At 41.6% G+C, this 287,699-nt stretch overlaps 8 protein-coding genes and 1 long non-coding RNA gene across 27 annotated transcripts; 4 read left to right on the top strand and 5 right to left on the bottom strand.

Moving 5' to 3' along the window:
• Positions 1–16,217: 16,217 nt before the first annotated feature.
• On the bottom strand, positions 16,218–18,547 carry NHLH1 (nescient helix-loop-helix 1). Its single transcript, XM_072638585.1, has one exon. It carries the CDS (start codon positions 18,510–18,512, stop codon positions 18,111–18,113), a length of 402 nt encoding a protein of 133 aa, XP_072494686.1. The 5' UTR covers positions 18,513–18,547; the 3' UTR covers positions 16,218–18,110.
• A 10,429-nt stretch (positions 18,548–28,976) lies between these two features.
• NCSTN (nicastrin) lies at positions 28,977–47,847 on the bottom strand. 2 transcript variants are annotated; one of them, XM_072647412.1, is made up of 17 exons: positions 47,703–47,847; positions 46,513–46,617; positions 42,948–43,071; positions 42,421–42,539; positions 41,871–42,016; positions 37,509–37,659; positions 37,030–37,136; positions 36,533–36,685; positions 35,619–35,723; positions 35,310–35,387; positions 33,865–34,037; positions 32,488–32,590; positions 32,121–32,213; positions 31,648–31,735; positions 31,245–31,399; positions 30,757–30,969; positions 28,977–29,717 (listed from the first exon to the last, which is right to left on the bottom strand). In XM_072647412.1, exons 1-17 carry the CDS (start codon positions 47,785–47,787, stop codon positions 29,595–29,597), a joined length of 2,121 nt encoding a protein of 706 aa, XP_072503513.1. In that variant the 5' UTR covers positions 47,788–47,847; the 3' UTR covers positions 28,977–29,594. The 2 variants fall into 2 exon arrangements, with proteins under 2 accessions (XP_072503513.1, XP_072503512.1); XM_072647411.1 differs by having other exon boundaries at positions 37,030–37,139; positions 47,703–47,827.
• Positions 47,848–47,934: 87 nt separating this feature from the next.
• COPA (COPI coat complex subunit alpha) lies at positions 47,935–85,678 on the top strand. The gene is made up of 33 exons (XM_072647410.1): positions 47,935–48,063; positions 51,271–51,384; positions 52,237–52,310; positions 55,106–55,186; positions 56,738–56,814; positions 57,659–57,768; positions 62,754–62,863; positions 63,728–63,827; positions 64,234–64,369; positions 65,807–65,889; positions 67,644–67,794; positions 68,825–68,891; positions 69,936–70,011; positions 72,227–72,309; positions 72,977–73,116; positions 73,224–73,309; positions 73,405–73,543; positions 74,221–74,383; positions 74,499–74,645; positions 75,863–76,052; positions 76,153–76,248; positions 76,941–77,029; positions 77,194–77,317; positions 78,593–78,682; positions 78,874–78,983; positions 79,331–79,408; positions 81,904–81,972; positions 82,297–82,433; positions 82,691–82,877; positions 82,961–83,071; positions 83,494–83,655; positions 84,521–84,715; positions 84,958–85,678. Exons 1-33 carry the CDS (start codon positions 48,024–48,026, stop codon positions 85,015–85,017), a joined length of 3,675 nt encoding a protein of 1,224 aa, XP_072503511.1. The 5' UTR covers positions 47,935–48,023; the 3' UTR covers positions 85,018–85,678.
• Positions 85,679–100,833: 15,155 nt separating this feature from the next.
• PEX19 (peroxisomal biogenesis factor 19) lies at positions 100,834–110,274 on the top strand. The gene is made up of 8 exons (XM_072647408.1): positions 100,834–103,583; positions 104,953–105,062; positions 105,486–105,648; positions 106,070–106,155; positions 106,395–106,556; positions 107,079–107,255; positions 107,646–107,690; positions 107,898–110,274. Exons 1-8 carry the CDS (start codon positions 103,520–103,522, stop codon positions 107,979–107,981), a joined length of 891 nt encoding a protein of 296 aa, XP_072503509.1. The 5' UTR covers positions 100,834–103,519; the 3' UTR covers positions 107,982–110,274.
• Positions 110,275–115,390: 5,116 nt separating this feature from the next.
• DCAF8 (DDB1 and CUL4 associated factor 8) lies at positions 115,391–186,302 on the top strand. Of its 16 annotated transcripts, none has more exons than XM_072647399.1 (15): positions 115,391–115,474; positions 116,494–116,565; positions 123,019–123,077; positions 130,064–130,138; positions 132,594–133,273; positions 134,163–134,303; positions 137,211–137,305; positions 141,907–142,017; positions 149,931–150,003; positions 150,467–150,524; positions 150,986–151,093; positions 152,825–152,955; positions 160,039–160,158; positions 160,460–160,576; positions 161,136–163,331. In XM_072647399.1, exons 4-15 carry the CDS (start codon positions 130,090–130,092, stop codon positions 161,250–161,252), a joined length of 1,800 nt encoding a protein of 599 aa, XP_072503500.1. In that variant the 5' UTR covers positions 115,391–115,474; positions 116,494–116,565; positions 123,019–123,077; positions 130,064–130,089; the 3' UTR covers positions 161,253–163,331. The 16 variants fall into 16 exon arrangements, with proteins under 16 accessions (XP_072503500.1, XP_072503506.1, XP_072503499.1 ...); XM_072647398.1 differs by having other exon boundaries at positions 115,403–115,474; positions 130,059–130,138; XM_072647390.1 differs by having other exon boundaries at positions 115,465–116,154; positions 130,059–130,138.
• Positions 163,660–167,289, bottom strand: PEA15 (proliferation and apoptosis adaptor protein 15). Its single transcript, XM_072647409.1, has 3 exons — positions 167,118–167,289; positions 166,098–166,253; positions 163,660–165,788 (listed from the first exon to the last, which is right to left on the bottom strand). The coding sequence occupies exons 1-3, from the start codon at positions 167,287–167,289 to the stop codon at positions 165,724–165,726; spliced, it is 393 nt and encodes a 130-aa protein (XP_072503510.1). The 3' UTR covers positions 163,660–165,723.
• Positions 181,450–194,180, bottom strand: CASQ1 (calsequestrin 1). Of its 2 annotated transcripts, XM_072647407.1 has the most exons (12): positions 194,102–194,180; positions 193,537–193,811; positions 189,433–189,517; positions 188,302–188,402; positions 188,011–188,122; positions 187,426–187,499; positions 187,075–187,205; positions 185,746–185,791; positions 185,247–185,301; positions 184,778–184,878; positions 182,556–182,630; positions 181,450–182,089 (listed from the first exon to the last, which is right to left on the bottom strand). In XM_072647407.1, the coding sequence occupies exons 1-12, from the start codon at positions 194,178–194,180 to the stop codon at positions 181,928–181,930; spliced, it is 1,296 nt and encodes a 431-aa protein (XP_072503508.1). In that variant the 3' UTR covers positions 181,450–181,927. The 2 variants fall into 2 exon arrangements, with proteins under 2 accessions (XP_072503508.1, XP_072503507.1); XM_072647406.1 differs by lacking the exon at positions 194,102–194,180 and having other exon boundaries at positions 193,537–193,981.
• Positions 194,008–210,001, top strand: LOC140529018 (uncharacterized). The gene is made up of 2 exons (XR_011975390.1): positions 194,008–203,997; positions 207,423–210,001. It is a non-coding gene; the product is annotated as an uncharacterized lncRNA (long non-coding RNA).
• A 6,741-nt stretch (positions 210,002–216,742) lies between these two features.
• Positions 216,743–285,978, bottom strand: LOC140529012 (sodium/potassium-transporting ATPase subunit alpha-2-like). Of its 2 annotated transcripts, XM_072647388.1 has the most exons (23): positions 285,830–285,976; positions 284,705–284,780; positions 284,455–284,514; positions 283,721–283,924; positions 283,018–283,131; positions 271,223–271,357; positions 270,231–270,348; positions 267,870–268,138; positions 254,633–254,831; positions 254,312–254,421; positions 253,975–254,109; positions 247,088–247,277; positions 246,709–246,881; positions 233,843–233,979; positions 233,168–233,318; positions 232,401–232,569; positions 231,793–231,947; positions 231,530–231,653; positions 229,986–230,131; positions 228,738–228,871; positions 228,412–228,513; positions 217,442–217,533; positions 216,996–217,112 (listed from the first exon to the last, which is right to left on the bottom strand). In XM_072647388.1, exons 1-23 carry the CDS (start codon positions 285,883–285,885, stop codon positions 217,084–217,086), a joined length of 3,078 nt encoding a protein of 1,025 aa, XP_072503489.1. In that variant the 5' UTR covers positions 285,886–285,976; the 3' UTR covers positions 216,996–217,083. The 2 variants fall into 2 exon arrangements, with proteins under 2 accessions (XP_072503490.1, XP_072503489.1); XM_072647389.1 differs by lacking the exons at positions 228,412–228,513; positions 228,738–228,871; positions 229,986–230,131 and having other exon boundaries at positions 216,743–217,112; positions 285,830–285,978.
• Between the last annotated feature and the right edge of the window lie 1,721 nt (positions 285,979–287,699).

Genomic DNA, 287,699 nt, shown 5'->3' with positions numbered 1-287,699 from the left:
AAACTCAATGGGAAGAACACACTTAATGCAATTAAAGTCTGTACATTATTATCATCACTATGTATTACTATTATTATATATTGTTATTATTATTATCTCATTCTTTCTATCTTTTTTCTTGAAGTTCAGTTAGAAACGAATCAAGGATAAGTCACTAGGCTATAATTATTCTTGTCTATTTAATGTTCTGTGGACTATTGCAAGATAGACAAAATGATTCTTTTTGTAATTGAATAAAAATATTGGAGTGGAAGCTCATCCTCTGCAGACTCACTGAGAACATCATTGGGATATCCCCATGAACAAGTAAAATAATAGTATTGACACATCCCTTATCTTGTTCCCACAAGGTTTAAATGTCATCCTAAGTTTCTATATTTTGAAAAGTGTCATTGGAATAGTTTGGAGATTGTGAGTATGGATGCAACTATTAAAACTCTTTTTCTTAAATTTTTATAGATCAATACTGTATCTGTGGAGCTATTGGCAATAGTTCAATTTGTAATGTTTTGGTAGTGGTATGGTTTATCTGCTAAATGTAATATTTGGGGATTTGCATTTCTAATTCAAGAACTTAACTTCTGTTACTTTATAAAACATAGCAAACTTTGTTGTATAATCTAGCCACCAGGTCATGTCTTCCAAGAATCTAGGATCTAAGTGGATACTAAATACCTGTCACATAGATTGATATTGCACAATTTCTACCATAAAAAGAATTCATCAATAAGTCCAGGATCCATAAGGATAATCTGTCTTTAATTTCTGGTGGCTATGACTTGTTCCTGAATAACTGTCCTCCATAAACTCCTGCATTTCTATACAGAAATATACATAATTCAGTGATCTGTTTTATATTTAATTGGGTTCGTGTCAATGTCACTCACTCAAGGAGGGCCTTTTATTTCTATTCTGGGATCTTAGCCATTTCATAGGCTTCATCTAGAGAGATACCATGCATGGTTACGTTTGACAAATCTAATAGTGTATGCCTGTTGTCAGACTTTATTATCTCTTTGTGAGGTGAAGTATGTTTTGTTCCAAAAGTATTTATGTAAGTTTTAACCTGTTTACTATGTGTTCAGAGAATATCTACTAATTCTCCTGTTCTTGTTTCGAGAAAAGTGTCCATCTCTATAGATGTTTTGCAGTAATGACCCTCATGCTTTGTTAACATTGTAGAAGTTTTTTTTCCCTACCTTCTAGATCTGTTATCATTCAATTTATAGTACTAAGACTTGAATTATATAGTTCTTAATTGTTCTAATTTTTTCTCTTTATTTTTCACTTTAGAAGATCAAGTCAGTCTCTTAACACAAACACTTTTAGCTTGATGTCATATGTGTACATCAATTACTAATATGATGTTTTGGTCTGACTTCTTTGACTGAAAGTTATATCCAGTTCTATTAAAGTGATGATAATGGACTCGAGACTAAGCAGAACCATAATGGACTTACCTGTCTAACTAGAAAATACCTAAGTTTTCTATCAATTGTCCTTAACAGTGTTGTGTCAGTACACATTTGAAATAGAGGACGGTTTTCCATATGGATGTCAAATATTCTAGCAGAGTGCTCTTTAAATTTTTTTGATAAAACATCTCTATTAGCAAAAATTTTGTAACATACATACATAATAATGTAAATTATAAAACATATACAAAATAGACATTTTGAAGAATGAGATTCATATGAAAAAACAGTATTTTAAAATTTTCATTTATTGAGTACAAAAACTTTGTTCTCTTACTAAAATATTATTAATAATAATACTAATAACAAGAATCGTATAGATTATGTCTATCTGTATGATAATTAATAATGTTTTATGAGAACAATGTGATACTTCATTATTTTTGAGAAATCCCTGTGTATATCCTGGGCAATAGGGAAGTTCTGGAAATAAGAATTGCTTTTAAGTAATTATATTCAGTAAATTGTATTGATGTAGCTAGCTAAACAAGTAAGCTTTTTATGCTTTTTTGGGAAGATAAGTGTTACAGCCATCAAATAATAGTTCATAAAAATTTGTAAATGTAACAGCTTCTTAGCAGGAATCATGTTTTTCTGTGTGTACTCACTTTGCACAATTCAAAAGCAACAAGCAAACGTCTCTAATTTCCATTCAGCAGAAAGTTTTCAATGTAATCTATTCTTGTTTATGTGGTTCTATTTAATGGATGGTTTCAACTCTGAATTTAATATTCATGTTCAGCTTTTTTTGTTGTATTTTTGAAAAAGTGTGAGAAAACATAGACGAAGACCAGTTTGGCTGGAGTGCAGAAAAGGAAGTAATGAAAAATAAAGCTAGAAAGATGGGTTAGGTTCAGACTGTGAAGGACTCTCTGATGTTCACATTATTATTACTACCCATGTAGCCATATATACGTGTAATATAGTGTAGTTTTTCTATTTAACTTATATATGTTGCTACGCATTGTACATAACCTATGTTTGGTATGCAATGTGTCTTTTTGCTGTATTATGCCTCTTTGTTAATATGCTAATATTTTCTTATTCTATGGGGCAGTTAAGTGGGTCAGTGGATATAGTGCTGGGCCTGGAGTCAAGAAGATTCATCTTCATGAGTTCAAATCCAGGTTCAAATATTTACTAGCTGTGTGACCCTGGGCAAGTCACTTAACCCTGTTTGCCTCAGTTCTTCATCTGTTGTTTAGCTTGTCCTTCATTTTCAAAAAGGACCAATGATGCTGTGGGGTAATGTCTTAACTTGTGCTTGAATTGTATTTAAGTGAGGCAGAGATACACAAAGTCATCAGCCTCACTTTCTCTTCAAATCAAAGGAGTCCAGTGGCAAGATGAAAGTCAGGACAACTGGTGATGGCCTGGGATCCAGACAATGACTCTGACATCTTAGATGTCTGACCAAACTCTAAGTGTTCCACTGAGTCTGCCTCACCCACCTTCACAGATGTTGGAACAAATTGTTCATATCTGCCCATTATACCTGGGGATGTCTTCACATGCCTGTGGTAGACCGCTCCCCCATAACTCATTGAAAGATTTGAGGCCCATAGGTTACCATTAACCTGGTATATCTCATCTGCAAAGACAGTTTACCAGGATATGACCACTGTACATGCTACTTTCTTGGAGCCACAGGTGAGAGTTGAGGGTCAAGTAGACACCAAAGGTGGATTAGCAACCCTGTAAAGGGCTCAATAAGTCCTCATAGCAGAGGGGCTAGTCCTCCCTGAACAATCCATATGCCCCAAGAAACAATATAATTATATCAAATAGCTGCTTGAAGGACAATTGCTTCATGCATAGATCACTTTTTTTCAGCCAAGTGTTCTGGCTTGGAATAGGAAACCTGGAATTTAATGACTACTTCAAGGGGCTGCTAGGAAATTATTAGCAGTTATCTCTGACAACAAAGCTTGCATTAAAGTTACAAATCAAAAACAGGGTGTTCTCTAAAAGAAAGGAAAAATAAATCGAAGTCCATTTTGTGATGGATACAAGTCCACAGCATAAAGCTTCAAGGACTTCATGATGAGATTAAAGTATTACAAACTGCAAAGGATCATACAATAGAAAATTATGAGAACAAGTCCCATTGTATCTGGTCATAAAATAAAAATTATCAGAATTTTCTATGTATGCCAGTTTTTGAACATAGACTATTTAGCCTTGATTCACGAGTAACTTTAAAATATAAAAAAATTTTTAAAGCCCTATTTAATTCAACAAAGCATCAGACCTTTCTTAAATTTTGATTTGCCCATAAATCTGGGACCCTAATTCTACAATATTTTCTAAAAGTCTTAGCTTTAATAGTTTAAACATTAACTAAGACTTTGGGAATACTCTTTATGTCTATGATGCTGCCCCACAGAGTGCCTTGTAACTTAAAGAACTTCTCTTGAGTTCCCCAGGTGGAAGGTGTCCAAGTACTACAAAAGAATTTTGAAGGGAAAAACCCACCAGATTATTCTTCCTCTCAGATCTTAGCTTTCCAGTCTATGAAATGAGAGGATCACTGCTACCAAAGTATTGGGAAAAGAATATGATCAGCACCTTCTTTGTCTTTTGAAGGGAAACACACATTCCAGACAAAATACTTAAATAGATGAGAAGGTTTGAGATCAGTATTCCCAAGATTAATGTTACCTGGAAAGTTAGAAGCAGTTCAGCAATCTGAAGAGACATGGAAGCACAGAATATATCAGAGCTAAAAGGAGAGCTCTTGTTTCAATTTTCTCCACAACAGAGAATGACAAAAAAAGAAAGAAGAGAGGAAGGGAGGGAGGAAGGAAGGAAGGAAGGAAGGAAGGAAGGAAGGAAGGAAGGAAGGAAGGAAGGAAGGAAGGAAGGAAGGAAGGAAGGAAGGAAGGAGAAAGAGAGAGGAAGAAAGAGAGAGAGAAAAGAAAAGAGGGAGGGAAGGAAGAAAGAAGGAAAGAAAGAAAAAAGAGAGAAAGAAGGGAGGGAAGGAAGAAATTACTAACAAAGAGTTTTTATCTAAAATGAGTTAGGAAAGATAGTAAGAGAACCTAGCTGCCTTTAATAAATTCAAGTCACCTGGCTTAAATGAGCTACATCCTTCAGTCCTGACTGAAATGACAGATTGATTGCTAAGTCATTGTTAATGGTATTTGCAAGGTTATGGAAAACAGAAGAGGTACGACAAGATAGCAGATTTTTTAGAATTTAAAATCTTTGGCCAGAGAATTTGACTTCAAATTCTGTGAAAATACTTGAACAGATACTTAAAGAAATGGTTAGAAATGGTTATGTAACACATAAAGGTTCTGGGCACACTCTTCCAATCTACACTCAGATTAGCAGATTTGGCCCCTGGAATGTGACTCCTACTCTCTTAAGAGTTTTAGGGGCAACTCTGAGAGGCTTGGGAGTGTCTTACCCTCAAACTACTACTCCTGAGACTTCCACTGGAGAATATTCCCTTTAATATTATCTCCAGTTAATATTTCCTCAAGATCATCTAACCAGTAATTACTGCCTCAGTATGGTCTTGAGAATTAATATTCATTAACTTTTTCAAAGGGATATTTGCTGAGAAGATATAGTAAGAACAGAAGTGCAAACATATCTCTCAAAACGAGGGCAAACCATCTTCCTATACATGCTTAGTCAGTCTCAGGGAAAGTGGTCTCCAATTAATGTGGTTACCGCAAAGCATTCCCTCCCACCAAGTACACTTCTGGGTGCTGTATCATCAGTGGTTGCTTTCTTGCTTGCAGAACATGTTTGGCTGCCAAACTGATTCACTGCTGGTGAACAGGTCAAGCAGGGATGGCTCCTCACTGCCTTGGCTACTACAACTACACACAAGTCTGCCATGGATTCCATTGCTGGATTTCTACTTATTCTTCTGACCTTTTGAAACTCAAAATGTTGTGATATGGTCTGCTTTGTCTCTGATACTCATTAACATCAAGAAAGAGTGAACACCAAGGTACAGAGGAAAAAGCAATAGCCCTGGGTCTGCCTGAGTGGGGAGATAAGGCAGCCAGTAGTGCTTCCTACCTCCTCACTCATCAGCATTTAGCAGTTCTTGCCTAGCTCACTACCAGGGAAGACAGTTCTATTTTGTTTGCTCAGACCACTAGAATGCTCATTCAGTTCCAGAACAGGGGTCAGATAAAAAGATTTCTATCACCATACAATAACCCTACAAGAAAGAAAATATCTGTATGTGCTCTGAAGCTAGAAGGAAAGTCTCCCTGTGTGTCTCCATCACTCACTTCTGAGAGCAAGTTTACCAGACCTCTGCATGGATTTGGAACAGGCAGATATTATCCATCTCCTGAGATCCGGGTCCCTATTAACCAGTTCCTCACCCACAACATATCTAGAAAGGGAAGTGGTGATTAGAAAGAATCAGCATGGCTTCATCAAAAACAGGTCATGCCAGACTAACCTGATTTCCTTTTTTTGACAGAATGACTAAACTATCAGTTGAATAAGAAAAAAGAAAACCCTCATAACAAATACACATAGTTTAGCAAAACTAATTCCCATGTTGGTCATGTCCAAAAACATGTCTTATTCTAAATTTTAAGTTCTTCATCTCTCTAGCAAGATATGGGCACAGTATTTCATCCACTTCTTGTTATTTATGTTTTATCATAAATATTAAGCAGATTTGCAAAGTTTTTCAAAGTTGTTATTCCCTGTAATTTTGTCATATAAATTTTTCTCCTAGTGTTCCATTAGGAATAATGTATCAGAAATTTGTGTATCAGAAATTTGTTTAGTCATTCCCCATTAGGTAGACAACCCACAGTTTACAATTTTGGGTTACTATGAAAAGAGTTGTTATAAATATTTTATATATGGGCTCTTTTTCCTCTTTCTTTGATCTCTTTGGATTATAGATCTAGAAGTGGAATCCCTGGATCAGAGTGGGGGTGTCTTTCTAATGCTATAGTACGCAAATCTCCACCAGTATATTCCCCTCCCCACTGATTATCAGTGGGTATCACTTAGTCAGACGATTGACTTTTAGAAGTAGGTATTAACTAAGAATACTTGGTACAAAACATCCTTCCCCAAACCAAAAGCACACACAAGAGTGTGTGCATACAGAATCCAGGGGGAAGTAAGTTTAAGCTTAATGAGCACATTTAGACAGAAAGGAAGTCCTTTTGTTCATAATTCTTTTCCCCTCATAGAACCCTCATGAATTTCCCACTGGGATGATAGAACTTTTGACAGGACTCCTTGTAGACATCTTAAACTGCCTTTCTTTAACGTGGCTAGTTTACTCTGAACTCCCAAAGCAGATGGCAGTTGTTCTCCCTGGAAAATTGCTAGTATGCCAATCTGAAGTCCAAATCCTCCAACTCTCTGAAGTTTACAAGGTCCTCCTCTAGTTAAATTTTGCGGAAGAGGGACAGAAGCTCTGCTGCTCTCTTCTCTTCTCAAACGATTTTCTTTGGTGAACATGGTTAGAACTGCTATTTCTTCTATGCTAGCAGATACTTAAATATTGGGCTCCAAGCTGACTTACTGACCTAGAGAAGACTCACAGGCTGTGACAGGGCATACATTGGTTTAATTTCTTTGATTGGTGGATGGATTCAACAAAGACATCTAGGCCTTGTTCACTTCTAGTTCTTACCTCTAATTGATTGGTTGATTAATTTGCTAGAAGTCTTTGTACCTGATAAAGATCTTAGCAACTTGTCATTACTTTAAGTGGAATGGGGTGATTGATTGACTAAACTGATCCTCACCTGTACACCATTATTATGTGATTCTGATTCCCAGAGAGGTAAAATGACAAGCCAAACATTATATACCTAGTAATTAACAGAGCCCCAAAGGGCAAGCAACAGAAGAGCAACTGATATTATTGTGTCTCCTGACTGCTCCATATGGAAGTGATCTTGCTTTGTTGCTGGTGACTGAGCAGGGAAATGTAAAGACTTAAAGAGAACAGAGATACAAAGATACGGAGAAAGAAAACTATGAATCTAAGCCAGTAAGGATAGACTAGATGTTGTTTTTCATTTGTTTAAGTCAGGTCTGACTCTTCATGACACCATATGGGGTTTTCTTGGCAAAGATACTGGAGTGGTTTGCCATTTCCTTCTCCAGCTAATTTTACAGATGAGGAAACTGAGGCAAACCGGATTAAGTGACTTGCTCTGGGTCACACAGCTAGTAAGTATCTGAAGTCAGATTTGAACTCAAGAAGATGAGTTTTACTGACTTTAGGCCCAGCACCCTATCCACTGCAACACTCAAGAAGAGATAACTAGTCTATAAATTATGTTTGCCACCCAGTGACTGATAAACTGGAAAGTATAAATTACTTAGGAAAGAACTCCCTATTTGATTCTTTTTTAAAAAATTGCTAGGAAAACTGAAAAGCACTTTTCTGGCAGAAATCAGGCTAACAGCAATACCTTACACAATATTCCACAACATATTCTAATGAATATGTGACCTTACTGTTAGAACTAGAAAAATTAGAACTATACTATAAAAAGCTAGAAGAGTTGAATATCGTATACCTCTCACAGCTATGGATAAGAGATGATTAGATAAAAGCAATTGCAAAAGATAAATAAACTGAAAATTTTCTGTACAAACTAAATTAATATACCTAGGATAAGAAGGGAAGTGGTTGAAAAAAAATCTGTTTCACATTTCTCTGATAAGGATTTAATATCCAAGATATAGAGACAATTAACAGATATCCATACATAGATACAGATGTGACCAAAAGCCGTTCCCCAATAGATAAGTGATCCAAAGACATGAACATAGAGTTCTCAAAAGAATCGCAGACTATTAACAACCACATGAAAGAATGTTCCAAGTCCTAATAAAAATAGAAATATAAAATAAAACATTCCTGAGGTTTTACCTCATGCCCTGCAAATTGGCAAAAAATGACCAAAATGACAATAATCAGTGTTGTGGGAAGATAGGCACACTGATGCATCATTGGTGGAGCTGTGTATCAGTACAATTATTTTGAAAAGCATTTTGGAATTATGCAAATAAAGTGACTAAAATGTCCATATCCTTTGACCTAGAGATTTCATTATTAGGCTTATACCCCAAAGAGGCCATTGATAAAAATAAAATTCTCATATACACCAAAATATCTGTAGCAGTACTTTTAACAACAGCAAAGAATTGGAAACAAAGTCGATATCCACTGAGTAAAGAATAGCTAAACAAATTGTGGTACATGAATTAATAAAATATTACTGTGCTATAAGAAAAAATGAATGTGGGGAATACAGAGAAACATGGAAAGATCTACTTGAACTAACACAGTGTTCTAAGGAGAGCCAGGAAAGTAACATACATGATGACAATATAAACAGACAGAACAAGTACACATACACACACACAGACATCAAAAGTGAATATTGCAAAATTATAAAGAACAAGGATGACACAAAAGAGAGCTATGAGAAGATGCTCCTGCCCCATCTCTTTATGTAAGTGGGAAGTCCATAAATGTTCCACATTGCATATATTTTCAGACATTTTCAATATATTAAGTTATGCTGATTTTTTTCCTTTTTCTTTTCTTTTTGTTTTGTCTTTAAAAAATACCATTTGTTATAGGGAAGGCTCTCTGGGAGGGGGAAGGGAGAGATACTGAGGAAAATTATGACGATGTAAAAAAACAAAAGACATTTTAAAATTGATTGTAAAAGATTATATTTACATACATAGTAGAATGTTGGATTACTCTAAGCTCAACATGCATCAGCAATGAGACACGAAAATCAAAACTAAGGAAATCTTAGGCTGCATTTATTAAAAGTTAAAGAGCTCAGGAGAAAGGAGACAAGAGTCCTGCTTTACTCTTCCCTTACATCTGGGTATTGTATTCAGTTCTGGTTGACACATTTTAGTCTAGCACCTGGGGTACCCCACTCCCACATAGATCCTCTCAGTCAGGCTACCTGCAGTTGAGAGAGAGACAGAGAGATTTTATTATGTGCCAAGCTGGGATGAGTGCTGTGGGTTCAAATACAAGTTATTCAAGATAATCTTGGCCTTTACAGACCTAACATCCTATTGAATGAAGGCAACACATAAAAAAAAAGATAGTGTATTAGGTGTATATTGTGTATTCTGGAGGATAGTGTATTCAGAAAGCTGACTAGGAGATCTGGAAGTCTGGAGAATGAATCAAACTGGGAAAAAAATTGGTATAGTGAAGGTACCTCTTGAAATGGTGGTCCTGATAAGGAGCTCACCAATCAGAAAAATGAGGTATCAGAGCAAAGGCAGATGACTGATGAGAAGATGGAGAACTACAGAGAATGGACTCCAGAGTAAAGTAATACTCTATTGGTTAACATCCACTCAAAATCCATAGTTTACCAGTCCTCCACAAATGATTTTATTTTAACTAGTCAGCCACAGTACACAATTCAAAGCAAAAGCATTTAATGAAATAATATAGTATGGAAAAAGTAGCAATAGACCATTTACCCTATAAACCTGAAGCATTCTCTGTCACAAATACATTTATTAGAATGGACATGCCTAGGAGATACATGCAGAAAAGCATATACATAGGAATCATGTGTGGTCATGGTGCTTATGTGGAAGGGTCACCCATGCCCATGATGCTGAAGGACAGCTGATACCGTCGTGTTGTTCCTGCTAGGTCTTCCCTACCTGTTTCATGTAGTATACAGTTACTGTCAAGCGTGCACCACCACACCTAGCTAAAGGTCAAAAGCTTGGCAGAGTGCCCCTAAATTAGCATTGTCTGATTTTTAAAGATATCTTCCTCTGCTGAAGTATCCACACATTTATTCCAAACTTCCATTTGACTTAGAGTTAGAAAATCCTTGTAGCTCTCATTTAATTCTCTTGTGGTGATCCTGTCCTCAAAAGCCATTTCAGAAGGCACAAAGAAACTCCACAGAGCAGTATCTGTCTCTGAATCATCTCAATTTTTTTGAAGGACTGCCGTTTGGGTTTTATCATGCAGATATAGCTAAGTAACAAGAGAAGCTGAGCTAAGGGCATTTATTAGTAGTAGTATTATTATAACAATAGCATTTATATAGTACTTACTATGTGCCAGCATTATGCTAAGCACTCTACAATTATTATCTCATTTTAGTCTCATAACAACTCTGGGCTGTAGATACTATTATTATTCCCATTTTACATATGAGGAACTTAGGCAAACAGAGGTTACGTGACTTGCCCAAGGTCACATAGCTAGTATGTGTCTGGGGCCAGATTTGAATTCAGGTCTTCTTGACTCTGGGTTCGGTGCTCCATCCATTATGCCATCTAGCTGCCCCTAGAGCATTGTCTTTTTTCTGTTGTGCCACATTCCACCCTCTATTATGTGTGTATGTATATATATATATATATTTGGCTAACATGGAGTCTTAGTTCCAGAAATCTTAGCTTTAAATAGCCCTATGTCACCCCTCTCCAAAAAGAAAAAAATTTGTAGTCTTTGAAAAGTATATATATGATATACTATATTATATGTCTGAACATGCAACATAGTGAACTGAAATTTATATAAAACATAGTTAAAATCAAGAAATAGGATGACAGAGGTGGTTAAACACTTTGGAGTCAGACCTGAATTCAAGTCCTGCCTCTGATACGTACTGGCTTTTGTGACCCAGGAGAAGTCACTGAACCTTTCAGTGCCCTAAGCACTATAAGTGCCTATATATAACTCTAAGACTATAAGTTGTAGGCCTGGTATTGATCTGCCTTAGGAGAAGGAATTTCCTCACTTTGTCAGTGAAATCATAGTTCAGCTCCCCCCCCAAAAAAATAGCTAAGCTGGCTGGCTATCTGTAACCAAAATAAAATGTATATTCAGCTGTGCAGTTGAAACACTAAGAATGTGGGTCTCCCTGAAGGTCATATGGTGTGGTTCTAGACCTTGATTCCTACCAAAGCCAATATTTTTTAAGTAGTTTATTCTCAAGGTCTGGATGAATTGAGAGGACTGGCCAATGAGGGCATAGTCCTTAGATAATTCTTAGATTTGCTTTTCCTCGTAGGCTATGCAGAAGATGAAAAAATATCCTATTCTTTGTCTCAGTCCAATATGTAGAGGCTTGGTGAGTCCACTTGCAGCCAGGAGTGACTGTGGAGTTAGGAGCAGTTTTCTCATTAGTTGAAGAGCCAGGAAAATGGGTAATGATTCAGAAGGCACAGAGCTAGGACTGAATTCAAGTACAAAAGGATGTTGAGTAAGTAGAAGTTGCAAGATTTGGTAACTGATTGGCTATGTGAAATAAGAGAGAGTGAAAAATCAGGGATAATGCCAAGGCTATGAACCTGGGATACTAAACAAGAGAGTCTGAAAGAGGGGAGGGTTTGGGGAAAAAAAGATAGTACAGTTTTGGACATGTTAAGTTTAAGTTGTCTCTGGAACATTACATTTGAAGTGTTCAATAGGGAATTGGTGATGAAGGATCAAAGTTCAGGGGAGAGGACTAGATATACAGTGTGTCCCAGAAGTTTTAGGACACGGTTTAAGTTATTAAAGACCAGGATTTCTGTAACATTACATATAGATCAGTAAGCCATTTACATATAGATGATAGCAAAACCCACAAAAGCTAATGAGGTTACCAATAGAAAGTGTGTAAATGGAGGCTAGCCAAGGCTAGAAACTTGGGAACAGAAGGCATGAGATGAATGATGATCCAGGACAGCAGAATAAGAAGAAACAGTCAGATAGGAAGGAGAACTAGGAGAGAGAAATATTACAAAAACCCCGAGAGGAAAGAGTATCTATCTAGGAGGCAAGGATCAACAGTGTCAGATGTAGCACATAGGTTGAGAGGAGAAAAGGTCATCAGATTTGGCAATTAAGAGATTCTTGGTAACTTTGGAGGGAAGATTCCGTTAAGTGATGATGTCAGGGAGCTTGAAAAGGGTTGAGGAGTAAAAGGAGACTGAGTAGTAAAGTGAATGTAGTGAGTTTTTTCATGTATAACCCTAGCCATCTCTGCCTTTGACATCCCTTTCTTCCTGCTTTCAGCCTCTGACTAGGACCTCAGAAAGACCATCTTTGCCCTAGGCTTATAATTGTGATTGGAACAAAAACTCTGCCAGTGGCCACCAGGGGACAGCACTCAACCACCAATAACCACCAGGGCTTGGTTGGAGGAAGGTGAACGGGAGGGAGTGTAAGGGGAGACAGGAATAAGTCTCTGGATGAAACTCCTCCACCTTCCCAGGCTCCACCCCAAGAATCCTAGACCCTTTAGATTGATGACTTCCTTCCCCATTGAGGAAACAAGGATCAAAGGTTCTGTCTGCTCTAGGAGCACCAGAAAATCTTAACTCTATTGGCCCTGGTCCTCCTAAGCCCATTCAGTGCTTTGGAGAAGGTGAACTTCTAGCTCTTCATGTGAGGCAAGAGTGGGTGACCTTCACCTCCCTTCCTCAGGCATCCAGATTCTCAGCCTGCTTTTCCTCCTCTCTCTGTCCCCATTCCCCATCGTCCAAACCCAATCCTACTTCACCGTCTCTCACTGGCTTTCCTAAATCCAGAAGTCCTTATCTGCATAGAGTCCTTATGCCTGGCACAGCAGTAACAAAACCAAGTTCGACCTGGCATAAAGGGCAACATGAGAAAAAGACTGACCAGATCAGATGAAGAGAAAGCGTTCATGTAAGAGACCGACAAAGAAGTCAGAGAAGGAAAAGAGAAAGTGAGGGAGCTGGAACAGGGGTGGGGGAGCAAGAAGAGATGGGTGGAATGAGGGAGGGGAGCCCTATGTGCCCAGACTGGAGAAGGGGGAGAGCAGGCAGGGCCTCTATTGTCCAGGCACAAAGGAGCCATATGCTGGGCAGCATAAGACAATGTGTGTGTGGTGAGGGAGGAGGTGGGGGGAGCTAAGTGGCTGAGAGCAGACCCCCTCCGCACACTCTACCCTGAAACCCCTGGGGCCCTGCCGTCTGCTTTGCCACTGGAAAAAGGAGGGGGCAAGGGAGTGGAGGGATAAGGAAGGAGAGTACCTAATGGCTGGCATTTAGGAACCAGGAGCCTGTGTGTGACCTAGGGAGCGAGAAAGGCCTGAGGTAGAGTCAAAGTGGAAGTGCTCAGAGTGAAGATTTGAGACTAGGGGAGAATGGGGAAGGACAGGACCTGAAAGTTTCTTCTCTTTTGCTGCTTCTGCTTACCTCCCACCTACCTGCCTGCCTAAAAGGCTAGATTGGGAGATGAAGGGGAGACAAGGAACCTATATCCTGCTCCTCCCATTTCCAAGCCCTCTTCTCACCCCAAGCTGCTTCCTTCGACTCCCCATCTCCTCTCTCCCACAACTCTTCCTACCCCCACATCACTCGGCACCTCTTTTCTAACCCTGCATCTCCCCTATTTCCCCACTTCCCCATTTCCACAACCTCCAAACCCCGGCTTCCTCTTTCTCTAGCCTTGGGGTTTCCCATGTCCATAATCCCTGACTTCCTTCTCACCACCACACTTTGTCCCTTGCTTCTTCCCCCTGTTCCTCCTCCTCCTCCTCTCATCCTGCTGAGCAGAGCGGCAGCCGAAGCCAATTGATTATCCAAAGAAATTTGGAGCGAAAGGGAGAACAGCTGCAGCTCAGCCCCCCTTCCCACTGCCCCTGGTCCTGGGGGAGCCCCAAGGGGAGGAGCCCAGTAACCCCTTCAGCACCCCAGCCTGGGGTAAGGGAAAAGAGCAACATGACTGAATAAAGAACTGCATGATTTAGTAGAAAGACCATTGGACTTGGAAGTTCAGGAAGACCTGGGTCTGTGTTGAAGCTCGACTTTTTACTAGCAGTGTGACCTTAAGTAAATTGTTTAATCTCCCCAGGCCTCAGTTTCCTCATCTATGAACTGAGGAATAACAATATCTGTACTGTGAGGGAAAATGCTGCTGTTATTTTAAATGTATGTAAGTAGTTATTACTCCTAAGCTGTCAGAGCATAAAGTAGTGAAAAAAACATTGTACTCAGAGTCAGAAAAAATGGGTTGTCATCTTTTTGTGACCTCAAGTACATCACTTCATTTCTCTGAGCCTATTTACTTATCTGTTCAATGGAGGGTTAGAGTTGGGCTCAGATCAAAATACATTGGTTAATGTTTAACCACCAGCTTTGGGGGGTGGGGTGGGAGCAATGTAAAAATGATATATTTTTAAGTTTAATATGCATTATTCATACTTTCTTAAACCTAGACAATCAACAAGACAACAAATCAGGTCCCGATTTATATGGTTTGCTGACTTTTGAGGTGCAAATGCTCAGACTGAAAATAAAATAATTGGGTAGACTCTGGGTTGGAGATGGCTCCAGCACATCACTGGTTAAGATGATCAATAAGGTCTCTTCTAGCACTAACATTCAATGATTCTCAGTCGTTTTAGTTCATCCTTTGTCTCTGTGACACCCAACCCAAACAACTCAAGTGTTATCTTTTTAAGAATTGATTCTCCATCTATTGCACTTTCTTCTGTCCCAGTACTCCAAACTCTTCCATATCTGGAAGTTCTTCCTTACATCCAATCCAAGGATCTCCTGTTGAGGCTTTCATTCTGTCCTTTGTGAGATAGAGAACAGAACCTTCATGGGATCCCTCACCCCTCAAACATCACTACTACCATCTACTGCTCTCCAACTGGACTTCAGCTTTGTCTTGGACCATAAAAACAAGCAAGCAAGCAAAGAAACCTTAGAATCCAATCCACCATGGATGTTTAGTCAAGTCTCTTACTTTTCAATTGTCAAGGAGTTAGTTCACTATCTCCCAAGGCAGCATTCTCCATTATTACACAGTTCTCATTGGCTCATAGATGTAGAGCTAGATAGAATCTTAGCAGCCATCTAATTCAACCTCTCATTTTACAGATGAGGAAACTGAGGCACAATGAGGTGGAGTGGTTTGCCCAAGGTCAGTGCCTTATTGTAATTTCTACCTGTTGGTCCTAATTCTGCCTGTGAAGTAACTCAGAATAAGAGAAATCTCTATTGCACGTGACAGCCCTTCCAAAAAAACAACAAAAACAAAACTTGAAGACAGTGATTCTCTGGCTCCTAAACCTCTTTTCCTAACTAAAAATTCCTTCAACTCTTCTTAATGGCATTTGGTTTCTAATTGCCTGGACTTCCATATCCCTTCCCAAAAAGTAGGACCCAGAAAGGAATAATATGAATGCTACCATCATGAATCATCCCAGATCTCTCAGCCTGATCCCTATCTTATCCTCAGTCTTTCACTATGATCCTTCTTCTTGGGTTTGGGGAATCTAAAAATGAGCCTAGGACTTTGAAGGTCTACCCCAAGTTAGGAAGAACATAAAGGCCCTATTATCCCATTCCCAGAGAAATGACTGACTATGGGGGTGGCTAACCACTGAGCTACATTCAGTGAGGGCGCCTTTTCTCTCCCACAGCAGGAAAAGGAGCAAAACCCCAGAAGTAAAAGAACAAGTAAACAAGAACAGCACATCACCTCCCTTCACTGAGTACCTTAGCCTCTTTAGGATCAGAAATTTGTGAACAGATTGAGCTTTTGTAAAGTAGCCAGATATATCAGATTTCCCTGAACTTCTCCAATATTGGTCTAAGCTTTCTTCACTTCTCCCAGACTCCCCTACTCCTTGGATTCTCATATGATCATAATGGAGATCCTACCCCATAAGATGTACCCTCTTCACCCACTCCAGAAAGAGAAACTGGTATCTGAGCCTTTCAGACCCAGGTAGGAATGAAGCACAGACATTGTAGAAACTGGAAAGACGTTGCTTTAATTTTCCTTTTTGTGTGAAAATCATAACTGTCATGAAAGGAATCACATAGGATACAGGGCAATGGGACAGGGACTATTTGAGGTGTGGGAGTTTCAAAGTAGAAGACCCAAGCTCATAGCTGATGCTGGATGGGGCTTCGGAAAGAGATATGAAAAGGAGTCCAAAATCCTTAGGAGGAATGCAAGGAGAATTTGAGAAGTTCTTTTTGGAGAGAGGGCAAAGCAGGGAAATTATACATAGAGGATAGTGGAAGGGGTGATGCAGTGAGAAAGAAGTCAAGGTTGGGGAAAGGAAGGAGAAGAGCGCGGTAGAAGAAGAGAGGGAGGGAGAAAGAGAAAGAGAGAGAGAAATGTCCAGCTTGAGCTGCTTTAGACCCTCACTCTAAACCAAAGTGCACAATACGGCAATAAATAGCAACATTTATAAATAAATTAAATAAATAACATAAATAAATAAATATCCTTGCAGTAGTGAAAGTTTGGGGGAAGGGCAAGAAGGAAAGGCAGTGGTAGAGGAACGGAAGAGAGGGGGCAGCATTGTCACCTCTGTACTAACCAACGGTCCCTTTAGCTCATGCCCTGTTCACACAATGTATTTGTACACACATGTTGATGACCAGGGCAGAATTCAGCCTTCATCCTTCTGCAGAGCTGCAGGGGACTCTCTTCCTTACCAGCACTTCTGGGCCCAGAGACCCTATCAGGAAGGAAATACTAGACAGGCAGTTTCTTTTTGGTGGGGAACAGGGGCAGAAGAAGGGAAAGAATGCTACATCCAAAGTCATAGAACCTGCAGAGACCCAAAAGGAATGAAATTCACTCACATACATACACACCCCATAGGGGTGATGGGACATTTGCAGGTAGCTATCTGAAATCTGCCCATTGGCTAACTATCCTCTGGATATATTAGATCTGCTTTGGATAGACCCTAGATTACTCTGACCTTTGATCTGACCAGATCTGACCAGATAATAATGGAGAAGAAGGAGACAGAAGGATAGAAAGAGCCAAATAACTCAGAAAAGCAAAGCATACAACTAGGAGGAGATAAACAAAAAGAATCAGCTAGGTAACAAAAATGACAGTTTCTTATCTCAGGGGATCTCCAGGGAATGTACCCTATTTACCCTGACTCCAGTCATCTTTACTTTCCTAGTCCAACTTATTCGCTCCAGCTCTAGGCAGGATTTGATGAAAAGGGATAGTGGATGTGGAGTGGTGGATGTGTAGGTGAGCCAGGGGTCAGAATTGAAGTTAGAGATCTCTTAACAATAACAATCCAGACTTGTGTAGGAACTATAGCAGCTTGACCAAAAGCTAGGTAGAAACAAAGTATAGGTTTGAACAGCCTAAAAAATAGGGTAAAAGCTACACATTGACTGACTCAGAAAACATTTCTGACCAGCTCAACCCTTCTCTCTCTGTCTCTCTGTCTCTCTGTCTCTCCGTCTGTCTGTCTGTCTGTCTGTCTCTCTCTCTCTCTCTCTCTCTCTCTCTCTGTCTCTCTGTCTCTGTCTCTGTCTCTGTCTCTCTCTCACACACACACACACACACACACACACACACACACACACACACACACTCATACACAACCCACTCCCACCACAGTTAACCTGTAAAAATAGCCTCTCTACCCCTGTTCTGAGCTAAGTTGTTGTTTTCCCTGGACAAGTGGCCATTTCTGAGTCTGGGATGGTCAAGGGGGGGAAGGGAGCAATGCAGGGGTGCTGCAGGGACTCAGCAGCCCAGATCATAGGATACAACATTAAGAGAGAGAAAGGGAGCTGGGCAGCAAGGTATTCTCTACTGGGAGAGAAAGGGACCTCATGGGTAGGGTTCTCCCAAACAAGGGACCAAAAAGTTCAGACATCCAGGACATGGTTCAGGTAGGAAATATAGCAGATGGCCAGGCGTAAGATTTCAATCTTGGAGAGCTTCTTGTCAGGGGGTAAGGTGGGCAGCAGCTTTCGAAGCTCGGCAAAAGCTAAGTTGAAGGCCTCCACTCGGATCCGTTCCCTAGTCGCATGAGCAGTGCGATACTTGGCTGTGGCCCGCCGCCTCCGCCGCCGTTCCTCTCGGCTCAGATGCTGCAGGTCCTTCCGACCAGACTCCCCCATCTCAGGACCCCTGGCCTGGCCTCCCCCAGGACCTCCAGGTCCTGTCCTGTCCGAACCCACCCCTCCCCCACAGTCACTGAAACCTGACTCTGTCTCTGAATGGGTAGGAGGCAGGTCCAGCTCCATGGGGTCTGAGTTAAGCATCATGATGCAGGGGGCCCCCACCCCAGAGGAGCTTTCCAGCTGGATGGTGGTTGGAGGGGGAGGAGCTCAAGAAGGGGCCTGGAATGTTAGGTTCTTGGAGCTCTGTTGTGACCACAGGCACCTCAGAGTTCCATGGCCCAGCACCACCAAGATCCTGGAAGAAAAAAAGGGAAAAAGTACTGAATGGTGCAGGTGGAGAGAGAGAAAATTGATCCTGAAAGGGTTTAGATAATAAATACTAGTGAATATTTCTATAGTACTTTTAGGTTTGATTCCGACAACAACCCTGTGAGGTAGATGATTTTTTGATAATGATGATAATGATGATGATAAATAAAAAACTAGCATTTATATAGCCTTACTATGTACCAGGCACTGTGTTGTGCTTTACAATTTTATTATTATCTTACAAAATTAATACCACCATTTTATAGATGAAGAAACAGGCTGAGGTGTTAAGTAATTTTCCCAGGGTCACACAGTTCATGTCTAAGGCAGAATCTTAACTCCGTTTTTTCTAACCCTCAGTCCAGCCTACCCTGCATAGCTACCTCAATGTGTACGTGTGTGTGTGTAAGAGAGAGAAAGAGAGAGAGAGAGAGAGAGAGAGAGAGAGAGAGAGAGAGAGAGAACAACAGGAAGACCTGGGGAACAGAAATCAGAAATTGAAAAAGAAATTGATCATCAAGGAGTGAAAAAATAAGGAAGTAAAATACTGCCAGAGACTGAGAAGGAAAGCAGAGAACACGTAAGAGCAGCAAGGTAGAGAAAGATAGGCCCTGAAGAAGGAAAAGAAGGATTGTAGAGAGTTGGGGAAAGAATACATATGATTCTATACCCCCTCTCAAAGTAATACAGGGTTTGGGGAAAAGTTTACTACAATGGGCTAGGTGCCACTTCCCTAGACCCCATACATTATTTCTGTGGCTTGTAAAGGTGAAGACAGGTAAGGTTGAGGAAAGGTGAATGAATGAGCATGATTGAGGTTTTTTTGTTTGTTTTGTGGAATGAAGTAGACCTATTGAGAGACTGCAAACGTACTGAGGCTGAGCACCCCTACAAAAAGTCTCTGCAAAGTCCCTTCCAGACCATTGGGACACCACCCCCACCCTGAGACGGACAGACACGCGCACACGCGCACACACACACACACACACACACACACACACACACACCCCAATCCAATCTCATTGCTGCACAGCTCCACTTCTCCAGAAATCCTTATTTCTCTCTAGGAAAGTCATCCACACCCTTTTCTAGAACCAATTTTTCCCCATACTACACCCTCCTCCAGGTTTTTCAATTCAGCTGGTGCTGAGGGTGATTCCCCAAGGTCAAGTGCATGATAGAAAGTTCCATATTTAGCCCTAGGTGAGTCCAGTCTTGGGGTAGGGAAGGAGGGAGGGAGAGAGGCTTAATAAATAAAGTTAGAGCCTTCCCTAAATTCCTCCAATTGTTAAAGTCTCCCCAAGAACCAAAATTCTCTCCTTGTCAATTCCCTCTCTGCACCCTGCTCCTTCCCAGAAAAATACTTCTACTTACCCCTAAAGACTAGAAACCTAGTACAATTTGGGTGGGTAGGGCAGGAGGGAATTCAAACTCCAAAACCAAAACACTTTACAGTAGCCAGAGAAGGAACAGGGTCAAGGGGAAAATAGACATACAGACTCCCCTATAATCAGCACCACCCCTCACCAGACACTGCTGTTCACTCCCATCTCTGATAACCATGAGTTGATAAACAACCTTACAGGGATCAGGGTCTCCCAGTCCAGCCTCATCTCTGTCACCTCTCCCTGAAGCCAGGACAGGTTAGAGCAGGAATATCTAGGGTTACTCCATCTTTTCTACTTCCTCTCAGACCCAATGAAAATGTCCTACTAGTCATCCTTCACCTGCTCTTCTCTGGGTGAGGGGACGAAGAGGTGTGAGTGTGCTGTCTCTGGGCAGAAGGAATCACAGGCAGAGATCTCTGAGTATTAGACTGACCCATGTTAACACAGATATCTTCCCCATCCCGCTCCATCCCAACTCATTTCCCCTTTCCATCATGTCCCTATCTTGGCCATTGCCTCCACTCGCACCCATGCCATTCCCAAATGCTTCCTTCTCCTTTTCTAATTCTGTTTCCCTATGTGTTCCATGCCTGTCAATCTTATTTCTGTTCAGTCCAAGTAGTCCTTCTCCAAAGCCAGCTCTAGGTTGGGTCTTGGAAACAGCAGTTCCCAAGCAAGTGCTCACCTCTAATTCAGCTCTTGCTTTTTTAGCTCCAAGCACTGAGCACTGAGGAAGAGTAATGGTGAATGAGAGGACTGCAGCCCCTACTCCACTGATCTCAACTCCCAAGCTACCCAGGGAACAAGGACAAAGACAGAAGGATGGAGAAACACATATAGATGAAAAACAAGAGTTGCGTCTTCTCAAAGTAGAGATACAGAGACACACCAAGAGAACTGAGACAGAGTGGGAGTAATATTCCCTCCACCCCCAACACACTGTCCCCTTTACCTACACAGGACCCGCCGGAAGGGATAGTGCTGGCCAGCCAGGCAGGGGCCCCCTGAGGGGCAGCGCTGACCTGGCCCCTGGCTCCTCTGGCAGAACCGTGCTCATCCGTCTGTGCTCAGTAAAGTTTGCATCCAGCTCCTAGGGAGCTTGGGGATGATGTGGGAGTGCCCCGTGGGGACCAAGACAGGCAAGAGTGGCATACACATCGGGGGGAGGGGGACAAAAGTACGGGGAAAGGAGCTCAGCCCAATCTAGCAACCACACACCAGCTCACACACCCACTCCTATACACACACATGCACTCGTACACACACATATACATACACACCTGGGCTGCCCGCCCTATGTATATATATGGTGATGCACAGAACACCCCTAGCCTCTCATTGGCCAGCTCAGAACCCAGATTATCAATATTAACTAGCTAGACTGGGCTATCATTGGTGGAGAGTCCACTGAGCCCCCCGGGAACTGAAGGAGGGGGCTGGCCCTGAGGGGGGTGAGGCGGGAGTGGGGAGCGGGGGACATCTGTTCTCCATGCATATTTCATAAGGAAGAAATGGAGAGATAGGAAAAGGGTGAGATGGGCGGAGGGGGCCTGGGGGGGGAGAGGGCGGGGATGCAGTGAGGGCTAAGGAAAGAGCCAGGGGCAGGATCGCAGATGAACCTCTCAGTTTCCTACACTAGAGGTGAGAGAGGACAGAAATACTCCAGGAACTACGGTGCAGGGACTCAATCAGGGTCCAACTCTGAGTTCAGGATATTGACTTGGCAACATTGTCTATGGGTACTCTTTTGACTTTGGGCATTCTTCTTCGGGTATTGCTCCCGCTCTCCCCCTCTGAATGACAGAGGTGCCCCAATGGTACAGTTGGGGTACAGATCCTTGAGCATGGTGGACTTGATCCATAATAGACTCTGGAAGGGGACTCAGGAGTTCTGACTCTATTCTTTTCTCTCCCCTTCCCCAGAACCTTGGCCCCTTGCCAATCCTTGACCAGCATTTAGCCCACTCTTCTCCCTCTGCATTGCAACTCCATCTCACTAGCCCTTACCTCCACCAGCAAGGAAGGGGTAGGAGCAGAAGCCCACTTACCCAGCCCAGAGAATTCAACCTCTCCCATTAGGGATTTAGGGGGCCACTATAAGAGGTATGAGGATTGGAGGGACAAAGGCTGGGGGACACACTCTGCAAGAGGTGCAGGTTCAGGGAGAACTCTGAGCTGGAGGGATAGGGGCAACACTGGGAGAAAAGGGCAGAGCAGCTAATGTTTTGGTACATTGGAGTAACATGAAAACGAGGTAAAATCACATGCAAATACATATCCATTATGTCCAAGTGAATGAGAAGCTTCGGTCCCACGCTTAGTCCTGGAATAGTCATGGGGCATCCCCGCAGAGCTTAAGATAGAGAGAATCCCGGGATCAGAGTTGCAGGACTGGTTTTTTCCCCACCTGCTCAGCTTTCACATGTCTTTCTTCATGAACATTTCCTAAACATTCATAGCAAACCAAGGGTAGGGAGGATATCAAAGACCTTGACCCTCCTTACTTCTTTCTCATGCCTTACCCATTAACCAACCATAATTTACTTGCATACAGTGTGGCTGGTCCTCGGACAGAGGCCCCCTAATAACATTCAACAGGTTACAGGGGGTTGGAGAGAGAGGGGAGTGGGGAGCAGACTGGGGTATATGTGGAACAGTACAGCCTAGACCAGTCTAGAAGCATAGGTTCTTGGGAAACCTGATGTGTTAGGATGGGATGTTGGGTGGTGTCTGGTTGGGAGAGGTAGACAGACAGAGGGCCTCAATTTCCCCACTGGATTACTTGGGAAAGGTGTGGAAGGACACAATGAAAGGGGCCAACATCCAGCTCCTGATCCCCTTCTTTTTAAACTAAACTCAAGGGCTGGCTCCCCATTCTCTAATCAGCCTTCCTGAATTCTCTCCAGACTGAGAGAGTAGATGTAGACTATATAAGAGCAGTTTACTAGAGGTGTTCCCTGGTCTTTCTTCCACAGACTTCCTCTCCACCCCCAGTTGGGTAGTGCCAGCTCCACCTGGGCAGGCCCAGACAGGTGCCCAGGCCCCAGCAGATGGGCTGAGCTGGAGGGGAGAAGAGGCTCAGAGAGGGGGGAGAAGAGGGAGGGGGGCAGGGGATCAGGTGGCAGCTCAGTTCTTGCATCATCATTGCCATGGTGCTGATTAAAAACCAATCTCTACCTAATGAGCCCCCAGCAATAGCAGCGCTCCACCCCCCACCCCCCCAACCCAACATGCTCCCAAGATACAAGAAGACACAGAGACTTGAGAGACATACAGAGGAAGTCTCAGAGAGACAGAGGTCTGGAGTGAGATACAGAAAAGTGGAAAGATGGGGAGACAGATGCAGGAGAAACAAGGGAACTGGAGAAGCAGTGACATGGACAAGAAATGGGACCCAGAGTGTAAGGGAGACATGCATCTGAGTGAGGCACAGAAGGGGAAGTGAGGCATGAGACACATAGAGATGGGGAGATTAAGAGTTATGACTAGACATGATTCTGGGGGAGAGGAGACATATTGGAGAGAATCACAAAGATATCTAAGGAAAGTCATGACTATCAACAAAATGGAGAAACGAAGAGCTACAAGAGGATGAGACACCAGGGGAAATACAGGAGAGATCTTTACACCACAAGAAATGGAAAAAAAGAATAGAAAGAGTTCATATCACAACTGGAAAAGGACCTTAGAGGTCATTTGTTCCAACTCTTTTTTTTTTTTTAATGGAGAAACCCTGATTCAGAGAGGCTAGATGACCTGCCCAACACCACATAGGTAATAAGTATTGGAGGTAGAATTCAAAACCATACCCTCTGATTTCATTTCTAGTTCTCTTTAGAAGGTCAAGAGGAGTAAATCCTAGTCTTTTCGTGACCCTGGGAATATTACTTCTCTGGACCTCAGTTTCTCCATCAGTAAAGTCTTATGATCTTATGAAGGGAATGGGATATGGTGGAAGGAGAATTGGGTAGAGATAGAGGGCCTGTGTTTAAATATTGGCTCTAATACTCTACCTTATGAACTGACCCTTGGCCAGTCCTCTTCTTTGGGCCTTAGTTTATTCATCTTTAAAATGAAGGACCTGGATTAAATGAGCTCCAAAGCTCCTTTCAGGTCTATCATTCTATAAATCCAGATCAAATTGTGCCCAAACAGGCCTGGAAGAAGAAGGCAGCTGAGGGCATACATGTGAGACCTGGGGTCTCTGTTGCTTTTCAGGTGTTTCCTTGACTGTGGACAAGGACCCTGAGGACCCACCCAACACTGGGTGATTCAATTCCCATCAGTTTCATTTGTAAATGTACTCCTGTTGCCTCACATACTCCGCCTCCCCACCCCACTACCATCTCAGGGACACCAGGCTGTAATAACAATCACCCTGGACAGCTAAGATTCTGGAGCTGAGTCAAAATTCTGGGTTCCTAAACCTATCTGGAAGTCTTAGGGAGGGGGAGTAGAGGGAGGTAGAGTTCAGGGCCCTAGCTAAATATGAGGTCAACATTCAATCTCTGCCACCCTCCACCCCCATTCCTTATAGGAGAGAACTCAGAGATAGTTGGTAGGACAGTCCAGGAGCTATAGGGTAGTCATAGAGGTGTAAGATGTAGAGTAGGGGCTGGGATCCAGGAGGGGAAATTATTATTGATATTATAGTTATAGATTATTATCATTGCTACTTCTCATTTGCATTTGTATACATCTTCCATTTTCCAATGTACTTTCACACTCATTACCTCATTTTAACCTCACGACAAACCTAGAAAGAGGGATAAAGAGGAAGAGAAGTTATTGGGGGCAGAGGTCAGGGGGGAAGGGGGCCAGGGAGGGTAGGGTGGAACAGGAGCCCAGGCCTCTGGGCTGGGTGGGGGAGGGGGTGGCCTGAAGAAGCTGGGAAGCATTGGGTTTGGCAGGAGAGGGTGTGACATATGTGGGGAGCCCTGGGGACCCAGCCGGGCCTGCGGCTGGCAGGGAAAGCAGACAGAGTTAACCCTTGATATTCCACACTGCCTGACCCTACCCAGGAGCTGGCTAGCTAGACTGTTATTTTACAAAACAGGGAAGGAGGGAGGCGAAGGGGTCTGAGCATCAGGGTAGAAGGCAAGTGGAGTCTGGGGCAGTTGTGTCTCTGGAAGCTGACAGCAGGTCTGGGCTCCCTTTCCATCTCTGTCTCTGTCTCTGTTCATCTCTGTTTCTCTGTTTTGGCCCATCTCCCTGTCTTTCTCTCTCCCTGCTTCTCCTCATTCTTCTCTCTCACTCTCTTTCTGCATGTCTCTACCTCCGTGTGTCTCTGAGAGGTGACAGCGGGTCTCCACTCATACTAACCACACAATCTGTCACTCCCTCTGTCGCCAGCCGGGCCAGGAGTCTCCTCCCCACTCCCCCCAGTCCTTTTCATTGCTCAGCCCCCAAGCCCTCCCTAACCCATGGCCCTGCCTCCCCACTACCACCACCACCTTGCTGCCTTTGTCTCTCCAGGCAATACTCCCCCACACACTCACCTCCCTCCCCCTAACTCGGAGCCCAGTTCCAATCTCATTATGGACTCCATCCTCCCCCCACTCCTACCCCACCCCCATCTTCTTCCCTCCCCCATCCATCTGTCTTCCCCACAGTCCCCGTCTTTGTGTCCATCCATCTGTCACCAGCAGCTCTGTGCCTGCTCCCCTCATGGCCACGCCTGGCCCCTCTCCCCTCCAGGCCCTTCTCTTCAAGCACTTACAGTCTTCTCCATCTCCACCCTGCTCTTCAGTTTCTCACTTTAATTTTCTCCTTTCTTATTCAATTTGACCCCTCTCAGTTCCTCCCTCAGTTTCCCTCATCTATTTTTCCTCTCTTCCTCAGTTTCTCCCTCTTAGCAGTTTCCTCTTACCCTACAAGCCTCACAATTACAACCACTTGCTGCATTCCAAGCCTAAGATATTCTGGGGACAATGGATTGCAAGAGAGAAAGAAGAAAAAAGTGGAGGAGGGGTGAGCAAAGGTTGGCAGAGTTGACCAAGTGAGTGAATGAGGACAGGGACAGGGTGAAGTTAGGGGGCAAACTGAAGGGCCCTTGAGTCTCCACCCTTAGTCCCTGAGCTCCTGTTTACCTTCCAACCTGAGCCAGGGGCTAAGTAACATTCACTTACAGTTGCATCATCTCAATGAAACTGTTTCTCTGAGAGCCTCTTGTGGGTCTTCCTCAAACCAGTGTCCTCTAGTCCTGGTTCTTGCTGGGTTAGAGTTCACAAGATGGGTATGGGAGTTCTGCCACTACTCAGCTTGGGAGTTAAGGAAGCAGGTTCTGATCCTGGAGCTAAGCAGGGATTCATTTAGGGCTAGGATTGGGCAGGGATGAGGGACCCAAGCACAAGATGTATGACTGGTACCACCATATCACTTCAGACCTTGGCTGGAAAGGAGAGGCAATAGGTGGCTGCCCAAGACCTTTCCACCTTTGAGATCCCACCTCCCATGACCAATCACTACAAAATTACTTACCCCAATTTCTTATACCTATTGTGCTTTCCTTCTCCCTTTTTCCCCATTTGATGCTGGGTCAGAGAACAATGGCAGCCCTACCAGAAATCTAAGCCCCAACTCAGTTTTGCCACATGAGACACTCTGTTTGAAGCACAAGGAACAAGGGTGTCAGCCATGCACAAAGAGGAGGTATGTTTGCTGAACCCAATTCAGTGAACTTTCTCTGTTGCTTCCTCTGAAGCAGCCAAAAAGTACTAGAACTGGAGTTAGGAGTTCTGGGTTCTAATCCCACAGTGGACACTTGACCAGCTGTGCAACAATGAGGAATTTACAACTTTTCAGGGCCTTAGTTTCCATATGTGTAAAACAAAAACAGTAATGCTGACAATTATCCATCTCACCAGGCTGTTGTAAAGAAAGTACTTTGTAAAACTTATAGAAATGTGAGTTATGATTGGGAAGCTTTCCCTGACTGCATTAGTGGGGACAGAACAAAGTGATCCATCTGACACTTAGCACATCCTAAATATGAGGTGCAACTCTAACACGTGGAAAGAGCATTGCGAATCTGGATCCTCAAAGTCACAGGTTTTAATTCTGATTTTTACTTCATCTCTCTAGGCCTCAATTCCCTCATCTGTAAAATAACAAGGCTGGATTATCTCTAAGAGTACTTTCAATTCCAATGAATCTAAAACACCAGGTCAATGGAGCCATGGAGTACGGGAGAAAGACAGTTTGGGGAGCTACTGAAATAATGCTTCTCCAACTGAAAATAGCTTTGGGGACAGGGTCGCTGGACTTCTTTTTCAGGCTTAAAAATTCAGATTACCCACACGAGCAACAGATATGAAAAGTTAGGAGCTAGATGGATAAATTGGAGTGAGAGAAAGAGGGACTGAGTGGATGGACCCAAATTTGTTCAGGGGTTTCAAGTTGGTAATGGAATTACCAAGTCTATTTCTTTGGTGGAGAAAGGAGTTGCCCTCAGTAGGTCAGGAAAGGTAAAACCCAGAAAGGGAATGGCAACAGGAGGGAGGAAGATTAGACATTAGAAGACACTGGTATTAGCAAGCTCTGGAATAGAGGATTGAGGGAGACTGAGTGATTTCCCTTCCTGGGAAATATCTGCCCACCTCTTTCCTAATCTGTCCCCACTTTGTCCAAGGAGCAGGACAAGATGACGACTGTGGTTCCTACAAGTCAGGGCTTTTTTTGGAGGGAGAGGGGATGGTATGAGGACTAAGACCAAGATGAACATAATTTACTTTTCTCTTTTGATCTGAGATATGACTGGGAAAAAGATCTGGAAAGGTCAAAAGTGGGGAGGGGGAGTTTTAAAGGATCATTTTAGTGTCCATGCCCTCTCCCACCAAGGTATGAAACTTGCCCTCTCTGTTGAGGGCCCAACCCCCTTACTTGGCACCCAACTGCTCCCCTGCTCCCTGAGGCTGCCAGCAGGATGAGGGAGCTTATTGCTCCATCCACTGGGAGACCTGTTGGCCAAGGGAGGCGCAGCCCTGGCCCAGATGATGGAGGCAGCTGTGTGCATCTCCCGCCAGCACACAGCTTTCTCAGCAAAAAGCTGGGGAGGGGGTGGGGAGAAGCAGCAGGATACCCAATATTTTCCAGCCCTGAAAATATGCTCCCCCACCCTCTCCCACCCAAGGGACATGAGATAGTGGTGATGAGTTTTCTCATCAGAGAGCACAAATAGTTTTGGGCATGGCTAGTATTTCTTAGGTTTGTGGTGAGTATATAATACCCCTCTCTTACTCCGTGACCTTTAGCTTCCTATCAGCGATGCCCACTTGACCAGTGATGTGGGAGTAGTTAATGACAAGTTTTCTGATCTCTCCTTCCCTTCCTTCCTGTTGTTGCTCAGTTGTGTCTGACTCTTCGTGACCCTGTGGACCATAGTATGCCAATGCTATTCATGGGGTTTTCTTGGCAAAGATATTATATATAATAGTTTACTACTTCCTCCTCCAGTGGATTAAGCTTAAACAGGATTAAGTGACATGCCCAGGATCACCCACCTAGTAAGTATCTGAGGCCAGACTTGAAACCAGGGAGATGAGTCTTCGGAACTTCAGGCCCAGTGCTCTGCGCACAACAGCACCAACTAGCTTCCTCCCTGACCCAACCTCAGTCCAACGCCAACCTCTAGAATCTTGCCCTTCCATTAATCCAAACAACCACGTGGCTGGAAATGAGGTGGCATAATGAAGAAGGGGTTTCATGAACATCCAAGGCAATGGGTCATAATTTCCTCCCTCTTCCCAAAGTTCCATCCTTTCCATCTGCTCTTTGTTCAAAAGCCTATTCCTAGAGACTCTTCAGGGACTCAGAGAACAGGAGACAGTGGGGTCTCCTCAGGAAAGTCTCAGGCTCCTTAAATTATTACCTCAACATCACTGAAGAAGGGGTGGAAGAACGAGGTACAGGCTACGTGAGATAATGTTTTAATGAAATTGACTATTTATATATGTACAAAACCAACAACAAAAGATATTACAATTTAAGAAAAAAATACAATTGACCATCACTGGTCAAAGAGGGAACCCCGACCCTGTGGCGCTCCAACCCCAGATTTGCCATCTAGGGACTGGGAAGTACATTGGGAAAGAGGCATCAAGATCAGCCCACAAAGATTTCCTTCCATCCTAGCAGAGGAGAACCACATAATTCAATGCAAGAATTACCCCTCTTCACCCCACCCCACCCCCTTTTATTCCTGGTAGGGGAGTGGTGGGTAAGGGAGAGCAGTGAGTACAGGAAAGGAAGGGAAGGCAGGGAGCAAAAAAGGAAAGTTATAGGAGACAGTAAGCTCCTTTTGTAATTCCAGGATGGGGGTGGGGAGGAAAGGAGAAGAAAGAAAAGGGAGGTAATATTTGTCTGCTTGTCTGTCTCTTGTGTAGGACAGTTCCGCTCCTGCCCATCAGACTCAGTCTGACCTGGGCCAGGGAAGTTTCCAGTGTCGACCTAGTGGTTTGTGTCCTGGAAGAAGACTAGCCGTCCAGGAAAGGATCTGGGCAACTGGCAGGGAAGGACTTGTCTCCCATTCTTAGTAAGACACAGCTCCCGGCTCTCGAGGGGTGGTGAACAGGATATCAGCTTTGGCATTGATGAAGTAGGTTACGATGAGAGAAACAAAGAGGATGCTGAGGCCCACAATCAGGGTGACAAACTATATGGGGGGGAGGTCAAGGAGACAGAAGAAACAATCAGAATTAAGTGCAGCATGAGGAAATATGCTCTGGGTTGGGAACTAGGACACTGGAGGCTTGGTCTTCATGCAAAATCTCAAAACACTCTGTGACCAACAATCTGTGACCTCCTCAGTCTGGAATTTATAAAACAGGATTGATTCACTCTTGTATTGCACTCTAGTCTCAACTAGATTATCAACTAATGAAGCAGATACATGGTCTATAACACTTTGCAAATATTAAATTTAACTGACAGATCTCAAGGACCAGAAAGGAGACATCACAGGATCACAGACTCATAATCAGAAGGAAGCTTAGTTTAGAGCAAGGATTATTAACCTGGGGTCTGTGAATTTACTTTTTTGAAATACTTTAATAACTGTATTTCAATACAATTAGTTTTCTTTGTAATCCTATGTATTTTATACATTTAAAAACATTATTCTGGGTTTCACCAGACGGCCAAAGGGGACCACAACACAAAAAAGGTTATGAACTCCTGGCTTAGAGACATCCTAGTCCAATTCCCTCATTTCCATAGGAGAGAACTGGGGCCCAGAGACATACAGTGATCTGTCCAAGGTCACACTAATAAGTGATAAGTCAGAGACTTAAGACCCAGTCCTTTGGTTCCAGGCTCAGTGCTCTTTCCACATCACAATTCACTTTCGATCTTTTGGGACAAAGATGTCTCAGGCTCCAAGGTTCACCAGCATTATCACCAGAGAATCTCACAATGGAGGCAAACTGGTGTATGGATGAGAATAAAATTTCATCTGGGAATAACAATGAAAATTCTTTCCCAACTGGATAAGGTGGCCATGGATAGAGACACAAGGGGAGCTGTTAGGAAGAAGAAACAGTGACCCTAACTACTGTTAAGGGGGGAAGTGATACCTTCTGCTCCACAATGGTACCCTGAATCCCAAAAGGCCACTGAGAACTCATCTTTCTCCTCATGCCTGCCCTGACCCTTTTGCATTCCTGAACCCCCAGCCCAAGTCCTTAGGTTCTCACCTCAAGTTCCTTGCTAGCTACAAGAAAAATGCGGGCACGGATGTCTTTCCAGCGGCTTTCTGTCCAGGTGGAATATTCAGAGGATTCCCACTGCTGTAGCTCAAAGGCAGGAGACACAGCCTTGGCCAGTCGTGCTGTGGAGCGCACACACTGGGGGAGTCTACCTGTCCCACTGGGGTCCTCAGGGCCTTGTACCCATGCATACTCATACAGCTACACACAGAAAAAGATTCTAAACATGAATCTGCCATGCCCTTTGACCCTCACACCAAACTTTCCCCTCCAAATGGCAAATACCCTAGATATCCCCATGCCACTGCCCACCCCCCCAAAGCCACCACTCCAATTCAATTTGGAAGTTGTTCAATGCCTATATTGTTCCCTCTGACAACCCAATTCAACCCCCTTGGTCCTATACTGGAAGTAGAGGTCCATCCCTGACAAGAGAAAGGCCTTCATAGCATCCCCCTCCCCCCATTTCCACTCACATCCTTGTTTGCATCTTGGGCCTTCTTTGGGTCTTGGCACTGCTCCCGGGTAAGATTGACCACAGTGCCAGTCAAGTTTGCCAGCACATACTGCACCACATAGGTGGTGTTGATGGGGCTGGAAACAGCAATGTAATGCTGGAGGGGCCCATCTCCTGATTGGTAGGAAAAACAAGGAAGCAGAAGGTTTAGATGGGATATAAGGAAGAGGTAAGAAGGAAGACAGGCCAGAAAAAATTCAAATGAACAGACAGGAGAAAAGGTTGGGGAAGAGCAAAGAAGGAAAACAACAACAGTAGAAAGGAAGGGAAAATGGAGTCAAGACGAAAGCAATTAATATAACCCCACCTCCCTATCTCTGCTTTCTTGACTCGAAAATCTCATCCTTGCCTCCATTACTTACCCAGGAAGACCTTCAGGTCCTGCCTGATAACTGATTGGAACCATGAGTTGTTGGCTTTAATCAGGAACCCATAGAGCAAGCGAGAGACCTGGGATTAAGGAAGAGAGAAGGTCCAATCAGTTAAATTCCAGAGATGAGTGTGGGCAAGGGAGGGAGAAATCAGAAAACCTATCACTGAGTCCACAGAAATGAGGACAGGAAGAAGCCTAGTCGGATGGATTCTAGAACTAAGAAGGCTGTATCTGGTTGGCACATAAGAAATGGGAGTGAGATCTTTATAGATGCTCCCTAAGGAAATGTGTCATGAGTCCTCACTGGCAGAAGCCAGACCATCTGAATCCTGAGACTCTGGGGGGACATACAGGGAATGGTGAGGGACAGGGGGCAGCCTGCTGTGTAAACACACAGAGACAGAAGGGAGGGGTGGGAGAGCCCTGGGACCTTGCCAGGACTAGAGCCCCATCTGCTCTTACCGTTATTGGATCAGCCTCAACAGCGGTGTGGTTAGTTCCCCCTGCTAGCTGGTATAGTGCACGTCCTAGCACTGTGGCCACAGATGCCAAGGACTGGGGGAGGTTGAAAGGAGAAATAGTGTGACCCATCTCAGGCAAAACTTACCTTTTCTCTCTTTCCTTCCCTACCCATACCCCAAGCACTGAAATCTTAGCCTAACTTCAATCCAACCCTCTTTATTCTCTCCCTACTATGACCAACATCCTTATTCCAGCAGTGGTACTCTTCCTCCCCTTATCTACAGACATACCAAGTTCTTACTGTTCCCGACAATGTTACCTGATATCCCCATTTGCCCTCCATATATGCTTCCTAGAGCTGAGTTACCTTGGCTGTGTCAGTCACAAAGTCCATGGCTTCATCAGGAGTCAGGGCTGCAGGATACTTCAGACCAATGTTTTCTGCAGTATCATAGATACTCTGGTAATACCTGTTAGGAAGGGGCAATCTGAGTTTGGGTGGCCTTTGGACAAAGTCAAGCCCATGTCCCTCAAGTCTTCCTTAACTCCAGGGCTCAATATTTCACTTTTCATTCCCCTGGGGGGAGATATATTGATAAACAAAGATAGTCTGCTGAACAGAGGGAGAAGAGATACTAAGCTAGTAGCATAGCAAAAGGAGTTTTAGTGAAACAGGAAGGATTTCCTGACAGTGACAGCTGGAAGATTTGGGGATGGGAAAACAAAGGCAGAGTTTGGAAGCCGGACAAGACCCTGCCAACCTGAGGAATCTAGAATTATTACAAAGCTACAGAAACATGCAGTTATAATCATTGAACTCCTAGTTTGTGTGGGGCCTCTAGCCCTCACCATTAGTAAAAACCCTAGTCTACCCATAGAATTAAATTTGCTTGATAAACACGCTCAAAATATGTGTCAATCCACAGATAAGTTCCCAATCCGTAGACTGAACAGGGGTCATGGAAGTGATGACGGAAATTCACTCTTCACCAACCCTGAGTAAGTGGACAAAAGACTCCTGGCTAGGCTGGGCTCTCCATCTTAGAGGGCTCTGGGCCCAACTTACTTCCCTTTGCCTCAAGACTCAATGTGACCTGTTGTAGGAAGGGAGTTTGGGGAAAGATTCAAAGTTTAGAGAAAAAGTCAATCTCCACAGGCTTTCTGCCTAGCAAGCGGTAGTTCCATCTGCAGCCAAGTGTGGCTGCAGATCGCAGGCTGTCATTATTGTTATCATCATCATTATAACTAATGGAGGCAAGGGAGTGGAGTAAGGGAAGTCAAATAAGTCCTCTGGTCATGGCTTCCCACCCAATTGTGAGGGTCTCTTTCCTCACCACAGCACCACTCACACAGTTCCCAATTACTGTCCCTCTCCCCCAAATCACTCCACCGTGCTCCTGCTTGGGCTGCTGCCCTCTACCGGCGGGTCTACAGAACACATCTTTAGAGAGCCTAGTTGAAATGGAACAGGAACATGGAGCTAAAGATGACAAGGAGGGTTAGCATGAGTACTAGGGGAAAGGGCCTGAAAGGAGAATTTTACAACTCATCTACTGGGGATCATAAGCTGGGGATCCTGGGTCATTCTAATTAAACATGGGGTTAAGAGGGCCACATGAAAGAACACCACGTGATCTCTCCCAAGCACAAAGAGTGCCAAGTTCTCTTCCCTCTTTGTTGGGCCCTTGAATTAAGAGCTACTTCTCTGAGGTAAGTGGAGAATAGGGCAAGGGGTACTAGTCACCTGTTATAAAAGGAGTGAGGGTGGTCAGTAAGCACGACACCAGAGATGTTTTGGCTACGGAGAAACCTCTGAAAGGAGGAGGGTGGGAGAGAATAGTTGGAGCCCGCTTCCTTCATTGTCACATTAGGGACCCCAGTGCTGCTGTTCTTTAGTATGGTCAGGAGATTCTGGACCTGGAGAGAAGGGGAAAGATACACAGGCTGGCAGGAATCATGGATCTGAGCAATGGGAAAGATTTCTGAAGCCATCTAGTCTAACCCCTACCTGAACAGGAGGAGGGAGAAAGGAAAAGCAGAACCTTCTGAAAGTTGCTTTAACTATCCACATGGCATAGGCTGGCACAGCCCAAACCTTGCTGCAATATGCAATCTGCCCAGACCGGATGGTAGGTTCAGTCAGGGACATTCTAGGACTGAATTCCTCTGGCCTCCTGGGGCCAAGGCACTCTGAATTTCTTTCCATTTTACAGGGAAGGAAACTGAGATGCAGAAAGAAGAACAAAAGTGTTTCTGAGCCAGAGGCAGAGAGCCAAGAATGAAACCCACACTATTTGCTTCCAGACCAGGGTTCCCTCCTCCCATCATCATCATCATCCATTTACTGAGCACTTGCTATGTGTTAAGTACTACACTAATTCATGAGGAGCCAAAGTCTCAGTCCTCACCCTTGAAGGGCTAATTATTAGTCTGAAAAACAGGATACAAACATAAAAATATAAATACAAGGAAGCATATGCTAAATGCTAAGTGAGAGGTAAAGGTAATAAGCAGGAGCTCAAAGGAAAAATATGACCAACAACTGGGCCAGTCATGAAAAGTCCCAGGACATGGGGATTTGAAGGAAAGCTAAGACTTAACATAAACTGAGAGGAATAGGGAGGCAATTCCAAGCAGGATAAATAGCCCACACCTAGCCTTGCTATAAGTTTGAGAAAAGGGAGTTTTCAGAGTTGGACACAATGGGGCAATAATAAGAGAATACAATGAACAGCTCATCAGAAAGGGAGTCAGTTAACTCCATCCTCCTCTTCCAGGTAGCCCCATACTATGTAAACACGTTAACTAGTCTCCTCAAAGGTTGACATTAGCAGGTAATCAATCAAGAAGTATTTAGTAAGCCCCTATTGTATGCTAGGCACTGTACTAGGATAAAAATACAACAAATGAAACAAACTCTAATCACAGGGAGATTACATGGTAAGGGAAGGAGACAAGAATACATACATAAATACATGTAGCATAAATGTTAAGTAAGATAATATAAATATACACAAAGTAATTAAAGACAAGGTAGCCTGGGACAGAGGGTACCAGCTATTGGGGGAGATCAGGAAAGGCTTCATGTAGAAGATGGTATTTAGTCATTATCTTCTCAACCTACGGCCCTGGAGGCAGGTGGCTGTGGTATCTTAAGTTGCATCAGCATGTAATGGAAGATGAGCTTACCTCAGTACGGATGGATTCATCTCCCTGAGACATGGGGTCTGTATGCATCCACAAGTCTGAAGAATTCTTCAAGGCTACCTATGGGCAAAGAATAGAAGTCAACAGCACAATTGAGTCTCCCTAGTTCAGGACCCCTGCCCAGGGGAGACGAGATGGGAGAGTGGCAGGTTAGGAGACCTGAAGAAGAATTCAAGACCCAAAGGATCACAGGGAAGACGCAATGCTTGAGGAAGACAGGAGATGGGAGCGGCCATGGGAGAGCACATCAAGCACAGAGAAGGATGGGAGTGGGTGAGAAAAGCAACACACCTGTCCAAGTTCCACAAATGCGTGTATGTTCTCCAGCTGGACAGGAAACTTGCCCTTTTCCATGTCAAACACCATCCGTGAGCTACCAATGTAATCAAAAGTCTCCTGTGGAGCAGAGGTGGAAGGGGATGAAGAGTGTCACAGAGACAGGGCAGCCACAGGGAGTATAAATGGTCACAGCCCCAGTTTGTTCCTCGAGCCATAGGACTCTCATCAGCCCAACCTGGGATTGGCTGCTCCCACATCAGCTCCATTGAGGGGAAGCACAGCCCTCACTTGGATGGGTCCCAGGGCAAGACCTAGAGCCAGAGGAAGACCAGTGAAGGAGAGGTGGCCATAAGGCTATAACAGGAGAGACCTTAGGGGAACATCAGCAGGGAAATGCCTGCTTCTTCTCCCCCCTCCTCCTTGTTGTCTCCGTCCTGGATTCTGCTGCCACCATACTACACAGCCAGGTTAAAGCACCAGCAGTGACAGCAACCTCAGGGCCACTAAGGAGGAGGAGCCAGCAAAGAAACTGAGTCCAGGGAGGTGGGGAGAAATACCCTAACCTCAGACTTGCCAAATTCAAAAAGAACTCCCAATGAAAAGTCTGAAACCATCTAATAGTAGGGCTGGAAGGGTAGGGGAGAAGGCCAGGGAAGAACGGCAGAGGCAAGGGAAAGAAGAGATGAAGCCATTCAAATATAAGAAGAGTGCACGAAGTTCCCAAGGGCCTTCCAAGATGATTTGACCTTCTGGTGGGCACACACCAACAGTAGGAGGGACTGCAACAGGTAGTCACTAATTGCTTGAGGCCTCAGCAACTGCCTGGTGACTGACAGCCGAACACAGGTACAGGGCTCTCACTCCCTCACCAGTCTAAAACCCAAGTGCCTTAGAACACAAACTATTCTACCAGTCAGGGCCCTCACCCCTTGGAAGAAGACAAACATAACATTCCGGGGCAGAGACACCACATCTGGTGCTTTCTGCAGAGCTTCAGCCACCGCCAGCTGGGTGATGAAGGAACCAACAGCACTCTCAGCCCCAGGAGCCACATTCCAGAAGAATGAGCGGCTATCCAACTAGACAGAGCAAAAAGAAGAGAGATGAGAAGCTGTTAACAGCACACCTTGCCCAAACTCTGAAAACCCCCTTTTAGGGCCCATAAGCCCTGTCCTCTACTCAAGAGGACACATATCCTTTGTGCTAAGAATAAAACCAATAGTTCTACTGAATGGCTCCATCCTCTGAGCAGCATACTGCTTCCCTTGAATATCCTACCTCATCTAGGTCCCTAGTGTAACTCACTTGTGGTAGTAAGACCCGACACTCTTAAGGGAAGTCTGCACCATGCCAATCAACTCTTACACACTAAAGGATATAGCTTCCCCTCCCCACACTTAATGGTTTCCAGACCAGCACCTACCCTGGTGGCAGCGATGATCACCTTGTCCCCAGGCTCTAACTTCCCAGATGCATTCAAAGGATTCAGTGTGTTCCACACATTGAAGTCAGCCAGGGGGTCACAGACAACTTCTGGAGGGGACAGAGATTATCTGGGATGGGGAGGTGGGGCACAAAGGAAACAGGGAAGGCTCCTTTGACCAGATCCTCCATCTCTTCCATGTCTTTTTCTCTGCTACACCCCACCCCCTACTTTCTTACCACCATCATGAGAAAAATATAAAACATGCAAAAGAGTTTTGGAATTTCTGATGTCAATTATATCTGATATTGATACTGATATTAGTTAGAGTTCCTGGGCTCTGTATCATTTTGGTATCTGAGTAAAGTCTTCCAGTAATACCTTTATCAGTTAGGGTTATTATTTCTTCAGTCACTCTTGTACGTCCAGTGCCATCTGCTCTGAGCATCCCCTGCCCTGCCCCTGGGCCCCAGACCCACCTGGGTTGATGCTGAATGTGCTCTGGATAGCACTACGTCGCATGCAGGTGACAGTGCTGGTGACGGCGTGCATGTGTGAAAAAAGCTGCATTGCGCACAGTGGGTAGGCTGGGGCAGATCCATTCACCCCCTGGTTGTGGTCCCAATAGCACTGGAGGAAAGAGAACCATTGAAATAAAGAATCAGAGCTAGTTAGCTGTTCCAAAGACCTCCTCCCCATGTCACATGAAAAGTACTGTTTCATGCAGCATTTAGAAAAAGGTCTCCAAGATGGTTGTTGTTTGTTCTTCATTTTCTTTTTTTTTTTTTTAATTTTATTTTTCATTTTTTAATTTATTCATTTTTAGTTTTCAACATTCATTTCCACAAGATTTTGAGTTTCAAATTTTCTTCCCATCTCTCCCCTCCCCCTACCCCAAAACACCGTACTTTCTGATTACCCCTTCCCTCAATCTGCCCTCCCTTCTATTACACCCCACCCTTTCCTTATCCTCATCTTCTCTCTTGTCCTGTAGGGGAAGATAGATTTCTATACTCCATTACCTGTATTTCTTATTTCCCAGTTGTACACAAAAACAATTCTCAATCTTTGTTCCTACAACTTTGAGTTCCAACTTCTCTTCCTTCCTCCCTTCCCACCCATCCCCTCTGAGAAGGCAAGCAATTCAATATAGGCTATATATGTGTAGTTTTGCAAATGTCTTCCATAATAGTCATGTTGTGTAAGACTAACTATATTCCCCTCCATCCTAAGCTGCCCCCCATTTCTTCTATTCTCTTTTGACCTTGTCCCTCCCCAAGAGTGTTTACTTCTAATTGCTCCCTCCTCCCATTTGCCCTCCCTTATATCATCACCCCCACTCTGCTTATCCCCTTCTTCCCTATTTCCTTGTAGTGTAAGATTGAGTTTCATACCAAATTGAGTGTGCATGTTATTCCTTCCTTGAGCCAAATGTGATGAGAGTTAGCTTCACTTTCCCTCTCACCTCCTCTCTTTCCCCCTCCATTGGAAAAGCTTTTTCTTGCCTCTTCTACGAGAGATAATTTGACCTATTCCATTTCTCCCTTTCTTCTCCTAATATATTCCAATCTCACCCCTTAATTTTATTCTTTTAGATATGATCACTTCCTATTCAACTCACTCTGTGTTCTCTGTGTGTGTGTGTGTGTGTGCATGTGTGTGTGTATAATCCCTCTAACTACCCAGATACAGAGAAAAGTTTCAAGAGTTACAAATATTATCTTTCCTTGAAGGAATGTAAACAGCTCAACTTTAGTAAGTCCCTTGTGATTTCTCTTTCCTGTTTACCTTTTCATGCTTATATTGATTCTTGTGTTTGAAAGTCAAATTTTCTTTTCAACTCTGGTCTTTTCATCAAGAATGCTTGAAAGTCCTCGATTTCATTGAATGATCATTTTTTTCCCCTAAAGTATTATACTTAGTTTTGCTGGGTAGGTGATTCTTGGTTTTAACCCTAGTTCCTTTGACTTCTGAAATGTCATATTCCAAGCTCTTCGATCCCTTAATGAAGAAGCTCCTAGATCTTGTGTTATCCTGATTGTATTTCCACAATACTTGAATTGTTTCTTTCTGGCTGCTTGTAGTATTTTCTCCTTGACCTGGAAACTCTGGAATTTGGCCACAATGTTCTTAGGAGTTTCTCTTTTTGGATCTCTTTCAGGAGGTGATTGGTGGATTCTTTCAATATTTATTTTGCCCTCTGGTTCTAGAATATCAGGGCAATTTCCTTGATAATTTTATGAAAGATGATGTCTAGGCTCTTTATTTCATCATGGCTTTCAGCTAGTCCCATAATTTTAAATTGTCTCTCCTGGATCTATTTTTCAGGTCAGTCATTTTTTCAATGAGATATTTCACATTTTTTTCCATTTTTTCATTGTTTTGGTTCTGTTTTGTAATTTCTTGGTTTCTCAAAAAGTCATTAGCTTCCATCTGTTCCATTCTAATTTTGAAAGAACTATTTTCTTCAATGAGCTTTTGAACCTCCTTTTCCATTTGGCCAAAGCTGCTTTTTTAAAGCATTCTTCTCCTCATTGGATTTTTGGACCTCTTTTGCCATTTGGGTTAGTCTATTTTTAAAGGTGTTATTTTCTTCAGCATTTTTTTGGGTCTCCTTTAGCAAGCTGTTGACTCACTTTTCATGATTTTCTTGAATCACTCTTATTTCTCTTCCCAATTTTTCCTCTACCTCTCTTACTTGATTTTCAAAATCCTTTTTGAGCTCTTCCATGGCCTGAGACCACTTCATATTTATTTTGGAGGCTTTGGATGCAGAAGCCTTGACTTTTATGTCTTCCTCTGATGGTATGCATTGTTCTTCCTCATCCAAAAGGATGGAAGAAAATACCTGTTCACCAAGAAAGTAACCTTCTATAATCTTATTTTTTTCCCTTTTTTGGGCATTTTCCCAGCCAGTTACTTGACTTTTGAGTCCTTTGTCAAGAGGAGGGTATACTCTAGAGACCTATAAGTTCTCAGTTCCTCCAAGTTAGCATAATCAAGGGAGAGAAGTTTACTCCTCTCTCTGGCTTGTGCTCTGGTCTGGGAGCAACCACAAGCTTTTCTGCCCAGGATCTATCTATATCTCTCCAGAGCCTCCACTAGCTCCACTACACCAGCACTCTTCCTCACCCCAGGACTGCTACTCAGGGCTGAGATGCAGATCAGCAGCTCGATTCCCCCAGGGTCTTTAGGCTGAGGGCTCCAAAAATGGAGCTGCTGCAGTAGTACCTACTGCTACACTGGGGCTGAGCCAGACCATGTTCCCTTCTCACTCAGGTGAAAGAGCTTTCTCACTGACCTTTGAAGCTGTCTTTGGCATTTGTGGGGATCTGGGAACCATAGCTGTTGCCTGGCATTCCACGCCCCAGCCTGCTCTAGTCCTGTCCCTGCCACACGGTGTGGCCAACATTGGGTTGCGCTCTGCTCCAAGCCTGGTGCAACAGACCATTCCTGTCAGCCTTCCAGATTGTCTTGGGCTGGAAATCTCTTTCACTCTGTTGTTTTGTGGCTTGTACTGCTCTAGAATTTGTTTAGAGTCATTTTTTACCCGTATTTTATGGGCTGTGTGGAGACAGCTTCTACAGGTCTATCCTTCTACTCCGCCATCTTTGTTCTGTTCTTCATTTTCAAAGAGGAACAATGACTCAATTGTCTTTGGATTAAAGGAAAGCAGACTTGCACAAAGTCCTCAGCCTCACTCTCTCTTCCAGAGTTATCAAAGTTCAGTGGCAAGACAAAAGTCAGGACAGCTGGTGATGCTCCAGGATGCAGCAGATGACTTTGGTATCTTCAGTGTCTGACCAAGCTGAAAACACTCCATAGCATCAGCTTCAGCAACCTTCATGGTCACTGGAACAAACTGTTCTCATCCACCCATTCTGCCAGGGAAAGTTTTCAGGTGGTTGGGGTAGACATCCCCCTAACTCACTAACAAGCCATTGGGTTTAAGAAATATAGGCTACCCTCAACCTACTTCAGCCAACTGTCAGAGTCACATCATCTACCCAGGGTCACCCAGTCCTAAAGGTCCTCATGACTGTGGGTCTTCTGTCTTCTTGGTCACCCATTGCCTTGATCTCACACTACATACTACAAAGTAGTCATCATCAACACAGTTTGGTACTGGTGAGAAAATAAGCTGGTCAGTGCAGCAGACTAGATTTTGGGGTCTGCTTTCAGAATAATAATATGTAGAAGCAAAAAAAGATAACCCAGTGTTGGCTAAAGCCAAACATCCCAGCAAGAAACTACCTCTCAGATTTATGTATAGAAGAGCTAATGACCAAAGGAAATAGAGAGGTTCCCACAAGCTGTAGCATGCACAGTGGGCACACTCTAAGATGCTAACTTGGGCCAGGAAGTCTTGTCATTATTGCTGCCAGGTGCCAGAGGCTATTGGTTCAATCTGACTGGACTCACATGACAGAAATCCTTCCACTTCAGTTCTCCTAGCTTATTAGCTCAGAGACCTTTGCTTTACTATTTCCCATTGAGCTTTTTATACCTAGGAATCTGCCCCAACTCCTATCCAACACTAAGTAAGACAGCAGGGATCATCTAGAGTGGAAGAGGTCAGAAAGAATGAGCACACACTTTTAGGGCTTTTCTTAAGAGCATTCAACAGCACAGAAGATTCAAAAATTCAACACATATTTACTAAGCATCCAGTGTACAAAGGATTGTGGTAGACACTAAGAGAAATACAAAGTTTATATAAGATGCAGTCCCCCACAAAAGGGAGAACATTTATGTTCTCTGCACATTCAATTCTTAGGTCAACCCAAAATGCAAGAGGGGAAGGGGGAAGGGAGAGGAAAAGAGACAGGACATATCGTTACCTGCTTGATAACCTGCGTTTCATTCTCATCTTCTAGCAGAAAGATGGGAAAGTCAAAATCCTCATAGGCTAATCCATTGCCTTCTGGGTTCCACTTGAACTGTTTGCAGTGGGCATATTCTGACCCATAGGAGTTAGAGTAGACACCTGGAGGAAAGAGCAACCCATTACTGGGAGAGTGTGACATGTGATACAACATGAATAGATCTTGACAGCCTAGTGTTCATGGGAATAGGCACGATTCCCAGAGAGGAACCGTGCCACCAGGAGGACCCAAGCTATCCAGCTTGAAATCTTGAGTGCCTTGGGAATGGGATGGATGGTCAAGATGAAGCAACACTGGCTTTTACAGAGTAGTTAGTTGGTTATTTAGGTGAACACACATACACAAATCTAGCACACCACATTTGTCACAACAGGCCATAATCATATAAACACATATTTATATGCATTCACTTTAATGATCCTCTTGGGGGGCAATAGATGACCTAGTTAATGGCATTCAAACAATAAGCCATGGGTGATGGTTCCTGGCTCTTTGGGGTTCTTACCAAACCCATCATTAGGGCATTCAACGCTGGGAGAGAAACCATCTACAGGACTGGGCTTGGCGAGAGCCACAGCAAGACCAGAGATTCGCTGAGTACCCTTCAGCTTTTCCATCAGCTTCCTAGAACAAGAAGAAATATTGGGCTAAGGGAGGAGGAAAGAAGAAAGTGTCAGGCAGTCCAACACTCTTACTTCTCTCCCCATAGGAAGGGAAAAATATCTGACTGGAGAGTTAAGTCATGTTTTTCCTCATTTAGCCCTGTTACAGGATTCCTGACTCTAACCCTAATCCCAGATTTTCCAAATTACAGATAATGCTGGTTGCTACCCCTCTACTCAAACAGTACCCAGTCAGATGACAGATCTGGTTTCAGGATCACTGAAAATGTTCTCTTTAAATCTGTACCATTTTCAAAAGAAGACAGTATGAGGAAAGTCAAGGATAGTACCCATTTTTTAAAGCTGGGAGAAAGCTCCTATTTTCCTCTGATTGCTCACCTTTTCCAGGCATATACAGCCAGAACCTTACCTGGTAAAAAGCTTGCCTTCCAGCAGTACCATATAGGGGGGGTTTGGGCCATTGGTTAGGACCCACTTCAGATCTTCCTCCTCTTCCACTACATGGATCACTCCTGTGTCCCCACTAATGGAAGCTGCAGGAACCAGATGGAAAAAATAAAGACCCTAGAATTTATTCCGTTTACCCTATTTCACTGGGCCAGTATGCAGTGAAACTCCCACATCTATAAGGAAACAGAACCACACAGGACAAAACCACAAGTTCTCATGCAGTTTCATACATTGTTAGCTTCTCTCTTCTAGAAACTAGATTGGGACCCTGAAAGAACAGCTGGACATGGAGGAAAGGTATTGCATGGGAAATAATGGCCACAGGTGACAAACACTTGGAAAAAGCTCCAAGTTTGAAATAACTTTTACAAAGATTTGAAGTACACTGTAGACAAGAGAAGACAAACTTGGACCCCATTTGGCCTGCAAAACCAAGGAGTGCTGCAAAATAGATTTAAATGTAATTGGGACATTTTTAACAAAATAAATGAAAAAACAATACAACATAGATAATGTTAATTTGTGGTTTCCTAAGTCAGTACGTAAACTATGATCTATTTCTAGTTGAGTATGACCTGTAGATCTCTCTAATTGTACTATATGTAACCTACGGGGAGAAAAAGGGATAGTGGCTATGAAAGATTAGTAACTCCTGCTTTAATGAGGCTTGGAGAAAAGAAAAATGATAGGAAACCTAGATTCTAGTCTGGGGAGCATCCCTGGTTCACTCTATGACTTTAAACAAGTTGCTTAATCTCTCTGGGCAAAAATGGCAATCGGCTGAGCTGCTCCCTAACCCTCTCCCCAGGAAGAGACAGACTGTATGAAAAAGGAACCTGCACAAGCCTTTGAGCTCCCTAGGGAAAGGAGTCCAATAAACATGGGATATTGTTATCAGTAAACCAATACTGTGCCTCACTATTTCCCCAGAGGATTATCATGTTAGCAATCCCAATTAAAGAAGGTGTAGCCTTGTTCAGAGGTGGATGAACCTGAAGAGGGAAACTTAGACCTAGCCAGATTGAAAAGGAAACAGGTTTCTAATGAGGAAATAGCCTGAGTCTTGCTCCTCCTCTTTCCAATGCTCAGCTTTGCTTATAAGATCATACATTCTACAAGGCTGTGGTAAACATAGGTAGCATGATGGATGAGTCACTGCCAAAAAGGGTTTAAAAGACAAGCACTGTCAGAACCTGGTTCCAGGAGAATGGGGTTCAAGCCCCTATACTTAAGGTTGGAACTGAAACTGCAGTTAGAGACCATAACAGATCCACTATCCCTCATTCCATGTTGGGTATATTTCCAGCAATGATCCTATAACTTAAGGGTCTGTCTAGAACTAGCTAACCCAGCCAGGAAGTAGCTACTGCAGTCATGCAACAAAACATCAACTACTTGACTAAAGACAGGACAGGCTGATAATGGGGAGATAACACACTAGTAATCCAGGGCTCTCAGAACCATTCCACCCATTTGAACAGTTCTCTTCATCATGGTGACATGGTATCCCTAACTATCCCAGATGCTTTATTTCACAGCAAATAGCTGCTGAAACCAAAATACCTATTCATTACAATCTACAAAGACTAAGCTTATCTTTATGAGTTTAAAGAAATACTCTCACTGAACCTCAAATCCTCCACTGAAAGAAAAGAAAGAAGGAATATTTCATCATTTTTTATGGAAAGAAAAGAACCCACATCTCAGAGAAGTGAAATAATTTGTTCAAGGTCACACAGTATGGTAGAAAGAGTTTCATACTAGACTCTCTGTACTAGTCTAACTTCCTATTTCAAAAGGAAATTTGATGTCCAGAAATAGGTGCTGCTGATGGAATAAAAATCAAATCATGGACCACCAACCACAGGGAGTCAATCACCCCATTCTCTCCTCTGTGATATTCTTTTATGTGAAGCTTCTTAGCACCACCTCCTGCTTCATCTCTCCTTCTGATAAGAAGAGTTTCATGATTTCATTGAATGTCATTCCCATGGATGACAACTCATTAGCATTCTCAGAGTTTCTTCATTATCAAACAATTCACTGCTTCTCAGAAGTCCACCTCAGACTCTAAGAATATCACTGTACAATAGAGAAATAGTCAAAAGATCACAGATCCTGACTTGAAAGGAAATTCAGAGACCATCTATTTACAGCATTTATCAAGTGCTAACTATGTGCCAGGTACTTTGTAAGCTCTTGAAATATAAATACAAGCAAGACCATTACTCCAATGAAGAAGCTTCCATTTTTGTCCCAAGTTATTTTACAGTTGAGGAAACTGAGGCTCAAGCAGGTTAAATGACTTGTTCAAAATCAAAAACAGAGCAAGCATCAGAGGTGGGATTTGAATCCAAGTCTTCTATTTCTGAGCCACTGCTCTTTCCACTGGACCACACTTACACACAGCAGACACGAACTGTTTTCAAAAGAAGAAATACAAGCTACTTATCACCACTTGGAAATGCAGAGGGTCATTAATAATCAGAAGAAAAGAGAAATTAGGATAATCCTCAAGTATATAACCACCAAGTGGCAAAGATGTTAAAGGAGGAGAAAACCTATCCCTGGAATAGTTACAGGAAAACAAGAAAGATAATTAACTGATAATGGAGTTATGGCTTGGTTCAACCATTCTAGAAAAGTTTGGAATCACATAAGAACTTATTAAATTGTTCATTCCCTTTGACTCAAGAGATTTAATTTGACCTACATCTCAAGGAGCTTATCAAAAGCAAAAAAAGACATATATATATATATATTTTTTTAATTTACAAGATTATTTGTAATAACAGAGAGTGAGAAACAAAATACATGCCCAACGACCATAGAACTAGGTGAATAAATTATACTCGAATTTAATGTTACTGAGCCGTAAAGAACGACAAATGTAAAGAATTTGGAGAAACGTGGGAAGACATATGAAGTAAATCAGAAGTAAAAGAAAGGTAGATATCAATATACAGATACAGAAGGGCAAAAAAGATAGATATCAATACATAGATATGGATTATCTATATAGATAATCCATATAGATATAGATTATCTCTATCTAATGACAATGTCATTAAGATCAGTATAGAGAGGTAACAAAGGACTGGTCAAAAACAATGATCATCAGCACTAGACAAAGTTAAGACAATTCTGTTTTTAAAAAAATCAATAACCTGTAGGGGGATGTACTTTGTAAAGGGGTTTGTTTAGCTATTTGTTGGGAAGGATTTGCTGTGTCAAAACAAAATGTATGGAATCAGAAGGACCTAGGTTCAAATCCAGCCTCAGATTCTAGCTGTGTGACCCTCGGCAAGTCACTTAACCTCAATTGCCTCCAAAAAAACCAACCAATCAAAAAATGTATTAGTAAATTTATTTTTTGAAAAGATCAATGTAACAGTCAGATGTAATCCCACTGATTTCCCTTCTTCCCTATTCTGACTGTGTTCTGCTACCCCCAATTAACTTGCAGTCTACCTAATACAGGCTCTGGAATTCCCGGAGCACTAAAGCACTAATTGCCAACTTACACTGGCAGCCAATCTGGTGAGTGGCATTGAGCAGGCGGACACAGGGAGCCGTTCTGTTCAAGGGGATGTAGATCTTCCTCTCCACTGAATTTGTTTGGCACAGACCTGAAGAGAAAGCAACAGGTGTAAGAAAGAAGTTTTAAAAATAAAAGGGGCATAGTTCCCTTACTCATCTTCTCAGCAAGGAGGTGGCATGAGACTGGCATATGTCAGCAGGAAAAATTCTGGGTTGGGAAACTTGGGTTCTAGTTTTAGCCGTGCCTTTAACCTATCTATCTCCTTACGTTAAGCAAATCACTCAGCCTCTCTGGGCTCAGTTTCGTGGTCTGTTAAATGAACATAATGCATATTATCTTCACTCAATATGTCCATTAGGACACAGGAAGGAGCACGCTCCTTCCACCCCTCCCCCCAAACACTAGAGAAATCCAAGTTTCTTACTAACCACGGTAGCGCAATCACACTAGTTCCCAGATAAGAGAAAATGTGGTCAAAGGAAGCCCTATGTGTGGATTACTGATTAATTGTAAAGAGTGCGAGCTCCAGAGCAGTGCCTGGATTCAAAGTCTTTCTCTGTATTCCCAAGAAATGAGGTGGAAAGGGAGGAAACCCGGTCTACACACGCCACTGTCAGACGCAGCTCTTACAAGTTCACCCACTACAGTCACGGGAGGGAGATCCTGAAGGACCAAGGCTACCACCTTGGGGCTGGGGAGGGCACGGAGGTAGCTGGAGAGAGGGAGCCCCCCCCCCCCCACACGAGAGGCACAGGAAAAGCAAACCCCAGCTGCAGCCCCGCCCCCCGCCCCCCAAAGCTTCAGGGCCAGGGAAACTTCTCCTCGTAGCTCGGAAGAGCCAAAGCGGCCAAGAGTCCGTCTCCGTCTGTTTGGCAGAGAGGAGAAACTGAGGTACAGGGATGGGAACGAGCCTGATCCCAGACTCCCACCGCCCGGGGGCCTCCAAGAAGCCCAGCGGGAAGGCGGGGGCCTCGGACAGCAGCTCCTCCGGGCTGGGGGCAGAACGGGGGCTTTAAATCCTCGAGAAGCGCGGAACTTGTGTCGGGGGAACGCCGAGTAGGGGGGTTTGCGAATCGGCGGGACGGAGGACCCAAGGGCGCCTGGGCGGTTTCGGAGTAAAGGAAGTTCTCGCAAAGAGGCCCTCGCGGCTCCGGGGGGGTGGGGAGGGCTCACCTGCCAGCAAAGGAACGAAGCAAAAGAGGAGGCAGGTTCGCCGGCCCCCAGAGGCGGCTCCTCCGCCGCCCCCAGCAGTGGCCATCTTGCCTCTCCGGGCCGCTTCCGCCTCCTGCCCCCTCCAGCCTGACAGAGGCCTCTCTAGGCCGCTCCCCTGCCAGTCTCTGTGGCCTTCAGGCGGAAGTGCGTTAGGCGTAGGGCGCTTCCGGCTGCGGCTGCGGCTGCGGGGCGGTGCTGACGTGGAGGGGACCCGGGCCAGTCGGGCTGCGCTTCGGGCCGCGGCCGGAACCGAAGCCGGGGCCTGGACTAGGGCGGACAAAGATGCTGACCAAATTCGAGACCAAGAGTGCGCGAGTCAAAGGTGGGGAGGAAGGGGAAGCCGAGGGACCCGGGGTGTGGCGCCTGAGGGAGTGCCTTCGCCCTGGGGGGGTGGGGGGAGGGGAGGAAAAGCGATCCGAAATCTGGGGCCTGAGGGGATCGGGTCGGAGCCTGCCTGGAAGGAGAGGGACTTTGGTGATCCCTGGGTTTTCCCCCCATTCGCTCTTTCAGATCTGACCCCTTTTATTACGTTTCCCCGTCTTTCTCCCCTCCCCCATTCCCGGGTACCTTCGCTATCCAGAACGCCTTCCCCGACACAAATGTATGGGGTGAGGGGGGAAATTCGTATTTCTTACTTATTTAACTGTGATCACGTCCCAGTGTACTGGAAGGTAAGCTCCTCAAGTGCACAGACTGCCGTATAATGTTTTTTCTATACCCCCATGCCCAGCACTATCCCATAATAGATAGGCCCTTCTTGCAACCTCAGTAGGTTGGTTCATTGATAGACCTATCTATGTACCTTCCCCAGACCCCTCACTCCCCACCATCCCCAATCACCTTGGGTACACACACAGTCCCATTCCCCTCCCTAGTCTTTCCTGGGCTGTGAATGAGGGTTGTCATTGTTTTATCCTTTTGATTTCTCTGAAAAGGTGAAAGGATGGACAGGATAATGTTGCTAAGGGTTTACCAGCTCCTGGTCTTTCTCTAGCTGTCAAGGCTCTATTTAATGTATCAAAATTAAGTATTATGGGTATAGTTCTTGGGTTCTGAATTCTGATCCTGTTCCCACCTACCTGTTTCTGTTAGGTAACTTTTGCGAGAAAAGGACTAATTACTTCTACTTTAGAAGCTGCAATATTCCCATCCCATTGATTTTCATCAATTTCTTCTGTCGCCAGACTATCTTGTTCCTCTACCTTGTAGAGGCAGTTGATGGTGCAATAGATAGAGCCCTGGGACTGAAATCAGAAAAGACCTGAGTTCAAATTTGACCTCAGACACTTGCTAGCTGTGTTACTCTGGGCAAGTCATTCAACCTCTGATTGCCTCAGTTTTCTCATCTGCATAATAGCGACAACAGTAACACCTCAAAGGGTTGTGGTAAGGATCAAATGAGATAATATTTGTAAAAAGCACTTAGCACAGTGCCTGGCATGTAGTTGGCACTATATAAATGCTTATTCCTTTCCCTCACCTCTCCTCACCTCCTTTATGTCTGTACTCTAAAACCTGAAGGTTTTTGACTGACCAGGTGAGGAGATGAGAAGAGAAGGGTATGCTTCCCAGGACTCTGTCAGGGATTTCTCAATAAAATCTGAAGAGGAAGGAAAAGGTAGGGGAGTAAACTCTATAAGGATACTAAAAGTCAAATCCCATCTTTTAGGTTTAGTAAGCAGTGGAATTATAAAGGGTCATTCCGAGTTTATCAGGTTCTTATGAAGATCTTGATTATCATAACGTACATTTAAGGTTTTTCTATGACCTTAAGTGACAAGGAGTTAGTAGTTTGAACAAATAACTGTTACAAGAACTTTTGTAGCATTAGTACAGAAGCCCTTGGTTACAATTATGACTTCTAGAGAAGGAATTGTAGGTAGAAATCCCATGTCCAAAGTGTTCAACTGTTACATATGACCATAAGCAAGCCATCTGTTCCCCAAAAGCCTTAGTTTCTGAATAAATGAGAATTAAAATATAGCTAAATTTTGACTTCTCTGAAGAAAGGTGGAATAAAGAGAGATAATAGCTAATCGCTTATCCTCTCCCATCTATTACAATACATTCTGTACTCTAGACTTGCTGTTCTTGGTACATAGTGTTGTATCTCTCGTCTCTGTATCTTTTGTTGGCTCTCCCCTTGACTAGAATTTTTCATTCTCCTCACTTCCATTAATGGAACCCATGGCTCCCTTCAAGGTTCAGCTCAGATAACCATTCGTTCAATAAATCTTTCCTGATTCCCCTATTCTAAGTATCTGCTCCCTCCCCTCCATCACTTTGTATTTATTTTGTGTATATGCTGTAGTTACTTCTCTGTCAATATATTGCTTCCCCTATTAAAATGAAAGTTTCTTGAGGACAAGGATTGTCTTATTTTATATTTATATCCCCAGTACTTAGGATAGTGCAAGCACTTGATAAATGCTTATTGGTGTATTGATTACGGGATGTATCACACAAGAAACATTAGTCTGTCAGTAACTTTCAAACCTTTTCATAATGCAACTACATTATAAAAGATGTAACTTATATTTCCTTAAAAATTCCTCACAAGTATGTCAAATGAGTTCAAATTGACATCACTATCCAAAAAAGTATTAACAGTCTGGAATATTGGACTGAAATCTATCATAACTAACTTGTATAAGAAAAATATAAAGTCCATTACTTCAGTTCAAAAAATCACCATTACAAGTTAAAGATGGAGAAAAAGCATGGCTAGTCAACAGTTCTCCTAATTAAGATCTTGAGTGTTTAATGAATTGCAAACTCAGTGTGAGTTAATGGTGTGATATTGTGGCTTAAAAACTATTGGTATTTTAGGCAACGTTTAGAGATATAATATACAGAACAAAGGTGATAATCCTGCTGTGCCATGACATGCTTGGATCACATCTAGAGGTATTCTTTTTTTGGACACTACATTTTAAGAAGGACATTTATAAGCTGTACATCATCCAGAGGAGATGAAGGACTTCACGATGACCAGTTGCAAGAACTGAGGACTTCTGAAGAAGAGAAGATTTAGGGAGGGCTCAATAACTACTTCAAATATCTTAATAGCTGTGTCTTTGATCTCACACGACAAAACTAGAATCAACAGGTAGATATTTCAGAGAGGCAAACTGACTTGACATAAGGAAACATTTCAAAACAATTAGAGGTAACAAAAAGTGAAATGAGTTGCCTTAGAAATGGATTTCCCATCCCTAGAGGTCTTCAAGGCTGAATGATCACTTGGGGCTATTATAGAAGTGATTCTAGGTGAAGTAGGTGTTGGATTAGATGACCTCTGAGGTACATTCCAAATTTGAAATTCTAGGATTCTGAGATGCATTGATTTCTTTCTATAAGGAATTTAGAGGTTTCATTTTCTGAGTGAGAAGAGGTTCTCTTCATCTGATTGGCCAGAGTAAGTTAACATGAAATTTGAAGATCAAATGACTTCTTTTCGTGTCTGAATTGTTAGGAGCTTGAGGCATTGAGCCTGTCTCATTGTGGTTCGCTATATCATTCTTCCCAGGACTCAGCTTTCACCCCAAACGACCCTGGATCTTGACTAGTCTTCACAATGGAGTCATCCAACTGTGGGATTACCGAATGTGTACCCTCATTGACAAATTTGATGAGCATGATGGTAAGAGAATGAGTTCCAGAGGAGGTGGTTTTAATCTGGAGTCCATAGACCTTTTTAAGAAAATATTTCAATATGTGTATTTTAATGTAATTCATTTCCTTTGTAATCCTGTGGATCTGATTTCATTCCTTTAAAAATGACACTGAGAGGGGTTAATAGGTTTCACCAGACTGCAAAAAGAGTCCAGGACACAAAAAAGATTACATATAAGAATGATTGTAGCATCCAACTTCGAAATTTCAGTGGATCTGTGACTTCTTTACTTTGGGTAATTTGAGAGGCACCATGGTATAACAGAAAAAGAACTGGACTTGGAGTCACAGGTAAAACCTGTCTTCAGATGTTACCTATGGCACTATTTATCTGTGTGATGGTAGGCAAGTCATTTAACCCTGAACCTTAATTTTCCCATCTAAAAATGGGGAAAATGTACCTAATCTACCTTGCAGACTTGTTGTGATCAAATGAAATAATGTAAGTGAATTACTTTAAAATCTTAAAGTATTATTTAAATGTCAGTTCTCATTATTGTCACTCCATCTACCAGCATAAATCTGGGCCCATCTTAACCCTCTTAACCTTTATAATTCTTGACCATGTTTTCCTGTAAAGTCTGTAGAGAATCTTTCCAATGCATTAGAGGCCTTCCTCTGGTTCATTTACTCCAGTGTAGTACTTGTGACTGTCTGTCTGTTGTCACTCATAATCAAAAAATCACTTGAATTTAAATTCTTTGGGATTAAATAGGATTGGAAAAAGGTAATGGTTTAGATGGGACTATGTATTAATGAATAGGGATTTCCCTGGAGGGTAGATATTTGTAACTCCTTTAACATATTTTCACTTTACTAGGTCCTGTACGAGGCATTGACTTCCACAAACAGCAGCCACTGTTCGTCTCTGGAGGAGATGATTATAAGATCAAGGTAGAGAGAACATGATCTGAGGAAAATCAACAGAATATGGGAAGGTCGGGAATAGTGGGAGGCATAGAGCTTCCTCTCTTAACTGAACTTCTTACTTCTGGCAACCTGAACTAGCAGGGAGGCAGCTGTAAACCTTGAAATGTGAACTATTAATAGTTAACCCAAAGTTATTCGCAGAATTAAGTACTTTACTCTGTAGGGTAGACAGGGCCACCCTCAGTCCTCAAATTACAGCAACAACAGTTTAATTTAAACCTGAGAAATATACAAAATTGAATAAAACATGGCCCCTCTCCTCATGAAAGTTAGATACTAAAACAGGGAAATAGCATATACACATTAATAGAAGAGAACATGGTAAATTCATAAAGGAGGTGCAAAGTACTGCTCAAACAACAAAGAGAAAAAACTTTATGACCAATGATTGATGTGACAGCGAGAGGCAAAAGAACTATAGAACTTAGTGCAGTGCCTGGCAGATATTAAATACTTAATAAATGCTTGTTGATTAATTAGAAAGCAGACTTGTTTTCTGCTTTTTTTTTTTCAGCACTATAGTCCTGGTCCTTTTCATGTGGGATCAATAGCTGTATGCATTTCAGTAGGTCACATTGCACTTATTTATGTTCATAATGATCTAGGCTTTTCAAGAACAAATTAACTATATTTACTACATGCAGTTTAGAAAAAAGGGAAGGGTTTGACATTTTGGAAGAAATTTCGTCAAAAAGAATTGAAGTGTAACAGAGGTCAGCATTTTTGAAAGTAAGCTGCAGTTATTTAGAACACGATCACCTATATGGAGTTCTTCATTTCCTTGTTACTCTTGAGATAAAGGAGAAAATTAAGCAAATGGTTAAATCACTACCAATCCAGTGGACCTATGGAATTGGACAGTTTGGGGAATCTAAAGGAATACTTCAGTCAGGAAATACTGAAACTGATAAGCACAAGTATTCTTAGAATCCGTAATTTCCTTGAAGGCAATTTTTAGTGCTTATTCACTCTTCAGATTGCCCCATATTTACATGTTGTAGTGGATAGAACACTAGACTTAGAGTTAGGAAGACGTGTGTTTGAATCCCACCTCTGGATTTACTAGTTGCATGAGCATGGACAAGTCTTAACCCTTTTGACTTTCAGTTTCCTGATCTGTGAAGCTGGGATGACAGCATTGCTCGTATCTACCTTATAAATTTGTTGTGAGATTCCAGTAAGATAATGTCTGTAAAGTGCTTTGCAAATCTTAAACCACTATTTAAAAAGAAGCTTTTATTATTATCTGTATACATATTATACTCCAGGAAAATCTAAGCTCCTTATAGATAGGTATTATTTCATTTTATAAAGTGAGAGTGTGAAAGTATGAATATCTGCACCATCTTTCATCAAAATAAATGTTTAAAAAATGGTGTCAGTATGAGACACTCTGATTTTCTTTCAGTCATCTGCTGTGTGCTACATTCTTTGCTGAGTTACGCCTGTAAATGGTATTATTTCTCCAAATGGGTTGAGTTTTGAGAGCTCTGATGGATTGGGATAAAAGAGCCCTATGTCATGCTAATGGGAAGGAGAGTCATATTGAGGCTTGGACCAGTACCTCATCCTAAAGTTTTAGTTTTTGTTTTTAACCTTTCAGTGTTTTACTAGTGGTCGCTTTTTATATCTCTTTTACTTCCAAAGATTCTCCTTACTTCCCCTGTCTTCCCTCTAGGAACAACGCATTCCTCTCATCTTCCCCCTTGCACCCCTCTTTTTCCCCCCAGTCTTAAATGAATAAGAATTGTCAGGCAAAATCAATCAAACTATTGTTTGAAATGCCTGAAATTATATGCCCTGTGCTACATCATTCAATTCTCTGAAGTCATGATTGGTTACTGTAGTGATCAAAAATCTAGTTTTTCAATGATGTTTTCTTTTACATTGGGGTTGTTGTGTAAGTTGTCTTCTAAGCTCTGGTGATTTTGCTTTGTATCACTTCAAACAAGTCTTTTCAGACTTTTTGGAATTCTTCATATTTGCCATTTCTCATGGCACAATCTTTAAACAAACTGATGGGCTGTGAAGTAAGCAAGATCAGGAAGGCAATAGACACTATGTAAATGGAGAGCACACACACACAAAAAGATACAGAATGCTGCATGACTGTCATGAATAAGCTTAGCCCCAAAGAAAAGAAGAGACTATACTTCATGCAGGAATGAGTAATTAGGAGTGTGGATCATTGCACCTACTGTCAGACTCAATTGATGTTTTAGTTTTGTTAAACTTTTTTTCTTTTCTTATTCTTTGTTAAAAGAAATGGCTCTTGAATAGGGAAGAGAGAATAATGAGAGTTATTACTGAAGAAAATACAAAAATAAAATATTTCCAACTTTTTTTAAAAAAACAATTCATACATAAATCATAATTTGTTCAATCACTTCTTCAATCAGTGGATACCTACTTTTCTAGTTCTCTGCTACTTCAAAAAGTGCTGCTATAAATATTTTCATTCTATATTAATTCAAAGGATTAGTTTTTCAGATAGAGGAAATATTTTTCCATCTCTGAGAAAGTCTCCAAATTTTGTGTTCCTCCTCTCTAGCTTCCCTGGGATGCCCTAAAATGTCCTGTGAAAACTTCTGTCTACTTCTTCCTCAATCATAGTTCCTAGACTGACTCAAAAAAAAAGAAGATAATGCCAAATAAGCATGTTGGGAAATTTGGAACTCCAGTAATAAATATCTAGAAAGAGAGTCTTGGTGTCCGTGTATTCCACAGATATTCTTTGTTGACTTTTCTCTGACATCTAGGTCTGGAATTACAAACTTCGGCGCTGTCTATTCACATTACTTGGACACCTGGATTATATCCGTACCACATTTTTTCATCATGTGAGTATCCCTGTTTTTGGAATATTTGTTGTTTCCCATATAGGAATCTCTCACTTAATCATCTTTAAGAGTTCATAAACTGTTACAAAAGGAGAAATTTTCTTCTGAAAAAGGAAGAATCCAGGATTTCTCACTATTCTTGCTGAAACAGTTCTCATTTAAGGAAGCAATGGGAATTGGAGTTGGACCTGCCAACTTTGAGAGCCAAAAAAAAAAAAGGAATCTGTATGCTAATCTCATGTCAGAATGTTTTATTGCAATGTAACTTTTCAAATACATATTTGTTTATGGCAATTATTTAAACACTATAGATTTTAATAGTTTTTCCTACTGCCTTCTGAGACAAAGGCAGACTGAAAAAGAGAGCCATAACTCTGACTAAATAATTTCAGTATTGATAACTGAAGTCCTGCCTATGGGGTAGATTAGATGATTTCATCAAAGTTCTTCCCAGTCCTGTGATTTCATTGAAAAACAGTTTGAGAAAGTAAGTAGGATATGGTGCATGGCAACTGAAGCATTCAAGACTAATAATAATGCTCATTAAAATAGTTTAGGCAGCCATGCAAAAAGATTACTTTGGCATTTTCACACTTTAGTAAAAAAAAAAAATTACATAGTCCCTTATTTAGAGCAAGTTATCGTATTCGGCTCCCACCTACGTTTCTAGAATTATTTCATTCTACTTCATGCATGCTATGTTCCATCCAAACTAATTTACTCACTGCTCTCCTACCTCATCATTCTCTTTTGTATCTCAGGACCTTTCCTAATATCTAAAACCTATTCCCTCCTTACCACTACCTCTTAGAATCTCTAACTTCCTTCAAGGCAATTGTTAGTGTATTTTCACTCTTCAGATTACCTTGTACATTACATTGTATAATGGATAGAGCTTTAGAGTTGGAGTTAGAAAGACTTAGGTTTGAATCCCACCTCTGGCTTTTACTATCGACATTAGCTCCTTTGACCCTCAGTTTTCCTAATCTTTGAAGAAGGGATAATAACATTTGTAGTATCTATCTCATAGATTTGTTGTGAGACTCCAGTAAGATAATCTATAAAGTGCTCACACATAGTAGGTGTTTAACCAGTCATTCATTAAATGTTTATTAAGTGCCTACTATGTAATTGAATTATAAATGTCAGACATGGAATGACAACACTTGCATCTTCTGGTGGGAAAGCAGATGCTGGAAATGTTTTATGGGCAGGACAGATTTTACTAATAATTCCTAAAATTGCATTCTTGTTAATAATGCTGATCACTGTATATGGGAATTTATCCTAAACCAGTCCTAATTTCCTTTTATATCTGTATTCCACTGTCTTTTACTCTAAAAGTGCTAAATCTACAACAAATTATAAGTACATAGGAGAGGGGTCTCCATACTGTGCTCAGTCCCTTGGAGCACCAGCATGTTTGCCCAAAGCCTCAGTGACTCTTAGTAAATATAGTTAAAACCTTAGTCATTGGAATAAACCCAGAATAATAATAAGAAAAATAATAGGGGTTACATGATAAATCCCCATTTCTGGAATGTTTTTCAGGAATATCCTTGGATTCTGAGTGCTTCAGATGATCAAACCATCCGTGTATGGAACTGGCAGTCCAGGACCTGTGTCTGGTAATATAGGAGGAAGAGAATTCATTGGAGCCTTCAGTTTCCTCAATACTTAATCTGCTACATTATAGAGTGTATTAATATCATTCTGACCTTCCCAAGGGGATTATGTAATATTAGTTAATTACTGATTGCTTTTTCAGGATGTAAAAATTAAAGAATTTTAGCTATATATGGAAGCTCAGTAGTGAATGTTTGGCATCCCTTTTTTTTTTTTTTTCAGACAGGGCTTAGTACAACAGCTATAGGAGAATGTATTCTAAAGTGAAATTAAAACAGTGGGTCAAATTAGGCAGATCAAAGCCCACGTCTGTACAGAGTAAGTTGTTATCTTTGCAGATAGTTGGGGCATCATGTGAAGTTTTTAGAACAGTGAATTTGAGCTGTTCTTTAATTTTTTTAACTGTCAAATCCTTGTACTGGGGTCTAAGCATATTATGATCCATCTATATTTTTGGCTAGAATCCTATGTGGAATTTTCCATGAAATGTTGAGAGGGTTATATTTGACCACTTTGAAGTGATTGCCTTTGGGAGAGATGTCCCACAAAAATTTATCAATTATTTCCCAACGTGAAGTACTGTAATTGTATTTGGGTTATCTTCACTGTATACCTAGATTATTGCTGTGTTTTCAGGTATCTTTAATTTTTGCTGGTGCTTGAAAAAAGATGTATTTTATTTGAAAGTAAAGCAATTCTCTGGAATCAGCAATCTTTAGACAGTTAAAAGTAGTAAGACCTATCAGTAAAGGCCCAAAACAGAATAAGAGAAGCATCTGTGATACTGATCTGTGGGGAATGGTATTCAATTTGAGATTTTTGATTTGTTTTCTTATATTCTTGCAGTGTACTAACAGGACACAACCACTATGTAATGTGTGCACAATTCCACCCTTCAGAAGACCTGGTGGTATCAGCTAGCCTGGACCAGACTGTTCGTGTTTGGGATATTTCTGGTGAGCTACCCAAGTTCAGGGGACAGTATGATCAAACTTGATGGAAAACTGCAATTGCCCAAAGCAGTGAGAATGGTGTTCTTGAAAAAGGAACATTGGGGACTGATTTGAGAGAGATCAGCACCTTTTTTAGGGGCCTCATTACCCAGAATTAGCTTTGATGGTGTTAAATGTCTGTCGATAATAATCTCTGAGAAGCAGTTATTTGGAAATACTCATAGTCCTGACTCTGAAGGAAATTTCAGTTTCAGATAAATCAGCCATTAGGAAAGACTTGAATTCCATTAGGAATATCATGACTCACACTAGGGAAACAACTATAAAATTCATCAGTTAAGAAAATAATTTAGTGTGCTGATCAGTACAGCGAAGCAAGACTCCTAGATCTTGTCTTCTTGTTCCAAGATGGTAAAGCCCCTAATGTGTTTTTCTAACATTATAGAGATGAATTTCTCTGTTCAGATGATCTTCTGAATACCTTTTTGTCAAGCCATTCACAGGCAAGAGGAAAGTCCTTCAAGATGAGGAATTCTGTGGTTCAAAGTTTTTGGGTAGTTGTGCTAATCATTATTCCATGTCATAACATACATCTTTGCTTTGAGGTACTAATTTAATTTATATGGCATTTCAATTTGGATGTAATCTTTTCCCATAGAATTTGCTTTCCAAATTAGACAAAAAGCACATATGGGAAAAGGGTACCCACCTAGAAGAGAAACAAAGCATTGGATGTATGAAAATAGCTTTGTTTTATGGCTAGAATCAGAAGCCACAGATCCAAATGCCAAGGCTATCTACCTAATTCTGTCAGCTCTCTGGAATATCTCTCTATATTACTTTACCTCCAGAGCTCTAGGGCTCCTGAAGATCCTTAGAGATTCCATGCTATAAAAAGGCGTGGTAGAATAAGTTAAGGACTATAGAACATTGTCCCCTTTTATGCAGTTAAAGGGAAAGACTTCCTAAGGGTCCTTGCCCAAGTCCTTCAGGCCAAGTAAGCAGCCTCGGTATTCTATCGACATGAGGACTAGCTCACCCTCTCCCAGATGCTCTGCAGATTGGCAGCAGGGTGTGCTGAGGCAAGGGAGTGCTTACTGCTACTCCAGCTGTTAGCGAACAGCAACAACCAGAGTAAGTTGAGAAGAAGCTGGCACCCCCAATGCATAATTTGGAATTTTCCCCATCTCAGTTCCTTAAAGACTAGATGTAGCATGTAATACATGCAAGCTAGGAAAGCAGCGTTTTAAGAATGCTACTTGCAGATTCTGCAGCCTCTGTTGAAGTTTCTGCAAGAATTGGGTTCAGGACTGGTAGAAAGTCTCCTGCAAAAATTTAATACTAGGTGGCGGGGTTGGAGGGTAAGGTTGGAGAAACATTTGCCATTGCAGTTTTCCACCAAACTGATTGTGCCATTTGAAGTACATTACCCAGACGCAGGACCAGCCATGCCAACAGGAGGAGCTAGGCATAGGCATATGAGCCTGTCAGAGCCTATGTCCTCTCCTCACTGCCAACATGGGGGAATTTAATATCCATTCTCCCAGTAACCTAGCTACAGCTTTCCACCACACACACTCCCTGCCTCTGCCTCTCTCTTTCTCTCTGAGGATACAGGAGCCAAATAGGATTGGAACCTAGCCCACCCTGTTCTAGTGGTTTCTAGGATGGTCATTTAGAGCTCAGCTCTGCTCACCCCACAGGGGCACTGCACATACTGCCTAGTGCCAGGCATAGTCTGTTCCCTGGGGCCAAGCTAAACCAAGTTGGGGCAGTTAGAATGCAAAATAACCACTTGGCTTTTGGGTATGAAAGCCCAGATTACTGGTACTCATTTTTTTCTTTAGCTTTAGTGGGGAAAGACCATTCCTCTACCAAAGTTAGGGGCCCTGAGTCTGAAAAAAGAGAGAAAGAGGTGGCTAAATCTTGGTGGTGGTATGTGTTGGCTCCTAGCAACATACAGTGCATGGGTCATAACCTAATGGATATCTGTGGCCATGAGAAATCTCTTGCTAGCTTTGGTACTAATGTTAACGTTCCCCCTTATCATCCTCCAGTTTGTGCCTGAAGTTTGCAAAGTAGCTTCTCTTCTCTCTCCCTTCCCATTAATCTCTTAACGTAAGAGGAAGAATGAACTTTGTGGTTGGACTCTTGCCCAAGTTCCTTCCCTTTTCCAGAGCTTTCTAGACTCTCCTCATCACTACTTGTTTTTATTCAAGGGAGCACCAAGCATAGGTGAACAAGTTAGCTTCATACTACTAGGAACTGGGACTTTTCTAGAGCTAGTGCTATTAATATTTAGGCGACAACTTGTGACTTCTGATTCTGGGAACAAATACTTGATTGAAAATAAAATGGCAGAGGAACTGAAATATAGTGTGAATTCCCCTACTTATTTTTCTGAGACTCCATCTTGAAATAAGGGAATAGCCCCTTGATTGAAAACATGGAATGGCTTTGACAGCAAGACTTTATTTACCTTCTTTAACCTTCTCAGGAGAAGACCCTTGTCTCCAGTGCAGTCTAACTTCTTTCTAAGAATTTGAATCTTTCAAGACCTCAGCTTAGCAAATGCTTCTGGTTAATACAAATAAACCTTTTGAAAACCTTATCAGGGAAAATTGGCTATTTCTGCAGTTTGAGTTTTGAGTGAACTAATATTTTAATTCTTTTGTGTACTTAACCCTTTGCATGCCAAGCTCACGTAACTAATCTCAGTCTTTGGAATGCCTTTGTACTAATTGTCTCTTAATTAGATGCTAGAATTACCTTCATTCCTTCCTCCTCCCCATCCCCCCCCATTTGGAGAGTGCACCAAACTGGTCCGTTCTGAGTGTGTCTACTCCTCCCTCTGGATTTGTGTAGCTGCTGCAGAAATTTTCCATCTGTCGTTCAGTCTTAGTGAGTGGCTTGTCAAAGGCTCAAGTATTTCTCTTCCGAGTTTCTTTTCACTGCCTGTCACTATTCATCTGTCCATCTTTCCCCTCCCCCTTTCCTGGGTCATTACACGCAAGTGCAACAAAGGCTTCCACTCTGTCATAGAGCTTTCCCTTTTAATGTATTTGTTGATGCTTATTGGAGGTGAAGTTCCTCCCAGCTGTCTGTCTTTGTGCTTTCCTTTGATTCTGTTTCATGCATTAGGATCATTAAAGAAAGCTGACAGATCCGGTTAAAGGGACAGGATGAATAAGCAAAAGGAAGGTTCCCTATGATAATCTGCTTATTAAACCTTGAAAGAATTTTTGAAAGCATAGCTTTGTTTCTCTCAACCTGTTGGCTCTTGAGTTTTTTCACACTGCTCAACTAGGTACAGGGGACAAGATAAAACTGTGTCATCTTTTTCACCTCCTGGCTGTCTGCTCTTCCCATCTGGTCTTCTGTATGGCAAGAAGCATTAGTACTTTTTAAAAAATAATATAGAAGCATAACCATTCAAGTGACTTGAGTTTTTCTGCAATTACTATACTTCCATCAATTTAATTGTTTTATCCTAGAAAGCACAGTATATCAAGGATTTCAAACATACTCTGTTTTTGTGAATGTTAAGTGTTTTGCAGAGCCATTATTCCAGAAAAAAAAGCATTAGATTAGAAGAGCAAAGTTGTAGTCTCACCACCTCTTTCAATTTTAAAAAGTATGTCCTTGGCCAAGTTATTTAACCCTAACGATCCTATTTGCTCATGTAAAGGGTCAGTGATAGCATCTGGTCTTCCTAATTCATTGTTCTCATGAAGTTCAAATGCAATAATAAATATGAAGGCTCTTTGAAAATCACAAAGCACCATCTAAATAGTAATCATCTTGATCTTGTCTCTGACTACAAGGAATTATATGATCTGTGAATGGTTTTTAATGGTAGATGTCTTGCAGCCTGTAAGCTATCTGTGTGACCCTTAGACAAATATGACTTTTGGTTGGGAAAAGTGTTACTTTAGTTTTCCTTTCATTGCTGTAAATTGCAGCAATTCTAGACAGTCTGTCTTTTAAAAGTTTGAATAATTCACTTAATAATAAATTTGGTCAATGCTATAAGCTTTCTAGGCCTTAGTAGGAAGCCTGCTTTTACTTTATTTACCCAGCCCACAGATATTTATTTCAAACTTCATAACAACAGTCTCTGAGACCCTTTTGAAAGTTCTTTGAATTCCCTGAAAAATTACTACTTTAAGAAGTTCCAGGGTACATAGGTGATACACTGAATGGAGCCCTGCAGTCAGGAGAACCTGAGTTCACATATGACCTCAGATACTTAGCTAGCTGTATGATCCTGGGCAAGTCACTTAATCCCAATTGCCTCCAAAAACCAAATGAAGAAAAAAAATTAAACAAAGAAGTTCCAAGTGATGGCATTCCTACAGAGTTTCTCTTTGTAATTTTTGAGATAACGGGAAAATTCAGTAGCTAATGTAAAGTGACTCACTATTTGGGATCACATTTCCAAATTGTTCAACAATTGGAAACAGAAGCCATTGCAAGGGAAAAGATTAAGTGTGAGTTTATAGAAGGTAATGGATCATTTAAAAGTGCTGCTCAACTTAGTATAGGAAAAAGACCATTTTTAGAAACTGTATTTTTGAAGTTTAAAAAAAGTTTTTAAAGAAAGGCAACATGATATTATCATAGGTGAAGGGAACACTTTATTTGGAGTAAGACGACTTGGATTTAAGTCACAATTAGTTCTTCCATTCATTTAATAGTTTTATAATCATGAGTAAGTCACTTAACCCAAATGATCCTCAGCATCCTCATCTGTAGAGTGACAGTGTTGGACTAGATGATTTCTAAGGTCCATTTCAACCTCTGTCCTTTTATAAAGTACAATACAGCCAAACTGTCAAGTAAAATTTCTCCTTTTCCCCATCTCTGATTTTTTTTTCCCTCCTTTTCTTAAATGTTTCTCTATCACTGTGCCCTCCTCACCTCTGATACTTTACTATTTTGGTAACATTATGTTTGCTTCCCCCATGCCTACGCATCATGCCTCAAAGGTCTGAGGAAGAAGAACCTTTCCCCTGGAGCTGTGGAGTCAGATGTGAGGGGAATAACAGGGGTTGATCTCTTTGGGACAACGGATGCAGTCGTAAAACACGTTTTGGAGGTACTGTTTCTAGAGCCAATGATTAGGCATAGATTCCCTAGAAAGGGATTAAGTGACGATATTGGTCTCAAGGATAGTTACTTCACTGTGTAAATCTCAGGAGAAGAAGGGAGAGACTGGATCATAGTTTCCACCTGCCATCATAGAACCAAACGTTTTTACAAGCCTTTTGTTAGAAATCCAGTCAATCTTTCAATAAGTATTTATTGAGTATCACCTTGGGACTAAAGAAGGAATACATATGGTCCCTGCTCTTAGTTATGGAAACAAAATATTTTACATGTAAAAATTAAAAATTGGATAATGTAGTTAAATAATATGGAGATAGATAAAAATAATGACCTCCCCCCATAAGGAACTTAGATTTTACTGGGGAATACAGTATGAACCTTAGAGATAGGAGATAACTGAGAAGTAAGAGAGTGTCAGGGAAAGCTTCACAGAACAGGTGTCACATGTGTTGAGTCTTGAAGGGGAGATGAGGATCATGGGAAGTAAAGATAAGGAAAAAGCACATTCCAGACATGGGAGAGGAGATGGCATGCAAAGTTAAGGAAATAGGCAGTAGTCCAGTTTGACTGAAATGTAGAGTATAGAAAGGGGAAAGTAATATGTGGTGAAGGCAAAAAGAATAGGAGAGAGGGTATGTGAACCTTAATATCAGTTGGTAATATTGACCAACCTGAAATGGTGATCTTCACTTCAGAATTTTAGAGAATCATGATTCCAGGATTTTATGCACAGGAGTAAAATCAATGACACTCTAGCATCCTTTTCATCTAGCATGAATCATGATGTACTGTGGGGAAGCTATCATTTGCAGAGCTTTGTTAAAAGATTCACTCCTGCATGACTTCTACACAGGGTCATGATCGTGGAGTTAACTGGGCTGCTTTCCATCCCACTATGCCTCTTATTGTGTCTGGGGCCGATGACCGTCAAGTGAAGATTTGGCGTATGAATGGTGAGTAGACCACTCCACTCCTGGGAATTGGGGACCCTAGACTTTGTGACATGCTCTCCTACCATCTGCAGGTAAGATGATACAAGCTTCTTATGTGATTCAGTTCTTCATGTTAATCCTGAAAGATAGAAGCTGTCCTCTTCCCTTTATTTTTAGATAGCAGTTTGGCATTGTGAATTTGAATAAGAAGAGAAATTTTTAAAAGGGAAGTAGAGAGAAATTTGAAACTATTGAGGAAACCAAAGAAGGAGGAAATATTCTGATCAATCACAGCTAGTAGTACCGTTCTTTGTGCTGGTGCTGAGCATTTGGTTGAGAGCAGTTCACTATCACACAACCAATTTCAGTGATAGTAGACAAGCAGAGAGAGAGTATTTCTGGTGACCTAGTTCTTCCTTCTTACCAGAATCTAAGGCTTGGGAGGTAGATACCTGCCGAGGTCACTACAACAATGTCTCCTGTGCTGTCTTCCACCCTCGCCAGGAGCTCATCCTCAGCAATTCTGAAGATAAAAGTATTCGTGTGTGGGATATGTCAAAGCGGTAAAGTAGTTTGTGTTGAACTTAATACTAGGGATGGGGTGGGGCAACTTGGTGGTGCAGTGAATAGAGTACCGGCCCTGGAGTCAGGAAGACCTGAGTTCAAATCCGGCCTCAGACAATTGAGACTAGCTGTATGACCTTGAGCAAGACACTTAACCCCAATTGCCTTGCCTTCACCCCTCCAAAAAAGAAAAAAACAAATACTAGGGATAGTGATTTGTACAAGCCCTAGGGAGGTAGAGGAAGGTAGTAAGGTCCATTCTTCTCTTTAACTATACTAAAAGATTTTTATTTGTCCATCTGTTATCTTTAACATTTAGAAAACTCAAATCAAGGACTGTGCAAGTTTGAAGGGACATTGATAGGTCAGTCATTCCTCTCTACCAATCCGTGGGGATCTCCCAAGTCTGGTCTTTATTTCTCTAAATTCAGATAGGGATTTTTTTTCCCTAACAATCTATGGTAAGTTCAAGAAGTGAAGAAATCCAAAAATCAAAACATGCTTGAGATGGGGAAGCACATTATGATCTCTTGATCAGATCAGTATTGATCAGTCATCATAGGACCATAGCCTTAGAGCTGAAAGGAACCTTAGAGGTCACCAAGTCCAATCCCCTCCTTTTACAGTTGAGTAAACAAGCTCATGGAGGTTAAGTTACTTGCCCAGGGTCTCACAGGTAATAAGTGTTCAAGGCAGGATTTGGACCCAGGTTCATTCTTTCCTTCCTTCATTCTTTCCTTCCTTCCTTCCCTCCCTCCCTCCCTCCCATTCTTGTCATTCCCAAAACCTTAAACCCAGTGTACTCTGAAGCTCATAGGTTGGACAACAATAGGTCCCTGCCCAAGCTCCATTTAATGGATGGCTTAGAGTGATTATCAATAGTAACAGATTCTCTTTCCCTCCCAGTTTGATTTAGTTATTTTCTTCTTTTGCTCATTAAAAGTGCCATTCTCTGACTACTTTTTAAAGAGCCCTATTCACTCAGTGGGCATTACCTCCCTGTAAGTGAGTACGTGAAAAGACCTAGCTTAAAAAGGCCAAGGTCTCCCATTGCATCCTGGGCCATCTCCAGTCATCCTGATGAATATCTAGTCACTGAATCCAGATGGCTCAGGAGAAGAAAGTGAGGCCTTGCACAGCCCTCCCTCACTCAAAGTCAAGTGCAAATCATGTCATCATTTCTCTGACGTCATGTCATTCTTCAAAAACAAAGGATGAACACAACCAACCTGAACCCAAGTTATCCTGGTTGCAAGTGCAGCACTCTGTCTACTATATCATGCTGTGTCTGTAATCTTGGTCCTGTTTACTTTGACATGTGTTGGTCCTGGTTTGATTTCCTCAGTTAGTTTGTTAGCTTGCTGTCTTTCAGATTGAATATTCCTGGGAAACTGATGATTGTTTTTCCATTTCTTCTTTTCTCCAATCCACAATAGGACTGGAGTTCAGACCTTCCGTAGAGACCATGACCGTTTCTGGGTTCTAGCTGCCCATCCCAACCTCAACCTATTTGCTGCAGGTAAGACCCCTTTTTCCTCCTTCCTCATTGTGCCTCAGTTACAACAGAGCAGAGTTATTTTCCATCCCTTTTTAAGTAGATATACAGTAGGTTAACATGGGAGAAAGCAAGATTCTCAGAGCCAATTGGTTGGATTTTTAGTTTCTTTTTTCTCCAGTCGTCTTGGAGAAAAGGTGTCCTCTTTGAGTTACACTGGCAAATCATGCTTTTTCTGTCCAGATCATATTCAGTGCTGATCCCTGGCCTTAGAATCTTTTTTTTTTCTTTTTTTAATATTTTACCTTTTTTCCAATTACATATAAAAACAATTTTTAACATTTTTTAATTTTTGAGTTCCAAATTATTTCCCTCCATTTTTCCCCTTCCTCCCTCATTGAGAAGGCAAGTTTGATATAGGTTAAGAGTAGGGAACCTGTGTTATACATGTATGTCATGCAAAACGTATTTCCATATTAGTGTTGTGAAAGAAAACCCAGGACCCCTCCCCCAAAATGAGAACAAGAAAAATAAAGTTTAAAAAAATATGCTTCAGTCTGCATTCAGACTCCATCAGTTCTTTCTCTGGAGGAAGATAGCATTTTTCAGCATAAGTCCTTCAGAATTGTCTTAGGTCATTGTATTGCTGAGAAAAGCTAAATCATTCACGGTTGCTCATCATATAACATTGCTGTTAATGTATATACTGTTTTCCTGGTTTTGCTCACTTGACTTTTCATCAGTTCATATAAGTCTTTGCAGTGTTTTCTGAAAGCATCCTGCTCATCGTTTCTTAGTAGTATAATAGTATTCCATCACAATCATAGACCACAGCTTGTTCAGCCATTCCCCAATTGATGATCACCAATCCACCACAAAAAGAGCTGTCATAAATATTTTTGTACTTATAGGTCCTTTTCCTTTTTTTTATCTTTTTGGAATACAGACCTAATATTGCTAGGTTGAAGGATATGCATGGTTTTCTAACTCTTTGGGCATTGTTCCAAATTGCTCTCCAGAATGGTTAAGTCAGTTTATAACTCCATCAGCAATGCATTAGTGTCCCAATTTTTCCACATCCCCTTGTCATTTTCCTTTTCTTTCAAATTAGCCAATCTGATAGATGTGAGATGGTGCCTCAGAGTTGTTTTAATTTGCATTTCTCTAATCAGTAGTGATTTAGAGCATTTTTTCACATGATTGTAGATAGTTTTGATTTCTTCTTCTGAAAACTGCCTGTTTACATCCTTTGACCATTTTTCAATTGGGGAATAACTTGTATTGTCATAAATTTGACTCAGTTCTCTATACATTTGAGAAATGACTAGCCTTAAGAATCTTAAACCACATACATGTAGTTCTCCTTTCAGACCAAAAGGGAAAAGCCATAGGAGGCAGGGTCTTCTTATGATAGTGGAAGAAGCTAGTAGAAAATGATCAAGTTTTTAAATGTTTTTTTAGCCTCCTGGGGCTTAGAGATCATGTCATATCAATACCAGTTGAAAGAACTTAGAGATTTTTAACTTGGAGAATAGAACCCTTGCTGGGAGGAAAGGGGAGGGGAAGAGGACATGATAATTTTTTTTCATGTATTTGAAGTGCTGTCATTTGGAAGAGAAATTATACTTGTTTTACCTAGCCTCCAAGAGTAGACATATGATTGGAAATTACGAAGAGGCTATCTGAACCCTACCAAGTCTCAGTCCTTTCCCCAGCTTTATCTGTTCCTTAGCTTCTGTCTCTGACCAAAGCCAACCATTCCTTCTCCTTCCATCCAGGTCATGATGGTGGCATGATTGTCTTTAAACTGGAACGAGAGCGACCAGCTTATGCTGTTCATGGCAACATGCTACACTATGTCAAGGATCGATTCTTGCGCCAGCTTGATTTTAACAGCTCTAAAGATGTTGCTGTCATGCAGTTGAGGAGGTAAATCTGGCTTAGTTGGCTAGTTAATTCTTCTACCTTCCTAACACCAGTCCATAACAGAACATCTCTCCCATGGGCTTTCATCTCGTGTTTCTTTAAATAGCATTTGAGATTTTTTTTTCACCCATATCACAGTTTGGATCTTGTTGGTGCTGCCCAGTTTGTATGGTGGACAAGGAGGGTAGTTATATAGGTGACCACAGGTGACCTTGGGAGTGGGTATGTTTAGACCCTTAGGTCTAGAACCATTAATTTGAGCTAATGACTCCTGGGACAAAGAATTGTATCGACATGGTCATGACTCTTCTATCTGTTCTTATGCACAGCAAAGAAAACTCTTCTTTTAATAGAGTACCCCAACTTGGTGATACCACATTTACCTTAGATAGGACCAACCCAGGTCAGACTGAGAGATAGATTAGAGTTGAAACTGTTCTGAGGTCCATTTTGTATTTGATACAGAGTCTCCTCCCTCATTCTTCCACTACCCATAAGCAATATATATATACAACCCCAAACCAGAGTGCTCAGATGATGTGATAACCTCTGGGACTCCTAGTAAAAGACACTGTCCTCTTAGAAAGCCAGCTGCACCAGCATGCTGAAACATTAATGGTGACAAACCTTGGCATGGGAGGTTTGTTGTCATCTGCCAGTACTGCTGCAATAAAAGTTGGGTTGATACAAATGTTCCAAGGAACTAGAGAAAACTGCCAGAGACAAATCAAGTCCTGTTGCTCTGCGATGTCAATTGTAATTGTGTGTAGGAATTTGGATTTCAACGAGGCTGATCCCCCTCCCCTCCAGCCTGTCCTTTCTCAGTTGTGGCCACCACCTTCTGTTCACTGATTCAGGGTGTACTAGGTTTGTTTTTTAAAAGCTTTTTACTTAGAACAAAGACTCAAGTTAGGAGGTCAGATGGAAAGAAAGTGAATGCACCTTTGAGAGAAATTTAAAAATCCCAAAGCTTGATTTTCTCAGTTCATTTCTGATGCTCCTTCCCAATTTCCTCTTCTTTGCATCTTCCTAGTGGTTCCAAGTTCCCAGTGTTCAACATGTCATATAACCCAGCAGAGAATGCAGTCCTACTATGCACAGTGAGTAATCACCATTGAGGTGGACTCTTATACCTCAAAGTATACAGAATTTAAATATCTTTTTCCCATGGCAACACAGTTTTTAGTATCCTTCTTAGATGTTTAAAGTTAATGATCTCTTGAGCATTAGCATAGTGAACATTCATAAGCTCAAACCAGATGTAGTCCCCTTAACATAGGTGAAGGATTGTTTAGTAGTAGATTCTCTGGGAATGTTGACTTCACTCTTATTATCCTGTGAAGTATAGAATGTCCTAGATTTTCAAAAAGCCAATTTTGTTTTGAATTGATGGTGTTTAAGAGTATATTTACTCTTAGCCCAGGAGGTGGTTAACTTGATCTCACTGTTTGGATCAGAATAGAAGGGTGGGTCAGATAAAAAGAAGATACTTACAGGGTCCCCACATCACCATCTCTACTTCTTGCAACCCAGATTGCAGTGAAGTTTAAAAAATATGCGCATTATTAGTTCCCCTGCTGCCAAATTAAGAAAATGAGACCAGTGTTCCTATTTCACTTTTGATTTATGGACTCTATTGCAAATTTTTCTTCTTCTTCCAACCCCTATTTTTAAAGACTAACTCTTTAATGGCAGCTTCTCTTTTAAGTAAACAGTTTTTTGTTTTTTTTTTTAGTTTATTGAAGGATGTTGGAAATAGGGAGTGATGGCACTCTAAGGGAGCAGAACAGATTCAGCAGATTTGCTCTGAGACATGGAAAGATTCTTTTCCCCTTTCTGTCCTTCAGTTTGATGCTCTGTAAAACTGAAAAAAGATTAATGCCTATGGTTATGCTAAATGTTCAGGATTTGAGGAAGATAAGTGGCATTGTGTATATGCGAAAAATTTTCGAAAAGGTCCCTGTAAACCCTGCCTGTATGTACATTCATCACACATCTCAGGGAGGAGAGGGACAGGCTATGTTAAAATCAAATATTCAGAGTATTACATGTTCAGAAAAGAAATATTTGCTTTATGTTAGATTGAAGAGCTTTGCTATGTTCTTTTCCTCTGATAATCTCACTACTACTACCTTCTTTTACAGAGAGCCAGCAACCTAGAAAACAGCACCTATGACCTATATACCATTCCCAAGGATGCCGACTCTCAGAATCCTGATGGTAGGCTTTCAGCTGCTCCACTCATTCCAGCCCCACCCTTCATTCACATCGTCATCTCTCTTCAAGGCCTCCATCTTCCCTTCCCAGACCATATCCTCATTGCTCATGTCTGTTGGCAGGTGCCGTTGACAACTGCATCATAGGCGACTACATTGTGAAAAATTCATGTTCCTCCCACATTTTATTACCTCAGCTAGATATATATATTTTATAATTTGGTTATTAGAAACTCTCCATTTTCCCTTTCAGCACAGCGTGCTCTCCTGGTTTATTGTCAGCTGAGATGACTTTCACCCTGGTAGTTTCATTTATTTAAAAATGTGGTTCCAATCTGGGAATGTGTCACCCTGGGGCTGGGGATTTATGCTCTCCCATCCACTTCCAGCTCCAATTTGCCTCCCCTCACATGTCAGAAAGATGTGGCTGTTAACAACCCCAAGCCCCACCTGGGATCTCAGGATCCAGCTGAGACCCTGCTGCCTCCTCCATCACTCCTACCCCACTGTGAACAGCCTCCCTGTCAGAACTTGCTGACGTTGCTGATTATTGAAGTGGCTCTGACTCCTGCTCATGTTCTTCTTTCTGTGGTCCCTCCTGTTCATCCTGCAGAAGCCAGTAGGATAGCAGTTCAGGCCTCAGATCTTCATTTCTTTATTAACACCTTGACCCCTGCTAGAAAGTTCCAGAGGAAGCTTTTTTGTTGCCCATTGATACTTTAGATTGTTGGGGCATGTCCTCTTTGTTGGGACAATATCTATTGTATGGCATTGCTTCTGCTGCTGCTGTTGTAGCCCTCTGTAATGGATGGTCACAGAGACTGCAAGTACCTGGGACATGACAAGATGAGAAGTTGGATGGGGGGAAAAATTACATCTTTATTTTTACTAACCTCTAACTGAAATTTGTCATTTCCTTCCATTAGGAAGTTTAAAAAAAAAAAACAAACTTGAGAAGGACTCCATAAGTTTCACCAGACCACCAAGTGGTTCATGACACAAAAATGAGTAAGAACTCTGGATATCTTAGTGATGGATATTTACGGATCCTTCTAGAACTTCCATTGAGCCAAGAGATTTAGCCTCCTCACCAACCTAACTTACTTTTTCCCCCTCAGAACTGCTCATTTGATTATGAAAATTTAGGAGTTTTAGTTTTGTCTTATCTCTTTTCCTTTTCTTTACCTATCCTGGAGGGGGAAGATGGTATTACTAATTAGCAAAGAAACAGCCCAAAGATGGGCAGCAGAAGGAAAGAGGAGGAAAAGCAAAAGACTTGGATAATCCACACATTGGATCACAAGCTCCTGGTAATGGAGTGTTGGCTGTAATAATAATTAGCCTTGTAAATAGCCAGACACCCCAGGTGTCTGAGAAATTTAGGCCAGGCCAGTCAGTATGTTGGTCAGTACATTCTGCCATATTCTCTCCTGTTACTGATAGATAAAGGAGCGTTACAATGCATCCTTCTGTTCATCCTCGTATTGAGTGCCCAGACAGTAGTGGCTAGGCATTAAGAAGATCTGTCTCAAATTCATAATCTGCTTCAATACTCAGCTAGTGAAGGTAAAATGATACAGTGAGATTTTTGTAAGTCTTTTAAGGGCTGATGTCAATGGTTGAACTTTGTTGTGCACCAACTATGTACTAGATGCTACTCATCACGGGGTTTTCCTTCCTTAAGGGCTCCCCTCAGTCAGAGTGGTCTCTGAATTCTGCACTCAGTCCCACAGGGTTCCTTGAGGAGGCCTGCATTTACATGTTAAAAGCAGCAAAACAGCTGTGAGCTAGGGAGGGGGCTCTGCCTCTCCTCCAGCTTGTTTAGCCGCCTATCAGTAGGGGGTTCTGGGCCACCGACAGGCCCCTCGCTGTGCCACAGCTTGGCCAGGAAGGCCCTGCTCGTTAGCTTGACAGAGTGTTCTGTCTCCTAGGATAGGCGGCCCCTTTGCCAGCACATGGCATTGGCTGACAAGCAGCCACTTGGCCTAGAGATAGAGGATTGGGGAACTGGTACTGGCATTTGGAGAAGAATGGTGGGGAAAAGTCACTCATCAATAGCCTCAGGTTACGACTGAATTAGTTAGGAAGCAGCTGAGCTGGCATAGCCAAGGTGGCAGCCAGCAGGACTGGCAGTTCCATAGCACCTGACTCTGTCACCTGCCAGTGGCTTACCACATGTCCCTCCTTATTAACCCCCACCCCCATCTTGTTCTCCTCAGCCCCTGAAGGGAAGCGGTCTTCTGGCCTGACAGCCGTATGGGTTGCCCGAAATCGTTTTGCTGTCCTGGATCGTATGCATTCGGTGAGATGTTTTTGTAGGGTTTCATTGCTATTTTTTGAGTGATGTGAAGTAAACAGAATTGATTTATTACTACCTTGTTGAGGTTGACAATTGAGATCACAGCCAGATCATCTTAGGGCTCAAGTTCCAAAATAAGATGCTCTTTATAACAGCTGAAGGGTTTGAAAAAATGGGACCCATAGTAAAATGTGCCTCTCCCCCAATATTGGGTAAGAAGAGTATCTTACCATGGGGGTTTGTAATAGACTCTGGACCAAGCGTACTTCATAAAGTACTGTTTCTGTTACTACCATGCCCATGTCACGAAGCTAAGAAGCAATCGATAAGCAGTGTTGTCTTTCTGCCCTTAGATTGAGATCAGTTATATATTTATGTGACTAGCCCTGCAGACTTTCTTTTAAGTTTCTTTGATAACTATAGTCATTGCCAAGCTTCTCTGAATGTCTCTACTGAGGAAAGGGCTAAAAAGAGGGTAGAGTTGGGGTGATATGAGAAGGGAAAAACCCTTACCTAATAACCAGTCTTAAGCTCTTAGTCAGGATAAGATTTATGGAATAATGAAAAGAAAGTACATGACTAATTGAAACCAAGGAAGTAACTAATCAGAAAGAAACTTTACTGTATTTTTCTGTACACTAAATGCCTTATCCTTTCATTTTCATTTCAGCTTCTGATCAAGAACTTGAAGAATGAAATCACCAAGAAAGTACAGGTTCCTAATTGTGATGAGATCTTCTATGCTGGCACAGGGAACCTGCTGCTTCGAGATGCTGATTCCATCACACTTTTTGATGTACAGCAGAAGCGGTAATTACACCAACTCTTTTAGTCCCTTAGAGACCAAAAGAATATAGCTTGTGACCTGGAATAAAGGGATGATGTTCCCCTTATTCTGTGTGTCCTCTTCCTCCTAGGACTCTGGCATCTGTGAAGATTTCCAAAGTGAAGTATGTCATTTGGTCAGCAGATATGTCCCATGTAGCCCTGCTGGCCAAGCATGGTAAGGACCAACTCAGAGCAGGCTCCCTCATCCACCTGTACCACCCTCCATGTCTCAACAGTGTGCTCATGTCCTTTGCTTCCTGATTCTTACAGCCATCATGATCTGTAATCGTAAACTGGAGTCACTTTGTAACATCCATGAGAACATTCGTGTCAAGAGTGGTGCCTGGGATGAGAGTGGTGTGTTTATCTACACCACCAGCAACCACATCAAATATGCTGTCACTACAGGGTAAGTTCTCTACATAGGAAAAACTATTTTTCTGAATAAGTAGATCCATCTTAGAGAGAAGTATTTAAAATCATTGTCTCATTCCTCCAGATTCATACTCTGAAGATAAGTAGTCATTTTGCTCACCACTAACTTCCTTCATTCCTGTAATTATATAACATTCCTCTGCACCCTCCAATATCTTTTTTTATATCACCTTCATTTCAGATATATCCTTCTCTCTTGCCCTCTCCAGAGAACCTTCCCTTATGACAAAGAATAAAAAAGAGTAAGAAGAAAACAAAGCAGTTCAACAAAACTAACCCAAATATCAGCAGAGTCTGATAGTGAATGCAGTTTCCTGTACCCATCATCTCCCAACTCTAGCAATAATCTTTTCTAAAGGAAAACCCAAAGTTCCTTATTCTACTTTTTCTCTACATGGGAAAGTAAAATTAGTAATATCAGCATGTAGTTTCATTCTCTTGTCATGAGTTCTTTCCTCAATAACTCAGGTAGGATTTGGCAGATCAAAGATGGATGGATTATAGAGGCTGAATAGCATTTGGCAGCATAATAAGGAGGAGTCAGAGGCTCCTTGTTTTTCATCTCTATATCAGGGCATGCCTTCGACCTGAAACCATCTGTTCACAGGTGCTCGTAGTTGTGGTTTCTTATCCCTCTCTTCTCATCTTCAGGGACCATGGGATCATCCGTACCCTTGACTTGCCAATCTATGTAACACGGGTGAAGGGCAACAATGTGTACTGCCTAGACCGAGAGTGTCGTCCACGAGTGCTTACCATTGATCCCACTGAGTTCAAATTCAAGCTAGCTTTAATCAACAGGAAATACGATGAGGTACAGTGAAAAAAACAGCCCCGGGGAGAGAAGACATCTTTAAGTAAAATCAAATGCAAGAATTGCTACTTCTCTTCGGAGCATTCTTTATCACCATCCCTGCTCCCATCTCTAGGTACTGCACATGGTGAGGAATGCCAAGTTGGTGGGCCAGTCCATTATTGCCTATCTCCAGAAGAAGGGCTATCCTGAAGTGGCACTGCATTTTGTTAAGGATGAGAAGACTCGATTTAGTCTGGCCCTAGAATGTGGCAACATTGAGGTAAAGCCACCAATCTCTTGAAATATCTTGGCGTGAGTTGGTTGAAGAATTGGATAATTGGGTTTATATCCTGAGTTTGTAAATGCAGATCCTCAAATGCAGTTCAAAATTTTTAAATGGTGAGCTGTATCAGCTTTATATTTGTGTTCTCCTACCTTTTTCTGTCTTTGTTAGTATCTCATAATCTGTCATATTTCTGTTTTCACTTTCTTTTATTACTCCCAAGACAGGAACAGGATAGTCAAAATGGAAATAGCATTCATTGTTCTGATTCCTCAGATGGAGAGAAGTTTATTAAATTCCTCTTTGAAAAGAGTCCATTCAAATGATGATGCGAGATGTTTATCATATGCATTCAACTCTGAATATCCACCTTTTTATTCTTACTTTACAAGACCCCACGAGCAGCAAGGTAGCACAGTGAATAGAGCACTAGGCCTGGAGTCAGGAAAACCTGAGTTCATATTTGACCTCAGACACTTACTAGCTATGTGACCCATGGGAAGTCACTTAAGCCTGTTTGCCTCTCGGTTCCTCATCTGTAAAATGAGCTGGCGAAGGAAATGGCAAACCATTCTAGTATCTTTGCCAAGAAAACCCAAATGAGGTCATAGAGTGAAACACAACTGAAAAATAACTAAAACAACAGCAACAGAGACACTAGCTGACTCACCTTTAAGGACCTAACAATACAGCATGCAGGGAACAGGGTAGCTAAGTTGGAACTTATTCCATGGAGTTCCACAGCTTCTCTGATGTCATTTCAGTGAATTATTTGTTGAAAAGCTATGCAAGTTAATCATAGAATTACTTGATTTGAGAGTTGAAAGGGACCTTAGAAACTATCAAATCCAAACCACACCCAGAAGAAATTCCCATTATAATAGCCAAGTGGTCATCCAGCCTCTGGTTAAATATCTCTAAGGAGCAATCTACCACCTGTACAGTTAGCCCATTCCACTTTCACTAGCCCACTCCAAGTTGTGGAGCTAAGACAGTGGCGAAGCTGGTATGGTTCCCTGACCTGGATCACAAATCCCTTAGGAATATACACGTGACAGGGTGATTTCAGTCAGACAAAATAAGAGTAAGTTCTAATAGAGCTGAAAGTATAACCAATGCCCCAGTAACTTCACTTGAAGTCTAAGCCTTTAGAGTTCCTAGGTCAACAACAGCTGCTCTTAACCTCTCAGCTATATCTCTTGGGATAACCTCAGATTGCCCTAGAAGCAGCCAAGGCTCTAGATGACAAGAATTGCTGGGAAAAGCTGGGAGAAGTGGCCCTACTCCAAGGAAACCATCAGATTGTGGAGATGTGCTACCAGCGTACCAAGAATTTTGATAAACTTTCCTTCCTATACCTCATCACTGGCAACCTTGAGAAACTTCGCAAGATGATGAAGATTGGTGAGGTCCCAAAATCAGGGATGGAAAAAGAGGCTGTATGAAGGAGGGAGAAAACAAAGAGAAGAGGGTGTAACCTAATATTTCTTCTTCTCTTATGCAGCTGAGATCCGAAAAGACATGAGTGGCCATTACCAAAATGCCCTGTACCTGGGTGATGTTTCAGAACGTGTGCGCATCCTGAAGAATTGTGGGCAGAGTGAGTTTAAAACACCTGTCAGGTCCTTTAAACTTTTAAAGAGCCAGTGCTTTCCATTCCATAATATATATTTGTTATGGTCAGGGCTCTGGGTTTGCTTCCTTTTGTACTCCTCAGGAGTACAAAAAAGAAGGTGGTGCCCAGGAATACTTCCACGGGAAGAGCAGAAATATGGGTGTTAGTGTAATAACAGGAATTTGAGAGGCATGGAATCAGAATTCCCAAAAAATAGGTGGGTGATTTCCATATGAAGGTAAATTCCTCTCAAAATTATAGACTAGCTCAGTTCTAGAACCAGCTTCTTGCAAATCTCCCAGATCAAGAACGATCTATACTTTATTCATACCATAATAATCTGATAACCCAAAGAGGATGCCATTCATATTAGGTCTGTTGGATTGTGGTGTCCTGGCAAGTGAGAAGCAAGGGGATGAGGTTGGTGTACTAGAACAGCCACAGGTTAAAATGGTAATTTAGGAATCAACTGAATAGAGAAGGTGATGATTCTGCTTTTCTCTTAGAACTGTGTTTCTTTCCTCAGAACTTAACCATACCTTTTCATTCCTTCAGAAGGAGTTCTCACTTCTCAAGAAACCAGGAAAAGAAAAGATTCTCTTCAGACAGAACAGTAATGTCCAGGTTAAGGAATAGAGAAAATAGATGTCTAGAATTGAGGTCTGTTTCCTCCACAGAATCCCTGGCCTACCTTACAGCTGCCACTCATGGTCTAGATGAGGAAGCAGAGAGCCTCAAGGAAACATTTGACCCAGAGAAGGAGACAGTAAGTCCCAAATTAGACTTCTTTGGTCTGGATTGGGGGAAAGTCTAAGCTCCTAGAAAGAGAGCTTTGAAGGTTGAGAGTAACATCGATGACTAGAGTGGACCCCAGACATTTTTCCTTTTTTTTAATATATAACCTTGTGACTATTCTTGATCACTCTTTAGATTCCAGATATTGACCCTAATGCCAGACTACTTCAGCCACCTGCACCCATCATGCCATTGGACACCAACTGGCCCCTACTAACTGTTTCTAAAGGCTTCTTTGAAGGTTCTATAGCCAGCAAGGGTAAGTATACAGCACATCCACTAGCTGTCAGCTGTCTATTACCACTTTTTGTGTCTTGAAGTAGGTACATAGGTACCTAATAAATGTTTACTGGTTGATTAATTGGTAGAATTCAGTGGATATTGTGAGCAGTCTGTCCTTTACTTTGGCTCCATTTGCCTTTTTTTCTGGGTAGACCCTCATGGGACATGAGCCTCTGGAAATACAAAGCTGCCTATACCATGATACTGCCTTAAAATGCAGCTTCATCTGCTTCACACTCTCTTCTATGAGTCAGCAGTCATCATTTTCCCACCTTCTTTATTTATTTGTTGTGTTTTTGAAAACTCAAAACTATATATGCCCTGAGAAGTGTAACTTCCACCTCACTTCATCCTTATCCCCACCTTGATAAGAGGAACATGTAGGTAGATATAGATAAAATACATCTTTTTTCTGGTTCTGTTTTCTAGCTTAGAAACATTATGATCTTCTCCCAAGACATTGATTATAAAATACTTTGAAATCTTCCAGTTAAGAGTCCTGAGAAGGAGCCTTCAGACCAAGTAGACACCAAAGAAGTGAAACCCAAGCTTCCTTGCCTGAGGGCCTTTTTCCACACTCAGGAGGATTCTACCTATATAATGTACATGATAATAGAAGTAGGGAAGAGAAAGGAAGGTCTGTGAAGAATGCTTGCTTGGTTTTGATTTCTTCCTCAAAAGATGTGGAAAATTTAGAGAAACTTGGAAAGAGAAGTAGAAGTAATGGAAGCGCTACATATGAGGTGTAGAGGGGAAAGTTAAAGAAATTAAGATTGAGCACTTGCAAGGAAAACTGAATAATATTATAAGTGAAAGAGTAGCTAGCTTCTCTAATGGATCTGAATTGTAGTAAAACAGATTTAGGCTAGATTTTAGAGAGAAATGAAACTATAAGGAAGGAGTTATCATCCTAGAGTTTATCTGGCACAAAGGCCAATTTTCAGGAGCTTATAGGTTGGTTCTGTCATAGTTCCTTCTGTCCTTTATTTGTTATGAAAGTTGGCCCTGATTGTAACATTCAATACAGTGATAGTTCCCAGCTTTCAAGAGTTAATATATTACCTCTTTCCTCCCCAAATACCAAAAGAGAAAAACACAGACCCCTGGGTGTCCCTTCTAAAGAGTTGCTCTCCCATCTGTATAAATTAGGCCTTGAATTGAAAGGAATCGACAGGGTTAAGGAACATATGCTGGGGGTCAGGACCTGCTGGTTGCCTCAGCTCTGTGACCTTTCTCTTTCCCATCCTTATAGGGAAAGGAGGTGCACTGGCTGCCGACATTGACATTGACACTGTTGGCACTGAAGGCTGGGGAGAGGATGCAGAGCTGCAGCTAGATGAAGGTGAGAGATACACACAAGGGAAAGCCAGTGAGATGGATTCAGAGATTGAATGAGCCATTGGATGGGAACCTACAGGCCAATCTGACGGTTTCCAGACTGATGGAGGCCAACCAGGCCTGTAGAGTTCAGCTTTTCTGAGACTGTGGCTATGTATCTATCCAAGGCCAACAAAAATTTGGATTTCTTTATAGATGGATTCGTGGAAGCTGCAGAAGGTTTTGGTGATGAAGCTCTTGCTAAAGGACCAGAAGAAGGAGGTGGCTGGGATGTAGAGGAAGATCTGGAGCTTCCACCTGAACTAGTATGAAGAGTTCCCTTCCTGCTTTTGGGCATTGTTCAGTAGGAGCTGTGGCATAAGACTGAGGTCTCCCAAAGGATGGAGATCTAGGCTTTCTATCTCCCTTGGTAATGTCTATTTAGTCTTCTGCTTATTTTCTTTTAGAAGGAAAAGGAAGTGTAGGTAAGGGCCCACATTAAGAAAATTCTGTATATGATTTTTTCATGTGATTTTCCTGTTTCTGTGACTACAGACAAATCTGTTATTCCTTTTACTGAGTGTGGGGACTTGAAGCAATAGTTCCCATGCCTTAAATTTCTCAGAATAAAGGGGTAGGAAAGCCAAGAAAATGAATTTCTTTTCCTCTCTAGGATGTTTCACCCGGGGCAGCTGGAGGCACTGAAGACGGATTCTTTGTGCCCCCCACCAAGGGCACAAGTCCTACTCAGGCAAGTAGAAGAAGGGAACAAGCATTTATTAAGCAACTGATTTGTGCCAGGCACTGTGCTAAAAGGGAGGTTGCTGTTATTATCCCCATTTTACAGTTGAAGAAATGGAGACAGAGGTTAAGAGACTTGATCAAGATCACATAGCTAAGAAGTGTCTGGGACCAGATTGGAACTCAGTTCTTTCTGACTCTGGATCCAGCACTGTTTTTAATGCACCACCTAGTTGTCTGTAAGGAGAAGTAGCCTTCACAATGCCTGGCATATAATAGGCACTTAATAAAAGTTTATTGAGTAGGTTATATAGCTAATAGAGTATTAATATCCAAGATAAAAAAGGAGACAAGTAGTAGAATTCTTAGCTATCTTTGGTGGGTTCAGGTCACCCGGCCCAGATAAACTATACTTTGGGACCTCAGAGAACTGACAGATGTGATTGGTGAATCATTGTCAATGTTATTTGAAAGGGTGTTTTCTGGAGAGGTGCTGTAAGGACAGGAAAAGGAAAATGTGCCAGTTTTCAAAAAAAGAAGAGAATGATGCTAAGTGGCTTTGGAAGTGGTTGAATAGCTGGGCTCAAATTCTGTAGTGGACACTCTCAGGGTGCTATACTATTCTCATTGTATGTACTATTTTACCATTGATTTGGATGAAAACATAGATGGGAATGTGCTAGTTAATATGGCAGAATTCTAAAAGGTCTTAATGAAGTAGGACACTGGGTTAGATCTAATTAAACCAGATTTCAGAGGGATAACACTTTGTTTCAAAAAATCTGTTTCAGAAGACATTACTAGGCACTTGGTTCAAGAAAGATTTAGGAGATTTAGTGTACTGCAAGCTTAATAAAAGTTAGTGTGATATGTCTGTCAGGAGTGCTAATACAGTCTTAGGTTGCAGTGAGACATAAGAGCCAGGAACAAAATGGTGATAATCAAGTTGTAGTTATCCCTAGTTAAACCACAATTGGAATATTGTCTTCAGTTCTAGGCATCACATTTTTCCCCCCAGGATTTATTTTTTTTTTCACTTAATAGTATATATTTTTTCCCCAATTACATATAAAGATAACTTTCAGCACTCATTTTTGTAAGATATTGAGTTCCCAATTTTTCTCCCTCCCTTGCCTTTCCCCTCCCCAAGACAGCAAACAATCTGATATAGGTTATACATGTACAATCCTGTTAAACATGTTTCTACATTAGTCCTGTTGTGAAAGAAGAATGAGAACAAAAGGGGAACACCATGAAAAAGAAAAACCAAAATATGCTTCAATGCGCATTCAGCGTCCATACTTCTTTCTCTGGATAGCACTTTCCATCATGAATCTTTTGGAATTGTCTTATGTGTTGTATTTGCTGAGAAGAGCTAAGTCTATCGTAGATGAACATTGCACAGTGCTGTTGTTACTGTGTACAGTGTCCTCCTGGTTCTGCTCATTTCATTCAGCATCAGTTCATATAAGTCTTGGCAGGTTTTTCTGAAGTCTGCCTGCTTATCATTTCTTCTAGCACAATAGCATTCCCTTACATTCATATACCCAATTAATGGCCATCCCCTCAATTTCCAATTCTTTGCCACCACAAAAAAGCTGCTTTGAATATATTTGTACATGTATACTCTTTTCCCTTTTTTTTTTAATGGTCATTTTGGGATACAGCCCTAATAGTGATATTGCTGGATCGAAGGGTATGCACAGTTTTATATGGGCATCACATTTTAAATGGACATTGAAAAAAGAAGGCAATCAAAAAGGTGAAAGGCCTTGAAAGCATGACATGAAAATCAGCTGAGGGAACTGTGGATGTTTAGTCTGGAGGAGAGAAGCTCTGAGGGGCTAGGGCCTGATAATATTCTTCAAGTATTGGAGTTTCGTCACTTGGAGGAGGAATTGGACTTGTTCCACTTGGCTTTAGAAAGTACAACTGGGAACAGTATGTTGAATTTGCAAAGAAGGAAATTGAGACTTATAGTAATGAAACTTTTTTACAGGATTATTGAAAAATGAAAGGCTTCATTAGGTAGTAGAGGGTGCCCCTTCACTGGAGATTTTCAAATAAAGATTGGATAGCCACTTGTAGAGGGGTGTCAAGGGTATTCTTTTCCAGGTATGGATTAGATTAGATAGTCACTGAAGTCCCTTCTATCTGTACATCTGTAATTCTGATTTTGTCTTTTGGGTGCTGCCTTCTTCCTGACCTAGCTAATATATTTGGTGACAGACATCTGGAAAACTTGAAGGAATGTGAGATGGGAGAAGGAAATATGTTTTTTACCTTCACAGGATCATAGTATCTGTATTTAAAGCTGTAAGGGATCTTAGAAACTTTTGAGTCCAGCTCTCTCATTTTACAGATGAAGAAACTAAAGTACAAAGAGATTATGACTTGCCACTAGAGTCTGTGGCAGTATTTGAATTCAAATATTCCTGACTTGAAAGTCTAGCACTCTACCCACCCTGCCATCTAGTTGCTAAGGCATTTCTTTTTCCCCATCAGATCTGGTGCAATAATTCTCAACTGCCAGTTGACCACATCTTGGCAGGCTCCTTTGAGACAGCCATGCGGGTAAGTCCTCTTAGTGCAACCTCCAGTTTATCTCATCCAGGACCCCCTAGGGAACTCAAGACATCCATCTTAATCCTATAAAAGCTGCTCATTGTTCCCATAAGTACACATGCTTCTGTCTTCCCATCCCATTCCCGTCCCTTCTCCTTCCCACGATCTCCCAGCCGACCCACTTAGTTCCCTTTCCTTTTTTCTACCCTTTACCTTCCTCCAGCTTTCCTATCAATGGAGTAAGTACCCTTTCAAGGACAGTTTGTATGCTGTAAACTCTGTGTAGAAGCAGCCCAGTTTACAGAATTTTCACGTTTTGTCTTCTCCCTACAGCTCCTTCACGACCAAGTTGGGGTAACCCAGTTTGGCCCCTATAAGCAGTTATTTCTCCAGACATATGCCCGAGGCCGGACCACATACCAGGCTCTGCCCTGCCTACCCACCATGTATGGTTATCCAAACCGCAATTGGTAAGGGCCAGCTCTCCCCTCACTTCCTAAAACAGTAGAGTGTTTAAAATAATAGGATTTCAGCTTGAAGGCCCACAGGTTGGCCAGTGACAGAGCCAGGTTTGTCCTAGATTAACTTTGATAGCAAAAGGCTGGTATTCAAACTATTCACTCCCATTAACATTGTTCTTATCAACTACCAGGCCACCTACAAGGTGGGTGTTGACCTTTAACTAGCCCCTACTATCTCCTTTCTTTCCTCACCTTCCTCTTTCCAGGAAGGATGCAGGGTTGAAGAATGGTGTGCCAGCTGTGGGGCTGAAGCTTAATGACCTGATCCAACGACTGCAACTGTGCTATCAGCTCACTACAGCGGGCAAGTTTGAGGAGGCAGTGGAGAAATTCCGTTCTATCCTACTTAGCGTTCCACTTCTTGTAGTGGATAATAAGCAAGAAATTGCTGAGGTAAGATGTTGTGTGACCTCTTGGCCCTCTTCATACCTTCTCTCCTGGGTCCTGATCCTGCCATTTTTGGCCCCTTTCCTCAGGCCCAGCAGCTCATTGCCATCTGCCGGGAGTACATTGTGGGCTTGTCGATGGAAATTGAGAGAAAGAAGTTGCCCAAGGAGAGCCTAGAACAGCAAAAGCGCATCTGTGAGGTGAGAACTATAAGCCCTTTCCCCAGCACAGGGATCTTTATGTGATTTTTCTCTCACCATAGCTTGAAAATGGGGCTCTTTCTTCACATGGTCTTTAATTCAGGATCAATAGGAAATGAGATTGGCTGTGCTGGAACAGAGTCCAGATCTAAATTTAAGGCAAAGGAAAGAATATGACGGCCTATACTTTAAATATTGTCTCCCATTCCTACCAGTTCCCCAGACCATGGAGCTACCCCTCTGCTTTGTAGTCGAGTCACAAGGTCTCTCTTTCTGGAGTACCTTCTCCTTAGTCCTGCTTCTGCTGATGAACTTAGGTCACAGCCACACACTAAGCTACTAATTTTTACACCAACCTGACATGGGGATATTCAAGCCCCCAGAATTAGAGCACTAATAGTGTTCTCCTTTCTCCCCACCAGATGGCAGCTTATTTCACCCACTCCAATCTGCAGCCTGTGCATATGATCTTAGTGCTTCGAACAGCCCTTAATCTCTTCTTTAAACTCAAGAACTTCAAGACTGCTGCTACCTTTGCAAGGCGCCTGCTGGAGCTGGGGCCCAAGCCTGAGGTGTCCCAGCAGGTAATGAGTACTTTCTTAGTCAATTAGGGGGGAAATCAGGGTTGGTCAAGCATATTCAGCAGGGGAAACCCTAGATCTCTGCCCGCACAAACAGGTAGCATGGAAGCAGATGAGTCTTCACTGGGTACTTCTTCAGCTCTAGAGATTAAGGAGGGAATAAATTTACTCAATCTAGATATTGTGAGAGACAGGTGTTAAACAACAACTGGACATGAGGCCAACAGGAAGAGTGACTGTGCCCCCCAAAAAAGACAAAAGACATGTTTTTTACCTCCAGAATTCCACAACAACCCTTCTTCCTAAATTAAGAAAATATCACAATTATATGTGTGTGTGTACATATACACATGTGTGTATTAATATGTATGTCTATATACACATATTCCATCCCTCATCTAAAATAGCAATGTTCCCATCTGTTTAGTGGAAAAGTCATGGCTTCCTATGCCAAGCTTGTGAAGGACTATGGATCAAGAGTACTATTTTTGGAGTGAGAGACACAAAACAGGAAGAATGAGTGTTCCCCCTCACCCAGTAGAACAGTGTGTCCCTTCAATAACTTGGGAATATTATTCTTTAGAGTTGCAGCATCACATAGAGCATAGGGAGTCAGCTTCAGAGTCAGAATGTCCTAGGTTCAGGTCTCTCCTCTGATGCATATGTGACCGTGGGAAGATTACTTAACTTCTTAGTGCCTGCCATACCAGTCACAATTCTGGACCATTTATGAAAGCAAGCTTTAAATGGGTGGGGGTTTTATTCATAGCAACTGCAAAAAGGGGCAAAAAACTGCTAAAACGTGCTAGGAAATAGTAAAAGGCTCTTCTGCAAACCATCACCTTCCCTCTCTCTAACATCCCCATAGACACGAAAGATCCTGTCAGCCTGTGAGAAGAACCCCACAGATGCCTGCCAGCTCAATTATGACATGCACAACCCTTTTGACATCTGTGCTGCATCCTACCGACCTATTTACCGTGGCAAGCCAGTGGAGAAGTGTCCCCTCAGTGGGGCTTGCTACTGTCCTGAGTTTCAGGGCCAGATCTGCCGCGTCACCACAGTAAGTACTGTCCAAGGGATTCATCAAGGACGGAGATTTCTCTTTTCTACACCTTCTTTACTGCTCCATGTCAATGAATAATGGGTTCTGAGTCCATCACCCTTGCTGAGTAGAAGGGAGCAAATATGTTCTTGGGCCTCTCAGTCCCTCATAAATATCCTCTTGAACCCCTTTCATGCTTGGATGCTCCAGACTTCTCTCTTTCTCACTAGCTTTTTTTTTTCTTCTGTTCTCTCCTATAGGTGACAGAAATTGGCAAAGATGTGATTGGTCTAAGAATCAGTCCTCTGCAGTTCCGCTGAGGCTCTGTGCTGGAGTAGGGATTAGGTGTAGAACCATTTTGCTACTGGTGGTTCTTCCCAGAAAAAATACTCCATGTTCTCATCTGACTTGTGTCCTCATTTCTAATTTTCCCCACCCTAAGTTTCTTACTCACATTCCCTGGTTTCCTTTCCTTCCTTGCCAGTTGAGATGTTTATGGCTTAGTACCTATTCCTTTGAAACCCTTAGTTTTTTTCATGGTTAATATAATTTGGGCCATAGTTGGCCTATCCAAATAAAAGCCTCCCCACTCCCTAGCTAAGATCTGTCAGGAAGAGAATGAAGATTCCATGGAGCAAAGAACTAACCATTCACCCAATAACTTTGTTGCTGTAATTCTCTCTTCCCTGTTACCCAACAAGAAAAGTCTTCTAGAATGTGCTCTATCAGTCTTCAGCCATACCTGACCTTCAATCAGCACATAGGACAGATTGGATTTACTCGGAGCATGGAACTGAATCCCATATCCTTGTTCTATACAAACGTAGATGCCTTCCTTCTGCCCAGTGGACCGAGTTCAGTTCTGAAAGAGATCCAGCTGATTCTTAAAGGAGAAACATTTTCATATTGATTTATTCTTTGTCACTGTTCCTGTTCATGAGTTTTGTTTCTTACATTTAATAAATTGGATTTACTTCTTGAGTAGCTTGGTTGGTTACATGTTTCTCTCAATCCATTCTTATGTTCCTTAATTCTCATACTATGTCCCATTAAGTTAAGGATTCATTCAGCAGATATTTGTTCATCCCTGTTGTGTTAAGGGCATTGTATATAGTGCCAAGAGAGCAATAGGGATAGGGCCTGGACCTGTGATTTTGTTGGTATAGAGAACTCCCAGTAGGGAAATTCTGAGTGCTTATTAGTGTTTCTTTTCAACTGGTGGTCTTAGAATGTTGCCTGGAGTGGCTTCCTGTGGCCATACCCACTAAGCTGTACCTCTTAACAAAGAATAAATGAGAAAAAAACAGTTAAGTAAAACTAACCAACATATCAGATGAGACCCACATAAGTTGTCCCATGCTTTTTGAAATTATTCTTATTTATTGTTCCTTATAGCTCAGTAATATTCCATTCCATTCATATTCCAAAATGTTTTTAGCCATTCCCCAATTGACAAGTATCTACTTTGTTTCCCACATTTTCCTGATTTCAAGTCTAGCACTTTATCCATTATACCATGCTGTTTCATAGTCAACAGCTTCCCTTTTTATTTTAGCTACATTGATTTTGTACCTACAAAAACTTTGGTTTCATGTAATCAAGATCATCTGTTTTCTTTTTTGTGTCTCTATCTCTTATTTAGTTAAAAACTCACTCTAGCTATTGCTGTGAAAAGTAATTGATTTGGTTCTCTTCTAACTTTCTTATGATGTGTGACCTTTCATAGTCAGGTTTTGCATCCATTTTTGTCTAAGGTTCTTAAACCTGTTTTATGTCCTGCAACCCTTTGACAGTCTAATGAAGTCTATGGACTCCTCAGAATAACGTTTTTAAATTCATTTTAAAAAATGTAGGATTGCAAAGGAAACCAAATATCTTCAAATATAATTATCAAGTTATTTAAACAATCTCATGTACCACAGGTTAAGAACCCCTTGTCTAAACCTAATTTTTGCCAAATCACTTTTCCATTTTCCTGGCAGTTCTTGCCAAAATATGGGAATATATTCCTAAGTAAATTATGTTCTAAGGAGTATTGTATATTGTGTTTTTTTACTCCATTTGTTTCCAGTTCTTCCTTATCCAATCAGTTCCACTAATCTACATTTCTGTTTTTTAACCAGGATAAAATAATTACTATAATTATTGTTTTGTAGTATAATTTGACTGTGCAACATGGGAGACACTGGCACAGGACCGCTCAGCATGACGTGCCCACATCAGAAAGGGTGCTGTGCTCTTTGAGCAAAGCAGAATTAAGACAGCACAAAGTAAACGCAGGATGCGCAAATTTGGAATATTCACCCCAAATATTCACATGGACTATCTGTGTCTCCCATGTTGCACAGTCAAATCCAGAGTTCTTGAGAGTGTCCTTGTATCATTTCTTCTGGCCACCATGTAATTGCCTGCCCCATGCAAGTTCTCCATAAAATAGTCTGTTTGGCAAGTGTACATTTGGCATTTGAACAACGTGACCAGCCCATCAGAGTTGCGCTCTCTGAAGCATAGTTTGAATGCTTGGTAGTTCAGCTTGAGCAAGGACTTCAGTGTCTGGTATCTTACCCTGCCAGGTGATCCTCAGAATCTTCCTAAGACAGTTCAAATGGAAACGATTCAGTTTCCTGGCATGGTGCTGGTAGACTGTCCATTTTTCACAGGCATACAACAAAGATCAGCACAATGACTGTACACCTTCAGTCTGGTAGTCTAATACCTCTTCTCTCCCAAACTTCTCTTCAGAGCTTCCCAAGCACTGAGCTAGCTCTGGCAATGTGTGCATCAACGTCATTGTCAATGTGTACATCCCTGGAAAGTACACTATCCAGGTAAGTGAACTTATCCACAGCATTCAGAACTTCTCCATTTGTTGTAACCAATGGTTCCACATATGGATGGTGTGGTAGTGGCTGATGGAGCACCTGTGTTTTTTTGGTGTTAATTATTAGGCCAAAATTATCACAGGCAGCAGAGAATTGATCCGTACTTTGTTGCATCTCAGCTTCAGAGGCTGCATTGGGTGTACCATCATCTGCAAACAGAAAATCATGCACCAACACTCCCTCCACTTTGGTCTAGGCTTGTAGCCTTTTCAAATTGAAGAACTTACCATCAGTATGGTAGTTGACCTTGATGCTGTATTCATCCTCATTGAAAGCATTTGGCAACGTGGCTGAAAACATCATGCTAAAAAGCATGGGAGCAAGCACACAGCCCTGTTTCATTTCATCCTTCCATCTGAAAGAAAGGCTTAGGCTGATCTAAGTATGATGGATTGATTCTAAAAAACAAAACTGGATAGGGAGAGGCGAAAAGGATGATGTATGAAAAGGAGTAATGATATGGAAGAAGTAAGTGGGGGTGGAGAGGGGGCAGTGCTAGAACCTTACTGTCATCCAAACTGGGTTAAAAGGAACAAATACAACTAGAAGGATATAACAGTCTTCTAAATTTATAGAGAAATAAGAGAGTGAAGGGATAGGATAAGGGAAGGACTTAGAGGGAAGATTAAGGCATAGAAGGGCAAGGGAGTGGTTAGAAGTAAATAGACAAGTGAGGAGGGATAGAAGGATAAATAGGATGGAGGGAACAGGATGATGTGTTGGTTAGTTAGTTTATACATAAACTATATGTAAACATATATACGTATATAACATACATATAGTAATTATAGCTTTGTATGTGAAGGGAATTTATCCACAAAATGGAAATGGAAAGCAGAATGGATTATTAATTAGAATCCAACAATATATTGTTTAAAAGAAATCATTAAAAATGAGAGATACACAAAGTTAAAAGGCTAGGGTAGAATTTATTATTCTTCAGCTAATGTAAAAAATAAAAAGGATAACAATCATGATCTCACAAAATTAAAGCTAAAATAGATTTAATTAAAAGAAAAAGAGGATTGATGAGCCAAAATGACAGAGTAAAGGCAGGAACTCATGTAAGCTCTCCCACAAACCCCTCCAAATACCTTTAAAAAATTACTCTAAACAAATTCTAGAGCAGGAGAACCCACAAAAAGGCATAGTGAAACAGATTTCCAACCTAAGACGACTTGGAAGGTCAGTAGGAAAGGTCTGTTGCACCAGGGTAAGATAGCAGTGAAAGCTGTGCCAATGCAAACCCAACCTCAGCAAATCCAGAGGAGGCCTCAGGGCAACTGAATCACTGGTAGTAGTGGTGGTTTCCCAACTTCTCAGCCTACAGACTCCAAAGTGCTCCTGGGTGAGAGTGGAGCACAGGCCATGCCAGCACAGCTCTGACCCCAGCAAATTAGGAGCAGGCCTTGGGAAGGCCTAAATCAGCAGTGGCAGCACCAGTGGCTGCTTCTCAAGCTCTCAGCCCACAGACAGTAAGGGGGTCAGTCAAATAACTGGTTAGAAGGAGATTACTGGGGTCTTCTTGCTAGCACTCTGTTGCTTCGCCCAAACCTAGATCTGGATCACAGTTCTGGGTGGCAATCCCAATGTGAGGAGAAACTAGCATAGCAGAGTTTGCAGCAGCAGTGGAGGGGGGACTTTCCTCACAGTTCCAAGACAGAAAAGAGTGCTTATGGTCACTCACAGGCCAGAAGAGTAGTAAACACCTCTCCTTAGATCATAACACCTTGAAAGAACTGAAAACTTTGAGATCCCTAGAAGTTATCTCTGAAAACAGCTTCACAAACTGGGATGGTATGCCCTTCAATCTGGAAGCAGAACCCTACTTTATCAAAAAGTTAAAAGTCAAGTAATAAGTCGGGAAAATGAACAAACAATGGGGGGAAAACTCTGACTATAGAAAGTCATTATGGTGACATGAAAAGTTCAAAACCCACTCTTAAGAGAAAAAAATGAAGTCAAAGCTACATCCAAAGCCTCCAGGAAAAATATGAATTGGTCTCATGTTTGACCTAGAGGCCGAGAGCTACCCGAGTCTTCTTACCTTTCACAGGTCTTCGGTGATCAGCCGGATAAACATATTGAGAGAAGAGACTTTCCAGAGTCAAACAGGGGTTAGGCTTTATTCAGGGTCTTAGTTACGTATCCATATGCAGGGCGAATTCTTCCCCAGGAGAAAGGAACCCTCCTCCTCCCAAGGGGCAAGGATCATACAGCAAGAGGATAGGAGCGGAAGAGGGGAGGGACCCTCTTCCCTCTAAGGGCCCCGCAGCAAGAAGAGCACCTTCAGGCTTTCCTGTCCCTGCTTAAGCTCTCCCAGCCGCATAGTTTGCACGTGAATACCACGCATGCTCTCAGCCCCTAGCTAATTAACAACAGGTGTGCTCAGACCACGGACCAATCTCAAGGGTGGGATGCTCTCCCCAGCAAGTTTCCCACTGAGAAGAGGTGGAAAGACACAAGATAGCTTGTGTTTCATGCCTCAATCCCCAGCTGTTCCCTGGGGGGCCTCGTGAGTACTCTGAGGTTTAGAAGTCCTCACTTTTACCTGCCCGAGACTGTTCATGTGAAAACTGAGCTTACACCCCCAACAGTCTCAGGCCACAAAAAAGCCCAAAAAGGAATTTGAAAATCAAGTAAAAGAGGTAGAAGAAAAACTGGGAAGAGAAATGAGAGTGATGCAAGAAAATCATGAAAAATAAGTCAACAGCTTGGTAAAGGAGACACACAAAAAAATAGTGAAGAAAATAACACCTTAAAAACCAGACTGGGCCAAATGGTAAAAGAGGTTCAAAAAGTCAATGACAAAAAAGATGCCTTAAAAAGCAGAATTGACAAAATAGAAAAGGAGGTCCAAAAGCTCAATGAAGAAAATAATTACTTAAAAATTAGAATGGAACAGATGGAAGCGAATGACTTTGTAAGAAATCAAGAAACAAAATCAAAATAAAAAAAACAAAACAAAACAGAAGACAATGTGAAATATCTTATTGTAAACACAACTGACCTGGAAAATAGATCCAGGAGAGATAATTAAAAAATTTTTGGTCTACCTGAAAACCATGATTTTAAAAAAGCCTACATAAGTAGAGTCCATATCAGATTGTATGTCATCTTGAGGAAGAGGGAGGAAAGGGAGAGGGAGAAAATCTGAAACTCAAAATCTTTTGAAAGTGAATGTTGAAAGCTAAAAATAAATTTAAAAAAAAATTTTAAAGAGCCTAGACATCATCTTTCAAGAAATTACTTGAAAACTGCCATGAGATTCTAGAACCAGAGGGTAAAATAGACATTGAAAGAATCTACCAATCACCTCCTGAAAGAGATCCCAAAATGAATACTACCAGGAATATTATAGCCAAATTCCAGACTTCCCAAGTCAAGGAGAAAATATTGCAAGCAACCAGAAAGAAACCATTCAAGTATGGTGGAGCCATAGGATAACACAAGAGTTAGCAGCTTCTACGTTAAAGGATCAGAGGGCTTTGAATATGATATTCCAGAGGCAAAGGAACTAGGATTGCAACCAAGAAACACCTACCCAGCAAAACTGAGCATAATCTTTCAGGGGGAAAAATGGATATTCGATGAGATAGAGCAATTTCAAGCATTCTTGATGAAAAGACCAGAGTATTAGGGTAAATAGAAGGAGTATATATAGACACAGGGCACAGGTGAGTTGAATTTGAAGGGATGATATCTAAAAAATGAAATTTAGAGTTGAGAGAAGAATGTGTTGGGAAAAAGGGAAAGGGAGAGGTAGAATGGAGAAAATTACCTCAAATGAAAGTGGCAAGAAAAAGCTTTTTACAGTGAAGGGGAAGAGTAGGGAGGTGAGGGGGAATGAAAGAGGAAATAACACACACAAGCAATTGGGTATAAAAATCTGTCTTACCCCACAGGAAAAGAGGAGGGTGATAAGGTTGGGGGGAGTTGATAGAAGGGAGGGCAAGTTGGGGGAGGGGTAGTCAGAATCAGAACACTTTTGAGGAGGGATAGGGTGAAAGGAGAGACAGAATAGAATAAATGGGGGAAGGGATAGAATGAAGGGAAAAACAATTCTCATGGTTTTCCCCTTTTGTTCTGATTCTTCCTTCACAACATGACTAATGTGGAAATATGTCTAAAAGGATTGTACATGTATAGCTTATATCAGATTGCATGCTATTCTGGGGAGGAGTGAGGGGAGGGAAAGAGAAAAAAATTTGAAACAAAATCTTATAAAAGTGAATGTTCAAAACTATCTTTATATGTAGTTGGAAAAAATAAAATACTACCAAAGATGATTTAAAAACAGAAAAAAAGAGAAAGAGAGAAACTACATTATGTGCCACCAATATTATACAATATTGTTTTAGAAATGCTAGCAATAGCAATAAAAAAAGAAAAAGAAACTGAAGGAATCAGAATGGGAAATAAGGTAATAAACTGTCTCTTTTTGCAGATGATATGATGATATATTTGGAAGGTCCTAAAGATTCAACTAAAAAATCAGTTAAAACAATAATTTTTAGCAAAGCAACAGGGTGTAAAATAAACTCACATAAATCATCATCATTATATATCACCAACAAAACCCTGCAAGAAGAGATAGCAAGAGATACCCCATTTGAAATAACTGTAGGCACCATAAAATACCCAAGAGTATACCTGCCAAAACAGGCCCAGGTAGTACATGAACGTAATTATAAAACATTCTTTATATAAAGCCAGATTTAGATAATTGGAGAAATATTAATTGTTCATAGGTAGGCAAAGCCAATATAATAAAAATGACAGTTTTATCTAACCTATTTAGTCAATGTCATCCCAACTAAATTACTAAAAAAAAATTTTTACTGAGTTAGAGAAAATAATAAAATTCATTCGGAAGAACAAAAGGTCAAGAATTTCAAGAAGTTAATGAAAAAAAATATAAAGGAAGGAAGTTCAGTAGTACCAGACCTTAGACTGTATTAAAAAGCAGTAAATATCAAAACTATCTGGTACTGATTTAGAAATAGAAAGGTAGATCAATGGAACAACGTAGATATGCAATACGTAGTAAAGGATTAGAGTAACCTTTTGTTTGACAAATATAAAGATTTAAGTTTTAGAAATAAGAATTCATTATTTGGTACAAGTTTTTGGGAAAGCTGGAAAGCAGTCTGGCTGAAATTGGGCTTAAACTATTTACCAAGATCAAAATGGGTATATCTCCAAGAAGAACATGGAACATAGTACATATTAGATTCATAGATAGAAGAACAATTTACGAATAAATAAGAGATACAGAGCATTGTGAGGTATAAATTGGAACATTTCAGTTATATTCAAAAGGTTTTGTACAAATAAAACTAGTTAAAATTAGAAGGGATGCAGAAAATAGGGGAAAATTTTCAGACAGTCTCTCAGATAAATGTCTCATTTCTCAAATGTGTAAAGAACTTTGTCCAAATTAAAAGAATGCAAGTCCATTTCCCAACTGATAAATGGTCAAAGGATATGAAAAAGCAGTTTTTCCATGAAGAAATGAAAACTCTACTAGTCATATGAAAAAATGCTCTAAATCAGAGAAATGCAAATTAAAACAACTTTTAGATATCATCTTACAGTCACACCTAGCAGAGTGGCTAAAATGTTAGATGCTCTTCAGTCAGGGAGTGGCTAAACAAGTTGTGGTATATGATTATGATGGAATACTACTGTGCTATAAAAAAGGATGAGCTGGCTGATTTTAGAAAACCGTGGAAAGTTCACAACTCCACCAACAATGCATTAGTGTTCTAATTTTCCCACACCTCGAATATTTATCATTTTCCTTTTCTGTCATATTAGCCAATGTGATAGGTGTGAAGTAGTACCTCAGAGTTGTTTTGATTTGCATTTCTCTAATTAACAGTGATTTAGAGCATTTTTTCATATGACTATAGAAAGCTTTAATTTCTTCATCTGAAAACTGTCTATTTATCTTTGATCATTTACCTAGTCTCTGCCATACTATTTTCCAGTTTTCCCAACAGTTTTTGTCAAATAGTGAGTTCTTATCTCAGAAGCTGAAGTCTTTGGGTTTATCAAACAGTACATTACTATAATAACTGACTACTGTGTCTTGTGTACCTACCTGACTCACAATTCTATTTCTTAGCCAGTTCCAAATAGTTTTGGTGATTGCTGCTTTATAACATAGTTTTAGATCTGGTGCAGCTAGACCACCTTCCTTTGCACTTTTTTTCATCAATTCCTTTGACAGTCTTGACATTTTGTTCTTCCAAATGAATTTTGTTATTTTTTTTAGCTCTATAAAATAATTTTTGGTAGTTTAATTGGTATGGCACTGAAAAATAAATTAATTTAGGTAGAATTGTTATTTTTATTATATTAGCTCAGTCTACTCAAGAGCAATTGATATTTTTCCAGTTATTTAGATCTGATTTTATTTGTGTGAAAAGTGTTTTGTAACTGTGTTCATATAGTTCCTGGGTTTGTCTTGGCAGGTAGATTCCCAATCATTCTGGAGATCAATTTGGAACTATGTCCAAAGGATTATAAAATTATGCATACCCTGTGATCCAGCAATACCACTTCTAGGGCTATATCCCAAAGAGGTCATAAAAATGGGAAAAGGACCCAAAAGTACAAAAATATTTATAGCAGACCTTTTTGTGATAGTAAAGAATTGGAAATTGAGCTGATGCCCATCAGTTGAGGAATGGCTGAACAAGTTGTGGTATATGAATGTAATGGAATACTATTGTTCTATAAGAAATGATGAGTGAGTGGGCAGATTTCAGAAAGACTTACGTGAACTGATGCTGAACGAAATAAGCAGAACCAGGAGAACACCGTACACAGTAACAACAACACTGTGCAATGATCATCTATGATAGACTTAGCTCTTCTCAGCAAATACAATAAGACAATTCCAAAATACTCATGTTGGAAAATGTTATCCACCTCGAGAGAAAGAACTAAGGACTCTGAATGCAGATTGAAGCATACTATTTTCACTTTTTGTTTTTTCTTTCTCATGGTTTTCACCTTTTGTTCTGATTCTTCTTTCACAACACGACTAGTGTGGAAATATGTTTAACATGATTGTACATGTACAATCTATATCAGATTAGATTGCTTGCTTTCTTAAGGAGAAGGGAGGGAGGGAAAGGAGGAGAAAAATTTGGAACTCTAAAATCTTATAAGAATGAATGTTGAAAACTATCTTTACATATAATTAGAAAAAAATTATTAAAAGGGGGAAAAAGAAAAACATGGAAAGACTTGCATGACAAAATGAAAAGTGAAATGAGCAGTACAAAGAGAACAATGTATATAATAACAGAATTATTGCCCTAAGAAGAACTTTGATGAATTCGTCTTGGGTATAATAAATACTTAAATCAGCTACAAAGGACCTATGAAGGAAGCTATCTACCTCCAAAGAAAGAACTGATAAATAGAAGTATGTATAGGACGGTTTTAAATACATACACACACACACACACACACGTTGTGTTCGTCCTTCGTTATCAAAGAGGACCATGACATCAAGATGATGATATGACTTGCAGTTGACTTTGATTTGAATGAGGGAGGGCTGTGCAGGTCACCAACCTCACTTTCTTCTCCAGAGCCATCTGGATCCAGTGGCCTGATATTCATCAGGACAACTGGAGATGGCACAGGATGAAATGTGAGACCCTGGGCCTTTCAGGCTGAGGTTTTATCACAATCTTACTTTGAGTGAGATACACCCATTCAATGAATAGGCTTCTTTAAGTTGCTCAGGGGATGGCCCATTTAATAAAAAAAAAAAAAAATCAAACTGGTACGGGAAGACCCTCAGGGTTCCTGAGTAAAAGAGAAACAATTACTATTTAGTTATTACATCCACTCAGTGCTAGGTGGGTGGGGACTTGTGCAGTCTATCAGCTCCAGAGTGAATTGGGTTTAAGGCTTGCTCTTTGAGCAAAAAATGTAGCCCCTAAACCCAGAGGCAAAAAGGCAGCTTTGGGCCATGGAGTTTATTTACCTTCCCCTGGCCAGAGGAGGGGAGTGGAGGGGAAGGAAGCGGAGGGGTAGGAAGGAGAGAGTAAGGGAGAGGAGGGGAAGTTGTTACTCACAGCTTGTGTTTTGTCCTTCATTCTCGAAGAGCACCATGACACCATGATGACATGACTTACAGTTGACTTTGATTTGATTGAGAGAGGGCAGTGAAAGGTCACCAACCTCACCTTCTCCTGAACCATCTGGTTCCAGTGGTATGATATTCATCAGGAGGACTGGTATTTCTGCAAGGTCAGGTGTTATCCCTTTGAGTAATTCCAAGGCTCTGATAACTCTGGCTGGGGTAATCCAATTGCACAAGGAGCCTAGGGAGAGTGTGGCCACTTTATTTTCAGATAGCTTCTGCTGGTGTAATTGTAATTGTTCCTTTTTTGCTTAGGAACCCCGAGGATCTCCCCTTCCCAGTTTGATTTTTTTTTTTTTATGAAATGAGTAATCTCTTGAGTAACTTAAAGAGGCCTACTCATTGAATGAGTGTATCTCACACACGTATGTATTAATGTGTGTATGTGTATATGTATATTGTCAACCTGGAAGTTGGGTTATAGCAGGTGATAGTATATATTGTTTATTCCTTTAAGCTAGTGGAATATATGCAGTACAGGAGTCATAAAAGAATTCTGAACTCAGAGACAGGCAAGTTGAAGGAGACCCTTTTATACACTTAGAGCAATCCCAACTGAGGGTGCCTGTGTCAACCAAAATTATAGTATCCAAATGTGTTAACCATAATATAAGACAGGAATGTTCTTAATGGGATAGGTTGTAAATACAAGAAGCATCAGAGTGTCAATTGAAATTATAGATCCATTAACATAACATGTGGGACAGCTAGGTGGTGCAGTGGATAGATCAGTGCAGGAGTCAGGAGGATCTGAGTTCAAATCTCACCTCAGACACTTGACAGTGTGACCTTGGGCAAGTCACTTAACCCCAATTGCCTCATCCTGGGTCATCTCCAATCATCCTGATGAATTTCTGGTCACTAGATTCAGATGACTCTGGAGGAGAAGTGAGGCTGGAGACCTGCACAGCCCTCACTCACTCAAAATAAAGTCAAGTACAAGTCATGTCATTATTTCTCTGATGGCATGGTCTTCTTTGGCAACAAAGGATGAACATACACACGACATGACATGACATAACGTGCCCATAAAATACCAAGATAAGTCCCATTATTCAAAATAATGTCTGATAGGTGCCTTGTCCTTGACAGTCATAAACAGAAGAATGCTCTGTCAGCTTCATCCAGTCTTGTAGTTGCTAGGGTCACAACAAGTATCTGAGACTAGATTTGAACTTAAGAAGATCAGCCTTCCTGACTCCAAACCTGGCACTCTATCCACTGTGCCACGTAGCTATCTTCCTACTGCTCCTATCTCCTTTCACCTCATTCTTTACATGAAGGGTTGGCCCTTCTTTCCATGGCAAACCCTTCTATGTGCATCCTTGATTTCATATTCTCCTATCTTATCTAGTATATTGCGCCTCCTATTATTGCCTTCTCCCTAATCTTCATTCTCTCCCTGTCTACTGTCTTTTGCCCTCCTGCCTACAAATTAAGTTTTTCTTCCCTATATTTAAAAAAACATCATAATTATTCTCTCCTTTTCTTCTGTTTATTTATTGGTTGGTCAAAATGATATTTAAATAAATCTGGTTGGGGGAAAAATCTTTGCATTAAATAACTCTTGATAAAAGTCCGAAATACAGAAACTATAGAGAATTGACACAGATATATAAGATTCCTAATGGACAAATCATCAAAAAGTTTTTAAAAGAAGAAACACAAACTATCAGTGACCACGCAAAAATGTTCAAAGTCACTAAAAATCAGAGAAAGGCAAATTAAAATAATCATGAAGTTTCACCTCATATCTATTAAGTTAGCAAAGATGCTGAAATATGGAAAAATATTGTTCTAAAGATTGTTGGATCTGTGATTTGAATCAACTATTCTGGAAAATATGAGGAATTATTCAAGAAAAGTTACTGAATTGTTCATAACCTTTGGCCCATAGATCCCACTTCTGGGATCATGTTGTTCTGTCTTTTTGGTCATGTCCAACTTCATGACCCCATTTGAGGTTTTCTTGGCAAAGATATTGAAGTGGTTTGCCATTTTCCTCTACAGATAATTTTATAGATGAGGAAACTGAGGCAAACAGTTAAGTGACTTGCCCAGCTAGTAAGTATCTGAGGCCAGATTTGAACTCATGAAGATGAGTCTTGCTGATTCCAAGCCAAGTGCTGTACCCACTATACCAGCTACCTGATCTCCTAGATTATATTTCAACAATAATGATAGAAAGTCTATACATTAAAAAAAAATGCTTATAGAAGCATTACCTGTGACAACCTGGAATCAAAATATGTGCCCAACAGCTGGGGAAAAGCTGGTATGTATATGCAATAGAATATTACAATACCATAAAAAAAATTGTGAAAATGAGAAATTTAGAGAAACACAAGACTTACATGAAGAAAGCAGAGCCAAAGGAAGTGTACATAATGCCTACAACAATAAACCAAGAAAAAGCAAAATAAGTCAGATTCGGTGGCCAATACTGGTGCCAACAAGTCATATTGATGAGATCCTTAGGCAAGTATCTAAGGCCTTCCACAGTTTGGGTCCAATTTTTAACTGTATTTCATTCATAGGATTCCCTTTCATATAGCTTTGATGATTTTGTGCATTCACATAAGCCAACCAATGCCTATAATTGTCTTCACAATTCCTTTTACATTTTCATTTGTAAAAATCTTGTTCTTCTATCAAGACTCTACACACCGGTAACATCAATGATGTTTCTCATTGAAGCAAAGTATTTTCTCTCTACTCAAACTTTTCCAGAGCACTTGAGATCCCTCTTTTGCTCCCATTACACCCACCTTGTATTACACTTATCTGACTACAAGTCTTTAAACTCTCTCAGAGACAAGGTAAGTTCCATCTGTTATCATTTCTTTGTTGGATTCATTTATTCTATTTATTTCCTCTTCTATTTGTGCCTAGCCTAAGATGAATAAAAATCCTACCATTCTGTCAACATAGTATCCTATATCTCCTCCCTTTCTCAGTCCAGCTTCTAGAATCTAGATAAAGCTGTTTATGCTCAGTACCTCCACTTCCCTTCCTTTCACTTTTTTTCTTAACTCTGCATCCTGATTTCTGATGTCATAACTCAGCTGAAAGTGCTTCCTCCAAAGTTACCAATGATCTCTTGATTGCCAAACTCAATGCTTTTTATTCAATACTCATTCTTCTTGACCTCTCCATGGCACCTGACCCTACTGAACACCCTCTTCTGGATGCTTCTCTCTGGATTTTGGGACTGTTTTCTCTTGGTTCTACTCCTCCCCACATGACCACTCCTTATTTTCCTTTGCGGGACTATCATGCATATCACCCCCTCACTCCCACCCCCTAATCCTGGCCTTCTTCTCTTTTCTCTCTTGACTCTCACTTGGTGACTTGATCAGCTGCCATGGGATCAATTATTATCTCTATCCCTGGGAATCATTTTTATGATTCCCATATCTATTTATCCAATCCTATTCTCTCTTCTGAGCTCCAGCCTCACATTATCAACTACCTATTAGATGTTTCTCACTGGATGTTCAATGAGCATCTCAAACTCTGCATGTCCCACCTGAGGCTCAGATTTTCCTCAGACCAGCCTCTTTCAACACTTCTCTATTTCTGTAGAGGACACCAGCATCCTTCCAGGCTCCCAGACTCTCAGTTTTGTAGTAACAGTCATACTACTAAGCTCGGTATCATCCCCCCACTCTTACCTCATACAGTTGTTCAGTTATCAGATCTTGTCCTGTCTATCTCCACAACATCTCTTAAATTCATCCCCTTCTCTCTACTCTATCACCACCCTAGTTCAGAGCCTCTAGTTGTACATTCATTCACTCATACCCCCAACTCACCTGGTCTTGGGGGGAGGGCATCAGAATATTCCTTGCTCCCCCCATTGCCACTTCCAAACTCTCTCTGCCACTATAACTCAACAACATCTTCTTTCATTTTTTATCCAAATTTATCATACAATCTAGATGCTAGTGGCTTTTATCAATTAACAACAACAGCTAACATTTATATAGAGCTTACTATGTGTCAGGAACTGTGCTAAAAGCTTTACAATTATTATCTTATTTAATCCTCACAACAACTCTGTGAGATAGGTGCTATTATCATCCCCATTTTACAGGTGAGGAAACTGAGGCAAATGTGACTTGCCTAGGGTCATACAGCTAATAAATATCTGGGGTGAAATTTGAACTCAGGTCTTCCTGACTTCAGGCTTGGTACTCTATTAACTGCTCCACAATATTATCCTTTCTTCATTAATGAGTTCTGTGGCTGGCTCAAAATCTTTCTCTCCACCCTACTCCTCACACTGGGAACTTATTCATACTAGTGCTCTCTCAAATACCCTAATTTCCAAGTTCTTCAATCTATTTAGTTCCCATGACTACTCTCACTGGTGATATTACCAGATCTCATGAATTTGATCATCATCTCTAGGTAGATGATCCCCAGTTCTATTTATTCAGCCCTTCTCTCTCCCTTAGGCTATATATAGTTTTTCATTAGCAGCCATCTTTGGGGCATCTCAAATTGGATGTCCTGTAGGTATCTCAAGTTCAACATGTCCAAGAGAGAACTCATCATTTCTCCTAAACCCTCTTCTGAACTTCTCTATTTTTTCACTCAGTAAAATTCTGCCCTCTCTTCCTCTCATCCCACGCCTACTCCCTATTAAGAATCAAAGGGAAACAAAACCCCTATCACAAACATCTGTGGTCAAGTACAACAAATTTCAGCATTGGCTAGGTCTTAAAGAAAAAAAAAAGTGTGTGTATGCACACGCACATATAAATACACACACATATGTCTGCATATATACATGTATATCTGTCCCATTCTGCAACTTTCACTTCTTATCAAGAGTTGTATAGTATGTTTCATCATCGGTTCTCTAGAACTGTTTATTTGTTACATTGTTCAGAGTTCCTAACTCTTTCAAAGCTGTTTATTTCTACTATATTGTTATCACTGTACAAATTGTTCTGGTTCTAATCACTTCACTATGCATCAGTTCAGGTGGCACAGTGAATAGAACATTGCAATAGCCTGCTAGTGGTTCTACCTGACGTCCCTCCCTATTCCAATCCATTGTCCATTTAGTCACCAAAGTAATTTCCCTAAATTATTCTCCTACTCAGTAAACCCCAGTAGCTCTTTATTGCCTCCAGAATCATACAAAATGCTCTGTTTGGTATTCAAAGACTTCAACACCTAGCCATATCCAAACTTCCCAGTCTTCTTACACGTTACTCCCCAGGCAGTACCTGGCAGGAACTCATCACTCCAGAATCCAGTGAAACTTCCTTCTGTGCTATTTCCATCCCTCTGCTCCAAGCATTTTCTCTACTGTCTCCCAACCCTGGAAAACACTGCTTCCTCAATTCTGACTGCTGATTCCCCTGGTTTCTTTTATGTCTCACCTAAAATCTCATCTTTTATAAGAAGTCTTTCACAATCTCTAATTTCCTATTTTTCTTGTGTATCAACTATAGATTTGTATAGCTTTGTTTGCATATTGTCTTAGCCCTATGAATTGTAAGCTCCTTTAGGGTAGAGAACTCTTTTTTTTGCTTCTTTTTGTATCCTCAGCACTTTTCACAGTGCCTAGCACATAGTAGGTGCTTACAAATATTGATCGATTAATTGGTTGATTGAGCTGCTGATCTTGCACATTGCTCTTTAGGGTTCAGCTGCTGATAAATTCAGGTATGGACTCCAATTCCAACATCTGAGATCTCACAAGGTTGAAACTTAGACCATTCCGTTTCCAATACTCATACACTTAAGAGCAGGAAAGCAAAAAAAATACAAAGGCAAAAAACCAGATACATCATATTCACAGCACATGCTAACCCAAGCTATGTATGTCTGAGTGTGGGGGGGGGGGGAGGAAGTGTTGGAGATAGGGAATGGGCAGCAGGAGGCTGCTGAGGACATGGCTATCATGTGACATCACCTCCATAATGTCATGATTCTCTTCCAGAACAAGGAACAAACAACATGTCCCATCCAAACAAAGGCTCACAAAGTACTCCATGACTTGAGCATCACGAGGAAAGGCTAATGTCCATTTGGTCATTTGGTGCCTTTTGAATGTACATTCAACAGCTCAGCAGTCAAAATCAAATGGTGTTTTCTTCACTGGTGGTAAATGGATGGGAAATAATCATAGAATACCTGTATATTCCCTCTGCTCCAGATCTTCAGAAACTTCCAGAAGCCAGCTCACCAAATCCCTGCATCTGCGCGTTATTGGGCCCTCATTGACCAGTGCCCTGCCACTTCAGATGGATTTTGTAGGTATGAATGTTTACGCCTTAAGTGTAGGATCTATTTCAGTTTTGTTTCTATCACCTTTAGCATGTAGCAAAGTGCCTGATGTTATTAAGTAGGAACTTAATAATGGTTGTTTGTTGATTAATAGTGGATATAAGGCTTGCCTTGTCAGCAAGATCTGGGTTAATGTTTTCCTTCTGACACATACTGTGGGTAATGTGGGTAAGATGCTTAACTCTCAATGCTAGACAATTCTATAAAACTTGTAAATTACAGAGGAATTGAGAATGTGTATTTGTGAAGAAAGTTTCTGCACAAGGATGAAATCACAAGCTAAAAAAAATTCAGTTCAATTCAATAAGCATTCAATAAACACATACTACGTGCAAGGTTCTAAACAAGGTATGGTAGCTTCAAAGGCAAATGAACAAAAAAAAACCACTCAAACCCAACTAGTCCCTTCAATCAAGAAGTTTAAATTGTGTTACGGTGGAAGCTATTAAATACAGGTGAGAAATGATGAAGGGGTGATGAGGGCCTGAATTGTGTGAATGGAGGGGGGGTGCATATAAAAGAAAAGAGTCCAATAGGACCGATTTTTTGAAATGTTCTTTGACAAACAGAGCATACACAGAACATAAAATATGTTGATGGGCTAAGCAGTTGAGTGGGTATGTGGGTTAACCTGTTGTTATTAATTTCAACTGATGAAAGGATGAATTCTAGTGTAAAATTTGAAGGTACCTAATAAATGGGTAAGTGAGGAGAGGCAGGAGAAAGATTTGACTTCGAATAATACATAGGATTCCCAAGCACTCGTTTTTTTTGTCTGTAGGGTTACAGGCTAATTCGTAGGCTCAAGTCAACACACATCCATTAAAAATGTGAAGTTACACATTGTCCAAAGTTTTTGAGAGTCACAAGACGTTTTCCTTGCAACAGCACTGTAAGGTAGGCAATGCAGAGCAGCAGGAACTGCATTTTGTGGATGAGGTCGGGCGACGCTCGCAGGGACACAGGAGGCGTCGTGTCTCCGCTGGCTGCAAGTCCCACATTCTTTCCGCTGCGGAAAACGCAAAGATAGCTCCTGTGGCAGGGCTTGCGATCTGAAGGGACAGAACCTGAACAGAACAGCTCGTACGAGCCAGCCCGTAGCGAGTTCAAGGGAAGGTACAACGCTTTAACAACGTGAGGAAAGGTCGTCACCGGGTCTCGGGGAAGCCTTCTTGGAGCACAGTACCTGAACTGGGCTTTGAAGGCGTTTCCACAGGTGGGCCTCGCGGCAGCGAAAGCACGAGCGCGGGGGCGGGGAAGACGGGCGCCCCGTCCGGCAGGAGGAGCAGGGGGTGGTCCGCAGGAAGAGAGAAATGAGGTCATCTGTCTCTTTAAAAATGGCGGTGCCCGGCCTGCCTCTCTCCCCATTGGCTGCGCGAGGCCGAAGAACAGCGGGTAGGAAGCGGGGAGCACGTGGTAGGAAGACGGGAGCCCGAGCTTCTACGGCAAGTCCAAGGGAGCAAGATGGCCGCGGCGGAGGAAGAGAACGCGTCGGGCACCGACCCGGAGATGGACGAGCTTCTGGAAAGTAAGGGCCGGACTGGGGACCCCGAGAGGCCAGAGGGCCCGTGGTCCTGGGCGTGGAGGGGGACGAAAAGCGCAGACGCTGGCGCTGGGGGGGGGCGTCTTTCTCCTCAGGGGCCACCCCGCTCAGGTCGGGGGTCTGCCGCGAGGAGGGGCCGTCAACCCCCGGCGTGGGGGGACGGCAAGGTGCGGCGGACAGCCTCGGGAGCCCAGGACGTGGTCCCAGCCGCCCCCCACAGTGCGCTTGGTGAAGCCAGTTCTCTTATCCTGAACTCCCCAGGCCTCTTCCAGCCCTTCCGTTCTCCTCTCCGCTGGCCTCTTGCCGACCGGGTTAAAAAGCCAAGGCCTTGGGGGACTGGTTGCGGCGTCCCTCCATCCTCTTCGTCGTGGTGGGGGATCGCCCTTAGCGGTAGGGTCATAGAGTTTTAAAGTGGAGGAAATTGAAAAGAGGGCCTCTAACCAAAACCCATTTTACCAGGTGAGGAAACTGAGGCAAAGACAAGTGACGTAACCTTAGTTAAGCTTAGAACTAGAACATAGGGACTCTGACTCCAAACCCATGCCCTTTTCCCTCCATCGGGAAGTGCTCAGCCAGGCCCCAGTCCTGTGTTGGTTGTGGGCCATCAGCTTTACCCTCCCACCCCTCGGCAAGCATAATACGATGGGCGTTCAGGGGCAGAAGTAAACTGACTGACTGCTGGGCACGGAGATGAGGACAAAGTGAAAGATAAGGGTGCTAAGCTGGTAAAACTAATTTATTGCAGAAATAAGGGTCCTCCTGAGAGTCATTAAAAAAGATATTTGGTCGGAGTTAATTTGGCAAATTAAGGGTGAGTGGCTCCCTCTGTCTATGACCCACAGGAATTGGGTTTGCTTAAGGACTGCGTCAGGTGGGTAGGTAGGTGGATATGGGGTGACTTCCTTTTCTCCTCTGGTTTCTGTATTTTAGCCAAAGTTTTCATTCAGGAAATTTAGGATGAAAATGATAGCATACTGTTCCCAAGACTTACGTGTATGAGGTTTTGAGAAAAGCCAGCTACAGGTGCTAAAGGTGCTTTCTGAGTGGTGTATACTCCCCTGCCCCCTCCCTTAAGTGATCTTTTTTTGCCCCTCTAAAGCCTTGAAATAGGCTGCCCTACCCCTGACTGTTGAATTCTAAAGATCCCTTCCTTTCTGTTATGCTGGGTCATAAGAGGGAAAAGGGAGGAGGAAATTAAGGAAGAAAGGAAAAATCAGGTAGGTAATCTTAATGACCTTTGCCCTAGTGCCTTCCTGCTGAATTACCCAGCAAACTTTTCCCCTAGCTTTACCCTTCCCTCAAACCTTTCCTCCATCCTCCTTCCCCCATACATATATATCTCTTGTTTCTAAAGGTGCCCTTGATGATTTCGATAAAGCCAAACCCTCCCCAGCATCCCCTCCTATCACCACGGCCCCTGATGCTTCAGGTTCCCAGAAGAGATCGCCTGCAGATACAGCTAAAGTACAAAATCTACCCACTAGGGGAGGGTGTGGGGATGGTTGACTGGCTCTTAGCAAAAGTTGGACTGAGCCTCTGTGGGCCAAAGGGAAGGGGAGGAGGGACTTGGCATTTGGCTTTAATGCTTTTGGATTGCCTTTGCAGGTCTAAGCCCTTTTGAAATGGATTGGGGGAGGGAGAAGGGGAAAGGAAAGAAAGCTAGAGAAGTTCCTAGGTCTGAAAACATTTTAAAATAGATCACACAAGACCACTAGACCCATGTAATAGCCACTTGTCTTTTTTTTTTTTGCTGTGTCCTTCTAAAGAAGTAAGAACTTGTGACTGGAGGAACCCAAGTTCATCTGCCTCTCAGTTCTGAGGTTAGACATTTAAAAGGCTAGGAAAATGCTAACTTGATTCTCTCCCTACTCTATTGTTTATTTGCAGGATGCCCTCTTTGCCTCCCAAGAATTCTTCCAAGAACTGTTTGACAGTGAGCTAGCATGCCAAGCTACTGCAGAGTTTGAGAAGGCTATGAAGGAGCTGGCGGAGGAGGAGCCCCACCTGGTAGAGCAGTTCCAGAAGCTCTCCGAGGCAGCGGGGAGAGTGGGTGAGCAGTGGGGTACCCTCAATGGCAGTTTCTTTATCTAGCCTCTCACGTGGCGGCTTGTGTCAGAATGTTCGGCATTCTCAACAGAGTGCTTTCTTCCCAGGCAGATTGTGGTAGGAGGAAATACGATTTCTGCTCAGTAAAGTGAAAGAAAAGAGGGATGAAGAGCAGGAAAAAGGATATGGGGAGCCCATATTTTTAAAAACAGCAAATTTATCTTCAATTAAATATGAAATGTGGTTTTATATATAACTGTGCAAATTACCCCTGGCATGATTACGTTCTTAAGGTTGGAGGGGCTAGGGAGTTCACCTAGTGTCTTCTAAACCACTATAGCCCATGCACATGTTTACACAGCACCAGTGACTTGAAATACAATGATCATAATCCCCAATGACTCTTGCCCCTTTCATTTCCCCAGGCAGTGATACGTCATCTCAACAAGAGTTTGCTTCCTGCCTGAAGGAAACACTCAGTGGACTAGCAAAGAATGCCACTGACCTTCAGGTGAGGCCATATGGGAAAGTTGTGAGGGAACTCCATCTTTTAGACACCTAGACTAAGAGCATCCTGTTTCACAATAGTTTCTTACTCCAGGGAAAAATGAACACCAGTATTTTTATATGAAATATTATACTCTGTGACTACTAGCAAATTACATTCTCTCTTTAAACATTAGCCTCCTATGAAATGGTGAGTTATTCAGTGATAAACATCTCTCTTCACCTTTCTTATGTCCTTTTCAGAACTCCGGCATGTCTGAAGAGGAGCTGACCAAGGCCATGGAGGGGCTAGGCATAGAAGAAGGGGAAGGAGAAGGCAATATACTCCCCATTATGCAGAGCATTATGCAGAACCTGTTATCTAAGGATGTACTATATCCATCACTAAAAGAAATCACTGAGAAAGTTAGTGAGCCTCTGATGCCCACCTTTCCCCTTCCTAGATATGTCGTTGCATCCTTGGCATTGTGACTTAATGTGGCCTGATCAGACCCAACATAGATGATAGTGGTTGATATCATGCTTCCTCTGACTCTTTTACCTTGAGTATATTATACCTTAGAGTATAATTATTCTTGTACCACTCTGATACCTCCTCCAAGCAGTCCATTGTCTTTTCATCTAACCCCAAGTGTCTGCTGTGTCCTCAAGCACTGCTTTAAGTGTTGAGCGATACAAAAGAAACATAAAATTCCCAAACACAAAGTGCTTGTAGTAACTTTAGGAAGATATGTATTTGGGGGGGAAAATCAGATAATACAAGTAGAGTTAGAAGCCTAGAAGCTGTATGAACAAGTGCTAGGTAATTTGAAATCCTAGCCATTGCTGCTCTTCACACCATGTCCCTTGCTCACTTGCCTCATGTTTTGACACAACTCCTGTTGTTCTTTGTCTGGCCACTTCCCCACCTCTTTTCCTTTTCTGCAGTACCCAGAGTGGTTGCAGAGCCACCGTGAAGCACTGCCCCCAGAACAATTTGAGAAGTATCAGGAACAACACAATGTAATGGGCAAGATTTGTGAGCAGTTTGAAAAAGAGACAGCTGCAGACAGCGAGGCCACACAGAAGGCCCGCTTTGAGATGGTGCTAGATCTCATGCAGCAGGTGAGAACTCATTTTGCATCTCCTGTCATTCGTCCCGAAGAACAGAAGGATTTGGGCAGCTTTCCCGTGCCCTGAGGTACTCCTGCTAAAGCATTGCAAGGTGCTGTTTATGAAGGACACCAAAGTCTGTCTCTCCACTAGTAACGATTTTTCCATACCCATATACAATACATATGATAGTTTACTAAGTGAGGAAGAGTGAGAGTGAGAGGCTTTAGAAAGGTGTGAGGGGCATGAATAGGTGTGGCTCTGGTTCCCGTCTTGGGATTGAGGTATTTGGATTTTCTCAGTTCCCTTATTCATTCTGTAACCACCTATTAAGCGATAAGCCAAGTGCCAAGCACTGGGATATTTTGCACAAGATTATTTTACCAATTCCTTATCTTCCAGCTTCAGGATTTGGGCCATCCCCCAAAGGAGCTTGCAGGGGAGACGGTAAGTATCTTTTTCTTCTTCTAGGTGGCCATTAGAACCCCCAACTTCTAGAATTCTACTTAAGCAGTGAACTCTAAACAGTGAGGAGTTTGTTAATCATAGAGATGACAAAAAGTTGTATGTTAGCCTTGGGAAATGGAATGTGGGGAGTCCTGGTTTAGAATGTGGAAAACTTATGAAGCTTGTTCCCTGAAACTTTCTCTTTAGCCCCCTGGCTTCAACTTTGACCTTGACAACTTGAATCTGTCGGGCCCTGCAAGTGCCAGTGGAGAGCAGTGTCTGATCATGTGAAATTCTTCACCCTTCCCATCCCCAGCCACAAGTGTGAACACCTCAAATCAGCAGAGCCATCGGGTGCTGGGAGGGGTGGTGATACTATGGAGAAACTGCCTGCCTGTCTCACTTATCTTCTGCCCCCATTCCACTTCTTTCTTCAGCTCTTACTCCAAGACTACTCCACCAGCCTGGGTCCCTTTGTAGCCATTGAGGCTGTTGTTTCTGGGAATGGGACTTGTTATTCAAATTGCTCTCACTGAGTCTTTTACCCCATCCCCCACCCTCTGCTGCTAGTACCTATCTCCACCTGCTTAAGGTCTTTATGGACCATGTTCCCTCCCCCCCCCCCATAATATTGAGCATACCTGTTGTTATATCTTCCTTCTCTGATTCCCAGGGTCTATGTGCCTTGTGCCTTGTTCCCTATTCCCTTTGGAGTCTGGGTGCTGTGCAAGCTCTGGGCATGGGGCTAGGAGAGAGCCTTGGCTCTGAATCCCCATCCTTGGGTATCTGATCCCTCAGGGCAGAAACACTGGTCAGAGTAGGAAATAGAGAAAGGAACACTTGGCATATCCTGGTGAGAATAGGATCTTTCTGGTTTTTGTCAGCCATGTGTCCTTTCACCTAGGGGCACATATATTTTATTGTATTCTCTGAGCTCTGCTCTTCTAAATTAGTAGATGTCTCTGTTCTTGGTTACCCTGAATATTTCACGGTACTTCTGTTTCTTGTGCCCTACCCACCTTCCTGCTGTTTTCAGCTTCCCACCTACCTTGACCTGTGACTGAGGGGAACCCCCTTCCTTTTCTCATTTAGCTCTGATCCCCTAACAAATATACACAGTGTTGGGGAGGGCAGAAAGCATCTTCTGTGTAGCTGTTTTTTGGGCAGTTTTAAGACTTCTGATCCCCTCAACATCCTAAACCTTGATTCATGGTGGTGGCTTGGGAGAGGGCTGGCAGGTTGTCTTTCCTCAACGCTTCCTAGACCCTTATGCCTTGGCTGATGTCTAATAAACATCCTGAGCTAGGCTGTTGGGAGTGTGGCCCATTTCTTGTGTGGCATAAGCTCCTATAGGTGAAGGATGGAGCTTGGTTCAGAAACCACCTGCTCAGACGTGTTTGGCAATGCCTCTCCCAGCCTGGGCTAAGATATCTGCCTGTTTTCTTAAGAATTTCAGCAACAAGTTCTGAGGTTTCTAATTTTTTCACTGACATTCTGCTTAATATTTCAGATTTATTATTGAACACTAAATCACTTCTCTTAGTTGCCCTTTCTTCTCTGCAGCCCTAGATCTGAGAGCCACTGGTACTGTGGGGCCTCGTTTACCTTATAAAAAAGTTAAGCACTACACTCAGACCAACCCTCCCAAAGTAAGTGTTATGAAGACAACTAACATTAAGATGAATTTGGTCTTGGTTTAAAGTCAAATATAGTTCACTAAAATTAGGAGTTTTTAGGTGCTTCTGAGCTCACCATAAGTAAACAGTGTGACATGGTAGCTAAAAAAAAAACCAAAACATTTTTCTGTTATAGGGCTAGAGAAGTCCAGAATAAAAAGAGAATAAGAAGTGCTAATTACGTTGACTTAAGTGCCTACTACGTATTAGGCAAATATTAAAAAAAAAAAAAATCTTGTCTTCAATAAATTGGAGGGAGGTGAAGAGACTCAACTTCAGTGATGTATTAGTTCTAAGCACCCCTCTTGGGACACTGACAAGTTGGCTTGGGTTGAAGAGAAGATGACCAGGATGCTGAGGGGGCTTAATACCATATCATTCAAAAGTTAGTAACTGAGGGTGGTAGTGGAAGAAAGTGGCTTTGCAAGCTAAAGACTTCCTCCATCTCCAGTCTGCTTTCCTGGTACTAGCTACCACTACCAAGAAACTTGAGGCAGTCCTGTCCAGTTTTGTTCCTAAACCCCCTCCCCCAAAACTGTTGGTTTTTATTGGGAGGAATGAACTTGTAGAGTTCACTGTACACAAAGCTATGGCAAACCTGTCTTGTTGCCTCTATAGAGCCTTCTTCCCTAATAAAACGTTGCCCGTAGTATATCTCTATGAGGGGAGGGGGAGTGGTAGGGTGCACTAGAAATACTACTGGGGTTAAGACTCATGAGATCTGGCTTTGAATTCTACCTCTCCCACTAACTGACCTTGGGTAGGTCACTTAATTTCTGGGACTCAGTTTCTTGATCTGTAAGGGGGGGAAGTTGTGAATTAGTCTCCAAAATTCCTTCTAACCATCAATGACTGAGCATATAGTATAGACATTTAATAAATGCTTGTTAAATTGACTCTAACTTGAATATTCTGCTGTAAAAAGCTGTACTCTATTCTGTGTCACGTTTATTACCTACCGTGTAAAGGATATTATTTTTTCCTAAACTTAACCTTAAACTTTAGGGGGTAACACATAATTCAATTTTATAGATAACATCTTTTAGTCTGTTTCTGTTTAGAAAGGTTTTTAAGTCTCCTCATTTGGTAGCCTTTCTAGTCCCTTAACTATTTTAGCTGCTCTTCTCTGGAGGAGTCTAATTCCACTCTTTCTTTTCCTGAGGGTCCTAAGAAGTTTACTGTGCACTAGACTAAGACTAGGATAGTAAGAATCCCAGCCAAGAGTTTTTGTTTTCCCAGGATGACCTCCACAGCTTTGTCACCCAATTGTAGTTTAATATAGGTTAGGGAATAGGACAGAGGGAGACTTGCTTATGGCACTAGAAGGGGGTGGTGAAAATCATTACTCAGAGAAGCTTGTACATGTGTAGTCTCAATATCTGAAAAATCTTTTCTAAGGAATGAAGGGTAGGAAAAAAAATCCAGGAATAGTTTGAGGTGCACTGCATCCTAGATCTTGGCAGCTTTCTAAAAGAAGAATATTAGTGCTTCAGATCAAAATGGACCAAAGCTGGGAAGAAAGATTAAAAAGTACAAAAAGTTTGGGTTGGGTTTTTTTCAGGCTATATTGGGAAAACTTGAGCAAAGATAGAAAGCAGAGCTTTCCAACCCCTTTCTTCTATTTTTTCTGCCAAGAAATTGGCAGATTTTTGGACCTGAAAGGTCAGGAACAAATGTGGCTAACGCCTTGATAAAATAAGTAAAGAGACAGTAAGAAATTACTTAACTGCCTGTGATGATTGTAAGTCACTTGACCTATGTGACTTCAGATATTAGGGTACTGAAAGAACTGGAAGATGAGATTGCTGATCAACTCTCTGATCATTCTTAGAATGTGCAGAACCGGGTGAGGGGGGTTGTGCTGTAGGATTAGAGAAGGGCAAAGGTCATGATTTTCACAAAACAAAAATCTATATAAGTTATAGGCCAATAAGCTTGATTTTAATTCCTAGTAAAGCTCTACTTTGTATCACAGGAATATCTAGTGAATATCCAGCAAAGGTAACAATGATCACACACAGCTAATGTGGCTCCATCAAGATCATATCATGCTAGGTTTTTAATCTTATTTTTTAATCAGCTTACTAAACTGGTAGATCAGGAAAATATAGATAATGGCTTACCTTGATTTCAGTGAAGTATTTGAAAAAGTCTTTCCTGGTATTCTTATGGAATGAGTTTTGGGAAAAATAACGGGTGGATCTAAGCTAGTTAAGTGGCAGCCTATCCCAAAGAGTAGTATGAATGTTAGCCACTGTCAGCTTGGAAGATTAGCAGTGACCCCAGACATCTGCATGTGACCTTGTGCTGTTTAAGATTTTTATCAATGACTTAAACTAAGGAAGGAGGCCACCAGTAATTAGGGTCAGGTGTCAGAGACAGTCACATCTTGTAGGAAGAGAGGGACTCTGGTAGAGCTAAAGAAAGTGCATTCCACTACAAGAGATAGCTAATGCAAAGGCACAATGATGGAGTGTTGTGTGTAAGGGAGGGATGGGGGGGGGGGGAGAAGTGGGGAGGGCCAGTTTGATTGAACCATCACAAGGAATCCAGGAGAGGGAATGTCTTTTGAAAATGGGAAGACAGGTTGGAAGCAGCCTGTAAGAGACTTTAAAAGTTAAAATAGTTTATATTTTATTCTTGAGTCAATAGAAGCCACTGGTGTTGACTGAGTTGGGGAGTCACATGATCAGATCTGCACTTAGAGAAAATTACTTTGGCTGCTGTGTGCAACGTAGGCATGAGGACATGAGAACAACTGGGAGGCTTGCTGCAATGAAGGCCTAAACCAAGGTGGTAGCTTTGTGAGTGGAGAAATGAAGTGAGATGCAAGAGATGCTGTGAAAGTAGAAATAACAAGATTTGGCAACCAGTTTGGATAAGTGAGGAATCCAGAATAAATCTGAGACACCGGGAGGATGGTTATGCCCACAAAAATAAGTTAGGAAGAAGGGAAAGTTTAGAGGAAATGATAATGAGTTCAGTTGTAGATATGAATTTAAGATGTCTCCAGGACATCCAGAATGAAACATCCAACATCATCCAAATAGGGTTAAGTGTAAAGTTTTATGCACGAATTTTTAAAAAATCAACTTAAAACTTTTATAGGTGCTCTTGTTCTCACGATAGGTCCCACACTTGTAACATATACAACCAAGCAAAACAAATCAACTCACTGGTTGTCTTAAAAGTATGTTCCTCATTCCATACCTATAGTGTACCATCTTCTGCCATGAGACAGAAGTCCTGTGAAGTCATGAAGAGTCAACTTCATAAGAACAAGATGAAGGAGGCAGTGTTAGTAGTTTGAAAAAGATCTGAGCATTTTTGTGGATCTCAAGCTCCACAAGTATCTACTGTGGTGTGGTATCCAAGAAAGCTAATGTAATCTTAGACTATGAAAAGAGCTTCCAAGAAGGTGACAGTGCCACTGTTCTTTGCCCTGGTCAGACCATAGAATTTGAGAGTTGGAAGGAACCTCTAGTGCTATCTAGTCCAGTAACACCTGGAGACCTATGTTACATTACATCAGTAAGTTGGAGAGAGTGCAGAGATTCTCTTTCACTGGAAGAGGTCTTCAAGCAAAGGTTGGTTGGATGACTAGGTATGTTACAAATGGAATTTTTTCAAGTATGTGCTGGACTAGGTGGAAACTGAGGTCCTTTTTCTCCCTGAAAGTTCTTACATTTTTGTGGGATTGGGAGGCTGTATTTTTGGGTTTGATTTATGCCCTTTCCACTATGTCCAAATTTTGCTAAGACTTCTCTTTTCAGGGTTTGTTACTTGCTTTGTAAAATGAGACAAAAGAACAGTGAAGACACTAGGGTTCAACAAACTTACACAAAGTGATAAAAGCTCAAGATAAGGGAAATTAAAGTTAGGAAATGGGCCTCTTTGTACATGATGCAGAATAGTTATGATCATTATTCCAAAGTTGCAGAACTCAGGAACTATCACTAGAACCACTATTTTTTGGGTGTCAAGAAATTCAGTCTTCTCAGAATATCCCTAAGCCTTTCTTTCAAAGTATGCTCAGCCTCTGTAAGAGAATCCCATTAAGTGTAGTTTCAGTTAAGATGTTAGACAGAATGACTAGTTACATAGGCTGAGCCTTACAGTATGTCTGCATCCTGGATCCAGAGTCTGGTCCTCAGATTTGTTGGTTTAGAAACCAAATTTTATCAGGCTTTGGGAACTAACTTGTTCTAACCAAGCTCATGGTATCCATAAATCAGAATACCATTTACTAATTTATAACAGGAGGGAGACAACTGTCCAAATCTCCCAAACCCCCCTTATTAACTTACAGTGGTGATTTTTCTAAAGGATAAAAGTCCACCTGGGAGTCCAAATTATAGGAAGCACATAACTGGGGAAAAGGGAAAGCAAGATGTGTTTAAAAGATACTTCTATCAATTCTTTGACATCAGCTTAATGAATTGCACATTTCCATTCCTGGCATATTTATGTATAACTAGTTGGTACCCTGGATTAAAATCAGCATCTTATTACCTACTTGGTGCTAAAGACAAAATAGTACATGCCTTTTCACAGAATTTCATGGTTGGAAGGTCCTTGAGGATGGGATGGTGGGACATCTACACTAACCCTGTACCAGAACTCTGCAGTATACCAGGTAAGTCATCATCCAGCCTTTGCTTGAAGAGGGAAACAGCTTGGTACAGTGAAAAGAGCACTGCCAAAGAAACTTGGGTTCAAATCCCATTTCCAAGGTTTACTACCTCTGCAACTTTGGGCAAGTCATTTAAACCATTTCAGTTTCCTCGTGTAAAATAGAAAGGGAGTTGGACTAGATGGCTGAAGTCCTTTCCAGCTCTAGAGCTATGATCTTATGACCTTTAGAGAGAGAGAATGCACTACTTCCCTGGGGCAGTCCGTTCACTTTGGATAATTTGAATAAAATAATAATTCACTCTTTGTTAATAGGTTCCCCTCCAAATGCTACTGCAATACGTATGTGCTACACACACCACTTTTCTGCTATAACAATATCTTGGTCCAACTAATTCCATCACGGTTTATCTTAATTACGTTAATTTTGCTTCTCCAGATACTGGTATCTAAATCTCAAAACGTATACGTTTACAAGTCACCTAAAATAGAGAGTAACCCAGTAGTCTTACAGATGGCAAGTCTTATCTTTTTATATTTATCTATTTATATCCTCTTATTAGATTTGACTTGCATTTCTGACTGTCCAGTGAGGTGTATGTATACCTTGTTTCACTGGCCCAAACACACTCGATACCTGCGTTTTCCATTTCGACCCCAGCACCCCTATTCTCCTTCCCATCACCCGGCTCGGCCTCATCAATGGCATCCAGCCCACCACTCTGCCATGACCCCAGGAACCTGAAAGCACGACTGGCCCTCCTGAGGCCACAACTCAGCGGATGGACTTTCGGGAGTCCTGCCACACTTCGCTCCACCTCCTAAGCTTTTCCCACCCACCCACCCCTAGACCCACTCCCAAACAAACAATCAAACACACGTGGGAACGGCCGATCTCAGAGGAAGGCTGGATTCTTCGTTCGGAGGGGCTCGGTGCCCAAGGCCGGAAGAAACGCGTCTTCCCCGGGCGCAGGGCCGCCGAAACCGCGGCTGGCGGGCGGAGGACCGGGCAGCCGCGGGGCTCGAGAGGCGGAGGCAGCACGTCCCGGCCCAAGCTGCCCGCCTCGGCGTCCTGGCCCCGTGCCTCGCAGCAGGCAGACGCCGCCTGGGTGCAGACCTGGTGCTCGGCCAGGCCCCCAGATGCGGAGATTATTTTTGTCGGAGCCAGTGACGGTCCGGTACAAGTTTGGTTTTCCGCCTCAGCCACCGCCTCGGGGCTTTCTGGAGCCCCAACACGCACGCGCTTGACCTCAGGTCTTCCGTTAGCCGCCAGACTCACCCCGCCCAGCGCGACTGCAGAGAAGGGTTGGGGGACGGGATCTCGCGCCCTACCCACTCTCCAGGTCTCCTCTGGCGCCTCGTCGCAAACGAGGCCGGAAAGCGCGGCGGCGCAGGCGCAAGCGCAGAGAGTGGCGGCGGCGGCGGCGGCGGCGGCGGCAGCGGCGTCGGTGGCGTCGGTGGCGGCGGCTGGCCAGTGTAAGATGGCGGCGGCAGCGGTGGCAGCGGACCAGGCGGCCCGGCCCGGAGCAGCCAGAGCAGCCGCTGGCAGGAGGATCCCCCGAAGCGGGGAGCAGGGCGCCGAGCCTCGCCGGCTCCCGGGCTTATAACCGCCCCAGCCGGACACCCTCTGACCTGCTCGGTCCGTGTCCCGCTGCGGCCCAGCCTGCCCCCCTCTCCCCGGGCCTGTCCCCCATTTTCCCCTGCGGCCGGTCCTCCTTGTCCCAAGACTGAACCAGTACCCCCTGTGGGACCCAGTTCCCCCCCCTTCCTCGGCCTGCCCCCGCTTCAGTCCTCCCCGGCCAGCTGCCTTCTCTCCCTGGTCGACACCTTCATTTGGGTGACCTTAATTCCCTCTCCCTGGGAACTTGGTTCGACCCTCGCCGGTGCCTGGGTGCTTCCGCGCAGCCCTGAAACGTCCAGGCCCCGATGCTGCCTCTCGCAGCAGGGCAGGGGTCAGGGCAGCCCCGGGGTTCTGGGCGTCATTTCTTCCCTGCTTCTCGTATCTCAGGGCCCCCTGTCACCTCACCCCCAGAACGGTCCTGTTTGGACCCCGTTAGGCGGAAAGCATCTGGTGGCCTGAATTTCTGACTCCTATGCTGTGTTGCTGGAGTCTTCGCGTAAACAAACTGGCTCTGGCGTTTATCAGCATTCTCTAGGTGACTTCCTCCCTGCGCTGAGGCTTCTTGTTATTTGCGGCTTTCTTTGGGTTCCGTGCTTATTGTTGAAAGGATTCTAATTTTCCTTTTTTTAAAAAAATGAATTTCATGTTCCATTATGGAACTGGTTTCAGACCTGTGGCTGGCCTGGTTCCGTTTTTTTTTCTGCACCCCTGTGTACTTTTTAGATGTTCAGTAGTCACATAAGATAAATATTTCACTTCTGGCTTTAAATAGTTCAGAATGAGCCAGAACAATATGCTACAAAAAGGGGTATTTGTATGTTCCAATGTTCCTTAGGAATGACATTTTTGCCATTTAAATTGTAACTTTTCTCAGTCCTTCAGTGAATCTACAGAGCTATTTTCTCAGGAGTCCAGCCAGGCCTTACTTCAGCCATAAAGTGGGAAGGTGAGTAGGAGTTGTAATCCATTTTTAAATTTCTGGGCTCAGGATGTAAATGATTCTATCAGGCTCTGACTTTATGTTCAGTTGCTGACCACCGTGCTCATAAACATCCTATCAGACCTTCCCTAAAACATAGGGTGGTGTTCCTGTTTTTTGATCCAACTCTAGTCATTATATTTAATTAACCAGAATTCCTTCTACAGATGTAATTGGCTGTGGGAGTCTTTATTTTCTGTCCTAAACTGTGCTATATTGCTTTTGAACAGCTTTTGTGCCAAAAGTGAATATACCTTTCTTGTGTTGATGCATGACTTCCTTCATTTGTTTGGTGTCTGCCCTGCATTTTACATTGTTAATACATTGGGATTCAGTTTGCCTTTGAACTGGTTCTGCCACTGAGTCAAGTTAAATCTCTTCCCTTTTTGTGGTCTTGAATTTACCTCCCTCTAAAACCAGAAGGGAAGAACACAGCAGCCTGCCCCTCTCAAAGCTAGGGAGAAATAAGCGAATGTCTGTCTGATGCCTAAGTTCTTTGTAAATATAGATAAAGTGTTATCTTACTTTGAGTCATTATGATTATTATTCTTTCATTAAAGGCCTCTTCCATTTCTTAATCCTGGCATGGAGGTGACTGGGTTCTGAAAGTTATAGGACTTTAGAGCTCAAACTCTGACAGATCCTATCAAGCAAGAAAACCATTGACTAAAAGCCTGATGATGACCTATTGTCTGAGAACTAGGCTAATCAAAAGTTTTGAGAAGCTTATTACCAAAAGTTTGACTTCCTGAGTTTTTTCATCATAATAACTCATGAAGCCATCTGCTTCCTGCATCAGTGATGATAAAACCTGATAAAACCGCAGATCTTGGAGGATTATTACTTAGAGCGCTAGCATTTTGGGGGAACCAAAGTATTTCTGGGTAATAGTTTAAGTAGATTTTATATATAGATATGTAGATATATAGATGTAGATATATAGATATAGATACATATAGATGTAGATAATATAGATAATAGATTAAAAACAAAAAGATCTTCATGGTTAGTCTGGGGAATTTTTTGATGACTATAGGGATCATGCTATGTATCCATCAGAACAGTCCATATTGGTGAGTGTGGTAGGTGAAAGGAGAGGTAGAAAAATTAAAATCTTTCATTTTCTTTGGTGCTTTTCATGGTACTTTGCATTTAAATGTTAAATGATGTCAGTGAGGTTTCTATATGTACCTTTTAACTTTCCTGGAAATAGAGGGTGATGTGTGACCTATCCAGACTTTGTGAGCTTTATGGTAGTGAATTTGGACAGCAAAACTGGTAGATCTCAAAAGTGTATTTGTATTTGTAGTAGGGGAAGGAGTGGTTTGTGAGTTTTGTATCTCCTAGAGCAGGGGTTTCTTAAACCATTTTTGTGTTATGGATCCCTTTGGCAAACTGGTGAAGCCTATTTACCTTTTATCATAATGATGTTTTTGAATGCATAAAATAAAACTCAAGATTACAAAAGAAACCAATTATACTGAAATAAAGTTATCAAAATTCTGAAAAAGCAAGTTCATGGACCTTGAGTTAAAAACCCTTGTCCCAGAGTGTCAGATTGGGAAATACCTAGGGTTGTTCCTCTCTGAGCATGACAGTGATAGCCAGTGAGCCCTTTAATCTGCCCCCTTTATGTGTCATTCCAGTAGATCTAAGTAAATTATTCATCAGATAATACTTTTGCTTTCCATCAAAGGTAGAAGTTTTCTTCTGAAGTAGTGTTGTGTTTTTTCTGTAGTTAGTTCTCACCAATCTGTTTTGTGAGTTATGCATGATCACCCAGGACCTCTAACTTATGTGATTCAATAGGGGTCCTTTGTGGCCTTGGGCAAATCACTTAACCCCTTGGAGCCTCAGTTTTCTCATCTGCAAAATGATAGTATTGACTAGTTGGCTTGTAAGGGTACTTCCTTCTCTTAAAAAGTAAGATCCTAAGTCTGTAATTTAACTATTAAACTCTAAGGGTCAGGCTGACATTAAATAGTGAATATGTGAGTACTTCTGTCTGACTGCATATCAGAGCTAAATATAAGTGATATTTGAATTGTTAATTGTTTTGGTCTTCTCCCCTGTATTCATACATATGATCAAAAGTTTACTATATTGTAGTTTCCTCTCTCCTTTTCTCCTAATGCTCCTAAATAGTACTTTCTTCTCTTCCGTAATGGAGAAAGCTTTTTTTAAAAAAAAATACAATCCTGATAACAGGTTACGTCTTCCAGAACTAGGTCACGAAATGATCTCATTTCTTTTAGAAGTAAACAGGGGACAGGAGGCCAGGAGTTCTGAGTTTACGGCTTCATCTTCAGAGAACTAGACTGGGCTATCAAGTAGGAGGACAGCACAAGGAAAAGCAGGTTTTCCTGTCCCTTTTCTTGCCTGACCATAGCTCAGGAGAGTAGACAATGGTATTGGAGAAAACTGGGGAAATTGATAGGATCTGGGATGAAAGCTGTTTGTTTCACTCAAGCCACAGTGCAGGATAATAGCTTTCAATAGCCTGGGTTTAATTTCTGTACTAAAAGGTGAAGACACCCATACCAGACAAAAATGACAGTTTTTTTCCTTGATAGATACTTGGATACATTGAGACCTAAAAGAAAGCATTTCTTCTGCCTCTCATGAAAACAGGAAAGCACTCCTGGATGCTGCTTTGGATGTTGGGACATCAAAAACACTTTTTGAAACATGCTCTAAAAATCCAACTTGTAGAAGTAGCCTATTTTTCATGGTTTGACTTGCACAAACCCAAGATTTGCTGTTTCATACTCCTGAAGTACCTTATTAACTCTGTTTCTTGGGACATGTGAATATATTATCACTAGATTGTTTCTTCTGTCCAAATTAATGATTCTAATTAGGGTGTATGAGAAATGCCCTGATAACTATCACCCAGAAGGATTGATTCAGTCCTACTATTGAAGAACTGTGGTGTAGTACATTGGCTCTTATGTGACTCTTAAAGCTGCTCCGTACTTCTCTTTGAATAAGTTTGTACTTTGTGTTTGTGTTGACTCGTGTCATTAGCTTACAAATATTATTGAACCCATCTCCATTTCCACCCTCTTGGTGGCAAATACACTTCAGTCCTTTTGTCCTACACCTTATCTTCTCTTGTTCAGGTTGTCTCTGATTTTCAAGATATGTTAAAACTTTGTACCTGGAATAGTGTGCTAATGAGAAAAGGATATAGAAATCTCTCAGGGCTTAGGACACATTTTCTATAAGGGCTTTTTGAAGACAATTAGATATTTCTGTTAATTTATTATTTTGTCAGTGTGGATGTACTCTTCACTGTAATTCTTCTATAAATTTAGTAGATAGTCTTTAAGATTACCACAGCCAAAAAAATTTATCACACTGTGGCCAACCTAGTGATGAATCTCTCTGACTTTAACTGCATTGATCCTTGTAACAATCAATTAAACAAAAAACAGTTATCATGCCACGCACTGTGCTAAACCCTAAGTACACAAAAAGAGCCGAAAGACAATCCTTGCCCTCAAGGAGCTCACAATCTAACTGGGGAGACCACAAGCAAACAAATATGCACAAACAAGCTTTATACAGAACAAAAATGAAGTAATTAAAAGAAGGAAGGCACTAGAATTAAGTAGGGTTGGGAAAGGCTTCCTATAAATGATAGGATTAGATCTGCAGTTTATTATTCAAATCTTTCCAGCTTGGTAGGACCTGCCAGAGTGAAACACCGTTGCAGCATAGCCTTTCAGAATCCATGGTCACCTTTATTTCATGAGAAAGCATCAGGCTTAATGGAGGATTAACTAATGTAATATTTTAAAAAAATAAGAATGTGTATACCAGTATAGATCATATTGGTGTAAAGTCACAGTGATGACAGTTTAAAAAATTCATATGTAGATTCAATCAGCATCACAGATGTTAGAGCTGGAAGGAACCTTAGAAATGACCTAATGAAATCCCCTTATTTTTCAGATGAAGAAACTGAGGTCCACAGAAGTGGTCATAGCCAGGATTCAAACCCATTTCTTAAGATTCCAAGTACATCTTTCTTCCCACTATGCTGACAATTCTTCAGAAAATATCTTAAGAGCTTTCCCACCCTGGGTGTAGTAGAAGGAGCCCTAGACTTGGATTCAGAAGACCTAGTTCCCACGTCTGTCACTTAATTGTGTGACCTTGGTCAAAACCCTTTGACTTCTTTGAATCTGCTTTCTATGTGAATAATAAGGCCTACTGGGTTGTAAGAATATCAAATAGGAATATGTTATGTCTGTAAAGTGTCATGGAATTAAAACCTTTGTTACTGGAAAGGAACAGAGAAGTTTGACTTTACTTCCAAAGCTATTTGGTATAATATTAATGTTATACAGTTTAGGTCCTTAGGTCCTTGACGTATTGACTGTGGTGGTAGAGTCCACTCTCATTTATTTGCAGCAATTTTACAGATTATCCTTGTTAAGCTGGGGCCTCATCCCTACTCAAACTTCAGCCAGGTAGGACCTAGGCAACAAAGATACTCAGCCCCAGCCATGGAGAGGAATGGTTTTGTGTCTATATACAATCACATTTCAGTGGGCTTTTTTATATAGACCTCATAGATCAATAGGTTTTTTTAGAGAGACCCTTTAGTGTTATTTTAAATCTGTCCTTCACAAACATGGTTATTTAGTTGATTTACCTTAGTATTGATCTGGCTTAGGATACTTTGCTTTCCTATTATAGTCACACTGAAAAGCCCTCTCCTGGTAACTGATTCAGGTTTTCTCTTAAGTGGGGGTAAGCAAACACTTACCAGACTTTTTAGGAGTAGTGTTGACTCTTAGGAGAGTGGTAAAGTAATTTGAAGATGGACAAGTATAGAGTTTTAAGCAGTCTTTGTAGATGAGAGAATTACATGTATAACATGTTTCAGATTCTTTAAAATTTCAACTTGAAAAGTAATACCATGGGGTTTTATTGGCATAGGGATTTTATTGGCATAGGGAACTCCTTGGTAAGAAAACTCCTACTAATTTAGGTCCACACGTTATCTGCAACTTGGGACATTGAGAATGACTTTCCTAGGATCATACATGTCAAAGGCAACACTTGAACATAGGTTTTCCTGGCTTTGAGACCAGTTCTCTATCCACACTGCTTTTTGCTGCTATCACAATGAAGGAGTACAGCATTAGATGGCTGGTGTCATAGAGGAGTTTTTTAACTCCAATTTTAGAGCCAAAAAGTAACAAAGGTGTCATTAGTTTAGGTAGGTAGCTCTGCTTTTGTTTCAGCCTGAATTACCATTGTCCTTCTTTCCTATCATTTCTCTTATTTCCTTATTCTTCTTTACTTAGCCAGAAAGTTTCATTGGGCCCAGCCTTTGCCAATAGTTTTGATTGCTTTAGCTCCCAACCTCCTGCTTGCTGTTTTTCAGTGTTTTGTGACCCTTACTCAAGCATTAGACCTTGTTTTCTAACATGACAAAGGTAGGAGTGACTTTTCTGAGTGTCCTTGGTTTTCATCTCCTTGGTTGTTTTCTCATGGGTTCTACCTTTGAATGGAGTCAGGGCTTTCACTCTTCATTGTTCCTGGACTACTGTTTCTTTGACTGAGAGATATTTGGAAAATTATTGAAAAAAATTATTGCAACCAGCTGTGTGCATAGAAACTAGAGTCTATCACTTCTTTAACTTCTTAGAGTTCCTTGATAGAAACAACTTGGAGAACTTAGAAGTTATTCAGTCTAGAATCCTTTATATTGATGGGAGGGAACCTGAGCATCATTGTTTTTAAAAGAGTTTGTAGGCCTTCTCACAGGGGCTCCCTCTGCTCCTAGGGTTACAATGTAGCCTGGCATTCCCTCTGGTACACTGTAGTAAGTTTAAGGAACAATAAGCTGTAACCACTTAGGAAGAAGATTTTTGAAAGAAGAGCTGGTGATTTGAACAGAGAGAGGAGGTCCTACTTAGAGGAAGGAAGAAATAAGTCCCTGGCTTGTGGCTTGGCTGAGGGACTGAGAAGAAAACAAAGATTAGCCCTTCTCCTCTTCCCCCTCCCCAGTTTGATTTGACTGTATGATTGGCACTGAATGTGTTTCTTGTAAGCAAATTAGTAATAGACTCCATTTGTTATTTCATTCTCTAACTCATTTTGGATTAGTACTAGTTGTAATAACTCCTTTCTTTACCTCCTATTTCAAAAAAGTTTAAGATTATCCATGAAAATCTCAGCAAAACTTTCTGGAGATTTTAAGGACAGTTTTGAATATGGCATTAGGATTTTCTTAGGCTTTGCCTATGTTTAGTGTTGAGTGTAATGCTTGGAGGACTAAGCATTGGAGTAGTGCAGCCTAATGTAGGCAACCTAGTATGATATCACTAGATAGAAATCTAGAAATAGGCCCATATGGTAAAATAAATAAATTGAAAGAGCTGTCTTTTTTTTTCCCTTTAGAACATATATAATTTATGTGAAGTCTGGAAGAATAAATTCAAGACCCCAAACAGCCTAAGGTAGGGGTGGGAGTGGGAATGGTGGAGGAAACCTACCGTGAAATTCTTTTAAGTCTCGATGTAGTTTGAATTTTTTTATTTAAAAAAAAATATTTGTCAAAGAATTGTGAACCAGCCATTCTAAAAAGAATGATGTATTTAATGTTTATAGTCAAATTCTGCTTTCTTTTTCTTTAGAGGAAAAAAGGCCCCATCCAGACCTAATGCCTGTGATACAGTTTCTTGGGGAAATAACCTGTGGGTATCCACTTCGGCCACTGGGGGGTGGTAAAAGCCTATCTTTTGAATTGAATCTGAAGTCACATAGTTGATGTACTATTGTGGTATTTTTATGGTAGAATAGTCTGCTTAGTTCCCCTAATTCCTTAACGGCTCTTTTTTTCTTTCTACTCTAGTAGATGTTAGGTATAGGTTTCCTTCTCTCTCTAGAGCTCTCAGTATGAGTTGAAACTTTAGACTACTGTTCTGAACTGAGGAGCCACTTCTCTCAATAGAAAATTTTAAAATAACATTTGAGTCACCTTATCAGAATTGCTGTATAAAGCTTTTATCTTATTTAGTAACTGTTTACTGTTTAGCCTTAGAAGTTGTGATTTTGATTATGATATAGAAAGCAAAAGGAGGAGAAGAGTAGATTTTAAATGAATCAGTTCTGCTACAAAGCAAAAGTTAGGGCTGCAGGAAAAGGGAGGACTGGTTGATTCCAGATGGAATGTGGAGTCTATGACAAAAAAGTGGATTTGGACCTTGAATGCAGATCAGCCACAAACAGCTGTTCAGCCTTCAACAGTATAATATTTCTACCTTTCCAGAAGTATCCAGATCCTGGATGACTTGCACATTCCTATCTTATTAATAATTGAAGTCTCCTCTTCTCTCACCCTTTGATTTTTAGAGCAAATTATAAAGTTTTCTATCATTTACATTCTTTGTAAATCACCAGGTAATCCAGAATGGAGGAGTGTTGGGCAAGGCTGAACTAGGGAATACTGAGAAAATTGCTGATCATAGAGATTGGACTGATTTACCGAGTATATGCATCAGGGGTAGGGGATCAGGGTTGGGAATTGAGTTATCTTAATGTTGACATCAAGGGCAACATTAATTTCTTAATATTTGTATCTGTTGAAACTAAGGGAAAGACTATTAGGCCATTTAGTGTGGATCTTAGATCTGAAATTCAATTCAACAGACATTTGGTGTTTTTTTTTTTCTTTTTAACATTTTTTTTAACTTTTCAAAAAGAGTCTCCTGTCACCCAGGCTGGAAGTTGAGTGGTCATTTATGGGCCTGATCCCAATACCTATCTGCCTGGACTTTTGGACTTATTCTCTTTTTCTAATCTGGGCCAGTTTGCCCTTGAAGCAACAGCCTGAAGGGCAGCCTAGTTGTCTTCCAGGACTAGGGACTCATCACATTGGTGCTGGGCTTAGTTGTTCTTCATTTCAGAACTTCTGAGTTCAAGTAATCCACCAGCCTCAGCCTCTCTGATAGCAAGGATTACAACTTTGTACCACCACTTCTGGCAGTTCAACAAATATTCTAAAGAAATTAGACAGTGAGCAGATAAGAATAAAAATGGAAAATTCATAACATTCTTTCTGTGCTACTTCACTCAAGTAAGTATTTTGGATATCATTCATCATCACTGACAATAAGGAATGAATAGCTGGGGGATATTGAGACTTACTAGGGCTTCTGATTGGACTGAGTGGGGAGGCTTCCATTGAAATAGAAATTCTCTGAGCTTCTTCATCCTAGATGTGGAGACCTAGCTTCTGACTTTTTTGATCATTGTAACATGCAGGTTACCTTGGTCACTTCCCATTAATCTCTTTGGTCTTGTTAGTTGTAAGTTTTCAGTTGTTGAATTTTACCTGACCCTACCTTAACATGATTTCTTGTACAGATCTCTCTTGTTGCTATCAGTGCAAGAAAGTAGTCTATGTGTTTTTGATGAGAGATGGCTCTGCTCACAAGAATCTTCTTACCCTGTACTTTGTTTTATACCTATCCTTGGATTTAGTTAATGTTTTGTCATGTTAGTTAATGTTTGAAAACTCTGATCTATTAGGACATGTGATGTCAGGGTCACTGGCAGTCTTAAAATAGATATTAAAATGGCCTCTGATTTTCTTTTCCCCCTAACAGTTTACTAGTTAATTTTCAATTTGGTGGGGGTTATTTTTAGAACATACGCAGCAGAGTTAATCTTATTAAACTTCCCAGTTACCTGGAGCATTGAGCTCAGGCGCTCATCCAAAAACCGGTATGGTTGGCATTAGTTGGTATTAATGTGGAAGATGTTCAAGGTGAACCTGAATTTTGCTGGGAATGGGATAAAAGTTTCAGGAGGGAACAGTGGATTTGGGCAAGTGTGATTTTTAGCTGGAAATTAGAACCTAGGATTGTGTTGCATGGTAGTTTCTCTGTAAACGTTCTGAGGCACAAATACAGCATATTGGCCTGCTTCCAATTCAAGCAATTAGTCTCCCTCTGAACCCTACTGCCTTAGTTGTTAGTTGGTTTTAGGTTTCTTCTTTGTTTTGAAAGGCCTAGTGGAAAGTGCAGTAGAATCATAAGCTCTGAATTCCATGCCTGTTTCCACCAACTGCTAGCATATGACCTTAGTTTAACCTTTTTGGATCAGTTTTGTCTTCTCCCTAGTGGGAATGTAGTACTTCATACTCTTCCATAAAATGGAGATGTAATACTCCATATGATTTGCTACATACTGTTGCTACAAATGTCAAAGGAGATAATGGATACAAAGTGCTTTGTAAATGCTAATGCACTATGTAAATAAACATACTATCATTTCCTGCCTGAAATTTGTATTTCTTTGTGCCTGAGTTATAACTACCTAGTCCAAAGATAAAGTTTGTATTTTTATTGTCTTTCTGTAACACTACTTTTTTCTCTAGGGTTTTGATCCCAGAAGGAAATTGAGATCCTGCTGAAAGGCTCAAGTTTACACATTTCCTGGTGGAACTTGTACTTGAAATTGGGGCTTTTAATGCCTAATCTGCTGCTAATTCTGCCATGCTCTAGTGCCTAAAATCAACTGCTGAAGACTACATAATCAATTCTTCCCACTTTCGATGGTCTTGACCTTTAGGTGTTCCCAGACAGAAAGGTTTTGTTTTCAGATTATCCAACCATTCATTGTATTGTCTCTTTGCTCTCCTCTTTCTCCCCAATTTTGCTTTCAGCAATTAATTCTATCAATATTTTTTATCAAGGATCTCTTATAAGGACCTGAACTGATTTGCTGGAAACAAATCTAGTTTTATAAGCACTTAAACAATATTTGTCATTGGGTATGAAATTGGACTTGTGTCACTGCCTTGCCATCTAAGCCAGAATGACCCTAGTGGAATAGTAACGAGAACTGGGGAAACAATGAATCACAGAAATTCAGAGTTTAGTTGCTATCTAGTCCAAAGTATACCTTGTATACAATGTATATCTAGTTGCTATCTAGTCCAATGTATGCCTAGTTTACAGTGTATATTTAGTTGCTATCTAGTCCAATGTATACCTTAGAAAAAATCCCTTCTTCTGATTAAACTATTCATGCCTTTGCACAAAGACCTCCAGTTAGGGGATCCTACTACTAAAACAGGCTACTCTGCTTTTGGAAAGTACAAGGGTTAGAAAGTTTTTCATTGTGCTAAACCTAAACTTGCCTTTAGCTACTACACATTGCTTATGATTCTGTCCTTTGGAGCTAGGCAGAACAAGTCTAATCTTTCCACCACATGACAGCCCTTATTATACTTAAAGACAATTATGGGTTGAATTGAGGTATCAGCAGAACTTTCAGACTACCACTTGTCCTTTCTTACTCTAGGCTATTCTCTACATAGCCACCAAAGTGATTTTCCTTCAGTGTATGTCTTACTGTGTCATTTTATGGCTCATTAAATTCCAGTGACTTTCTCTTGCCTCTAGAAAAAATATAACTTCTTCTGTTTACTCATTTATACCTTTTCATAACTTGGCACTAACTTATCTTTCTAGCCTCCTATATTATACCACTTTGTACACACTACAGTCCAGCTAAATGGGCCTTCTTGCTCTTACATTCTATCTCCTATCTCTGTCTGTGCCTTTGCCCTGGCTTTTCTTTTGTGCCTGAAATGTACTCTCACTTTATAAAATCCTTTATTTCTTTTAAGACACAGTCAGGTGCCACTTTCTGTATAAAACTTTTCCTGATTTTCCTTCAGCAACTAGTGTACTCCCTCCTCAAACTATCTTATATTTATTTTGTATATGTTCTGTATATACTTAAAGATGTCAGGCAGGATGGTATAGATAGAGAAGAGGTTGGCCTCAACACCTAGTTGAAGACCTGGTTCAAATTCTGCCTCTGATTCACCCTAACTGTGTGACCCTGAGCAAGTCCCTGAACCTCTCAGTGTTCTAGCAACTTTCAAGATTATAAATTGGACAACCTACATTGGTAGAGGAACTTTGCTGGGAGCTCCCTATATCAATGAAATCTCCTTAGTCCCTCTTCTTGTCTCCCCTGATAGGATGTATACTTGAGGTCAGAGACTGTCTCATTTTAATCTTTATATCTCCAGTGTCTTAAGGGCCTGGTACATCATAGGTGCTTACAGAATGCTTCTAGAGTAGTTGAAATGTCCTGGAGGCAAGTGGAGATATAGGTCAGGGTTAAATATTTAGTATTCATCTGTCTAGAGGAGATAGTTAAAATATTGGAAGTTAATGAGATTTCCTAGGATTAGAGTACAGAAAAGAGAAGATTAAGAATCTTGGGGAATGCCAAGGTTAGGGGTTAAGGGGTTAGGAAGAGGTTGACCTAATAGTGGGGAAAAAATAGGGAGTTAGCTAGAGTACCAGCAAAGTGTCTTGGGAGTCAAGAGAAATGAGAGTTCAGGATAGGGTGGTAAATCATATTAAATGCTGCAGGAGGGTCAAGGAGTACATTATAAGAAGCCATTGGATTTGACAGGCAGTCATAAGTAATGTGTATATCAGTTATCAACATTCTTTACTTTTAATTGATCTGCCAATATTGAATCTACACAATTTTTCTGTGTGAACAAGAAGGATCCAAAATTCAGTCCTCTCAGAGGTGCTAAGTGGGAGCTGACCTTAGGGCTTCATTTGTTTCTTCTCAGAGATTGTAGTGGGTTGGTATGATATAGAAATATAGGAACCTAGGCATAATTCTGATTAATAGGTTGGAGATTTAGAGGATATTTCTGCTTAGGTATGAGTTCAACTTAGATAACCTTTTAGGTCACTTCCAACTCCAGGCCTATTTGATTTTTGACAAGGAAACTGATAAGGATTGTAGAATTTGAGTTTAATTGCCAGCTTTGCTTTCAGTTCACTGTGTCAGCTTAGGCAAACATCTTTCTGTTTCATAGCTCAGTTTTGCCTCTTTCAAAATGGGGTATTTACTTACTACTTTTTTTGGAGTATTTTATCTGATGAAAGTAGGGGGGAAGTATGCTATACGGGGAAAAGATGCTGTACAACTTTAGACAGGACTCTTGGGGTGGGAGGAGGCACATGTAGTGTCAAGGATGGTTTAAAAAAAATACAGGCATGGAAGGGAAGGGAAGATATCAGACCACATTGGAAAATACTCTCCTGTTTTCTGTGCATGGTATTTTTCCTTCTATGCCTCTAGAAATCTGCTTTCTTTTAACATTGCTTTAATAGCAGACTTTAGATATCCTTCCTTCAAACTCAACATCAGTCTTGTCATTGAATATCTTTTCTCTCCCTAACAATAAGTAATCTTTGGGCAGCTGTCTCTTGGAGAACACTTTGGGAAGCTACTTAGAAGAATGGGGGTGGGGGTGAGGGTAAAGATGGGGCTGCTTCTAGGATGATTGTGATGGGAATGAAAGGGCTGTTGAAAGATCACAGGCCACTGTGCCTGGGGACAGGGACCAGGGTCATAATCACACTTTGTTTTTCTCCAGTGCCTTTTGTCCAAGGCACTGAAAGGGCTTTTTTACAATTCTGTTCTGAACATGTAGTATTCTCTGCTTTTTATGGGTCTTTCAGGAGGTGGGAGGCCCAGAAAAGGAGAGGATTATGCCTAGAGTTGCATTGATATAAAAGAAAAAAAAATCCAGGTATTTTTTACCCTTAGGTAGACCAAGATTGGGGATTGTTGTTTTGATAAAAGTTTATAGCTGCTGTCATACAGAATGGGCTAAGGAAAAAGGGATTAGAGGAGAGAGTTTATAGAAATATTGACCTTTGTTATTCAAAAAATTACTTTTTCTTTCTTTGCTTTCTGTTTCATTACTTTTACTAGACCCCAGAGATATGGCTATCGTTTCACACTCCTGATTAGTCAGGAGCCCTGAGGTTCTAATTCCAACTCTGATCTTCCTCTTATCTAGGTCTCCATCACTTATCAACTAATAACTTAATGCTTGTAATGGACTAGGAACTAGCCATTTGAGTAGAATACAAAGATCCAGTTTTCTACCTAGAAGAACCTGCATTACTTCATGTATAAAATGAGTTTCCAAGTCTAACTTGACTCTCATGTGAACATGAGCATTTTACCAAGAATTGTGGTTATATTTGACTAGTTTTTATAACAAATGATTCTTAGAGTCTAGAGGTAAATGTAGAAGCCAGCATTTTTCATTAACTTAGAGCTCTCTGTTGGCACTACCTGTCATTTGCTATTTGTCCACCATTCCAGATTCTATTTCAGTTTTCTTTTCCCTTATTTCGAAGACGAGCAGTTACTCAGTGAGCAAGGCAAAGAAATGGTGGTTAGCCCCACCAGAGGTCTGTCCTTTTTTCTGGATCTAGACCAAAAAAGCCTAGGTTGTATATTTTGTCTGAGAATCCTGGTTAAGTACTCCAAAAAAAAATTTTTTTCCAAGTATGACAAAGATTGTTCCTTCTTGATTCTCTTCTATCCTCCCTAGGGTTGGTTGTTTCCTAATTGTTGCATTTTCTTCTCCTAAGTCTAGGCTGGCTACAACAAATACAACTCACGATGTCTGGTAAAGGGAGCAGCACAGATGGCAAAACAGACCTTGCGAATGGTAAGGTGCCAAGGAAGAAGGAAAACATTCTTTGCTATCACTGGGGCTTTGTGGACAGTTATTGGAAGAATTTAAATTCACCCTGGAGGTGTCTTACTTTTCTTGAATAGCAGAGTGCAGATCATTTTTCCTTAAAGTGGGCTGATTTCAAGTTGTTTTGAATACAGGAAACATCTTTCAAGAACTTTACTTTCTATTTACTCTTCACTTCTTATCTGAGTATCTCAGAAATGTTGAGGACATAAAAACTCCTCTTTAAGAGGCCAAAGGACTTATTTCTGGAGTCCTGAAAAGTTCTGGGAGCATATGAGAGAATAGAACAGGTAAACTTAGATGATGAAGTTAAACAAGTAATAGAACATTCCTTTGATGGTGGGAATGAGGGAATCTTTGTTTGGAGGTTGGAGATTACTAGTGACACTGGGGAATTCTTTTTCATCCCAGAGTACAAACCACCCAGTGAGATTAAATGGAGATGAAGTTACAAACCTAGGCAGTGGAAACAAGATTTCTTTTTTCAAAGTCAATGCCACCAGTTTGTAAAGCACTGGGCACCAGGCAAAGTTGAAAACAGAACACCATAGAATTCTAATACCTGTGGCACTGCTTAAGTCCATACTCTGCAGATGATCAGAATAGACCCTTGCTAACAAGTTTGTGGGTAGCTGCCTGCCAGTAAACTTGTCTAGAGAAAGTTTCTTTAAATGGAAAAAAAGAAATGCTAGCATGTCTCACACCATACAGTCGAAGTATACTGGCCAAATTTCAGTTTCTTTGCTTTGTATAAAGGGAATAAAGTATAAGCAAAAGAAAGGTGGCTGTGGCTGACTTTGGTTCTACTTCTTGTTCCTTTGAGCCATTTTAAATACAGTTAAACTGTATTTAACTTCTGTAAGGGAAGATGAGGTGAGATTTTCTGACTAGTTGAGTATTGTGAGGCTTGAGGTTGCAGAGAAATTTGAAGCTGTAGTACATTATGGCAGTGGATTAATGTTGAATTGTTATGATTACTGAGGACCTCAGCTAGGAGATGCTGGGACTCCAACAGAATTCAGATTTGTGTCTGAATTTTCATTAATTATTACAGTGACATGGTGTGAAAGGTTTTGCCATTTTATTTGGCCTTCTATGTCTTTAAAACTGTTAGGATATTCTTGTCCACTTACACCATTGCCCTGTTTACCATTGAAAGGAACTGAATTGTTAACTACAGAGCACACTGGGGCGTAGTAATTTTTTATTTTCACTCTACTCTCTGGTCCAAATCCCTTAAGACATTATTAGTAACACCAGGTTCAAGTTCTTGGTCCAGATTAGGAGGCTGTTCTGAAAAACTTTGCCATTATTGGCAACTTTTGGTTGAGGTTACATGATTCTTGGAGCAAGACTCACAACCAAGTGAAAATAGGCTATGAATCTGTACACGAAGCTCTCTTTGTGCCTTCAGAGATGAATTTAAGCCCATTCCTATCCTCATCTGTCTTTCTTTTTCTCTGTTTTCTTCCCATCTGGGCCTTAGGTTAGGAGCTGTAGAAATACTGATATTTTGTATACTATCCAAGTACTTGATTGGAATAAGATGGGATCATGCAGTATCTATTTCCCAGAAATTTGATCTGTTAATGTGACCCAGTTATTTCGTCATTCCCAGCATGGCAGTCTCAAAGTATATTGAACTTAGAGAAATGCAAGTACTAACAGAATGAAAGAATGCATACTTTTATCCACTCATCTTTATTGCTTGCTCCTGTGTTATGCCCATGTTAGTCAGATTACTTATTAGATTTTCTTTCAGTGGTAAATAAGGGGGATGGTGGAAGTAGATAAGAAATGTTTTAACAAGATGAATATGGTGGTGATTTCCTCACCTAGGAGCTAGTACAACTCCCTATCTGGCAGTCAGGAGACTTCAATTGATCTGTTATCTTCCATTACCCAAGAGGAATGGTTAAACTAGCTTGCCAAAGAGATCTGCTTTAACATATTTAAGATTACGTATGAGAATATTTTTTATTGTCTTTGTTAGCAAGTTGCCAGGTATAGCTAATCAATACCCATGCAGTAGGGCCCTGAGGAGATGTGCCAAGTACTTCTCAGGATTCTTGGCCAGCCATTTTTACCCCCGTCTCTGTCAGAGTGCTTATGATGTGGGCCCATCTGTGTGGCATAAGGGAGAGGGTTGGTTCAGAATTGGCATATCTGAGCTCAAGTGTGGCTTCTGTCCCTTGCTCTCTTGAGCCTTCCACTTAACCTGTCAGCCCAAGTAGTCATGATGAAATTCACACCATCCTCACAGGTTTGAAGTCTTTCTTTAAGAAATTGCTGTTCTTAAGCTCATGGGATGAGAGTGCCAAACTAGGTTCCTGAGCCCATTGTTAGAATTTCCTGAACTGAAACTGTGGCCCCTGTTGATTCCTTACAAGATATCTTTTCTACTCCTCCCTCTCCTACATAGGAAGCTTATCAAGCAGTCCTGAGGAAATGTCTGGGACAGAAGAGGGGAGAGAAACATCCTCAGGCATCGAGGTGGAGGCTTCAGACCTAAGCCTGAGCCTAACTGGGGATGATGCGGGGGGGCCCAACCGCACCAGCACAGAAAGCCGAGGCACAGACACAGAGAGCTCAGGTGAAGACAAGGACTCTGATAGCATGGAGGACACTGGCCACTACTCCATTAATGATGAAAACCGGGTCCATGATCGCTCAGAGGAGGAGGAAGAGGAGGAAGAAGAAGAGGAGGAAGAAGAGCAGCCCCGGCGCCGGGTTCAGCGCAAACGGGCCAATCGTGAGCAGGACTCATCAGATGATGAACGAGCCCTTGAGGACTGGGTGGCCTCAGAGACATCAGCTCTGCCCCGGCCCCGCTGGCAGGCCCTTCCAGCCCTGAGAGAGAGGGAGCTGGGCTCAAGTGCTCGTTTTGTGTATGAAGCTTGTGGAGCGCGAGTCTTTGTGCAGCGCTTCCGCCTGCAGCATGGGCTAGAGGGCCACACTGGTTGTGTCAATACCCTGCACTTTAACCAGCGTGGCACCTGGCTGGCCAGTGGCAGCGATGACCTCAAGGTGGTGGTGTGGGATTGGGTTCGAAGGCGACCTGTATTGGATTTTGAGAGTGGCCACAAAAGTAATGTCTTCCAGGTAAGTCAGGAACATTATGATACTGGCATCAGAGAAGAAAGTAGTATGTAATTAATTGTCCAGGTCAGTTGAAAATTAAAGCCAGAGTTTTTACTTACTATCTTCCTGTCCGTAGTGGGGTTTACAATTAGGCTTTCCCAGGTCCTGCATCTGACTCTGGTAAGATGAAGATGGTTCTAATATAGCAAAAGTCTTGGAATTCCCATGTTCCAGCTACAGAGTGACCTTGTGAGGAAACTCTCCTCCCTTTACCCTGTATCTGGTAATAATGGGAGACCTCATATATAGAGTGCCTGGAATTTATAATGAACGTATTAGATATACATAGATCATGAGGATAATTTACCCGCTATCTCCAAAATACATAAGTGGTATTACTGTCCCTAAGCATTATCTTTCTTGTCTAACCACTCCCCTACCAGGTATTTTCTCCTTGGAAATTTGTTTGATTTATTTCTAGAATCAAGAAAAGGATTTAGGTTTTCTCTCTTTCCCTACTGTATTTCTTAGTTCTCTTACACCCTATTTTCTTCTTTATTCCTACCATGAACCTGTTCCTCAATTTACTTAAGCACTTTTATCATTATATAATAATCCAGCACTCTGGAACAGGTGACTTATTCACTTTTTAATCTATAAGGGAAGCCACCACCTCTTCTCATCTTCCTTTGCCTTTATTCTTCTAAACTGTAAAAAGAAGTAATTTTGTAATAGCCAGAAGTATGAGGAGGAGAACTTAGCTCTCATTCACAAAGTACATACAGTTAGATACAGTTCATTCACCTACTGAATAAAGAGAGCCTACTAGGGTCATTGTTATGACTTGCCCCACCCTAATAAATCTTGTTTGATTTTTTTTTTGTTCCTTTTCCTATCCTACATGACCCAGGCCAAGTTCCTTCCCAACAGTGGTGACTCAACTCTTGCCATGTGTGCCCGTGATGGGCAGGTGCGGGTAGCAGAGCTGTCTGCCACACAGTGCTGCAAGAACACCAAGCGTGTTGCCCAGCACAAGGGAGCCTCCCATAAGGTAACCTTCCAACTCTCCACAGTCTTGCCTTAATGATAATTTCATCCTTCAGAAGTTGGAGGAAATGATGAGAAATTCTATTTTAAAGCTGATCCTTCCCAACAAGGAAGAACTAGTTGCTGAAATAGAAATGATGGAAACTTTGGGGAAAAGTGACTGTTAGTGTTTGAATTTGTGATAGGAAAAGAAAGCTAAGAATATTCTGACATGCATTTTAGATTTTTGGTGAGCAAATTTCAAAGGGTTAAGAGGAAAGAAAGGCAGGATTCCATGAACTAAAATTCTGCAGTCAGCCCAGGAGAGATGAGAAACTCTCAAGAATAACAGAGACACAAAGAGAAATAATTCTTAGGAGGAGAAAAATGGGTAATTGTTTAAAGATGCTGCTATGGATTCAAAAGGAATTCACTAGCCAATTTATATTTTTGGAAGCCATTTGCAGAGGATGGAAACAAGGATAAGTGAAAGATTGAAAGATGAACCCAGAGACATAGTAGGGTGGTCATGTAAGAACAAAGTCAAAGGGGCTAAATACTTTTCTCGTGAGGAAAAGAAGGGATAGCAAAAAGGTTTAAAAACTATTGGGGGAAAATAGGAGGATTAAAGAAAGGAATCAAAACAAGGACAAATTGTTTTGATTTTTAAACATGGAAAAGAATAGCATATTTAAGCTATATACACTACTGAGCTTGACTTTGATTCCTGGCAGAATTCTAATATGTGTTATTACACTTTAATAATATAAAAGGAGAGTTAGTGAGCATCTTGGGAAAAAAAAGATGATCATAGAGAGCCAGCGTGGCTTCACCAAGAATAGGTCATCCCAAAATAGCATCTCATTTCCTTTTTACACAGGGTTGCTAGCCTGATATATTGGGGCAATACTATAAATATAATTTGCCTAGATTTTAGTAAAACATTTAGCAAAAGTCTTATGCTTGTGTTTTAGAAAAGATGGAGAGAGTTAGTTAGATGATAGTATAATTAGGTTGATTCAAGATTGGTTGAGTGTCTGATACCCAAGGGAAGTCATTAATGGTTCTGTGTCACTTTGGAAAGAGGTATTCAGTAGAGTGCTACAGGAAACCTTGGTTGTATGCTGTCTAACATTTTTATCAAAGACTTGGCTAAAGGGATAGATGGCATATTTTTCAGGACACAAAGCTGAGAGAGATAGCTAACACAAGACTTAAAAGATTTTGAAGAGCTAGAATATTGAACTTATTCAAGTAAGATTAAGTAATATTGAGGTAAATTACAATCTTACACTTAAGTTAAAAAAATTGACTTTACAAGAATAATATTGGGAAGTAATTCAGTTCATCTGAAAAAGACTGAGCCTATTGGTAGACTGAAAGCTAATATGAGCAAACAGCATGAAGTGGAATTCCAAAAAGTTCCTTCATTCTTAGGTTCATTTAAGAGAGGTATACCTTCTAGGCATTAAGGAGGTTAGAGTCCCTTCTTACTCTCCCCTGATCAGACACCATTTAGGTTTCAGTGTCATGGATACCTTTGGCAGTTGGTGAAACCTATGGACCCTTTCTCAGAATAATGATTTTAAATGCATGAAATAAAATACATAAGATTACAGTAGAAATCAATTATATTAAAATAGTTATGATTTTTTTTAAAAGCAAAAACAAAAAACTAAGGTTTACAGACCCTCAGCTTTAAGAATCTCTGATTCCAGAGTATTTTGTTTGGATATGAGTGTTCAGGGGAAAGACATCCAAGATACTAAAGGAACACATGTGGATTGGTTGAAAGAAATGGGAAAGTTTAACCTTGAGAAGAAAAGCCTTAGAGGTATATGATAATTATTTTCAAGTATATGGAGGGCTGTCTGAGTAGGAATACATGACTACCAAAAGGTCCCTTCCAACTTTGAAATTCTGCGACCCTCCCTTGACTCTTAGTAACTCAGTTATGTCCCTTTCCCATGTCTGTTTCCCTTTTGCCTTACAAAGCAAAACTGAATACCAGCTTATTCTCCATCAGCCCTAAGTTTTATAAGGCAAGAGGAAAGAATGAGGGAATGACTATTATTTTCATGGAAAGAAGAGATCTTCAAGAGCAGAGGGTTGTGTCTGTGTATCATATGAATAATTATGCTTGTCCCCCATGCTTAACTGTATCTCCGAGGTCTTCCACACTTTCCATTCTCCTCAGTTCTTCAGAACATCTTCATAGCAATGTGGTTTAAGTAGCTGAATGATCATATATGAGAGTTCCACTTCTGTTCACAGGTTACAAGTAGCGCTGTTTTCAGGAGCCATATTTAAAGCAGGAAATACAGACCAGGCAGTCATGGCAAGATCATATTAATGGCTACAAGCCATCACACCCCAGGATGAGCACAATAATTTTTTCAGCCATCAAAATTAGGAACTTTCCGATTTTTCTCACCAAAATTTTAAGTAGGTGATTATAGATCCAGAGAGATCTTTTGGGGGATTACTTCTGTAACATCTGGCTATGATAGATTAGAAAGTAGGAGAAATGCCTATTATCTATCTTCGTTCCTGACTGCCTGAGCTTTGTAAGATGAAGAGAGTAGATCTCAGCCTTTCTTCCCTCTCTTTCTGTGCTCCTACCCTTACTCCTTTTGAGTTGTTGAACTGAGTGCATTTGAGAAAGGTTCATGGGCGCCAATGTTGATTTCCTTAATTCTCTCACCATTCGTATTCCTATATTCCTCTAGATCAAGTAAGCCACCTTCTCTCTGTATACCAACAACCAGCCATCTGACACAATGGGAGGGAGAACAGGCTTAAATTATCTCTTTAGTAAATAGATATTTCTTGTTTTGTGCTGTTCATTCTAGCCTAGAGAGAGGAGAATGGACTACATTAACCTCTGACTATGATCTTTATGTACACATCACCCTTCTTTTGCCTTCTCTAGTTGGCCCTGGAGCCAGACTCCCCTTGTACTTTTCTATCTGCTGGTGAAGATGCGGTTGTCTTCACCATTGACCTCCGACAAGACCGCCCAGCATCGTAAGTATCCCTGGCCATTCTCATTGTCTGAGAACAGTGGTGCTGTCGAGAGTTCTCTGTTGAACTTGAATTTGCATTCAAAAAGTACTAGATGCCAACAATAGGTGGGATTCTTCTCTGCTGATTATATAATCTGTAGTTTCTTCTTTTAATTTTTTCTTTTTTATTATGTTCTCCTTAATCCCCTACTTGTTTTGTTGTTGTTTTTCTTCTTAGCCAGAGATAAGGAGTTTTGAAACATCTTTTAGTCTACTTTGTTTATAGAAAGGGAGAAGGAGGAGATGGCTTCTCTTGAGATTACTTTATCTATGGATTTCAATTCCTTGATGCTCTTGTAGTCTTCATTCATTTAGGTGCCAGCCACTTTATGTACTAGAAATATGTAACCTGCTGTGCCCTCTAGGAGTTTACAAAAATGTAAAGAAAGGGTAAACAAATAGTTCAATAATAAACTTGAAACAAATATAGTATAATATTATAAAAAAGCACAGCTCATTTTTTAATGTAAATTTGGATTTAAATCAAGTCTCATCCTAACGTGTTTGCCTTTAGTAAAAGACTGATATATCTATCTTTTAAAAGGAGTATTAGTTTTGTTTAGATATGAACATTATCAAGGAATTCTATTGTATGTACACTGTACATTAAAATAATGGGGTCAGAAGATAAGAGGGGATTTCTAGAGTTTAGGTAATACAGTGCTTCCAAGAGTATTCTCCTACCTTTCAGGCTGAGAAGTGAAGCAGGTGGGATTTCACGAGCAGCCTAAATGATAAAAGGGAAGCAAATGTATTGGGATTTTTAATGAGGGAAGTTCATTTTAGAGATTTGATATAGCTTGGTAGAGGGCTGAAGACAGCCAGATGAGGGGCTTTAACAAATATACCACAGGGGAAAAGAAGGGTTAGAATATAGAAAATAGTGTGAATTTCATTACCTCTGATAGAAAGCTTTTAAATTGGGCAAGGGTCTTGGTTTTGATTCGTAGGATAGCAGCAAATCACTGTAGGGCCATAAGAAATGGTAGAGACTGTCAGAGAAATCTTTAACAAAAATGATTTTGGCAGTATTGAAGATTATAGAATGAAATGCTTAAGGCATAAAACCTAGTTAAGAGATCACCCTGGACATATTAAATCCAGTGACAGAAGGGATAGAGATTAAAGGATGACTAATTATAGGAAATATTATAAAAGAAGAACAAAATTTGGAAGTAGGCTGGATATGAGGTGTGAAATGTAATGATGTATTAGAACTTGGATTTAGAGAAACTTTTAGGGTTAGATTGATTTTATAAATGAGAAAACTGAAGCATCGAAAATCAGTCAGCAAGTATTTATTAATGTTCCAGGCCCTCTGCTAAGCAGCAAGGGTAAAAAGAAAGATAAAAAGCCGTCTCCTTGAAGGAACTTAAAATCTAATGGGGGAGATGATATGCAAATAACTATATATAAACAAGATGGATATATACAAGATAAAGGAGAGATAATCAAGAGAGGAATTGCTAAAGGTTAAGATTTTAGCTGGCACTTGAAGGAAGTTAAGAAGGCCAGAAGATGGAGATAAGAAAAGAGAATTCCAGGCATGGGGAGACAGACAGCAAAAATGCTCACTCAGGAGATGATGGTGTGTCTTGTTCGAAGAACAGCCAAGAGACCAATGTTACTCAGTATAAATTAAGGTTAAATGACTTGCCCATTGTCACTTAGCAAGGATAAGAGCTGAAGTCTTCTGATTCCCATTTCCAGGGTTTTTTCCCCTTCTGCACTATCCTTTGATCTCTAGAATGCTTTTACTATTCTATGGGGTAATCAAACCAGATTGTACTGTACTCCATAGGTAGGGAATACTCATTATACTAAAGAGGACTACCTTGAGATTCCTTGTTGTTTGAAGGGTTGAAGAAGTAGGTATTGTCTACTGTTATGGGAAAGCTGGGTGTGAAGAAGAGTTACAGAGGGAAGATGAACAGCTTTATTTTGACCTTGTTTAGTTAGGCTGGTAGTACATAAGTTAAAGACAGTTTTATGTGGGTTTGGCACAAGGGGAAAAGGTAAAGAATTTATTTGCTTGTGGAAGATGCTTGAATCCCTGGTAGTCAGTGTGATTATCAAGGACTCTTAAGAGATAAAGAGGTTAGATTGTGTTATCTGTGAGAGGAGGGATTCCTAAAACTAAAGGAATGTAGTTTGGTATGGATTGCCCATAAAAGAACCTTGTGGGTTTTTGCCCTCTCTCTGCCTGGACCATATTCTTGACTTAGTGATTTTAAAATAATCATGCTGAATTTACTTCTAGTCATGCTTATGGGTCATTCCACTTACTCCCATGTAATAATAATGTAACATATTTATGTAATGCTTTTAAGTTTACAGAGTGTTGCAGAAACACTTAGGTATTTAAATGTATTCATTTACAACATCCCTTACTAGACATATTACTATCTCTACTTTACAGATAAGGAAACTGAGGCTCAGAAAGATTATGACTTGCCTATGATTATACAACTAGTAAGATTCCAACCCACTTGTTGACTCCCAAATCCACTTTGCTTTTCTCTGATGCCTAGATTAATAATTTTTAAAGTAGCTTCAGAGAACTCAAAGCATATATATATGCTTAGTGCACTTTTCTTCATATCGACCTTCGAGAGGAGAAGGAAGTGTTCTATTTGAATAGTGAAAAAACAGGCATAGATAGAGTGTGACTTTTTAGTGATACAGCATAGACTCTAATCTGTCTATCATTATTCTTCAATTTGCCATTCTTCTACCATGGTATAGTAGGCAACCTTCAGTCATTCTGGGTAGCCTGATCCATATTAACTGACAAAGAAGGAGCTCTGACACTAAGAAAAAATAGCAGTATTTGCCCCAAATGGCTATCTCCTATGAGTCCCAAACTAGTCAGGGCTGCCATTCTCTACAATGATATCTCTTTCTAACTCACTTAACAGAAAGAGATATAAAGGCTTTAGAATATAATCTCCTGGGTTGTGTTAGAAAATTTCCAGACTAGGTGGCTCTGACCATCCAGAGTGGATACTAAAATAGCTTCTTGGCAAAGAAACTAGTTGTCAAGGTTGTGTTAGATCTTTTAGTTTCCATGGCACCAGCAAAGAGTAAAGTTTAGGATTAAAAACAAAAACCAAAACCCTGCATTCTCTTCTGCAGTTACTTGATTTTTATGCCTTGCCTTTAAACTTTGACATTCTCTGGCAGGTTAGTAATATATCACCTTTTTGACTGCTGTAAAGGTATAAGTTCTGGGGTTTGAACACCAGAAATGTAGATATTCTCCAGCCCCCTTAAGTCTTTGCTTAAGTTAGAACAAATTATGGAAACTTAGCTCTCCAGTGTCTTCAATCTATTAGGTAACACTATATCTAGGCATTTTTTTTTTAGTCCAAATTTTGAACCTGCACACTTTTAGAATGAGAATATTTCACCAATGCGGGAGAATCTATGTTGGATAAAACCTGTAGGTGACCACAGTTAGCCCACTTACCCTTATTAAGCCTCAATTTTTGTTTTCATCAGAATATAGTGAATTGTTTGAAATCATGATACTGTTGTGTATCCACTGTCTGAGCACTGATTCAAGGTGATTACCTAAGTGGGGAGGAATTGGATCTGACATTTAGTGCTAAGAAAAGATTGATACGTTCAATATACATGCAATCTCTCTAAGCTGCTAAAGCTATTGAACCTGTAACTTACCCACAGAGTCCTCAGGCTTCATGTTATCCTTTTGTGACTGATTTCCCCCTGCCCTTTATGTTCACTTTAATCTTATTGCCCTGTATAAAATGTTGTGTCAAATCTGCATGATTTGACCAGCCCTAAAATTTCATGACCAGGATGGCAGGGAGGTTGGCCCCAGGCCTTCATACCCCCAGGAGACAGCCTTTCCCGTGGTATAGTCAGAAGAATGTCCAGGACTAGTTTTTCAACCTTGCAAACCACAAACAGATCGCAGTTTTGATTCCAGGGGATGGCCAGGGATGCTATTTTCCCTTCAATTACATTAGGGCATGTTATTTTTTGATATTCATTTATAAGTCTGGTTCAAAGTGACATTTGTCTGAAAACCATAATTGAAGTGACTAGAAGATTTGTTTCAGCCCTCTGTCTGTAATTTTTCCTCTCTAAGGGATTGCAGAGAGCTATTTGTAGATAAAGACCTAGGATATCTTAGATGAGAATGCTATTATCTGTGTAATCACAAATTAATGTTGTTTTGAAATGATGCCATGTTAATTTAGTCCTTTGATCTCTGTGCAAAAAGGTCATGGAGTGACTAAGGTAGCAGGTGTCTTCAGGTGTGCTTGCTTAAAAAACACTCCAGAAAATGATTTAGTTGCACATTACTAAAGAGAACTCCTTAAGAGATTTTTTAAATTTCTAAAGTAACACATGGTAAATGTATGTGTTTTTTTTTTTTTTAACTTTGGAACAAGAAAAGCTGTTTTCTCTCTTTCCAAATGAGAATCTGTTTGGTTTCTTGTCAGCCTTGTCTGCGCCTCTCTCCCTGCTCTCACTTGCCGTGACCATCTGGACCCTTTGGGGAATGTAACTGTGTATGCTCTTCTACTCTTAAAGGAAACTGGTGGTGACGAAGGAGAAGGAGAAGAAAGTTGGGCTATACACAATCTACGTGAACCCCGCCAACACTCACCAATTTGCAGTGGGTGGGCGAGATCAATTTGTGAGGTGAGTCTCTAGTTCTGGGAGGCCCTAGGGAGGGTAGTAGCATAGCCAAAGGGGCCAAGAGCCCAGTGCTGTCATGGAGAGACATAAGATGGCCTAGGAATTATTCAGTATTACTTTTAATTCCTGAAATGCTCTGTCCTTCGAAGAGCTTAAAGTGTTTTCGGAAGTATTTTCTTTTATTTCTGTGAGAAAAGAATGGCCATAGATAATATTTTAATCTATAATATGGGAATAATCAAAACTTAGAGAGATTTAGTGACTTGACCAAAGTTGCACAACTTAGACTTGATGCCCAGGTGTCTTGGGCTGTATCACAGTATATTTTTCCAGCTGCTTTATATAAATGAATAAAGATTTTGAATGGGGAATTTTAAAATTTTAATCCTAGATTAAAAAGCAGGCTGGCTTGATGGCTCTCAGGGAGTTCAGGATTCCTGACTCCTACAAAATTGAATAAATACTTTTTTCTTTCTCCATCTCCACTAGTCACATTTTTATTACTGTATTCCTCTGTGACTAGTCAGCTGAGTTGGAATACCAACTAAGAAGCCACATGCAGATGAGGCCAAGGTAATGAATTCAGTTTCCTCAGGATCCACTTAGCTTCCATGCACACACGTACGCACACACGCACACACATATTTCCTTTATGGGGACCAAGAACAAAGGTGATAGACTGATGAAAATCCAGCCCCACTACTATCAACGTCAAAGCTCATTTCCCTAATTCTGATTATAGGTTTAATAGAATTATCTTTCTTTTTTTAACTTAAATTTTTTCAGTTATCAAGCATTAATTTTTTTCTCCTTGCTACCTGTCCTTCCCCAATTGGAAAAAAGAAGAACAAGAAAGAAAAACAAAAGCCTTGCAACAAAAGTGTTTTGTCAAGCAAAACAAATTCATGTATTGGCTGTTTCCAAAAATGTGTGTCTCATTCTACATTCTCATTGCCTTGCTTTCAGGAGGAATATCTGTCTAGACAAAAGACAACATTGCTGTAATCATATCCTAAAATTCATTTTATTGTCAAAAATCATTGGAATATAGTAACATTTTGCACTAGGAATGTTTAGATCTGTGTTCTTCTAACACTACCACTTAGCTTTATGATTTTAAGCAAATTACTGTTTTTGAGCTTCAGTATTATAAGATCATACATTTAGAGAGGGAAAAGAGCTTGAGAACTTTGTTATTATTATTTCCTTTTTTTACAAATGAGGAAATTGATGCTCAGAGAAATTGTGTGTTACTTGCCTCATACAGGTAGTAATAGTCTTCAAAGCCAATGCTTTTTTTATTTTATCATGTACGATTGGGATAATCTAGAGAAGTACAGGTGTGATAGTCTAGAGGACCTATTTCGCAAGAATATGATGAGAATCAAAGTATTAAGTATAATATTAATATACGGTAATACCATTTGTAGAGCTATATAAAATGTTATATAAATGAGTTACCCCTTGCTTTAGAGTTCTGACCTTAACAACATATCAGTCTTTCTGCCTCAGGGAACCTAAGTGTATCTACTCCTCCATGTCTCTCATCTTTTCTTCCCTTTTCTCCCCACAAAACATCCTTTCTTACTACAAGTTTCTTCTTTCCTGCTCCCTTCGTTTATCTGTCCTCAGGACACAACAGAACGCTGAGATTTTCTCTCTGAACAGGATGTTAAGGCTGCTGAGTTCTTATTCCTGAGGCTACTTTCCTCAGCCAGGCCATTGGTCCCATTCATTGATCTTCCTGGAAATCCAGAATTGTAATTCCCTGCACAGAGTTCTAGATTCTCTTTAACCTTCATCTCTGAAAGTTTTGCTACCAGAGGAGATCTCTTTGGAAGGGAGGGCAGAGTCATTTAGTTACATTAGAAACTGCAGTTAGAAATCCCTTGTTCGGAAGCCAACACTTCCCTCTGGGATAAAATGAAGCTACAATTTGGCCCTGTGGTTTAACACAGAAGAAGCAGCAGTTAGGCTTACTGTTTCCTCTCGGCCTCAACACCTACTATCACTTTGTAGTTTACAGTTCTCAACAAGTAATAGGTTGTTTGCTAAGGAGGAAGATCAGAAGGTGTTGAGGCATTCTAAACCTCTACCAGCTTTCCTCTGGTGTTTTGTTGCTGAGTGCTCTGAACTTCCCTAACATCTTTTTGATTCAATCAGCCAAATAGTTAGGGCTTTCTTTCTCATAATTGTTCTGTAAAAAAGGCTGGAAGGCCTAATTTCAGGTGCAAAAATGAAGGTATTAGGGAATAAATATTTTACATTAAAAAAAACAAAACAACTCATTGGTTTTCTTTTGTGGCCCAAAGAGCTTCCTGTCAGAGACCATAGTGGAAGCAGCTGACTGTTTACATAGGTGCCCTAGTTCCTTAAATCTGAGATTTAATTTGGGGCTTGGGAGGAGAGTGTGAAGGAAGAAATGTGCACTTACATCAACAGTGGAGATCAGTTGGGGCTGGGAGTCAATACTTACTTGGATACTTTTGATGGATCTGTAATTTTTTATCCATGTGGGTAATTTCTCTAACCATAAAAAAAACTCAGTTCATCTATATTCTTTGTCTAATTCCACCTGTTAATTCTGCATAGTGGGTCTCTCCAGTGTAATGGAGGTTCTCCTATAAATTGCTTGACATTGAGTGAATACCAGGGGGGACAAGAGCTGTCCTTTGGTCCCCTTGTTCTCTATGTAAGACTGGCCCTTTTCATTTTCTGGCCATACATCTCCCTGAAGAGATCTTGAATGGTTTACATTTATAAATTGGGCACATGCTGTGACCTGTTTACCTTCACTAACTTTTGTATAGTCTACAATAATTTAAATCTTTGGAGATTGATATTCCATGACTTGCAGCCATATAGCATCAGTGGAAGAATGTAATGGTCATTAAAAATATCGTAATTTCTTAGCCTTCGTTTTACCTCTTTCCCAGTTCTTGGTCCTATTCATTGTGCATGAGGTCTCTCTGTCCAAGATATATGAACTGGTTTTATATGCCATCCATAGTATGTTAAATCACTATCATAATTCAGACACACATTTTTCTTCCTCTTGGTGAATAAGTAAGCCAAACTCTTGAGATTTTTGAGTCTCATTTAGGAGCTGTCCAGTGTTCTAGGACCTGATTTAGTCAAAAAGGTATCTTCCACAATCAGGGATACCTGAGAAACTTTCCCATCTGTAAAAGAAATAACTTCATCAGTTTGAATTTTGTACCATATATCTTCACTAACAGTGGTAAATGCCTTTATTGGGAATAAGACATCTGTCATATTTTGCTTGATTTATTTTTACTTTTTAAAAATACACTTTTATTTATCTTTTGTTTTTTTACGTTGCCCATATTCTCTCTCCCTTTATTTCTCCTTTTCTTCCCCAAAACCATCCCTTATAATAAAAGTATATTTATAAGAAAAGAAGGAAGAGAAAAGTTAGCAAAACCAATTTATTAGGGGGGAAATCTGATTTGCTAGTGCTATCAAATGAAATTCTCTTAGATCTTTTAAGAAATCTTGTATGATTTTTGATATATGCTTGAGAAAAACCTTGTTGGAGGGGAGCTTTATGGCAACATTTTGCTTTTTAGAAAAAGATGCTTTTTTTATAAATGGTAAGCTCCATAAAGTATTTTATTATTTGCATCTTTGAGTTAGCATCATATGAATTTGATTTAATTTGAAGGCTCTTACCAAATTCTTTGTCAGGTTTCTCTGTGCCATCCCCTTCAACAGATACTGGTGGATAAGTCACAACTGTTTTCATGGTGTTTTTTTTTTTTTCCAAAATAACTTAAAGAACTATATAAGGGCTGGCTTGTCCTCACTGTTTTTAATTGCCTCTGAACTCCTAGGAGAAATCTATATGCCATCTTTCCATTTAGCTTCAACTTCCTTTTTTTCCCCTCTGGAAGCCTATATTTTATTCATAATAACAGCATACCTAAAAGGCAAGTTAAAGGTGGAAGTAGCATTGTATTTTCTAAAATAAATTCTTTTTAATAACAAAAACTGCTTTCTCTCCTATTTCTCCTCCATGGAGAAAAAAAAAAACAAAACCCCTGTTACAAAATCTTTATCCCCCTTCTCCCCATCCCCCAAATGTCTCATATATTTTGAGTCCTTTACCTGTCTGTCAGAAAGTAAGTAGCATGCTTCATCGTGAGATATCTGGAATCATGGTCAGTCATTACAAAGATCAGGGTTTCTAATTTCAGAGTTGTTTACTTTACAATATTATTGTCATATACGTTATTCTTTTGGTTCTACTCACTTTACTCTGTACTAGTTTCTATAAGTCTTTCCAGATTTCTCTGATACTACTCCTTTCATCATTTCATAGCATAATAGTATTCTTTCACATTTATATAAGTTGTTCAACCATTCCCCAGTTAATGAAGTCTCTCAATTTCCAATTTTTTGCTAGCATAAAAAAAACTCTAAATGTTTTTGTACATCCTTAGTTAGAATTTTTTTTGCTTAGAACTAATCCCTCCATTAAGCTGCCCTCCCTTTTTCCCCTGTTGAGTGAGATATATTTCTCTGCTTCTATGTGTGTGTATTCTCTCCTTTGACCAATTTAGATGAGGATGAGGTTCAGGGGTCAGGAACTTTTTCCCTACCTCTTTCTTCTTGCTTATATAGATTTCAACTTGAGTACCAAATTTATGTGAGATAATTTTCCCTAGCCCTCTCCCTTCCCCATCGTTGTATCCCTTTACAGAGGCGTCTAGGTGGCTCAGTGGAGTCACATCCAACCTCAGATACTTTGTAGCTGTATGAACCTGCGATACTCCCTTAACCTCTGTCTTAACTCAGTTTCTCATTTGTGAATGGGGATAATAATAGTATCTACCTCCTTGGGTTGTTGTAAGGATCAAATGAAACAATATTTGTGAAGCACTTAGCATAGCATCTGGCACATAGTACACACTTAATAAATCCTTCTTTCCCTTCCTCCAAAATTATCAGGAAATAAAAGAACCACCCTTAGGCCTTCTAATTAGACTCTTTCAACGACCCCTGAGGATGATAGGGTTTAGAGGGAAAATGTCATCACTCCATATTAGAATGTAAGCAGTTTATCCTTGCTTGGTCCCTTACCATTGTTCATGTTTACCTTTTTATGTTTTTCTTGACTCCTGTGTTTATACTTCAGAGTTCCTAAACAGGTTTGCTCATTTCATTAGCAAGGCTTGAAGTCCTCTATTTTATTTTTTATTAGAGGTCCATTTTTTTCCTCTGTAGGATTATATCCAGTTTTGCTGAGTAAGTTATTCTTGTTTATAAGTTTATATCCTTTGTCTTCTGGAATGTTGCGTGCCAAGCTCTTTGTTCCTAATATAGTTGGTAGCTGCTAAATCTTGTGTGACCTTGACCATGACTCTTTAATGTTTGAATTCTTTCTGTCTGGCTCCTTGCAATATTTTTTTTTTGACCTGAAAGCTCTGGATTTTGACTATAATGTTCCTGGGAGTTTCCATTTTGGAAGTTCTTTCAAGAGGTAACTGGTAAATTTCTTAATATTTCTTTTGGTACTTGATAGTTTTCTTTGCAAAAATCTGTGCATTTTTTTTAATGATTTCTTGAAGATATGTAAGCTCTTTTTTGGTCATAGTTTTTAAATAATCTGGTGATTCTTAAATTACCTCTCGATCCAGGCCACTTGATTTTGCTATGAGATACCTTACATTTTCTTCCATTTTTTTTTCAGTCTTTTGATCCTGTTTTAACATTTTTGTTGTCTCATGGAGTCAGTCAGCTTCTATTTGGTCCATTTTCATTTTCAGGGAGTTTGTTTTTGCACAAGTGTGCCAAGCTATTAATTTCCTTTCCAGTTCTTCCAAAGCTCTCATTTTTTTTCCTAAATTTTTTTATTCTACTACTCTCATTTCATTTTTAAAAAACAATTTGAAACTCTTTTTTAAACTCATACTTCCTCTCTTCCAGGAATTCTAGTTGACTTTGTGCCCAGCTGTGTTTTACATTGAAGCTTTGCTTGTCAGTATTTTGGAGCTTTTCTTCTGGGTTTGTACCTCAAATATCACTATCTCCATAATAGCTTCTGCAACTTCCTTTTGTTTTCTGGTTTCATTTATTGCAAAAATGTCAAGGTAAATATGAATCATTTCTGCCAGTATAATATCTACTTGATCACTAGGATCTTATATTTAGATTTCCAGTGGCTAAATTAATAATTGTAGTCTAAAAATTGAGTCATTCTTGCCATTTTCTGCCATTTTGCCGCTATCTCTGATGAAACTGAGGAGGGCTACATAAGACTGAGAATTATTTCTTTGTTTCATGAGTTTCTGTGACTGAAGAATTCATCACCTACTGGCCAGCCTGCTAGTAATAAAGCTCTGTGTACTTAGGCTGAATGTAGTTAAGCAGATACTGTCTGTCAGTGGGACCATACTTGAAGCCTTCCCAGCATGGTAGAACTTACATTTACACTCAACTGGTATAACCTTCATTAATCCAGGATCATATCTAGGCCATAATAAGGCACTGGAGTAGGACTTTGTGGAGGCTGTGGCAAGTAAAGGGGAAAAAAATTCTTAGATTGAGGAGGTAGCTATCAATGAGTCTTTGTGTAACTATATTCCTTAGGCTAGTTTAGGAATGTTTGAAAGTTGGAGAGAGAGTTAGGCTATGTCTGGGTAGCAAACTCTGCAGAGATCTGTGTAGTAAATATGAATCTAGCTACAACTTTGAAAAAGTGCCACAAATATTTATGGAGCATCTATTATGTGCAGTGTATCACAGTGCTAAGTACCATAATGAGAATAAAAGGTGAACCAGACATAAATTCTTCTCTTAAGAAGGCAGTTATAGAAAATTATAGAAAGGACAGTGCTAGGTAGTATATAAATCAAATGAGTAGCATAGATTAGAAGTACAATAGGAGTTCAGAGAAAAGTTAGGGAACTCTGTGTTGGTATAGTTGAGAAAGACTCCTTGGAAAAGGTGGGACAAACTGGGCCTTTGAGGGTAACTAGGATTTGGATAGACAGAAAAGGAAGAGGAGGCTATTTGAAAGGACTGCACACATTGCAAAATATAGTACCAGTGTATGGGGATATTCTACTTCTGTTTGGGAAAAAAAGTTTTATTGTTACTCCTTTTCATTCATGTAAATATAAATATATATGTATATATACACACATATATATAGATACACATATATACAGTACATACATATGTACACACATACTATAAAACATGCACACACACATCACTGTTACTTCACTTTGGCTCCTTTCCATCTCCTGTAGAGCTCTTCCTTATAACAGATAACTTTATTCCAACAAAATGACACATTGGTCAGGTCTGAAAATATATGCCTCATTCAGGAAGACCTTTAGTCCATCATTTTCTTATCAAAAAAGCAGTAGAAGTATTTCACCATTGGTCTCCTGAAATTATGATTAGTCATTGCATTGATCAGAGGGCTGAAGTCTCTCCATGTTGTATCCCTTGTTACACTGTTGTGGTCATTTAAATTGTTCTCCTGGTTCTGCTTACTGCAGTGCATCAATTCTTGCAAATCTTCCAAAGTTTCTCTGAATTCTTTGTATTCTTTACATAATTTGTTCAGCTTTTTTCCCCTCAGGTTTTTGTTGTTGTTATTGTTGTTGTTTTGTTTTTGCTAATAAAAAAGGTGCAGCTATAAATATTTTTCTGTCTTTGGGACTTTTTCCTCTGTCTTTGATCTTGCCACCCAGATAATGTTATCACTGGCTGCTTTTTGACTTAGTCTTTGGTAAGTAATGCTTCATGTAGGGACCATTCCTTCTGCCTCTCTCTGTGTCTGTTACTCTTTGAATTTGTTATAACTGTCCCCATTTCCAGGAAATATACAATGCAGTGGCAGCCATGTGTGCAAATTGAATTCTTGGTTTTTCCTCCCACAGGATTTATGACCAGCGTAAAATTGATGAGAATGAGAATAATGGTGTGCTGAAGAAATTTTGTCCTCATCACCTGGTAAAGTCTATGATGAATTGTTGGCTTTAGGCTTACCTGACTCACTTTGACTGTTCAAAGAGGGAATGAGTTGCCTTAGGAGGTAGTGAATTCCCTTTGCTGGAGTTCTTCAAGCGAAGAATGAAAGACAACTTGTTGAATATAGTGTAAAGGAGATTCTTGTTAAAATTTAGGTTGGTCTAGAGGTCCCTTTCAACTAGGAGAACCTGTATCCATTTTAATTTTATCCAAGAACAGAACTTAGATTCTTAGATTAAATTTCATTATCCTCTAATTCAGCGGTTCCTTTGCTGTGAGCCTTGGAAGTCCTTTTAATAAGAGATGGCAGGCCACATTTCAGTGGTTTGCAGTCCCTCTTTGAGGGGTAATTATTTTAGGGGAAATTGAAAAGGAAATATATTTTCCTGAAAAGGTATAGAAGTTTGACGGATGGTTGGATGTCATTGTCTGCTCTTTGTTGCAGGTAAATAGTGAGTCCAAAGCAAACATCACCTGTCTTGTGTACAGCCATGATGGCACAGGTATGTGGGCAGTGACCAGGTTCTAGGCTAACTTGACTCCTCCAGGGAACAGTTGAAAATGAGAAGCATATTCTTTTTGGAGCATAACACTTTGTCACAACTCTGGGTGGAGCTGTTGGGAATTCTGACAATGAACACATTCACATATATGTTAAAATCAAAGGGAAACAAAATTCCTTTGCTCAGATGCAAGGGGGTCCTGAAGAGTATGCAGGTCATGGTTGTACCTAGCCAAGCCCAAGGCATAACTGCCTTCACCTTTCAGGTTCTTAATGTACATAACTTAGTTCTCACTTAGTAGCTGTTATTTTTCTGAGACCTCTGCTTTCTGTGGGTAGTATGCCCTAGGCACATGATCAGGTCACTATCTTCAGTGTGGTGCATATAATAGGAAAGTGTCTTCCAGTTCATGATTCTGATTTCTTCCTATGCCTTCATCATTATACCCTTGTTTCCGGCAGAGCTCCTTGCCAGTTACAATGATGAAGACATTTATCTCTTCAACTCTTCTCACAGCGATGGTGCCCAGTACATCAAGAGATATAAGGGGCACCGAAATAATGCTACAGGTAAAAACTGACATATGTGCCATACTTACTGTTTCTGTGGGGAGTTAAACATCTACAGGACCTGGAGTAGAGAGCTACCAGAATTCTCTTCCTGTCAGTGTGAAGGGCTTTTCCACATAGAATGGAGATCTCTTTGGGTCATAGTATTCAGGATAAATGAAGCTCAAAGGGTTTCTTAGAGGAGAGGCTTATACAGTTTGTGGAGGAACCTGGGGGAATCCTTTTAACTATTGATACAGAAAGTCATAGAACAAAATTTGCAACTTGTCCAAATTTTTGTGCCAAGGTTTTGACTCCTTTCATTTTGGCACATGGGGATTGTAGGAAACCCACCTGGATGTACTAGTCAGTGATGCATAAAGTAGAGGGAACTTGGGGGCAATGTTGAACAACAACCCTGTTGAGTCATGTGAAAGGGGAGAGCAGGTGGTGAGTGGTGGGTATAGGGTTATGATCACAGTTGGCGTTTATGTAATGCTTTGCATAAGTTATCTCATTTGAACCTCCCAACAACCATCTGTGAGATACCACAGGTCATATCTTAATTTTAGAGATGAGAAAATGAATGTTTAGAACAGTAAGTTGCTCATGGCTGTGCAGCTAATAAAATGTCAGATATAGGATTTGATTCCAGGTGTTCCTGACTCCTAAGTCCAGCACTCTTTCTATCATGGATGTTCATAGAACCCTGAGTGCCATTGAAAATTAACATCTATTCTGTTGGTTACTATCACACCTGACCTAGAAGTTATATCTGTCTTGGATGCTGTAAGGTTGAGTGTGATATTCTTAGGTCATTCAGCTGTGTTATTTTTATTAGCACTGGCAGGACTTAGTACAGATCTCAGTCTACCAGAGAAAGGACAGCAAGGATACCAGCCTAAAATATTGGCAGCTATAGAACTTGATTATAGCAATTCAGATTCCTGACCTCTCCTATTAAATACAGAGAATACAGTTCTCTTTTTTTCCTTCTGATTTTCAGTATCAGTTGAGATTAAATGCTCCTGGTGCCTGTGAAACAAATGTTCATCATTTGTTTGTTCAACTTTGGGGAAGTTGATGATTCTGAAAATATTGATAAAGCATTTTTTTGTGATCAGGTTTTTTTGGTTTTTCAGTGAGTTCCTAAGGTATAGAACAATTACACCCATGTAGTTGTAAATAAACCTGGGTAGACCCATGAGTAGATAACCAAATAGGCTAATAATGTCTATCCTGCATGAATTGTCAAATTGGACAGATTAAGGTTGGTACTGAGAAATTGTAGTGTAGTGGAGCATATAATGTACGTGGACTCAGGAACCCAGAATTCATATCCCAGCTTTGTCACTTAAAAACTGTGTGACCTTGGGCAAACCATACTCCCTATTACCTCATTGTTAAATGAGGGATTGGGATAGTTTGTACAGTTCTTCCCAACTGTAACATTTTTTTGATTATGGATTACCAAGTACCTGCCCCAAGAGTGGCTGTTTGGAAGAATAAAAATAAGCTCTGGGGTCTAGGGTGGTTCCCTCTCTTGTGGTCATTTGCTATATGCATGTGCTCACTTGAGTTCTTTATAAATGGAAAAGATCCATTGGCCCAGAGCGGAGCTAGAACTAGTGCTGGTGCTGAGTGGGGAACATGAGCTGGAATATCTGGGCATTTTGCTCTGAGCAAGGCAGATGGATACAGGCTTGGTGCCAACCCTCATATGGGAATCTTTCCCCTCATTTTGCATTTCAGTGAAAGGTGTCAATTTCTATGGTCCTAAGAGTGAATTTGTGGTGAGCGGCAGCGACTGTGGGCACATCTTCCTTTGGGAGAAATCGTCCTGCCAGATCATCCAGTTCATGGAAGGGGACAAGGGAGGCGTGGTGAGTGTGGTGTGGTGGGTCTGGCTGGTTCCCCAGCCCCTCAACCATTAAGGTGGGTATAGGTAGTACATAACATCCTCTTTGTGGCAAGGTTGTCTCCCAGGGGTCCTTTCAACTAAAATACAAGACAAAGTAGCTAAGAGGTGCTGAGGTATTTGATGATGTGCCAACCTTGCTCTGTTTCTGTAGGGTTTTTCTTATTCTTCTTTTTTCCTTCAACTTTCTCTTAGATCTCTGCTTCCTTTAAGACAGGGTCCTCCAGAAGAAAATAGGAACCATGTTTAACAAATATCCTCTTACCCATGTGCAACAACTTTTTGTAGCACTAGCTTTTCCCAAGAAAAAAAGTGATTTGGAGGTGTGTGCAGTCATCTCACCACAGCCTAAAGCTAAACCTTTGTATTTTCTAATAAGGGAGCTAATGTCAAGGAACCTAGTATAATAATCCTTGTCCTCTAGTATAGTGTTACTGGATCTGTTCTCTGCTACCTCTTTCTTACTTTACATAAATACATTTAAATACAATAAAGTTTATGTAGAGTTAGGACAGAAAAATGTGATTCCAGAAACATTGATGGAAGAAATAGTTATCTCATTGGTTATATCCTTTTCACTTCCTTCCTGTGTATTTGTGTGTGTGTGTGTGTGTGTGTGTGTGTGAGAGAGAGAGAGAGAGAGAGACCTCAGAAGGAAAAGCTAAATAAGTACACCATTGTATTTAGAGTTAAATGACCTGAATTTGAATCCCTGCCCTACTCACAGCTCTCAGAGTCTGAGTTTTCTATCAATAAAATGTGAGTTTGGACCAAATGAACTCTTCCAGCCACTTTCAGTTTTAGATTATATTGTCTGACTATGGGTTGAGTGTTATGGATGTCAAAAGGAATTTGTAGTATTGGAAAGAAAGTTAACTACTAAGCTCACCCCTGACTACCCAGAACTTTTTAAAAGCTAAAGAGACCCCTAACTCTAGTGGTGAGGAGTGATAACAATCTTGGTGTTTTGAAACATGGGTGGCTGAGAAGAACTGACCTGTATCCTGTTTGACTCCCATGGCCCTTCAGCATGTTTTATCATATGCTTCTATTTTAGCAGACTCCAAATATCTCCAGGCTTACTTGGAGTGATACCTGATCTTGTTCATTTATAATAGTGGATCTACAAGTTACACTCCAATTATACTGTCTCCTTTGGAGGTTCTGGGTTCTTGAAGGCAATGCCAGCAGAACTCAATTTCTGTCAGGTTCTAGAAAGGCTTCTGCATAGACCCAGTAACAAACTTTTTTTGTGGACCAGCCTAGTTAAGTATAGAGCAGCGTGGCACCAGTATGCTGACCTAGTAATAGGTGGTATATTCTTTGGCTGTAGAAACCTCCAAAAAAAAAAAATGTCCCTCAGGTCTGTGCAACACCCTTCAGATTCTTTATTGGTAAAAACGGAGTTGTAGGAAGGGAGGGAGAACGTGCTAAGAATCACAGGTTTTAGGCCACCCATAAACATTTATCTGTTGACTGGAGGATTTGGACCTTATCAATATTGACATTATCACTATAAATGAAACCAAACGATATCAAGAAGTAATCTCTTAAGTAGAAGGTTTACGGGCATTCTATGAAGGTACAAATAAAGAAACTGATGGAGTTGGTTTTGTTAGAGGCAACAAGAAATATTTCATGGGATATTTGTTCATCTCTATGTTATCCCATGCTTTTCCCCCCCATGTTTATGATGAATATAAGCAAAAAAAAGATAATTTATGCACAGACATCTGTTGCAGAGGATTAGGAGTTAGTGAAATTCTATAAAAACTTTTATAAGATCACATATATTTTTAGTATTCCCAGTGCCTATAATGAAAAGGTGAGTCTGGAGAGAGGAGGGTGTGTGACCAAAAAAAAATGTTGGAAATATGGCTCAGGATCAAAATACAAAAGAAGAATAAAAATTTTTAGATTGCTTTGGTAGCCTTGTTCTAGCATGTCAGAAATGTTTTTTCCAAGAAGATGGACAAGAATCACTGGACACTGATAAGCATTGAACAACCTCACAAAATTGAAATGAACTGTTTTAACAGCTAAAGAATGACTGATTGTTGATACAGACATTGTTTTCAACTCTGCTTTCTGTGTAGTCAAACTACTGAACTGTTGGAGTAAAGATTACAATTAATATACCAAATTAGAAAAACAATTATGAAATGAATTTGCATATTATTAAAGAATGATTTATTAATTATTAAAAGATATTATTAAACCTGACTTTAAAAAGCATATTGAGACTAGAAAATGGAAAGTGGATAAGGGAGTAGCCATTAATAGAGATGATGACTGTTTTCTCTGGAAGCTTAGCCTATGTAGCAATCACCACAGCAAGGCCAGAAGAGTCTAGGAACTACCTTAGTCAGCAAACACTCGGTCTCTTTCCCAGTCAGAGAAGCATAGCATTCAAATGCAACATGAGATTAGAATATAAATTCATTTATAAAATCTTACTCCAAAGAATAGTGAAGGATTTTGAGCACTTTCAACTCATGAAAGAGCAAGGAATGGTAGAGGGGAAAATTAGTTAAGCCAGTTCAGCCAGATTATCACAAGCACATTTAGAAGTGAAACCTGAAGGACAGCAAACAGATTGTTAATGGAAAAGATCTGTTAAGGTTTCTACAACAGTATTTTCATCATTGACAGCAGGACCACCAAATTTGGAGTCAGAGTCACAGCTCCTGATGCAGTTACATGAAGAAATAGAAATGACATGGAAACAAAAATAGGAGTTGTCACTAAACTAGATCAACAATATGAAGGAGGTCTATGTGGGAATCACAGTTTTGAGAGTGCTGAGGGATTGATTTTCAAGAAATCTGAAATAGGGGAAGATAGCGAACAATTAGAAAAAAACCGTTACTATTGCCAAAAATGATGAAGAAGTTATCTATTATGACCTAGCCATATGATGACTACTTCATCTCTAAAATATTTAAGAATTGCTTAAGCGTGTACTAAGGACATCCTTGAAAAAAAAATTTGAACTGGGCATAGTCATTCTCAAAAAATATTTTTTGATAAACTATAGCTTTAGTCACACTGTTGATTGAAAGGCACAGTGAATATAAGAATCTACGATTGCTTATTGCTTGTTGGTTTAATTTAAAAAGGCATTTGATTTGGTAGAGAAAAAATATATGCTTGAAAACTCTCTGATGGTGTATTCCATACAGAAGGGAAGATCATAACATATTCCTTGGTGTGTGCAACAACATAGTTTATTTCATTCAGTGATCTGATTATTACTATCATTTGAGGTATAAAATGGGAGATATGCCCCCCACAGATGTTTGGAAATGGACACGGACTGTTAGGAAAAATGGCCAGCTAAGAGTACAAATTGACAAAAACTTCCCTCTAGATGCTTTTGTTTGTGGATAACATGCCAATTGAATTATGCCCTGGACCATTGCAGAGTTTCCTAAATGAGATCTGTAGTCACTCTGGTGAGTTCAGCCTAACTCTTCACATACGAATGCCTGTTGTCCAGATTGTTCAGTAGTTGGCACAATGGCTCATAGAGCTGGTCCATCAGTACATGTATTTTGGATAAATACAGGTGGATAGTGAACTATACCCATAGGATTTATAGAAGAGAGTGATTAGATTGCATTTAGGATATTGTGCTGCTCTCTCAATGACCCAAAGCTTCTCCCAAATAGAAAAGTCAATTTTAAAAACCAATCTCCTAGTGATGCTTTATGGTGATGAATCATGTAGTGCCACAGTCTTCTTGAAGGAATCAAAATGTTAGATTAGGGCAATGGCAGATGTAAATAGGCTGCAATTTGTTAAAGACAATGTGCTTTAAAAAAAAAAATTACTATTGAAGAAATATATGAATGGGAAAAAACATGGGACACTCATATGAGAATGAGTGGTAACTACTGGATAGCCTTTTTGCATCTTTGATGCCCACAATTTCACAAGACTTAGAGGAAGACACCTCCATCCCTCCAGGCCAGGGATGGATGCTTTGTGGAAGATTTATGGGAGCATGGACAAATCACATAAGATGAGAAAGTGTAGATGGATTTGTACTTGCATTGTTGGAAGGAATATATTAATGAAAACAAATTCATTGAAGTATTATAGTAATTGCACACATTTATACAGCTTTAATGTTTTATAAAGTGCTTTTCTCTCAGCTCTCTGAAACAGGATAGTATAAGTATACTTTCTTTTCAAAGATCAGAGAAAGTATGTTAGTTCTATAACAAAGCCAATATTCTTAGTTGGGTCTTCTGGTTCTAGATTTACTGTTCTTTCCATGACACAATTATTACTTTAATAAGAGATTGCTTAGAATTTTTATTCTTGCCTCAGCTGAACCACTGGGACTGCTTTGGGACCCAGTGCCCCTAAGGCCTGAATACAGCCAGAAATGCTGAAGCTGGAAACTTACTTCATCTGTCTAGTTTTTCCCTTCCCCTAACTGCCTCCAAGAGGTAGAGGGTAGGGAGCTCAGTATTTGTCCTGTTAGAATGAGCTCAGGTCTGAGGCAAAATTGGTTACCACCTGCAGTAAGTAAAAGCGGACCACTAGCAAAAACAAATCTCAAAGAAGGAGTTGTAGTTAGAAGGCAGCAGAAGGACTTGACATTTTTATTTGGAGTGAAGTGGGAAAATTGTTATTCTCCCTTAACCTCAAACTCTCTCCTTGAGATCATTTCCAAAGAGATGAAATGAGCTGAGACTTTCCAGACTTAGAGCTTTCTTCATCTCTGTTAGCATTCCAAAATGACAAGGCTCAGCAACTAGTGATAACAGCTTTAATGCAGATAGGTCACTTTCTGATCAGCCGGTACGGGAAGAAACAAACAATCCAAACATCAATTTTGGAGTTACTTTCTTAGGGAAAAGACTCTCCCCTCTTCTTTATCAGTCCTCGTTCAGTGATTTCAGTTTTTAGTGCAGAAGGCAGAGGACCTAAATTAAGGTTATTTCCAGCCCTGCCCCTAATCCCTCTACAAGATAAATGATTTATTTGAGTATATCTACCCCTTTTGCAGTGGGTCACATGATTGCCATTAGACATGGGGCTTAATTCTGTATCTGCAATATTAGACTTTATAGTAGTCTTATCATAAAATGTAACTGGAAAAAGGACTTCAGAGATTATCTAGTCCAGACCTCATTTTACAGATGAGGCCAGAGAGGTCCAGAGTCTTGTAGTTATTTAATGCCTAAGCCAGGACTAGAAGCAGGTCTCTGACCCTAGTCTTTAAATACACATTTTTGCTACCATTCAGCTGCATAAGGGCAAGGAGGAATCCTTGGATTCCTGGCACCATTTTCTAAACTCAGACTTTCCACTCAGCCCAGTAATCAAGGCCACAGCTCTTTCCACTTGTACAAAGAATTCTAGTTGGATAAACTGCACTTTAAGCCATTTGGTAGTGGTTATAGATACCCATCACTTCAAAGGAAGGGCAGAAAAGTCTAGACCACGACAAGTGTGTTCTGATGACCACAGGTCTAACCCTCCCTCACTTTAAACTTGTTGTTACATGGTCAGGAATATGGTCTGTTTTCAGTAGCTTTTTGATCTTTACTCCTGAACTTAAGAAAGAAATCGTCTGTTATTGCCTTTTTTTAAGCAAAGTTCACAGTGTTGTGGTTAGGAAGAGCTTGTCTGAAGAAAAGAGGGTATTTGAGCATGACACCAGACCAGCTCCATCTTCCTTTGGTCATATTTGCAGAGAAAATGAAGGGTCCCCTCCCCTCTGTGGGACTAGGACTTGATGCCTTCCCTGCCTCTTTTTAAGTAAAAGAGAGGAGCCATTATCCTAAGGTGGTTTTAGCCTCAGTAGGATGGATTTCTGCTTCATTGCTTACCCTTGTGTTGCCTAACCCTTCTCTAAGCCTCTTTTTTTTTGTAAAATATAGGTTAAAGAGTGAAGACTTAAAAGGAAATTAGTAGACAGGCCTATGATTTCCTTGGTTGTCCCTTTGCTTTTTGAGACTTCTGTGGACAACACTGTGTATGGTGGGGTTGTTTGTGGATGATCTTCAGACTGCTACAACCAGCTGCAAGCATGAGTATGAAGGGTAGGGGAATGTTTGAGGGGGGTCCACAAAGTGATTTTAGAGTCATATTTTCCTTCCACATTATTTTCCTGTCCCATATCTGACTCCAAGTTTGAAATTTCCAAAAGACCAGCTCTTCTGGGGAAGGGTGGGGTCATTCCTCTCCTGCTCAATCAGGGAAAAGAGTAACCCTGGTTACTAGGGCCTGGTATTTTAGTTTTAGACAGCAGGGGGCAGAGCAGTCTTTAGCCAGAAAGAAACATGAATGAAACAGTTTTTTTTGATTTGTGCACGTCTGCCCTGCTTTGTAGCTGTACACAGAGAAGTGACCATGACTAGGTTTGTAGGAACCTCATGAATTTGTTCTGTGTCAGAATAAGGTCAAGAGGATTATGTTCTGTTGAGGTTAGCAGAGAGGAGGGTCTTTGGGTCCATATATGTAGGTCACAGGAAAGGACAATTTGGGATGCCAAAAGGATAATCCTTTCCGCCAGCCCAATCTCCTCTTTGTATCTTCCTTTTCATTGAGTAAACAGCTCTAAAGAAATGTTCTTATATCCACTTCTGCTATCTTTTTGTGGAGTAGGGGGACCACTTTGTGAAAACTGCCAAAACAGTTCTCTTAGTTTTCTGATGGATTGGATTAGGTCTTCTAGACCATGCTTTTGTGGTAGTGATGCCATTGAGGAGAGTAGGTCAGACAGCTAAATTAGGGTGGAGTCAAATCACTAAAACATGTCAGGGGAAAGCTGGATTAACTCTAGTCTTCAACCTTAGTACCTTAGCGCATCTTTTGGTGTCCTGTTTCACCCTTATGGAGGGAGAATTTAGCTTAGGCTAGGGGGGATAGGTATATCCTTACCTCTTTCAGTCCAGTTCCTTAACACTGTAAAGCCTGTCTGCCAGCCTTGTGAGAAAGAGGAGTCATTGGAGAGCAAGCAGTGGTGTTGAAGCCTAGTTTTCCATTCCTTCACACCCTGAACCAGTGCTTGTTCTTTCCTTCTTCCCAGGTGAACTGTCTAGAGCCCCACCCCCATCTGCCTGTGCTTGCCACTAGTGGTCTAGACCATGACGTAAAGATCTGGGCACCTACTGCTGAGGCTTCCACGGAGCTGACTGGGTTGAAGGATGTAAGTGACTGCTCACAAAAGTTGAGCACTTTTCCCATCCTCTAGTGTCCTAACAGTTTTCTGCCTTTCTCCTTTTCTGTATTATTGCCATTGCCTTTTCTCCACCTATGCCTAGCTCAGTTTGGGTCTCTCTATAATTGGGAGTAGGAAGAAGAATCTTTTGGAAGAAACATTCAGAACCACATTTCTTGTCTTTTTAGTTCTTTCCCTTGGCCCTTGGGAGATGACACGTCTTGTCTTCCAGGTCAGGCCATAAGACTCTAGGTACTTCCTACTTAGGCTTCATTCTCTTGGGTTCCAGGTGATTAAGAAGAACAAACGGGAGCGGGATGAGGACAGCCTGCATCACACTGACCTGTTTGACAGCCACATGCTCTGGTTCCTCATGCACCACCTGAGGCAGAGACGACATCATCGGGTAAGTTGGAGTGGATTGGGGAAGATCTCTTCTATCCTATTATTCCCCAAGAACATTGTTCTTAAATGAATTGGATTCCCTCATTAGGAAGGTTAGAAAATGCTACTCCCCATCTTCTTCCTAACGCTTACTCCTGTTTTGGAGAAAAAACTTAGAAGGTCTAGGCTGGGTTTCTCTTGCTTACCCCAACACCCTTCTACCTGGCCCTGCCCTAGAGCCACATGATTGCATTTTCCTTCAAAAGCCCTAATGTACTCAAACAAGAACCAACACCAGATAGACATAGGCTGACACCTATGTCCTCCCTCTCCCCTGAAGGGACATGGCAGTATTGTCTCTTGGTGTATAGGGAGGATGCTATATTTCAGTTACCTGTTCAAATCTTAGGAGCTCCTAGCTTCCTAACATATAGCAGTGTTGTTGGGCAGGGGGGGAAGGTGTTTGGAATCCTTGGATCCTTATCTTGTGTTGACTCCTGTGGGCCCCAGTGTTCCCTTTCCTGATTTGAAGGGCCTGCCCTGGGGGTAGTCACTAATACAACCCCTCACCCCACCAACAGCGCTGGCGGGAGCCCGGGGTCGGGGCCACAGATGGAGACTCAGATGAGTCCCCCAGCTCCTCAGACACATCGGACGAGGAGGAGGGCCCAGACCGGGTGCAGTGCATGCCATCCTGAGAGCCCTGAACTCCCTCGGGAGGGATGAGGGGTAGGGAAGGGGAGGCAGCTGAGGCCAGCCTGCCAACCTGCTCTGCTTCTCAGGGGGCATGAGGCTGCCCCTCTCCTGACCCACCTGAAGCCCTCACATTCAGCAGCATTGCACTTTGGACTTTTTGCTTTAGAAAAAGAAAGACATCCAAGGGGGAAGGACAGACTGGAGGAGGGAGGGAGACAAAACATTAAGATGCACAAGGGGCGGGTGGGGGGTTGAGCCCAGGAATGTCGTTCGGTGGAGAGGTGGAGAGGTGCACGGGACTTTGCAAAAATGGCCTCTCCCCACATCTTTTCTTTTTCTTTTCTTTTCTGTCTTTTTTTTTTTTTTGAGCCTGTTGTGTTAGTGTGGTTTTTTCGTGGGGGGTGGGGAGTGGCAGTGTTACTTTTCCTCTCCTCTTTCTTGTTTCTTTGGGGGAGAAGGCCAAGGAATGTTTGGCTGCTCAGCACCATGAAGCCAGAGTGGGAATGGAGGGGCCACTTCCTCTTTGGTTTAGGTTTTTTGATTTTTTTTTTCTCTATTTTTTTAAAGCCTGGGAAAGTTGCATTTTCTCCTCCTTTCTCCCCGCTTCCCCCCAATCCCTGCTTGTTCAGGGTAGTTCCACTCCCCACTAGGACTGCCGCCTCCAAGCCCCAACTATCCCACTCACCTCTTCCCCTCTTTGTCCTCCTTTACATATCACAGTGTTTTGCACTTGATTTTGCCCCCTTCCTTCTCCTTTCATCTTCCACCTCACCACCTAAAAGAGGCTGGCAAAGAGGTGGGAGAGAGGGATGAGGATGGGGGGAGGAAGTGGGATAGGAAGGATGTTAACTTTTCTGTTACTTTTAAGAAAATGTATGTTTGGCGGCGGTGACGTCCCTTTCCCTATCACTGTTAGAGGCCTAATTTTATATCTATAAATATATTAAAAAGCAAATCAAACTTGGATGTCATCAAGTTAAAATTATTGTCAAGGTTTAAATATATGTTCTCTATGAATGCAATAAAGGGATTGGGTGGGAGGGTTTTAAGGAAGGGAGTGGGATTAGTGATGGGGATAACAAGTGGAGTTAGTTTCCCTTTTTGTCCCCAACATACCTATTTGGGGTTTTCTTTTTGGATCCTAGGAGTCTGGAGGAGGGGAATCTCCCCAACTTTAGAGCACAGCTGCCATGAGAAATAGGCAGGGCTTCTCATTACAACTTGGATGCTATCCTTCCCTTAGCCCCTGAAAGCTTGCCTCTACTCAGTTTCGGTGTTCTTTGTTTTTTGTTGTTGTTTTTTATTTTTTGGGTTGGGTGGTGGGGTGGTTCAGGGAATCTGTTTCTCTTGGGTCCGAATGCCAGACACCCATTAGAAGCATGACTTGACTGGGCCCTAGAGAGGTTGTCACTCTTTAAAGTCTTGTTTCTTTTTCCCTTAAGTGACACAGATACCCACCCACCTACCCAGCCCCAGCACACACAGCCCACATGTCATCCAGCCCCTCTTTTCACCCTTTCCAGTAGGAGCCAGTGAGACTTTGAGACTTCACAGATTCCTCTTCCCCCTACCCCCAGTTTGGGGATACCAAGCAGGAGGGCTTAGCCCTATGGAAGAACTGGCCAGTAGCAGAGTCGTATGGTTTGGGGATGGGTCCCTTTGCCTAGGCATTTGGTCAGGGAATAAAGAGTAATCAAAGTGGAATTATGACCCGAAGCCCCTGACCCTGGGTATTCTTGCTGCTCTGGCTGTGCTTCCTTCAGTCCCAACCCTCCACCAAGCCTAGTTAGGGAACACTTCCTTAGCCTGGAGCAGTAAAACTCCCTTTGAGCCTGCCCAGTTGAGGAAGAAGATGAGTTGGATAAAGATGTCCTTGGACTCTTCTCTCTCTAACACTTGACCCAGCAATTCTCAGGCCAGATGTTAACTATTCTTTCTACCACCCCACCCCCCATGAAGGATGTGAGGGAAAATTGAGTGGTCTGAGTCCCTTATTGCTTCTAGGGTAAAGTGGGTTGGTTGGGGAATAAAGCACTCTGGAGTTTGTTGTATTTTCTCTCAGTAAAAGCTTTTTTTTCTGACTTTCTTTGCTGCCATGTGTGGTATATGGGATCTTCACTGAGGGCCCTTGCTCCTTTCTACATAAAGTGCCTGGCTCTCTTTGACCCCTTTTTCTACCCTCAGGAATTCTCACAAGTGGCCTCAGAAAAGGTTTTTTAGACCCTCAAAGCCCAAATCTCAGCCTGGCACTTTCTAAGCTTATGAAAAGGACCTGCTCCAGCTTCACCTACAGTTACCCAGACCCCTGTCATTAATAAAACCACATTCACAAAAGAGGCATCATTTGGTGACAGGGGGCATTCATGAGTCTCCGAGTTCTGACTTCTCATAGATACTCCAGAACCATGGTTGTATTCAGTACAATCACCTTTATTCCAGGGTTAGAACAAGGCCGTGCACACTGCAGACAGAGGGGCACAGGAAAATGGGGTGACTCTCACTGCAGTGCAGGATAGTGGGAGGGTAGGTTAGTATTTTTTTTAATCTGTCTTAAGAGAAACCAAGGGACAGGGAATTTTAAAACTAAGGTGACCCTGCCTTCGTTCCCTCCCAGCTAAGGGTAGGGTGGCACCCCTCCTACCCCAACATTATATACCCCCTAACATAGGAAGTAAGAACTCATTTTCCAAACCCACCAATCTCCTGTTTGCTTTGGGGAAAAGGAACCTGTGTCCCCTTAACTCCTAGGGAAAAGCCAGATAGGACTAAGGGGTCTCAGGAAGGTCCTTAAGGCAAAACTGCGGAGCGTGTAAAGGTGTTTGTTAAGGCAGGTGTCTGCAGCAGTGGCAGGACAGGGGAGATGGGTATAGAAGTTGGGGCATTTGGGGTAATGGGTAACCTCCAGCCCTCTGGCTTCTTCCCTCTTCCAATAGCTGGCTTATTTGTCTCACTTTCTACTCTTAATTCCTCCCTAGAAGCATCAGACACAAAAACTTACTCTAAATCAACTCTAGGCTTGAATATGACTTTTTTTAAAAATTGCTTTCTCTTCTGTTTTGGCTATGTGGCAGCCCTTCTATGCCATTCCAACCCCCACCCCACCCCCTTCTCCCAAGCTCTCTGTTCTTACCTAGACAATAAGTTAACGCTAGAAACCACAAAAGGGCAAACATGGCAGTGCGGGTTTAATATACATATATGTAGAATATATATGTACACACAGTTAGCACGGTCAAGGGAAGGAGGGGCATCTTGGGGTCCATAGGCTGGGGTCAGTACCCCCTAGTGGTTTGGCTAGGGAGTGGCCATAAACCCAAGGGGCCAGGAAATGGGGCCAAGTGGAGGAGCGATAGCAGTGCTCCCCCTCCCGGACTGAGCCAGGTCTCTTGCCTAGGGGTACAGGATTAGTGCAAAAGAAAATACTGTAGTTTCCCCCTCCCCTTGTCTATTGTCTGAGGGCATTCCAAGTTTGAAGTAACAGGGGCAAGTCCCCATTAGCCAATGGTGGGGTCATGAGCCTTGAAAGTAGGGGATGGATGGGGATTGGAAGCCATAGGTCCAGTCCCTTAGGTTCAGGGCAGGACTGTTTCTCTTGGGGGAGGACTTATTGAGGACATCCCCTTCAGTCTTAGGCTCAGGGCATTACTGTGAAACAGTCGCCAAAGAGGAATGGAAGAGCAAGGAAGATGGCTCCCTGCCATCCTTCCTCAGCTTTGGCCTCCTACTTCCTCTGCTTTTCTAGAATGGAAAGCAAACAGGGGCTTCAGCTTTAGAGAACTTCTTATACCCATCTCAAGTGGGTTAGAGAAAAGTGAAATGGGTTTTGTTTATTTATGCCCTTCCATCCTGTTAGAGAATGGAGGGAGGGCATTGAGGGGGTCTGCCCTGTAGGTCAACTGCAGTGTTGAGCCTTCATTGAGCCTTCCCCTAGTGGGGAGCTCAGGTCCACTCTTGGGCCACAGTTGCCTAGAATTACTACTTTATTTTTTCCTTACATCTTCTTTTCTTCTCAGCCCTGAATGGGCCCTTCCCAATCCCTCAACATTCTTAAGTTTTCCTCATCCCCATCTTCCCTCATTTCTTGGAAAAATCGACAACCCCCCCAATCCTAGACTTTTTGTGGGGGGCATAGAGAGGTAAGGGAGTGGAAGTGGGAGATGCAGGGGGAATGTGCTGATTTCTATTTGCATAGAAATAGCCCCCACCTGCCCCTAAAGTGGGGGGACTAAGACCCCATACCCTGCCCCCACCCACCCACCCGGGGGGACTAGGCGAGCTAGACGGACAGACAGACAGCCAGAGCGTGCGCACACACGTGCGCGCACACACACACAATTGGGAGTGGTTAAGACCAGGTTAGTGAATAGGTAGGGTAGAGGGTGGTGGTGCAGTGCTTGCCCCTGCCCCCTCCCCAGGAGGATGGGGGTGGTCCACTGAAGGTCCAACCTTCCTCCTCTTCCTCCTCCTCCTCCTTCAAGCCTTCTTTGGCGGGGGGGCCAGCTTGATGATTTCTTCCTCTGAGGGCTGCCGGATGATGTCTGGGGGAAAGAAAGGGATGAAACAAGGGAGGGCTGTGGCTACGGGGCATGGGGAATGGGTTCTTAATGAGGGGAAACAAGATCCTGCCTGGTTTTTTTAGGCTTTTATTCCTCCAAGCCAGGAACCATAACCCAAGCATCTGGAGAGCCAGCACATCCCCAGTACCCAAGGAATCCTGTGGTGGGAGGGAGTTAAGGATAGAGGAAAGGGCAGAGGATGATTTTGCCAGTGAGTAGAAGGCAAAGGGATGGGAGGGTAAAGGAAGAAGACAGCATAAGGTTGGCTACTTACGGGGCAGTGTCTCCTACCTTTGTACTTCTTGGCACTAGGAATGCGGGTCAGTTTAGTGTCCAGCTCATCCTCCTCAGAGATCTTTAGCACACGGGTCCTGTAGTCAACCACCATGGTGAGCAGATCTGGTCGCCTCGAAATCTCAAAGATGTGCTCTATGTAGGAGAGGTTATCTAGAAAGATGAGAGCAAGCAACTCAGAGCTGGCAGAGCACACACCTCCCCCACCTTCTGCTCTGCCCCCCTTAGCCCTCTGGGTGTCACAGCCATGACTGAGTGTAGACAGGGAAAGGTGGAAGTGTTCGGAGGTAGCTCTGAGGACAGGTGAATCTTAAGATGCTTTAGGGCTGAGGGGAACCTGGACCTCTAAAAATCATTGTAATTACGTTGTAATAAAGATGGTAGTTCATACAGTGACTAAAGGTTATGAGTGACTATCACACAGATGAGCAAACTGAGGCTCCAAGCGGTTAAGTGACTTGTCCATGGTGACACAGCTAATAAAGGCTGGAGCCACCATCCTAATAAAGCACAGTGGTCTTTTCCACTGCACCACATTGCTGCTAGGGAGCACAAAGCATCCCTGCCTTTGTCAAATATCTGCATCATTATGGATTTAAGGTAGATATCAGGGTCAGGGTTTTAAGCTGGTGAGGAGGAACCCTTGCTCCCCACACCTACACAATGTGCCCCACATTACTGCACCAGCAGGTGTTTCTCCATAGAAATTCCAGTGTGAAACTACTGTATGATACTTGAAGAAAATTTCTCATATAGGACTGGTCAGAAGTCTGGGAGGTTTAGGGAGAAGAAGGGTAAGTAGACAAGCCCACCCCTAAAAGAACATTTCTTGGGCAGGTCTGGCAAGCATAAGGATTCTTTCTGATTCCTTCATGCTTTTTCCATTGGTTTCTGCCCCCTCAATCCCAGCAGGCAGATGGCCAGAAATTGATCTAAGTATGGAGGTCTTAGGGACATCCTAAAGTTCCTAATCTCCATTGAGGGTACATATGTGCATACCTACACACACATACATACCTTTGTCCAACTTATTGTGGGTCTCGAGGAAGTGAAACCAGGCACTACCAGTAGTGATCTCCTCACTCTTCTCACTTGGGATATCTTCTTTGCAGGCAGACTTAAGCTGTTCCAGGTCCTCATGGGTGATGTTGTCAGTCAGGTCCTGTAGGAGGGTCCCATACTCTGCCATGGTTGAAGGCTCCAGGGAACTGAACTAGGAAAAAAGGGTTCAGGCCATGCTGATCTCATTGCCCTTATTGATCACTCAAGCCACCTATGTGCTTAGCCCTTCTACTTCTGGGTGAAGTAGAAGGGAATCAAGGGAAGATGGCCCTTAGCTACTTCCTTGAGGCCCTCCCCACACTCAGGTCTTCTAGGTACATGAGGATAGAGAGATGGAAGGAGAATCAGAAAGTACTTAAGGGAAAAGCAGGCCCAAGCCTTGACTGTTTGAGAAAAGATGTCCAGGAGGAGGAGCTGTAGGAAGGTGGGAGGCAAGGAGATGATTTGGAGGAAGGGACCACAAAGACAGACACACCCCTTTCCCTACCCCTCATTTTTCCTCCCCCCCCCCCCATCAGTAACTCTGGCAACAGCTCCCATGATGGAGGAGGCGGTTACCATGACAACCTAGCTTCTGACTTTCTCACCCACTGTCTACTCTTCCCCCCACTCCAAATCGCCTAACTACTGAGAGTGGCTAAAAGGAAGGCTTATGAGAGGGATATTCAGCACAGAAACCCAAGAATTCCAGTTACCATCCTCTTCCAAAGGAGCTTGGGCCCTTTCCTCTGCCAGGGTAGTATTCCCTCAAAACAGGGTAAGAAAGCCCCTCTTTCTCACTGAGATCTGGCCTAGGAGCTCCAGCTGTACCCCACCCCGCCACTGAGTCACTTTTGGATGGAAGCCTGCCCCCCTGTTATGGCCCCTCTGTGTTCAGTACTGCATTCAACCCCATGGGGGAAGGCAGGGAGGAGTGGTCCCTTCATCTCCTCCCTCACCCCCTGCAGGGGCCTTTATCTCCTCAGACTGGCCCATAGCTCCCACTCACCCTTTTCTCTCCCAGGCTTTGTGGTCCTTTGTATATCCCCCGCGCCCAGGAATACCAAGCGGCTAGTGCTGGCCCCCTGCCCAGTTCCCAGGCTGGCTGGGTGGCATTGGGGGTGGGTTGTGGAGAGAAAGGGTTTCTAAGGTGGTATCAGAATAGAGGTGGGGATAGACTAGCCCCATATCATCCTTTCTGGTTCAGCCTCCCTTCTTTCTAGTTTGTCTTGCTATCCCCCTCCTACACATCAACTCCCTCTACACCTCTGAACATTTCCTCTCAGCCTTTATCCAGCGCTGGTAATTTTTTACAGGATTGGGGATCAGAGGGTCTGGGTTTGAAACTCAGCTCTGCTACTTGCTACCTGTGTGACCACGAGCAAGTTACTTCTTTAGCCTAAATTTCTTCTATAAATTGAGGGAATTGAATTCAATGACCTTTAGGGTTTCTTCCACTCTTAAGCAAGAGATCCTATAATCTCCTGCTTGGATCTTCATGCATGGACCCTACTGTTGTCCTTACTCCAGTCTTTATCCACTGAAACCCTTTATCATCTGCCCATGTCCCACTCTCCAAAGTCTCAGGAGATGGAGAGAGGCAAGGACCAGATCTAGATTAAACTCCCTCTAGATCCCCATGCCTCTTTTATTGAGACTTACAAATAAAGGAGGAAGAAGGTAAGGATCCAGGGCACTGATCCTGAAAACTGGGCCTGTAGTAGGTTGGAACAAAGTTAAAAGATTAGGGAGAACTACTTCCCCACTCTTGCAGGTGTGAATCCCTCTTGAGACTGGCTTAGGAACAGCATTGACTGGTAGAAGGATGAGATACTAGAATCTAGGATATCTAGTATAGATGACCACAACTTTTTCTCCTCCTCCTACCAGCCTTCCCTAAATTGAGGCTGTCCACAAAACTACATCTTAACATTGCCCCCAGTACCTTCCTACCTCACTAACCCTTCCCATTCTAGCCTATCCTATCCTATCACTCTCTCTCTCTCTCTCTCTCTCTCTCTCTCTCTCTCTCTCTCTCTCTCTCTCACACTTGGTTCATAGGGTAGTATGCCAAGATGCTGGAGTTTCCCTTTTCAGACTAGGAAAAACAAGATTTCCTCTAGGGCAGGCACTGTAACATACGTACACAAAGAAGCAGAATTGTGTGTCCCACAATGAGCCTGAGCCACATAGGCACACAAACTCGAACTCTCACACCTAGGTGCAGTCAGACAGAAGGGCCCAGCAGAGGCCACAGGCCCTGGCTGGGCTGAGAACAATGCTGTCTGCCTGTCAGCACCAGGAACTGTCTCCACCCAGAAATCTAGGTCACAGCCAGCTAGCTCCTGTGCTGCCCAACCCCCTTCCCCAGGGACTGACAACATGGGTGGGATGGAAGATGATGGGCAGAGCAACAAGACATGGGGAGTTGAGGAGCAGGAATGGGGTGTGGGAACTGAAAGGGATGTGAAAAATCAGAAAGGAAAAGGTAGGAAGGAACAGGTCACCCAACATGCTAAAAGTATCCTTTGCTCTCTCCCCAACTCAGCAGGCAAGAGCACCCATGAAGGAAGGGCCAAGGGGGCAGCCTGTGAGACAAGGAGGGAAGATGGTGGTGTGCTGCATATATTTGGGTGGCCATGAGTATGTCACTGATCATCTTACTTGACAGTCATACTCTTTGTGTGGGTGTCTGTCTGAAGAGAAGGTATGGAGTCACGGGTACAAGTATGAGATAGATCTACAAGGGATTAATGTAACGTAAGTGCGTGTATGCGTGTGTGTGTGTGTGTGTGTGTGTGTGTGTGTGTGTGTGTGTGTGTGTGTGTGTGTGTGTGTGTGTATGTGTGAGAAAAGGATTGGGCTTCAGCTTTGGGACTAAGGTCAGGGAGAGGAAAAGGTTACTGGCATTAAGGCTGGGATGGGTAAGAGATCCTGAAGGGTCAAAAGATCACAGGGCAGAGGGAAGAGTGCCTACAGAAGCCAAGGTATCTCCTTCCCTGGAGGGAGGCTGGGGAGCAGAAAGCATAGAAACAGAATCCTAGCATTGGAAAGAAGGAATAACATCAGAAGTAACTGAGTCCAGCCTCCTAATCTGCAGTTCCCCAAACCCATCCCTGTGGGAGCAGGGTCCTGTCCATGTTTGCTTACCACCCCCTCACTGTTTGAAGAACTCCAAACTTCTGGACAGGGTTGCTCTGTGTAAAGCTAAGTTTAGGACTCTAGCACATCCAGACCCAGAGAATGGTCCTCCGAAGTTCTCCATTCTGCATGATGCTGGCTCTGTTACCCACTCTCTCTCAGTTCACATCACCTCTCCCAATCCCCACACCAGGGCCTTGGGAGATTTTGGGGCAGTTCTCCTTGTCCCTACTTTGAGGAATCATTCTTCCAGAGGGTTCGCTAACAGAGGGCTCCAGCAGCGCCACACTGGACCCATCTGGTTCTGGGTGGAGGACAGGATACCGAGGCAGGAACCCGGAATTCAAGCAGGAAGTCCCCTCTCGTCTGTGCTCATTCTCCCAACTCCTTACTGTTTCCTTGATCCTTCCTTAGTTCCTTCCTCTCACCCTCTTCTCTCCCCTGCTTCAAGGGCTCCCTGGGGTAGGTCCCAAATACAAGCTACCCTTAGTCTGGGCCAGCCCAAGCTAGAAGTTGTGAGAGCTAGGGGGATAAGTATTGTTTTAGTAAATGCTTATTAGCTACTGAGAAATTGGGACGGGAGTTGCCTGGCCAGTAGGGTGGGAGAGGTAGGTTTAGAACTGGGAGCAGAGTGTGAGGCAGAGGCTTCCTAGGGGATAGAGGGAGAAAAAGCTAGGATTTGGGGATGGATGGGGGGACACTTTCAGAGGAAGGCACTGAATACTCTTAAGAATAAAAAGATTGGGATGGCGACAAGAACTAAAAGTAGTGGTCACTAAAGGGACATCTACACACTTTGGCATTACATAGACCTTGAGCAAGTCACTACCTCTCCAAGCCTCGTTTCCTAATCTGTAAAAAGAAAAGATTGGGCTACAGGATTGTTAGTGACTTCCAGCTTTAATTCTGTGATCCTAGGACTTTCCCCAAACTGGAGGTGCTTGAATCTGTTTTTTGTCCCCTTCATGTTTGTGGGTTAGGGATGATGATCACATTCAGTACTGGAAATGGAAATAAGTATCTGTTCTACACTATTGGGAGTTTTGGAAAAAGCTGGGGGAAAGATTCCTGCCCAGATTATTCCTGATTTTTTTTCTTCACCCCAAGCACTGAAGCAGACCCGCATTTTAGGTGCCTTGGAAAAAGGGCTGTGGTCCGTAAATAACTCCTGGACTTCATTTCTTGAAGGCTCCTATCCTAGGTGATTCCACATCCTCAAACTCTGCTATACGCTCCCCTTCCTGCCCGCTGCCTCTCCCCCTGCCCCCTACAATGAGTATCTGGTGCCAAATTCCCCAGTAAGCTCTGGATAACGCAGTGGGAGTCAGGATTAGGAGGCCCAACCTCTGCCCTCACATCTGCTTTAGCTGCCCCAGCACCAGGCACTGGTGCCGAAGGGGAGGCTCTTATGCCCACAGGCACAGGCAGTGAAAAAAATGGAAGATGGAACCATGGTTGGGGGAATGGCCTATCTGTGACGCCCGAGGAGTTTGGATCTTCTGGTGCTGGTTCTCTGACCTGTCCAGAGGGGGATGGGAGTGATTGGGGAATGGCTAGATAGAATTAATGGAGCAAACTACACCATAAGAAATGGTGACTATAAAGAATTCAGAGAACCATAGGAAGATAGGAACTCTGTAGTAAGCAAAGCTGGGAAAATCAGATAAGCAATAATGTAATGAGACAATGTAAAATCAAAAAAACAGAACTGAAACTGGAAGCTGTAAAATTACGACCTACAGTCTGGTCCCAAAGAAAAGAAAGGAGAATGTACCTCCCTTCCTTTTGTGTGGAAAACTGTATATGATGTGGCACTTGGTTAGTTTTACTCAATTGATTTTTTTTTTCTTTTTCTTTGTTTTTAGGATGGTTCCCTGGGAGGGGGAAGGACTGAATGGTATTTTGGGAAATGCAGGTGATGTAAAAATAAAAGATATCAATAAAAAACTTTTTAAGTGTGAGGTGAAGGAGAGGCTGGTGGAGTAAAGACCAAGAAAGGCATTTCCCTGTCATGATCTTAAAGTCCTAAAGCAAAAAGTCTTAATGCATAGAGTGCTTCACATCAATACTGAACTATTAGCAGAAATGGAAGTTCCTTGAGGGCAAATAGTGTTTCTTTCCTCAGTGCCTAGTAAGGGGCTGGCACAGGGCAGGCACTTAATAAATCCTTACTGAATTAAATTATCATTATTTGAATTTCTGGGCCTGGAAATCTATCTTTTCTTTGCTTCTACCTGTTCCCCTAAGAAGGAAATACTGAGTCCTGGAAAGGGACCAGGTTAGCAAGAGCCCAAGAGACTCCATGACCACTTCTCTCGCTCATTTCAGCTTCTCAGCATCTCTCTCTTCCCCTTTTCTTTCCCCTCATCTCCACCCTCTATCCATGTCACTCTCCCTTCCTGTCTCATTGTCTTGTCTCTGTCTTTTCCCTCCCTTTTCCTTGTCTTAATCTCCCTCTTTCTCTCTTGTTTGCCACATTCCCTCCTCCTCCTCCATTTTTGTTCCTTCTTAGCTACGGTTTCTCTTCCAGGCACACATACAGGTTGAGATGGGGGCTACCCTGTTGTCCTGTGCCATAACTCTACCCTTCTTGGTGAGAGCAAGAGATACTGAGAACTAGAATTTACTCTTCTTTATTCCCCCTCTCCTGTTCCATGATTCTGTGCCCAGTGTGGTCTAGTGAGGAGCCCTGGAGTACACCTGGCCCCCTTGGCCAAGGTAAGAGGGGAGGTAACCAACCTATCCATGATGCATATGCATTTGAGGATGACTATCTTTTATAAATGTGTATGTGTCTAAAGTGTCTCATTTCTTCTCAACTGGAGGTCAGGGTGAAAAGGTTTCCCTTACTGGCCTTCTCCATGCGGGTTAGGGGGTCCAGGCACAGAAACTAAGAGGGACCTGAGGAGCAGGCAGTGGAGGGTACAGCTGGCAATTTCCCCAAGTGTGTTTAACCACAAAGGGAACTAGCAATTAAAGTGATTATGGCTCTGACAGCCCTGGGGGCCTGAGGCACACGAACTGCATAGACACAGAGCCCTTCTTCCTTAACTCTCTTGCTTTCAGACACTGGGAGAGAGAAATGTCAGAGTCTCCCTACCTTTATCATTCTCCCACTTGATCTCTCATTCTCTCGCTCTGTTTTCTGTCTCTTCCTCTCACATTCCCTTCATTCTTTCTGACTCCCTCTCCATCCCTGACTCATACTCATTCTCTTCCTCTCCTCCCCCCCCCCTTCCTACTCTGACTGCTGAGCTCAATGTAGGGGACCTCTACCACTCTGCCTGTTCCTCAGCTCCAGACTGGGGCAGACAGGACACCACCAAGGTGTCCACACTTTGCTGAGATCACCAACCAACTTACCCTTCGGATTTTGCCCCACCCAGTCCCCAGGTGGGTAGGAACCAAGATTTTTCTTCCATCCTCTGCTTAAAGCTTTAAACAAGGGGAACAGAAGCACAGGGTTGGATGAAGCTTGCTCAGCAAGTCAGGCCAGGGCTAGGACCAGTGGCCCTTGCATACCCCAGGCAGCTGTTCTGTTAGAATCCAGCCTCCTCTAAATCTCCAATCCAGTAGTTCTACTCATGTGGGGGTGGGAGTGAGGAAGAGAAAACGCAGAGCAGCCAGCCAGGCTCCTGTGTGTGGTTGTGTTTGTGTGTGAGAATCACACCAGTGTGTCACTGTGACACTGTGTCACATCTGTGTTAACTGACTCCCAAACAGCCCCCTCCCCGATTATTCAGGCTGCCGGTCTCGAGGTCAGCCAGGCACAGATTGCAGGAAGTTGACAGTATCCCCAGATGCCAACCACAGACCCTCCTGAGCAGTCCAAGGACCCAGGAGTGCCCCAAGCAAGATGTCTACTTTGATCTCGCTCCAATAACAAGGAGCTGGGATCTACTGCCCCAGAACCTCAAAGGGGGAGCAGAGCCAGCACTTGGGAAAAGAGCCTGGAAGGGGATGGGGCGGGATGGGATGGGATGAGCCGGGAGGGGGAGGGGTGCGGCCGAGGCCGTGTCCAGAGTGGAGAGGAAGGAGGGGCGGGGAGCCGGAGCTGGCCGGGGCCGAGGGCTGGGCGGGAAGCGAGCTCCATCCTGATCCCGGCCCCGCTTGGGCTCCTGATGCCGAGTCCGGGGGGAAAAACGTGCCGCCGAAACCGCCCCTCCCTCCGCTCGGGGATGCGCCCCGGGACGCGCGCAGGCTTCAGCCCGGGCGCCCAGACCCCCGAATCTCCGACCTCGTCTTCCCCCCCGTCCCCCGCGGCGCAGCTCCCTTCCCCCCCCACCGCCCGAACAGCCCGCAGATGTGCGCGCGCCCCTTCCCCCGGGGCCGGGCGTCCGTGCCCGCAGTCCTGGTACCTGTTCCGAGCTGAGCGCGCAGGGGCCGGGCCGGGCCGGGCACTCCGGACTGCCGGGATTCCTGACCAGCCTCGGGAGCCGCCGCCGCCGCCGCCGCCGCCGCCGCCGCCTCTTCCGCTGCTGCCGGAGCCCGAGCCCAAGCCCAAGCCCAGCGCCGCCTCGCCCCACCCGGCCGGCCCGTGATGTCAGAGCCGGGGAGGGGCGGGGGGCGGGAGCGGCCGCCGCGGGGGCGGGGGCCGAGGCTCGGGCCGGCCGCGACCAGCGGGGGGAGGGGGCTCCGGCCCAGGGGAGGGGACGCCCGCCCGGGTCCTGCTCAGCCGCCCCGCCCCCCTCCTCCCCTCGGCACTCAGTGCCCTCGGCCGGCTGCTGAGAATGGAAGGAGTCACCCCCTACCCCTCCATCTCCAGAAACCACCGCGGGAGACCCAGCATTCTTCCCCTCAACGGAGCTGTCTCCCCGACCCCCCTCCCACACCCCTGCTAATCCTCCCCCGACATTCGGGAAAATCCCTCCCCGCTCCAGCGGCCTCAGTTTCCCCGAAGTACTAGAAGGAAACGGGGGGGGGGGCGCCGGGGTAGCTGCTTTCAGACCTGACCTATATTGCTTTGTCTCATGGGTTGGGGGGAAGGCAGGGACCTCGTGAGGACCGTTCCTTAGATTTCCCAGTTTGTCTCCCTGTGCCCTGACTCTGTGGAGCACGTTTCTGTCCCTTCATTCCTCCTAGAGATCCTTTCGTTTTCCTAAAATGAGGGGGTCTGGACTGCCAGAAGTGATGGAGGGGATGGTTTCAGAAAGATCTGGAAAGACATGTATAAACCGATGCCAGATGAAGTGGGCAGAACCAGAACCCCCGGTGACAGCAAGGTTGTAGAGATCCTCCACTGCGAGACTTGGTAACTCTCATCCACACCAGGGCCCCGCCACGGTGCCAAAGCACTCGCGAAGAACAATGCTCTCCTCCTCAGTGAGAGGAACTGGGGGACTCAGAGTGCACATTGAAGCATATTTTTTTTTGTTCTCTTTCTTTTTTTTTCTTTTTTTCTTCACATGGCTAATGCGGAAATTTGTTTTGCATGACTTCATATTTGTAAGGGGTTTTGTATTTCTTGGTGTCTCAGTGAGTGGGGGAGGAGTTGAGAGAGAGAGAATCTAGAACTGAAAATAAAACTAAATGAAAAAAAAAGAAGGGTCTGGGGTCTGGGCCAGCAGTATGCAAATGTAGGCCAACAGCATGCAAACCAACGGTTAGTTTAGGAGTTGCTGAAAATATGAAGTCCTGGGGGTGCGTCAGGCCCTGCCAGTGTCCTGGGTTGGTGACTCTCACTTCCCCCCAAAACCCTCTGGGGCTTTCCTGGCTACCCTAGACCAGCTAGATTGAAATGAAAGAGGAATAAGGAAGTGGCTGTCCTCCCTTTGACACTGACTGCCCCTCTTTTTTGGGTTTCCTCACCTCACAACCCCCCCTCCCATAATAGTATGTTTACCTCAAGGGAGAGGGAGGCACTTAGAGGGATGCCACCTGACTCCCCATTATCCCAGTCTTCTCTCCAACAGTCTGCCTCCAAGTAAGAGGCCTGTTAGCCCTGTCCTAGCAAGAATTCCTCAAGGGGTTCAGACTGACAGCCAGAGCTGGGCCTAAAGGTAGGCAATATAGAGACCCCTGCAAGAGTACGACACAGCGCCGCTTTTGCATGTGATTTTTAAATGAATGCACAGATAATTTAGGCAGCTAGGTGGCGCAGTGGACAGAGCACTGGGATTGCAGTTAGACAATTCCTGGGTTCAAATTTGGCTTCAGACTCACTCTAGCTATATGACCCTGGGCAAATCATTTAACCCTGTCTGCCTCAGTTTCTTCATTCATCAAATGAGCTGGAAAAGGAAATGGCAAACCACTCCAGTATTTTTGCCAAGAAAACCCCAAACGGGGTCTCGAAGAGTTGAATATGACTGAAAACAATTCAACAATTTCAGGGTACAATAACAAAAATGATTTGTCCATCATACTTAGCTGGGACCCCAAAGCAGACTCCAAAAGATATTATTCCCCTATGCAATCTAGTCTCTGGTTTTTGCTCTTGACTTCTGCCAACTTGACTTCCTCATTTGTCACTTTCTGGTGTCTATTAACTCTTCTGGCATTACCCCTTTCACTGGATCATCTTTCAGTCACTGGATCTTTGGACAACCTGGTTCATTGAAAAGAGCAATGGATTTGGAGCCAGAGGACCTGAGTTTGAATTCTGGCTCTGTTACTTACCTTTGTGGTCTTGGCGGCCACTCCATCATTCTGGGGCTTGGTTTTCCTCACCTGTGAAATCAGGGCCTTAGATTATAAGGTCCTCAGCTTATAATCCTTTCTTCTTTCCTTGAAGCATAAAATTTTAGCACTAGAAAGGACTTTAAAAGTCATTTAGTTCAACCCCCTTCTTTTACATAGAGAGGAGGAAAGTGAGGTCCATGAAAGTGACTTGGTTAAGGCAAACTGGTAGCAGAGAAGAAATTAGAATTCATGAACTGATTCCTTGACTTCTAGAAAAGTCCTCTTCAAGTGTGAGGGAGACTCATGACCTCTGAGGCCCTTTCAGATCTGAGATTCTGTTGGATTATGAACCTTTGAAACCTCATGTCTTCTAGAAGGCCTTTCCAGACTGATCATTAGAAAGCAGAAGGTCCTCTGGGGTCTTAGACCCAATGACGCTTTCATTCTTGTCCCTCCCACAGTCACCACTCCAGTTGTGACCTATGAAGGAGGTAGCTGAGGGGTCCTTAAATAGGAGCATGACTGAATTTCCTCCCCCTCTGTTTTCTTCTCACGTTTGCCCCTCTCAGTGTCACCCCACCTCACCTCTCCTTGGTGGATCTGACTAAGGCTGTGCCCACTTTCACTTCCCCTTCCTACTTGTTATAGAATCCCAAAGAATCTGTTTTCCATTCCACACCAAACTAGTCCAGGCCTCCCTTGTTTTCCTTCAGTAGAATATAAGCTCCTTGAGGCGTGAGACTGTTTCATTTGTATCCTTACAATCCTAGCACCCAGCTCAGTGCCAGGCACAGAGCAGCTACTTTGGATAGTAGATGCTTGGAATAAATGAATACGTACATGAATGAATGAATGAATTTGACATGACCAAAGGAGTGTTTGAGGAGAGATTAATTTGGCAACTGTGTAAAGGATAGAGAGCCTAAATGCATGCCTCTGCATGCCTTGGACATACAGTGTGTTGTAGTATAAATCATATCAGCTTGGGAATTGGGAAGTGTGGTTTCCTGCGTCAGTTCTAGCGAGCACAGCCTGTGTGATGTTGGGTAAATGACTTCCTGTCTCTGGGCCTCAATTTGCTCATCTGTACAATTAGGAGCTTAGAGTAAATGGACTCTAAGGTCTCCCCCAGGACAGCTAGGTGGTGCAGTAGATAGAATGCTAAGCCTGCAGTCAGAAAGATCTGAGGTCAAATCTGGCCTCAGACACTTAATAGTGGTATGATCTTGGGTGAGTTAATTAACCCTATTTGCCTCAGTTTCCTCATCTGTAAAATGGGCAGGAGAAGGAAATGGCAAATTACTCCAGTGTCTTTGCCAAGCAAACCCTAAATGGGGCCACAAAAAGTCAGGTCACTACTGAACAACAACAAAAAGTCCCTTCCAGGTCTAACATTCTAGTTATGATGGTATAATTATTTCAAAAACCTCCTAGTTGATCTCCCTGCTTCCAGACTCTCTGCTGCCAGCTTGTCCTCCCCTAAAGCATCACTTTTATCCTGTCAATTGATTTATTCAGCAAGTAACTATTAAGTAGCTATGAGGTGTCTGGCAGTGTCCTAGACTGCTACTACACACACATACACACACACACACACACACACACACACACACACAAAAACCAGTTTCAGCCCTTCAAGAAGCTTACTTGCTACTAGAGGGGAACCTGAGAGTAGATGTGACATAGTGGAATGAGTGCTGGATTTAGAGTTCAAAGGACAGAGTTCACATCCTAATTCTGTCATTCATTACCTGTGTGAGTCTGACAAGGCATTCCCCACTCTTGGGATCTTATATCTCATGTGAGAAATGATGGAGATGGACTGTTGTTCACTCATGTCTGATGCTAGGTTTTCTTGGGAAAGATACTAGAGAGGTTTGCCATTTCCTTCTCCCCGTTTTGCAGATGGGGAGCTGAGGCAAATGGGGGTTAAGTGACTAGTCTGGAGTCATATAACTCATAAGTGTCTGAAGCTGGATTTGAATCCAAGTCTTCCTGACTCTAGAGAATAAATCACCTAGCTACCCCAGCTCCCTATCTACAGTTGGACCAGATGATCTCTAAGATCCTTTCCAGCTCCAAATCTATGATCCTATATATACAGAAGAAACATGGCTTGGTATAAGTTCAGAGACATCCCCAACAGAGGTCACTGGTCCCTACATAAAGATCCCTGTGGGATCATATCGTGATTTAATTTTAAAATGTGATATTATCTATCTTGTATTTTCCTTTATTTTGTAAAATACTTTCTCATTACATTTTAATCTGCTTTAAGCAGGAATGATGTGGGCTGCATGCAGCTCTCTGGGCAATGTGTTTGACACTTCTGGTGTAGTGGACAGATAGCTGGCCTCAGTCAGGAAGATCTCGGTTTAAGTCTCACCTCTGACTCAGAGTGGCTATGTGACCCTTGGGAAGTCATGTAAACTTCTCACTACCAAAGCCAAATAAGCCTGTAAACTGCACAGAAGTTACCAAATCATATTGGTAAAAATTTCTTTCTCAGAGTTCTGTGCACCAAAGAAATTGCAGGTGATAGATTCAGATGTCAATACAAAATAATTTGGGGGCTGGGAGAGAGCCCTAACAACCTGGGGGTGGGAAGACCTCTGTGGCAGTCTTTAAGAAAGGTAAAATGAAGAGAAAAGAGCTCATCCCTGTGCACAGGGGACAGCCTGGACAAAGGCAGGAGATAATTGACTTTGTACAGGTAACAAGTAGACCAGTTTGCCTGCAACATACAATGAATGAGGGCAGGTAACAGTGTAACTTCCTTCAGGAAAGATAGCTTAGAGCTAGATTATGGAGAATTTTAAATGCCAAACAAAGTTTTTATTTAATCCTAGAGGCAATAGGGAGCCACTGAGGGGAAGGGAATTAATATTTATTAAGGCCTCTATGTTCCAAAGGTTGGATAACTAAAGTGGTCATGCATGTGGAAGAAAGAAAATGCCTACTTTGTGCCAAGCACTTTACCGATATTATCTCCATATGATCCTCACAACAACACTGTGAAGTAGGTGCTATTATTATCCCCATTTTGCAAATGAGGAAACTGAGGCAGGTAATGGGTAAGTGATTTGCTCAGAGTCACAGAGCTGATAAGTATCTGAGATCATATCTGAACTCAGGTCTTCCCGACTCAGGGCCCGGTGCTCTAACCACTGCACCATCTTGAACAGAACAGCAGCATGGTCAGATCTATGATTTAGTAACCTCAATTTGGTAGCTATGTGGAAGATGGGTTGGAGAGGGAAGAGACTGGATGCAGGGAGACCTACTGGGAGTGGTGCTATAGTCTAGGTGAGAAGTGTCGTCACAAGGGCCTGGGAGGGAGAAGGGGGCTTCTCTGCTTACAAGTTCAAGTCCAAACGCTTCAGGCTCATATTCTAGGCCATTCACAATCTGGAACCCAACCTGTCTTTCTAGCTTGACCTTGAAATGTTCCACTGCTAGAATCCTCTGCTTCAATTATCCTGCTCTTTTCTGTCCTCAACTGACATCTAGCCATTTCTACCTTTCACATTGTTCTTAGCCCCATCAAGGTCCAATACCATTTCTTCCATGAAAACTTCTGGGACTCTATCATGCTCTTTTCCTTTTTATAGATCAAAATATTTAGAACTAGAAGGAACTTTAAGGATCATCTTATTTATTTGGAGGAAATTGAGGCCCATGAAGGTGAGATAACTTGCCTAAGGACTCTCAGGAAGAACTTGGGATTTGAACCCAGGACTACTGATACTTAAGTTGGCTCTCTTTCCAATAAACCACAATGCCTTACTGACCTTATTTGGATTAAAACAACTGAGCTGACAGACCATAATTGGCACTCAATTACACATAGAGAATCTTGGAGTTAGAAGGATTCCTAGGTCATTTAGCTCAACCTATACCTGAATAGTAATTCTCTCCTCCTACTCCTAACATCCCTAGTAAGTGATCATTTAACTTTTGCTTAAAGATCTCCAGTGAGGGGAAATCCACCAACTCCGCAGGTACTTTGGGATACCTTTTATTGTTAATATTTTCTTTACATCGAATCTAAATTTGACTCTTTACAAATTTCATTCCTTGATCCTAGTTCTGTCCTCTAGGACCAGGAAGAACAAACCTAATCCTTCTCCCCATAATAGTTTTTCAAATACTTTCTTCTCCAGGATGAACACTCCCAGTCCCTTCAGACCACCTTCCTATTTCATGAATTGAACCTTTTGGTTTGTGTTAGTTTTCCCCTTTGTGACATATAAGGATCATTATCCCAATAAGATTTTAACCCCTCAGGGTTGGTACCATGTCTCTTATATCCCTCTTCCTCATCCCATCCCTCATCCCTGACCCCAATCTTCTCCCTCCCCAACTCTGTACTTAATACAGTATTAAGTCCTTACTAATTTTTTAAATGCAGCAGATAATCAATCAAGGCATAGTGATGATCAGGGATCTCAAGGCCAATGTTGCCACTCTAATCATATTTCTACCCATCTCTGGAACAGAATACCTGCCTCTGGCTTTATCCCCACCATTGGATGAGACATTGACAGACACTGCCCCAGATCCCTTTATTGAGACTTCTCATTTGACCCAAATAAATTAACAGGAAGTGGCTGAGATGTGGCCCCAAACCTAGCACCGCACTCCCCCTCCCTAGGCAGGGAACAGGGCATAGTCAGAGGAAAACAGAATGATGGGTGAACAAGGAAAAAATTTGAGGAGAGAGTTGGGGGAACACAGGGAGGGGGATCAAGAGAAGAATGCAAGGAAAGAGCACAGAAAGACTTTGAAGGACTGAAGCAGGAAGGGGAGAGATGGGGTAAGAGATAAAGGTCAGAAGGGAAGGAAAATGGGAAGGCAGGCAACCCCTTTCCTCAGTGTAATCCCTGAGGGGAATTAAGGCCTAGAAACAAAGAGGCCATCCCAGAAGGACCCCATGGCCAGGGTCGTGCTTGGTACCCCCAGGTCTAGGTACTCAGCCGGGGAGACCAGAGCAGGAAGGGGCTGAGAAGAGGTCACCATGACACTTAGTCATCATCATCGTCATCATCGTCGTCATCATCGTCATCGTCGTCGTCATCATCTTCAGTGTTGATCTCACCTGACAACACATCTTCCAGCCAGTCTTCCAGCTCATCAGCTGAGGGCAGGTCCTCCTCATCATCCATCTCCATCCAAATGCTATCAGCCTGCCTCAGAGCAAGGGTGCAGGGTGGTGGAGAAAAGAGAGCAGCAGAAAACCAAGTCTTGTCTCAACTCACCTGTCCTGTTCTGTCCTGTCTTGTCCCTCCACCTTTCTGTCCTGTTCCTCACCCATCCCTCTCTCCTCCCCATCCCCCTGCCAGTCAGTCTGGGCATGTCAGTTCTAGTCAATTCAATAAATATTTACTGTCAGGCAATGGGAATCTAGAGATGGAAAAAAATGGCACCACCATTGTATGACATAAGCAGGGTAAATGCTAGTTGTATGCTAACAATTATTGTAACAGGAAGAATGTCATGGGGCAATGGAAGACTAGGTACAGGTCTAAGAGAAATCTGAGGAGGGTAAGATGCCTACCTCTGTCCGGGGTTGTGCTAAACCCCTGGAGAGCAGAGGATTTGGGGAATAGGGGCTTGGGGTGCTGGAAGTAGGAGGGAAGGGAGGATACTTACATCTGTCACATTGACAACTCCTATCTGCGGGGCTGACAGGTCGATGTCAAATGTCTTCTCCCAGTATGGGACAAGCTACCAGGAGAAAATAGGATAAATGGGACAAAGAGCCAGGAATAGGGAAGAGATCATATAGAAGCTAGGTGGCACATTGAATAGAGGCTCTGGTTTTGAATTTAGGAAGACTCATCTTTCTGAGTTCAAATCTGGCCTTAGACACCAGCTGTGTGATCCCAGGCAAGCCACCTAACACTTTGCCTCTGGTTTCCTCATCTGTCAAATGAGCTGGAGAAGGAAATGGCAAAACGCTCCAGTCTTTTTGCCAAGAAAACCCCAAATGGGGTCGTGAAGAGTCAGACACAACTAAGCCACAACATACAGGAGCAATGTGATTTTGTGGACTGAGCCAGGAGACCTGGGTTCTAGTACTGTGTCTACCATGGACTTTGGCCTTAGCTACCTCATGTGGAAAATGAGTGCATTGACCTAGATGATCCAAATCTGACATCAAGAATCTTATAATTCTGAAACCAAGTGTTAGTGGTAAGGCATAATACAAGTAAAATTCCCTATACCTCAGTGAGAATAGAGGTGGGGAAAGGGAAATCAGCATCTTCATTACAGAGGAACTGGACCAGTTCCAGAGCTCAGTGATGGCCCTGGGACCAATAAAAGATGGGAATACACAAAAGATGGACTTGGGATCATCTGGGTACCTTGAGACCTGCCAGTCTAGACCCTGCTCTCTCATAGTATGTTACTATAAGCATGTGTCAGCATATCTGTGGGGAAGGGGTGGTGTCTCTCTGTAAGCATAAGTTAGAGTCTCAAGAGTACAGGCTACTGTATAAAGCAGGTCATTTCTGTTCTCTTCTTCTCTCCTTCTGCAGGGGGAAGAGTTTTGATGGGGATGGAACCTTCCCCTTATGCAGAAACCCTTTGATTGTCCTGGGGGTGGCAGAAGTTCATCTGTGTGTGTGTGTGTGTGTGTGTGTGTGTGTGTGTGTGTGTGTGTGTGTGTGTGTGTGTGTGTGTCTATATGTGTGTGTGTGAGAGAGAGACAGAGACAGAGAAAAAGAGAAAGACAAAGAAAGACAGAGAGAAAGACAGAAAGAGAAAAAGAGAAAGACAGAGAGAGAGAAAAAGAGAGAGAGAGAGAGAGAGAGTGTCTGTGGGCACTCTTCTCATGAACAAGGCCTGAGAACCAGGACTCTGAAGAGCTCTCCCTTCAAAGGATTTAACCTAGGTACTACCAGCCGGGGGATGCTGCTCTATATCCCCTTAGCTGTCTCCTCATCCTTTCATGACCATTTCTTTGAGTACTCTGAAGGCACAGCTCCCAAGGGTCCCTGGGTTTGGAAGTAATATTAATAATGAATAATGTTAATAATTAAAAACATTAATAATATTATTAATGATACTTATCTGCTTATTATCACATCTCTATTGTTTTTTTAAGGGGTAGCTACGTGGTACAATGGGTAAAGCACTGGGCCTGGAATCAGAAAAATCTGAGTTCCAGTCCGACCTTAGAACCTTACTAGCTGTGTGGGCAAGTCACTTAACCCCTATTTTCCTCAGTTCCTTGTCTGTAAAATGAGGACACACTGGAGAAGGAAATGGCAAGCCACTCCAGCGTCTTTGCCAAGAAAGTAGAGTCAAGTAGAGTCAGACATGATTGAACAACAATAATTCTTTAAGTTTTACAAATCAATTTCTGTACACCACCATTGTGAGGCAGGTCAGTACAAACAATATTATTGACATGTTACAGACAACCCAACTGAGATTCAGGGCAGTATTTGATTTCCTCATGGTCCTATTACTAAAAAATATAAGGGGAGGGAACTGGGAGGGAAGAGACACCTCCTACTTCCTCTTGCTCCCTCTTTCCAAGACCCACATACAACGTGGACTAGAGGACAGCCCCTCAACTGAGCTATCCAGAAAGAAGTGCTTACTTCTGTCTTACCTAAATCCATTCTGTTGGAGTTTCAATTATTTCCCTTGTCCCTGCTCTTCTGGAAGGAGACAGGCTGCCTCCTCACTTTTCTTCCTTAGGGGAAGGACCTTTTTCTGCAAGGCTGGGGGTAGGAGGGAAATTCCTTAAGCTGCCTTTCCTCTGCCTGCTTACTCTTCTGAGCCACATCAGTCCAGCTGCCCATACTCAGAGGTGCTGATGTGACTTCACTGGGAGTGGGTGGGGTGGGTTACCCTCTTACCAAGGGGAAGTCATCAGGGTCGATCCAAATAATGCTGAGATCAGGGTTTTCTGTGTTGTCCTGGGCCACAGATTTGAGGATCTCTAAGAACTCATAACCATCTAGGGGCAAATGGGGAAATCAGGTCAGGGAGGGGGAAGAAATGAATAAGGCAGAAGGGAGGAATAAATATTTTTTCCCATTCCAGGATAGCAGCCCCCTTCTAGATTGCCCATCTGGAGCAGCTAGGTGGTTCAATGGATGGAACACCAACCCTGAAGTCAGAAGGACCTGAGTTCAAATACAACCTCAGTCATATTATCGGGGTTACCCTGGAAAAGTCACTTAACCCCAGTTGCCTCCAAAACAACAAGATTCCCCATCTGCTTCTCCTTGCTGTTTCCAGAAGAGGCCTCTAATGCTACTTCCTCTCCCCCTACCTTCAGTCCCTGCCTATTCTTGGCCCCTTCACTGCTGCTCCTCTCCTTACCAGGGTCACTTTCCTCTGCAAAGGCCACAATATGGATGCCATCTAAGTCATCTTCCTGTAGAGTAAGAAAAGCCAGTGAAGGTTTGGGCAGGCCAGGATTCTGGCTATTTTTCCTGCACTTGGGATGCCCAGAAGAGGCTTTAGGGTTTTCCCGGAATTTTATGCCATTGTTGGAGGGTACAACTCCTGGACTTGAGGAAGGGTTTCAACAATTTTTCTGGGCTCCCAAAGCCTCGCTACCTCCATTCCCTTAGCTCCAAGATAATATCAGCAGGACCCAGAGGTTCCTCGAGATAGAAATGATTGAATTCTGGGTCCCCAATCTCTCTGTGCAGCAAGAAGGTCTTTCTGATTTATAACACAATTCCCTCTTCCTCTGGCCTTGGAGAACAGCTGGGCAGGATGTTTCTAAGTCTGAGTCTAGCTGTGTCTCCCTTCCCACCCCACCCCCATCCACAGTTCTGATTTAGGGTCCAGGCCTTGGCTGTAGGGGACTCACCCAGGTCTCGTACATACTTTCAGGTTTCAGCTTCCTCAGAGTTGACCTGGGAACAATGTAGGAAGTCTCAGTGAGAAGAGCTGTCCCTATCAGGGGCCACTCTCTAGTGTCTGGGGTCAGACCCAGGGCACAGACAGTTCATGACTTAGATCAGGATCCATCCATCTGGGTAAGAGGCCCATATCACTGTACATCTGTGGGGGAGGGAAGCTGACAGGTTATAGGCGCTTTACAGGCAGAAGGCCTGAGTTTGAGTACTGGTCCTGCAACTTTGTTTAAAGTCACAGATAACTCTGAGACTTTGGAAAATCCAATTCAAACATTTATTAAGCTCCCACTCTGTGCAATTAGTTAGTCAGTCAATAAGCACTGATTAAGCCCCTAGTATGTGCTATACACTAGGGATAGAAAGGAAGGCAAAAGACAATCCCTGATCTTAAGCAGCTATTGGGGGCATGTTGTCTTTACAGAGGCAAGACAAGACAAAACAAAAACTCCAGTCCTTGGCCTTGGGGTGCTTATGTTTTACTGGTGGCATATAATATGGAAACAGGTAAGAACATATGTTTTCATGTGTATGACTGTGAAGACTAAAAACTGTAGGGACCCAGAAAGACTGTTCCTTGGTAGCAGCACATAAGATCAGCCTTGTAGGAATTGGGAGTTTTTTTAGAGGTGAAGGTGAAAATAAAGAGAGAACATGTTCAAACCATGGGGGAAGGGGTACACAGCCTTTGCAAAGGCACAGAGATGGGAGATGAAATGTCCCGTGAAGAACAGGACAGTGTGACTGGACTGAAGAGTATGGGAGAAAGACAGGATTGATGATCTCTAAATTCCTTTCCAAGCTCTAACAACCTATAGGCTGAAGGACATGAGATGGGGGTGGGAGGCAAGAGTGAAGTTTGGGAATCTAGACATTATGTGACCAGCATGAAAATCCTCATCATCCTTGTCAACAGGCATTCACTGAATATCCATTCTGTGTGGAACCCCATGGCCAGTGTTGAAATGCAGGACCCTATGCAAACTGAATCAATGACAGGACACAATGGCCATGGGAACCTAGAGGCTTGTCTTTATGTTTGGCTCTATCCCTGGGTCATTCTGCAGCATGGAGGTGAGAGTGTGATGGACAGTGACCCTCCGCCTCCTTCTCCCCCTTCTTCTCCCCTTCCTCCCTTTCCCCCTCCTCTTTCCCCCATTTCCTCCCTGCTCTCTCTCCTTCCTCCCCCTTCCCTCTCCTCCCCCTTCTTCTCCTTTTCCAGCCTGAGGCTCCACAAGTCACCTCCCAGGCAAGGGCAGGAGCAGCTCCCAGAACAGCCCCACCTCTTATGCTTTTCCACAAAGCTGACAATCTCCTCCTCACTGTTGGGCTTGTCTGGGATGGTCACTGGCTCGTCCATGAAGGCTTCATAGAAATCAATCTCATTCAGCTTCAGGGTCAGCTTCTTAGCCACCTTTGGGGAAGGAGGAGGATGAAAGTGGGACATAGAACAGTGAGGACCTGGGGGAACAGTGAGAAACCTCAGCAGGTCTGGGGGGAGTGGTTTCTTTGAGAAGATTTCAGTGTGGAAGAGTGGAGAAAGGTTCTCCATTGGCCTTGGGTGGGGGGAGCTCAGGCTCTGAGAGTAGCAAATGACTTAATGAAGGTCGGTGAGAGGGAGAAGAAATGCATACCTTGCTGTCAAAGGTGGCAAAGAAGGGGATGTAGGGATGAAACTCTTCAGCTGCATCCTCGTAGGCCTTGTAATCTGGGGTGGGGGAGGCACAGTTGGTTCTATATCTTCATAGAAATCCCCCCATCCTGCCACCACGCCCCCCTCCACATCCCCAAGTCTTTCTTAACTAAGACAAACCTGGGGAGGTGAGAAATCCATGGAGACTTAGCCTTAGCCTGCCCCTCCCCCCTCAGCATTTTATCCTTTAGAATAAAACTGTCACAGAAGCTTTGTTTTAGGGAGTGCTGGTGGTGCTTAGAGAGCACTGAGGAGCCTTAGAGTAGAGGGAGAAAGGAACCTGGGACTTACCAGAGAGACACTCCTGAACAAAGGGATAGATGGCCTGAACTAGGAAGCTCTCTGTGGTGATAGTGGCAGGGAAACTGGGTAGGGGGGAGAGTCACGGGTTGAAGACTCAAGGAACTGGGATGCATTGGGAAGGGTTGGGACCAGTGAATTTAATAGGAGAGATAATTAGTTATGAGAGAGGGGGATGGGAGCTCTAGGAACAGTGGGGAACTGGGGGGAAAAGGGAGCTACCCACGTTCTGAGTCCTCATTCTTGAAGTAGCCGATCAGTTTGATCTCATCCTCAATGTTCTCAAAGGCCTGCAGCTCCCGCTCACCCTCGATTAGCTCTACAGGGTCCTCTAGGACCTGGTGGAAGAGAGGAAAGTGAATTCCCAAGCCATGATCTGGGAGCAGAGAGGATGGGGATATGCAGGTGAAAGGTGGAGATGAAAGGTGCTAAAGGTGGGGAGAGTTTGGGGGCAAGGGAAGGGGGTTACTGAGGAAAGTAAAGATTGAGATTAGGAAGGGACCAGGATCTTTCTCACATCAAGTAGAAACTCGACCAGGGTATCTGCAGATAATTCACCATCATATTCGATGACCTCATCCCCTTTGAACACGTACACACTGTCCTCCTCTATCAGACCTGGGAAATAAACTAAAAGTGAGTCTTGACCTCGAGACCCTCAGACCCAGTCCCTGGGGTTCAACGCTATTACCTGATTCATACTGGGCGCCCATCTCAGCCTCTATCTCAGGTCCTGCCCTCCCACCCCTTTGCCTGGGTCTTTTGGCTACAAACTTCCCCACCCCCCCACCCCATCATCACAAACATGGCACACCATTCTGCAAACCCAGATCCCAGTTTTGGAGGGTGGGGGCTTGTTAAGACAGAATGGGAAGGCTGCAAAAGTTAATCTCTCCTCTTTCTCCCTCTTCTAGCACAAGGTGCACCCCCACCCCAACCTTTCTTCTTCCTCTTCCTACCCTCCCAACTCAAGACTCAGGTACCTGGCTTCCATAAGTAGCCACTTCAACCCCGCCTAGTCACTATTATAGCTGACCTGCCACACCTTCCTCTATGTGACCTAGAGTCTAAAGCCAGCAATGCCCCCTGGTGGCCAAGCCCTGGAAGGTTTTCTGACTGCATCTCTCCCCAAGAAAGTGGGGGCGGCGTGGGGGAGGGGGAAGGGATGGGGAAGAACAGGGACTATACTGCTTCCCTTCCTCTCATTTTCCACTCCTCTAAGTTCCAGGGATGTGGCCTCAGATCGCTGCTACATAATAGCAACCTCAATGGCAACTGATACTCCTACAGTATGTTACCAGGGTCTGGGCTGAAGGATACAACTAGGATCTTTGGAGCTTGTGACGACACTCTCCTTAGTCAGTATTAATGATTGGAGCCACTCCCACCCCCACCACCTTCAGACCCTTCCACGAGAACATTTCATGATCTCACTTGTCTCTCGGACGGCTCAACAATCTCCATTTCTACAAAGCTGCAATGAATTCCATTATAGCCCATTTCAAACCTTTATGCCACCCCACCCCACCCCACCCCCACCCCCACGGAAATTCATCTTTGTTCTCTCCATGGCCCTTACCTCTCCCCTTCTCCATAAGTTTTTCATTTCCCCTTACCACCTTGCCCCCAGGTCTCTTTCCCCATTTACCCAGTTTCTTGGCCACAGCTGCATCTTTCTCTGAGTCCACCAGCCCGAAGCCAACTCCCTTATCTTCCAGGACTTGGGCCGCTAACTGGGGAAGGTATTCAAGTTAGAGCCCAGGGTCTCTAGGCTGAGTCCCCTCCCCCACCCCCCAAGGTTCAAGGAATGCTTGGGCTTAGAAATCAAAACGTTAGACTTGGTTAGACTTGGTCCTTAAAGACCATTTTGTGATAGGATCATAGCCCTACAATATTAAAGGACCTCAGAGTTCAGTCTCCTTATTTTACAGATGAGGAAACTGAGGCCCTAGGAGGTCAAGTGATTTGCCCAGCGTCACAAAGATAATAATGACTAGAGGTGAGATATGAACCCAGGTCCTCTGACTACAAAGTAACAATGTTATTTCCACTAACGTTTTCCTTTTATAAAAGAACTCTGAGGCATTCAGAATGATAGAATTTCAAAGTTGAAATGGACCTTAGACACCATCTATTCATTTCAAGCCTGAACAACTATGACTATGAGCAAGTCACTCAACCCTCAGTTTCCTCAACTGTAAAATGAGGATAAATATAGCACACACCTTGAGGGATTATAGGGAGGATCAAGTGAAATATATGTAAAGCCCTTTACAAATCTTAAAGCACTGGGTAAATGATAACTGTTATTGTTCTTGCTCTAGTTTTGCCCTCTGTAGCTAAGTAGAACAAGCCTAGTCCCTCTTTCCCACCAACGTCTTTCAAATATTTTAATAAATAATTAATTTAATTTAATTTAATTAATACATATAAATATAAATAAATTTAATAAATAATTTATAATAAAATATAAAACTAGCATTTATGTAAAGCTTTCTAAGTATTCTCCTTTGTTGGTTGTAAACAAACCATCCAGGTAAGTGGATTATCCCCATTTTGTAAGGGGAGGGGGGGTACCAAGGCTCAGAGAGGTCAAGGGACTTGTCCATGGTCCTAATTCATAAACATAGGAAGGGGAAGTTGAATCCAGGCATCCCCTGATGGTAGCACCTTTCCATTATCCTTCACTGCCTCTCAACAGCCTTGAGAGGTAGGTATTATTATCCCCATTTTACAGATTAGGCTCAGAGGTTAAATGATTGCCCAAAAGCACGTGACTAGTAGATGTCAGAGGAGGGACTCAAAGCCAGATCTTCATGTCTAATACTATCATGCTAGAAAACTCTGAAGACAGCCATTATCTCAATCTCAAGTTAGGAATTTTCCAGGCTAAAACTGCTGCAGTCTATTCGCCATCATAGTTGCCTCTCTCTGGATTGTACTTCACTTAAAAACATCCTTTCTAAAACTTACTTGTCTAGATTGAGCACAATTCTCAAAGACTGCAGGGCTAGTTAATTGGTGGAGGAGCCAGAATTCATAGATTCTTAGAGTAGAAAGAACCTGAGAGCTCATCTAGTCCAGCCATTACCAGAGGTGTGAACCCCCAGGTCTTAAGTATTCTGAGCCCACCCCAGTCAGGGATAGTGACACCTTTGCTTTCTCTGCCTCTCTGTTAAGCAGGGGTATCATGTCCCACTCTCAGCTTTTTGGCCTCATTCCATTTAGCAGTAGTAGGTTGAGGGGTCTGACAGCAAGGCAATGAGGGGCCGCCCTCCTTCCTCTAGGGGTTTAACCATGTTGTTAGGCTGTCAGAAAGGGAGGCCCTCCAGAAGTCCCCTCCTTCCTCCCCTTGGGGTTCATCAGCATGAGCTTAGCCTGCTGGAGTGCCACTTTCCTATTGGCTGTTGGGAAGTGGGGATGAGGACAGGGAGGTGGGGCAATAGAATCTTGTAGAATTAGGACAGAGTGAGACACCCTCGACCGGGGCTTCTTCACCCCCAGGAGTGAGGAAATAATGTGTCTCCTGACAGCTTTACAGAGTCTCTTTCTGCTTTCTTATACGCTAGAGGCCCTCCCTCCACCCCCACTCCCACCCCCTACATCTTCCATGGCCAAGAATGTTAAATGCTTAGGGACTGAAAGATTTGAAACTGTGGACTAAAGAGAAATCAGATTTCAGAGTCAGGCAGAAGAGGACTAATGGATTAAATTGCATTCCTAGGCCTGGCCTTATCCATTTTACAGCTCTGTGAGGTAGTGTATCACCCTCATTTTGTAGTTGGAGTAACTGAGGCAGAGGAGGAAGTGACTTGACAATAGTCACAGTAAATGGAGCTGCCATAGTGCAAACGTAGATCTTTTCACTTCGAATCCAGGGATCTTTCCCCTATATCACACTGTCTCTGGGGAATACTGGGGATTTCCAGAATGCTGAGCCTCAAGGTGCCAGGGATAGCCTTCACTGTACAACCTAGTGATTTTCCTTTTCTGAGGTTCCTCCTTTCTCTTATTCCTAGCCTCTCCTCACACCCCATGGGTGGGGGAGGGCTAGATAGGAATGAAGGGGGAAGAGAAGGGAAGCGGAGGGTGTTCTGGACCAGGAAGCTCTGGATAAGAGTATTGACTAAGGATCTCTCAACCCATTTTCTTTTCCTCCAACCTAGAGAGAGGTACAGTACCAGAGGCAGGGACCACCCCCCATGGCCATGAAATTCCTTTTCTTACTCCCAACCTCAACCTTCTCACTGAACAAGGGTTAAGGGAGGAGAGCCCTGGATGTTGGTGGGAGGAGGCACTGGAAATCCCCCTCCTCTCCTCTCAATCAAAACCTCAAGATTAGCTCCCCAGTCTGTGAGAGCAGCTACCAACTCCCCCAGCCCTAAATCAGATTGTTCCTAGCCCAGTTTTCTTTGTCCTGCTCAGACAGTTCTCCCTGTCCCTCCTCCCTGCCTCAATTCTTTTCTCCAGGCTCACTACCAGAACTCCTAAGGGACAGGGGATGAGGGAGTTGGCAGGTGGGTGGCCCTGGTATTCGGGGCACTTGGGATAAAAATACCCGCCTGTTAGACAGCAGAGCCCAACCCCTGGCCAGGAGGAGGGGAGGCAAGGAGAAGCTGTGGGGAAGGAAAAGGGGGTCTCTGTTCTCTCTGCCCCTATTCTAGACTCCCCTCTGGGGATTCTGAGGTGTTAAAAACTAGGGAGAAGAAATCCATTATCCCAGCTCCTAAAGAAATCATTGACTCTAAAATTCTGTCCCAACCTCCCCCAATACAGGCTCTTTCTTTTCCTTTTAGAGATTTCTTCCTCAACCTCAAGAGTCCCCCTTCTCACCCCACCCCACCTTCTCTATCAGTTTCATCAAGTATGACCTAAGCCTGAGGGACTAATAGGTTGGTGAGAAGTGTGCAACACACTAGGAAGAGGGTGGAAAGAGGCAAAAATCTAGAAGCTGGGAAGCCCAGTATGACCCTGCAGGGACTGGTGGGGAGGGCCCTGGATAAAGAGAAGGAGGCATGAAATGAATGACATCAACTGAGATGCCAGGTAGCAGGCAATATCTTGCATGATTTTGTCTTTCACTGGGCATTTTAACTCCTGGCTCAGCTGGAGAGTTTATGAGGGGGAATGGGTTTGAGGAAGTCACTGAGCTTCTGGGAGCAGGGTGAATGGTAAGGAAATCTAGACCCCAGAGAGGATAAGGCCACTGCTGACCCCACCCTCTATTCTTGGCTCCACCCCTCCAATAGCTCCAGGGCTCTCCAAACTCCAACCACACCTATTATTTCAAACCTGATAAAACTGAGGAGTTAAAATTAGAAGGAACTTTAGAGATTATGTAGTCCATCCCTTTCATTTTACATGGAGGAAACTAAGACCTAGAAAGATGAATTGTTATGTTCAGATTCACACAGTTAGCAAGTGGGGGAGTTGGGCCTTGATCTCATGTCTTCTCCAATACTACCAGCCAGAGTTCATAGCAAAGAGGCTCCCACTCCCCAAAGTACCTGCTATTCTCATTCCCTGGTGGTCCAGGTGAAATCCCTGCCTCTTGCTTCTATCTCAGCAAGCAAGAATCCCTGCTTATTGCCTATTCTGTGCCCAGAGATGCAGAAGAGGGTCCTGGTGCCTGCCAGAGTGGTGACTTTTGGAGAGGAGGGTCCATAAGGGGCCTTCAGTTCCTCCTCCCTCCTTTTTCCTCTCCCTCCCTCCTTCCCTTTCTCCATCCTTCCTCCCAACCACCCTCCCTCACCTCCAGGATTAGCTCCTCCATCTCAAATTGTCTCTGGGAAGCCTTGTCATCTTCAGGGGGCTCATGGTAGAGCAGGGCAAGCACCTCATACTTTTTGAGCATATTCTTGTAGTTCTTGGAATTGACGTTGACCACTCGATCCACACCATCATACTCGGGAAAGTCCAGTCCCTCCTCACCCTGTGCCCCTGGTATGGATGTCCTCAGCAGCAGCAGCAGCAGTGGCAACCAAAGAAATGGCACAGTCCCCATCCTGCTGCTTCTGAACCTGGCTCCTGGCTGGGGGGAGACTGGAAATGGCTTCTTGGTCCAGATGGGAAATGGATGGGAATGGAGGGGAGAGCCCTGGGCCCTGAGTCAGGGAGCACTAGGGGGAGGGGGAGGCCCAGAGCAGTAGGCAGGGGGCACAGTCTGGTCCTGGGGACACTGCTGACAGAGCCTAGAGAAAAATGGGCAGGAGGAGGAGTACCAATCTAGGGGCGGGGAAGGAACTGGAGCTGCCCCTGAAATTTGCAACCCCCCCTCCCCCTCCTCCAGACCCTATCCTGTCTCTCGTCCCCTCTACCAATCTTGTCCGATCTAAATATGTCTCTGTGGCTGATGGGAGGGGCAAAGCCCTCCCTGTGAGGCCAAGAAGACTTCATGGGGGACCTGTAACCTCCTGTCCAGACTTCCAGTGCCTCCCCCCACCAATGTCCAGGCTCCTCAGCCTGTGATCCCAAGTTGGCCTGAGAGCTCATCGCCATATTAAGAAAGGAAAGGAGAGATATGCTTGGGCTAAAAATAAGACCAGATGAGTCGGAGGTAAATGAAACTGGGAGGGGGGAGGAAGGGAGAGGAGGGACAGGGCAGGGGTAATTAGAGAGGGGAGAATAAGGGTAATTAGAGAGACAGAGGTTGGGGGAGGAGGGCAAAAAGAGCCAAACATTCAGGGAGTAAGATTGGATTGGCAATATAAGGTAAAAAGGGAATGAGATGAGGTATCAAGGATATAGCATTGCTGGTATAGTACAAAGAGCATTGAACTTGGAGTCAGAAGAGCTGGGTTTAAATGTCTGGTGTTCAAATTACACAGTCACTTATGAGCTCTGTGATTTTGAACAAATCAACCCACTTGGACCTCAGTTTCCTTATCTGTAAAATGAAGGGGTTATTATAATAGAGGATCTCTTATGATTACATATAATCTAGACTTCTCTGGATTGAGAACTGGACCTAAGGATGGGGTAAAATCTAACATACCTGGCCTTGAGGTAGTAGGAGCCAAAATACTGTGTTGCACATTTAAATTCTCTAATTAATTCCCTTCTAGGAACATAAGGAGTTCCCTTGGTTTTCATGGGGCAATACAGTGTGTTCAAGAAAAAAATTGATCTGAAAGAAAGAGATGCCCTGAACTACTTTGAAAGCTCTAAGGACATAAATGAGGCCAGGAATTGGGCATGAGTTAGGTTTGTGACCATTTAGCTTTGTTTTCTTCTATCTACATTCAGTATTCCTACTCATAGACCAGTAGGACCTAAGTCTCATATTCTTTAACAGAATCATCAAATCTCATCCTTAAAGGGACTTTAGAGGTTATCTAGTCCACATTGCAGACCAAAGTGTGAAGTCCATCCTTTTACTACACCAAGGTAGAAACGGAAAAATGGTTACTTCCCCCAGGACTATAGGACCAGAGACATCTAGGGATCTTTTCCCTCCTTTCCCTGCAATAGTTCCCTCTCCTTCCCTTTTCACTTTTCCTCTTCGCATGCCTCTGTGTCCCTGTGTCCTCCCTGGACTTGCAGTTCTGTCTATAAGTACTTGAAAGAACCATTTGAAAGAGGGATTAGATTTGTTCTATTTGGCCCCAGAGGGGAGAACTCGGACCCCTGAGAAGAAGAAAATTGAGGCTTAATATAAAGAAAAACTTCCTCCCAATTAGAGCTATCCAAATATGGGATGTATTGCCTTGCTAGGGTATTGGTTCCTCCTCTTTGGAATGCTTCAAGCAAAGGCTGGATAACCATTTGTCAAGTATATTATAGCCAGGGGTGTGCTGGAGCCAGAATTAACCAGCTTGCAAGAGCTGATTGTTAAATTTTCAGTTTAAGCATTTGCCCCTCAAAAGACCACTACAAATCAAGGCTTTATTGTGTTGTTGATTGTCTAGACTTTAGCGTGTGGAATAATGCCGATTAAACTGAAAAGTGTGTGTGCATATTGGGTTTGGGTTTGATTTTGTTTTTGTTTGTTTGGTTTTTAAGAGCCTTGATGTCAAACATTTTACTTACAACCCCCTGCATTTCTCTACAGATACTGCTTGAGCTCAGAAAAGGTGCAATAGAAAACTCAGGGAATGAAGTCATCTCTAGACCGGAGGTTGATAATAATAATGATAGTTCTAGTACTAATAATTGTATTTATATAGCTTTAAGATTTGTAAAGTACTTTACAAAGTACCATTATCTAATCTGAGCCTTACAACACTCGATGGTGGAAGAGATCCTTTATTGGTATGAGTCAGACTAGGTGATTGATGAGGTCCCTTTTCAACCCTAAAATTCTGTGATTCTAGGGGTGGGAGGAAGCAGTTGGGCAAAGAGACAACCAATCCCCTTTTTTGGCCCTGAAGACAGGATCTACATATGTAGGGGGAGGATGGAGTTCCATTATGGACCTCAATAAGGATGATAGGAGTGGTACCCTGAACTTGGTCTTTGGTAGCTGGTATGTCGGAAAGACTTAAAGGACTTGTGTTCATATCTTGTCTCTGCCGTTTATGATGTCACCTTGGACAAGTCATTGAACCTCCTTGGACCTGAGCTTCTTTATTTGAAAAAATAAATGGCAGCCAGGCTGTGAGGGGAAGGTTGGATTAGGCATTCTCTGAGGTCCTCTCTAGCTCTAGGTCTCTGATTCTATATGCAATCTGTCTTCAAATATTTGAACTGCAACATAGAAGAAGGATTAGACTTATTCAGTTGAGCTTCAGATGGGAGGACCAGGCTTTATAGGCTGAAGTTGCAGGAAGGTAGATTTCAACCTCATGAAGAACTCCTTAGAATTGTTAGAGCTGCCGCAAAATGGAATGAACTTCTCCGGGCAGTGGTTGTTTCCTTCTCACAGAAGGCCTTCATCTACAATCTAGGGTAATTGTTTTTTAGGCAGAGATACAATCTGCTGAATGGTGTACTAGTGGATAAAGTGCTGGGCCAGGAGTCAGGAAGACCTGAGTTCAAATCCAGGCTTAGATGCTTCCTGGTTATGTGACCCAGGTCAAGCCACAACATCTGCCTGCCTCAGTTTCCTCATCTGTAAAATGGGCATAATAATAGCACCAAATCAAATGAAACAATATAGGTAAATTGCTTTATAAACCTTACAGAGCTATATGGATACTATTATTATTATTCATGGCTTGGTTGAGGGTTGGATTAATCCTTTAACTTTTAATGAGTTTAATTCTTCCTCTCTGGGATCTTTCAGGAATCCATTAACATAGAATTAGTACGGAGACCTCTGCCCTTCTCCCCTCCTCCTGCTGTTGACCTTAAAACAGAGAACTTGACCTAAAGCCCAGAGAAGAGAGGGAACTAACCTAAGAATTCTCAAAAAACACAAACCAGAAGGACTAGATGGTATTTCCCTCTGCTTCCTACATGGAGGCCCCTTTTGGTTTGCCTCCAAGTAAGTGGGACATTTGGGACTAACAGGAGTACTTCCTACAAACGTTGCCCCATCCTAAGTGGGTACTCCATGAGGGCCAAGAACCTGTCTGGGCAAGCAGGAGGACTAAAGATTAACTGAAGCCTGGAAACGGTTATGCTTCTGCCAAGCACTAAGTTCAAAGGGATAGGCTATGAATCTGGCACCTGGTCCTGGCATTGGCTGCGTGCCATGGGTCTGTTCGTTTTCAACCTGGCAGAAAAGCTCTTGGTGTCCTACCTGTGTGGTGGCAGGGAAGGGCATGTCCTGCATGAGAGAACTCAGCTGAACAAATGTCATGTCACTCCTTCCCAGTATCAAGACCTGGAAGCTTTTAGAGACAGATTATAAGATTCTTGAGTGTAGGGGAGCTGGGAGGTAGGATGCTTAGTTCTTTGTCATGAGCCAGGAGAGGATGTAAACTTTCCTCTTTTACCAGGAAGGACATAGGCAAACTGCAGTGAGTATGTGAAGAAAATGGTGGGAATAAACCAATATGCCTTTGGAGGTCCCTTGGAGAATTAGGCCTCTTTCAGAGGCACTTATTTTCTCATTTCTACCTTTGGTGTTATGTTGAACTCAGAGTCTCAGCTTGACCGCCAGCTCACAGTATTTGTTGTTCAGTGGTTCAGTTGTGCTAAATTTTTTGTGACCCCATGGACCACACTCTCCATGATTTTGTGGTTCTTTTTTTTTTTTTTTTGGCAAAGATACTGGAGTGGTTTGCCATTTCCTTCTCCAGTGGATTAAGGCAAACAGACATTAAGCAACTTGCCCAGAGTCACAGAGTAAGTGTTTGAGGTCAGATTTGAACTCAGGTTTTCCTGACTCCAGGTGCAGTGCTCTATCCATTGAGCTATCTAGCTGCCAACTCACAGCATAACCTTAGGTAATTCATTTAATAGGATCATATTTTTTAAAAATGTTTATTTATTTATTTTTAGTTTTCAACATTCATTCCCACAAAATTTTGAGTTCCAAATTTTCTCCCCATCTCTCCCATCCTCCCACCCCAAAATGCCATGCATTCTGATTACCCCTTCCCCTAATCTGCCCTCCCTTCTATCATGCCTCTCCCTTCCCTTATCCCCATCTTCTCTCTTGTCTTGTAGGGCAAGATAAATTTCTATACCCCATTACCTGTATTTCTTATTTCCCAGTTGTATGCAAAAACAATTCACAACATTTATTCCTAAAACTTTGAGTTCCAACTTCTCTTCCTTCCTCCCTTCCCACCCATCCCCACTGAGAAGACAAGTAATTCAATATAGGTTATATATGTGTAGTTATGGAAAAGACTTCCATAAAAGTCATGTTGTGAAAGACTGACTATATTTATCTCCATCTTATCCTGTCCCCCATTTATTCTATTCTCTCTTTTGACCTTGTCCCTCCCCAAAAGTGTATATTAATAGGATCATAGGCATATAGATCTAGAGCTGAAAGTGACCATCTAATCCAATTTCTTTTTACAAATAAGGAAACTGAAGCTCTGGGACTTGCCCAAGGTGTAAGTGGTGAGATTTGAGCTCATATCTTTTGACTTTAGAGTAAGTGCTTATTCTACTGTGTTCATTCTTCATTTCCGAAAAAGAACATGACATCAGAGAAATAATGACATGACTTGCACTGGACTTTGTTTTGAGGGAGGGAGGGCTGTGCAAGGTCACTAGCCTCACTTTCTCCTCCTGAGCCCACTGGATCCAGTGACCAGATATTCATCAGGATGACTGGAGATGGCCCAGGATGCAGTGGGGGAACTTGACCTTTTCAGGTATTCCCTTAGAGGGAGGTAATACCCATTGGGTGAATAGGCCTCTTTAAGAAATAGTCAGAGAATGGCCCTTTAATGAGCAAAAGAAAAAAAATAACTAAATCAAACTGGGGAGGAAAGAGAAACTGTTACTATTGATAATCACTCTAAGCCACTATCATCTTTATAAATAGCTGATTCCCAGATCAATGTATTCACGTATATTCTGTTTGTTCAATATTAGGAAAACTAACAGTGTAATACTGAATAACATTCTTGTTTCACCTCTGATCTTATAGAGAATGCTTATTCCACTAAATGCTTGCTGAACGACTGACTGTTATTCACTGCCTCCTGAGAGACATTTAGTGTCTCTAGGGACTTTGGTTTCCTCACCTATGATACTAGCAGATTCGTCTAAATAATTCCCAAAGTCCCTTCCAGCTCTCAAATTTTGAGTCTGAAACAATGGTGTTAGTCTCACTGTGTCCAGGATGTGCAAGTTTGATGAGACAATCTAACATTGCCACAGGGGGAGCTGAGGCCAGATATCATGGAAGGGCTAACTAAGGGAGCAGGAAATAAATGTTGGAATTAGAGGTGCTTGTAGATGTTGAGTTTTTTCCTCAGGAAGGGAAACATCTTCCCTTGAGACGGAGAGAGGAAAGAGTCAGGAAATAACAGTGCTGCCCATAGTGGGAAGGGAAATCTGTAACATGGATGTAGGGACACCAGTTATGTGCCAACATGAATTTGACCTTCATGAATCTTATTACAGTATGAACATATAATCCAATAGATGGTGGTTTGGATTGTCCTGGGGCATGGCTTAGGTGACTTGTGAATATAACACTGTGATTTAGTAACCAGAGAAGAAAATGCAATCCTTAGGGAGTGAAATGAAACTAAGTACAATGGGTGAAAGTTACAAAGACCCAGTTTTGACTTGATGTTAGGAAAAATTTCCAAAAGATGCAGCAGGCTGCCTCCAGAGGTAGTGGGGATCTTCCCACAAAAACTGGAAAACCACTTTTTGGGCATATTGAAAAGACATTCATGTTTAGGACTAGGCAGCCTCAGGTATCAGAATTCTGTAAATTTCAATTTCAAATTACAATTCTGTACATTTCAATTGAATACAAATTCAGTGTATCTACTCTATTCCACAGGTCCCTCCTCAGCAGCTAGGGCTCTTCTGAATCCTTTGCACCTTCATACACTTGACTTCTCTCATCCCCTTTTCTAGCCCCCCAATCCAGCCTTTTTCTGGGCTCCCATCTTTATTTTTTCCTCTCTTTTACACTTCATTCCTCTTGCTCTGGCCCCTCTCTTCAGTCCCTTGGACTTGACAGTTCTCGGTCACTGGTATCAAATGACCCTGAGTTGAGATCTCTGTATTTTTAACCCACCAGACACCTGAAGCTCCTGCTATTGAAACCTGAGGAGCCCAGCTTAGGCTATATCCCTGGACTCCCCATGCTTGCACACACACACACACACACACACACACACACGCACACATACACATGCACGCACGCACACATGCATGCGCGCACACACACACACACACACACACATACAACCCTGACCTAGTCTATTGCTCTCCATGAAGCTCTGACTGTGTCAGCAGCCCAAGATAAGACCCCTGACTAATGCAGCTCATATTCCTAACCAAACCCTGGAATGGAAGCGAGTTTGGAGGAGATTCTCGACATTCCAGTCTCCTAAGATCTATGAGGAGAGGGCTGATGTTGTGGACAGAGAAGACCAATTACTTCTCATCTTTGCTACTGCTCCTATACTGGGTCACAGGCTTCTCTATTCCCCAGTCTGTCCCTCATCTACTACTCTATTTCTCTTATTTAACTTTTCCTTTTCTAGTTATCTCTCGTTTATTTCCATCTCTTTCTGTCTCTCTCTTCCAGGGTTTACTAAGTTATGTTCTGCAGGATCCCAGTTTTGTAACATGTGACTTAGGGAATTTTGTGGCTTTCCTTCCCGGCATCCACTGTCCTAGGTTCACGGGGGTCTAGTGTCAGGGAGAGGAAGGAGCAGCCTAGGACAAGAGACATTTCACTGGCTCCTATGAGAAGCCATACAACCCCTGCCCCCATTTTCAATTCTTCCCATTTTATTCCCCCAGTTCCGTCCCTCAGCAATGAAAAAGATGTTACATTTTGAAGGGAGAGAGATGTGGCCTACTCTTCTGTCTTGTGGTACACTTTCACAAATGTTGGGATAGGACTTAGTATCTTTTTAAGGAATATTTCACAGTTAATTTTCTGGTTGGTTTGGATTGCTATTCTCATGTAATTCCCTTTATAGGGCTATAAAATATTTTGGAAGAGTATTAATAGTCCTAGGCACATCTAATCACTGAGTGGGGATGAATTTGCCCCCAAATAATTACTGTTTTGCAAAAATTACATTCCCTGATACCCTCTAATACTGCATCATGGGCACGATTTCATATAGAGTGGGCAAACCAGCCCAGCCAAAGCAGCAAAGCACCTTCAGGGAGACAGGAAGCAGCATATGCTGGAGAAGTCAAATCATCACCATTACCTTGACCACTGATTGCCCTCAGATCCTGATGGAGACAGGCCAGGATCCTACGCCCAAGTGCCCTGGGAGTAACAGTGCCCTACAAACCAGACCTGCTTCTAGCCCAGCTCCATAGCTATTATTGAGAGGTAAAATCATCTTTCTTATCACCACCAGTAATTACTGACCAATTGTCACCAACAGACGAAGGTATGAATGCTCTGGTAGCAACAGCACCCCTCAAACCACAAGTCTTGCTTATTTAAAAAAAATATTTTCATGCATGCAACAAATTGTGGGGTTATTTTCTTACCCATTCTGCCTCTCTCTTTGTCTCTCTCTCTCTCTTTCTCCCCCTCCCTCCCCTCCTCCCTCTCCCCACCCAGAGTCTATTCACATGTAGTTCATGGTTGTTTCCTACACTTATTTCTTTTGCATTGGTGTTTATTCCCTTCCCCTTTCAAGTCCCCATTTTATCCAAGCAATTACTTTTACTTTCCATATTTTGAAGTTAATCTGTTCCCACTGGCTCTTTGCCCCACCTCGCCTTTTACCTGCCCCATTCCAGATCTCTTTTCCTTCCCTTCCCCTTTCCTCCCCTTTTGACCCTTCCCTTTCTCTGCCCACCTAGGTATGTGGTTCAACATCTCTCCACTCTAACCATTTAATTTAAAATAGCATTCTTTTAGGATATTCGTTTCCAAAGTTTTCTTTAGCTTTCTATGCATTTCCCCTTCTAGTCTATTCTGGATCTTGTTGTTTGTCCTTTGTTTTTGAAGAGGACTGATAATATCACGATATTGGGGATATTGGGGTCAGGGTACAGTGTGTTCAGCTGTGGTTGATCAGTCCAATACTAGTTCAGAAGACTCTACCACAGGCTGGGTACAAATAGTCCATTAGAACATTTGGGATGGAGATGTCTCTGGCTTTGCTCAGCTCGTATTTCCTTTGTGCTACTGAAATTCTGCTTTGCTCCTAGAGCACAGCGCCTTCTTTGATACTGCCATGCCATGCTGGGCGGTCCTGTACCATCATCTCTCATATCTCACAATTGATACTAAAGTTCTTCAGAGAGACCTTGAGAGTATCCTTGTGTCCCTTCTTCTGACCTCGGTGTGAATGCTTGCTTTATGTTAGTTCTCTGTAAATAGTCTTTTAGGTAAGTGTGTGTTTGGCATTTGGGCCTCTGTAGCCAGCCCTTTGGAATTGTTCTCTCTCTGCAGTAGATTTTGAATGCTTGGCAGTTCAACTTGACGGAAGACCTCAGTGTCTGGTTTCTTATCTTGTCAAGGCCATTGATACTATCAATTGTGAGGGCTCGTGGAAGATCATGGCAAAATATGATTGCCTGGAGAAGATCATCACTATTGTAGGACAGTATCAGGACATCATGCTCACACAGATTCCAGATGAAAGACAATGCTCTCACGTTTTCCCAGTCATCCATGAAGTCAGGGAGGGCTATATGCTTGTTCCCATGCTCTTCAGCGTAATGTTTTCCAAGATGTCAGACGCCTTTTGGGATTATAATCTCCAGCTCACAGATTACATAATATTTGTTTTTCTTAATTCTTCGTTCCTCATCGGAGTGGAGTTTGTGGACTACTGATTTGGAAATTTCTCCTCTATTACATTCCTATGTTATTACATTTGTAAATCTTACTATTTTGTTCTGGGCTGGGCTTGATCAGGCAACTTTCTGGTAGTTTAGGTTTAATATTGGAAATGAGGCACTTGTAGGTCAGTCAGCAGTTAATACAAAGAGATTTTGTCATAGTGGGAGAAGGATTTTTCAAAAGAATAGGCACTGAGGGTACCTCAAGTTGATTCAGCTGAGTGAAGATCTTTTTCTTCAATTGTCCATTATGATCTACCTGCCAAGCGTCAGAGACAACTTGTTCCTTGTGGCTATTTTGGACGTAGATAATGAGGAAGTAATGTCAAAAGTTGTGGAGGATAGCTTTAATACATTGTGAGGAAAAACTAACCCTAACTTACTGAGGAGAGCAGGAGGTGATTAGATTATTGTTCCTATCACACACCTAACCCTTTTCTCTGTTGTCCCTCTTAAAAATGTCAATTCATGAAGGAAACAGTGTTGAATAGAAGCAGTGTGATGGGAGTCACTCTGTGTCTCAAGTCATGAAGTCTGGTCCTATCCTTGGTCTTCATCATAAACACTCACTAAGGCTCAGATTCGATCTGGCTCAGACTCAATCTAATTCAGATTATATCTGGCCCTCTTGTTAATATAAATGTTACAAATGTTTAGGCTTCTTAAGAGTCAACCCAATATGGAAAATCATTAATAAACTTTGTTTTCTTTGGCTTTAAGAAGACTTGTGTTGAATTCATTGGAGCTGGATTCGGCATGTCAGTATCTTGGGGTCTCCAGGACCCTGAACCTCAACATTTTGGTTCCCTGACTAGGAAGAACTGCTAATCTCAAGTTCTTCTGCCAAGACTGGATGGTACGTAAGCCTCCTCCTCTCCCTATCCTTCTTGTTCTCCAAACACCTTGGGGATGTTTTTCAGGCCTGACCTCTCGGGTCCTGGTAGGTTAGGTAGCTAGGAAGCTGTCTGGTACAGGTTCTTGGTCCGGGGGTTATGTTGGAAGCCATGGACCTGGACACACTTCCTGAAGCATAGAGGACAAGGACAGATGCCCTATTGGGAAGTTTATGCCCAACTCTCTCAATTCTCTTGGCACTAGAGAATTGGGAAAACTTCAGGTACTTTTTTCTTTTGTTTGTTTCCCTGGGCTTACTCCCAGATCCTCCTTTATGGAAGGAGGGACTTCCAGCCCCACACCTGTAATGGGTCAATCCTCTTCAATCCCCCAAAATTCACTTTTGGGTTATCTTTTACAAAATTGGAAAAAAATTAACTTCCCTAAAAAACTTAAAAAGAAGAAGTTGGTGTTCTTTTGCAACACTGTTTGGCCTCAGTATCACCCGGAGGACCACAAAGTATGGCCCACTTTTGGGATCTTACAATATAATACTCTTTTAAAGCTAGAGTTATGTTGTCACTGAGAAAGAAAATGGCTAGAAATACCCTACATAATGGCCTTTGTCGAACTTTCTGAGAACCCCATTCTTAGAAAAGATTGTAAGATACTCATAACTAGAGCTGCCCCACAAAGGGGCAATGGTGGTGAACTGAACATTTTGCATGATCCCCTTTTATAGCCTCCCACGGCTTCAGATGCCACTCTTTCCCTGCCTCCGGTCCCCCCATCCCAACTCCTATCCCCACCCCAATCTCCCCCAGCCCCTCCTGCTACTCCCCAACCTCCCTCAACCCTCCTAGTTTCCCATACTTCCCCCTCCTTAGTCACCCTTTCTTTCCCATGGTTTCCCTTCCCTTTTTCTCTGCTTCATCCCCCCTCAATTCTTGCCTCATTTATCTTCCATGTCTCCTACCCTGTACCTCCTCCCATGGCCCCTCCCCCCTTGGCAACCCCTGCTCAGATCTCAGCCATGAGTCTTACTGAGGTGCCTCCCTCTTCACCCCCTCTTGCTGAGGTGACACCCACTAAAGCCTCAGGCCCCATCCTCATAGCAGTCTCTGGGGTATCTCCTCCTCTGACCCCTTCCCCTCCTCAGGTGCCAGCTGATCTTTCCTCTTGCCAGCCAGATCCCCGGGCCTTGCAGCTTAATCCAGTTCATCCAGCATTCCACAGCCCTTCCATCACAGGAAGTGGGATTTCCTATCTCTCTTCCCAAGTCCCTTCAAGGCTTTTTCCCCTGAGGGAAGTGCCTGCCTCACTTAGTGGGACAATTCAAGCACATGTTCTATTCTTCATCTCAGCCCTCATTAGGGTTAAAGAGAAACTGGGGAGATACTTGGATGATCCTGCAAGTTTACTGAGGATTTTAGGGACATATCTCTACAATTCAAGCTTTCTTGGGGTGATCTGCCTATCCTCTTCTCTGTCTGTTATATCATTGAGGAGAAAAGGGGAATACAGGAACAAGCCCAAAAGTTTGGGGATCATTTGGCTAACAGTGATCCCACAAAATACCCCCCAGAAGCAGCTGCTGTTCCCACTAGTGACCCAGGATGGGGTTAGCAAAAGAGTGAGGATAGGGGAAAGAGAGACTATATGGTAATTTGCCTGTTAGAAGGCCTAAGAACTGCATTTCAAAAACAGATAAATTTTCAAAAAGTTAGGGAAATTACTCAAGGGGAAAAGGAAAATCCTGCCCTTTTACAAGACTGGCTAGTAGGAGCTATTAAAAAGCACACAAATTTGGATACTGACTCTATGGAAGGGGCAGCAATTCTCAGCATGTATTTTATTAATCAGTCTGCCCCAGATATTAGGAGGAAACTGCAGAAATTGGCAATGGGACCCCAAACACCTCAGGCTCAATTGCTGGAGGCTGCTTTTGGAGTGTTTAACAACAGAGACCTAGCTGCAGCAGAGGAAAGAGAAAGAAGGGAAAGGGCTAGAGACAGAGAACATGCTCAATTCTTGACTGTTGCCATGGCCAGGAAAAGATTGGACAGTGGGGAAACCTGCTTCTGTTACCAAAAGGAGGGTCACTGGTCCAAGGAATGCCCCTCCAGGGTGCCCCCCACACCCCCAGAGCTTCAGGAATCAAAGCCCATGGAACCATGCCCATGTGACCAGAAGGGACACTGGAGGAAGGATTGTCCTCAAGGTTGGAAAAGTGGTGGAGCCATCCACCCAGTATCCTGTCCTCAAGTCTTATCAAGACTCAGAGGGACAGGAAAGCCTGAGGCTTGACAGCACTCCCACTTTCTCCACCTCTCTCTCACCAAGCCTTGGGAAAAAGAAAAGGCTGAAGATAAGGTTACCCACATTAAGATGGCTAAGTTCTCTGTTTTAACCAGTTACCCTGGCCCTACCTGCCCATTGACCCATTGGGTCATGGGCATTGAAGGGGAAATTAAGGAATATCTCCAGACATACCCCCTCCCCTGTCAATTTGAGGATCTGTTGTTTAAACACTCCTTCCTTATGATCTGCTATTGCTCTACCCACTTGTTGGGAAGGGACCTGATGGTGAAATTGCTGAGTTAATTTTCTCTAGTTAAACCTCTCATCTCCCTTTCCCTCTGTTCACCAGATCTCCCCATGTTTTCCTGAAAGTGTGGGAGACAGCTGGGCCAGTTGTTTGGGATCCAGGAATTCCTGGGCTAGCTGCTTCTGCCACCCCAGTGGCTGGTTGCATACCACACCCTAAAGTCTTCCCCCATGACAGTCAATATATAATGAAACCCAAGGCATGGGAAGGACTGCAACCACTAATTGCTATACAAGGCACTGACTTACTCCCTGTAGAGTAAGACCCCCAAACTGGCTAAAGCTTTTGAGACTTTGAAAGCTAAACCTAATCTAGAAAAACCATTCATTCTGTATGTTGATGAAAGGAGGGGACAGGCTTTTGAAGTTTTAACCCATTCCTTAGCACCTGACTCCAGGCCAGTTGATGTTTTTATTTATTCAAAATATGCTTTATATATTCTACATGCCCATGGAGCAATTTGGAAAGAAAGGGGATACCTGACAGAAAAAAACTCCCTTATCAAACATGCCCTTTTATGTTTTACCTTTTCTATAGTCATCTTTAATTCTCTCCAGAAAAGTTGTCTTTTATGCCAGGGAAATTGTCTTTTCTTTATACTCCTTACTATGCCCAAAGGGCTACAAAAATGTGCATACCCTTTGACCTAGCAATATCGCTTCTAGGACTGTATCCCCAAGAGATCATAAAAATGGCAAAGGGTCCCACGTGTACAAAAATATTTATAGCAGCATTCTTTGTGGTGGCCAAAAACTGGAAATCAAGGGGATGCCCATCAATTGGGGATTGGCTGAATAAACTGTGGTATATGAATATAATGGAATACTATTGTGCTATAGGAAAGGATGAACAAGAAGACTTAAGAGAGGCCTGGAAAGACTTACATGATCTGATGCTGAGTGAAAGGAGCAGAACCAGAACTTTGTGCACAGCAACGACCACAGTGTGAGAGAGTTTTTTCTGGTAGACTTGGAATTGCAATGCAAGGACTTAAAAAAATTCCCAATGGTCTTTTAAGACAAAATGCCTTCCTCATCCAAAGAAAGAACTATAAAATTCAATCGCAAAATGTAGCAGATCATTTTCTTTTGTATTACGTTTGATTTGTTACATGATTTCTTCTTTATACTCCTTTTGTACTTGTTTGGTCTTTGTCTGCCTAACCTCCTTGCCAGGTTTGTCTTTTTCAGAGTGCAAGTCATCACCTTCCAGATGACAACTCAGGCTATGTACCCCTTGAACAGGACCCATCGAGGCAGGGACAGATCTACACCCCTTGACAGCAGGAAGCAGATTCAGAAGCTGAGACCTTTGCCCTTCACCCCCCAATAATTTGGGTCCCATTTGTTTGCAGGGTGGAGAGGGAATGATGGGGTACAGACTCTGGAAACCTCCTTGAACTCCCCTTGAATCTTCTCACTTAATATGGCCTTTCATATTCAAATTTGTTACCCTTAACCTAGCCTAGCCCTCTATTGTCTATGTTACCTTGGGATGGTAACATCTGCTTCCCACCCAAGCTCTCCATTGTCTGATATCTCCTGATTGCCTCCAGCTGTTTCCAAACATTGATCGGTCACCCCAGCTCCTTTAAGGTCCTCCTGGGACTTCTCCTCAAGACCCTCCCTAAATCCTTTCTCCTGTTACCCTAGACTACCAGACCACCCTCAGATTCCTCCCACAATCTTTTCTGTATTTAAGTTCCATCTTACCTCCATGAAGGTGCTCAGATACAATCTAGCTCATACTCAGTCTAGCTCAGATTGTATCTGGCCTGCTTGTTAATACAAGTGATACAAATGCTTAGGCTCCTTAAGAGTCAACCCAATATGGTGAATCTTTAATAAACTTTGTTTTTCTTTGGCTTTAAAAAAAAAAATCACACCAATTCTGAAGCTAGGTTATCTTATCTATGTTTCTACATAATTCCTACTAGCCTGAGAGCTGATTGCCCCAGAAGACTCATACAGTTCTTTTCCTGGGGCAGGGTCTTGGGAGGTCTATAGTCTTGGGAAGTATAGTTCTTTATTGATAGTGCAGATGCTCTCCAGACAAAATGCATTATAAGGTCCCTGTCTTCTCACAGATAGGCATCTTCTCCTGCTATGAGAACATTCTTTGTGGCAACCTTTTCTTTTTCCTCCAACAATGAAGTTTCCCTTTACTTCTGCCATTCCAGTCTCTCTCCTCTACTATTTTTGTCCTCACTATTGAGAAACTAAAGAATTACTATCTCTTTTCTGTTCACCTGTGGATAGGTAGATCAGCTATCTCTGTATTTTCTCTCTCTTTTCCTTTCCCTATCCTCATTCAACTTCCTACTCTGTTATCCTTTCCCAAAAAAAAGGTAATTGCTTCACTTCTAGTAGATGACAGTATTTAGTTCATTGAATATTAATTCGGCCCCTCCTCCTTCCCTTCTATTCTTTGAGTTCCCCCTAAATCTGTAGACTCTTAGGTCTTTTTTGTCCTTTGATGAATCCTCTCTGATCTTTCTTTTAGCCCTCTGTTCAATTTCTTTTTTTCTTTAAACAATAGTCTATAAACATGAGAGAACTGATTTTATTATTTAGATGTTTTCTTGATAATTTGTATTTACTTTTCTTGTATTTCTCTTGCTTGAAATGTTTGCTAGTAGAAATTCCACTTATGTCTGTTTTGTTTTGTGGATAGGACTGTAATGCAGAAATGACTCAAATACCTTTCTTCTCTTGAAGGTGCAATTTTTCTATTCATGATCGGACTCAGTCTTCTGGTATGTTTTATTTTGGATTATAGTGTGAATACTTCTGTGTTTTTGGAATATATAATCCCATTATCTTTGCGGATTTCTTGTGATAGCAGATGAATACTGGGATAGTCAAAATTGAAAGTCCTTTTCCTGATTGCTTGAAAGATTTATTACTGAAGCTGTGAAATTTAACCATGCATGGCTTGAAGTTTTAAACATGAAGTTTTTCTCTGGTGGTGATGTTTGGATTCAATTAATTAGGATTTTGGTACATACATTTAGATGTTTTGGATAGTTTTTTTTGCCTTATTTCTTGCCACACAGCATTGAACATTTTTTAATGTATCTATCATGTTCTTGGAGATCTATGCCCCTTAATTTATCTCTGTGCATTGGATTTTCAAGATTATTCATTTTGGCTTGTATGCAATTCATATGTTCTTTTAAGGTTGCTGTCTTTTGTTTCTTTTTTTTTTTTTTGGCCAAATTTTCTTCTACTCTACATTTATGTGTCCCAAATCTGTCATTCTTTCAGAGACTCTACTTGTTTGGAAAGATTCCTTATTACGTCTCTAAGTTCTGTATCTTGTTATTTGTCTTTTTAAATTCTGCGTTGAGTACTCTGATTTCTGACCCAAATTTGTTCCTAACATTGTCTAATAAAAGTTACAGTTATCTTTTGAACCATTCGGGAGTTTCTTGCTGTTGATCTCTGGGATATTTTTTCTCTTGCAGTCAACTGGAGAATAGTTCATACTTTCCCCCTTGAAAAGGTAAATTAACGAGTTCATAGAATCATAGATTTGGATATGGAAGGAACCTTCAAAGCCGACTAGCCCAACTGTCATATTGCAAATTATAAAATTGAACCCCAGAGAGATTTAAGTGATTGTCTCAAGTCCTATGGCTACTAAGTAATCAAGCCAAACTTTGAACCTACGTTCTCTGACTCCAAAGATAGATCTCTGTCCACTACTCTTTGGTACAATTAGTTTAATCACATGTCCAAAAACCAATATGAAATATCATTTTGTTAGATATTCAGCCATTTATTGTTGTAGAGATAATGATTATGAGAGAGTATGAAAAAAAAATCCTACTACTAACCAATTGCAGTTCCCATACCAATATTTATTGCATAGGATGATCCCACTACTTTCTCTCTGAAGTAATACAGGACTATGGTTCATGGAACACCACAGTCTCCAAAAACTCAAAATGGCAACTAACCTAAAAAACAATGCAAGTTCTCAATAGACTACAGTATTTTACCAATTATCTAAATACAAAGAGAAATGTAAAGGACATCATCTAAGTGACGTATGACCAGATAAAGCTCAGGTAGTAAGAGTGAAGAATAGCAGATGGACAACTTGCATTCTCCGCTGATGTAGTAATAACTTCACTGATATATAATATCAGTGTATGTAATATGATATATAATAATAAAATATCTAGAGGAAGGCACCGGTATATTGGGTAGACCCTAGTGTTTGTGGGAGGACTTGAACAAGATGAGAAGGCATGGATGGGTTATAATCTTTACAATGGAGTAAGTACCTAAATTGATTAAGATTACAGATTCTTTGAAGTGTTTAGTGCATTACTCTAGGACAGGTCTATTTAACCATGTAACCATTATTATACCCAGGAAATCACTCCAAACTAATAGTAGTTCGTATAACTTGGTGAAGGATCTTACCAATGTTGGGCTAGGCCATAGAAGATAAAAAGAATGGCTTTGGTCATATAGGAAAAAGCTCAGAAGGTGAATAGATGAAAGGAAAACTTTAGAGATCATCTACTTCAACCTTTCATTTTGTAGCTGAGGAAACTGAGGCCCAGAGAGGATAAATGACTGCTCAAGGTCACTGGCATGAGTCGCAGAGATGAGATGCAAATCGAAATTGATCCTTTGATTCCCAGGTCAGCATTCTTGCCATCATACCATGTAGGAAATGCTCAGATGGATGAGGAACTTAGGAGAGAAAGAAGGAGAAGGATTAAAGAAAAAGGATTAAGGAAAAAAAAAAGAAGGCTTTAAATTATTCAATAACATTTTCTCCTTCTCTTAAGAGCACCTGCTATTCTAAGCAGAACCCAAATTATGAAAGTTTAGTCAAGACAAAAACTCACCCTTATGGTGAGGGGTGGGCAAGCTAGTGCACCCTGTGGGAACTTTCCCATTGGCTCTTCTTGCTCCACATAAACCTATGGGTATGATATACTGGGCCAAAGGAACCGTGGCCAGTCTTGAGCAAGTTACGCAACCTTGAGATTTGTAGTCCTTATATATCTGAAGGGGACAAACACTCGTATAACATCACAGTGTATTTATCCAGAGGAGCAAATGGGAGAATATAAATAAAAATCCTTTGTAAATCTTAACTGCTATAGAAATGTCAATGATCATTATTCTTCTCCATGACAATTGGAGAAATCCCCATAGGGATATAAATTTAGAGCTGGCAGTTAGGTGGCACAGTGAATAGAGTGCTGGAGTCAGGAAGACCAGAATTCAATTTTAGGCTCAGACACTTAATTAACTGTGTGATCCTAAGAAAGTCACTTAACTTCTTCTTTGCCTCAGTTTCCTCCACTGTAAAATGGAGATAACAACACAAACTTCCTCACAAGGTTGTTATGAAGATTAAATGAGGTAAAGCACATAGTAGGTGTTATATAAATGCTTAGTTCCTTTCCCTTGCTTCCCTTCCCCTGAAAGAGACTTTAATGTTCACCTAGTCCCACCTCTTCATTTTATGGATGAGAAAACTGCAACCAAGAGAGGGGAAGTAACTTGCCCAAAGTCATACCATATAGAAGTGTGTGCTATAAAAAATAATCTCTGAAAAACTTCCTGTTTCCTTCTTTTATTTTCATCAAGGATACTATCACTACATGTGTAATCTGTTACTATAGAGGTTAAATATAATATGTACATATATATCTTAGTATCTTAACTCTTTCTCTATCATCCATATCTATCTATCTGTCTACCTGTCTATCTATCTGCCTATCTATCTATCTATCTATCTATCTATCTATCTATCTATCTATCTATCTATCTATCTATCTATCTATCCATCTATCTATCTATCTAGTCTATCTGTCTATCTGTCTATCTGTCTATCTATCTATCTATCTATCTATCTATCTATCTATCTATCTATCTATCTATCTATCTATCTATCTATCTATCTATCTATCTATCTATGATCCAGTGATAACAGGAGGATTCTTGCCAAGTTAGGCATATGGGTTAGTAGCTGCTGATGTCTTGGTATGATTCATGACTTTTCCTATTCTTTCATAATCTCCCTTGAGATCTCTTGAAAACAGTGGCTACTTTACATATAATCTTCTATGTCTATTTGGACGGGTCTAGTTGCATTTTCCAACTTTATCTTTTAAAGTGACATTCCCATTTCATATAGTACTTTGGGTACTATAGTAGTGGAGTCCAAATGTAGTAGTTCCAATATGGTAGCTGATGAGAAGAGAACACCATAGAAATTCTGGTAGATGTTTTATCATGTCTATTGTCCTCCCTGTAGTTTAACAAAGAGATGCTTTTAGGATGATCTTGCTTATCTCATCCTAACTTCTATAAAGCCTCATATCTTTCTCAATTGTTTTTCAATGTCTGGTGAGGTGAAGTGAGACTTGTGAGGTGAGTCTATGTGTAATCTTCTGTCATCTCATTCTGGAAAGTTTTGCAAATGAGCTTGAATTCTAAACCTGCGTTGTCCTTAGCCACCATCTTTCTGTCAGGTAAACAGACCAAACATTGCTTGCGAAGTATGGTTTCTAGGAACTTTACCTATTCGTTGTAGTGACTTTCATATAGGCTAAACTATCATGAGAAATGGTGATAGTCTATATCTTTCTTTTTGATCATTTCCCAACTTTCATAGCTGAAAGCTTATTCCAACAGTTCATATAGCAGTTACTAGCATTCAACAGAATGCCTTGTGTAATTTAGCCTTGATTTTTATATTTGTTCTGGCTAATCAATAGATGAGTGTTTATTTAGCGCTGATTCTGTAATAAGCACTATGCTAGGCATTGGGACTACAAAGACGAAAAATGTGAAATAATTTCTGCTCTCAATGATCTACATGTCAATGATGTGATTGTATGTAGATGATTGTGAGATTGTTGTTTGTTGTTGTTGTTGTGTGTCCTTCATTCTCAAAGAGGACCATGCCATCTGGGAGGTGATGCCATGACTTGCAAGTGAATTGGATTTAAGTGAGGCAGGGCTGTGCAAAGTCACCAGCATCACTTTCTCCTCTGGAGCCATCTGGGTCCAGTGGCCAGATATAGGTCAGGACAATGGAGATGGCCCCTTGATTGTGAGATAACTACAACATTAGTAACCAGTTTTCTCTTTGCTGGACTAAAGTCAGTGTGTATGTGTGTGTGTGTGTGTGTGTGTGTGATCATGTTTGGTGAATGCCATAATTAGCACCTTCTGAGTCTCATTTTAAATAAAGCATTAATCATATATAGGATGAAACTGCTGAATAGTCTCCAAGAAAGACTTCTTAAAATTCTTGATCCTGAAATATGTTTTTCAGCATAGTTTTCACTGTTCTCTCCTGTGCTTGAAATACTGATTTTAGAGAATCTTGTTAAGTGGAATTTTGATACTTACCCATCCTCAGCAACAGATGATGTCATATAAGCTGCAATTATTTTTCAGGTGGTCTGTTTGCTTATATTTACTGTGAGGATTATGAGCGTTGTATGGACTGGCATTTCGTCTTGCCAGTGGAGGGAGGGCTGACCCAGGGTTTATATCCTGGCCCTGCCACTTCCCATATAACTTTGGGCAAGTCTTGGCACCTCTCTGGGACTCAATTTCCTCATCTTTGAAAATGGACCATTTATCAGAGAATTTATCCCAACTCCTCCAAGATCTTCATTTATCTCCCTGAGGAGAACCTGAAAGTTGACTTCCATTTAGTGCAACTTCATGTCTTCTGGCTTCATTTATAGTGACAGTATTAATATGTATGTGATTCAACTTTGAGACTTGCCCTGGGACAGATCTGCCTGGATTGGAGAGAAAGTAACTCTTACCTCAGCCCTCTCCAGCTAACCAAGCCCCCGTGACTTTATCTCATCTAGTCATCCAAAAGTACCCCAGGACCTAGCCAAGATAGGCATCTTTCTATCTACCCAGAATATACATCATCCCCATCCACTGAGGGAACAGTAATTAACAACTTTACTACTGCTATGGAGAGCATAACAATCTACTGTCCTACGAATCCATTCATAATCTTAGAATGTTTAGAGTAGGGGTTCTTAATCTGGGGTTGGTAAACTTTAAAAAAAAATTTATAACTATATTTTAATATAATTGGTTTCCTTTGTGACCTTATGTATTTTATTCTATGCATTTAAAAACATTATTCTGAGAAGAGGTATATAGGCTTCACTAGACTGCCAAAGGAATCCATTACATAAAGAAGATTAAGGACCCTTGGCCTAGACCAAAGCTCCCTTTTCTGGCCATTACGTATTACTCCCCAATATGTGTTTTATCCTCCAGTGGAATGTAAACTGACTTGGGTAGTAACTGTCTCACTTTTGTGTTGTACATCCATAGTTTTTGGTACATAGTAGGCACTTAATACATTGCCAGAAGAATCCTGATGAACTGAGTCTCCCTAGCCCACCTGATGAAATTACAGGGTGTAAGAGACAGGACAGGGAGATAATGACGTGTTAAGACTTGGAGTAGTTGCATTTTCACCTGGTAAAGGCATGAGAACTTGAGGGGATTGTGACCTATTCAGGAGGTTATGATAGCAATAAAACTGGGGAACAGCCCATTCCCAGCTCAAATGATGAATTATTCAGAAATTATTTCTCTCCAACTTTTTATATGTCCTATTCTTCCAGAGTAGGCTTCCAAGATAGTTCTCCCTTGACTTACAGAGATGACCTGTTAGAATGAGTATGTGGAAGTAGATAGGTTGCTTTTTAAAGACTCCTCATAGGCCCAGAGAGTCTAGCTCTGGAATGAAGTTGAGTTGTGGAGAGCAGGCCCAGGGAATCAGGAGAGGCACTCTGCCCAGAGTAGGTAGGGTGAAGATGCCACGAGAGACACTGAAGTTGTGCAGTACCACTTGTGATGCTGATCTGTGATTCTCTATGGATGCCTCCCATTGTGTGTCTGCCCACTCTTCCCATGAAAACTGTGTGTATTTGTAGGAGAGTGTACCCCAGGTGCAGGGGGAGATAGTTTTTATCTACTGTTCTAAACCATTTCAGTAAATGCTATTGCTTTGAGCTGTATCTTTTGGCTGATTATTGATGGTAAAAAGATTGGTGGGAGCTTATGAGCTATGGTTTTAGGAGTGTGGACCTACAGAGTACCTTAAAACTGGGGCAGTAGTCCCCTTGAAGGACCCAACCTGTGAGTGCAAGTTAGGTGGGGTAGCAGGAAAGGCTGCTTCAAAATTATAATTGATCTCTTGAAGTAGATAAGCTCACTGGTCACTGGAAAAACATTGAACATTAGAGTACCACCTAACATTGATTGTTTTAAATGGTTTAAAAATGGTGATATTTACCACTCTCTGCCTACCTCCATTGGTTTTTGCCACTTTGCTAAAGGTACTACTGAAGTGGAAGGGGTCTATAAAGGACCAAAGACCATTTTGTATTTTAATCTGTTTCATGGATTGTTGCTATGGTAAAAAATTTAATCTCCTTCTCTTCTAATACTCCTTCTGGTGATGAGATGTGTAATGCATCCGGGGGAGCCTCTCTACACTTAAGTAGGCTGATCCTTGGACAACTGCTGGGACCGTACTTGGAATCTTGACAGCTTGGTGGAACCTGCCAGAGGCAATCTTCTTCTGGTTAAGCCTTTGAAAATTCTTGCCACCTTCATGCCAAAATAAGGGTCTGGAGAATGACCTTTGTTGAGTATAGTAGCTTATATTTTATGGTTCCTTAGAGTTTGCAAGGCACTCATATACCTTATCTAATTTGATTATCACAACAATCCTAGGGTAAATAGTGCCAATATCATCATCTCCATTTACACACGAGGAAACCAGAACTGAGAGGTCAATTACTTATTCATGATCATGCAGCTGTTAAATGTTAGGACTAGGACTGGAACCCAGGTCTTCTGACTTCCAAGTATAGCATTCTTTGTATAGAGAGATAAGATGCTTTTCTATGAGTTCTCTACTCATCCAGTTCTTTCCTATGCTCTTCTCAGAGTTCAGATCAAGCCCTAGGGGCTTGACTCTTGAGATGACTTGATTAGGTCATACCTTCTCTAAGTCACTTTTCCTTTTGGTCCCTGAAAGGTTCTTCTGGATTAAGCACTAGACCTCTCAAAAGGGGCTATCCCCAATTACCATCCCCCCAAAACATAAGATACAGACTTGGTTTCCATATATTAAAACTTTTTATTATCTAGAATGGCTATTCACAGTTATGTCTACAGGGCAACATTTTCCTACAATCCCCATCAGCCCAAACTTGGTCAATTGTATTCCTCTCTCACCCTGCCTAAATTATTATTTTAACCTCCCTTCCCTTCTTTCACTTACCCCTTCTTACCCTTCCCCATACAGGAATATCCTACTTTCCCTCCCCAATCCTAACTATTCCTTGGTTTTAACTAGATACTAGGCCTCTGCCTAGCCAATACTCATGAGCCAGCAACCCACCTCCCACCTCCTCCACTTCCAGGATGCTCTTTCATCCAGCACATGGTGTCTCCTTTGCTGGACTTAGTAGTATGTCTCCAGCTCCACCCAGCCTATTAAAGAGAGGAAGCCAGGGTTAATTAAGTTAGCAGTACTTGGTGAGGGTGACTCTTCTGGGCAGCAAGAAGTGCCTGGAAAAGTAGGGATGGAAGAGCAAGAGGGAGGCAAAGAATATGGTTGTAGGCCTAAGGGGCTGGGGCCATAGGATGTTGAAGTATATGTGTGTGTGTGTGTGTGTGTGTGTGTGTGTGTGTGTGTGTGTGTGTTATGTAGATTGGCATCTGGTAAGAAAGATGGTACGTTGAAGGACCTGAGGTAATAAGATTTATAATTAGGGAGATATGAAATACTAGAGGCAAGCTGGGTCTAGAGGAAGACTTACCACCAGGATTGTGCCGCAGTATATATCTTCGAGCCTCATCATAGACAAAGATAAGTATAGTGTAGGGGCTGGCACAGAACCACCAGGATAGTCTATGGGAAACAAGAGTGACAGGAATAAGATGGGAAATAACATGTTGACACCCATATACCTTGGTTTATCATAAGAGGGAGGAAAGTACAGGGATGCCAGTAGTCTTTATGGGATAAGAGAAAAACTCAGAATCTCTTCATCTCCCAGAACAATAACTCAGACCTTAAAAAGTACCTTCCACACTATGGAGGTTTAGGGGTGTCATGACCCCTGGATCTGGAAAATCCATGTAAAAGTTTTTGGCTCTCCCTTTGTACCAGAGAAGAAATCTGAATTATTGTGGTATTAAAAGATAAAATACCGTGATGGGGAAAGTTGAAATGTAGAAGGGATAACTCTGCATGTGTGTGTGTGTGTGTGTGTGTACATATGTTTGTGTACACATGTGCATAGAGGGAATCTAAGCAGAGTTAGTCTGGCTGTTGGACTGATTTACATTTGTATCTCATGGAAGCCAATGTCAAGTTAGTCACACCATGCATATCTAATATATGGAAAAAGACATAAATACTCCCAGAAGTTTACAGACACAGATATGTACATATTGACCTACTACACAAAGGCAGAAGACCCTCGTCATAGACCGTAATCATAGACCCTAGTCATAAACCCTAGACCCATGTAAGATGCCTGAAATTAAGCCAAAGAGGGAAAAGCTAAGAGTCAGAAATAATTTGCTTTGACTTCAGTAAGTACAAACACTACTCAGTTTTGGATAGGACTTGGAATTATACTGTATTAATGACATAATTAGTATATTGTACAATTATATAATATAATTAGAGTATTGTAATTATTAAAACTGAACCAATGAGGAATAGTAATAGTCTATGAATATAATTTCCTTAAAACCCTACTTCCAAGTTTCACCATGGCCTGGAAAGTGACCTTGGGACCCCCACAGGCTGTGCCAAGGGAGCACAGGCTCTGGCAAGTTCTACTGTGTAGGAAAGGTTGCAAGTATGGTCACAGAACCACAGAACTTGAAAGTTTCAAGTGATTTCAGTGGCCACTGAGTCCAAACCGGGCCTGGGTATGTAAGACTCTGTCAAAATGTTCTTCTCCTCCCTTTCCAATATCTCTCTCACTTGGTGACCACCTGTCTAGCTCCCATGGGTCTCATCTCATGATCATCTCAACTCTAGATCATCCCAAATCTCTCTCCTCACCTCTCACTGTGTAGTTGTGACAATTATATGGTGAAATATGGTATCTTTCCTCCTAAAACCTCCCTCCCCATTTTCTGACCTTTCCTATATCTGGAGAGGACCCATCTATTTAATCAGGTTTGCAACTTCAGTAATATTTTTGTCTATTTCTAAGCAACCTCTTGTCTAGAAGCTGGCTGACATGAGCCTAAGAATAACCAGATATTACATTAGACTTCTCACGCTCATTCACCCCATGTATGCAACCATTTGCAAAGTTATCTTGTTCCTACCTTTACAACATTTGTAATATCTTTCCCCTTCTCTCTATTCACTACCCTACCACCCTACCACCCTAGTTCAGGTTTCTATCACCTCTCTCATGGACTATATAAAAGCCCTCTAATTGAACTCTTTGCTTCAAGTTTCTCTTTCCAATTCATTCTCTTTATAGCTGCCAAAGTGATTTTTGTCAAAGTGACCAACCATGTCTCTACTCTAATTAATAAACTCTAAGGGCTCCTTATTGCCTTCAGAATTAAATTTAGGCTGCTTCTTTTAGCCTTGAAAGTCTGACCTCAACCTGTCTTTCCGACTTAATTATATATTAGCCCCCTTCCTACACTACAAAGTCTAGCCAAACTATCCTTCTTGCTTTTCTTTATATATAACACTGTCTCCCTTTGCCTTGGCCGTCCCTATGCCTATAATGTCACCATACCTCCTCCTCTTCAAATCTCCTGTTTACTTCAAAACTTTGCTCAGGTTCCACTTTCTGCAGGAAGCTTTTTCGGATCCATCTCAGATATTACTGGGTCCCCACCCCCAATCACACCACATTTATTTTCTACATACATTATGTACGTTTCTTTACATACATTTTCTCTCCTAGTTGAATGTAAGATCCTTGAAGGAAGGGATTTTTTTTCATTTTTGTCTTTGCATCCCCAGCACCTATCACAGTGCCTAACCTATAGTAGGTACTCAGTAAATGCTTTTTGTTTTATCTATTGACAAGTGGTTGACCATTCTCTACTTGAAGATTTCCATTGAGGGGAAACCATTCACTTTTCCAGGTAGCCCATTGTATTTTTGGACAGCTCTTAATTGTTAGGAAGTTTTTCCTGATACTGAATCGCAATTTGCCTTTTTGCAGCTTCTACCCTTTGCTCCTGGTTCTGCCCTTTGGATCAAATAGAACATATCTAATCTTTCTTACATACAACAGCTCTTCAAATACTTGACTATGGCTATCTTGTTTCTCTTAAGTATTTTCTTCTCCAGGTTAAATCTCCTCAATTCCTTCAACTGATCTGCACATAAAATGAACTCAAGACCTATCACCATCCCAGTTGCCCTGATCAGTTGCCCTGATATTTTCCACATGTCCCTTTTAAAGTGTAGGCTAATAAAGTTTAAAACAACAAAAAAAATTGTTGTTTTTTTTAAACAACTACTCTACTGTCCAGAACTGAACATAATACTCTAGCTGTGGTCTGCTTAGAGTAGAATATGGTAGAATCACCACTTCTTTATTTCTAGAAACTATGCTTTTGAGTGTAATCCAAGATCACATTAACTCTTTGGCTGCCACGTTACACTGCTGACTCATCCATTGGGCTTGAAGTCCACAAAAACACCCAGATTTTTTTCCCAACAAATTGCTATCTAAATATTTCCCCACCCCACTCCTATCAACCCTGTACTTGTGAAGTTGATTTTAAAAAACTGAAATGCAACACTGCCTTTGTCACTATTGAATTTCACCCTACTAAATTCAGTCAAGATCCTTTTGGATCCTGACAGTTATCTAATGGGTTAGTTATCTCTCTCAGCTTTGTATCATCTGCAAATTTGATGAGTGTGTACCTTTACTTGTACCTTTATTCAGCTCATTGATAAATATGTTAACCAGTACAGAGTCACTCCTACCAAGATGTTGTCTACCATTTAATGACCGAGTTCAGGCATTCAACCAGTTCCAAACTCACCGAAGTGTGTTATTGTACAGTCCACATCTCTCCATTTTCTCCTCAAGAACAGCATGACACACTTTTTCAAAAAGCTTCACTAAAACCTATGTAAATTATATCTACAGTATTCCCCTTAGCTACCAGTTTAGTATCTGTGTCAATAAAGGAAATAAGGTTAGTCTGGCATGACCTATTTTTGATGAAGCCATGCTGGCTTTTTGTAATATTTCCCTACTTAGATTTCACCAACTGGATCTTAACAGTCTAATCTAGAATTTTTCCATGAATAGAAAGTTAGCTCTCTAGCCTGTAGTTTGAAGGCTTTGTTTTCTTTTTCTTTTCTTTTTTTTAAATTGAGACATTTACCCTTCTCTAATCTTGTGGCATCTCTCCCATTTTTCATGATCATTCAAATATTCCTGACAGTAGCTTAGCAGTCATATCTACCAGCTCATTAGGTATCTAAGGATATATAGTTCATCTAGGCCAGGTGAGTCTAATTCTTTAAAGGCAACTAGGTTCTCTCTTACTAACTCTCTTGCTTATATTGGATAATTAAGTATCACTTATTGTGATTTTATTGTTTCTAGAGCAAATGTCATTCTAGACAGAGAAAACAGAAAAATTAGACATGAGCAGCGCTTCCTTCCTTGCATTTGTCATCATCCTTTCATCTACCTTAAAGAATGCTTTTTTTCCTCCCAATGTAGCTTAAAAAAAATCCAACCCCTGTTGTCCTTAGCCTCTGTCATCAACTTGAGGTTTGCTCGCAGCTTTAACTCTCCTGAAACTATTTTTATAGGTCTTTACCATATTCATCCTGTCTGTCGTTCTTGCTTCCATCTTTTAGGAAATTCTTTTCAAAATCTTCAGACAGCTGCTGTTCTCCCCCACCCCCCAATGGAAATGTTTCCCTTGGTGTCTTCAGAATTTAATCCCTGAGCATTTTTCCATTCCTTCCGTGTTGAATTCACCAGTAGACTTTCAGTCCATGGGATCCTACTCACCTTTTCTTTAGATCTTTGAAATCTGCTTTCCTCAAATCTAGGGGACATGGTAGACTAAGGCCAGATGTCTTCTCCTCTCTCAAATGCTAGGAGTGGTCACTTCCCCCAAATTTCTAATCTTTCCTCTCTAGAAATCAGTTTTTCCCTGTTAGTGAGAATCAGCTCCAGAATAAAACTGCCCCTTGTTGATTTCTTCACCTTTTGAAGGATAAAATGATCATTAAAGCAAGTTGAGAAGTTGTTAGCTCTTCTGTTCAAGGGAGTTCCAGCAGATGTCTGGTTAAGTTGAAGTCTGCCATCAATATTACATAATGTCTTGTGCCAGTCTTGTGATGTTTCTAAAACTGCTCCTTTCTGAAGTATATGCCAATGACAAAATCACTTCTATTTCTTCCTCCACGGATGTTTACTCAAATGCTCTGTATTACATTTCTCCTTTCTGGTTCCTAGATTTCCTCATATGAGTATAACTTTTGAAGGTATACAACTTTTTTTTAACCTATTCTGTTTCTTTAGAGAAAGGTATGTTCATCCTGAGCCCTATTGTGGCTGTGATGCTCCATCCCACCAAAATCTCAGTGATACCAACAATATCAAACTTAGCTCCTCCCATTAGGACCTCTACTTCCTCTCACTTTGGAAGTGTGACATCATGGTTTCAATACTCCCTGGATTTCACTGTCTATGATCCTATGGGTATCTCAACTGCTTTTCTTCCTTTTTTGTAGCTATGAGCTCAAGAATCTAGCTTCATAGTTAGACAAAATCAGTCATCTCTCTCTTTCATCCTTTTAAGTTAAACCTCTTTAGATTAGATCTGTAAGACACCCCCAAACAGTTCTTTTAAGTCCATTTTCCATCCCTCACCAGGAATCTATTGCCCCTAAATTTTAAGCTGTGCTCCACAGTCCAAATTCCATTCTTAGATTATTTTATTAGTAAACAACTATTTATTTACAAGTGAATTTTTTTCTTCTGCACTCTTTTCCTTTTCCTTTGTGGTCTCAGTGATAGACAACATTTATTTTCTAAGGATCAGCCTAGTTAAGTATGGAGGACCTTATCACTGGTAGGCCTGATGGTAGGTGATGGATTTATTAGACATGGCAACCCATGAAACAAGGAAAAATGCAAAATATCCCTTAGTCTTCTTTTTAAATATTCGATGATAATAGAGTGGCAGAAACAACACAGGGTGTACCAAAAAATGGGAAACTGGTAAAAGGATATCAAAAGAGTATTACTATTACTTAAGTAAGTTTCACTCAAATCAATTGCCACAGATGAAAAGATCTTAGAAACCACCTTAGTTAGTGAACATTTACCTCTTTGCCAAGAAGAGAAATAGGATGGCCAAGAACTAGTTCAGAATATAAATTCATTCATAGAAATTATGGAAAAGGATAGTAGAAGATTATGACCAGTATTGCTTCATTTCATATTGAGCAGGATTAGAGGGAAAAACAAATTTACAGAGAACTTTGGAGGGATCTGAATAAGCTTTATATTTCTGAGAGCATTGAAGAATCAAATTCAAATAAAGACATCAAACAGATGAAAAACAGAAAAGATCTGTCAAAATTACTAAAAAAAAAAAATCATTGTTGATGACAAAATAGTCCCCACAGTTGGAGTCTGATATCATCCTTTCCAACTAAAGCATAACAGAGTAGAAATACTATGAAAACAAAGCTGGATACTTGCTTACCCACTTATCAGAGAAATCTGATTCAAAGATGGGAAAAAAAATCACTTAAGCTACACATAGGAGGCCCATGCTGGAGGTGATATAGTTTTGAGGGAAATGAGGCCTCAATTTTTTTTCTTTTTTCGGAGGTAATTGGAGTTAAGTGACTTGCCTAGGGTTACACAGCTAAGTAAATATCTGAAGCTGGGTTTGTACTTAGGTCCTCCTGACTCCAGGGCTATATATGGAACACTAGCAGCTTCTGCTTCACCACCAAGCTTCCTGGAGGTCTCACTTCGTAAGCTATCTGAGAGAAGGAAAGATTCCAAATGTTTGGGAAAAGATCACAAATGCTATTACTACCGAAAAAAGACAGTCGAGAAAATGTCAGTGACTACAGCCTCATATGCTTAATTTCTGATTTTGACAACATCTTTGTGAGAATACTTTACACACATATTGAGGGCATCCTTGTATCCTTGATGAAGGTAGGAGAAAGGAACAGGACACCTTGTACAAATGAGATTCTAGGAGTGTGTGTGTGTGTGTGTGTGTGTGTGTGTGTGTGTGTGTGTGTGTGTGTGTATGTGTGTGTGTGTAAAGAGGGGAGTCAAATGACAGATTAGCAGGAAGCAAAGCAGCGCATTCCCTCCCAAACTCTTCCAAATAGATCCAAAAATGCATTAGGACCAAATTCGGATGGAGAAATCAAAGGAAAAAGCCACAGTGAGTCACTTTTCCAGCCTGGCTGCCATAAGGGAACAGAGAAGTCTGTTGACTCTGAGGAAATGTCTGTCTAGGAGTGGCCAGATGGAACATTCCAGTATAGGGAGAGGCTTTGTGCTAGGACAAAAGAAGGTCCCAGACCCATTCTAGGGCATAATAGGGCATGGGAACAGGTGCCAACTGGCAGCTTTGTTGCTCACTACCCAGTCCTGGGTCATAGAAACAGGACTGACTGTGGAAGGAGACCTACATCCAGAGATAGCATTCTGGGCTGAGAGGAATATATTCAAAAGCAAATAGCAGCAGTGTGACTCTGACCCCAGATGCAGAGCAGGGTTTCCATTCCAACCTCTAACCCTGAAGTCAGCAAATGATTCTTATCTGTACAAAAATAGGCAGGATTTGGTCTGGATTTGGCTCATGCGCTATACTTTATTGAATCCTTTTAGCCCAGTATGAAGCCTGCAGGAACAAACAGGGCAGAAATCCCAGACTAACGGTGAATCTTTGGTTTTGTGCCCTCAAAACTAGCAGAGCTTCTTAACTGAGTGAGCCCAGAAGTACGCTGCTGTTGCTCAAGTCCAAACTCAAAGCAGGGACTTGTGGAACTCAGACCAGGAAGGCAACAATCAGACTTTTCTTGGATTAGACTGCTTTGGGAGCACCAAAAGCTTGCATGTCCCTAGCCGGAGCTGATCCTGGAATAACATAACACACGAACCCACAAGAAAGCATCAGTAGGGCTGACCCAGATAATTTCTCCCAAAGTGTGAAGAACCAGGACCTAGCATCAAGTCCAAAGTCAGGAAGCAGGTTGAAAAAAGGAGCAAACAAAGAAAGAATTCCACCATAAAACACTATCATGGGGACAGGGATGATTAAGACAAACCCAGAACAAAAGAATTCTTTCAAAACATCTACAAGCAAAGCCTCAAAGAAAAATACAGCTTGGGTACAAATTCAGTTAGAATTCCTGGAAGACATCAAACAAGAGTTTTAAAAAAAGAATTAAAAATGTTTTTATCAATGAAATGAGAATTCTAGAAGAAAAAATTGGCAAAGAAATGAGAGCTATGGAAGAAAGAATTGGAAAGGGAATTAATAGCTTGGTATGAGAGGTACAAACCTTGTCCAAGCAACAGACTCCATGAAAACTAGAAAGGACCAAATAGAAGCCAACAACTGCATGAGATAACAACAAATATTAAAACAAAGTTAAAAGACTGAAGAAAAAAGAGAATAAAATGTAATATAGCAAAAAGAACTGAACTAGAAAATATATCAGGTGCAAAAATTTATGAATGAACTCATTGGGTCACTTGAATATCATGATCAAAAAAGAGCCAAGACCTTATATTTCAAGAAAGCTTAAAAGAAAATTGCCCAGATCTCTTAGAATCAGAGGACAAAGTAGAAACAGAAAGATCCACTGGTCACCTCCTGAAAAAGACCTCAAAATGAAAACTTCAAGGAACATTATAGCCAAAATCCAGAGCTTCTAGGTCAAAGGAAAAATATCATAAGCAGAAGAAAGAATTCAAGCATTGAGGAGCCACAGTCAAGATCACACTGATTTAGTGGCCACCACTCTCAGAAAATGAAGAGCTTGAAACATTATATTCTAGAAGACAAAGAATACAGGTTTACAGACAAGGATAACTCACCCAGAAAAACTGTCCTATAGGGGGGAGAATAGCATTTTAATAGAGGACTTCAAGCTTTCTTGATGAAAAGACTAGTGCTATATAGAAATTTGGAAGGACAAACACAGGAATTAAGAGAAACATATAAAGGTAAACACAAATGATGATAAAGAACTAAACAAGGATAAATTGCTTGCATTCTAATATGAGAAGATATGTGTCCTCTTTGAATCCTATGATTGTTAGGAGTCATAAAGGAAATCTAGTTATGCAAGGCCAGGTAGTAATTCTCTTTTATTTTGATGATATTAAGGGAAGAATGGGAAGAGAGGAGAAGAATGGAGAGATAAGTTCCACTGGAGGTGGGGAGAAGGAAAAGGAAGACTAGAGAAAATTTTCTCACGTAGTCAGAGTTTGTAAGTAGACCTCCATACATATAAGTAGGATAGGGTAAGGAAAGAGGGAACCCCATTCTCATCTGAACAGATCAAAGTAGGAAAGAACATACACACACCCAGGGTTGGATATAGAAATGCATTTCACTCAACAGGGAAATAGGAGGGAAAAGGAGAAGGGGGAATTAAAGGAAGCGTAGATAAGGGAGGGATTCATACTAAGCAAAACAAACTCTAACTAAAAATATACAGAAGTATTTATAATTCTTTCAATCGTGGCAAAGAATGTCAATCTTTCACAAATAGGGAACAGCTAGCCAAACAAGTTATGGTATATAAATATAATGGTATACTATATTGTGCTATACGAAATTATAAAGGGCATAGTTTCAGAGAAACCTGGGAAAATTTGTATGAACTGATACAGAGTGAAGTGAACAGAACCAGGAGAACAATTTCTACAATAATGACAATTCATTAAAGACAAACAACTTTGAAAGAGTGAGAAATTCTCATCTTTGTAATGATCAATCAAGATTCCAGAGACTGATGATGAAACATGCTACCTACCTCCTGAGAGAAGTGAAGGACTCACAGTATAGAATGAAACATGTATTCTTTTTTAGACATGGCTAAAATGCAGGAATTTATTTTGCTTGACTATAAATGTTTGTAACAGGGGCCTTGTTCTTTCATTCTCAGTTGGAGGTAGGGGATGGGTTGGGTCAGGAAGAGAGGTCATTGATTGAAAAAAGATATAAAAATTTGAAAAATTATATCCTACAGTAAGCTATATCATTATACTCACACAATTCATTGGAAGTTAACAGACAGCAGAGTGTGGTAATGCATGCCTATAATCCCTGCCACCAGGAAAACTAAGGCTTGTGGATTGCTTGAGTTTGAGAGTTCTAAGCCAGCATCACCAAGGGGGCAGCTAGGTTGAGCAGTGGATAAAGTGCCAGGCCTGGAGTTCAGAAAACTCATCTTCTTGAGTTCAAATCTGGCCTCAGACACTTACTAGCTGTGTGACCTTGGGCAAGCTACTTAACTTCTGTCTCAGTTTTCTCATCTGTCAAATGAGCTGGAGAGGGAAATGGCAAACCACTTCAGTATCTTTACCAAGAAAACCCCAAATAGGGTCATGAGTCAGAAACAACTAGATAACAACACATGCCAGACACTGTGCTGAGTGCTGGGGATAGAAAAAGAGGCAAAAGACAGTCCCTGCCCTCAAGGTGCTGACAGTTTAATAGGGAGACAACATGAAAACAAATATGTACTAAGCAAGATATATACAGGATAAATAGGAAACATTTTAAAGAAGGACAGCACTGGAATTGAGAGGGGTTGGGGAAAGCTTCCTGTAGAAGGAGGGATTCCTTCCTTGTTTGTTTCTGTGCTTACCAAGCTAAATTTATGCTAAAAGAAGGAACATGGAATAGTGGAAAGGAAGCTAGACTTGGAGAGACCAAAGTTTTGACACTAGCTCCGTGACCATGGGCCAGTCACCTAATGCTTCTGAGTCTGAGTTGTCTCATCTATAAAATAGGGATGATAATATTTGTAGTATCTATCTTATAGGACTTGTTTTGAGGATCAAATGAGGTAATTCATGTGACATACTTTGCAAATCTTAAGGTGCTTTATAGTAACAAGCAGAGCTTGCATTTGAACCTAGGTTCTCTGTCTCCAAATCCAGCATTCTTGTCTAGTAGGTCTGTGTGCCCTCCATGTGCTGGCCCCTGATCACACACACTCTTGGCCACAGTCTCTCTGTTCCTGGGTCAGCCTCACTCAGAGGCCAGATGTGAGCCTCCTTTTGACCTCTGATCCCCTGACCCCTGAAGTATCCTGACTGAGGACTATAGGTTATATGTGAGCACATGTTTTTGGGTACATGTTCTCCCATGCCAAAACTGCCTTATATTGACTTTGTGTCTACTGACACGTGTACATGTTGTTTCCCAGATACAATCTGATGTCCTGCTTGAGGGTTTTTTTAAATCCCCATTGCTTAGGATAGTCTCTGACATACAGTATGGATAGAGATAGGGATTGAATCTATGATTTTACTGGTCTAGGGAACTTCCAGGGAAGGAATGTCTTTCTATCAATGTAGCTTGGTACCTCCTCTGCAGTTTAAGAGTCTTAGAGTTGCCTGAGAGCTCCAGTGATAAACTCAGGGTCACACAGCCAGGATGTGTCAGAGAACAGGCTTGAACTTGTCCCCCTGGCATAGAGTAAGGTCCACAGGTGGCCCAAGTGTTTCCCTTCCTTTCTGCCCTCAATACTCACTTGAGTGGGTACATGCGAAGGGCAACATCCATGCCCGGGCAATAGGACAGAAAGGCTGCCAGAAGCGTCTCTTCAAATAGCCCGAAGATCAAGATCTTGTTCCTAGGAAGGAAAGGTGTAGGGGCGCAATGTAGGAACGGAGAGGAGAGTGAGCAAGAGGGATGGGACTCTCAAGAATTATGAGAGGAGAAATTCAGAGTTAGGTTGTCCAGTGGGGAAGGTCAAGAACGTTCTGAGAGGAGCCCTTTCTGTGTGTGGCCCAGAAGGCTGCTCTCTGGATAGAGGACTGTGGAGGCTTGAAACGGCTTGTACAGTGGGAAGCTCACGTCATCATACTCTGGTGGATGATAGAGTTTCGGCGGGTCTTGCAGATGATGAGGTCAGCCCATTGCACTTCTACAATGCTGATGAAGAAGGCTGTTTGGCATGTGAATTCTACCACCTTCCGTTGCTCATAGGTCTGGGAAGAGGGCACAGCAAAGGTGAAGATGAGAAGGGACAGTGAAGTCATAGGAGACAGTCTAGGTAGAGGAGGGGACAGAGTCTGACAAGAGGGGGAATCAGAGGGCAGGGTTGGGTTAGAGAGGAGGCAGAAAGGAGTGAGTTGGTCTCCCCTAAACAAATGACCTTTAGGATGCACCAAAGGTGAACAACCTTATACCTAGCTACACAAGGATTACAGAAGTATGATACAGGATTCCTAATTCTAGTTTAGGGACTTTATAGGGCATTTCTAATTATCTGAAGTGGGGGAAGGTAGTTTGCTAAAAAATTCTTTAAATAAAATTAACTATTTCCCTCTAATTATAAAATAAATATATGTCATGTAGCTCTTTGAGGAGGAAGAAGAGGATATTTATACTTCAAATTAATAAAGGAGGATCCCTGGCATAGAGAGTCAAAGCAAAGTGCTCAGACGTGCAAATACGTACACACATTAAAATACTTGTGTGTGTGTGTGTGTGTGTGTGTGTGTGTGTGTGTGTGCACATCTCCCATACACACAGAATGAGATTGGTAACTGCTCTAATTCCACTGAGTTTCAGTCGCTGGGCGGCCCCTATGGAGAGGCATCCTTTAGATTCTGAGAAATTCAGGATTGGGGATGAGAAGGTGGGGATCCTGAGAGTCTGGGCATATAGCTGTGAAATTTTTATCTTGTGGTATCTGATGCCAGGAGAAGAAACAGATGGATTTCAAAGGAAGGAAGCATAAGGAGATGAGAGGTTTCTAGTGCTAGTCTCTGGAGTCTCAACTGGAAGCTAAAGGGAGAAGAGCCAGCACAGAGACCCTCCAGTGACAAAGGGGAGAGAGATAAGGCCTTCTACACCCAAGAGGACAGATAGCCTCAACAGAACTAGAGCAGAGAACAAACAGTTGGCACTGGCATAGAGGAGTTTGTTGGAAACAATAGAAGAATATTATAGAAAGGTACTTGGGGTTGAGATTGGCAGGATGGGAGGCAATGGAGGCAAGAAACTGCTCCTCACGATTTCAATGCCCTTATTCTCCCTCTCTTTCCCCTCATTAAGACCCTCCTTACTCCTCTCCATCATTGTCCCCAGTTCACTCACCCACTGCTGTCCATAACAGTCTTCCAGGTCACTCATATAAAAATCATCCCAATTAATCCTGATGCCCAGCAGAAATGAGGGCCAGAAACCATTTTCTGCTAGGATCACAAAGTAAGTGAAGAAGCCAGCTATGGCCTGCATCATGCCTGGGGGAAAGTAGAGGAAAAAGAGGAGAGGCCTGGTCAGAGAAGGGAAGAAGACAGAGGACACTAGGAAAAAGCCCAAAGATTGGGGAATTTGGATGCTAGCTACTTTGGTGTTTATTCCAGGAAAATGTGGAAGATTCAGAAGCTCCTTCAATTCTTGCAGGATAGACTATTCCCTCAATTTGAATGACTTTTCAATCTGCATTTTATCCCTAACTTCTACTTAGATTTTAGCCTTAATTTCTCACTATCTTCCCACATTTAGTCAGGCACCAAGTCCCACTGAAACTGAAGCACAGTGTCCCTGCTCCTTTCCATTCCCAGAGGCTCTACCTCATTACCTCAGACTTGAACTTAATTATCAAGGTAGCTTCCTATAGTTATCCCTCTTTTAGTCTCTTCACTCCTCCTACAATCCATTATGCACATTGTCTCAAGACTATTCTTCCTAAAATGCTACTACTGTCCAGTTGTAAAACAGAATTGCTTCCCATTTCCTATCGGGCAAAGTTGAAACTCCTCAACTGGGCATTAAAGACCTTCCATGATTGGTTGTCTTCTTAGTCCAACTTTCTCTCCTACTGGTTCCCCCTTCACAAACCCTTGTGTTCCTTCAAAAACTAACTGTACCTACTTTGTTGCCTCTTTACTCTGTACCTGGCACACAGTAAGTGCTTAATAAATGCTTGTTGCCTGAACCTAGCCCTACTTCCTGGATTGGTTCTTTCCTCTCCTCTCCACTTGTCTGGGTCCTATTCTGCCTTTCAGACATAGTCCAAGTTCTTCCTCTCCTCTTCCCAACCAACTGTCCTGGGTGGTTGGTTTCTTTCTTGCACATTCATTATTTGTACCATTCACGGAGCTTTTACCATGTACTGACTTATATTGTTGTTTACCTTGTTGGTGTACATGGGTCATGTCTCCAACTAGATTATAAATCTTTCATGAGCAGGGGCCATGGCTCACAATTCCCTCTATCCCCAGTGCTTAGTGACCCACCTAATTATATTTGTTGAAAAAGAAAATCACACCCCCACCCCAGATATCCACACCTGGACAACTCAGAAAAACTTTGGCTAGAGAACTGGGCCTTAAGTCAGGAAGATCTGAATTCAAATCTGGCCTCAGACACTTAACTAGCTGTAAGATCTTGGGCAAGTCACTTAGCTTCTGTTTGCCTTTGTTTCCTTATCTGTAAGATGAGGACAGTTAATGATATTTACTTCTCAGGGCTGTTGTGAGGATCAAATGAGATCATATTTATAATAAGTATTTAGCACATTGCCGGGCACATAGTAGAGTAGGCACTATATAAATACTCATGCCCTTTGCTTCCTCCCTTCCTTTTGGCTCTTCCCCATTCACCACCTGCCCTCATTGTGTCTCCCAGAGTCACACCAATTTGTCCATAGGCCATACTGATGAGTCGTCGGTTCACCAGCTTGTCTTTCTTGGGGTCCCGGGGCATACGCTTCATTATGTCACTCTCTGCTGTCTCGTAGGCCAAGGAGATTGCAGGGACCTGGGGAAGAGGGGATATAAGGCTCAGAAGGAAACTCAAATGGCCTAATCTTTGCCCCTTTTCCTCTCTACAGATGTTCCCTATACCCCATCCCTTCTGATTGAAGGTACTCTTCCATTGTTTCCAGTTAGATCCTCACCATATCAGTACCCAGGTCAATGCAGAGAATGGTGATAGTCCCCAGCGGCAAGGGTATATTGAAGATGATGAAGCACAAGAAAGGGCTTATCTCAGGAATATTGCTGGTCAGGGTATAGGCGATGGACTTCTTCAGATTGTCAAAGATGAGTCGACCTGTGGGGATGTACCTGGGGTATCAGGAAGACTATATAGGAGGAGGCTAGGCAGGAAGAAGAAGATGTTTTGGAGGAAAAGCCATGGAAACTGCAAGGTGGAATTCTCAAGTTCTCACCCAATGCCCATCAAAGTTTTCCAAGGAATGGGGGTGTTCATTTGAGTTCATGCAGATAAACCTTGACTGGTCCTATATTAACTTGAATTCAGTCATGAAAAGGCCATAACATTAGCTCCAGGAAACCAATCTGGTCCTTCCTGCTATTGGGATTTGCCTTATTATAATAAATTGCCATATTAGCCTCACTACAAATCTACCAGACTAGGGGTGAAGGTTGACTGTGGAAACTGCTAGAAGGGAATGAAGAGGTGGGGTGACAGAGATAACCTTGGACATCTCAGCCCTCAAAGGTAAGTGTCATGGGTCCAATGACCCCTGTTTCTATCTCTCACCTTCCTCCACACCAGTGACAATGGAGGCAAAATTGTCGTCCAGAAGGATCATGTCAGCTGCCTGCTTGGAAACATCAGAGCCAGCGATCCCCATGGCAATGCCAATGTCAGCCTTTTTCAGTGCAGGAGAATCATTCACCCCATCACCAGTCACTGCCACAATAGCACCCTGGTTGGGAGTCAGAGTTATAAACAGAGGCTGTCAGCTAATGCAATACCCAAGACCTGGACTAGCCTGCAGAGACCATGATGATTACAGGGCTCCCTTTGTCCTGTTGTAGGGGAGGATTTGGCCTTTATCTCCCTTTGCTGGACTAGAGTCTCCCGCAACCCAGCCCTTTCCCCAAACTGAGCCATTTCACTGTCCTCTGGTCTAGTTCACTCTTTTTCTGGGCCTTGAACTTAGTTGGAACCATATTAGCCTTAATGGACATAAGAATGAGAGCACTAGGTTCAAAGTTGCAACATCAACTTGTCTGTCTACCTACTTCAAATCTAGAATGACAGAATGTTAGGACTGGAAAGGACTTAATATAGGAGATTATCCCATATCAACTCCCTCATTTTGTAGGTGAGATCCAGAGGGGTATAATGGTTTACCCACAGTCACCCAGCTAGTTAGCGCAAAACTAGTACCAGAACCTAGGTCACGTAATGTCCCAGTACAGGGATTCCATGACCTTTAAAGTGACATTATGACCAGAGATAACGTCTTCTGGTCTACTCCTATCTGTCTCTGAAAGGCCCCCTTGCTTTTTTCCCTGCACCTGTCTCTGACATCCTTCCACAATGATGAGCTTTTGCTGAGGTGAAGTTCGGGCAAAGACAATCTCGGTGTGTTCTCTGAGGACAGTGTCTAGCTCCTCTTGTGACATGTCCTTTAGCTGTGAGCCATGAATCACACAGGCTTTTGCATTCCTGGAGGGAAAGGGATTGCCTAAAGTGAATTCTGGGGGCTGGAGGTCCTGGAGTTCCCAAGCAGGATTTTCCTAGGAGACTAGTAGTTCTTTGTTTCTCTCTAATCATCCTCCTGAATGTCCCTAAACATATTATCCTTATGTGTAAATCACAGGATTGTAGAATTGAGAATGGGAAGAGATTTTTTTGAAGTCATCCCCCTTATTTTATAGTCTGTAAGTCTTCACACTTGGTTTTATAGTCCTTAGGTCTTCTCACTCCCTTTTCTCATTTTCTCTATCCAGGATGCTCATAGTTTCCCATCACACGAATGACCTTTCCTAATCTAATTTCTTACTCTTCTATCTCTCTTCCTCTTCTCCTTCAATTCTTCCCCAATATGGAGGCATTTCCCTATTGTATAATGTTAACATGTATAAAATTAGTAAATCTTATCTGTTAGGTGCCTCCCAGGAAATCAGGGTAGTATGAACTTCTGGGATAAAGGATGAAGGACATGAACTGGGGAGACTGGGAGGCCTTACCTGGGATCTACCTGACTGACAGAGACATGTAACCGGGCAGCAATATCCTCCACAGTTTCACTGTTCTCAGAGATTATTCCGACACCTTTGGCGATGGCTTTGGCAGTGATAGGATGATCCCCGGTTACCATTATCACCTGGGAGGTGGAAAATCATTGTCAGAGCTGCCCCTGGCCCTATCCCTCTTCAATGTATAGAGGACCTTGTCTTTTCTGAATGGGGGTTGGAGAGCTCTTCTCCAGTCAAGGTATAAAATAATGGGGTTGGATGAGATGACCTCTACCTTGGCTAATGCCTATGGGAATGGGCAGTGTTATAAAAAGACAAGAACCAGGATAGCTTGTGGACATAATTTTTCCAGAACATGAACATATCTTATAATCAGATCCATACAGATGAGATTTATGTCTGCTAATGGAAGTTCTAATTGGGTTCACTATATAGTTTAATCTAGTTCAAGTCTGAGTCCATGAGTCAAGGCTAGTCTTGAGGTCTGGCCATTTCTACTGCCAAGGCTGCTGAGGTTGTCAAGTCAGTCTCAGACCTTTTAAGGGTTTAGGAAACTCTCTAATGGGCTCATGAGATCTGGTATTAACCTAGAGTGACTCAGACTGAACTTGTTCACACTGTATGACAAAGTTTATAAATACTTTCTTCATTTTAACCCTTCTATTTCTCCATTTTACAGATAAAACTGAGGCTTAAGAGAGATTATATGCTTTGCTTATTGTCACAAAGCTAATAAGTCTTAGAGGTGGAATTCAGGTTCAGTGTTCATTCAATTCTACTAGGATTTATAACCTACTTTACTTTGATAATTCAGTGTATTCAGGATCTCATAATTGTGAGTGTTGATCACAAGCTAGCCATGCCTTCCCATCCTTTGAAATTCTGGTCCATATCCTTCCATCAATTCTGCATAAAGAATTTGCTAAAAGTTGATGATAGTAAGCACCAAATACAGAAAAAAGAGCTTTTAAAAAGTTGGTGGGCAAATAAACGAGACCCAGAGGCATTCCTCAATAGAAAAGTAGTCAAAGGATATGAATAAATTCTTTTCAAAAGAATTGAAAACTATTAAGAACCATGTAAAAGATTATTCCAAACCACTAAATAGTAAGAGGAATGAAAATCAAGCAACTCTGAGGTTTTACTCATCAAATTGGCAAAGATGATGAAAGATAGAAATAACATTGGAAGAAGGGCGGAGCCAAGATGGTGGAGTAGGAGGACAGACCTGCTGTAACTCTCCCCCCACAACCTATAAAATACTTGCAAAAAATGACTCTAAACAAATTCTAGAGCAACAGAAGCAACAAAACAACAGAGTGAAGGAGATTGCCTGGAAGGCTGGAAGGCTGACAGAAGGGTCTATAGCACCAGGCTCGGGTTCACTCAGCATGGACAGGACTGGAGCAGGCTTCAGGGTATGGAATCATGGGTAGCAGCTGCAGTTTCCAGATTTCTCACCCCACAAATGCCAATAACAGCTTCAAAGGTTAGTAAGAAAGCTCTTTCACCTGGGTGAAAGGGGAGTAGCTTCTGGTCCCAGTCCTGGCCTCAGGGTGGCAGCAGCCTCTATTTTGGAGCTCTTGGCCTAAAGGCCCTGGGGGAGTCAGTCAGCTGATCTGGGTCTTGGTCCTGGGATGAGGAAGAACACTGATGTGGTGGAGCTGGTAGAGGGTCTGGAGAGGGAATCCTAATCACAGATCCTGGGCAGCAAGGAGTACTTGTGGTTGCTCCCAGATCAGAGCACAGGCCAGAAGAGGAGAAAACTCCTTTCCTTTGATTGTGCCACCTTGGAGGAACTAAGAACTTACAGGTCCCTAGAGTATACCCTCCACTTGACAAGGGACTCAAAATGCCCCATAAAGGGAAAAAAATTAGACTATAAAAGGTTACTTTCTTGGTGAACAGGTATATTCTTCTATCCTTTCAGATGAGGAAGAACAAAGCATACCATCAGAGGAAGATATAAAAGTCAAGGCTTCTACATCCATAACCTCCAAAAAAAATATGCAATGCTATCAGGCCATGGAAAAGCTCAAAAAGGATTTTGAAAATCAAGTAAGAGAGGTGGAGGAAAAATTGGGAAGAGAAATGAGAGTGATGCAAGAAAATCATGAAAAACAAGTCAACAGCTTGCTGAAGGAGACCCAAAAAATACTGAAGAAAATAATACCTTTAAAAATAGACTAACTCAAACAGTAAAAGAGATCCAAAAAGCCAATGAGGAGAAGAATACTTTAAAAAAGTAGAATGGTCCAAATGGAAAAGGAGGTTCAAAAGCTCACTGAAGAAAATGGTTCTTTAAAAATTAGAATGGATCAGATGGAAACTAATGAGAAACCAAGAAATTACAAAACAAAACCAAAAGAATGAAAAAATAGAAGACAATGTGAAATATCTCATTGGAAAAACAACTGACTTGGAAAATAGAGCCAGGAGAGATAATTTAAAAATTACTAGTCTACCTGAAAATCATGATCAAAAAAAGAGCCTAGACATCATCTTCCAAGAAATTATCAAGGAAAACTGCCCTGATATTCTAGAACCAGAGGGTAAAATAGAAATGGAAAGAATTCACTGATTACCTCCTAAAAGAGATCCAAAAAGGAAAACTCCTAGGAATATTGTAGTCAAGTTCCAGAGTTCCCAGGTCAAGGAGAAAATATTACAACTAGCCAGAAAGAAACAATTCAAGTGTTGTGGAAATACAATCAAGAAAACACAGGATTTAGCAGTTTCTACACTAAGGGATTGAAGGGCTTGGAATATGATATTCCAGAGGTCAAAGGAGATAGGATTAAAACCAAAAATCACCTACCCAGAAAACCTGAGTATCATACTTCAGGTGAAAAAATGGTATTTCAATGAAATAGAGGACTTCCAAGCACTCTTGTTGAAAAGACCAGAGCTGAATAGAAAATTTGACTTTCAAATACAAGAATCAAGAGAAACATGAAAAGATAAACAGGAAAGAGAAGCCTTAAGGAACTCATTAGAGTTGAACTGTTTACATTCCTACATGGAAAGATGTTATTTGTAACGCATGAGACCTTTTTCAGTATTAGAATAGTTAGAAGGAATATATATATGTAGGTATGTATGGGTATGTATGTATGTGTATATTACATATGTGTAGGTATGTATACATATGTGGATGTATGTGTGTATGTATATGTGTGTATATACATATGTATGTGTATATATATACACATATGTAGACAGAGGGCACAGAGTGAGCTGAATATGAAGTGAGAATACCTAAAAAAATAAAATTTACCGTTGAATGGAATGTACTATGAGTAAGAGAAAGGGAGAGATAGAATGTAGCAAATCATCTCACATACAAGAGGGAAGAAAGAGCTTCTACAAGGGAGGGGAAGAGGAGGGAGATGAAAGGAAATAATTGAGTCTTACTCTCATAGGATTTGGCTTAAGGAGGGAATGACACACACTCAATTGGATATGGAAATCTATTTTACCCTGCAGGAAGGCAAGGGGGAAGGGGATAGGAGAGGGAAGATAATAGAAGGGACAGCAAATTGAGGAAAGGGATAACCTGGAGCAAACACTATTGTGGGAGGACAGGTCAAGGGAGAGAAAAGAATAAATGAAGGGCAGGATGGGACAGAAGGAAATGTAGTTAGTCTTTTACAACGTAACTATCATGGAAGTGCTTTTCACCATTATACATGTATGACCTATACTGAATTGTTTGTTTTCTCAATGAGGGTGGGTGGGGAGGGAGGGAGAGAATATGGAACTCAAAGCTTTAAGAATGAATGTTAAAAATTGTTTTAGCGTGCAACTGGAAATTAAACTATATAGGCAATGGAGTATAGAAATCTATTTTGCCCCACAGGAAAGTAGAGGGGAAGGAGGATGGAAGAAGAGGGGGGGGTAATAGAAAGGAGAACAGATTGGAGGAAGGAGTGGATGGGGTGCATGCTGTTCTGGGGTACAGGGTGGGAAGAGATGGGGAGAAAATTTCGAATTCAAATTCTTGTGGAAATGAATGTTAAGAACTGAAAACAATAATTTCTACATTTAAAGAAATAATGTTGGAGCGGTAGCAGAAAGGTCAACTTACTAAGATACTTGATCAAGCTATGAATTGATTCAATCATTTCAGAAAACAATTTGGAAGTATGCTATAAAAGTGATTTAAATGTTTTTACCATCTGACTCCGATATCCATTGCTAGGCATTTATCTCATGGAGATTAAACATAAAGTTAGTGGTACTTTCTGTGGTAGCAAAAAACTGGAAAACAAGTAGACACCCAATGATTAGGGAGTGACTGAACACACTATATTACATAAAGGTAATGAAATAGAAGTGCATTTTAAGAAATTATTACTATGAATAATAAAAGAGAAGTTTGGGAATACTCATATGAACTCATACAGTATAAGGAAAGTAGTATTCATAATGACTGCAATAATGTATATAGAACCATGAGAACAATAAACCCCTGAATGCTATGTAATTATAATGAGCAAAGTTGACCTGGGAGAAGAGATGTGAAAATGCATCTTTCTCCTGCCTTCCAGAGGGAGGGATGATAGCATGGAACATTGGATATACTACTGGATTCAGTTGGTGTATGGGTTGGTTTTTCTTCTTTCTCTCATTAGTTCTTTGTTAAAAGGGAAAGTTTGTTTTTCAGGGAAGGGGAGAAAGATCTATATGAAAAGGAAGGTTATGTGAATAAGAATATTTATAATTTTTATATCAGTGTTAGGTACAAAAGTTTCATGAAGTCAGAAAAGGACTCCTTGCTTGGGAGAGATTAGAAGATGGTGGAGAAATATAAAGATTACTCAATTTTGCTCACTTCTGTTTTGTCTCTAAGACTGACTGGGATGCTAGAATAATACTCAACAGGTGAAAAGGTGGGAAGCAAGGTGATAAAGCTAGGTGGCACATTGGATAGAGTGTCAGCCCTGGAGTTAGGAGGACTTGGGTTCAAAACTGGCCTCAGACACTTCATAGCTGTATGATTCTGGGCAAGTCACTTAACCCTGTTTGCCTCAGTTTCCTCATCTGTAACATGAGATGCAGAAGGGAAAATGGCAAACCACTCCAGTATCTCTGCCAAGAAAACCACAAATGGGGTCGTGAAGAGCTGGATACAACAACTAAACTACAAGAAGTAAAATTTCATATACCTTAGTGGTCTTCAATGGATCCAAGTCACTCAGATCAAAATTACAAACGAAGGTACTGAAAGGTCTAGTAAATGTAAAGTAAAACATAAAGTAAAAAAAAAAGTAAAAATCACTTTCAGTGATCTTCAGAAAATTTGGGCAAACCAGAATGGGTGATAGACCTACAGAAAGGCCAATGCCCTGATTTTCCAAAATACAACTCAACAAATATTTGCTGAGTACTTACTCTGTATGAGGCTCTATGTTAGGTTGTGGGGATACAAAATGAAAAACAAAACAGAGCCTCCCTCTGAGGAGCTTACATTCTCCTGAGAGGTAGAACATGTCACTTAAGTCCTGGTCCTCAGTTTCCTCATTTGTAAAATGAACCAGATAAGACTCTGAGGTTTCTTCCAGCTATAGCATCTCTCAAGGCACAACGCTCAGCTACTTTCTCTTTTCTCTCTGTGCTGTTTCCTCAACTCCAATGGGTTCAATTATCATCTTTATGCAGGTGATTCTCAGATCTACATATCCACCCTGAGTCTCTCTTCTGAGCAATAGTCATGCATCGCCATTTACCTCATGGTGATTGAACTAGGTGTCCAACAGAACTCATTACCTTTCCTCCCAAACTCTCCACACTTCCAAGCTTCCATCTTACTGTTTATTGAGGGTACTTCTATCCTTCCAGTCACCTAGGCTTGCAACCTCAGTATCATTCCTGACTCCTCACTCTCATTCACCCTACATACCTAATTTTTGCTAAATCTTGTGGTTTCTTCCAACTCACCATCGACCCTTTTCTCCACTTATATACCTACAGCTACAGCTCAGGCCTCTATCATCACTTGTCTGGACTACAGCTTCTTACCTCCCCCTCCAGTTCATCCTAGGGCAGCTAGGCAGTGCAGGGGATGGAGTCAGGAAGAACTGAATTCAAATTAAGCCTCAGACACTTACTAGTTGTGCAATCTGTGTGCAAGTCATTTAACCTCTGTCTACCTCAGTTTACTCATCTATAAAATGAGCTGGAGAAGGAAACACCAAACCACTCTAGTGTCTTTGCCAAGAAAACCCCAAATGAGGTCTCAAAGAGTCAGAGATGACTGAAATAACTGAACAGCAGCAGCAGCAGCAAGAAAGTCACCAAGTTAGTGTTGTGCTTGACATTGCTAAAATTGCTATAAGGGATAGAGTGCCAGCCTCCAAACCAGGAAGATGTATCTGGTAACCGCAGCAGTTGGATTGAGGGAAGACACACCTGTGAGGGCATGCTTGATCCAGCTCGGTGTGAACTGACCTGGCAGCTGAGTCACCATGTCCTTCAAGCAGCAGTGACCTGCCCATTGACTCTGCCATGTCCAGGAGTGAATTTGTGAGGGGAAATGCTTTGTGGCAGGCATTTTATGTTTAAGTCCCCTCTTCCCTGGAACAGGGTGAGTGTGTAGAAAGAAGGGAGACTATAGCTCTAGTTTGGAGGAAATGTTTTTGTCCTTGCTGTAATTCCTCAGTAAACATCTTTTGTAAAGCTAAGCAGTATTTATTGGTTAATTAATGTTGGAGAGATATCAACTGGTAAATTGATATAAGAGTGAGATCAGCTGGTCAAATTGGTATTGGGGGGGGTGATATTAACTAGTGAATGATATTGGGGGATTCACAATAGATAGGGGATGATGACCATTAGTACTAGAAAGACATACCCAGCCTTTTGGGTTTAGAACCCTGAAGGGAGAAAAGAAGCAGCTAAACTCTGAGAACTCAACTTACCAGTAGGAGTGGGGATTGACAGAATGCTTCTCAGAGAAAGTGCTACAGAAGGAACTGAGGATATTTGGAATGGAAGAGATTTAGGCAGGAAAGTATAGTTGTCTTTAAATAACTGAAGGCTTTTATATTTGTGGAAGCACATAAGTCTCATTCCTATTAAGTTTCATAGATTCTAAGAAATTGTAATCTTTTGAGTTTGGGTTTAAAATCTTTGGCTGGAATTGAATAAAAGATCCAATTAGTTTTCCCTGGAATAGAAGAAAATAGAGTGTCCTCATCTTTTTTTCTTTCTTTTTTGTTTTCCTTTTTTCTTTTGTTTCATTCTTATCAGAGGCTTAATCAGTTTCTAAAGAAAAGCCTGAGCATCAAGGACTCCTCTGGACAAGCAATTAAAGAGGAAGAGTGGCCGTGATTATTAAAATTAAGAAAAACATCTCTTGAATTCACATTTGACCAGGAAAACAAAGGAATTCTTAAAACAGGGGCTCTTAAGCTGGGGACTGTGAACTTAAAAAAATATTTTGAAGCTGCATTTCAATATAATTGGTTTCCTTTGTAATCCTAGGTGTTTTATTTTATACTTGTATAAGACATTAATTCTGAGAAGTCTAAAGACTTCACTAGCCTGCCAAAAGGATATATGATACCAGCAATATTAAGAGCTCCTGACCCTTAATGAAGTAGAGAGACATTTAATGGTTTTAGGGAAATGGTTCTCCTGGGTATATCAAAAAGTTAAGTCCTGGTGATTCAAGATTCTTGTTTAGACTTTGTCCTTCTGTTTGATTGTGATTACAGAACATTGTCCTTGCTCTTGAACCCCATAAATCGCAACTCAAAAATGACTTGGGTAGAGATTTTCAAAGACAGCAGATTTTCTCTTGGATTTTCTTTGTCTCTTTGGATTTTCTCTCTCTAAGCACAAATGCTTAGAATAATTTAATTAATATGAGTTTATTTCTGGCAGATTTGTACTCCAAATGTAAAAGATAGAATTGTTCTTCCATGTGTGGAAGGAATTAGAATTTTTATGCTTCAGAGAGAAGAATTAGGAGCAATGAGTGGAAGTTATAGGGAAACAGATTCCAGCTCAACATCAATAAAAGTTTCCTAAAGTTAGGGCTCTATAAAAATGGAATTGACAACCCTGGGGGTCACTAGTTTTCCCATTACTGGCAGTCTTAGGCAGAGGCTGGATAAGTATAGGATTCATGCCATGGAAAGAGATGGATTAGATGACCAGCTACCTTCTAATTTTTTAAGTCTTGGATTACTCAGGGTGTATTCTGAAGGAAAGATTCTAATGAGGAGAGTCTAGAGAAAAGTAAAGTGACTAGAAACCATTACAATAACCCTAGTGATGGTGATGAGGGTCTGAAAAGGGGCAGGTGCTGTGAGAGAAAGTTTGAAAGCTGATGAGATGTGGGGATTTTAAGCAAAAAGTGTCAAAGTTGATAGTGTTTTCTAGCCTGGGTAAACTGGAGAATGGGATTGCTGTCAACCAAAGTAGAAAAAATGGGGGAGGGTTCTTTTAAAGAAATGGTGTTTACTTTGAAAGTGGTTGGGTTTGAAGGATTGACAGAGCATCTAAATATGCCAAGTTGGCAGTTTGAAGCTTGGGGACTGAAGTTCAACTCTAGAGAGCTCACAGTTGGCAATAATTACTTGGCAGTCCTGCTGCTTGCATGATGGTAATCACTGACGACATGGGAGTGACTGACTGCTATGCCTAAGGGAGAGAATGCTAAGAGAGTAGAGATAAAGGTCTGGGGAATGCCTATGTTTAAGGAATGCCAAGAGAATGAGGAGAAATAGCAGATACAGAGAAGGAAGGGACAGAGAGTCAGGAGGAGAATCATGAATGTAGTATCACATATTGAATATAGTTGGAGGAAGCCACTCAGTTAAGCTGGCTAGAAACACTACAAAACTTACATTATCTAACCTTGACTGGATCCTTATGGCAGCAAAGTAATCCCACTCCTTTCAGAGATGGTTCTGAAACTTTTTCTTTTATCCTCAAATGTTTCACATCCTTCTCCATCTCTGTAGCTTACACACAGCCCAGGACCTTGCTTCTTACCTCACTGAGAAGACTGAGGCTAATTGTCACGTATTCTATCTTTCTCCCTTTTCCCTCAAAATCTTTCAAAAACCACCTCCCACACCTCATTTCCTTCATTCTTTAATAATCAAGTGATTCTTTTCCATACCAAGACTAACCCCTCTACATATGCCTTTGATACAATTCCCTCACATCTTTTCCAGCAGATTGACCCCTCAATTATCATCCCCTCAATCTTCAATTTCTGCTTCTATTGGTTCCTTCTCTAGTGCTTTCAAACATGCCCAAGGCTTCCCTATCTTAAGAAAACCAACTCTTTTTTAGACCCCACCACCCCTCAAACTATTGTCCTATATTTCTTCTCCCTTTCTTAGTTAAAAGTCCTAGAAAAAGCTATCCACACTCATTGCCTTTATTTCTCCTCTCATTCACTCCTTTGCAATCTGACCCCTGACCTCACTACTTACTGTTTTCTCTAAAGTTACCAGTGATCTCTTAATTACCAATCCAATGGTTTTTTTCCTAGTCTTTATCTTTCTTGACTCCTCTACAGTGTTTGACATTGTCAACCACCTTCTCCTCCTGGGTTTTCATGCTCTCTTGGTTTTCCCACTTGCAACCTTTTGTCTCCTTTGCTGGTTCATGATTCATTTCCCTTTTTTCTACCTGTGGGTGTCCTCTAAAGCTAGGTTCTTGACTTCTTCTCCTCTTAACTCTCTCTATTGTCTCCCTGGGTGACCCAGTTCTCATGGGTTTAATTATCATCACTAGACAGAAAATTTAGAGAGTCATACATCTGGTCCCCACAGTCTCTCTCTTGAGTTCCACTACCTCGTGGTCATATGTGGCCCTCTAGGTCCTCAACTGCAGCCCTTTGACTAAATACAAACTTCACAGAACAAATCCCCTTAATAAAAGATTTATTTGTTCTATGCCCAAAGGGCAATAAAAATGTGCATACCCTTTGGCCCACTTCTAGGGCTGTATCCCAAAGAGATCATAAAAATGGGAAAAGGCCACACATGTACAAAAATATTTAAAGCAGCTTTCTTTGTGGTGGCCAAGAACTGGAAATTGAGGGCATACCCATCAATTGAGGAACGGCTGAACAATTTGTGGTATATGGATGTAACAGAATACTATTGTGCTATAAGAAATGATAGATTTACATGAACTGATGCTGAGTGAAGTGAGCAGAACCAGAAGAACATTGTACACGGTAACAGCCACAGTCTGCGATGACTGATTTGAATAGACTTAGCCCTTCTCAGCAATGCAAAGATCTAAAACAATTCCAAAGGACTCATGATGGAAAATGTACAAAGAACTATGGAGTCAACATAGAGTGAAATAGACTATTTTCTTTTTTGTTTCATTTTTTCTTTCTCATTTCTCCCATTCATTATACTTCTTATATACAACAGGACTAATGTGAAAATATGTTTAATAGAAATGTATATGTAAAGCTTATATCAGATTGCAGGCCATCTTGGGAAGGGAGAGGGGAGGAAGGGGGAAAAATTAAAAACTTATGGAAGTAAATGTTGAAAACTAAAAATAAATAAACTTAAAAAAAAGATTTATTCCGTAAAACTTGGACTCAAGTCAAAAGGCCGCAACTGAGGACCTAGAAGGCCACATGTGGCCTCGGGGCCGCAGGTTCCCCCCACCCCTGATTCTAGCCAAACATATCTCTGATCCTTACAGGTAGCACTCTTAAGGTCCTTTAGCTCTGGTTTTCTTTTCTCCTACTTGGAATGCTTCCCCTCCTCCACACCACTACCTCACAAAAACTCATACTTCCCTCAAGGTCCAGTTCAAGCACCACTTTATACAAGAAAGGAAATATTTTCTGATTCCCACAACTATTAGTGGCTCCTCTCCAGTTATCTTTTATTTAACTATTTTGAATTTACTCTGTATTTATTTTGTGTATATTTGTACATGCCTCTGCTGATGGAAAGGAAGTTAATTGAAAGGAAGGATTGTTTTATTTTTTGTCTTTGCGTCCCTAGTTCTTGGAACCAAGAAGATGCTTAATATAGTAACTGCTTGTTGGTTGATTTGTTGTCTGTCCTTCATTTTAGAAGAGGACCAATGACATCACAATGTTGGGATTAGGGTAGAGTGTGTCTAACTGTAGCTGATCAGTCCACATTGGCCAAATGCCAAATACACACTTACCTAAAAGACTATTTTGTGGAGAACTCACAAAAGACAAACGCTCACACAGAGGCCAGAAGAAGTAGTACAAGGACACTCTCAAGGTCTCTCTGAAGAACTTTAGTATCCATTGTTAGACATGGGAGAAGCTGACACAGCATGGCAAACCAGCATCAAAGAAGGTGCTGTATTCCATGAGCAAAGCAGATTCACAGTAGCACAAAGGAAATGTAAGCTGTGCAAATCCAGAGACATCTCTATCCTAAATGTTTTAACAGACTATTTGTGCCTGACCTGGGACAGAGCCTTCTGAACTTGTATTGGTTGGCTGATTTATGAATTGGCTGGGGAGGATATCAATGGAAGAAAGGTATTAAGAAGGAAAAATGGTCAGTTGTATCTAATGCTACAATAAAAATCCACTGACATTATATGTGACTTTAAGGTTGACAAGGAGCAGCTAGGTAGTGCAGTGGAAAGAGCAATAGGCCTGGAGTCAGGAAGACTTGAGTTCAAATTTGGCCTCAGACACTTACTAGCTGTGTAACCCAGGGCAAGTAATTTCTCAGTTTCCTCATCTGTCAAATGAGCTGGAGAAGGAAATGGCAAACCACTCCAGCATCTGTGCCAAGAAAATCCCAAATGAGGGCATGAAGAGTTAGACATGACAGAAACGACTGAACTAACTTCCATCAAATCCAATGCCAGACATTGGATTTGAATGCTCTTATCATTTGGAGTTATCCGAATCTGGAGTCTTCCCCACTGTATGATGAAAGAGAATGAGGACTATAAAAGGCCATAGGATGTGGTTATTTGAACTCAATTGTTAGCAGCTCTGGAGGCAGCACTTTCAGGAGATTAGTTGAGATGGAATCTCATTGCAAACGGTTGAGGGTGCATAGAGAAGTAAAGAAAGGAAACATATACTACTCATATTAGGAGCTTAGAAGGGAAGAATGAAGAGATAACATGATAACTTGAGGAGGTGAAAGGATTCAAGGAAGTTTCTTTTTCATTTTTTAGGGTAAGAGAGACCTGTATTTGTTTATAGAAAGATGTTGAAGATATAAGAAAGACAGGGTATGATTAAGGTCATGGACATGACATTCCCCACCCCCAGAATGTGTTCAATAAGAATATATGTATAGAACCCATATAAGATTGCATGCCATCTCAGGGAGGGAGTGGGGAAGAAGGGGAAGAAAATTTAAGTCTTATGGAAGCAATTGTAGAAAACTGAAGGATGCTATAACTTGGATTCGTGATTTGTTTAGGGGTTGGTCTAGACAACCTCTGAAGACCCTTCGAACTCTGAAATTCTATGATTTTTGTGATTATATTATTCTCCTACCAGAGTTACCAAGGATTATAGGTGATGATGGATTGGGCTAGAGACACTGTTGGTGGATATCAGATATCTGAGTGTCTCGGTATTTTTTTTTTTAATGTTTTGGTGTGTTTTGAGTATACTGGTATGTTTTACATTTTCACTACAATGCCTATGTCCTATCTCTAACTCCTACCCTGAGATGCCAGTATTGCCTGAGGATGGGGTGTTGTCTCAGTCTCTCCAGATTTTTGTCCAAGAACAGAATAGGAATCTTGCTTTTCTGACAAGGGCATGCCCATGGAGGAAAAAATCACTGGGAAAATCCCTAGGGCAGGTGTTGATGGTGGCAAGGAGGCTCAAAGCCTAGGTAGCCTACCTTGATGCCTGCACTGCGGCACTTGCCTACAGCATCAGGTACAGCAGCCCGGGGTGGGTCAATCATAGACATGAGCCCCACAAAGCAGAGCTCTGTTAGAGGGAAGTTGACATTGTCTGAGTCAAACTGAAAGTCCCCAGTGTATGGCTCAGGGAGATCTAAATAGCAGAAACCTGGAGGATAAAAAAGGAAGGAGCAAAGCAAAGGTAATTCAGATACCCTGTCTTTTACATCCCCATACCTTAGCATCCTATAACCTTCCCCTATCCTCTAGGCGCAGCATTTTCCCTTAGTTTTTAGAGTCTTCCCCGCCATCCTCAGGGCCCACTCCTTCAGATCTTTTCCCCTTTTCTAGCTCACTTTCCCCAGTTTCTCTCACCCAGCACACGTTCCCCTAACCCTCCCAGTTCCAAGTAGGCATCCTGGAAGGCCTTTTGAGACTCCTCATCCAACGGATACTCATTTCCATTCAATAGGATAGTGGAGCAACGCTCTAGGATACGTTCTGGAGCTCCTTTCATCACCAGCAAATATTTCATGGAGCTTGCATCCTGAATGTGGACCGATACCTAAGGAGAGAGGAGAGACAGTGTCAGGGAAGGAAGACATAGGACTGAGGAGAAGAGGCACCCTTGTCTCTTCTTCTTCTCCCAAATGGGGTTCCTATTTCATCCTTCCAAATTCTACTCAAGTCTCAGTCGATACTCATAGACTTGAGAACAGAAAGAGATCTTAAGGATCAATGATAGATAGATTAACCAAAGCTCAGGGAAGAATGATGGTTTGACCATGGTCTTGTGAATTCTGGCCTTCAAATACAGGTCCTCTGACTCCAAATGTGCACTTTTTATACTACACTGCAAAGTAGATGCTTACTTCCTTTGAATTCAGTTCATATCAACGTGACTATGGTTTTTGTTACCTATTTTGTGTACAGTAATTTATTGATTGAGCTTACTTGGGCTGGGAGCAGGAAAAATAGGTAGCAAGGCATGGAAGAAAGAATACTGGGCCTGTAGCCAAGAGATCTGAGTTTGCCTTATGGCTTTGGTGTGTAATGCTCTGTGACCCTGGGCCAGACTCTGAGTCTCTGAATCTCAATTTTCCAATTTATAAAATAGGGCTATTGGGCAGCTAGGTGGCAAGGTGGATAAAGAGCCCAACCTGGAGTTAGTAAGTCATCTTTCTGAGTTCAAATCTGACCTCAGCCACTTATTAGTTGTGTGAGCCTTAATCCTTACTTAATCCTCTGTTTGCCTCAGTTTCCTCATCTGTAAAATAATCTGGAAAGGAAATGGCCTACCACTCCAGTATATTTGGCAAGAAAACCCCAAATGGGATTACAAAGAGTTGGATGTGACCAGGAAAAAAAACTGGACAGAAGCAAAGATAGGATAATACCTGCACTATCCACACTTTACATGACTAAGAGAAAAGTGTTTTATAATCTTAATAACATTATAGAAATGTAAGCTGTTATTATTCAAAGATAAATAAAGCAGCATCTGGCCAGCTAGGTCACTCAGTGGATAGAGTTACTGGGCCTTCCACTGAAAACTTCCAATCCATATCCTTCAACCATTTGCTTATTAGGGAGCAACTTTGGTGTTTATGAATTTGAATCAGTTCCTTATATATATTGGAGATGAGACTTTTAACTGAGAAATGGACTGAAGAGATTTTCTCCTCATTCATTTGTTTTCTTCTTAATTTTAAGCACATTGGTTTTGTTGGGGCAAGACATTTTAATTTTATATAATCAGAACTGTCCATTTTATCATGAATTCTTCCTCTTCATAGTTGTGGAAAGTAATTTCTTCCTTGTTTTTTAAAATTGTTTATCATGTTTTTCACATGTTTAAAATGTTCATCACATTTTATGTCTAAATCATGAATCCATTTGGAACTTATCTCAGCATATGATATGAGATGTCAGCTTATGCCTAACTTTTGTCAGGATGATTACAGGTTTTTCTAGGTAGTTTTTGTAACATAGTGAGTCCTTACACCAGTAGTTAAGGTCTATGAGTTTGTTAAACACTATGTAACTATGTTCATTTGCTTCCATATTGTTATTCAGTCATTTTTCAGTGTTGACTTTTCGTGACAATATTTGGGGCTTTCTTGGCAAAGATACTGGAGTGGTTTGCCATGTCCTTCTCCAGTCCATTTTACAGGTGAGGAAACTGAGGCAAACAGAGTTAAAGTGACTTGCCCACAGCCACACAGCCAGCAAGCGTCTGAGGCCAGATTTGAACGATTTGAATTCAGGACTTAGAGGAGTCTTCCTGATTCTAGCCTGGAGCTCTAGCCATTGCTGCCCTTTCTGCTTAGTATCTGACCCTTAATGTATTGTAGTAATGACTTACTATTTTATAGTCAGTATCAAATTATTTTCATCATTATGGTTTTGTAGTATAATTTAAAATCCAGGCCCCTTTCTTTCTATGAAAAAAATTATTTCCTTTCAGATTCTTGGCCTTTTCTTATTCCAGATCAATTTCTTTCTATTTTTTTTTCTACCTCTTGAAGTAATCCTTTGGTAGTTTGATTAGTATAGTATTGAATAAATTGATTTAGCTAGCATTGTTATTTTTATGTTGACATGGCCTACCCACGAGCAATTGATATTTTCCCACTCAGTTAGTCCTGTCTTTTGTTTCTCTAAAGAGAATTTTTAATTGTACTCTTATAGTTCTTGCACCTGTCTTGATAGACCCCAAAATATCTTATACATTCTGTTTTTATTTTGAATGTAATTTCCTTTTCTTTCTCTTCTTCCTGAGTTTGTTTGTAATATACTAAAATGCTGATGATTTAAGTGGATTCATTTTATATCCTGCAATTTTTCAAGATTATTCATTGTTACAATTAATTTTTAATTTACTCTTTTTTTGGTTTTATGGATAAACCTTCACGTCATGTTTCAAAAGTGGTAATTTTGTTTCCTCTTTTCCTACGTTTATTCCCTTGATTTCTTTTTCTTGTGTTATTTATATAGCTAACATTTCTCACATTAAACAATAATGATGATAATGGATATCCTTGCTTAATTCCTGATCTTACTGAAAAAAGGTCTTAGCCTATCTATATTATATTAGTTGTTGATTCTTAGTTTTAGATAGATAATTACTATATTGAGGAAGGTCTATTTATTTCCAAGCTTTCTAGTGTTTTTTTGTTTTACAAAAGTGGATGTTGGATTTCGTAAAAAGTCTTTTTATTATTTATTGATAAAATCATGTTTTTATTATTTTTGTTATGAATATCATTTGTTATGCTTATGGTTTTCCTTTGATTGAACTAATCCTTCATTCCCAGTGTAAATCCAACCATAGTACGTAAACTTTTTAATATGTTGTTGTAGTCCCATTAATAATATCTTACTTAGTATTTTTCATATTAATGTTCACTAGGGATATTGATCTACAGTTTTCTTCTTCCCTGTTTCTCTGTCTTAAATATCAAGACTACATTTGTAAAACATATTTCTAAAACAATAGTAGTGATAACTAGCACTAATATGTACCAAGAGGTTTTCACAATTATCTTATTTGCTCTTATCAATCATTTTGTGAAATAGACGACATCATTATTCCCATTTTACAGATGTAACTGAGGCTCAGTGGTTTACTGGGACTTGCCCAGGATCACAGAGCTAGTGAATACTTGAGATGAGATTTGAACTTGGGTTTTTCTGACTCCAAGTCCAGAATCATACAGTATAGAAGGATCCCTTCTTTTTATTTTTAAACAATTGATGTAATATTGGAATTCTTTTTTGAGGATTCACTTGTAAATCCATATGGTCCTGGAATTTTTTGTTTGTTTAGTTTGTTTTAATTCCTTTGATAGTTCAAGTATGGCTAATTTAATTTCTTTTTCTGATGTTGGGTTAATTAAATGATCTATTTCTCTTAATTTGTATATTTTATATTTTTTTAAATGTTAATTCATTTCATCTAAATTATTAGTTTTGTTGGCTTATTGTTGGACAGTTTATAATTAGATAATTTCCTTTGTTTCATCTTAAGTTACTGTGAATTCTCCTTTCTCATTTTTGATACAATTTGGCTTTCTTCTATTAAAAAAACATACCAAATTATGGTATATGAATGTAATAGAATACTATTGTGCTATAAGAAATAATGAACAGGAAGACTTCAGAGAGGCCTGGAAGACTTATATGATCTGATGCTGAGTGAAAGGAGCAGAACCAGGAGAACTTTGTACACAGCAACAACCACGGTGTGTGAGGATATTTTCTGGTAGAACTAAAACTTCATTGCAATTCAAGGACTTAAAAAAATTCCCAATGGTCTTTTAAGGCAAATGTCTTCCACATTCAGAGAAAGAACTATGAAATTCAATTGCAGAATGTAGCAGATAAGTTTCTTTTGTATTATGTTCTGGTTGTTATATGATTTCTCCCATTGATTTTAATTCTTCTATGCAACATGACTGTGGTGAAAATGTATTTAATAGGAATGTATGTGTAGAACCCATATAAAATTGTATGCTGTCTCGGGAAGGGAGGAGGAAGTAGGGAGGAGGGGGAAGGAGGGAAAAAAAATCTAAGTTATATGGTAGTGATTGTAGAACACTGAAAATAAAAAAATAGAATGGAATAAAAAAAAATACCAGCTAACTGGTTATCTATTTTATTATTTTTTAAAATCAGGTTTTTTTATTCATTTAAGTTTTTTTAACTTTCAATTTTGTAATTTCTTCTTTGATTTTCTAATTTCTACTTTGATGTTTAGTTGATTTTTAAAAAATTGTTCTAACTTTTTTTTTTTTATAAAAATCTACATGTCCTTGTATAACCTATATCAAATTGCTTGCCTTCTTAGTGGGGAGATGGAGGGGAAGAGAAGGGAGAAGATAAATTGAAACTCAAAAATTTTAAAAGATGAATGTTAAAAATTGTTTTTACATGTAATTGGGAAAAAATAAAATGTTAAAAATTCAGAGTAAAAAAAAAGATAATCCATGAAAAAGCAAACTACATGTTCAACTCAGTGACCTATTAAAATATATACTTCATCATCATATAGTCCTTTTCAATTGATCAAATGCCAATCTTTTGATTCTGTTTTAATATTCTCTTTTTTTTTTTTGCCTGGAAAAAATAAATTTTTATTTATTTTTTTATTTTTTTTTTATTTTTTAATGTTTAACAATCACTGCCATACAATTGAGATTTTATCCCCCTCCACCTACCCCCCACTACCCCTCTCCCTCCCCACAACTGCATACAATTCTGTATAGATTCTACATATACTTTCCTATTGAGTATATTTTCACTATAGTCATGCTATGTAGTCAGACTAAAATAAATGAAAGAAATCGTATAACAAATCAGAATATGATACACAAACACATACACATACACAAACATGATCTGCTACATTTTGTGAGTGACTTCCATATTTCTTTCTCTGAGTGTGGAAGGCATTTTGCCTTGAGAACCACCTTTGGGATTTTTTTTTTTTATAAGAAGTTTTTGCATTATTACAAAATTCCAAGTCTACCAGGAAAAACTCTCACACACTGTGGTCGTTGCTGTGCACAAAGTTCTCCTGGTTCTGCTCCTTTCACTCAGCATCAGATCATATAAGTCCTTCCAGGCCTCTCTGAAGTCTTCTTGTTCATCATTTCTTATGGCACAATAGTACTCCATTACATTCATATACCATAATTTATTCAGCCATTCCCCAATTGATGGATATCCCCTTGACTTCCAGTTTTTGGCAACTACATAGAGTGCTGCTATAAATATTTTTGTACACGTGGGACCCTTTCCCATTTTTATGATCTCTTGGGGATATAGTCCTAGTAGCGATATTGCTGGGTCAAAGGGTATGCACATTTTTGTAGCCCTTTGGGCATAGTTCCAAATTGCTCTCCAGAATGGTTGGATGTGCTCACAGCTTTAATATTTTCTTAATGTCTCATGGAATCATTGCTTTCTGCTTGACCCACTCTAATTTTCAGGGTGTTGAATTCTTATGTATGATTTACTGCCTTTTGTTCTAAGCTATTAATTCTCCTTGTCATTCTTTCCTCCCTACTTATAATTTCCTTTAATATTACATTTCTTATTCATTTTGTCCAGGTACTCATAGTCCTTGTGTCCGGGATATCCTTGTTGTTGGGGGTGTAAGCTCAGTTCCATGTGGACAGTCTCGGGCGGGTAAAAGTGAGGACTTCTAAACCTTAGAGTTCTCATGAGGCCCCCCAGGGAACAGCAGGGAATTGAGGTGTGAGACCGAGCTATCCCGTGCATTTCCGCCTCTTCCCGTGAGAAAAGTGCTGGGAGAGAGCATCCCCGCCCTCGAGATTGGCCCAGATCTGAGCACACCTATTGTTATCTAACAGGCACGGTATTCAGGTGCAAACTATGTGGCAGGAGAGCTTAAGTAGGGTCAGGAAAGCCTGAAGGCGCTCTTAGCGCTGAGGGGCCCTTACAGGACAGAAGGCCCCTCTTCCTTCTCTCCTCTCTTCTTTCTTCCCTCTCCCCTCTCTCCCCACTTCCACTTCTGCTTTCATTCTCTTACTGTAAGATTTTTGCCTCCTTGGGAGATTTCCCTCTCTCCTAAGGAAGAGTTCCCCCTGCACATGTAACCAAGACCCTGAATAAAGCCTAACCCTCGTTCGACTCTGGAAAGTCTCTTCTCTCATACGTTTATCCGGTTTGGCCAGCCAAAGACCTGCTATAGGTAAGGTAAGACTCGGGTAGCCCTCAGGCCTCTAGGCCTGGCACTTGTCTCTGAGGTTCTATCTGGACTTGTGAAATTCCTCCCTATCAAGTGTGATGGGGCTATGATTCAAACCCAGGTCCTCTGACTTCAAGGCTCTTTCCACTGCACCATGCTGTTACTTTTTTATGTTTAGTGCAATTTCCAGAATTCAGAACTTTAGAGTTTTTAAATCAACAGGCATGTTTTAAGCACCTACTGTATGCAGGAGATGATGCAAGATGAGATATGTAGATAAAACTGAAACAATCTCTGCTATCAAGAACATTACATTCTACTAAACTCCTGGCCATTTTCATTACTTTTCATTCTTCTCTGTTTTTGGCAAAAGGAAATGCTTCCAATGAAGGTAACAACCTTGACATTCCTTGACCTGATACTACTTTTTAAGTATTGCCAGATAACCAATTATGGTACAAGAGCCTAATCCTTGTCTGTCAAGTATTGTCTGTCCTCCCCTCCCCTTGATCTTATTCTCCTTGCATAGTCTTTCTTGGCTCCATACCTGGTACTTGTTGGTGGAGTTGAAGGGGATCTCTGCCATCTTGGTGTACTTTTCCCTCATCTTACTCACTGAGCCATAAGATTGTTCAATGAACTTGAGTAGAGCTGATTCAGATGCATCTCCTGTTGTTGTTCTCTGCCAGGAAGGAGCTGGAGTCATCCCCTGGAGCAGGGGTACCAGGATCCCTGAGTGTCACTGGGAGGTATTGGGCCTACCCATGAAAACAAGGTGATGGATGAATTGGAGAGGAGACACCCATTCTGGACAACAAGGGAAATAACTCAAGGCTGGGAGGATAGGACTTTGGAGATACCTTCTTTCACTATGGACCTGATACCTTAGGAACAGGGACTATCTCTTGATCAGGTCCAAATTCAGCTCGGTTACAGAGACCAGCAATTAGAGCCAGGGCAGGCCAGGTTTCAGAGTTCTTGTCAAAAGTCTTCCCTGATAAAAAGAGGAATTTGTGAGTATGTGATGCAAGGGGATAGAGCTGAGAAAAAACCCTGTTTCTTATTAAAATGCTCCTCAGTGACATCCTTCTTCTTAAGCCTCAGTTTTTAAATATCTTTTCTTTTTCCCGATCCTACCGTTCCCTCCCTTTCCAAACATTCCACTCCTCCTTTCTTCCCCTTTCCCCGCAAATGCTCCCAGTCACCAGTCTGGTCCTCAGTGGTGTCAGCCTCAAATATATTCTTGTCAAACCACATGTGGGCCACAGTCATCCGGTTCTGGGTGAGGGTGCCTGTCTTGTCTGAGCAGATGGTGGAGGTCGATCCCAAGGTCTCCACAGCCTCAAGGTTCTTGACCAGGCAATTCTTGCGAGCCATTCGCTTGGCTGTCAAAGTTAGACACACCTAGGATGAGGGTGGGGAGAAGAAAAGGAAAAGGAGCTCAGCCTGGTGTTTGTGGCTGAAGTCACCTCCTCAGTCCGCTGTGCCTTTAAACTCCAGGCTCAGAGCCTTTTGTAATAATCATAGCTAACATTTCTATAGCACCAGGCACTGTGCTAAGTAAACGCTTTACAATTTTGATCTCATTTGTTCCTCACAACAACCCCGTGAGGTAAGTACTAGTATTATCAACCCCATTTCACAGATAAGGAAACTGAGTCGAATAGAGGTTAAGTTACTTGCCCAGGGTCACACAACTAGAAAGTGTCTAAGGTTAGATTTGAACACAGGTCTTCCTAGGTCCTGGCCCATCACTCTATCCACTGAATCACCTGGCTGCCTAAAGGATCAGGAAAGTACATTCAGCAGGAGGTTTTCAGTTGGTGGTTTTCACACAGTTCAAATCATTCAAAAACTTCAGAGCCAGGAGCCATATCTACTTGGAGCCTAACTAGACATAGGTTATGGAGTATGAAGATGTATTAGATGCCATAGAATTGAGGCAGAGAGGGGGCAGGAGATCTCAGGCCACAAAGAATAACACAATCCTCATTTAGGAACATGAGACTCTAGGACTGAGAGCTAGATAGGATCTTAGAGAACATTTAATGTTTGCCTTTAATTTTACAGATGAGGAGACTTGAGTCCCAGAGCAGTTAAGTGCTTTGCCTAAGGTCACACAGGTAGTTAACAACAGAGTGAGGAGTTGAACCTACATCCTATAACTCCTCGTCTAGTGGTCTTGCCAGTCCATGTTTAAGTACAGAGTACCTACAATTTTGAGCACTATAGTAGTTTCTGGAAGGAAACACCAAAGAAATGGAAGGAATATACGCTCTGCTTTCAGTATCTTAAAATTAGAAGAGGGAGACAAGAGAAATACATGTGCACACACACACACACACTCAAATACACACACACACATATCCATAAACACAACACACAAGCAGAAGAAATATACCAAAGAACATATAAATAATTCAATTAACAACAAAAATAAAAACCACCTTTATTGAAGCATTGTAAAGAAATGCCCCTTCCTTTGCTGAATCGGGAATTAAATTACCATGGGGGTGGTATTGTAAACCTGTGAATATTTCCCTGGGGAGAGAAACATGAGCTATACTGAAATTAATCTGGGTAGAACTTTGCATATGTGGCAGATTGATGCCCTGCCCCCAGCCCCTGGCTTTGGAAGTTGAAAGTTAGTAGTAGGGGTTGAAAGGGATCAGGAGCCCATCAGCTTGGTGTGAGAAGAGAGTTTTGGGAGATGGGTCTAGGCATATCTGGGGAAGGAACATCCACAGAGGTTTTTCCTAAGAGAAAAAGAGTGGTGGATCAATTGGTGACCAAACCAGACGTTAGTTTAGATGGGAGAAGGGTCTATTTACTGCTACCATTACTGACTAGTTTAAGGACACCTCTCCCACGAAGTCCTTATTGTTGTTCAGTCATTTCAGTCATGTCCAACTATTTGCGACCCCATTAGGGGTTTTCTTGGCAAAGATATTGGAGTGGTATATGAGTTTCTTCTCCAGCTCATTTTACAGATGAAAAAACTGAGGCAAAGGGGATTAAGTATCTTGATCAGGATCACACAGTTAGGAAGTGTCTGAGGCTGGATTTGAACTCAAGTCTTCTTGATTCCAAGCTCAGCACTCTATGAATTATGTCACCTATCTGCCCTGAAGTCGTAGTTCAATCACAGGTAAAAGAGTTCTGGATTTGAAGTCAGAGGACCTAAGTTTAAGTTCTTGGTTCTGGCATTTATTAACTATGTGACTTTGAGCAAGTAATAAAATTTTTCTGGGCCTTAGGTTCTTTCTCTGCAAAATGAGAGGGCGTAACTAGAAGGCCTCCCTTCCAGCTCTGTGATCATGAGTTATTGGAAGCATAAACCCTGACGAGGCCTACCAACCTGGAAAGGCTACAAGTACAAGATCAGACACCAGGCTTAAGAGTCAATCTAGGTTTATTACCAGAAAATTGACTATTAGATGATGAATCTTTTTACTTAGAGCAGTTCATAAAACCATTAAGACATGGAAGGTTTATTATCTCTTTTAGAAGGAACATGTACACCAATGAAATAATAGCTCACAGTATTCATGTAAGGTATAACTTCCTATCTGAAAGCTCAATAATTCTTTACTCAGTATGTATATTTTTTCTAAAAAGCATTTAGCTTATTTCTCCTAAGTAATGGTAAAATACCTTTCCAAAAGCTCAGCCTGGATTTGATGATGCACGAAGGGGAGAAGGTAGTGTTGGGGCCAGGACAAGCCAAGAGCAATGGTAATGGGAGAGAAACTGTTTAGCCTGTACTTTTAAAGCTTTGGGGTGATGAGGAGCAAAGATCCAGTAAGATGTTTACAAGAAGAAGAGGAAGTGGTCCAAAAACTCAAATGGGATTAGAATCCAAATGATCCTTTTTTCTGAAGTTTGCATGGCAGAAATAGTACTGGTGTGGTCAGCCAGGAATTTTGTGAGGCTATGGCCCTGTTAAACAATAAACGTGGAGAAGATAGCACAGCAGGTTGTGTGAGGGAGGCAGCAGTGGGTAGGGGGTAGAGGACTGGACTTGAAATGAGAAGGGCCTAGGTTAAAATCCTACTAATGAGATCACCAAGTGAAGTGGTGCAGAGAGAGAGGAGGGTTCAGGACTGAATGCTGTAGGATATGTATGGTTAGAAGGCATGATCTAGATGAAGGTCTAGCAAAGGAGACTGAGAAAAAGAGGTCATATCTATGGGAGAACTGAGAGAGTGATGTCCCAAAAACCTAGAGAAAAGAAATTATCAAGGAGGAGATGGTGATCAGCAGTGTCAAAGGTTGCAGAGGGATTTAGGAAAATGAGGATTAGGGAAAAGTCACTGGATTTGGCACTTGAGAGAATAATGGAAACTTTGAAGGGAGTAGTTTTGGTGGAATGATGAAGCTGGATTTTAAGGGGTTAAGAAAAGAGTGAGAGCAGAGAAAGTAAAGTCAGCTACTGTAGATGGCCTTTTTGAAGAGTTTAGCCACAAAAGGCAGGAGAGGTGGTGGTTAGGATGATATACTGGCGTTAGAAGGAGTTTTTTGAGGAACATTTGTAGGCATTAGGAAAGAAGCCAGTAGACAGGGAGAGAATGAAAATAAGTGATAAAATGGGAATGATAGAGAACGAAATCAGTTGGAGGAGAGAGGAAGGAATGGGATTGCTTGAGCAAGTAGAGGGATTGGTCTTGGTAGGGAGTAAGGCCACCTCATCATGTAGAGACAAGATGAAGTAGGTAGAAGGCATCTGGGTGATATGATATAAAGGAGGAAGGTAGAAGAGGGAGCTATTAGTGAATGGCTTGAATTTTTTTTCTGTAAAATATGAAACCAAAGGTTGTAAGCTGAGAATGAGGGTGGAGGAGGAGTCATGGGAGATTTGAGGAGAGATGAAAAAGTTTGCAAGAGCTACTGTGGAGAGTGGAATAGTGGGTTGATGAGAGAAATATACCATCAATAAGGGCTCAGCTGAAGTTGTGTGACATAAATTTGTAGTAGACCCAATCGGAGTGGTTGTATGACTTTTCTCCATTTTTATTTGGTAGCACATTTGTAGAAGAGAAGGTGGTAGATGGGGGAAAAGAAATAAGGTTGAAGCTTGACTTGGTATATTTGCCAATATAATAAGAGGGTTAGGGATGCAAAAGAGGAGGACAATCTAGAATTGAATTAGTTACTAAGGGGTTGAGATGGGGAGGAGAGGATGGAGTGACTAGTGCAGGAGAGATGGCCTGGGAGAGAATTGGAGGTCATGATGTGGACAAAGAGTAGGGTTTGGTAAGAGGTGGAAAACCAATACCATATTTCACCACATAATTGCTGCCATCATATAATTGTTGCACCCTGTTTTTTCAATCCAAAAAATTGGTTTATAGCCTTTCATCACATAATCATCATCACATGGTATAATTCTGTTTGTCATGCCTCTTGCAAAGTAAACAGATCAGCAACGTATTCACCAGTGGCATATGGATGGACATTTAGCTGTTGTGCACTGCGAGTATCAGCACACATGCATTATCAGTATATTTCGGAAAGCCAACTTTGTTTAGAGCGCTGCAGTACTAATGGTATTGTCAATCAACCTAATGAAGAGCCACAGGCACAAGAGAAGCGGGAGGACAGGTGAAGTTGCCATAAGTAAGTCATGCGATAAGTATGATAAGATCTGCATCTTCTCAGGCTAGCTAAACTGTACAGCTCATCTGCTAGTGATACAAATGTGCAAAGCATTTCTTTTCAATTATGAGTAAATATAAAAAACTATTCTGTGGGATTCAAGCTGAAAGTGATTGTGTTCACTGAGCAGCATGGAAACAGAGCTGCAGAAAGACATTTTCAGTGAGCAAAAAGTAGGTACGAGACTAGCTGAAACTAAAAGACAAGCTAAAAAACACAAACTTCTTTTGGATGCTTGTTTAGAGGTCCTAAAACAGGCAGATTGATAAAGTGTCTGTGTAGTAATTCCAGCACAATTTTTTTTTTAAAGTTCACATAATGGCTGCCCCTCACTTTTATGTTGCAAAAAGTGGCATCACATCTGTGATGATTATTTGGTGAAATACATTCTATTATAGTTGGATAAGGGGATTTTGGAATTCTTGAACAAAGAGGCAGCATATTTGTGGGTGACAGCAGGATCTAGAATATGACCATCTTTGTGTGTGACTGAGGTAAGGGTAGATCATAAGACGTTGAGTAGATTGAGGAACTTACTTGTTAGGGTATTTAATAGAGAGTCAATATGTATGCTAAATTCACCTAGTATGTGGTTAGCAGTTGGGGAAGAGAGAAAAATTATGAGTCATTTATGAAAATCATTGAGGAAGGAAGGGGAATGACCTAGCTATAAACAATAGCTACCAGGATTTTAAGTAAGGGGTAGAAATGAATAGCATGAAGAACAATAGAAAGGTTACTAAATGATGGCGATAGGAAAAGAACCTGGAAGTGGCAACGGGGAGCAAGGAGTATTTCAACTTCCCGACCTTGACCAGGAAACTGAGGGAATGAATGAAGGTACAGTCAGTATGGAAAAAGGTATCCAAAGAGTCTGTGTTGTCAAGGGAAAGGATGGATTTCAATAAAGATGGAAGGAGTGGGAGAGGTAAAGTTTAAGGATGAAGGGAAGTTTGTTGCCTACGCACTGGGCATTTCAGAAGGCACAATGGAAGAAGAGGTTAGAAGAGGTTTAATTGGAAATTTGGGGTGAGAGGATTTTGAGGGGAATAGGAATAAGAAATCACACATGGGGGGTGGGGAATAGGGTTTGGATGATGACCTAGAGGAGTTCAGAATCACTGGAAAGTGTAGGGTATGACTAGGTATGAGAATGTTCATTAGTGAGTAGAAGGCACCACTACTGGCCCAGAGACAAATGCAGTGTGAGATAGAAGGCACACAATTAGATACTCAGATGGGAAGCAGGGTTTCCCTACTCCACTCTCCCCTGTAACCATCTCACCTGGAAATTAGGAAGGAGGTAGCACAGCAGGAGATAGTAATCAAACCCACACAGCAGGAGACGGAAGTTTCTTTCCCCACAGACTTTCCTCTTTTTCTTCCCCCAAGGGACAAGATGGAAGCCTGGAAGGTTGCTTCTTTTTGCACTAGAGGTTCTCCATAACGTGGTTGAGAGATCACGCTGGCAGCAGGAGTCTGCCACAAATGGAGGTCACTGGCCTGGCCCCTTGCTCTCTTCCCTCAGGGGACACATGAAAGAGATGAAGGCAATGTGGTCAGGGGAAGGTCTACTTCCTTTTCTCACCTGAGGCTGGAGATAGAGCCAGCACGGGGGAAGTCATTTGGGGGCAGACCTGAAGTCTCTTGGCCCAGCCTCTTGCTGCCTTCCCTGGGGGAAGGAGGAGGTAGGTACAGCAAGAGATGGGGGTGTGGGGTCAGAGGAAGTTGTTTCTAATATATCTTCTTACCTGAAACTAGAGATCAAGGGAGCAGCAGGAAGTCACTTTGGGGCAGCTGGAAGTCAGCCATTTGGCCCCTCAGGTCAGCATAACAAGATATGGAAAGTACCCAGTAGGCATCTTCTCAGACTTATGGAACTCTTAGCATTGTTTGAATAACCTCCATCTAGGTAGGGTCAGATGACTAAACTACTTTTTCACCATTCATTCTTGGGCTTCTGCTTGAGAAAATGTCTTTTGTATCTCAACAAAGAAATCATTTGCTTGAATATCTAGACCGCACATATTTCAGATTTAATCCAAAATAACTGGATTATCAGGCAGGAGCTGGTGCAGTGGTCTTGTAGTTTAGAAGCAGTGGTAATCAGGAGGGCAGTCCACTAGATTGTAAACTTCTTGAGGGTAGGGACTGTCCTTTGTCTCCTTTTGTACTCCCAGAGCTGTACAATGCTTGGCACATAGTAGGCACTTAATAAATGTTTATTGATTTATTGACTGATTAAAGACCTCCTTGAATTCCAGGATGGCCCAGTAACAGGCACCTAGCATTTGGCTGTTCAGGAATTATGGACTCTGTGGGACAAACCCAGTGGGAATGAAAGGATATTGCATGCAGCCTGGGGACATAGCCTGATGGATCCATAATGAGAGGGACTAGGAAAGATGGGTCACTGTAAGGACGGCTACCTTCCAGCTACTCCTTGTGGTAACAGAGAATAAAGAGAAAGATTTGACCCAATCCCAGCTCCTCATTTACAGGTTCAGTCATTAGAACCAAGACTGGGGAACCACCAGAATTGTAGGATCATAGGATCATACTGTTTGTTGTTTGTCCTTCATTCTCAAAGAAGACCTTCAGGAGGGTGAGATGGAAGGGACCCTAGAGGCCACTGAGTCCAATCCCCTCATTGTAAGATGGAGAAACTGAGGCACAAGAGATATTAAGTGACTTGCCCAGGATCACACAGCAAGTGTCTGAGGAAGGATTTGAACTTGTCCTCTTGACTCTAAGTCCATTGCACCATGCCTAACGAAGTAGAGAGCTCATATTTTGTGGTTGGACTACAGAAGTGGAGCACCCTGAAATGCTTCTCCATAGACCCTATGAATAGAGGAGACACAAGCTGGTTGTCACAAGCTTGGCAGGTTAAATCCAGAAGAAACTATAGCTAATTACCTTGAGACTGTACCCCTGAAGTGGGGCTTGACTCTTTTCCTTTGGGTAGAGAGGTAAGTAAAACTTGAATCATTCCAGACAGGAGACCTTCTGGAGTAGCACATAGCATAGTAAAAAAGAAATATCTTCAAGCACAATTGTATTTCACATGGGAAGACAAACTTCAACTTGGGAAACCTCAAAAGCCAAATGAAAACAAAAAAGCTGGTTTCCTGATGAAAGATCTTACAAAGAAATATTTAGATAAGTTGTGAAAATGGGATTTTAAAATATTTAAGAAACTGCAAAAGAATTTAAACACAGATTAAGAAATGATAAGAAAAGCTTGTTGGAAACTAAACTCACAAATATCACTGATTGTCTCTTGCTGGATAGATGTCCAGCTTTGCTGGGCTTGGCTTAGGAAGTACCCGCTGTGGAAACACTCCTTCTCAGGAGCACCATATAGAAGCATCCTACTGAATCTTAGAGTTGGCTTTTTCCCAGATGTTTAGGGAAAATCCAGGTTTGCCCCTGCCTGGACCAGCAAAGGGTATTGAGAGAGTCATAGTCCTAGATTTTACTGGGGGAAGTGGTGTTACCTCTATAACACGAAGATAGAGAGGAATTCAAGAGGGAAGCAATAGTACAGTTGCTAATTGTCCCCAGACACCGGGTCAATATTAACACAGAATGGAGTCCCAAATCAAAGATATGAAAAGGGAGACCTAGGAATTATGCCTTCAAAGTCACTAGATGGTTCATACCCTCTGACCCAGCAGTGACACTACTAGGTTTATGCCTCAAAAAGATCACAGAAAGAGGGAAGGAATCTATCTAAATAAAAGTATTTACACCAGCACTTTTCATTGTAACAGAGAACAGGAAACAAAAAGGGTGTCCATCAATTGGAATGAAATTATGGTATATGAATGATGAAGGGAATGGATTTAGAAAAACCCTGGAAAGACTTGTATGAACAGATGCAAAGTGAAGCAAGCAGAATCATGAAAACAGTTGAAATAATTACTATACCGTTATAAAGCAAAACAAAAAATAAAACTTTTAAGAGATGTAAGAGCTTTCATCTATGCAGGAAACAATTTGAACTCCTGAAAGCTAAAGATGAATCATGCTTCTGACATCTTGACAACGAAGTGATGGACTATAGGTGATGAAAGAGATGTCCATTTTCTTACATGGCCGCAGTGTGGATCTGTTTTGTTTGACTACGTTTATTTGCTTTAAGAGAGGTGAATTTGTCGCTATTGCTAGTGTTTAAGTGAGGCTGAGTTTTGCAGGAGAGTGGAGTTGTAACAGTGACCATATTTCCCCCCTGCCAAAAAAGAGAAAAGATAGAAAAAGAGCCTTAATGAAACAATTACAAATTACAGATATGAGAGAGCAGGAGAAAATTTCAGAAAGAGACAGGTTATCAAGACAATATTGGAATTACCACACCAAATTTGTTTTATGCTTAAAAAAAAGGCACAAGTTATCCATGTGTACATAATGTATCATATCATAGTATTGCATGCAGTTATCCTTTTCTGCTTTTTTGTATATGCAAAAGATATCTATCGATATAGATTAAATTCATAATAATCATTTTAAAGACAGAAGATTTGATACCTTAGCTAGATCATAACACTTCTCTATTAAATCAGTCAGCTATAAGCTTCAGACTAAGCACAAAAAAGTTCTTGATCATTTAAAATGTTTTTGAAAGTCATTGGCTAAACTAGAGTGACATTGAACAGGAAGTGTATCCAGATCAGGTGAGGAAATTTGGTCATGCCCCATGAATCATCTATAAAATATGAAATCAGTTTATAATTAAGGATTTGTCCACAGCAGGAATGAGAGAAAGTCAAGTCCCTAAGAAGAGGGAAGAACAGAGAAAAATTCAGGATTTGGCCTTGAACTTGTTTACTTCCCTTCCCCATTATGACTGGAAGAGGACTTTGTAGACTTCAATAGGGCTAGAGGGTTTGGACTTTTTCATTAGTGTCTTACCAGTGTCTACAGAACAGTACCAGCCTGATGCTGAGTCTGCATCATGAGTCAAGAAGAAAATGGACATGAAGGAAGAAAGGAAGATTCAAGGTTCTACAAGAAGCCCAGAAGAAAAGTTACATCATATCTAAGGGGAATTCCATGAGTACCCCACAAAGGCAAAAGGACTCCCAGCAACTAGGAGCTATGTTCTTTTTGTCACAGATTCTCTAAGCTTGAATTCACTTTCCCCTGAACTCTGGATGTACTCATAGAAAAGTGTCATAGGCTTTCGGGGGGATGTTTTGTACCAACTATTTTAACTATACTGCCATAATATTATTTCTTTTTAAAAGCTAATTGTCTGCCTGACTAATTGATATCAACTGATAAAACATGGGAGGACACTGGTTGGGGCTCTTGAACTATAGCATTAGAAAACCATTCCTAACTACTCAAGGTTACCACTAGAATCGTGAGGGGAGAAATCACCACCTTTTGGGGATATGACTTGCTACCCGGTGACCATGAGGGTTGGGAGAGTAGCCCTGTGTCTATATATATGTATACATATGAAATAAATACAAAGTGAATTTTGGGACAATGAAGGCCATTAGGAAAGATTTTCCATAGAAGGTGGTATTTGAGCTGAGTTTTAAAGACAGCTAAAGTTTCAGAGAGAAGGAAATGAGGAAAGAGTACATTCCATTCATGGGGGACAGTCAATGCAAAGGATCATAAAATCATAGATCTAGAGCTGGAAGAAACCTCAGAGGTAATTTAGTCCAAACCCCTCATTCTGCCAATGAGAAAATCGAAGGCCGTAGAGAGTAGTTGCCTTGCCCAAGGTCACACAGAAGTAACAAGCAGCAGAGGCAGACCCTGAATTCAGGTTCCATCACTCCAAATTCAATGCTCCAAGTTCATCATGTTTTCTAATATACTGCGCTGACTCTGACAAAAACAGGAGATGGAATGTCATGTGTAAGTAATAGTAAGAAAACCAATTTGGCTAGACATAAAGCCCATGAAAGGCAGTAATATGTAATAAAGATTGGAAAAAAAGTTAGGTTATGGTCAGGTAATACAGGGTTTTAAATCGCAACCAGAGGAATTTATATTTGATCCTAGAGGTAATAAGGAGACACTGGATTTTATCCTTTATAATGTAAGCTTCTGTATTAGGTTGTAAGCTCCCCTTGAGGGTAGGGACTGGTTTTTACTTTTTCTTCATATCAGTGATATGAAACGACTGGCACATGATTAATTGGCTTTTGGGTAAAAAAATGACAAAGTCAGATCTTCACTTCAGAAAAATCACTTTGGAAGCTGCGTGGAGGCTAGAACAGAGAAGGAAGAGAACTGAGGCAGGGACACCAAATAGAAAACTATTACAACAGTCCATGTTCAGAATGCTGAGGGCCTAAATCAAGAGTGGTGGTTATGTAAGTAGTCGTAAAGGGGACAGATGTTAGCGATAATTTAGAGGAAGAATATATAAGATTTGGCAACACATTGGATAAGTGGAGAAAGGAACCAGAAGATAGAGCTTGAATGTTGAGAGACAGGAGATGATTGTGAGAGTAATAGTCCGGAGAAGACAGGGTCATCCCCATGCGTATAGAGGGGTTGGCCTTGGTCAGAGGGGTCACCTCCCGGTTAGCGATTGGAGTAAAGGAAGAGAGAATGGGAAATATCAAGAGTTCTGAGATGAAAGAAGTTTACAGTAAATAACCTCTATTTTCTCATTAAAATATGAGGCAAAGCCCTCATCTAAGAGGGCAATGTGAAGGGATAGGGCAGGAGTCCTGTGAAGAGGAGGGAGGATTTAGAATAGTTCTTGTGGGAAATACAATAGAAAACCAATCAGGGATAAGTAAAAGGACTGCCTTATTGTAACGACCCAATGAGACTAGATAGCAAATTTGCTGGGAACTCAGTCACTGCAGTTGTATGACTTTCTCCAGCAGCATGAAACTATGAGTGAAGAATGTCAATGGTGGGAGTAATTCAAGATTGGAATTTGGCAAGACAGGAGTAGCAAAATAACAACAGGGAAAGGGATTTGAGGACAGTGTAGAGTTGAACTGATTAACTATAGGATCAAGATGGGGAAGGAAGGAGAGCCTAGTCAGATCAGGGATGATGGTTTGGGAAAGTACTGAGGGACGGAGGGGTTGGAGGTCATGCTAAGGATGTAGAATAGGTTTAGGGGAGTAAAGGCACCAGGAGAGATGGAATGATAGGAAATTATGCTAAGATGATGGAATTTCGCCCTTACTGCTAATTTCCCAATTTCTATTGCGTGTATCACCATTCTTCTAGTCACTGTGATTTGCAACCTTTGCATCATCCTCAATGACTTATTCTTTCATACATTTACACATATACATACACATTACATACATACACAATACACTCATACATGCACATGCATATACACATATACATACATACACATATATATGTATATATATATAAGAATAAATTGGCATGTGTGGTCTATTCACCAGTTGTAATATCCCTTGTATCTGTCCCCTTCTCTCTACTCATATGGCTACCACTCAATTCAGGCTCTTACCTGGATTATGGCAATAAGCTCCTAATTGATCTCCCTGCCTCAAGTCTCTCCTCACTCCAATCCATCTTTCACACCGCTGCTATATTTACATTCTTAAAGCACAGCTTTTGACCATGTCACTGCCCTAAACAAGATACTTTAATCATCCTTCATTGTCTCTAGGATAAGCTACATACTGCTGTGTTAAGTCTCTGGAGCCCTTCATTATGCGACTCATCTGATTTCATATACGCACACATCCTACATTCCAGTTAAACCAGGCTACTTGTCCTTCCCCTCTAATGACATTCTGTCCCCACCACTCACCCCCTGCCCATCCCATCTTGGCACAAGTTGTCTCCTCTGTCTGGAATGCTCTCTCTTTTCATATCTGACTCTTGCAATCGACTTAGTTCAAGTGCTAACTTCTATCGGTAAGAGGACTCTCCTTATTCCTCTGGTTATTAATAAGTGGGGGAATACTGTACATTTATTTTATAGTTACTTATCTTTATATATATTATTTCCCACTGGTAGAATATAAATTCCTGGAGCATAGGGACTTTCATTTCTGTCTTTATATAATAGGTGCTTAATGTTTATTGAATCAAGTGAAATGGAATGTGATAACATGTGATAACAAATGGAATGTGATAAAAAGATTCCTTTCCTGGGTGGGAAGTTAGACCGCTTGATCTTTCTATAGTCTCTTTCTAAGGTCCCTAAGCTCTAAAATTCAATTGTTCTAGGTCATCATTTGACTAATGAGGAAACTGAGGCCCAGAAGGGTTAATAGACTCAGCTAGTATTATACAATTAGCCTCAGATCTGGGATTAGAATCTAGTTCTTCTGATTTGTAGTCTAATCTTTATTCTACTACACCATACTATATCCCATTGGGAAATAGAAGGGTCATAGCAGAGCAAGAGAAGGAGGGAATGGGAGTCAGTTTAATTTTAAAAGCTAATTTCTGGCAACTATTTATAGCTAGCCAGGATCTTAGAAATCATCTAGTTTAACTCCTTCATTTTACAGATCAGGAAACTGAGGTCCAGAGAAGATAAGTGATTTATCCATGGTCCCATAGTTAGCACATGGCAGAGGATTCAAATTGAAGTCCTTTGACTTTAAACCCGGTATTCTTTTCACTATACTTTGTAGCCTGTTTTCTGACCTCTGAAACCTAGAATCCCATGCAGAGAGATATGAAAGCACATATTAGTTCATACAGTACTGTGTAATATGTCTTAGAGATATAATAGAAGGGCCACAACTGTGCTCTAACACTTCTCTAAAGCAACCTTGTCCTCACTTTTTGCCCTTGCCCACTCACAGTGACAGTGGCCAGGAGCCCCTCAGGTACATTGGCCACGATGATGCCGATGAGGAAGATGACAGCCTGCAGCCAGCCATAACCCAGGACAAGGGAGAGAATGAAGAAGCTGACACCCAGAAATACAGCCACTGCTGTGATCAGGTGGATAAAGTGCTCAATCTCAATGGCGATAGGTGTCTGGCCAGCTTCCAAGACAGAGGTCAATGAGGCAATGCGGCCCATCACTGTGTTGTCTCCAGTGGCAATCACGATGCCTTGGGCTGTTCCTGTGGGTAAAGTGGGAACAATGATTACTTAAAGGGCTCCTTAAGTAATGGGGAGGGCTTTGGACCTGTTCAGAGGAAATGGATAATATCCAAAATTGAATCAGAATCTCTTTGGGGATCTTTCTCATTCAGACAGGGCGTGTGGTATAATGTTTTAAAGTTACCAGACTTGGAATCAGGAAAATCTGGGTTAAATTCTTCCTTAGAGATTTACTAACTACATGACTGATCATAGGCAAATCAGTTACTCTTGGAATCTCCCTTTCCTTTCCTATAAGTTGAAGATAGTAATATCTACCTCACAGGGTGGTTGTGAGGTTAAAGCACTATACAGATATGTCATTCATTCTCAATCACAAATCACTCCTGACCTCCTAATACCATGCCTCCAGCCTTTGGACGGTTCCATATTCAGTTCTGACAGACAGGGTTTCCTCTTTCTGAAAGGCTTGATAGAACATTTCACAGTCTCTCAAGACAAATGTTTTGTTACCTAATTACTCTCCCTGTTCAGTTTTTCATTATGTCAAAGTATAAATCCATTTGCTTCTGTTTTTTGCTCAGTTGTTGAATATTTTTCAAAACCTCTAGAAATGGAGACATGTAGTCTTCTTTCTGGTAGTAGTATAAGGCCAAATACCTTTCTTATCTTTACTCTAGAACTCTATCCCAACCCTGTTACAGCCACTTGGAGCCCTTTGCATTCTGGTGGGTAGCACAAACCACAGAAGCGATGCTTTTACGTGTAATTAGCATCTCCAGTTGTCCTGATTGATATCTGGCCACTAGACCCAGATGGCTCTGGAGGAGAAAGTGAGACTGGTGACCTTGCACAGCCTTCCCTCACTCAAATCAAAGTCAACTGCAAGTCATGCCATCATCTCCCTGAGGCCATGGTCCTTTGAGAATGAAGGACAAACCACAACCAGCATTTACCCAAATATTTACACTATAATACCAAATAAGAGGTGACAAGTGGGCTTCAGATTAAATCCCTTGTAAGATCAGAGAGAAAAAGGATCATTATTGATGGGCAGATTGACCACGTGATCATCTGAACTCAGGGATTAGAAGTCTCCTAAACGCTCACTGTACTACTTGTTATAAAAATGACATTTTTTATAATGTTTTAAGGTGTTCAAATGCTTTCCTCACAACAACCCTGTGAAATAGGTATTACAAATATTATTGTCCTCATTTTATCGATGAGAAAAACTGTAGTGAAATGACTTGCCTAGAGTCACACTAATAAACGATAAAGGTGGGGTTTGAATCCAGGCTTTTGTGTCTCTAAGGCCCACATTCTTCACAGACCCCTGTAATTAGTTTCTCACACTTTTCCTTTTCTCCAAGGCTAATATTTGCTCTGGCTTCTAAAATCAAAACTGAGGTCAGAGGGAACACCCACAGACTCAAAGAATCTCAGAGTTGGACAGGATCTCAGAGGCATATGATCTATAATTAACACCTAAATAGGAATCTCATTTTAATATCCTCTAGATTCTCTTTAAAAAAGAATCTTTAGTGAAAGACAGGTCTTTTATTCTATCTCCAAAGGTAGAATCTGTTCTGATTTTGGATAACTCTAATTGGAAGTTTCTTCATATATTAAACCTAAATCTAGTTTCCCCACGGTTCTGCTCTCTAGAGCCAAAATGAACAAGTCTTCCATGTGACAAATCTTAAGATAGTTATTGTGTGTAGTGTAAGTCCTCTTCAGGCTAAACATCATCAAGTCCTTCTGGTTTTTGTATGGTACTGTCTTCATTCCCCTCACTATCCCTGCTGCCCTCTTCTGGATGAATTGTAGTTTGTCCAAAGTCCTCTGCTTGGCAGGTACATCAAATCCCTCCCCTTCCCCTCTTCTTTACTACCCAGTATCTTAGTGTACTTCACAAGAAGGAAGATCTCCTGTCTGGGTCAAGGATTTGGGGAGGTGGTGAAACTATTTGCTGAAAAGGACAAATGAAATGGAATCCAAACCATTGCCTTTTTTTGCTCTGTTAATTAGTTGGCAGATGAGAATTTCATTAACACCTAATGGTCAGTCTTAATCCCAGTTGGATTAAGTGAGCTGTCATACAAACTTCACCTTCCACGCAGTTGGTGGAGAAGAAGCAGATGTTACGGGTTTCCAGGGGATTGGGGTCACTAAAATCGGGACCACGGTTTTGTGGCTCTGACTCGCCAGTCAGGGATGAATTATCCACCTGAGATGGAAAAGAAAAAGAAGTCCTCAGCACATGTGGCACATAGGACATAGATAAATGAAACAATCAATAAGTATTTACCAAACATCCATGGTGGACTAAGTACTGAGGAGACAAAGAGAAAAAAGGAAAGTCTCTGACCTTTGGGGAACTTACGTTTTATTAGAAGAGATAGCACATACATGCATAAATATATGCAGAATATATGCATACGTATGTATATAATGTATACATATGTATGTACACGTGTATATGTATGTATATATATGTGTGTATATGTATACATATATGTATGTGTGTATATATATACAAAGGAGTAGATAGATATATATGTATATACCCACACAAAGTTTTTCAAGGGAGAGTTCTAGGAATTAAACATACCCAGATCCCATATAATATACCTGCCAGCATGAACAGGATACACATATATAGATAGACACAGAATGACAGAATTTGAAAGTTGGAAGGATGGCAATGACTATCCAAGAGTCCAACCCATGTGCAAGAAGAATCCCTACTATGACATCCCCAAACAGATGATCTTGACACTAGATCATCTGTTTAGAGATATCATAGTCTAGATTCTAGACAGAGCCTCTGCTTACCAAAGGGGTCACAAGTTACAGACATTGAGACAGTCACACCATCAGGCACAGACATGGAGAGACATACACTACCATCCCTATCCACAGGACTCTCCTGTCTTGTAATCTTCTTGGGGTTTGAGGGACAAAAACAAGGTTCTCTTTTCTGGGTCCATAACAATACCATAGTCTCTCTAGTTTTGTCTTCTCACCCCCACTACTAAGAATGTCAACCCTGTCCTAACGGAGGGCACCTCAGCTCATCTCTCTTGGGCCTGCAGACTTGCCTTACATCCATGGGAAGAGATGACCCGGAGATCAGCAGGAATTCGGTCTCCACCCTTCACCTCCACCAAGTCTCCCCGAACCACATTCTGTGCATCGATCTGCATCTTCTCCCCTCCCCGAATCACTAAGGCTTTCTGTGGAGAGATAATTGGAGATTACTGCCAAGGTTTCCTCCTCCTATCATTGGGTTTCTTCTAGCTGAACTTCACTCATATGGGACTAGATTATGGAAACTTTCATCTAATTCCCTTCCGAAATAGTTACCTGCTGACAGAAATCTGAGTCAGAACATTCTCACCTATGTGGATTTACACTGTTGAAAGCCATGCTGCACACCAGCATGCTAAAGGTCACTTTGGGGTTGCTTGATTCCACAAACCTCTTCATGAAATATCTCTTTCAACTTAGACTTCCCTGCCTATGGTTAACATGTCTCCCTAGGTAACTTTTCCATTTCTTACTCTGTGAGTCCCTAGAATTCAGGCAGAATGAATTAGGTACAATCTCCTTTCTGCTGCTATCTCATCTCCCTCAATGTAGAGTCTCATTCCTATATACTTTGATTCCCATCACCATTCCCAGATCTCTCTTATGTTATCACATGGAACAGCCAGTGTGGGCATAAAGATCCATGGTGGAGAAGGTCATAGGCTTGATGCCAAAGGCTAATCAGGACTCACTTCAGCATCTGAGCAAATAACTGTATAGCTTGGCACAAAATCTGATACTGTTTGGATCAGCAAAGCTAAGACCAGAGCAAAGACTTCTGACCAGTTGGCTATTAGTGTCCTCTACTTTGGGTGGCTGGTCCAGCTGCTGCTGGATAATTTCACCAATCTCTTCCCTAAATTGTGCCTCCATAAGGGTGCTGAGCTGACTCTGGCTTTGAAAGGAAAACTAGGACGTGAGGACTTGAAGGACTTTATTATGGAAGTCTGTGGAGAGGTCTCTAGTGGTTTAAACCCTTTAAGCATTGGATAACCTAAATTACTTTGTTTTCAACTCTGTGATGCTGGATTTGACCCCCTCAAATAGAGACCTTCCCACAGAAAGGCGGCCACTGAAGCTTCTAAGATATAATACAGACTTTTTGACTTTTAAAGTCCTTCACAATCTGATTCCAACTGATCTCTATAGACTGATTTCACACACTTTTCACAAAACTCCCTCATGTATTCTACATTCCAGACAAACTGACTTACTTGTTATTCTCCACATATAACATAATTTGTCCTGTCTCTGTACCTTTACGTAGTCTATACCCTATACCTGGAATGCTCTTTCTCTCTCTTCACCCTCTACTTTTGGGATTCTCTAGCTCCTTTTAAGGCTTAACTTAAATGCCATGTCATATAATAAGAAGCCTTTCCAATCACCCAGGTGTCCTCTCTTTACTCCACCTCCACCTCAAATTATTTTGATTTTACCTTATATGTATCTTATCCATGTCCATTTGGTATGGAGTAGCACTTAATAAATGTTTATTGAATAACAGTGCTATTTGTAGAATATTTTAAGATGTGCAAATCACTGTATATGTATTGTTATCTCATTTGAGGCCTACGACAACACTCTGAGTCTAAGAAGAACAAATCTAATCTGTCTTTCACATTTGAAGACACCAGTCCTTCTGGTCACCTCCTTAACAGCTTCCACACCAACCACTTCGTCATCCATATTAGAGGCCATGCTCTGGAGGAACTTCTGCTCTGGAGCCCTCATCTCCTGACTGGTGACTGCAACTCCCAGAACACTCTTTCAGGGAAGTCTCAGCCAGACTTATTTCCTTCCCTTTGGTCACCTCTTCCACAGCTCTCTCATTAACCACATCATTGTCTTTTCCTTCCTGTCTCCTCTCCTCACCTTCTCCTCAGTCTAGTTCAACCCATACTTAAACAAGAATACAACGCAGACCAGTCAAGTTTTTGCTAGGAAAGCTCCAATGAAAGGGAATCAAATGTTTTCTTTGGCATTTATTTATTTATTGTCATTGCTATTCAGTTGTCTCTGCCTCTTCGTGACCCATTTGGGGTTTTCTTGGCAAAGATATGTTTGCCATTTCTTCCTCCAGCTCATTTTACAGGTGAGGAAACTGATGTAAACAGAGTTAAGTGACCTGCCCAGGGTCATACAGCTAGCAAGTGTCTGAGGCCAGGTTTGAAATCAGGAAGATAAGTCTTCCTGATTCTAGACCCAGTGCTCTATCCACTGCACCAGCTAGATACCCTTTTCCCCTTACATCAAGACTAAATCTGTTTTGCAACTTTACTCCTAGTTGTATGCTCTAGAGCCTAGAACAAATCTAATCTCTTTACAGCTTGATAGTCCTTCAAATACTTCAAGACCTTCTCCCCTAAGTCTTCTTCAGTGTAACTATCCCTAGTTCCTCCAGATGCTCTTTGTAGAATGTTCATGAGACCTTTCACCATCCTGATCACACTCCTTTGGATACCCTTTTGCTTGTCAACAATATACAGCATACATACTGGATGCATACAGAGCATATAATAATTCTGTTGGAGCCTAGGATCACACTGGCTTTTTTTTTTTTAACTACAGCTTGTCATTTCTGTCTTATAGTGAGTTTGTAGTCCCCAGAATCTCATATATATCTTCCACATCATCTGTTTTTGAGATTCCCACCACTTCCACCCCAAATTCTATACTTATGTGGTTGAGTTTTGGAACCTAAGTTTAGGACTTTACATTTTTGTCCATTACATTTTACTTTGTTAGTATCAGTTTTTCAAGTATCAGCCTTTCAAGATCTTTTTGAATTCTTTCATCAAAATAATTCATTACCCCTCTTAGCTTTCTGTCATCTACAAATCTGATAGCCAATTGTACTTTCATCCAATTCATTGGATAAAATATTAAATAATTATTATTTAATATAATATTATTTATAATATAATATAACTACTAATATATTATAATATAATATTTATTTAATTAAATTATTTAAAATAATAATATAAATATTAACTAGAACATTTTCAGGATCAGAGCACTGGGGCTCTCCATTAGAGACTCCACTTTCTAGGTTACATCAGTCCATTAGTCATTGCTCTATGAATCCTGTTATTAAACCAGATCAAAACCTACCTAATCCACCTGTCTTATTGGTAATGACAGACAAAGTTTGTCCATTGCATCGTATTCCTCCTATTTACTAGTCTAATATATCTGTCTAAAAAAGTCAATGAGGTTGGTTGACCATGGGCATCTCACAAATTGCAAGCAACTTTAGAAATCATCTTGCCTAATTTCCTGACCAGTATAGGAATGTCATGTATTTGTTGTTATGTTGTTTTCAGTTGTGTCCAATTCTCTGTGACTCCATTTGGGTTTTTCTTGGTAGAAATACTGGACTAATTTGCCATTTCCTCCTCCAGCTCATTTTACAGATGAGGAACTGAGGCAAACAAGGTTAAGTGAATTGTCCAAGTCATGCAGTACCGTATTTCACCACAAATCATTGCAGATTTTATGCCAAACTTTTTGGCAAAAAAGTGGGGTGCTACCATTATGTGAAGCTTTAAAAAAATGTTCCGAAATTACTTGTCTTTTAGGTTCCTCCAGTCTCAAACTAACTTTTTACTCACTCAAAACTGTCTTTCTGTGGCTCTGTTTCCATGCTGCTCAGCGAACACAATAACTTTCAGCTTGAAGCCCACAGAATAGTTTTTATATTTACCCATAATCATAAAAACGCTTCATACATGTCAAACTATACAGTTTAATTCTCGCAGGAATAAGCAAGTCTTATCATATCACATGACTTACTCACAGTGGCTTCCCCTGACTCACTTCAACTCTCATTGGGTTGAGCGACAATACTGTTAATACTGCAGTTCTCTCAACAAACCACACAAGTCAGCTTTCAGAAATATACTGACAATGTGCCTGTGCTGAGAATTCTGGGTTCCTGACTTGCTGTGCCTCACTGAGAGGACAAGGCAACTCCAGACTGAACCCCATGACTGGGGTTGAAGACGATTAGCGATTGAGTCAGAAAGCAGCCACCTACTCTATGGTATCTAAGAAGAGTGAAGATAGATGGGTTCTGTTTCTTTTGGGTACTTCTCTCTTTGGAACTCTTCTAATGCTTTCTCTCCTTTAGATTTTTTGCAGTGATGAGGATTTTTTCCTTTCCTGACTCACAGGAGCATCAGCGATTATACATTTTTTTTGACATTTTCAATCTTTATTTCTTTATTTTTAAATTAATTTATTAGTTTTCAGTTTTCTACAGTCACTTCCATAAATCTTAGATTTTCTCTCCCTCCCTCTCCCCTCCCTTCCCAAGATGGCATGCAATCTTATATGGGTTTTACACATACATTCTTACCAATTTTTACATTTTCACCTTAGTCATATTGCATGGAAGAATTAAAATGAATGGGAGAAACCATGAGAAAAACCAAAACAAAATACAAGAGAAAATAGTCTTCTCCATTCTGCAATTCAACTCCATAGTTCTTTCTCTGAACATGGATGACATTTTGCCTCAAGAGTCCATTGGGAATTTTTTAGTTCTTTGCATTCCTGTGAAGGGCTAAGTCTACCAGAAAAATTCCTTGCACACTGTGGTTGTTGTTGTGTACAAAGTTCTCCTGGTTTTGCTCCTTTCACTCAGCATCAGTTCATATAAGTCTTTCCAGGCTTCTCTGAAGTCTTCCTGTTCATTGTTTCTCATAGCACAATAGTATTCCATTACATTCATATACCACAACTTGTTCAGCCATTCCCCAGTCGATGGGCATCCCCTTGACTTCCAGTTCTTAGCCACCACAAAGAGAGCTGATATAAATATTTTTGTACATGTGGGACCCTTTCCCATTTTTATGATCTCTTTGGAATACAGTCCTAGAAGTGATATTGCTGGGTCATAGTGTATGCGCATTTTTGTAGCCCTTTGGGCATAGTTCCAAATTGCTCTCCAGAATGGTTGGATCAGCTCACAGCTCCACCAACAATGAATTCGTGTTCCAGCTCTCCCACATTTTCTCCAACATTTATCATCTTCCTGTTTTGTCCTGTTAGCCAATCTGATAGGTATGATGTGGTACTTCAGAGTTGTTTTGATTTGCCTCTCTCTAAATCAATAGTGATTTAGAGTAGTTTTTCATATGACTATAGATAGCTTTAATTTCTTTCTCTGAAAACTGCCTGTTTACATCCTCTGACCATTTATCAACTGGGAAAGTGATTATACATTGTTGTTGTTTGCCCTTCATTCTCAAAGACGATCAATAACATCAGGAGGGTGGTGTCTTGACTTGCAAGTGAATTGGATTTAAGTGAGCCAGAGCTTTGTAAAGTTGTCAGTCTCACTCTGCCCTCCAGAGTCATCTGGGTCTAGTGACAATATAGGGCAAGAAGACTGGAGATGGCAGTGGGAGACCTTTGCCTTTTTGAGATAAAGTCTTCTCCAAATCTCAGTTTATCTGAGGCAATGCCCATTCAGTAATTAAAGGCTACATAAGAATTGAGGCAAAAGATGCCCTAGTTTACCTTCATAAAAGAATAAATCTGGGTGGGGGGAGGGAAAGACTCTCAGAGTTTCTGATGGCTGTGGGAACACATGCTTGCCTAGGTAGACCTGATACGGGGCCTGGCTGCCTCTGTTTCTGTCAGAAACCATGCATTCTGAACAAAGGACATTTCTATCCTTCCCTCATGAATCTGAAAGTTCCTTGGTCTGATGCTGACTGTCCAGAAGGTAATATCTATAGCAGCTGTGTCAGTCCTCAGATATGACTGCTTCCTGGATAATCTTGTGCTGCAGTTGAAGGAATCAAGAGAACCATGTTCTGGCTAGCAGATCTTAATCTTGTGAGTTGCTTAATTATTGTAGACAAGGTGAAAATGAAATTTTGGTTACATTGTCCCACACAGTTGTCTTTACTTTTTGTAAGGGGTATAATACGTGTAATGGGCTATTTGAAATTTCTGTTTTCTGCATTGGTCAAAGCCCATGACTCTTTTGTATCTTAAACAGTTTATGTAATAGAGGAAATGACCAGCTGCTTAGTTGACCTGATATTCCAATGTTATACTGAGCTTCTTTTCCAGAAAGGACGCTGGTACCCACATATTGGGAAACTCTAGAAGCAAGGTGTACTCAAGCTTGTTTACTTTCCAAGCATGGGGGCAGAGACAGAGAAAGAGAGAACTCTTCTTCCCACAGGGATCAGCCTCTATCCAAAATGAATCTGGATCTTTGTGAGCCCACAACAGAGATCCTTGTGGTGGATAGGGGGCTCCCAGGTCTGGAAGCGCAGTGGAAATTTGCTAATTATGAATCAAAGGTAAATGAGCAGGGTTATAGAAAGCTGGCATCACATTACAGAGAAAGGTGTAAAACTTGCTATAAATAAAGCCTTATACTGGAATCCTCTTTATGGTAAATAGATGAAGCAGAGAAGAAGTTTGTGACAACATTTCACCACAAAATTTGGCCATAAGAGCTACTAGCAAGAATGGCAGAGAACTAAGGCCCACAATTCTAAAAATTAGATGCAAGCGTTTTTTCTTCCATTTTTTGTTAAGATGCCACAGGAACAGAAATGGGGAGAGGTGGTAAAATGACTCCATTGCCATAAAGGACTAGCTCAGACTACTGTGATAAATGGTGACACTCAGGGTGGGGAGGGAAATTTTAAAAGGTATGACTGTGTGTGTATCATTCTCTCCCACCTTCCTGGTATTTTGGAGATCAGAGGAAGTAGCTCATAATTGCCAACAAAGTTGATGCAGCAGTCAACTGGATGAGAAACTCCTCAGAAGAGACTTAGAGATAGAAAACCACATCCTAAAAGGATGGATCTGTAGCTTTTATGTGCAGGTCTTTGGTCCATAGGGAGAAATAGAAGGGGATATTGGGGACTTCCATTAACTGTTTGGATCCCAGAATTCTTCTGGGAAGCTTCATTTATCTCTATAGGAGGTGTGTGTGTGTGTGTGTGTGTGTGTGTGTGTGTGTGTGTGTGTATGTTTGGAGCAGTGTTACCACTTGTTGAGAAAGACTTTCTATAACCCTCATTTGTGACTTTGACATGGGGGTGGGAGATGTTTTATCCTTCTGCTCTACAAAAGTCCTCTACTACTTGTAACACAAAGACTTGGCTATCACTGCAAAAAGTAGTGCAGAAGGCACACAGCTGCTTGAAGGCTTAATGCTACATCCTCTAAAATCCTGATTTAATCCAGTAAATGTATTCCATACTATGAGCGTTTTCCATTGGGTCCCACATACATAGAGGGGAAAGAGATAAGAATTTCTGTGGGATGGGAGCTATGAAGTATGCTAATACCTTTTCACTTTAAATCCTAGATTGGACAAAAGAAGAGCCCAGACAAGACCTTCAGGTTGGGAGTGCTTTCCAGTGCATGTGCAGAAATCCGGGTAAACAGTTCAATTTTGCGCATGCTGGAAAGAGGTCTACGTCAAGTAGCCTGACTTCAGGGCGCCACCTGGTGGCATATTGGGTCTCTAGAGGGTGCTTGCTACCTGTGGTCTTGAGAACATGGTTTTTTGTATTTTTTTTTGTTTCTTAACTTCCTTTGTATCCTCAAAGCTTAGCATAGTGTCTGGCACATAGTAGACTTTTTAATAAATGCTTGCTGACTTGACTTTAAACTAGTAATCCAGTATGACTATAGAGTGAGCAGAGGGGAGTAATATAAAAGACTTGAGAAGATAGGAAAGGAGCAGGTGGTGAAGAGTTTTAAATGCCACAGAGAGTAGTTTCTAGTTAATCCTAGAATAGAAAGTCACTGGAGTTCACTGAGTAGAGGGTTGATATGCTTTAGGAAAATAACTTTGAAAGTTTTGTGAAGAATGGTTGTTATGGGGACAGACTAGAGGTAGGGAAAAAATTAATTGGCCATGTGGAATAGTTCAGGTGAGAAGTGATGAGGGCCTGAACTAGAGTAGTGGCTATGTGAGTGGACAGAAGAGGATATATATGAGAGATGTAGAGACAGGGATGACAAGATTTGGCATCTGGTTGGCTATGTGAGATAAGGAAGAGTGAGGAATTGAGGATGGCACTGTTAGTGATTGAAAGGATGGTGGTATCCTCAACAGTAATGGGGAAGTTCAAAAGAGGTATGGGTTTTAGGGAAAAGAAAATGAGTTCTGGTTGTGATATGTTGAGTTTGAGATGCCCAAGAGACATCGATTTGGAAGTTGGTGATAGGTGTCTAAAGCTTAAGAGAAAGACTAGAGACGGATATATAGAACTGGGGATCATTTGCAAAGAGGTGATTGAATCTATTAGGGTCATCAAGAGACAGAGAGCAGAGAGAAAAGAAGGCTCAATTCCACCGCAGTAATTGGGCACAACAGGGTTGAAAATCTAGCAAAGGAGAATGAAAAGGATATAGGTAGGAAGAAAACCAAGAGAATCATGAAAACCCAGAGAACACTCCAGAGGAGAGTGTCAGATGCTACAAGGATGTCAAGAAAGACAAGGATTGAGAAATGGTCATTCAGCCTGGAATTTAAGGAATCACTGGTAAATCTGGAAAAAGCAGGATCAATCAAAAGAAGACGTTGGAAGCCAGATTGCAGAGAGTTCAGAAAATAATAAGAGGAGAGGAAGTAAAGGCACTGTGTATTGAGAGCTTTTTTAAGGGGTTAGTTTAGTTGAAAAGAGGAGGAGAGATACAAGATAATAACTAGTGGAAATGGCATAATAAAAGTAGTAAATGGAGAGTTAAAATAAGACATGTGAGGAAATGCTACATATAGCTATCTTCAATGACTGATATGCTGGGCTCAGATGAACTACATCTCAGAGTACAAAAAATGGAGGGGTGGCAGTGTGCAGATATAATGTCTGAGCTACTGTAACTCACTTCTGAAGAATTGTGGGAAAGAGAGATACCATAGGACTGAAGAGAGGCAACAATTCCATTTTCAAAAGGAAAAAGAGAAAGAGGGTAGAATTTTCAGATTATATGCCAGTTAGCTTAAAGTTTTAGAATGTATTATTGAAGGGATGACTTGTGGGCAAAAGGAAGTGAGAATCACTAAAAACCTGTATGAATTAATTGGGAATAGACCATGCCAAAAGAGCTTCATTTAATTTTAGATAAGGTTACGAGACTAGTAGATCTAGGGAGTGCCATGGATTTCAGATGGGGATTAGATCATTCCTTTTGTTAACATTGGAGAAAAAATGAAGAGATATGGACTAGATAATAGTGTAGTTAAGTGGATTTGGAAACAATTGAATGAATAGATTATAAAAGTCATGATTAATTGATCTATGTCAAACTCAGAGTGTGTCTCTAATGTAGCATTTCAAGGTTTTGAACTAAGTCTTGTTCTTTTTAAGATTTTTATCAATGACTTAGATGAAGGAGAACATATATAGATCACCCTTATAAATAACATAAATTTGGATAAGATAGCTAATACATTGGGTGGGCTCCAAAATTATTTCAGCTTAGAGATATTTCATTTAAAACAACTACAGCAGTATAAAATACTTGAGAATCCACCTACTAAGACACTATAGTTAGAGTCAGGAACAATATGAACACAATTACAAAACAGTCTTTGTACAAATAAAGATAGATCTAAATAATTGGAGAAATGTTAATTCCTCATGAATAAACTGAACCAATAGAAATAAAAATGAAAATACTACCTACATTAATTTACTTATTCAGTGCCATACCAATCAAACTACCAAAGGATTACTTTATAGATCTGGGAGAAAAAGAATAACAAAATTCATCTGGAGGAACAAAAGGATAAGAATATCAAAAAAATTAGTGAAAATAAGTTGGAAGAAAGGAAGCCTGCCAGTACCAGATCTCAAACTATATCGCAAACCAATGATCAAATATACTACATAAATATATAAATATACTATATAATGTACAAATATACTATAGTGATCATCAAAATAATTTGGTACTGGGTAAAAAAATAAAGAGGCAGCTAGGTGTGTCAGTGGCTAGAGTGCTGAAGCTGGAGTCAAGACCCTTCTTCTTGGGTTCAAATCAGACCTTAGACACTAGCTGTGTGACTCTGGGCAAGTCACTTAAACTTCTTTGCCTCATTTTCCTCATCTGTAAAATGAGCTGGAGAAGGAAATACAACCCACTCTAGTATTTTTGCCATGAAAACCCCAAATGGGACCATGAGGAGTCAGACGCTATGCTAAACAACTGAACAACAAGAAAGAAAGAGATTGATGTACTATGGTCTATGGGGTCATGAAGAGTTGGACACAACCAAACGACTAAAGAAGAAGAAGCTCATATGACTTAATATGACAGCAGAGAAAGAAGTACCTTTATCTTAGGCTGCATTGATAGATGCATAATATCTAGAATGAGAAAGGTGATCTTCCTATACTACTCTATCCTTGTCAGACCACATGTTCAGTATTGTGCTTAGTTCTGGGCATCATATTTTAGGAAGACAATTTTACAGATGAGTAAAAGAAGTTAAGGGAAGTTAGGTGACTTGACAAAGGTCACACAGCTAATAAGGGGGCACAGTTGGAATTCAACTCCAGGTCCTTCAACTGTAAAATCTAGGATTCTTTTCACTCTACCATTTCTCTCTCTAGATGACTTCTGAGGTCTTTTTCAGTTCTGTGATACTGTGACTCTGTGGTTCAGCAGATGTAAATACATATTTTCTCCCCCTCCATTTTTAGCTTATATAGTCCTCTTAAGCAGTTATGAGCTTTTGGTGTGTAATTTAGCTCTTTTAAGTTCAGTTTCCAGACAAATTCTCCCTATACTTTGTAAGATGTATTCCATTCCTAGGTAAGAGTTTATTTGTTGTCATTACTCTAGCTTTTTAACACATTGCTGTGTTCATACCACTACTCTACTCAAAGCAAAACATTTAGGGATTCCTCACTGCCTACCAAAATAAATATAAACACCTTATCCTGGCATTCAAAGATCATTGTAATTCATTTCCAATTTACCTCTCCCACCGTTTGTCACATAACTCTCTTTTTAATTTGTGCTACTTAACATTTCTTTATCTCTAGTCTTTCTACCTTTGCCCACGTGATCTTCCATGTCTAGAACAGATTCCCATCATTCCAACCCTACTCATTTCTGTCTTGAAATCATTCAAAGTTCAATTCAGGTGCAAATCCCTCCATGAAGCCTTCTCTAATGCTCTAGAGGAAAGGAATTTCTCCCTCCTCAAGTTTCTCAGAGCATAGTGTGTGGATCTCTCCTATGCCCGGCCAGATGTTTCTGTGTGTTATAGTTATTTACATATCTTATGTCTATATTAGATTGTATACTCGGTGAAGTGGAGCTTCTTTCATCTTTGTATGCTCAGAATTTAGTATAGTGCCTTACACACGTTAGGTACTGAATATTTATTGGATCTTTCCTCTTTCCCTCAACACCTTGAAGGTCTCCTAGCTAATTCCACTGAGAAGGGACCAGTCAGGCTGTGTCTCACTCCGGAGTTAAATGGAAAATTTTGTTCTCTAATTAGTAGAACCTTCTTCTAGAGCTGAGACAGGAGAAGTGTCTCTTTTTTTAAGCCTAGAGTTAAGGGAAGAAGGGCATGTTAGCCTCATTTCCCAGAAACTCTTACTTATTGTCAGATGTATGTCTAGATAGTCTGAAATCTGTAATAGGTCTACCTTGCTAAATGTTCCTTCTCTGCCACTCCAAGACTCCAGCTCCAACTCTGACTTATGTCAGTGAGACCTAGCCCACCAGCGACCTAGTCTGTGGCCAAGTCCACCACAGAGCCTCCAGATGTTAGATTATACTTTGTTCCACTTACCTGTGGCACCATGTTCTTGAATGAATCCATAATCTTAGAGCTTTTGGCCTCCTGGTAATAGGAGAAACAGCCAGTGATAATGACCACGCCTGCCAGCACCAAGCCCAAAAACAGCTAGAGAGTAGAAGAAAGCAGGTCAGGCCAGCCTTGTCAATCTCCCTGTCCTCAGGAAGGCAACTAACACTGACTAGCAATGGGCCTGACCTAAAATCCCAGTTTCCCCAGGGCATCATGTGGAGGAAATAATAGACAAGGGGGGGATGGGAAAGGAGGAATGAGGAGGGTCAGACTTAGCTAAAGTAACAGTAGCTCCTGGAGAAAAAGCCTAGGGTTAGGGAAGAATTTGGGGATGGGGGGTGGGGAGGAAGCAGAGGACAAAGAAGGTCAAACTCTTTCTAGTCCTTAGAGGCAAAAAGTGTGTTTCCTCAGGATCCTAAAGGGGGGAGACAGCCTGGGAAGTATGGGGTAATCAGATGAGTTCATGAATAAAGAGCAATACTTTCTCATTGAGCTGGATCATAGGGTTCTCTAGGTAGCAAAGGGGAATGGAGGTACAAGTTAGGAACACTAAGGTCACTGGGAGATGGCTCATTTAGAGGGTGCCTAGAGGTTCAGGGGCTTGAACTAGGTAGCTGGATGGGAAAGACTAGGGGTTAGGCTATGGAAGCTGACTGGGAAGTAGGTATCAGATATCCAAGCTCACATTGTCTTTCTCAGCTTTCCAAAATAAGAGGGACTGAATGGTATAGGCCAAAAAACAGAGGATGGAACCAGTCCACAGCAGGATGGAGAAGCCCCCGAAAAGTTGACGACAGAACTTGACCCACTCAGGAATGGTGGGGGGTGGAGTGAGGGTGTTGGGACCATCCCGGAGCAGGATCTCCTTTGCCTGTTTGTTGCTGAGACCCTGGGTGGAGGGATGATGGTTGTGTAGACAAGGAAACAATGAAAAAAGTCAAGAAACCATCACGAGAAGGAAAGGATCACAGGGTAGGAAAAAGAATACTGAACTCAGTCAAAAGATCTAGTTTCTGGTTCTGCCTATGTTTGCTTCTCACTTAAAGTTCCTCATCTTTAAAAAATATGGATAATAATATCTGTTCTGCTTACCTTGTGGGATTATTGAAGCTCAGATGAAAGAACTATTGTAAAAGTTCTTTGTGAATTATAAAACCCTATAAAAATATAGGGTATCGTTGCATGAATACAGCTTTAACAAGGGCTCCAAATCTACCAAAAATCCAGATACAAGGGCAGGGAGAAGAGAGGACAGACATTGAAGAGAACCCCCCAAAGCAGTGTGTGTGTGTGTGTGTGTGTGTGTGTGTGTGTGTGTGTGTGTGTGTGTGTGTATGGGGATGAGGCTGAGTGGGTGACATGCAGTCCAAAAATGGGGGGTGTATTCTTCTTCTCATTGAGAGGAGCCCCTTAACTCACCTTATTCAGGTCAACCTCATACTTTTTGCTTAATTCCTCCAGACTCAGCATGTGGTCATCCTGAAGACATACCAGAGAGAGGAAATGAGGCCAGAGGTCAAACTACTTTTTCAGATAGGGCTAATAAAGGTTCCTGGGAGGAACAGTGGATTTTGTAATGTCAGGTCAGTTCTTGAGGAGGATGTTAAAGGGTCATTGGGATGGTTCTGTCTCAGGGAAATTTGCCATTTCACTTTCTGGGGCGTCTTACCATGACCACTTCCTTCTTGAGTTCTTCCATATTTTTCTTAGTTTTATTTTTCTCATCTTCTTTCTTCTGAGTTTTTCTATTATGAATTTGGGTAGAGAATTTGGAGGAATATTGTCCTTGTGGAGTCACCATGTGCCCATGTGCAGACACCATGACTACCCAAGGTCCCAGGGGACACAGCTCAGAGCAAGGGTAAGTAAAGTCAAAAAGAAATGAGGAGTGAAGTAAAGAGGAAGTGAAGTCATTAAGAGATAAAGAAAACAAGGGAGGGGAGGTGATCAGAAAGTGAGGGTTCTGAATGAAGCATTAGAGACTTAACAAAGGTGAATAAAGTGAAGTGACTAGTGAGAGACTGAAGGTGACTGGGGAGAATAGGGACTGAGGAAGTAAATTGATGGAGGAATTCAGGAAGTAAGAAGAACAGAGATTGAGGGATTGAAGGAGTTAGGGAATGAGAGGGTGAGGACAAAGGAGGGGTGAGGGGATCAGGGATGAATTGAAGTGAGATCCACAGTTGATGGATGAGGTTAAGAGGGTCTAGACTGAGATGGGTGAAATAGGCGTTGTGGGATAAAGGATCAGAGACTGGGGATGGGAAGTGGGGAGGGATCAGTTATTGAGAGGGTGAGGAGGTTAAGAACTGAAGGAACGAGGGTGGTGTTAAAGGATCAAGGTCTGAAGAGTGGTAGTGAAGTCATCATGAACTCAGTGAGGGGTGAAGGGATCAGGGACTAAGGGGGTGAGGAGATTAAGGATGGGTATTGAGGGGATCAGGGAGTGAAGAGAAGAAGAGATTAAGGATGAAGGTTGGGAGACTAGGGAATAAAGGGGGTGAAGGGATTGAGAATGGGGGTTGAAGAGATTAGGGATTGAGGAGATCAAGGAGTGAGGAGCTGAGGAGATAAGCAACTGTGGAGTGAGGGGAGCAGGAGCTGAGTGGTGAGGGAATGATGTATAATGAGAGCGGGGTGACGTGCTGGAAGGACTAAGCTAAAATGGGTTATCATTTGGGGTAGGGGGTGAAGGGATCTGAGACCAGGGGAGAGTGGAGACCTGAAGTAGGACAAGGGCCTGAGGGAGTTCAGGAGACAAACGAGGGTAGAAGGGGCAGGGGCAGGCAGAGACCTGCTGCTTGCATCCTCGATTCGAACATCTTGATCTGAACCACCTTCCCTAGACATGCTGAGAAGTTAACTGCTCCCTGTTTCCCTCCCACTGCCAATGCGGACAGTCCGTTGCCGTGGTGATGAACTTGCTCGGCTCAGTCCACTCCAGACTTCCCCAGTTATCTCTGCCCCTCCCCCCATTCTGAGAATGTTGACTCCGTGGGCTGATGCTGATGGGCAGTCCCCCTACCTATGGGGTGGGGGGTTTGGGTCTGCCCCGGGAGCTCCCCTGGAGGAAACTGGGGTCTTTGGCATCCTTTTGTCTTAGGGAAACCCAGAGACAGAGAGACCAGTGAGAGTGGGGGGTGAATGAGTGGAAAAATCCTTTCTCTTCAAGGAAAAAGAGGCTGAAATTATGAGACTGGGGGTGTTGGTCACCTTTCTAGAGCTCACTTTCCTTATCTGTAAAATGAGGGAGCCCCTTTAATCCAATACACAAAATAAAACAAAAAAATCAAACTGGGAGGGGAAAATCCTCAGGGTTCCTGGCCAAAAGAGAAATAGTCACTATTTAGTATTTACATTCACTCTGTGCTAGGAGGGCAGGGACCAATTGTTCAATCTATAAGCTCCAGAGTGAACTGGGCTTAAATTAAGGCTTTGTCTTTGAGAAAGAGATGTAGTCATTAAACCTAAAGAATAAAAGGCAGCTTTTGGCCATTGAAGTACACCTTCTCCTGGGCAGAGCACCCCCACATAAGGATGGAGGTAAGAGGACAGGAGGGAAGGGAGGGGAGGAGGGAAGGGGAGGGGAGAGGAGAAGAGGGGAGAGAAGAGGAGAAAAGAGGTGCTAGGCATTTACAGGTTGTGTTTGTTCTTTGTTCTTGAAGAGGACCATGACATTAGAGCGATGATGACATGACTTGCAGTTGACTTTGATTTCAGTGAGGGAGTTCTGTGCAAGGTTACCAGCCTCACTTTATCCTCCAGAGCCGTCTGGGTCCACTTAAACAGGCTTATTCACTGAATGGGCATTATCTCACTCAAAGTGAGAACCTGAAAAGGCTGTAGCCTAAAAGAGCCAGTCTCCCATTGCATCCTGGGCCATCTCTAGTCGTCCTGATGAATATCTGGTCACTGGATCCAGATCATTTCTCTGACACAACAGAATGAAGGGGGCTGGTCTTAGGTGACCCCTAAGGTCCCTGCTATCTCTAAAAGCTATCAGTCTGTGGTTTGGGGAATAGGGACTACAGCCGTGATTTTATTGATGGAGGGGAGGGAGAGTATCCTCCTGGAGAACTCCATCCTATCTACTAATTTAGGTCAACACCTTCTCTGCAATTTGTAATCTTATAGTTACCTCAGAGAACATTGACTTTGTTAGGGTTATAGAGCTAGTTTGTGTCAGAGGCTGGCCTTGACCCTAGGCCTCCCTACCTTGGAAGCCTGATCTCTTCCCACTGCTATCACTCAGTCTCATGATCTCTCAGATCTCATCCTCCTCCAGTCCCTGGGTTCCTCTTGTGATGAAAATAGGTCCTAGTTTTGCAGGTTGGAAGATAGCATGGCTTGGAGTGATGCTCTAGGTTAGAATCCCAGCCTTGTCTCTTTATACTAGTTTGATCTTTGGATCTCTGCCCTCTACATCTTCAGACCTCAATTTCCTCTTCTTTAAAGTCAAGAGTCAGGTTAGATCAGTGGTTTCAAACTCAAATAGAAATGGGGGCCACTAAACTCTACCTGATGATCCATATATATTAACTAGTTTTAAAATGTAACCTATTTTATTGTATTTTTATTTTGCTAAATGCTTCCCAATTACAAATATTTATCTGGTTCTGTCTACACTCCAGAACGTTGTGGGTTCAGTCCATAGGAGAAATGTT

This window comes from Notamacropus eugenii, chromosome 2, assembly GCF_028372415.1.
Source record: "Notamacropus eugenii isolate mMacEug1 chromosome 2, mMacEug1.pri_v2, whole genome shotgun sequence".
NCBI lineage: Eukaryota > Metazoa > Chordata > Mammalia > Diprotodontia > Macropodidae > Notamacropus > Notamacropus eugenii.
The sequence above is the reverse complement of the archived record's forward strand: the minus strand, read 5'-3'. Positions and strand labels throughout refer to the sequence as shown.

Coding starts and splice junctions, on each gene's coding strand:
- NHLH1 (XM_072638585.1), bottom strand. CDS start 18,512: ATGATGCTTAACTCAGACCCCATGGAGCTGGACCTGCCTCCTACCCAT.
- NCSTN (XM_072647411.1), bottom strand. CDS start 47,787: ATGGCCACTGCTGGGGGCGGCGGAGGAGCCGCCTCTGGGGGCCGGCGA. Junction 42,017..42,420: donor ATGCCCTAATGATGGGTTTG/GTAAGAACCCCA, acceptor TCTTTCCTCCAG/GTGTCTACTCTAACTCCTAT. Junction 29,718..30,756: donor TAGCTAGCAAGGAACTTGAG/GTGAGAACCTAA, acceptor CCCCCCATATAG/TTTGTCACCCTGATTGTGGG.
- COPA (XM_072647410.1), top strand. CDS start 48,024: ATGCTGACCAAATTCGAGACCAAGAGTGCGCGAGTCAAAG. Junction 48,064..51,270: donor CAAGAGTGCGCGAGTCAAAG/GTGGGGAGGAAG, acceptor CATTCTTCCCAG/GACTCAGCTTTCACCCCAAA. Junction 55,187..56,737: donor GTACCACATTTTTTCATCAT/GTGAGTATCCCT, acceptor AATGTTTTTCAG/GAATATCCTTGGATTCTGAG.
- PEX19 (XM_072647408.1), top strand. CDS start 103,520: ATGGCCGCGGCGGAGGAAGAGAACGCGTCGGGCACCGACCCGGAGATG. Junction 105,063..105,485: donor CGCCTGCAGATACAGCTAAA/GTACAAAATCTA, acceptor GTTTATTTGCAG/GATGCCCTCTTTGCCTCCCA. Junction 105,649..106,069: donor CGAGGCAGCGGGGAGAGTGG/GTGAGCAGTGGG, acceptor TCATTTCCCCAG/GCAGTGATACGTCATCTCAA.
- DCAF8 (XM_072647399.1), top strand. CDS start 130,090: ATGTCTGGTAAAGGGAGCAGCACAGATGGCAAAACAGACCTTGCGAAT. Junction 151,094..152,824: donor GCACCGAAATAATGCTACAG/GTAAAAACTGAC, acceptor TTTGCATTTCAG/TGAAAGGTGTCAATTTCTAT. Junction 152,956..160,038: donor AAGGGGACAAGGGAGGCGTG/GTGAGTGTGGTG, acceptor CCTTCTTCCCAG/GTGAACTGTCTAGAGCCCCA.
- PEA15 (XM_072647409.1), bottom strand. CDS start 167,289: ATGGCAGAGTATGGGACCCTCCTACAGGACCTGACTGACAACATCACC. Junction 166,254..167,117: donor CCACAATAAGTTGGACAAAG/GTATGTATGTGT, acceptor TCATCTTTCTAG/ATAACCTCTCCTACATAGAG. Junction 165,789..166,097: donor TAGTGCCAAGAAGTACAAAG/GTAGGAGACACT, acceptor TCTTTCCCCCAG/ACATCATCCGGCAGCCCTCA.
- CASQ1 (XM_072647407.1), bottom strand. CDS start 194,180: ATGAAGTCTTCTTGGCCTCACAGGGAGGGCTTTGCCCCTCCCATCAGC. Junction 184,879..185,246: donor TGCAGAGGAAAGTGACCCTG/GTAAGGAGAGGA, acceptor ATTTGCCCCTAG/ATGGTTATGAGTTCTTAGAG. Junction 182,631..184,777: donor ACCCTGATGACTTCCCCTTG/GTAAGAGGGTAA, acceptor TTCTCCTGGTAG/CTTGTCCCATACTGGGAGAA.
- LOC140529012 (XM_072647388.1), bottom strand. CDS start 285,885: ATGTCTAGGGAAGGTGGTTCAGATCAAGATGTTCGAATCGAGGATGCA. Junction 283,925..284,454: donor ATGAGGTTGACCTGAATAAG/GTGAGTTAAGGG, acceptor CCCTCCACCCAG/GGTCTCAGCAACAAACAGGC. Junction 233,980..246,708: donor GCCGCAGTGCAGGCATCAAG/GTAGGCTACCTA, acceptor TCCACCTCCCAG/GTGATAATGGTAACCGGGGA.